A 288358-nucleotide genomic window follows, 5' to 3' on the forward strand; every position below is an offset into this window, starting at 1 on the left:
AAACTTTTAAACTCTGTCTAAATGGCAAAACAAAATCTCTCTTCAGAGAGAGAAAAACAGAAAAAAAAATAGAAAGAACTCAGATATAGCATTTATCCCTATACCAAATATTTCTGGAGCCCTAGTTAAGCAAGGTTCCAAAACATTCACCATTTCAAGTGAAAACAGAAATGTAACTCAAATTGGAAAAAAAAATATATATATGAGAAGAGATGTGAAAAAAGTAATTTTGCCACCATTAATGTGGGAGACAAAGTAGTAAAATCAATTCGTTTCAGCTAGACAAAAAAATTACTCTCAGTCTTATCATTATTTATGTGATGCATATGCTCCTATCAGTGCAAATAGGAAATAATATCTTCATTAGAAACAGTATTTGAGGATAACATAGTAGTAATTTCTTAAAACAACACGCATGGAAGAAGAAGGATTATATATTTCTTGACATTTACACAGCTACAGAATGGTGCAATAGACAATGGGAAACATATCCCAGAAGCATGGCTGACTGGGACAGCATGCAGGAGACCATGCATGGCCTCTTCTTCTTTATAAATGGATAAGCTAAGTCACGTGGTATTTGGGGCAGATTTAGCAGATGAGGAGCTGACTCAAAGGTTTTCCTTGTACAATACCAAGAAGGAATCATAAGAAACTGAAAGACATGTCAACATAACGAACTTTGAGTCTCACCATCCTTCAGGTGTGAAGAGAGATTTCATTTTCCTTCTTACTTGCTTTACACAAATAATGTTTTTTCTTTTATTGCTCTAACATGAAGTAGCATACTGTAGCAAATAAGATACCAAATGTGATTGTGTAACACGGTGATCAGACAACCAAACTTCCCTGGAAGTGTTCAAAACCAGGCTGGATGGGGCTTTCAGCAACCTGGTCTAGGGGAAGGTGTCCCTGCCCACCGCAAGGGGGTTGGAACTAGATGATCTTTAATGTCCCTTCCAACCCAAGCCATTCTGTGGTTCTATCATTCTCTGGGCAACCTGTTCCAGTGCCTCACTAGCCTCACAGTAAAGCTAATGATGGCTTACAGGGACTGTCTCAGTTCAAAAGCAACAAAGTCCTATCAAGGGACATCCAAAGATAACCAGGACTGTACAAAAAGCTGGAAGAGCCACATCTAGGTGGTAAGCCACTAGCTAGCACTTGGGCACACTGATAGATTGGAATGAATGTCCCGTTCCCCCAAATCCATGGTGCCAGACACACCTGGAACAGAGGGGTAAGGAGGGAGAGGAGTCTGTTATAACCAGACGACTTAAAAAAGTTTTAGATTTTATTTGACTGAATGGTGTGGTTCTTGTCATTAACCCACTTTAAATTCACACAAGATGGTTCTCTATTTGGTCTCCAGGCCACTGTTACCAGCATTGCTCAAGTTTCCTCAGAGAAGAAAGATTTTTATTGTCAATAAATGAAAATGTTGCTAAGCACTATTCAGTGATGGTCTTGGCTGGAGAACGATATTAAAGATGCACTAATCCTCCAGCTGGAGGTGGCTTTTTCTTCTTCTTGTACTTCTTTTTAGATTTTGGGAGGTTTGCTTAGAAGCTTGCATATCCGTATGGGACAAAAGAGATAATTATTCCAAGTGATAGGTTAAAACATTAATAAGTACAACACAAATCTATGCCCCTAAACTGGCTAGAATATGTGATTTCTTACTAGTATTGCATTGCCATATAAATATACTGACAGCCCTTTTTTTCTGAATCAATAATGACACTTTGTGGATAGCGAATTGTTTTTTATTTGTGAACAATTTATATAAAAAGTCTAGACCACATTCAGTATCTATTCACAAGCTTGAAGAAATACAGGCAACAAAAATTTAAGCTTGGCACTCATCTGTCTAGGTTAAATTATTACCTGCTTTCATTTTACTCTGGCACAGTTTACAAATCAACCTAAAAGGTAATATGGTTTTGGAGATAATATAATAGTATTATCTCCAAGATAGTTAAAGTATCTTTTAATTGTAAATCATCCACATATTCAGATTTATAACAAGGTAGACAAAAATATTAATTAATATGCCTTACTTTTGGATTTCAGAAGGATCTTTTCTTAAAGTTTGAAAAACAGTCTGGAATTCTCTGTCTCACTGTGGGAGTCAATATGAGTAAAATAAGACACAGAAGTATAAACACTGCTTGAAAGAGCATGCCCAAGAGGTCTTTGTGTCCATATAAGCTGCTGTGATAATGGAGTTCTATATGTAAAAGAAATTCTTTTACTGACTGAAAAGACCTAGAACAACACTTTTTCCCTCTGTTTTTCTCCTCCCATTTTCTCCTTCCACATATATGATAATTAGTCACCACTGCTGCCATATATGCATGATAATGCATAGAACTTCCCTTATGAAAGAAGTGTCTCCCCCCACAGCTATTTTTTCGCCACTCTGAAAATGCCATCTCTTCTCACATTCACAAAGTAATATTTCAGCACTCCTGAAGTTTTGGTCTTACTTATTTCCTTCAAATTGAACCATAAGAGAAACACATATTCTTTCAAGGTAATCGAAAGTGTGGTAGCTGATCAATAGCTTTGGATCCTGAAAGATATGGAGATTCAGACAAGTACAGAAATTATAAACAGAAACAGAACTATAAATTAAGTCTCTTATGATTATAGATGCTGTCAAATTTAACTGACAGAATTTATCCTTCAAAAAATGCCAATAACCACACAATAACCACATTAGAATGCATGAGACTGGAATAAATCACTAAAATTGGTATGCTGGAAATGAGACTTAACTGGGGAACAATTTAATGTGTGAATGGAATACTCCTCAATACAGCTATCTATTAGTTCTTTTAGATTTATCATTTTCACTATTTATATAAGGGGCCTGTAAGATGGGGGCTCTGTTATCACATTTGCAAAAATGTGTACCATTGTGTCAAAAAGAAACAACCAGAACAAAACACCAAGATACTTACTTGACACTGTCATGTCAGAAGCTGAAACTTAATTGGCGCTACACTGCAGTTCAAAGATGAGTTAGTAGTTCTACAGACATCAGTGAGCCTTACAGAACTGACATGTAACAAAGTCAGATGAAGTCATCACACAAACACTTACATAAAGCAGAAATGTATCTAAAGGCAGTATTTGAAAAATCTGATGACAGTACAAGTTTGTCAGATGGCAGTGCTGCTAAACATCCTTTCCCAGAGTCATGGTTGCTGGTACGAACAATGGAAATTGAAAATTTCCAAAAATGCTGTTCATTTGTTTAATTCTTTGAATAATTTTGTCTTGTCTTAGAAGACGCAGGATCTTCCTTTGGTAATTCTTACTATTAGAGTATCTTTAGCCTGTCTGAATATTTTCTTTAACAAGGAAAGTTTGACTTTGTTCTAACTCTCTATAAGACTATCAAGGAAAAGATTCACATATATATGTGTTCACATATTTTAAACATAAGGACTTTGAGAAAATAAAATTGTAGTATTTCCTATTTCAAATGTATCAATCACTTTCCATGATCAAGACTTCAAAAAGTTCAGAAATATTTAATGGTAATCTCTTTTCATGCTACTAACCAATATACCATGCCTGGATGCATATTCCAGAGCCACACACTTAACTGTATCACACACCGACCTGATCACATTAATATCCTTTATGCTCTGGGCTATTAATCCATCAGTACAACACAACACAATTGAGATCTTCCCCTCCTACTTATACATTGTCATCAGACTGGGTAAGACAAAGCAGCTCTGACAGATCAGTGAACACCTGTAATGAAACCCTTTACTCTCCTTTAGCTACAATTTTATGTAAGAAATGTGGCTTCTCCTTGCCCCACAATTTTAGAATATTAGTGTTAGAATTTATCTTTTTTTTTTAACACACCTATTAACTTCAGTAGGAGTGGGGAAAAAAAGATTATGTCAACCAAAAGTGGTTTAATTCCTGTTCAAGAATATCTTTTTTTCTTTAGAAACATATGTAAGCCTAACTAGTGGTAGTCATTTTTGTTCCTTTTTTAAATTCTTCCATATCACACAGTCGTAAGCTTTAAATAACTTTAATAAGACAGTCCTTCAAAATCTAGACACTGTGCTGGATGATGTAACTCCCGTTGTGACATCAGTTTTCCTAACCTTAAAGCCTCTTCCATCTTGGCTACTGCCAGTGCCCAGCAGAGGGCATTTTAGGACTGAGCTATGTGAATACAAAATGAAGAGACCGGCTGTTCTATCACAGTAGTTTACTTACGTTGGAGGACTACAAGTTTGAGATGCTTAATAAATATTTGAATATAAACTGCAGTGTTTTCAACACAAATATCAGATCCATAGTATTTAAGCAAAATACCACATACAACAATTATTTTGTTAAGAGCTATGTTTTCAAACTTGTTTATTCTGCATATACTGAACTACTGTAAAACTGATGTTTAGACAGTTAAATGTATAGGCATTTTAAGACTTTACGTAAAATATACTTACAAAGCAGAAAGAACAATTAGCACAGAAGTCAATGGCTGAAAGAGTTCATTCTAGCAAAAAAATGCTTATTTCAGATATATTAACATTTCAATTACATGTTCTTTATATAAATAATCTCACTATATAGGTATCAGGATAAAATTAGTTTTATATATTGGCTGAATAAAACCACATCATAAGTTTATATTTTCCTAAATTACACAATTCTTCAATAAAAATCTGTGACTTTCAGATGTGGTTCTTCAAAATCACCTGAAAATCTGACTTGAATAAATATTATAATATTTAATTGCCTAGTTCCTACAAGTTAGCACAAATTGGAACAAGTGCTAAAAGTGCAGCCTTACTGAATAACTTCAAAAGATGCACACCCAAATCTGTTTGCCTAAGTACATGCTCAATTACACCAGCTGGGCTTTTCAGACACAGATATTCAGTTACATGCCTTGATTTCAGCTTATAATTCTACTAATGGTGCTTATGTAACTTTATACCGTGTGTTTGGAGTCTCAGGCTACAGACTTAGCAGCGTCAGCCACAACTGTGCCCTGATTAACTTCTTTCTAAGGTTACAGAGTTTCAGTTTGTAAGGCTGAATGACAGAGCTTCCTCTGCAGTTTCCACAAGCTCAGATTGAGGACAAAGGAGGGACTTATTAGTAATGTGACATATGAGATCTCAGTGTCCAAGGATGTTGTCTACTAGGCCCTGGGACAAGGTTTCAGCATGGAAGAAGGGATCCATCATATCTCTTCTTTAGCCACCTAAGAAGCCATCTACTTCTCTGAGATAGATCTTCCACTGCATAAGCCTCCCTGTCAGAAGCACATATTCAGGATCATTGACAGTTTAAGCAATGGTACTAAAATTCTCACACACAAAGTATTACTCAGAGGAAGAACAGAATTCAAGTTGCAAGAAAGTATTTCAAGATTTCATCATACCAGTAATTTAAACAACTATTTAATATCAGATAAGCAGTGCTGATATTAAAAAGGTAAAAGGCTCTGGAACCACAAGGACTACATGCTGGCCACAGTCATTGCTTGCACTGCTATCTGCCAATTATTTGAGGAGCAGAAAGTAGCTATGTAAAACAAGAAAACTTTGTGACCTTACTGATTTTTTTTTTTTTACAGAAAAGTGCAGTTTTCCAGTTTACATATTTCCAAATACTTTACCACCAAGAACCTGAAAAACCTGCTCTCATATAAATCTGTCATAAAACAATACTACTCCTGGCAAGCTACAATCCTGGGGGAAATTCCCAGTCAAATGAGCTGAGCAATAACAATCTAATGAAAAGAAAACTGTGATAATGACAGAGAAAAAAGTAGAAAAAAAGATGGCAACTCAAAGGTATGCATGCCTGAGTTTGGGAGAGATGTGAAAAGAGGGAAGAGAAAAAAACATACACTCAAAAAACCCAAACAAACAGAAAAAAAAACCAAAACAGAACAAAAAAAACCCAACAACAACAAAAAAACAACTCAAAACAATCAGGCTTTTCTCCCACTGTGATCTAACTAAATGAGGAACTTGTTTAGGGTCACATCCAAACTCCACCTAAATATTTTGACAACATTTTCAAACCTATGCCTACACTGTGCCCTTAAATCATCAGCACAGGAAACTCAATATTAATTCTCAGTCACTTCAAGTGACAAGAGACCATGAAGTTCAAAGCACTGGATAAAATACTGGTTTTCTTAAGTAAAATTCTGGAAAAGTGATTAGGGATGGAGAAAGATCTCTCAGGTGTAAGCTCACCTCACATTCAATGCAGTTTAACTCCTGGCTGCCAGTGAGAAGGAGTGTTTCACTCTTCTGCCCACAGTTGGCTGCGCTTCCATTACAGTCTGGTGACTGCAATGCTAGGGGGTAAGCTGACAGGGAGCAGCAAGAACAGGCTGTCCCATGAGGGAGGATGTCCTCATCAAGCAGTGTATAGTTCTGCTGCACCTGCATAGTAGTACCACACACAGATAGCCTGGGCTGAAGAAGCAGAGTGGAGACAAGACTAAAAGGCAGGGCTCAGTTCCATCCAGAAGACAGCACTGGAGACAATCAATATTAAACATTGGTCAGAATCCACTCAGGAGACAAGGCCACAAACTACAACACAACTCAGATGAGAAGTCGTATTCCAGACATCAGCTTAAGATGAGCTCCCTGACCAATGTTCTGCAGCTATGGGTGAAGGTCCCGGGTGGGACTGGTCAGGACAGTTAAAGTACATTAGTTCTCTCAAGGAACTCATTTGTATCATGAAAAAATAAAGTACTAAGGAAGGCTGCACTATCACTAGGAACACTTGACTATATAAGAACAGGTTACTTGTCTCTATTCTCTTCAGTTTATGCACCAAAATCACTTATGATTTATAAATTAAAATACCATTAAAAGAAACTAAATTGATGAGCTTATCTTAGTTTTCTATTGTGCAAAACAGTAGCTAGTATTGATACCTTGACTCCCTCCCACTCAGGTTTTAGGCAAATGATACACTAGGGAAATAATGGCAATATGTATTGCTTTATGTCCTCTTATCTACTGGCAGATCTTGCCAACTGGAATTGTGCATTAGTGTCTCACATGAGTAATTGGAAAACATGATGAGGCATTTACAGCTGGCCTTTACCCCATGGTTAGTAAAAGAATAACAGACGCCTGCTTTGTTAAATCTGAAGAGTATGAGGCTGAGAGGATCTGAGCAATTGCCCTAAAGTCATGAGTTCAAAACAGTGCAGTCAGACAACTATGGCATAAAGCTTTTCTGGGAGAGTGCATGTATGTGTCTACCTATGTGTGTTGAGGGGAAGAAAAGTTTTTCTAAACTGAGAAGGGAACAAAGAGGTGACTGGACCACAGTTTAGATTTTTGGATATAAGAAAAATTTTTGAGGAAGGCAGAGTAAAAGTAGAACTGAGGGGTTTGGAAAATCATAGCTAGGCTAATGAACTTATATTGTATTTCACTGGTTCTTTATTTTCAGCCTTTATTTTCAGGAAGGAGACTAGGAACCATGAATCACCAAGAAGAAAATGAGTACATACAATTTCCACAGGGATGAAAAAGGAGGTTGAAAGAGTGCAAGGTCTGTGATAGACACAACTTTAACTTCAGCTTCAAGGAACTTTGCTCTTGAAATAGCAGCAATTATTCTAAGTTGGATGTCTAATTCTCTTCATGTAATGGATAGAGCATGTTTTTGAAAGGCATTCACAGCAATCAGTATCCTGGGTATAGCAGTGACTAAGCTAGGGACGGATACAAGAATTTGACCAAAGATTCACTTTCTTATTACTTTTCCTCCAGCATCTTACTATAGAGACAGAGAAGGATTGAAACTTGAGAATAAAGCAAGCAGGCCCTTTGTGTCCTTGCTGGAGACTGGCCACTATCCAGCTCAACCACCAGTCAGGCATCCGCAGGGTTGCAATTCTTTTTCCAAGTTGTGGGGCCAGAAGGCAGCTAAGGTCACCAAGTCCTGACAAATCACCTGATGTATCTCAGGACTGAGTTATTACTATTGTTGATGTAAATGCTTTAATACCAGGATGTACCAGTTATTCCAGCAGGCATCTGCCTTCCTTGGCAATTTGGATCCTAACAAGGGCCTAGTCCTGGATAGAGATTTTATCAAAACCTGGATGTACAGCAGTACAGGGACAGGACAGGTATCTACCCACAGAGCATGTCCTCAAGGAAATCAGACCATCACTTCCTCAGAGAAATTCAGCACAACTTCCAGCTGATACCACTTCCTTCTCTACATCTGGATAGAAAAGATCAAGTTACTGCCCTTTAGATCACATTTGCATTTTGTTCCAAATGTCTCATGGCTCACAGCTCTAATAACACACCAGCTTTCTTCCCAGACTATCTACTAGTAGTCAGAGTCATCCTTCCTGGTTTTGTAATTACAGACTGTGGGAGGACTCCATAGCAGCCTTCAGAGTGCTTTGGTGTGAGAGGAGAGGTATGTCTTACCATCAGCTCAAAAGGTAGGGGATGTAAGGAAGCTATACACCAGACTCTTGGTTTGACTATAGGTAAGGAAGAGGGGAAGCAGCCATTAGAAACATGTGGCAAAAATAATTGGAGCTGGAGGTCTTAGATTTGGCAAGGCACATGACTGCCTGACTCTGTAGGGAGTGTTGGAATATGTGGGATGAACTCTGGACTTTGGAGGATTGTCAGGGCACTTTGGTGCAGTTGTGCATTCAAATCCTTTGGGAACTTGACTGCAGAAGATACTTAATTGAGATGTTAAATGTATCTAATAAAACCCAATACAAGGGGAAAACTTAAAATCACCCAAGATGTCAAATTACTCTGTGTAAAGGGTGTGTACCCCAAGAGGGTGCATTCAGATAAATCAATGAGATCTTATTTCTCAGGAAGCCATGCCAAGGAAGCAGAGGAATAAAACAAAAGAGGAATATCCACTCCTTGTTTGTTGTGGTAAAATACATAAAGTGGGAATAAAAGCTGGAAAAGTCTGAAGATATTACAGTAATAGAGGCCATAAAAAACAATCTGAAAAGTCTTGCATGAGTCAGACTTCCTGGAAGCCTCCCATGTGAGCAGTGAGGCCCAAGACTGTTTACCTCATAAGACAGCAAGCAGATAAGACTATGTAAGTGATGATTAAAGATATAAAGTGCCCAATATGCTGTGGGAACAAGGGACAGTCAAAAGCAGCCAGTCTCACTGTAACGAAAATGTAAGGCAAATAGCCCACACAGACAATGAGTACTCAGAGGTTCAAGGACTGAGAGTGTCACCAAACCGGCAGTGGTACTTCAGGTCTGTAGAAATGGAGAGAAGTCTAGTTGGACTCTGTTTTTCTGTGTGTAGGAATACTTTTTTACATTAAACATAGCATTGGGATACCAAAGAAAACAGAAAATGTTAAGCATGTAAACCAAAAGCAGCAAAATCATGCCAGCACAGCAGCAATTTCATATACAATTACTGTAGCATATTACAGGTTTGCTAGCTGAATCAGCAGAGCTTTCGGAATGGAAACCCATGAAATGTAAATCTGAGTAAGGCTTATTTGCTACCCCACATGCCTTATTTTCTAGAACTACAAAAATCTGTTAGTAAAGACATCTGAAATAAAGACATGTTGTTAGACACAGGGTTTTGATTCATGAAGTGCTTTAATTTTATGGTTCTAACTTTTTGGTTTTCCATGGTAAAGATCAAAAGAGCAATATACTAAGAAAACTTCTTTCTTTTTTGTGGTGGTCTGTTTTGCCTGAATCATCTGATATTTTTCACAAAATGAGAAAAACATGTATTTTTCTGGTGGGTGGTATAGACCTTCATGGAAAAATCACATTGTTTGTTAACATCCCGAGAAGGTGCGACATTCACTATATTAATGCAGCTTTTGTTAGATGTAATATTCCAAAACCATTTACAAATGTCCATTTAATAAAAAAAAAAACAAAAATACTGTAATTTCTCATTATAAGTAGCAGAGAATGCTTACCACTAGACAGAGAAAAATTTTCTCCTCCATGTAAACTATTACTTGTTCATAAATTTTCTCTAAAAAAGCCAAAGAATACATGTTCAAATAAATTAACATGAAATTGCAGGGCGGTTAATGTAAAATAAAAAAATAAATCAATCAGAAACTGAAGATTACAGCCTGAAATAAAGTAAATAATACAAACAAAAAATCCCTACAACAAAACACCAGAAAAACAAGAAACAAACATAAATTTAGCTTTAACTAAGCAGATTCAGATGTTACAGATCATTCTAATAGAAATGTCATTGCAGCTGATATATGTAAGGCTTAAATGAACAAGATTCCTCAATGAACCTTGCTCAATGAACAAGCAGTAGAAGCAGTCATGTTTTTTGTTTATCTTGAGCAAGGGTCATCCATTATATTTCTTTGAGTCAAAAAATCATTATTTTCTTTCTAAGTCACGTGAACTGTTGTCTGTATTCACCTGCTATATTTTTGTGCTGGTGAAAATTGGTTTGATACATGCTGGTCAAACTGATTCACTTTCAGAACTATCTCATTTAATTTAAGGAAGTTGAGAAAAAGCCAACAGCTGTTAGAAAAGGATTACCTGAAACACTGAATCTAATTTAACAGAATTGGTTTTCCCCCTGAATTTCAAAATAGCAATGGCACTAAAATTAGTTTTAGGCATGACAGTTCTTTATAGTTATGCCTGACTGCTATAGCAAAAGAAGAAGCAAACTTCACAGAGTTATAAAGGCATGATTCTTCAAGAGCAACCTGCAGTTTTTACTAAAGAATTATATTTTACATAACAGAAGCCCAAACCAACTTGATTTGATTTTTCCATGTAATCTATCCTTGGTGTATATTCATCATATTTTCCATGTTGGATTTAGTTTGTTTTTTTGTTTTTCATAACAAAAAGCAATATAGTATCTGACCTAAATCATTTAGGATACATTAAATGAATTACAAACATTAAAACCATAAAGACATTTTAAGAAAGCTTTCTTAAAACTGCCTGAAAAATTAGGGCAAATGACTATTTCTATTGTCACTACAATGACACTTCCCCAGGGAAGTGGCAGAATCACTATCCCTGAAAGTGTTCAAAATGCACGTGGATTTGGCATTTGGGGAATGCTGTTTGTGGTGAACACTTTGATGTTAGGGAAATAGTTGGACTAGGTGATCTTTGAGGTATATTTCAACCTTAATAAGTCTATGATTTGACCATGAAAGGAGAGCTCACTACCACAGCCTAATTTCCAGAGACTGCAAGTAGCAGGAAAAAAATTGAGGTACCTATACATGAAATTTTAGGAAACCTGAATTAAAGGCTTAAATGATTCTTAATGCAAGAAGCACACACATTTTACCAGTGAAGTTCTCTATGGTCCTAAACTAGAAGACACCCAACAAAGTAATCTGATGTACAAATCTTATAACTCAGTCCACAAGACTCTTACCTAAGTCTGCCCAGAAGTTTCTTTCAATAAAATTTTCCATGTCTCTCTGGCTTGCTTTCTGCACAGATTGCAGACTATTGATTGGCTTGATGTTGTGGTTTAACCCTGGTTAACCCACAGTTCTTCACTAGCAACTGTGAAGAAAAATAACTCTACCCCATCCAAAATGAGCACACAGTCCTATAGTCACTTCCGTGCTAACCCTTGCAGAAATAATCAGTCATGTGTTTTTTAACAACACAGATAACGGTTCAAATAAGCCAGTGCAATAAAGTAGCCCAGTTTCGTTTCATTTATCCCATTTCCTGGCACTGTTAACATTTTTGGAAGGTTACTTCTCTGTTAGTACATCTGATGCCCTGGGCTCATACAAAGGCAAGGGTAAAAATAAAGGGCAGAATCACGCAGCTGTGAGTGGGGAAGTGCACTGAACCACACTCACTGAATGGCATTTCAGCTCAGGTGACACATTAACTACACCTGTGTATTGGACTGTGGAGTTGTGTAACAGTTACACACCAAATCAAGTGCTGTACCAACACAGTAAGACAAGTCCTTTCATTAACAAAAATAAACAAAAACTGTAATCTGTTTTCTTTTTTTCATTTCTTAGGCAATGTCAATTCAAACTGACAGGGTATTTTCTGAAAAGTAAAGGTATCCAGACCTCCTGAACTTAAAAGATCTTTAAACCTTTAACCTCCTCTCTTCCTAATGCAACCCTCTCATCTTCCTGAAGATGTGTTACAACCCCACAGCATACACTACACAGCTTCAGACAAGGGGATTTGATTTTGACCTACACTCCATGGTGTTCTGTATGTTGCTTTCAGGGCCACTCTAGCAATTATGTTTGTTTGTTTGTTTGTTTTTAACATGTGGTGAATGAAGCAGACTCAAAAACAGTCTGTACACTTCATATAGAAGGAATACTTCAAACACTCCATTGTTCGCTTAACCTCAGGAGTGTCTGAGAGGCTTTTTCAGTACGAAAGCTTTAGAAAAATGATATGGGGACATTTGTGTACACTTATGTTTTAGAATTTTTGTAGAAAATGCTACCCCGAACACAAGTAGGCATTTCTGAATTTTAAACACTTATTTCAGTTTGAATCAGTAAAAAAATGTATCCTTCATGGGATGAACACTAGCACAATCAAAGCAACTCCAGGAGAATTAGTTGTTTTGTAAATATACGATAAAGGAGATGAGTGAAATCCAGAGTTGTTGTTTGCTTGTATTGCTGTAGTGCTTACAACCATTCTCCTGTAACAGATATCCCACACACATCTTGCAACAAGGAGACAATCCTTGACTGAAACAGTTTATGCCTATTGGTAAATCGGAGGAATGGGAACAGAGAGATTACAGACAAGCAATATAAACAGATATCAAAACAGAAGTCTCTGTTGTTTAGTTTACCTATGGAAAGTTGAAGACCTACTCCAAAGTAAAAGTAGATACAAGCATTCCAAATATGTGAATGAAAGCATTCTTAAGGCACAAATCCACATGGAATAAGAACCTCCACCAAGGCTAAAGATCCAGTTGTGAAATTAGGTGAATAGTAGAGAGGACAGTGATACGTGAAGAAGTGGGATAAGATTAGAAAGGTAATAGCTTGAAAGCAAGAGATTTGCAGGTGTGTGAAGACACTGTTGACTCAGCATTTTACTCCCCTTATTATTAAGGCCTCCTATTCAGAGACTGAATCCTAACAAAATCTATAACATGATGGAGATGACACTTCAGGAAAGGATATTTAAGAATAAGGAAAAGAGTTATTTGTGGGAGGGGAGGAAAAATTTCCAACATGAAGTAACTTACATTTAATGACTTTCTTGTTAAATAAGTAGATGACGTGACCTCCTTCTGCTTACAAAGTTTCCAATCAACTTTCTGTTCCACATCACATAGCACCAGAAACCAAATCCAGGGTATCTCCTCACTGTTAGAACCCACAGACAATACTTATCTGTGGACTAAGTGCGGAAGACAGCCTGTTGACAGAAGCACTGTAGATTGGCACATTTCCTCTTGATTTTTGGATGAGAAATACTGTTCTTTTGGCATATGTCCACCTCTGGTTCTGTTTAGACTCTGTTCTGTCTCTATGTCTCAGCAATCTGAAGTCATAAGCTATTCTTTCTTTTGAGAAGACCTAAACTATGTGGTTGGAAGGTTCTGCTATTGCCTAGAGGATGTTGTATCATTATGGGCATTAGTTTCACTTAGTCCTCAAAATGATTTTCCATGTTTTTGTTATCACAATACTGTATGATTATGGTTCTTTTGATTTACTTCAATCAATCACGTCTCTCATAAAATAGAAACTGTTCTCCATTAAAAGGGGACTACATCAGTTTATTTAAGCAGATGGGCAAGAAATGTACAATTTATCTCTAATACTAATCTCCTTACACAGTTCACACAATCACTATCTTTACTGAAAAGCCCATCAGAGCAAGAGAAAGTCAGGATTGTAAAGCTATAACTCTAATCCTGAACTGAAAAGACAGGACTTAGCTCCATACTCTGTCACAGGCTTCCATTAAGACCTTGAACAAGTCATTTCAGTCACTTGCCTTGAGTTTCTTTCAGAATGGTACCCTACTTTCTCACAGCACTGATAAGGCAAAGTGGTGTCTGCATAGCCTGACTACCTACTACAGTCACTCTGCTTTTTTTCTAATATCCTGCATGATAGATATTATCAAAGCACAGCAGTTCAACTTTCAAAATAGACTGCTAAAACTGTACAATCTTCATAAAAGACATCTGAACTTATGACACAGTAACTTCTATGAGATTTCCAGACATGAGCCTAGGATAAAAGAACCATCGAAAATATTTGTGTTGTGAAAGTCAAAGGCATACTGCTAATTACACTAAAAGTTTGCAAGTGCACAGAATAAAAAATTAAATTATTAAAACTATTTAAAATCTCTACTGCTAGATACACGCACAATAGGGAAGAGTTCACTTACATATGCGATTGTAGCTTTAAAATTTCACAACCTTTGAAATACGTAGATATTGGTAATGCTTCAAAGTGTTTTCTTGAAAAGACAGAAGTTTCTACTGTGAAACTCCCTGGCTGCATAAGATCCTACCGCTCTTCTCATGAACTGCAAACACAACTCTAAGCTCAGCGGGATTTCTTCTAAATCAGGGTTCCTTCTCCTTTGCACCAGATTGAGATGTGAAAATCAAGAAAAACTAGACAGCATTTTTTTGCAAGCACACAGAGTGACACCTGACTTTGACATGGCAAGGGTGTAGGAAGTGGAAACATACTTGTTTGTCCTAGACACATAAGGTTAAATGCTCGCTTTGAGAAATCAGTGAAAATCTCCCTTCTGCAACAGCAACAAACCGCCCTTATAGAGTTTCAAGCCATAGAAAATTCTTTATCTACAGAACCTTAAGGACTGAGATGAAAGCACTTGACATATTTTCTCAACAGAAACTTAAATGCTTGAAAGAAATATTAAAAAAACCCTTAATATGTAGGAAAAGAAAAATACATTTCTTATTCCAGTAAACCACCGACTTCAGAAAAAAAATTACAAACTAAGGTATCTTTGGACAAAGACAGGTTACTCAATGAGTATTTGGGGTTAGAATGACAAGACCAAAGTAACAGATGTTTAACAAAACTAAAAGTTTTAGATTCAAAGCCCACTGAAAGCAGTCAGAACTCTTGATTTCAACAGGCTTTCAATTAGGCCTAATTAAGCTTAGTCTTTGAAAAGATAGATAAATTGTGGATGACCAAGACTTTACAGCCTTGCAACACAAATATTAGGATTTCAATTACATTTTCAGTTTTCAGGGAATCTGATTAATTCCCCATGGTTCGAGCTATCAGTAGGAGACAAAGTGGGACAATTTGGAGAGATGATGGAATCTAGAGATATCATAGCCTGAAAACCAGGAGACAAGCAGAACTCTGAGAGATTTTCTACTTTACATGCAATTGATATTACTTAGGGACAAGGATGAACCAGAAAATTTTCTATGAAATAAATGCATGTACTTTATTTATAGCTTTTAAGAATAAATGAGACTATTCCAAAGTTTAAGTATCCTTATCACTAGCCATTTTTCCCAGTCTAACCTGAACCTCTCATGATGTGATTTGAATGAATTACCTTTTGTCTAAACTGAACATGTAAACCAGATATTCCCTTTTCTTTGAAGTACTCCTGTATCACCACCCCTTTAGTATTCTCTCTCCATACAACACATATCACGTTCTTTCAACATTTCCTCTTGTTTCCTGGATCTTTGATCATTATCTCTGATTCCTGCTTATACCCCTCCACCTACTCCACATCCTTTTACCACTATACCTGAGAAGAGGACAAAGCTTATTTCATAATGAAGCTGCTAGAACATGTGCCTTTTTGCAATCATAAAACATTGTTAATTCAGCTTGTGAACCTGCTACAACCATAAGATTTATATACAACTTCTAGTGAAACAGTTGTTCCTTGTCTTGTATTGTCACATAAAGTGTAAAATATTACCCTTGTGCCCTGGCAGCCAGAAGGTCCAATCGTGTCTAAGGGTGCATCAGGCACAGCATCACCAGTTAGTCAAGAGAGGTGACTGTCCTGCTGGTGTGGCCTCACCTCAAGTCCTTTGTGCAGTTTTGGGTGCCAGAATGTAAGAAGGACATAAAGCTATTAGAAAGTGTCTAAAGGAGGGAAATGAAGATGGTAAAGGACCTCAAGGGGAAGCCGTATGAGGAGCGGCTGAGGTCACTCAGCTTGTCCATCCTGGAGGAGATTGACAGGAGACCTCATCATAGTCTACAGCTTCCTCATGACAGGAAGTAGAGGGACAGACACTGATCTCCCTGGTGACCAGTGACAGGACCTGAGGGAATGACCTGAAGTTGTGTCAGGGGAGGTTTAGGTTGGATATTAGAAAAAGGTTCTTCACCCAGGGGGTGGTTGGACACAGGAACAGGTTCCCCAGGGAAGTGGTCACAGCACCAAGCCTGAGAGTTCCAGAAGAATTTGGACCATGCTCTCAGGCACATGGTGTGATTCCTGGGGCTGCCCTGTGCAGGGTCAGGAGCTGGACCCTAGTGGGTCTCTTCCAACTCAGGATATCCTATCCTATCTTATCCTATCTTATCCTATCCTATCTTATCCTATCCTATCCTAATCCTATCCTATCCTAATCCTATCCTAATCCTAATCCTATCCTAATCCTAATCCTATCCTAATCCTAATCCTATCCTAATCCTAATCCTATCCTAATCCTATCCTAATCCTAATCCTATCCTAATCCTAATCCTATCCTAATCCTAATCCTATCCTAATCCTAATCCTATCCTAATCCTATCCTAATCCTATCCTAATCCTATCCTAATCCTATCCTATCCTATCCTATCCTATCCTATCCTATCCTATCCTATCCTATCCTATCCTTCTATGAATAAATAATGCGTTTCAGACCTTTTTTCCCCCCAGGTCATTTCTTCATTGAAACTACTGACCAGTTCTCAATACAGAACCCTGCACCTTCATTTCATTCACAAATTTAATGGAATTTTTTTTTCCTTGAAAAAGTTCGAAAAAAGTGGATTTTTTTTTAATCTGGATGATAAATCTGCTAAACCCTTTGAACCTAAAAAGGATAAATTTTTTTTAGAAAGCATTCTCTTCCTTCATAGCAGTAGTTCTTTTGGATATGGTTCTGGCTCCTGGGAAAGCATAAAGAATTATCCCTATGGGGTGATCGTGAAAGGTAAAATGTAATTAATCTAATGAAAAAAGATTGTTAAAATAGTTGAATAGGGCAAGATTTTTCAAAAAAGCAGATTTCAGCAAACACAGAGATGTTAAATAAAGTAATTATCTGAAAGAACTTGAGGGAGTACAGGTAGGATTACCGAAAGATTAATTTGTAAGCCAAACTATTAAACAGGAAAGGCCAGACAATAGAAGTAGCAGAGACCATTATGTCTGCATTGAGAGCTCTTTGGTAACTTGGACCAGTGAGGAATGAATCATACAAAACCTGAAATGCAGGATGTACATAAGAACCAAGAACATGTAGATAAAAGCAAAGATCTGAGCAGATGTAATGTGGCATAAAGGATTATATAAAAAAGTTTTAGACTTAAGAGGTAACAAGAAGACAAAGGGAATAGTGAGGACATTTTTGAGAAAAAAAAGATGTTGAGGAAGTGGAAATATCTACTATCTCCCTGTCCTGCTGAGAGAACGTTGCACAATTCCCAAAGAGATCTTTCCAAATTTCAATTTTCATTTATCAAAACCAGTCATGATGAAATAGAAAATACTGTTGGTGAAAGGATCAGAATTTAAAGTAGTTTTGACAAATCAATAAAATAACTAGCTTTATCTTACTGGGTTTGGAATAAATAAAAGAACAAAACAATATGCAGCAGTGAGAAAATAAAATACAGAATACACAAAATACAGAATGAGAAATATTTAGCTAGATGGTGGCGACAGAAATGGGCTAGGGTTACAGTGGCTTATACAGTGATGTTCTTCAAAGAGCCATCTCCCTCTAGAATGCAATAATGAGAATGATAACTAAGACTACAAATTCAGCTTTGCTGAGTCCTCACAAGAAATTCTGTGTCTGTTTTAGGAACTGCATGTCTAGCAAGAAACTGGACAGAATTCTGATTTTTTTTTTTTTTTTAAGAGCAAGAGTTTTTAAGAAGAGGATAAGGTTTTGGGGAAAAACAAACAAACAAAAAATCAAAACCAAAAGGCAGTGAGTTTGTTTGGTCTAGGAAGGAAGATGAAGGAAACGTGGTAAAAATGCCAGAAAAGGGACAATAACTGTTTTTTGATGTCCAAGGGAGAAAAAAAAGAAGAAATACTATCGACAGCAAAGGTTAACACTGGACAAGCTTTTCAGCAGGCTGGTGAAAAACAGAAAATACTATCTGAAAAAAATAAGAAAATATCTTATTGAGAACATTAACAGGCAGTGAAGTTCTTTCTCCGGGATGGTTTAGATACATTGGCTTGAGCCTTGGAGGGGAAATTCATAGTGTATGCTCTCTTCAATCTTCTCTTACATTTCTGTATTTTCAAAAATGGAGGGAAGAGGATGAAAGCAGAGTCATTACAACCGACAAATTACACAATATTCTTTTTCCAATACTAGGAGGAGAGAGCAACAAAATGTATAATTTTTAGCAATGTCTAATTTAATTTTAGAATTCCAGATTAGGAGCATCTGCCTTTTAAAGTATCTGTCTTCAGCCAGTATCATTTGCATAATTATCATGACAGACAAGGACCACACAGAAGCGACTCTACATTGAATAGTAAAACAGACTAGTAGCAACTTGAATAGCAGCTTGACTTCCCATGGCTCTGAGCAACATCAGATAGTTTTGTGGGCCATGTGTAAAATAGGTTGAGGACATTTAAACAGGTATATTCTCTCGCTCTTCTCCCAAATATGGGTTTATCTTTGGGTATACTCAATTTTAACTTACCGATATAAAAAGTTAAATATGGATTGTTTTACCTCATAGAAAACTTAATTTCAACACTTCCAGACTATTTTCCATTCTGAGATTTTATCAACTACATGAAGAATTACCCAGGTTGGCTATAACTGCCAACCTATTTAATAGGTCTTTAGTTGTGTGATTTATATATTTTTAAATATATTTGTAACATATCTGACGTGATTATCAATACATTTCTGGTTGTGCACTCTATGAAGCTGTTACTAAGAAAACACGGCTACAAAAAAAAAAGTGAAGGGGTTTTTTTTGTTTGGTTGGTTTTGTTTTGTTTTCGGGTTTTTTTTGAAGAAATGCAAAACCGACAGGGCTTTAACTCAAATAAAAGAAGTTACCCTGAGGATTATAGTAAAAGGAAAGATAGCTATTCCACTATCTACAGGAGGGCTACCCTGTTGTTCCCTTTATGTAATGAAAACATTATGAATTAAACAAAAAATGAAACACTGATGAGAAGAGGACAGAGTTCAAAGAAAGTGCATATTTCCCTTGTTCACATGAAGATCTATTGTGCATTCATGCATTCATAGATGGAGCCATGAAAAACAGACCTCACTTTCTATTTGATTTGGTTTTACACTAGAACAAGAAGCACTTTCCTACTTTAAGCAGTAAACACTTCAGTATCTTAGAAATTACAATGTAGCTCATATATTTTAGAGGACCAAGGGAAAACCCCACATCATAGCAGTTAATGGAAAAAAAAATCCTAAAAACAGAGTTCCCATAAAAAGAAAGAATGCTTAGTTAAAATATTCCTGAGAAATTTAATGTTGTACTATATATCTTATGCATTTTGAGATTTACTGAGATAGTTATCCCTAATTTATTCCAGTATCATCATTTTGCTGTAAATCCTCAAGGGGACACTGCTATTCTACAACAGGTATGTTAGTAAACTTTCAAGTGTAGACAAGTTTATGAAAGTGACTTGTTTCTGCATTATCAATCTGTCACCGTTCCCCTGTAAAAAGAAAACTATATTTCACTGTATGTATTTTGTTCTAAGTCTGACCCTAGACACCTGGAATCATAGCCTGTGTCTTTCACCCTAGGACTGCTACTCAATCATTTGCACATAATTTGCTTGACTAGTTTTTAGAGAAGAATGGGATTAGAAAACATCCTGGTAGGCTTTAATAAGTGAGCACAAATATCATTCTTTCCTTCTATGCCATAAAGAATACCTTCTTCTAGATTCAAGCAGAAGTCATAACTCAAAACTACTTAGCCCTATCAAGACCTAGGCAACTCTGACCATGCACAAAAGCAGACCTTTAGGTAACACAAAGAATTAGAAAAGCATTCAGGTAAACAAATTATTGATTTTGTTTCTGGTTTATCTACCTCCATAAACACATAATTAGATCAATGAAAAAATACTTAAAGATTTACTTCAAAATGGTATTCGTTTGGTATTTTCTCTCACTGGAATTGCATTACTTTATGAGTAAACTTTTCTGTAATTAAATTTAGTTTTCAGAGTAGGGATTGCTTTTGGTAAACTGGTAGTACATGTGTCATCCAGCATTTCTATCACAGTGTTTAACTTGGCCAAGTCCAGATTTACCTTTCGTAACTGAATCCAGCCTTTTACTTGACAAAATGCTTTCATTGCTTTATGACTGCCAAGAGGCTTGCATGACTTGCCCTTTGGATGGGCATTTCAACTGTGTTCTGTCCACATAGTGAAGTATTAGATATAGGCCAACCCTACTTGTTACAAGTGCCCACTGTCAAGAGTTGCTACTGGAGTTCCTTCAATACTCACAGTTGCTCTGCTAGGGCAGATCTAGCAGATCTCAACGCACCTAGAAAAAATAAGATGACTGTATCATAAAAAGACTTTCTGATCTTCTTTCCCCAGCTATCTACTGAGACAATCTAAATGCAAATTACTTGCTAGAGAGAACTGAATTCTGAAGACTTCAGTCTTCCAGTGAACAGTAACTAATGTGAGCTTCCAGGAGCTCTTGGTCCTACTGACTTTTGTATCATATCTTACAGACAGACATAGCAAGGATAAGCTAGTATCTTCTTCCGCTGAGTGCACAGAATGCAGGTTACAATTACTACTTCAAATTTACTAATAATGAGCTATGAAGATTAGTTAGAAATTGATATTGACATTTCCTTTAAAGACCTTACATACCTGCAAATCATACTGTTAAACTAATGGCTGGAGAAAATGATGCCATCTCACTGCCCTGTATTTGTAGGTCTGGTTGTGCTCCTGAAAACCCAAGAAGCATAGCAAAGACTTTATCTGTAGCTCTCTACCAGTTGCTGCCTCCTGATGTCTGTTTCCACTACACAGTATGGTTGCAACTGGCATCTATCTAGTTTCCATGCAGTAGAGGCACATACAATAAAGAAGACAGCAGAGATGTCTGCCCATTTTCCCTCTCTTGCTACGCTTTCTGCGGCATCCTTTCTAGCACGATCTTCCAAAGTGACTGAGCTTCCTTCAGGTACCTTCTGTTATTCCTGTTTCTCGATGTTTATACAGTCTGCAGTAACCAGACATCTCCTTTGATCCAAACATTGCGCAAAGGTGTAACACACTGCTGAGCTGAACATACCCTGCCTTTTAGCCCATCTAGCACCACGTAATCACCCAGTTCTTATCTGGTGTAAACTTGCAGTCAGTTGACTAAGGGCATGACCAGAATTTGCTTTCATCTGTTACAGCCTGTTTCCTCCTTCATGTTCAACGTGACACAAGTGACAAGGCTACTAAGGAAGGCATCCCCTTAAGAACTCAGATTCTGCATATGAATGAATAAATTTGGACAATGACGTTAAAATTTAGTTTCTTGCAGTTCACCTTGATGATGATTTTGAGAGTCCCATTGTTTACTTATACCAAACTACAGTAAATAAGGTATCAAAGTTACTTTCAGGGAAATACAGACAAGGCTATAACAGAATCTCAGCAAAGAATACATGAATCAAATTCCAGTTAAGATGCTACATCTACTACTTTTCAGATGCTTTGCTCCCAGAGTGAAAATTAAAGCGTGGAAGTAATTTCTCTATAGTATACAGACATAGAGAGTGATCCAAAGATTTTTCATGCTGATTGGAGCTCCCAAATGCTGTCAAGAAGAAATGTGAAGCAAGGCGCGGTCTGAAGTTTCCCCCTTCTAGATAGAAATGAACACCGTGAACCAAGACTACATTTAGTAGTACCTAACATTTAGCTTTCCCACTCTGTAGGCTAATGCTTTAGTTACTAAGATATATAAAGCAGTCCTCATTACCCTGCTGTGATTTTTAAGCTGCCACTATTTCCCATAGAACGCTGAGAGGCCTTCATATGCTTAGTCACTTGTAGTCTATCAATCTCATCTGGGATTTGGGAGCGGCTTGTCTCAGTGTCTGTAACTCACATAGTGTCAGGCATCTACTTCTTGAGGTAAATGCTATTTTGAGCATACCAGAAGGCAGAACCACAGCCAGTTAGGGAATATTCAGATTCAACACAGAAGTACCCAGGAGGCTTAAGCAAACACAGCATAAGAGTTACTAAACGTGATTTTTAATTTTAGCTTTGAACTTTGCTGTTTGAAGCTTCTCCAAACCACTTGGAGCTAACTCATGTATTAAAAACTACATTTTTTTTTGAGAAGTGTTACTGATCTGTAATTATTGATGACAATCTGAATGTTGATAGGAATGCACATGAGTCGACCTTTGTGTACAGAGATCAATATTTCAGTATAATATGGTCTGTACACACAAAATTACATGGTTTGGTTTCCAAACTATGATTTTGTCTAGCTACTCTCCTCTTCTGACAATGTTAGCTTGCAGTGAAAAAATCAAAACAACAAAACAAACAGAACACATCGGCAACTGCATCATTTAACAATCAGCTAACAACATGGAGATTGTATTCCAAAGAGAGAGGGTAGTATCACTTTCAGTCAATACATGTAAGGAATTACAAAACTTAGGCCTACTTTCCTCATTATTTATTTTCATTTTTTTAAATTTATCACTGCTAGCCAACATAAGCTTAGCATCTAGTATCCGAATTTAATAAGGAGAAACTGAAAACTTTTAATAGAATTTATCCAAGCAAGTTACTGGGAATCTTGGCAATTCCCATGAAGAAATCAATGGGAAACTTAGATAAAGCAAGATCTTTAGAGAGCTAAAACAAATTCAAATACTCTGTAAATAATTGCTTGAGTGAGGTTTTCTATGCTATAAATATTTTCTTACTATATAGGTACAGAGCTAATTTTGTACCCTTGAGCAGTTCAAGTGGACTTATAAGCATCAGTGTCCTTGCATTTTTCCATCTAATCCTGCAGTGTCTCAAGGGAAATCTGCAATTTTCAGAAGACAGAGCAATGCCACACAGCTATATAAGCAATTTTCCCATAATTGTATACATTGAGGCAGAAGAAATAACAGGGAAGTTGACAGAGTCTCTATTCTAAAATATTCCCCAGCAGATAAGAGGAAGTCCTTGTCTGCATTAATTGGTAAATTAACAGCATCTAACAGAGCAGGATAGAGCCATAAACATTGGGGACTGCATGTACAGTCATTTCATCACAGTATGAGTAGGGGACATGTCCTGCAGTAAACAGTACCAATACACACCTCGCCTTTCCTCTTCTCAGGCAACCTAGATAATAGGACCGTGATAAGAATAAGCTTCAGGCATCCTCTAGAGTCAGACCAGGGCCATTGATTTGAAATTATAGTTCAGTGTTTACATGTAAGATGAAGGAGAAATCCACAATAATTGATCTGATCTCATTAGCATGTAAGATTTTAGAATAAGCTTAAAATAACAAACACAGAAGTTAATGAAACACGACAAAGCTCCGCAGCATTAAGAAAAAAAGTGTCTCACTTTTTATTCATCTCTTCACAGCTAGTAATAAAATCAGGCTGACTTATTTACCAGAGCCTTTTACTTGAGGAACTGGTGCTTCTACCTACTTAGGGGTTTAATGAAGTTGTATTTCAATATGGTTCACCCTCTTCTAGCATACTATTAGTTTCCAAGAAAGATATTATTTTGTAAAGTCTAGGCTTCTCCCCGGTTTCTCTCATCTTTCGAAGTTCTGAAAGCTACTGCTAGGGCCATGTACTAGAATCTTCTCAGGGAAAGAAAAAAGAAATCAAACCAAATACAGTTCTTTCCTGCTCACTATAAAGCATAGGCCTTTTACACTTCCCACATATGTCTTCAAACACCTTGTCTTCCTTAGTTAGCAACAAACTACAAAGTTCCACCTAACTCCAACACAAAACATGCACTAAGATTTATCTTTCCATCAAGACTTGTTTTGTTAGTTAACATCTCTGCAGGTGTGCCAAATCCCTCATTTACCAGATCCTCCTCCAGATGCAGCCATAAATGCCCATTAAGCTCATAGGCTAAGTATAAAACTTTTCTCTGCCAGTAGAAGATAATGAAGGTTTGGGTGTTCATTGATCACATATTGCTTCATGAAGCAAAGACAATCCTCAACAAATCTATTTCCTCAAAAAAAAAGGCTTTTGCTGGGAAAAGGGAATAGCGGTACATGTGAACCAGTAGAATTTTCACATGGATGCTGGGAAATTCAAGTCTCAGTTCAGCTGAGAAAGATGTGGATTATTCTGAGAAGTGTGGAACCAGTTAAATGGATAATGGTAAGTTACTTGGAGGGAGTTTGCTATTAGTATTGGTCTCATTAATAGTTCCATTCATGATCTTGATAGCAAAAGCAGCAATGTGGTTACAGAACTTCTGAAGATGAGAATATTATAAAGTAAGAAATGAGTCATCCTGATTACCAGTAAAATTCCTTTGAACTAAAATGCTAAGTACATGTTTTTGAGACCAACAAATATTTCTGCTTTAACTTTGGAATCCACTGGTTGAACACAGAGGAAAAGAAAGATCTAAGTGACATAAATAATGTTGCTGTGATACAGAAAAATACAACCTTCATCAAAGGTGTTTAGTGCAGTAACATAGTCATTAATGTGACTGGACAAGGTCTTGCAAGTAATTTCAATAAACTGCAATCAAGCAAGATGAAATCAAACTTAGAGATATAGACAAGAGTTACGAGAATAAAGAAGGGAACTAGCATTTGATTTTATGACAGAAAGCTTTGATTTATTTTAGGTATTGTATGGAAGACTTAGAGATGATATTATTGCATTCTAGAACTACATCTAAGAGTAAATGTGGTAGAGGACAAAGAATCTTTGCAGTTACAGATGACACTGAAGAAAGAACAAGTGTGCCTAAAATAACTCTGTGAATATATGTAGACTGAAAAATAGGCTTTTAATAATCGCAAAAAATATCTATTTGGAACATCCTCCCAGTAGTTCAACTGGATTTCAAATCAAGTTTATTAATTTACAAGAGAAATTACATGCTACTGCCTGAAAAAGCAAGGAAATAAACAGTCCTTTCCAGTCTCATTCTTCCTATTATTAGAAAAATGATTTGTCTCAGGGAACTTGTTAATGAGCAGTTTTGCAATCACTATGAATTAAAAGAGATGTTAGTGGGTCTGTCAACACTGACAGCTAACTCAGAGACTGTCCTGAGGAAGTCTCAGTCTTGTAAAAACTGAGAATTTTTTTTTCACTTCAACAAATTCTGCAGGTCATATTAGAAATTGCAGTGTCTTTTCTGCATTTTTTGACACTCACAAAAATCTATTGTGAACACAAAGAAGCAAGTATTGATGAAGATTTAAGAAGTGTGAAAGCACAAATGTGTCAGTGAACTACATTTTTAGAGTTCATTTGAGCAGGAGTTTTGAGCCTTCCTCCACTTTCACATTAAAATGGAGACTGTGAATGAATTGGTAGTAACGTGTGCTTTGCTAACAGAGAAGCATCACCGTTTTCTTGAAAACTATTTTTAGCAAGTGGTGGGCTGCCTTGAAGTGCAATTACTTTTATGGCCCTGTCTCGAGGATTGTTTCCAAGGGAGTTATTCCTGACTTGAAGGTGTGTTTACAGAGACTCTCCTCAAACCCGTATGTACATTTGTATACATACTTGCATACTGACACACTATGTCTGGATAAACCACTTCAGATAAACACACAAGAATCATCCCAAGTGTTTCTGTTTACTGAGATAAGCCCACTCACATACTTGTAAAAACCCAACTTTGCTGCAGTAACCGCGCGCTTGCAGTTTCCTGATGTTCCTCTTCAGTATGGATTTGGCTCGAGTTGTATCCCCTTCACAGCAACCAAGTGCCAAGGCAGACCACAGGTGTTCCTATCTCTTCTATTTCTTAAGTCTCTGCCTCTCTCCTCCTCCCTTACGCACGGCTGCTCCCTCCTTAACTTGTCCCCCTCCCTCGGAGCGCTGACCCACCGAGGCCGAGCACGCACACCGGCTAGGCTGACCAAGGGCCCCGCTGAGGTGCAGGGAACATTCCCTATCCAGAGCAGGCCCGCTCGGGCTGGCTCCCTCCGGCCGCAGCTCCCGCTGTTCCTCCAGCTGAGGCAGAAGACAGCGGGCTGGCAGCTGTCCTGCCCCAGCAGAGCGGGCTGCTCCCTGAGGCATCACCCCCGCACATAAACCGGCCTCCTCCGGGCGCACCCTTCCAAATGCCTGTGATCCTCCTTGCCCCAGTGGTGGATCCTCCTTCCCGCCTTCCTCTGGATCTCCCAAAGCCCCCGGCAAAGGAGGAGGCGAGCGCAGGCTCTCGGCGGGCCGTGCGGAATCCCCGCCTCACCCCGAGCCCGAGCGGGCCGAGGCGCGGCCGCTCCGCCGCTGGAGGGCAGAGCGCGGAGGGGGCGGTGGCGAACGAGGGGCGGGCGCCGCCGGGCCGCGTCCCCGGCGTGTGAGCATGCCGCGCCGGGAGGAGGAGGAGGAGGGCTTCCTCGGCCGGGACGGGGGAGGTTCGCACTGGAGCTAGTGCCGGGCAGGGAGGAAGAGGGATCGCTGCCGGAAGCGGCGGAGCGGCGGCGGCGCTGGGAGCCCGCGGTGCCCCGCGGGTAGCGATGTAGCTGGGTGACAGCGGCCGGAGCCGCCGCCTGCGCTGCCAGCGGGCCGGTGCTGCGGGTCGGGAGCCTCTCCAGGGAGGCGGCAGTCGTGCCTCGCCTCTGCCCCGCTTTCCCCTGTGCCCTCGGCGCGGCCCTCCCGCCCTTCCTGCCTCCGCCGCCGGCCGGGGGCTGCGACCGCCGCCGCTGCTATGGGGCTGCCCACGCTGGAGTTCAGCGACTCCTACTTGGACAGCCCGGATTTCAGGGAGCGCCTCAAGTGTCACGAGATCGAGCTGGAGAGGACGAACAAGTTTATCAAGGAGCTGATTAAGGACGGCAGCCTCCTCATCGGGGCCTTGCGAAGTGAGTCGGGCGGCGGGGCCGGGGGCGGCCGGCAGGGGAAGGGGCTTCTTTTGTTTGAATGGGCGCCGGGCGCGGGCTCCCCTGCCGGCAGCCGCCGAAAGGCGTCTCCTCAACTTTCTCCCCCGCACCCTCCCTTCCTCCCCCGTGCCGCTGTGCCTCGCCTCGCCTGCGGCGGGGCCGGGTGGGTGTCCCGGGGGAGCGGGGGCGGTGCGGGGCCCTGCCCCGGCCCGGGGTCCCGGCCGCGCCCGTCCCGGCGGGGGCCGCGGGCAGCGCGGGGGCGCCGCTGCCGCCGGGGCGCGGACCGGCGGGGTGGTCCCACCCGGGGACGGGGGAGCAGCCCAGGCTCGGGGCTGGGGGCTTAGAGTAGCAGAAATCAGAGACTCCTTAGGGTTGGAAGGGATTCTAACGATTCTGCGATTCTGTGACTCTAAGCCCTAAGCCCGTAGCCGTGGTATGGATCGCTGTACGGTACGGATCAGGCGTGTAGTGTTGCCGGGGTCTCATTTTGGGACGCTGGCTCCTAATTAGGTGTCTTTAGATGACGAAGACGTCCGTAATAAATGGGCAAAGCAAGAGACAAGTGAATTTATAGAAAGAGAATTTATATATCTTATCATGCCATACTCCCGCGTCTTCACGTAGTAGATTAACTTTTACATATTTTCAAAGGGTTCTGAGAGCAGAGATAAACATGAGCAATGTAGTGCTTTTAAAGGTCTGTGAGTTGAGCAGTGACAGCTTTCTGGGGTGTGAAAACGACAGTCATGCTCTGAAGCGCATAAAGTGAAAGCTGAAATTGTCAGGAGCGTCACTAGGTTTGTCCTCTTCTGTAACTTCTTGCCGCTTACTTTTTCTCTTTAAGTCACTTTGGATCTCTCTCACCTGTTGCCCAAAGTTTTCCTTCAGGTGGAGCTGAGAACTAATTTACAGCATCTCATGCTGCAACGTGAGATGTTCAAAGAAAAGAATGACTTTAATCCTTAAAAATATCTGCCACATTGACATGGTATGCTAGTTTTTGTACAGTGAAGGGTAGCAGTATTGCTTGTTATGTGGACAGGAACAGATGTTGCCGAGCTCTGTAGCTCATAAGAAACCTAACTGATGCTAACTCAGAGTCTAAACCCAAAAATTTATCTCAGTACCTGGGAGGTAAAAATTGTGAGAATTTTATTGATCCAACAGTTGGATTGAATTGTGCTTTTCCCTGCATCACTTGCTTATAGTTAATTTACAGAATTGCATTTACATAAAGTAGTTATTATCTTTTTGTGACTTTTTTGTATATATGCATGTATTTCTGGATGCACCTCCTTTTTAGTGAGTATCTGGGTACAAATCTAGCATCTCATGAATTTATGTTAAATTACTGTATCCATGCACACCACATGTGAGATGACATTACATAGAAATAGTGCTTGTGTGTATATATATATATGTATATATCTATGTATGTTTGTATTTATAAACTCAATGGTACAATTTTCTTCCCAGGCAAAAAAGTTTGAGTTTTAGTTGTATTTAAGTCTTTCTGTTTACTAAAAAGCTTTCCTCGTGTAACGGGAAGTCTGAGCTTGTGTTAAGTAGTAAAAACTTCCTATTTCAAACCTGTAAGATGGTGTGCACAAATAGTAATGACAGATCAGAATACCACATGGGTACTTTTTTGACCTGGTCTAGCACTGGAAATTGACTACTTTTTGTTCCAGATCAAATATGGAGAAATATAACTTTCTTCTTAAGCTGACTGAGAGAGTTGGGACTGTACAACCTGGAGAAGTAAAGGCTTCAGGGAGACCTTCCTTCAGCTTTCCAGTAACTAAAGAGTGGCATACAGGAGAGCTGGAGAGGGACTTCTTACAAGGGTATGCAGTTAACAGGACAAGGGGGAAGGGTTTAAATTGAAAGTGTATGAGTTTAGATTGGATATTAGGAGGAAAATCTTTACTGGGAGGGTGATGAAGCTCTGGAACAGGTTGCCCAGAGAAGCTGTGGATGCCTCATCCCTGGCATCCAGGTTGGATGGGGCTTTGAGCAACCTGGTCTAGTGGAAGGTATGCCTGCCCATGGCAGAGGGGTTGGAATGAGATGATCTTTAAGGTACCCCTTCCAACCCAAACCATTCTATGATTGTCTAAGGCAGACTGTTGTAAAAGGAATATTGTTCTTGAGAAGTAATTTAAACCTTGATTTGATGTGAGTAGTACCATTATTTTTGTGAAGAATACTTATGAGTCCTTGCTAGACTAAGAGCAATATTTCTGTCTTGCGTAATGACTACTTAACTTGCAAGTTCTCCTAATTTTTGAAACTTTTAGTTCAAATGTGTTTGACACAATGCTTATTGTATCCTATATGCAGCTCTAGAGTATTATGTTATAGTGTCTTTTAAGCTTAGGAAAATAAAGTCTGGTCTGGTATAGTAAGAAATCTTTCTCCTTTTGTTCATTTCAAAACCTTTAGTTTCATGACCATGACTTCCACAGAACACTGCCGTAGTTCCTGTGTTAGGAAAACTGGGGAAATGTCTGGATTTTCCTCAACAAAGTAGAAATCCTGGGTTTATACTGTGCAGACTCTGCTGTAGATGCTTCAAGTAGCACTACTGTAGGTTCCCTAGAGCACAGAACTTTTGATTTGTTTAAGCAAACTAGCTACTTCTACTCACCTTCAAAATCAATGGAGTGTAAAATATTTGTTCACGGCTTTTTTTTTTTTTTTTTAATTCTTTAATTGTTTTTGAGTACCAGACTGTGAGTAGTTGAAGTCAGTGATAACTTTTAGGATTTGATCTTTGAATATTTAATAATCTACAAGCTCTAGAGAAAAACAGGCATTGTTTACCATGTTTTATCTCTTTAGGTGATCTGGAATTTTTATTTACATATCATTTTGTAGGATCGGTTCTCTTGGGTTAAAATAATCCACACTGTGCTGAAGAGCTTCAGTGGTGATGAGTTTTGGAACACATCATCCCTGACCATGTTTAGAGAAGAGACAGTGAAGCAGACTTGATGCATTTAGAAAAGACTATAAACTTCTAAAATTGGCTGAATATAAGTTTTATTACATGAAGTATGTGCATGGTTTTTCAGGTAGAATTATACTTCTGTATTACAAATGTTACAAAATATTAATATTTGGGCAGTCAACTATCGAAGTTACTGTAACAATGTAATGTTTATAAATACCTGATAAGAGATTCCATGTAAATTGAAGATAGAACAAATACATTTAATGCAGTATGCAAATATTTTGCATTTTCTTTGGAGTCATCCCAAGATAAAGTCAGTGATTTCGATGTGGTTTTGCTACCTTAATTCTGGAGAGTGCTGCTTTCCCAAGTAGTCTGCAGAGCTGCTGCGTTCCATGAAGCAGAAGCTGACTAGTGTGAATGCAGTGAGAACTGATAAAGCTAGGATTGATATCAAATCCTCAGCAGCTTTTTCGTAGCATTTTTTACACTGTTTCATTCTCTTTCTAAATGTATAAGGCTCTGGGAGTACCCCAGAACAATATGGTTATATGGTCTAGTTTAGTTGGGTGTTAGCATCACATCAGAGCAATGTGGCTGGTGAAGGGACTCGAGCACAAGTCCTGTGAGGAGAGGCTGAGGGAGCTGGGGTTGTTTAGCCTGGAGAAGAGGAGGCTCAAGGGAGACCTCATCACTCTCTACAACTCCCTGAAAGGAGGTTGTAGCCAGGTGGGTGTCGGTCTCTTCTCCCAGGCAACCAGCAGTAGGACAAGAGGGCATGGTCTCAAGCTCTGCCAGGGGAAGTTTAAGTTGGATATTAGGAAGAAATTTTTTACAGAGAGGGTAATCAGACATTGGAATGGGCTGCCCAGGAAAGTGGTGGATTTACCGTCTCTGGAGGTTTTTAAGATGAGAGTGGATGTGACACTTAGTGCCATGGTCTAGTAACCATGGATCAAGGTTGGGCTTGATGATCTTGGAGGTCTTTTCCAATCCAGTTGATTCTATGATCTGTATGGCCATAGTGCCTACTTCAGCCTTGTCTTACAGTTAGTATTTATAGCGAGAGAGTAGTTGTCCTTTTTCACATTAGCAGAGGTACTAAACCCATTACTATCTCTTGGAAGGCTTAATTTCTGTATATAGTTTCTATTACGTTAAAAAGTTATCTTTTGACAGACATTTAACCCTGTGAGTAGGCACAATTAAGTAGAAGCAAATAGTTTACTTTGGTGCACCTAGAGAAGGGTTTCTTCTTTGTTAACTTAGGAATTAGGGCAAAAAAAACTTTTTAGAAAAAATGTTTTCCTGTTACAACTAGCCTTTTTGATTATTAGGTAACTGTTGATTTCATAACCCTTCAGTCACCTAATTTAATAGATCTTTCAGGTGCATGTTTAAACTGTATATGCTTAAATGCTTCATGTAGTAGGTCCAGCTGTAGATGGACTCCTAAAGTAGAACTGAATTTTTTCCTTCTTATTGATTCCAGCTTGTTTTGAATTAAAACATCAAGACTATTTTTTCCCTGTACTTTTTGCCAGTCATGTACCTTGTAATTTCTTTGTAGTTGTCTTCTGTAAAAGCAATCTAGTCTAGGGTGCTGTCATATAGATTATATAGGAAATTCCATTATAGAATTACTTGAATACTTTTAACTTCCATAATAGGCCTACTGAAAGTTAATGATATTGTGTTAAACAACCCAAAAAAATAACATGCATCTTGTACAGGTGATCTTATGGCTCATTGTGTGTAGAAGGCTTAATTTTCTTCTTCTGATTTTTAAGGCCTTCTCCATCTTAAGGCCTCTCAAATTCACATATTCAAAGATGAGAACTACATAAGTTTTGGTTTAATGGTTGAAAGTTCTGTGGATTTACAGCTGTTTTAAGTAATACTGTAGCTTTTAAAGTGTTTTGATATGATGCAAACAGTAATGAGAGCTGTGGTGTGATATAAATAAGATTTAGCAGATATCTTTTGGAGTTTGTAATTAGGTAGCAATCATTAGTATTATTTTACTTCTTGACACATGGAGAGACAAAGAAACAGACACAATTTGGAAATACCATCTTTTGCAGGGGGTGTGAGGGATATTTTTTACCTGGGTTTTATAGAAATTTCACACAAAAAAGACTGTCTTAAAGTGTCTGGCATACAGTTTTCAGGGATTGTTCTCTCCTCTCATAAGCCTAATTATAAAAGTGATGAACCTGTTTATACATATGGAAATTTTGGGGGTTAGTTGTCTGGGAAAAAAAAAAAAGACAAAATTACACATAAGAACCTATGATCTTTTTATCTGTTTGGGGAATTTTTTTTTATGTTAAAAAAAAAAACAAACCAGCAGCCCTTTGTGTCTTTCCAGAGACATGCATTTTCCCAGATATCTTTGCCTCACATATTTTAATGAGATTTTATCTTTGCAGTGTCTTTTCCAGATTCTAAATGGACCAGGACTGAGTTAATTGAACAGCAACTGCTGAAATTTGATAGCAATAATTCTCTTTTATTAATGTAGACGTAGCTTATACTTCTTGGTCCCTAAATACATGATTCTCTTACCAATTTGATAAAAAAGTTTCCCTCCTTTGTATGGCCATACATAAAGGTGTGATGCTAACACCTAGATAACTGGACCATATAACCTGTATTGTTCTGGGTTACTCCCAGAGTCTTACTTAGAAAGAGAAGGAAACAGTGCAAAAAACGGTAGGAAAAGGCTGCTGAGGATTTGATATCAATCTCACTGCATTCACAAAAGCCAACAGCTCCTTCACGGGGCACATGTGTGGCCATCATGCCTACTTCAGCCTTGCCTACTAGTATTTACAGCAAGAGAGTATGTTTTCTTTTTTCCCCACTAAAAGGAAGTTGAAACATAGTAATTGGCATTGGTTTTTCAAAATTATCTGTTCTGTTACTTCTGTTAGGCATTTATAGAGTCCTGTGCAGTCTCTGCTGGTATCTGCATTATCTATGGATTATAGACGTAACTTTCAGTTCCAGCAGTGTTCTGCCTTTCATGCAAAGATACCAATAATAAGCTGCTTCTTGGCCAGAGAAGGATCTTAATTGCTTCCTCTGGCATTTAAAGCAACTGCAGTCTGTATCGTATTATCTTTAGCCAAAGATATATGAAGAAAACAAATGCCAGTAGATAGCAGACTGTTACAGAGTGCGTTATTTTCTGGCCACCACATGATGTTTCATTTTGAACCAGTATTCCCTGCAAGTGAATTTCCATACTGTCAGTAATGACTATTGTGTTAATAAAGTCCTTGAATGACTCAAGACGGGTATTCTTGGGCCTTAATATTGAAACAGGTATTCTTTAGAGAAATTTTGTAAATGGATTACATCAGGCTACCAGAGGAGCGGGCTTCAGTTTCAAATACCATATGAAAGGACGTTTCTGCTTTAAAAAAAATATTGTGGTTTTTTTTCTACATTAGGATTTTTAAACTGATTTCTGTAAAAGGTCAAATTTAATCTTTTTCTTAATGGGCCAGTTGGCTTGTTGTCTACTATGTGTTTCATTTGCTATGAATAAGATAAATGAATTCTATTAATAAGAAACCAGCTGCTTCATGAATATTGTCTTTACTACATTGGAAAATATGATGCTGTGATCACTGAACTTGTACAAATCTCTTGGGTTTTCGTGGGCAGAAGTGCTACAGCAATTTGCAGTTTCCTGTAATAGTAAATAACTTTGTATTCATCCTCTGCAGAAAATACAGAGGACAATGCAGTCCTTCTTTCTACTGAAAGATAAGTAAAACAGTGCTATGTATTTTCCTATCTGTTTTTTCCTATATTCTCAAAACTAATTATAAATAAATTGGGAATTTAGGAGAATTTGGTGTCGTGGATTTCCTTTATTAAATCCAGTCTCCTGCTAGTATTACATGATGTAATGCCTACTTGTCAAGCTCCATTTTAAAAACAACTTTTATCCTTACTATTTTTGCTAAAAGCCCTTTCTAGAACCTTGTTACTCTAAGAGCTGGGTAACTCATTAAAAATAAATTTAATCTGGAGATTTAGACTTGCTTACACTTATTTTCCTTTCACTCAACATTTCTGCACTGTTGTTGATTTGGATTTGCTTGGTGAATAATCACATCCTTTTGCTACACAGAACAAGCTGTTCTCATCCTTTCTTCTAAGAGTTTCTCTGGTTTCTTGGTTATTTTAGTAGCTCTTTTCTAAGTCTTTTTGAATACACTTTTTTTAAGTGTTCAAGACCTTAGAAGTAAAAGTAGGGGAAACAAAAGTAGCATAATATTCTTCATGATTTTGATCATTCCTCATGGTATTCTGTGAGAACATCAACCATTAAATGAAATCGATGTTTATGGTCTTCTTTTGACTATGTGGTGCTATGGATTCCTCAAGTGTACAATTAAAGGTGAAAAAGTCTCAGGATTTTATAAGCAATAGCAATGAAGTGAATATTAAACTGAAGAAAAAAATAACTAAATAACTTGACCTTCTTCATTATTAATATGGAATTGAAGTGCTGTTGGGGAGTAATATAACCTCCCATTGGCAGTATAGTTTTTCAGATTATTTAGAAGTTATCAATTTAAATTGCTTCCCTCTCCTGAGTTATGCAACTTGTATTTCACAGGACACAAAAGCTTAAACATGTTGCTGCACTGGTGTTTTGCTTGATATAGCTCAGCATGGGAAAACAGTATGGAAATGCTGTATGGCTTAAGAAGTCCTATCTTCTTTTAGCTTGATATTCAAAGCACAATGCAAAGTGCTGCAGTGCCTGGGTCATATAGTCCATTCTTCTGTTGATGTTACTTGATATTTTGAGGTTGCTTAAAGAAGAGAGGTTTGCATGTCAGATGTGGGTTGTAGTGTCTGTTTGCAAAGGTACTCTTGCTCTCTGAAAGATTATGTCAATGGAAGTAGGTATCACCAACAGGATTATTTTCCTTCCTTAAAGAGCCTTTAAGTCAAATAAACATCATGAAAAATAAAACAGGTAACAATGAGAATCAGTTTGTGATTTTGACAAGAAAGGTTGGACCAGATGATTCTTGGGGCCCCTTCAACCTGGTATTCTATGAATCTATGATTTGATCCCATAGAACCATCTGTGTCTGATATGAGGTCAGCTTCTGATGTCTTCTCAGAGAAGCCACCTCTACAGCCCTCCTCCCCTCTACCAAAACTTTGCAATGTAAAGCCAATATAGCTCTTCTCCAAGTAATTCCAGTGCTTCTGTCTTTGGAAGAGAATCCTTTTGATTCCTCTTGTAACAATCAGTTGCCATCCAAGCATTTGGTGACTGCTTAAAAATTGTTTAGTTGTTTTTGATGCAGCCAAGTGAATTTATGGAAAGAAAAGAACAGGGAAATGAATTATTTAAAAGCTGAAAAGGCTTTTAATTCTTTTACAGTACATCCTAGATGAGGTGGTCATTCAGCTGACCTGTTTAGACTTCTGTTAAGGATATAATTTTCTTTATAGAGACCTCATCCTGCTGCTTTCTGCAAAAAAAAAATACTTGGGCTAGAACCTGGTTACTTCTAGAAAATTATCAAGTAAAAAAATCATCTTCACTCTTTTTGCTCAAGTCCTTACCCTTGCCACTGTCTCACCACCATGCAAAAAGAGCACAAATCCGCAGTAAAACAAGCAATACATGGGGTAGGTTTTTCCTTTTGAGTCAACTGAGTTCTTTGTTTGCTAATTGGAAGTGGATAAGAAAGGATAACTGGACATACTTTTTTTTCTGCTCTAATAACTTGATTCATTTCAAGTGGCCAAATGTCAATGTAAGTATTTGTGGATCAGTTATTAAAAGCTGCAGTTCTTAAAAGAGCAGGTGATATTTAAAGGAAGCCCAGAGAGATTTCCAATGTTGTGGTGGTGTGTGTTGGTGTTCCAAAGCCTTCCTAGATTACTGGTGCTGTCAAGACCTTAGGAACGTTGGGACCATTGCCATTAGTAAAGTTTACATTCCTCTTTAAGTTCATTCCATCCATCTTCTCTCCCTTTTCTGTCTTACCTTGTTTGCCTTTAACTTTTGTTTACAAATGATGATGAGGAGTAGAGGTGGGGAGAACACAAGAACCCAACTTCCTTGGAATTTACTATTTGTATAAACTGTTATTTTATTCCATGAATATTGTAGAGGGGTGATTTTCCTCTAAGGTTAAAATTACTTATAAGTTGCAGAAAGCATGCAGGAGAAACTTGCTGCTTTAAAAAAGATTGCTCTGAGTAATTATCTATTATCTATTAAAAAAATTGTTCCCTTGAACCTTCTCATATCTAGAACTATCAGTTCTGTTAAAACAAGCTGTACATTGAAGAAATACCTTTCCCTTGCCCCTCTTGTGAATCACTAGTTAACCTACATATATAGGGAAGCTAGAGAGCTATGTAGCTTACTTGCTGGGAAATTTTAAAATAAGTAGGACTTGGGCTTTACCGTAGGAGAGGTAAAATTCCCTTGTTCTGAGGAAAAGCAGAAATTAGAACATCTGAGAAACTGCTACTGCTAAAATCATCGTGTATGTGTAAAAATACATTCATAAGGTATTGACAAATATTTTACCTTCTATGTAAATATAAATTATTTATCCAATATTTTATATTTAGGGTGGGTATTTAGAAAAGGTTCTTCACCCAAAGTGTGGTTGGGCACTGGAGCAGACTCCCCAGGGAGTTGTTATGGTACCAAGCCTACCAGAGTTCAAGTGCTTGGACAATGCTCTGGGGCACATGTTGTGATTCTTGGGGATGGTCCTTTGCAGGGCCAGGAGTTGGACTCAGTGACCCTTGTGGGTCCCTCCCAACTCAAGATATTCTGACACTTACTAAGTTGTGTACTTCTATGAAGAATCTGTTTTAGTACAGAAAAAAAATGAACTAGTTACCTTAATAAAAAATTATAGTTAGCTTGTAATAAAAATTTTGGTTTGCTCTGTGTATTCAGAGATGCTTTTGTGAATCTTGTCTCATGGTAAATGTTGTTTGCGTAGAAGTCAGTGTCTTCAAGAGATAGGGTTTGGCATTTTACATATCTGATGGGTTGGATTCTCCATCTGAGTTGTGCTTTGAGGAGCCAGAGAGTGGGGAGAGGTCCAATAGTACAAAACAGACCTGAGGAAAAAAATTTCTGGTTTCAATTGGTATCAGATCTGGTTAAACAGGAGTTGGTTTAAACTACAACAAAGTAGGTGGGGTTAAATAATCTACGCAAATAATATTTTTTGATTAACCACGTGCAGAACATACCTTTACTGAAATTTAATACAGCTAGTACTACTACTTCTCTCTTCCCTTTTTTTTTTTTTTCCTCCCCAGTTTCAGCATATTATTGACCAAGTCTGATGGTAAAACTAGGGAAAAAGTGCAGTTTGGTAAGCATCATGAATGCCTGAGGAGATATTTTTTGACTCATAAATCTCTGTCTAGGAATTACTGACTGGTTGTGTTGTAGAGATTGGATATTAGAGTATGTTACTTTAATTTGATACATTTGTTGGTGTAACTCAATACAACTGAAGTAGCAATGAAGTAAATGCACTTCAACTTCTCAACATAGTTTCTTCTTGACAATGGCCAGTTCTTCAGTTTTTAGAAGGAATTCTGTTGCTGCTGTTTTTTGTTTTTAAAAAGTATGATGAGACTTCTGTGCTGGAAAACATGCTTCTTTTTTTTTGAGAGTTGAAAATTGTTGGAATTGTGGCAAATCAGTCTTTATTGTACTTGCATAATCTATTTGGGGACGTTTTCAACAAGTCAAGAGACAGCAAATGTGGCATGCCTGCAGGGTAGTTAACGCTGACTGTGGAAAGTGGTTGGTGGAGGAGAAAGATGAGTACATTTAATAAGGTGAACATGGGCTTGCAGACTGACAGGTGCCAGAAATGTATGATATCTGCAAATGTAATTTGAAGGGATTTGTGGATATTTATGGCATTTATGGGTGTTAAGTCTGGTCCTGCTGCTTGTTTTCGGGACAATGCTGAAAAATTGTGAAGGGACAAAGACCCTTTGAACATTTTAACAGCATATGACAATACTCCAGCTCCTTGAAAACCACTAGCACCACTAAGCATATGGTGTTTTATGTCATTGCTTAATCAGAAGAGAAAGTTAAAGATTTATTTATATCACAGTAAAAAATATTGATGGAAAGTTTCTCTAAGAGACCAAGGTGTGTGAAGATTCAAGTGCTGGCAGAAGGTATACAAATTAAGATTAGAAACCTGCAACTGCGAACTTAGTAAGATACTTTCTTAAGACTAGTAAGTCTTAAGACTTCTTAAGAAAGTAATGGACTTTTCATTGCTGGAAACGCTTAAATTGTTTGCTTTTTTTTCCCCTTAGATGCAGTCGGGTTCACTTATACCTTTTGGACTTGAAGTAGTAAGTCCTGAAACTCCTGTTCAGGGTAGCAAGGCTTGTTGACTGCGGTGCTTTTTTCTTGCCTTAAAAAGAAATATTGTCAGTCTACTTTCAAGTCTTCAGTTTACATTACTTGAATATACATGTGTAAGTGAAACTTTGGAATCTGGGAAGAATACATCCTTAAGACGTTTTACAGTTTAATGTTTTTCATGTTTAAAAAGTCTTCAAGAGAGGCCTTAAGTAGTTGCTTCTGATACCTTCCTTACTTTGGTATCATCATTGTGATTCGAAATGGAGGTGCTATCCTGTAATAACAGTTTTGATGGGATGATTTTGGTTTGGTTTCTTTTTTTTCCTTTTCCCCTTCTTAGTTTTGAATACTAGACTGTATGGCTTATTTTAGTGTATATAAGTGCCTGTGCAAATATACATTAAAACAAAACTAAACAGTTGAAGATGACAATACTTCCTTTATTTTTATATATACAAGTGCTAAATAAATGTTCAGTTCAAATTGCTGTGTTACAGGTATGTAAAGATAGCAAACCTAACATTTTTGAAAGATCCTTAATGTTAGGAAAGTGGGATTAATAGCTTAGCTTTGTTAGCCTGTTGAGATATAGATTGTCTGAAGTACCTGAAGCATCTTAAAATTTTCGTAGTTCTCATATACACATTGTTTTGTCCTCTATTACCATGACTGATTTAATTGAAAAATGCACAAATAACACTGACATTAAAAAAAACAGAGGTGTATCTTCAAGCAAATGCATAAATGTAAGCTTGGCAATAGACTTAATGAAGTTTTCTCACAAGTACAGTCAGTATGGTTGGCTTTTTGCTATGTGAACTTAGGGCTACAGCATCTTCATGCTGTTTGGGAGCCTAAGATCAAATGAGAAATCCAAAATATTTCATTTTATGAAGAGGCGTTTAGGCACAGCAGTACATTTCCTGTTTACATAGCCAAATCTTCTTTGTATGCTGAGAGATTTCCTGATACACTCACAGAGAATTTTTGAGTTTGCACTTGAAGCTGTAGTTTCTGTTGCTTAGCTGGTTGAAGATGCCATCGTCTACACCCTAGCCTGTATGACACAACTCTTTTTCCTATGGGGAAGGGAACTGATATGATGTTTATCTAAGTTCTATCACCTGTTTATCCCCAAATTGCAGGATTGAAGATGAAAATGTTAAGGCCATGTTTAAGAAATTTGTTAGCATTTCTTTGTTCAGATTTAATTGGGACGTGAAAAAATACAAGTCTTCCAACAGGTAGTTTTTCATCATTCTTTTTCCCCTGTACTCCAAGAGACGAATGGGTCTCTGGCCTAGATAAATTTAACCCACGAATTCGCAGGATCTATTCCTTTCCTTTGCTTCCCTACAACATAAGAAGTTCTATTTTTTTATATTCTTGTACAATATTGATTACTGTACATAATTCTACTCTTTCTGTTTAGTGCCCTCTCTGTAAAGCTGAAATACAACAGATTAAAATATGATTATTATTATTTTATTTGCGTTGCCACGGCACGGCAATGATGCCATTCTTTGTTTTGTCGATTCAGTTTGTTTTACTCTTGTCTCTTAATGCAACAGATCCTGAATCTCCCTGGGAGTGGTAATCATCTTAAATTTACTAAAATAACACTGCAAATCACACCTTTTCTTTTTCCCCCACCAACTTTCTGGCAGTTCTCGAATCATTTGTCAGTAAAATATGTGTGACGCTGTCAGAATTCATCATCATCGGCACTCCAGAGCCACTTTGATGTTCTCTGTGAGAAGCCAAAGAATACACCTTGAGACTTCAAAACTATTTTACAATAGAAACTCACGTGCCTACTTTTGTCACTTGTCTTGAGGAGTCATTATGAACCACTGAGTACTGTGTTGCTGGGTCAAGGGTCAGTCTTGCAATGTTTTATTGAACGTTTAATGTATCCAGAGGAATTGATGGTATTTTAATAAACACTTCTCTTGTTTCTTTGTAAATTAAAATGGCACTTAAACAACAACGTATTTGCACAGATGGAATGAAACACAAGACAGAGTGTTACTCTTACAAGGGAACACTAGTGAGTTGGGCCGTGATGTTTCAGTGGCTTGATACTTTGTTTTGTTTGGTTGTTCTTTTTAAAATGTATTAAGTGATATAAATCTTGATGCCCCCTGCCCCTTTTTGAGGTATGCAGGATGGGCTGAGTGCAGTCATAGGAGCAGAGACTATGAGGTTCTGTACCAGTGGGAGTTGGAGTTTCTGCGTATCAAAATCCCACGCCTGGATTCTTGGCAGATATCCAGATTAGACCAGTTGTATGCAGAGTTCTTGATTTCTTCTTGTCACAGTTGTCCCACAGTGAAATAAAACCTGTGATTTGGGGAGATTTATCTTTGACTTCTGTCCGTCTTTATAACTAGCACTTTGTCTTTTACTGTATATAAGTAGGTGTTGAATAATTTAAACATCTGTTAAGTTTCATGGAGGATTTCACTTCCATCTCAGTTTCTACATAAGTCTTTAGTTAAAAATTAAAAAAAAAGTGTTATCTAAAAAAGTTATTATATATAATAATGTTAAATATGGTTTTATAATTTGACTTACTGTTTGAATTTGATTTGGGTACTTATAAAACAGGCATTTTTTATTATTTTATATTATTTATTAGGGAAACCTGCCTGGTTTCCCACAGGAGAGGGATCTTAAAACAGTTGATTAATATATTTTATTAAAATAACATTGGAGTTCAGCATTTTTTTTCTGAAACTAAACAGATTATTCAGATAATACCTACTATCACTGCAGTAGAACTTCTCATGCTGCTGTATGTCATACTGTCCAGTAGAAATTTTGTCATACTATTTTGTTAAACTTCATTAAAAGTACATTGGCTATTTAGATGTGAAGTCTGATACTCCATTAACTTCTCATTCATTCCAGTGTAAGGATTACATTTATACCTCGTGGAGAAATTTAGGAGGAAGGATTTATGGTGAGATCCAGATGTATGACATGGAATTTGGTCTCTCCAAAAGCTGGCTTCTGCTTCTAAAAGGATGTCAAGTATATGAAAAGTTTGTTTGTTTTAAACAAAAAAACAAAACAAAACAAAACTGAAAAACATAAAGTGATAGGACACTTCTGCAAAACCTGATTGTTTCCCCTTGGAACAAATTAATGTAGTCATTAATTAAGTCCTATTATTACTGAAATACAGGTTTTGGAGCTTGTGAGCTTACTTAACTTTAGAGATATGTCAGCCTCTCTGCAGGCTCAGCAGAGCCAGTCACAATGCCTTCAGATCTCCAGACTAAAACTGACCAGGCAGTGACCCTCACAGAAGTACTTATCTTCTAAAATATGTCAGACAAAGAGCATCTCTAAATTGTGGTAGCCTTTTGCTAAAGTTCCTCCAAGTGTCCTCAAATAACCCCTTTTCAGAAAGGGCTTTATCTAACCTGGGTCTGGATTCCAGGTGTCCTGTTAGACTCCAGAGCGGTCTGTGACAGCGAATGAGAAGTTTCACGATTTAAGTGTTCGCTGCAGGGGCAAAAGTGCTTCCTTTGTTGTATGCCTGCTGCTTGGTTATTTTATCTGATGATGACAATTTTTGTTCTATGAGAAATAGTAACTGTTGCCTGTATACATTGCCTGACCTATTCATCTGGGTTTGGATTTTTTTTTTAAACCTTTCTTTTCTTTCTTTCTTGCATGTTTTGTTCCCCAGTTTCTCTGAAAAGTTCTAGTCTAGCTTGTTTCTGCTTTTAAGTAATCAAATCTATCACTGTGGTTGTCCTTTGTCAACCTTCTCTGTGCCTTCTTTGTGGTAACTGTGCCCATTCTGTGTTGGATTGCAAGAAACTTCATGGAATATTCAAGGTGTGAATGCATCAAATAATAATTTCTGCTTTGTGCTTGCTTTCTCTACTAGGCCTTAATATTTCTTACTGTCACTGATTATGTAGTCGATATTATAAAATAACTGTCTACAGTGATTCCAAGAGAACTTCAGGATTCCAAGATAATTCCAAGAGATTTCAGGAAAATTAAAGCTAATGTAAATACCATCACTATGTGGATATAATTATTTTTTTCTATGTGCATTAGTGTGTGTTTCCTAAATGTAATGTTCCTCTATCTTCTCACCTCCTTGACATTTAAGGTTGTAACACTCCTGCTGTTTTTCAGGAAAAGAAGAAGTGAAAGCCAATTATAAACACCTGTATCAGCAGCAAAATATGTTACTAGTGTTAACACCCTTTTTCAAATCTGATCTCTAGATTTTACGATGACTCTGATAAATAGTAAACTCCTTTAAGTTTCAGAAAGGAAATATTTGGCAGGCAAAAGAAGTGTTAATTGTGATAATATAGAAGATATACTAGAGTTTGGTTCTGTTATAAGAAGCTGGTGCAAGTGAGTTAAGTACTCGTTGCTGCCTCCATGCACTGGCAGTTGTGAAACCAGTTTAGTTAGTCCGTCCTGTAAGATTCCAGATTATTGAATATTTTGCTGGCTTAAAGCCCACATCCTTTTGTGTTTCTTTCAAGATAAATAGTTTCACACAGCTGGAATATGCACTTTGTTGACTTCAGTACTTAGCAAAACTGAAGCTTTAAAAGAAGAGTCTTCTACTACCTCTACAGCTCTACTACTGTCCTACCTTGGTCTTAAAATGAAAAGATTTTTTTGGACTGTAAAATATTATGAGGCTTGTGTAGGTTACTAGTGAAATTTTCAGGTGTATAAAAGAGCAAGGGCTAAAAGCTCTTGAATTCTCACTGGAATGTGATTTTTTAGAAATGCGTATCTCTTCACTCAAAAAGCTGTTGTGCAAGGACCCCCAGGTATTCCTTTTTTTATTATTACCATCCAGGTGAGTTATGTCCATGTCCGAGAACAGTCTTTGTTAATGTCTTACTCCTTTGGCTGTTCCTAGGATTATGTGGGTTTGGGTTTTTTTGTTTTTATCAGTGAGTAGAAACACTTCCCGACAATACGAATTCTAAGTATTTTAGGGGAAGGTGTGGAATCTTTTTGAAGCTGTTGTCAGACATCTCTTCTGCTGATTGTGAGTGTGAGAGCTCTAGGCAGCCACCTTTCATCATAGAATCATTGAATGGTTTGGGCTGGAAGGGACTTTAAGATCATCTAGTTTCAGCCCCCCTGCCATGAGTGTTTACAATTCTGATTGATTTTTTATTACACTGAATGCCACAGAAGAGGAAGTCTATTCTCTGTAGCTTATGAATTCAAATGAAGGCAATAAAAACAGTTACTGTGAAAAGCCATTGTCCAAACAAGTAGGTTTTTGGAAAGTAAGATGAACATAGCATAGAAAAATAATTTTGTCCCCTGTGTTTGTTGGAGAGGTTTTGAACTAACACAATGTTTCCTAGAAATTGCGGAGAGAAACTCAGTGCTAGTCCTATCATTTGAAAATGGAGAAGTACGAAAAAAGTTGGCCTGAGAGGGGTTCTGGAAGAAAGGATAATCTTTGGGCCTTCTGAACCAATGAGAAAAAATCAACTGGGTTCAGTCTTCAGGGTTTCAGACAAAGGGGAGAAGGAAAAACCATCTTGGATAACTAGAGTTTGCTCAAACCTGTTCAGGAAACAATAATCATGATAGTACAACCTGCTCTTTTGGTAAATCATATCCATGTTTCTTCTGTGCTTCCAGCAAAAGATTAGACCTCCCCCCCACCTCCCCCATTCCCACTTCAGAATTTATTCTCAGGACTTGCTCTCCTTTTCAACATACGGTCCCAAGGAAGAATTATATGAATTATGTCTTATGTGGAAAAATATGTTTTAGTAATTCTGTGCTTAAAAAATATGCTACACTTTTACTATACCTTTGGGCATGAACACCTAGGAGAAGATGATCAATGATATCTAATAAATTTCCCCATCATGACCTTTAGCTGTACCACTAGAAGGTGGTACCTTTTTTTGAAGGTGTCAGAATCTTGTGCTATTGGATAGTTACTAGCTCTGCTCTTCTGTTTGTTTGTTTGTTTTTTTAAATTGAAAATTCCATAGCAAAAAGACTGATCCTAGAACATGAAGAAAACATATTCTGCAAAGGATGGAAATTTTTATCAAAGTTAAATTAAGCATAAATAAAATTATGTTATAAAAATGCTCTGTAAGTTGTGCATACAGATTGCTTCAATGCTGAGTGAAATGATTAAAGAAAATTTTTTTAAGGCCAGGTAATAGATAAATTTTCTGTCCATCACTTTTTAATTCAGACCATGTACTGTGTCTCCAGTATCTCTGAGTTTGTTACAGCAATCTTTATGCTATGTATTATTTTCAGCTAATGTTAGATCTATCATTCTGTTACTTTACACTTCTTATGGAAAGGAAAAAACCAGTATCTTTTATTTTTCAGGTTATCTTTTGTTACCTTGAGTGTTGCATAGCCTGCTGCATTTAATTTTAAAATAACCCGTGGCAGTGATAAGTTTGATCAGGAATAGTTCTACCAGGCCCTACTGCAGTCAGGCAGACGGCTCTGATAAGGATATATTAGGTAACTACTGGTTTAGACTATTGCAGTAAATGTACTATTATTTTATTTTTCTTCCAATAATCATATACACATACACTTGAAAGTTATCAGGGCTTCAACCTGTAAGTCTTTATTCCAAGGCAAAACTCTCTCAAGCCTTTCTGCTTTGCCTGCCTGTGGAGAGATGATAAAAAGCAGGGTATGGCTATTAGGCACATCCAGAAACATGTTCTGTTTTTTCATTCAGTAAGACAAAAGCATGAATTTTAAAATAATTTTTTCAGATATATTTTGAGAAGCTATACACCAACTAGTAAAGTTAGCAGCTGCATAATCTTTTAGCCTCTTGCGTAATTCAGTTCAAGGCAACTTCTTAATTTGAAAACTTTACTAAATTTTGCTGCTAAGGCTGAACTTTTGAGAGTTATTATTGGATTTTGTTTTGCTTTGAGGGAAGAGAAGTTTCATTTTTCATGTTAGAAATAGGAGGAGGAAGGAATGGCACCAAAAAAAAAAAAAGGAAACTTCAGCGTACTGAAAAACTGGCACTTGTAAGTCCTAGTTTTTGTTTGACTTAGGTGTTGTTCTATTTCTTAGTAACTGTGTACATATCTTGGTGGTCTCCAAAATCAACAGGAAAATAATTCTCAATAAGACTGTTTATGTCAAACTTCATATTGATTCTCTCATCCATAGTATTTAAAATTACTGCTTCCCACACTGATTTCAAGAGCAGTCTTTACCTGTCTGTATCCAGTTTATAATTACTATTCCACAGTGATATTTTTTTATTTTCTCTTCTGGTCACTATGGAGATTGACAGCAGAACTCACAAGATTAACTTAAATATTTAGCTTGGGGGTATGATATCAAAGTTAAGCTTACTAGCTTTTTGGCTGCTAAGTAATGAATGTGACCAGCTTGCACTGAGGTAGCTCCGATTATTATCAGTGTTCTGGTCACTTGTCTGTCCAGAATGGATCCCAGGAGTATTGTTTTCTATTGGAAGGTGCTTGTAAAAGGATTTAGCAAGCCTGTCTTTGTGAATAATTGGCTTGATAAGAGATGTTATGATACATTGTATGTTTAGGGAGCCAAAGGATCAGAGTCCTTAATAGCTGAGCTATTACAACAGTCAGCAGGAGTCATTATGATCTCTCTTGACAATGTGTAGATTGGGGGTCTTGAATTCAAAACCAATTAACAGAGTCAAATTGACTTCTTTGGAGAAACTATGTATTGCACTGCATGTTAGAGCCAAAGATATCTGTAAAGCCATCTGCTTATTGGTTGCTGTAATATTAAATAAAAGAATTAAAAATAATAAACATCACACCCCTCCTCCTTCCCCACCACCCCACCCCACCTATTTATTGCTGTGTTTTTTCCTCTTGCAGATGATATTTTAATGTGCTCTGTTTGTTTATGTCAAGGAAGCTAACATGAATGTTTGGTGAAGAAGGTGTTTTATTTGGCTATTTATGTAGTCTCTTGAGTAATTGAAAGACCACAGACTGTTCATTGATTCATATTTATGTACATGTTCAACTGCAGATGAAAAAGGATACAGTCAAGAGACATGGAGCTCTGAGAGGGCCATCCATTGCAGTTAAAGCATTTTACATGCTCACAGAAGGAAAAAATACTGCATTTGGAAAGCAATGTCTAAAATCCAAACTACTATGTTTGTGCTCTGTTTGTTTGGTTCCTATTGCTCATTGTAAACAACAAATGTTTTCTAGGCAAGCTGTAACTTTTTGCCCTACAGAGAATTCCAGTCACATTTTAAAAAGAATTGATGATTTCAGAATTGTGTCCAGTTGCAGAGCTTGTTTGGTTTTAAGCTTGCTAAGAATTCCCATGTTTTTTGGAAATTATCATTTAATGGAAGTTTCCACTTGTATTAAATAGAGGCTAGAGAAGTCAACATGTTAAGTTCTGCTGGGCATTTGAAATGGAATCTACAACTCCATTAAACCACTTGTCATTGAGAAAAGGGAGAGCAGGAAGCTGTGATGGAATGGAAATCCATGAAGCCAACAAACTGTGAGCCATGCAAAGCTGGTACTCTAAGTGCAACTTACAACATACTGGAGAGAAAATAATATGGTGATGTCAGGGACATTCTACAGTCAGTCTTTGGATAAAAATACAGTTTTACGGTTAAACACCAAATTTTGCATTATGAATCCTTTAATATAAAATAACTCGTTCAGGCTCAAAGTGTTTCTATTTTTTTTCTTTATTCTCCCAGTAAATTATTGACTCATTGACTCATTATTGACTTTTCCACCGTCTGTGGAAACAAGCTCGGTGGATATTTTCCAAAAGCTTAGTTATCAGATATGTCAGTGTTGTATCTTTCAAGAAGGATTTTTTCCCATTTCTCTTGGAGAAAACCTGTCTGGGCTTCCTCTACAACTCTTATGCAAACAAGGAAACTCTCTATTTCCTGTCTCTTCAGTATTCCCCTGGACACTGATTCTTGAGATTGAGCTGTGATGAAGTTAGATTGAAATCTTAGTTGGAATTAATCTTAGACGGAATTCATATGTTTTTAAAAAAGAGGAATAATATCCTGCAGCACCTGAAAACTGATGAAACATTTTATATACAAAAATCTTATATTAAAATTATTCAAATATAAACTGTTCTGATTAAGAAACATCAGAGTTTAATTGTGACAACTTTAATAGTTCTGTCCTGGTGTTGTTTCAGTTTTCTTTTGTTTCTGTTTTTGGTTTTTTTTTAAGGATACTTGAACTAAAGTTTAGTAAGGGACAGCTAAGCAAGCAGGCATGTTTGTGTGGGGAGTGTTTCTTGTTTTCCTGGAGGCTGACTTGGATAGAAAGCACAACTGCTGTAACTGGAGTAACTGGGCATTCTGTAGGGCGCACGTTATATGGATCAAAATAATGTCGTGCTGCTTTTTTTTTTTTATTTTATTTTTAATGATATTGGGATTTTCTTCTCTCCTTTTAATATAAAACTGTTTTTTAAAATTATGCTTCCTTGGAAGAAAAAAGTGGCAGAAGTCTCCTTTAAGAGATGGAGAAGTGTGGGGAGCTGCATTGTTTGCAGCTCTGGTTATCATCTCCTGGTCTGATGGAATGGCATCTGCAATAATGTGCATCAAGTAGGGACCAACAAGGCCTAATCACCATTTTGGTATGTGTGGCCTTAGGCAGTCTTGATTTCATTATCTCCATCTATTAAATAGGTGGATATGACATAGAAATGTACTTCTTTTTCTAGATTTGGCTTGCCTGAGGACTGAGATAATTCTGTGTTCATAACTAGACTTGGATGGTATGCAGTGAGCAATAGTGGGAGAAGGAGAGAGCAATACTGCACTCTGAGTTAAAAAACAAGCATGAATAAAAGTCTACATAGTGATCGCCCTTGTGCTAAGAACTAAGTTAGGAAAAGTTTTGAAGGAGGAGGGTGAAGATAATAAATGTGTGCAAGGAGTAAAGCTGTATAATCAGTCTTCATTCAAGCTATTTGGGCTTAGTAGCCCAAATCAACTTTTTGTCAGCTATTTATTTAATAATGGAGTTATTTTTACTGTTAAAAGTTATGCTTACTTTACCTCATAATACAAATCGCTAAACAAGTTCTTGCTGGGAGAATTACAGCCTTATAATATAACTAAAGGCATAATGGTCTACCTCCTCCGGTTTTGGAGCAGTTGAGGATGATACAGCTTTCATCTGCCCATCATTGCTCATACACTGGAGAACATCACCCGTGGTTCAGCCAGCAAGATAAAAAATTTTCATGATCCTTAATTTTGTAGTGTGAACTCAGCTCCTTCTCCTTTGTTTTTGTCTGTTGGTAAAATACATGACCCTTGATACATGGCTAAAGAGGGCTTACCCCTGGTGGCGTATCGGCTCATCCATGAGAGTGATAACCTCCTACTAGCAGATGGTGGTGATCAGCTACCGGTGTCTTGAGACATTCAAGCTATTGCAAAATATATGTGTCCAAATCTTCCTACAGAGAGCATAAACGAGTGTGTTGAGTCAGACATGAAGCTTATCTGGTGTTGCATCCTGTCTTTAGATATGAGTGAGTGCTTTGCTGTGAGTTGTGTTTTTCTCTCATGCACAGCACTGACTGCCTAGGGTAGAGAATAACAGCAGGAAGAACCTAGTGATGCTTCCACTGCCTCCAGTGGTTTGGGGCTTGAAGATTTCCTGAGCAAGGGGTTAGTTATATCTTTAATAGCTCTCAGTGGATTTTTTTTCTGTGAACTTGTCTAGTCCTTTTTCAAACCCACATAAATTTTTATATCCACAGCATCCGGTGGTAGGGAGATTCATTATTTAACTACATATTTTAAGAAAAAGCATCTTCTTTCTTTGTTTTGAGCTTGCTTCTTGCCATCCTTTCTGTACTACCTGTGATTTTATAGAGCTCTTGTGGCTCCCCAGTTACCTTTTCAGGCTGATAACTGCATGTGCATTTCTTTAAACAAGGTATTCTTTCTTACATTTACCTTTGTCTCACTTCCCTGCATCTTTGGTATCAAGGATGGTATCAAGGAGTAAGACAAAATCTGTACATAGTTTTTAAATTCAGGTTTCTCATGGCTTGATGGAATTGCATTAATGATATTTCTGTTTCTTTATCCTCAATTCCATACAATTACTAGTATTTATTTTGTTTCCTGGTGCTGCCTAAAAATGTACAGTAATAAAACAACCTAGTTATTATTTGTCTGGTTTAATGAAAAGGTCTCATTTGTGAGCGATAATAGTTAGTTCAGAACTCATCACACATACCGTAATATAAACACTACTAGTACTAATGGATGGTAAGATTATTAATTAAAGGATGTCACTCTGCCAGGAAGATAACAAGAGGATTCTGTCAAATGTTCCTAAATCTTTTTGTGACAGGAAAGTAGAACAAAATTCCAGAGAATTAAAAGTTGAAAAAAACATTAGATGAAATATATAGAAGCCTCATTGGTCCTTCTTAAAAGTTATTTGACTTAAGAAAAACTAGACAGACTTCAGCAAAAGGTCATTCAGGTTCCTTAGTGTTGTTTGAGAAGTTAATTAAGTAAAAAAGTCCAACAAAATGAGTCTGATTCTTTTTTTTTTTAATACAAAGAGTCTACTCTTTGAAATAGTTTTTTACATAGAGAGAAGCGTCATATGAGTACTGTTTTTTTATAGGAGTTATTTCTTTCTCTCTGGTTGAATGCAATATATCTGGAAAGTAAGGTGCAAAAACTATTACATAACTAACTGTTCAGGAAATAGTCACATGCAAATTGGCCTTAACTCCAAACTCTTTGGGAATGCTTCATTCCTGAGCTGTACAAACAGGAGATCACCTGGTGAAGTAGTTGTGCATTTCATTAGTTAATGAAGCATATTTCATTTGGCTGGTACTTTTCTCCCATTATTAGAATGTAGGTATTTTGGTTACAGATTTTCGCGTTTAAGATACTGCAAGTGGTTTAATTTAAACCCTTAAAAATGTATCTTTAGGGCTTTTAAGTGCTTTCATGGCTCTCATTTCTGCATTTTCTGAATTCCTTTCATATTTTAAAGGTAGAAGAGGGTTTAAGTAGCATGTTAAGCTTGTTTGCTCTATGAGACTGATGTGTTTGCTATCCATTCTCTCTAAGTAGTGAGAAGTGGCTGTGTAGTGAACTGGCTCTGTGGTAAACCAAATGCAAGTCAGTCCTTTAGACCAAATTTGGTCAAGATAAGTAGTGACATTTAACGTCACTGAACAAAATCCTGCTTGATTAGGGCTCTCAGTTCTGTTCTCCATGTCTGGAAGTGCATATCTGGTTCTCTAAACAAATGTTACTTACATCTGCTCGTGTGTGTGTGTTAGAACTCTCACCGCCCACACTCCAACCCTGTTATGTGCAGTACTGAAGTTCGTGTGACTGTGGTATTAGTTGTCTGATCAAAGGAATCTAATCAAGTGTTGTATTCCTGAGCTCTAAGAGCCTGAAAGAATTTCATAGAGAGAGTGTTTCATTTCCTTTAAAGCAGAATGGTAGTATTTTTTTCCCTTTTAAATGGGCTAAATATACACATTTTAATTTTTTCCCTCTCCTCCTCCTTCTGGTCTTACAACACATTTTACTTTGTTGCCTAAGTGCAGAAAACTCTGCCAGGAAGAAGGGTGAGCAATGCTTCTGTTTCCCATGACCCTCAACTCTAATGTTGTTCCAAGAGCTCACTACTTACAAATGCCTTGATAACTGCTTTCATTCCTTTCATCCCTCCCCCGCCATCCAGCACAGGCCAATGTGACTGATCCTCTTTTGAGCAGCTCTTTTCTCAGAATGGGGGAATCTACTTACAGTAAAAATCATGGCACATAAAGGCATTTGAAGATATATTGCAGAAATTTTTACAGCTGAAGATCTGCATGATAATTGCTGCACTGATTTATTCTTGGTTTTCCTAGAAGCAGCTTCTTAAAGCTCCCTGTTCATACCAGAAATAACCCTATTTTTATTTTTTCCCCTATTTGGGGAGGGATGGTAGTGGGAAAATTGCATCTCATTCTACACGTACACCACACTGAACTAGCAGAACTGATCTTGTCCAAATTGTCAGAACTGTGTCTCCTTATGTATGTGTTGCAGCATAGACTTTAATTATATTGTGAAATTTTAATATCATATATTGCTTTGTGTTTCTATAAATAGGCACATGCATTTTTTAAATTTCTCTGGGTACATTTTAGGATTAAGAACAGAGAAAAGTGTCTTTTAAAGTACTACTAAAAAATCATCTATGTACCAATACGTTACGTTGCATTGGAAATCTGGGAATTCCCATGTTTTTTCTGGCAACTCCCTAGTTACCAGACAGGAAATCACTCTCTGCTTTTTCAACCTCTGGCAACATCTGCTCTTGGTTTCTCTGTCCTCTTTTTTGTGGTGCTTCTCTGCCTGCTCACTGTCACTGGGATGTGCCAGGAGGAGTGAGAAATGAGGCAGCAAGCCTGATAAACCATCTTTCATTGAAAGAGTCTGGGGGGGGAAGATTGGGCTGTGGATCCAGCTCCCTGGAAAAGGCTGACGCTGTTCTGGGAAACAAACATCCATGGGGTGGGGGAAGAATGTGGAAGATCATGAAAGAGCATTTAAAATCCCCAGAAGGAGCAAGAGAAAGTATGTTGAGGGTCAAAGCAAGTTTGCAGTGAAGAAAGTTTAGGAACCTAGGCTTGATAATGGAGTGGTAGAAAAATATGCGAAGTTAAAAGTAAAATGATATAGAAGAAGATATGAATAGCTAACCAAAAAAAAAAAAAAGGAAGGTGTAGGGGGAAAAGTTAACATTCTAGCTTTTTCCAATACTTTAGGATTTCTGTATAATCTTACACTAAGGCTGTTGCTTCAAGTTGTTGGTAATTCAAATGACTATTGGAACAAACCTGTAATTAATTGTATGTAAAAAAGGGAGAGAATATGGCATGGGCACGGTGTTTGATGTTGGCCAAAGAGTTCTACACTACTGTGTGTTGTTGAATTGGATACCTTGGTGTGCTATTTACGTTAGCAATACAGGCATCTGAAAGAGATTGTACACTTACATCTGAGATTTTAGAGCAGTCTTGAGTTACATCATCCCGAGATTGCACAAGGCTCTTGCCACTATTAATGTTAATATGCTTTTGTAGTGTGAGAATTAGTGTGTGATGACTGCATGACCAAAAGTTTCATCATGTGGCTCAGCTATAAGATCTTGCATGCCACCATGACCCAGACTCCTCTGGTGTACATGGTAAGTTAGGGAGCAGCAAATTGCATCCCTCTGGAGAGTGTATGAACATATATTGAGAGGCAGTAGGCTTGTGGAAAGGGTGGCATAGAACCCTCAACTGAAGCAAGCAACTTGAATGTCAGATACATCCTTAAACAAGGAAGATGGAAAAGGAGTGATTATTTACTATATGTCATACCAGATACAGTTTTAGCTTCCTCTTGAGTGTGTTTCATATGCCTTACTGAGTGGTGAAAAAGTTAGGCTAAAGAGTTGAGATAGTCCTGATAGAGAACTATGGAATAGTTTTATCAGCAGACAGGGAAAATACTGAAAGAGTGCAGATGAGTTAGTGCTGATATTCAGTTATTTGAGAATGAGAAAAAAAACGGGGAAATATGCTTGTTTTCAGATATTTCTTTTTCTCCAAGACAGAAAAAATGCTGGAATATTCCAGTTTTAGAAATATTGGAATCCTTACATTGGATCTTGGCCAAAAAACTTACAGGATGAAAATAAGCATATCTGCAAAACTGTCATTGTATAGAAACCTTTTGGTGAACGTAATTTATAAAAATAAAATATACTAGAAATAGTACTAAGTTATACCCTACAACCAGTCTTTACAATTTCAGAAGTAAAATGAAACCAAATGCTTTCTAAAAATTTTAACAGTATTTGTGGAAAAATATTGTAAAAAAGCAAAATTTTCTGTTCTGTTTTTAACCATATGGTTAGTCACTTGTAAAGTGTAATTCTGTGAATATGGTTTGATGATTGGAAGGCTTAGGCTGTGGTAATTCCCTGCATAGTCAGTTTGTCTTCCAATCAAGTGCAGCAGTATTGTTAAACAGTGTTATAAACTAAAGTAATGAATTTTGTAGCAATGAGATAATCAGAAATAAAATACAAGAATGTGGGAGTATTGAAACAAAATAAAGTTACATCAATCAATATGGTAAAGAACTATGAAGTATATATTTGCCTTAACTTTAGAGAAGCATATTGACATATCAGTGTCATCCTCATTGATGGTTATACATTTTTAGTTGCATTTTCATTCTTTCATGTATTTATAATTATGCAAAGTCAAAACAAGTTAGTTCTTTTATACGCTTTACAGCTTTTGCATACTAAACTAAAATCCACTTCTTTCTGTTTTCCTGATTATATGAATAAGGTTATCTACAGATGAGTTAAGGAGAGGAATATTGAAGAGAGGGGTGGAATATTGCCAACATTGTCTTTTGTATGTATATTATTTGGTTCAACAGTTATGTTTCAGGGAAGTTTTAGTACGTTTTTATCAAGTAAGCATGCAAGTGGCATAAAAATCCCCTTTTCATTAAATGTCAGTGTTCTGTTCTTGGAATGTCTTCAAGACTGTGTTGGATTTAGTTCTTAACCATAGAGAAATACTAAGAATATCCAAAGTGCTGCACAAGTTTCTAACATGAGGAACTTGTGACTTAAAAATGTAGGTAAGAATAGCTATGAAGTTTATAGAACATACAGACTTTTCAATAGCTCTTGCATCATAGTGTTAAGAAAGTGGGGATTTTACTGCATTTGATCAAGGGGATTTCTCAGTGCTTACTAGAATGGGAAAGTAAATTGTGCATTTTTCTCATGGAAATATTCATGGCTAAGAGAACGACTCTGAAGAATTTCACACTGCTATAGTGCCTTATGTAACCCCACAGGAATGCAGCAATGCATGGGCTACATGTTGACATATTCTCCTGATGTCTTTTCCCTGGAGATTGTGCGAAGAAATTAGCTTCCCTGAAATTAAGAGCAAAACATAGAGCCTAGGGTGGAAAAGTAATGTGAGATTGTAGGGATAGGTAGTTGTTTATTTTAGTTGCTGATTTTTGTTCCATGAATAGCAAGTTGGCAAAGAATATATACACTGATGAAGCTGGCAAATAAAGGGAATAAAGAGTTCATTGAGAGCAACAATGAAAGACTGTGTCAATGCAGAGCAATGGCCCTAAAGCTTCAAAATGTTTGGCACTGGGCACTGGATTCTGTATTCCCCTGTGGTCTTTTTTTGTGGCTTCTTTAGAAGGTATTACAGCAAGTGGCCAGCATTCGCTCCATCAGCCCTTGCACATAGTCTCTACTCTATGCCAGCCTGCCCTGCATTTTACCAAATTAAATTATTCTGCAATTCTTTTGATAAAATGTGATTACTCATAACAGGGGAATTCTTTCTTTTTGTTTTGGGGTTTTTTTTTGTCATCCTTTATTTTCTTATGACAATCAGAAAAGTTAACTTAATCCACAAATTAATTCAACCAAGAAGTAAAGGTAACAAGTGTGTGTAAATGATTTCGTCAAGTAGACTTCTAACAATACAAGAAACATGGAAAATATTCCATGCAAAAGAAGGACTCTAGTATCGAAAGTCATGAAACCAAAAATGTCAGAAGCTGTATCAACTGATTATACAGATCTTTTGTTGGTGTTTAAAAGCCATGTTAACGGGCATTTTAAATTGCTCTCTAACTATAGGTGATCTGGATATGTGTTATGGTGGTGATGTTTTATTAAGTTGGGATTACCTGTTCTGGCAGCCAACCCCAGAATTCTTTTCATGTACAGTGGAAGGAATTAATTTCATTACTGACATGTGCCAACATTCCCATGCTCAGGGTTGTTACTGGGCTAATTTGTAAGACCTTTTGAGGTCCTCTTATTTGTGCTGACCTGCTACCATATATGTTATGAAATAGAAAGATTATCTGTATATGACAATTACCTAAATCCATTGATCTTCATTTATTTTTTGTTTTAAATTAGTAGTGAGTGATGAACAACAGAAAGACAAAAACTGTGAAGAAAATGCATTTTGGTGCTGTTTTCTGAATTAAGAAAAATGAAACTGGGATTTTTAATGAGAAAACCCTTAAACCAGAAAGAAATTTGAAGTATAGTAGTGATGTATGTTATCTTGTATGATCACTGCTTTTAACTGCTTAATCATTCATACTGCCTAAATGTAATTGTACTGCCAGCTGCTGTGTTTACTGTCTATGATGTGGAAAAAAGATGTCCCACTGTGACATGTTCTACTTACAATCGAATTGACTGTAGCAAACACAGAAGCTGTTGAAGTTCAGTGCTTCTCAGTGGGGTGTTCTTGTTTCTCCAGCTTATTTCTGGCTGTTGATATAGCTCGCATCCTTGAAGCTCGTTCTCTCATAAAATAACAAAGCCAAGGAAGTTCCCTGTTCATCTTCACTATAAAGAAACATGTCATGAACTATTTGAGGAGTCATGTATCGCCCAAGTATTTTTCTGAATAAATAGTGTTTTACAGATTTGTATTTATAATACTGAAAGCCCTTTTTTCACTTATATGAATTTTTAAATGCTTCCTTCTGTCATTAGTGTGGTAAGAATGCTGCAAATCATGCTCATAGCTGCTGTGTCACAGTAATAATGTCTCTGATATAGAACTACTTTTTTCAAGTGTTTAGATAACTTAGCCAGAGAAATTTTTATGGCATGAGAGTTGCTTATGAAATAAATCAAGAAAATAAATTTATTTGTAAACAATTAAAAAAACCCCCACACTGATAACTCATTTTCAGGTACTGAGGCATAGAAGTCAGTGAACTAAATAAATTATTTTCTGCATAGCAGCATGCTGTTTTATCAAGTACTCTGAAATATCATTCAGTTTCTGCTGTGTTTTATTCATGTGTTATGGTGCCTTAATGCTCAGTTTTGTTGAGTAGCTTGGGTTTTAATAAACTTAAATGTCAATGCATTACCAAATGCAATAGCTCATCAAGCATGGCACCACAATGTGTCTAATCATATCTAGTAGTGGAATCATACTCCTCAGAGGTTTGGAACACCAAAGATGACCATACGTGGTCTTCTTTCCAAGTCTTCAACTGCCCTGAAATTCAGCTGACTGAAGAATTGTCTGTAATATCCTGTCAGCTCAACCATCACCTCTTTGTTTCTGCTGTCTTTGAAGCCATGTGATAATAACTAGCTTTATGTCAGATCGACAGATATGTTGCTGTTACTATATTAACCAGAGCATCTGTTGTTTGAAGTCCCATTTAGTGCATTCCAGCTGGCGCTCAGAAGTTCACTTAGGCATGTTTAATTTTCTCGCTAGGTTTCAACTGCTGTTTTTCTTTATTAACCCAGGGAATGATACCAAGCTTTTCCGCGATGATTGACATCAGTCGGGAAGAATGTTAGTTATTGGAACTGCATTTGCTAATGAAGTCATCTTTGTAAGCAAACAAGTGGAAAGACTTTGATGTATTTGCTGGGGACAGTTTCTTTCAGGCTGCTGCTAGGGAGGGGATATGGGTCCTTAGCAAGTGCATAAAATTTCTTCTTTTGTAGATTGATTGATCACTATCCAAAGCTTAGGCTTTCTTCTGTTCTTCCAGACACTAGACTGGCAAAACCACACACATGGCATCCTCCCCAGCCCAATAAAAAATTGATTGCGCTTCCCAACTTGTAGAAATCTTGTCAAAGGACTTGATTCTTGTTGTGATATGCTGTGCCAAAACATACACTCGTTTTTCCATCTTTCAGGTAACAGCATCCATCGTTTCATCACATTGTTGAAATGCGTTGTTCTCTCCTCCTCCTCCTCAAGGCTCTATATAAGAAATTATTTTATTATGTTTTTAATGAATCTAGGACAAGAAAGTTGAACAGTTCTAGTAATACAAAGGGTCTGGATCATAGTTTTATCGCCCTATATCCATCTGTAAGGTCCTATCTGATGCTTAAAATAAGACAATATGTTACAGTTCAAATTACATGCTAATTTTTGGCAATTTCAAACAAAGGAAATCGTAAAAAACCCTGACTTCTAGAGTGATTCAGAGGGTTTTTTCCATTTTTTTTATTGAATAAATATGTTAAGCAGATTGATCAAAAGTATAAAACTTTAGGAAGAAGTACAATACAGTAGTGCATTTCCTGATTCCTTGGTAGCTTTCCTGAATGGGTGATGACTTTGATTTGATTCTTTCATTAGCACTATGATACTGATGGTTGATATTATATGTATCCATATTTAATACTGGTGTTATATTACTTTGTTGTTGTTAACTGCAATTACCCTTTTATGGTTTCCCGCCACACTGTAGTATGATGCTTTAGTACTTTCTCTGTCAGAGTTGTCTTGCTGCAGCCCTTAATAAAACAGGCAACTCTGTCTCATTTATCTCCTTCCACTGACCGTAAGTAGTGTGTAGATGGCTACTCTTGAGTATATGCCTCACTGCAAAACTGAACTGAATCCTTCTTTGGAATCAGGAAAAACAGTGAACAAAAGGTAGAAGTGACTACTCTCAGAAAACACATGCTAACAATTGCTGGTTAGCAGTTCACCCCTCTGGCAAATAAGTGATATCAGAGTGCATTTTCGTTCCTTTGCTAGTACTCAGAGATATTACATTATTTGAGTACCTGCAGAAGAGCAGGATCAACAATGTTTATGGTATCTTTGAGACTTTTGAGCAACCGTCCTTCCCTGTATGATAGAGTTGTACTGCTAGTCAATAACGCTTGTGACGTTTTTATAGTAACTTAGAAGATCAGTTGTCTCTGCTTGAAAGAAAATTTCTGTCATAGGCTAAGTGAAATATCCTAGTTCACATGGATTCAATGGAAAGAGGGACATGACTTCACAATGGTCATGCTGAGTAAGAGTAACACTTATAGTGTCACATAACTTGCAGATGCTAAAAAGGTGATTTGTTTGGAGTGATGATTTACCTTTCAAAGTCTGGAGGCAGCAGCAGCATGTATTCACAGGGCTCTTGGTGACATTAAGACTTTGGGCTATACAGTGATAAGTGACATCTTGTGGAGCTGGGTGAAGTCTCTGCTCCATTTCCTTGATTTTTTCCATCATTTGTCTCTTCTTGATTGGAGACAACGTTGCTCTTAAATCTGTTTTAATTCAGTTTTGAATCTTCATATCTTTTAAAGAAGATCTGCTTATTGCACAACTGGTCCTTCCTGTGACTAGGTGACTTTTGTAATCATTTAAAGTGATAATGTTCCTAAGAAAGAAAGTGATAAATATAACCAATTACACCTCTTGGTCCAGTGTTGGTGGTTCAACTGCAGTGTTGAACTTTGAGGTCTTGCACAGTAATTCTTATTCTAGTCTCTAGGAATGAAATTTTTTGTATAATACTATTTTTTAGGCTCTCAGGTTAAATTAACTTTTTACAGTACGTGTAAATTAGTGTCACAGGAAACATCTGATCTTGGAACTTCATTTTATTCTTTGCTACATTGAACAGTTTTAATCTCATTACAGTATCTTATAATCCTTTCAAGTTATTAGAATAGGTCTCAAATAGAGGGAGACATCTCCAAATCGTATCATTCTGAATGATTTTATCAAGTTATCTAATGAACTCTGTAATTATTTATTACATTCTTCATACCCACAATTTCTGAGGTAGGTTAAATATGCCTCCTTCAGGCTCAAAATATATGAGCACTGTCTGATTTGCTGGCACACTGAAAGGAAGATTGACATCATGAATCACTAAACCAGGATATAAAATGGAGACTCCACCTTGGATATTTTAATAATTTGTTTTCCTTTCCCTTGACATTTGTTCCACTGAACCCTGCACATGTGGAAGAGTGATAGGGGAGAGTCCATGCCTCCTTCATTTCCTTTCACGTTCACAGAGATGCTGTTTATCGTGGGCAGTCCATGAGATTGTCCAGAGGAAATAAATCTGCATTCCTATTAGTGATAGTTAATTTTTACATTTCAGTGCACTTGCAATACAGAATCTTTTTAATTGAGTCACCTTAAGACCATGTAATTCCTTTTGGCATCAGTTGGTATGCAGCAATTTTGTACAAGGGTTTAGGACTCATTGTAGTAATCTGGTGAAATAGCCAACAATAAAACTGTTTCTTCCCTTTAAATTTAAAACTTCTTACTCTGAACAAATTCAAGTTTAGAGCTTTCTAGCAGCTATAGAACAATTATTTACTTAGTTATCAAAGATACTGTATTTGCATAAAATAATGCAGTGCTTCAGCTTATAAAGATTATTTTGTTTTCATCTCTACAAGAGTAGGAAACACTGTGTTTAGCATCTAATCTTTTAATACATTTAATAATATAACCTTCAGTACAGCATAGTAGGAAATATTCAGTAAGGATGAAGTAAGGATGTGTTCTTTTCTGTTTTCCACGCAATTTATCAAAAAGATACAAAATTTGTTTACCAGTTCTTTACACCCCAGTAATTTACTAGATAAACGTATTGAATTCCTTACTAATACAATAAAAAAATGTGTTCATGTCTGTATTGTCTGAAGACTAATGATTCTCTTGTTGGACTAATATACTCTATAACTGCATGTAAAAACACAAAAGGAACAGGGCACTGAATAAATACAGGGTTACGGCAAAATCCTGGTAGGGATTCTGTTACTTGATAGTGGTTGCCTTTAAAAAAGAAATCAGTTGGCTTACTGTGTGGATTTGTATTTGGAGGTGATTGAAAGGTTTTTCAACCCTTATTTCATTTAGGATATTGGAATGGTTCTTACTGTTGGAGATTGTTCATATTTAAATGATGTTTTGTGGTTGTATGTGTGTGGTTGTGTTTACTAGGTTTTATTCATGCCTGGAAATAGGTTACCCCTCTAATTTTGTGTCCAACATTGAGTAAATGAATATTTATGACTTTACAATAACAGAGGGTTAAAGAAATCACAGAATCACAAAATAACTGAGCTTGGAAGGGATTTATGGAGGTCATCTGGTCCAACCCCCCTGCTCAAGCAGGGCTAGTTGGCCAGGACCATGTCCAGGTGGCTTTTGAACATCCCCAAGAATGGAGACATATATGTAATGCTTTTGAAACAGAATTTACAAACTGGCTTTTGTTCATAACTTATCCTTACCATAAATTTTACTTATATTTAGCAGATATCAAAATCTTAATTGTCAATTTTCCTAACATCAAAATAGATACCACAGATACATCCTCTAGGACATAGAAAGTTTTTACTGGTTTTCTGAGTTCATCTGGACTGGTGGTGTTTTTAGTCTTGACGAAGTTCTTTCATTATCACATTCATCTCTACATTTGCTATTAGCATAGCTGAAAAAAAAAAAGAAAAAAAAGGACAGAATAGATTTATGTGGTTACATTGATATTCTTTATTTAGGTTTGTTGTGTACAATTATAATGAAATTTTATGCTATAAAGTTTGGATTGCTTTGTGTAATTCAGCAAAAATAGTGCTCATAATCCATGGACAGCCTAGTTGATTGTCAAGCACTTGTGGTTTATTTTTTCTCTTCAATTTCATTTTACAAAGCTTTTACACTAAACATTGTACGGTGTTGTGTGTCAGAATAATTAGAATGTAATTATTCTGATAATGTTAATGAAAAAACTGTCATAAGCTTTATTTTAATCTGCAAACTAATCTTGCAGTATTTTAAACAGTGTTCTACTTATATATGCAATTTATCACTGCATATTGATTTCTTATACCAATTTTTTATTTTTCAAGAAGTACTGTTATTCTTCAGTTGCCAACATAATACCTGTTTAAATGCTTGAAATCTGGCATCAGCATGTTTCACAGGTGTCTGGGATATGTCAGGTACTTTGATTTTGAAGTGGTGATGGTTACTGTCCAAAAAAGATACTAGATTGAAGCCTGGTAAACAGAAAAAGTACTTAATGAAGAAATGCATGAAACCTTGCTCCAGTGAAATTGTAGTGGAGTAATTCTGATTTTCTGTTTTTCTTTTTTTTCTTGAATTCTAGATTTATCCATAGCAGTGCAAAAATTTTCACAGTCTTTACAAGATTTTCAGTTTGAGTGTATTGGAGATGCTGAAACGGATGATGAAATTAATATTGGTAAGTACACTCTCTGCTCTGCTTGCAGTAACATTTTTATACTGCTTTTCTTTATATCTAGTATGTTATCAGAAATATAGTGGGGCAGTTCACAGTTGCTTTTTAATGGTGCATGTCACAAAAATAGAAAAATTTCAATAAGTAGAAATCATGCAATTCTTTAAAAATACATGTCAAAAACGAGGAGTTCATTGTAGTGGAAAATATTTAGCAGTATTTTGTCAGCTGAGTCAACTGTGAATCCTCTAAATTCTGGTGCTATTTTTATGTTTCAGACCGTTTTCAATGGCTTACTAAAAGGTACACAAAATTCCTATGATGTAACATAAGTCTGCAAAAAAAGCACCTAAGTGCCTAGTAAGACAGAGGAAGTATTTAAGGGTCCAAAAGAGGAATATGTTCTTTACAACTTGTGCATTCTTAAGTATATAGTTGTCTGAACTTTTGCCAATAAAATTTACTAGCTGCTTAATGTTCTGCCTCTGTGCACACCCAAAAATTCTGTACTTGCAGAACTGAAGAGCATAACTTATTTTCAGCATAAGCCTCTTTAATGTCATCAAAATATTCTTCCCTCAACAGTCTAATCCTAGAAACGTTTCCAGGATTCAGAAATACCGTCAGTCTTTACTGCAAGGCATTGCTGTGGTTGTAGTGATGCTTTTGGGCAGTAGCACAGCAGCTGGAGTGCTCTAAGTCCCATTGGTAAAAAATTTGGATTATAATCCATCTTCAGAATGGCTAAATTCAGTGTCATGAGTCTTACATACCACATGGCCCCCATGTGTCTGCCAAAACATCTGAGAGGAAGTAACATGGTTCTTAAAGAGTAGTGGCTTCTAAAAATAACTTATTTGGCAGTACAAGAGGGAACGTAGAGCTTGTTAGCAATTTTAAAAAAAGTTCTATGTAATGCAGAGAGGAAACTCGGATTTAACCTTTTTCAGGTTGTATTGGGTCTGGCTGAGCTGGAGTTCATTTCCCCATATAGCCCTCACAGTGCTGTGCTTTACATTGGTAGCTAGAAGGGTGTTGATAACACACCAGTGTTTTGGCTACTGCTGAGCACAGCATCTGTGCTGTAACATTCCTTCCTTAGTTGAGGGCAAGGTCCTGGGAGGGGACACGTGTAGGCCAGCTGACCCAAACTAACCAAAGGGAAATTCCATACCATATGACATCAGCTCAGATACAAAAGCTAAGGCAAGGAGCAGGAGGGCAGGCATTCACTCTCTCCAATGGCTGCCTGCTGAGGAACCGTCACACGTGCTGAAGCCCTGCTTCTTGGGAGTGGCTGACCATTGCTGCTGATGGGAAGCAGAGAATAAACCTTGTTATCTTTCGCTTTGCTTTTGCATGCACAAGCTTTCCCCTAGCTTCAGCTTTAATAAACTGCCTTATCCATACCCACGAGTTGTTTTCCATCTTACTCTCTCCCCTGTCCGGCTGAGAAGAGGAGCAATAGAGTGGCTGGGTGGCCACCTGATGTCTAGCCAAGGTCAACTGACCACACTGAGTATATGTCTTCTTATAATCTAATTTCAAGTCTTCTTTCTCATCAATTTTTCCTTTTCCTAACTGAGCTATTGGACACAAAGTCTGGTTGTTTTCACCTGCAAGGTTTGTCTCATCCTCACCCTACGACATTGCCATAGTCAGAAAACTGTCATCACAGATGACTAGTATTTGGTCACTGTCTCACTGTTGCCCACTAGCTTTTGGCAAGGCAGAGGGAGGGGAGGTTTAATTTTACTGACATGTAAAACTAGGGTAGTGAAATCACTGAACTGCTGCTACTCAGGTATAAAACTGCATACATTCTTGAAGAGTATCAAGCTTGGAAAGAGGCAAAGAAATGGTGTATGTACTCTTTGGCATTCTACATATTATTTCTTGTCTGTTAAAGTTATGTTGTACATATTTTTAAACTAAATCTACAGTATCTCAGTTATATGTCATAGATTTAGTCAATAACTTGTTTAAAGAAATAGAGTTTTACATTTAAAATGAGGTGACTGAGGACAACGACAACGTTCATTTTACTTGTAACCTGAATGTAGCAAAGAAAAGATATTTTATTGTTTGGACATTAAACAGACATTTAAAACTATTTAGGAAAAAAACAGAGTTCATGAAGTTTGACAGCTGATTTATTTCACTTAAAGCTTCAAAGAAGGGATTTCTAGCTTCTAAAGCACCACTGTCCTGATGGATTGTCATGTACATCAAAGAAGTTTGTAAGAGTAAAAGGTAAACTGACAGAAATCAAATTCAAGTCTAACAGAGCTTTAATGATACTGTGTGCTTTTATAGGGTAAGACTCAATTTTTGATCTCCCTAGAGCAGTAACCTAGAATTTATCCGTATCTTTAACATGCCCCACCAAGCTAGATGTTTGCTTATCATCAAAGACAGCTTTGTATAGGTGAATCCTTCTCTGTACCTCCTTCTGCCTTCACCTCCTTTTTTTAAGAATGTCTAAAACTGAGCAGGCCACTGGGAAGTTCTACTTCAGTGTGCAGTGATACTCTGACTCGATAAGTTTTGTAATAAAACACCATATACGTAGGGGCTTAATATAGAGACTACATTTGTATTTCAAGCTTGGCATTTAAAATACACCCTAATCCACCTTACCATTGGAAATTCACCCACTGAATAAGACTTTTGTCAAGATGTGATTATTTAAAGAAAAGTTTCATCTTTTTTCAGAATTAAATATGAGTGATTTAAGTGGTTTTTTCCTTTTTTTTTCTTACCAGTAATATTTGAAACTGAGTTGATAGCTCCATTAACTTGTTTTGAGGCAATACTAGAGTTGGAGGTCTCTGTTTAGTAACTGAGCACAACATAAGTTTTTTACTTTTTTTTCCCCAACCTGAGATCTAATAACAGCAGTTTTATTTGCATTTCCTGTAACTTGTGCCTTTTTAGTTGTTCTCTTAATACAACTCATCTATTCCAATAAGCCCTTTACACAGAATACATGAGAAGTAGTTTTAGTTAAGCTCTATGACACACTCCATGTAAACAAAATTATGGTGGTGTTCTTAATATTTATTTTAATCCATCTGTTATTGAATCCAGTGATCTATTTTTTTGTTTTAATTTCTATATTTTAATTCCAATTTTGATGATTTCTTACTTTTTATTTACAAAGGTTTAATTCTTCCATAGAAGTATTCTTCTTTGACAAAAAAATCTGTGTGGCTGTATAATGCATTTTAGGTAGTCTTTCCATGTTGTTGCAAGTTACCCAGTTTTATCTACATAGCCACTTTCAGATATACCATGCCCAGTTTAGCATCATTTTATGCATGAGTTGGAAGCAATTCCTCTGACTTTCTTGGGTAAGCAGGCTGGCTTGTTCTTGATTTTTTTTTTCTTTTTTCTTTTTTTTTTTTTAACTGTGAACATCAAAGGATTTATGCTATAAAAAGCTTTTTCAGTTTTTTGCCAGCACATTTGGTTTGAGAAACAGTGCTTGCCAGCTTTACTAGCTTTTCCTCATTAAAAAGTAAACCAGCTAGCAACAATTGCTAGTGTTGTTTCTTTCTCTCTCTGTTTTGAAATGCATGTGAAGCATGTGATCTGCAGAAATGCGTAGGCCATACTGTTTGATAGCAGATCATGGTTATTAACTCCAGTTGCATGTGATTTAACCAAACTATAATTGTTTTTTGTGCACTTGAAAAGTTTTGCAGAAGTAGCAGCTTCAAAGCAAAAATAACATGACGAATGACAGCGAATGATTAATACTAAAAAGGCATAGTAATGAAGGTTGGATATAACTTACCCTTACTCTGAGAAGAGGGTGTTGCTTCCCTCACCTAACAGTTGTGCTTTCCTCAGACTGAAATACCAAGACGATAACACTTTGCCATTTGCTCTTTTTAGACACATCACCCTGTGCACAGTTACTCTCAGCCCTCTTTGCAAATAATATGTTGCACAAAACTTCAGATTGACAGTGAATGTAAAGGAGATCAGTCATTTCTCATGCCCAGTGAGAGTTCTGTGTAAAATAGATGCACGATTTTTTCATGTTTCAAACCTTATAGGTAACTTGGAATGTAACACAGATGAGACGGATGCAAAAACTATGTTTTAAATGATCATGTATTTTTAATTTTCATTTTCTTCAGTATACACTGTGCAGGAATAAATTTTGCAAGGAGAAGGCTTGCCCAGCTCCTCTTAGTATTATCCAACTTGTGTCACCTGGATCGTTCCCCAGGAAACTCCCTGTTTTGATCCTCTTTCATTCTGTTTGTGTTATCTGGATTGTGGCTGCTAGAGATGAAAACAATAAATATTATTAACTCAGTGGAATTCTGGCTTGTGCCTTTAACAAGTTTGTTTCTATTTTGTATTATAGCTAATTATATATCAGTGAGATCTAATATTAACGTTATAAGACCATGCTCAGAATCAAAAGCAGACAAAGCAAACACATACATTCTGATATTCTGGCATTTTATCTTAGTATCTGGTTTTTATTAGCATGTACTGTTTAGAAAAAAGGACTGAAAGGCATGTGTAATTCACTCTGTCACTGCTGGTTTTGAATTTTTTTTTTTCCTGAAGAGAATATATTATGACAGATGTTTCAGGTAGCATCAGATGCTTAATTTAAGAATGTAATAGTATTATGACGATCTATGAAATCATTGTTAATTGAGCCACAAAGGATAGGTCAAAAGTTCTAAAACATGTTATCTTTTCTTGTGGCAACTGAATTCTTCTCTTGCTGCTAGCAACTGTGGCTCATGTGATCTTTGCTGACTCACACCTCAGGTTGTTCATGGGATTGTTAAATTGCTAGCAGCTAACCATCTACAGAACTGCTAGCTCATACTCAGCAATTATGTTGTGTACAGCAGTTAGTTCAAATCAACTAAAATGTACCGGAGAGAACTCAAAGACAAACAAATGCAAAATGTAAATAGTAGTTGTTTGTTAGAATCCAGTGCTGTGTTTTTAAGGCTCTCTTGTTTGAGTTGAGCAATGATGCCAGAAGCTCAGTCTTCTTGTTTTCCTGTAGTGAGCATCCACATGCACAATGCTTTTCAGTCAGCATTTACTTTGCCTTCTTGGAGAGCCTGTTAGAGGACAAGCATCCTGTAATTCAAAGTAGCAAAGAGATCTGTCCTGCTGTCCTGGGAAATATGTGTATAAAACTACACAAAAAAAGAGAAAAAAAATTCAGTTTCGTTTCCCCCATCTTTTTAACAATGTGAAAATTTAATTGACATTGAGGTCCCAAATTCCGTTTTTAATGGTACAAACTTGTACATACAATGCTCTATTTAAATAAATTTAAAACAACAAAAAAATTCTGTTGGAGCTTTAGACCTGCCTACAATGTTTGGAGAGAAATCTTGACAGTCAATCTGGACATTGCAGTCTCCAAGTTAAGACACTGTCTTTTGGAGGTTAATCAGGAATCTGAGAAGGTAGTGGTCAGGCTACTCATGATTTCAAGCTATTAGCTTTTGTGGCATGTAATGGCTTCTTGAATTTGCCTGGCTCTTTCTGAATTTTTTATTAATTGCCATTGAGCCAACTACGGTCTGAATCACTTGGATTTCTTGCAGGTTATCTCCTTAATCACTTGAAGTTAGCTTTGATGTTCAATAAAGTTCTTCTTGGGGTTGATATTCTACCTCCTTTGTACTGAATTCCCATTTGTAAATGGGTTTCTGAATGGAATTACCAAATACCAAATGAGTCTAAAATTAATTCCAGCGTGTCAGGTCTGTACTGCCTTATCCAATCAAAGAAAGAAGAGGATCTTGCCACCACCTTGATGGTAGAGTTCCAGGGGTGGATTTTTTTAGCACAGGCATCATCCAAATAACATTTCTAGTGCTTGAGCTTGTTGACCTTGTGGAACATATTAGAGACAAGTGTTTTTACAAAAGGTGTTTTTATTTTAGATGGGTGGGGAAGGGTTGAGTCCTGAATTAGACTAGAAAGCTATTTACAATGGAGAGTGAATCTGCATAGAAAGATTGGATGCTGTTTTTCCACAGTAATTACCTTCTTCGATTTGCCAGCTCTTTTTCCTCCAGCTGGAAGAATGAATTCTAAGATTAACTTTTTAGGTGACTTTCAAAGCAACTTTGCATAAGCTATTTGTCAGATCACAGGACAGGCTTCTTTGGTACTGCTATTGGACTATTTTTATCTACAAAAGTTAAACAGTAACAAATTATGGGAGGATCTCAACGCAAACAGGGTGTGAAATGCCTAAAGGGTTTGTTTAAAATCTGTTGTTCGTGTTCCTACCTTTTTTTTTTTTATCCCTGTTGCATATTTGACAATTTAAACAAATGTCACCTGTTTCCGGAACACTATTGTTTCTTGAATCTAAGAAATGAGTGATTTTATGCTAGTGCTGGGATCCCATCAAGGCTTCAAAACAACATCTGCATCAGAAAGTGAAGGCTGTCATTCTGTTGGTCCAGCCCAAAGCTCTTGTCCTTGCTTTGGAAGGTCAAATGAGATTGACAAAGCAGGAAATAAAATAATGTTGCAATAGGCCTTCATCTGTTCGGGAGGAAAAGGTAAAATAAGATCAACAACACAGTCCTTGTTTTTTTCTTCCTCTCTGATACCTATCAGAAGGTTGTTAGAATTTGCATGCTCCATTTCCTGTTTACTGTAAAATGAATATTCGAATGAAAAAAAATTAGATTGATGTGGTTGATGCAGTTACTGCACTCCTGTCTGTCCTACCCTTCTTCTGTGTCAAGAGCAGCTGAATGTGAAGTAGGAGCTCCCCCAAATCACTGCAGTTTGCATACTGGTGTGCTAAGGCAGTCTAAAATTCATGTTAGTTCATTTTATTGTATTGGACTGCAAACTGTGATGTCTCTGATGCCACTTGCCTTGGAGCACATGCTGTTCACAGAAAGAGATTGAGGCAGGCAATGGACAGCAATAACTTTGGTTGTCTGGTGCATTCTGCTAAGGAGTTAAAATGAGGAAACATTTGAACAGCTGACTAGATGAATGGACAAATCCATACCACTCACAGATCAAGATGAAGTAGCTTTTGTGTCCTTCATTAATACTTTGATCTTCTGGATTCTTATAGTTGTATTCTACTTTATTGCCCTTATTCCATACCTTGAATATACCTCTTTTTCACTCCTTTATCACTTAGCTCCATTATTTCTAGAGTTGGTCATTCCAGTGAAAGTATGAATGCCTGTGAGGAGACAAACTGAGGACTAGAGAATTGCTTTACAGATTTGTTTTGAAAATAACTGATATGTACTGTTGCTGTGTATAATACATAACATTTTAGAGCTGTCAAGTTACCAAGTTACCTCTTGAGCAATAGAAACTCATTTTCAAAAACTGGTAGTGGTTTGGTCAACTCACCTTTGAGATATTTGTCTTTAGGTTTGAGCAAGTAGGGTGAAGGATTAGAGTTTTAAGCACAGGAAGTTCTTGATCCCTTTGTAGGCCTAAATTCAACAAAGTAATTATGGCAAACCTAACATCCGTTGAAGTATTTGGTAATATTTTTCCTAATTAAACTGTTTTACCATTCAAGCAATAAATGGACCAAATTTTACAAATCGGAAAAACAGTGTTAATGATTCTCAGATGCATTCTGAATATATTGCTTTTCCTTTTACTTCCCCTTTTTCAGCACCCGCAAAGAGCCACACACAGATAAGGTTTGTACAGCTGGAAAGATTGAAAAATCAGGGTTTTTTCCTTAATTTAAAGTATGGATGTGCCTCTGAAGAATTGGGGATTGGCAAGCCTGAAATGTAGTCATAATTACTTCTAACTCCTTTGTTGATGGAATGCTATGATTGAATATTACTTTTGCAGTTTAACAATGTATGTTGCCCAGTGGTTGTTTCCCACATTGTCTTGTTATTTAATCATTGAAAAAACTTGAGCTTGAAGTAGCAATTCTTCTCTTAGAATGAAAGATTTGCATTCATAGTCAATTTATATCAGAGTTCTTCTTAAGGGGGTGGAGGGGAGAGCAGGAGAGGATTGAAATCTGATTTAACCAGAACCTACCTTTGAAATTACCTATTTCTGAATATACCATGGTTTTTTGGAGGTGTTCTTAGTCTAACAGCAGGATATCAGTCAACTCTGGAGAAGCTGGACCTGTTCAAGTCAAAGGTTAATGGTTAATTCAGTTGAGGTAAAGATTAATTGGATTAAGTGAACTTGCTATGGTATAGCAAGTTACGTTGTTATTTTTTAATAGGGGCCTATTCAAGCTGCTGTTGTTTCAAAGTAGGTTTCCAGAAGCACTTTAAGATCACTTCTTACCTGTTGGACAAAACATAATGTACTGAATATTGTTCCCTACACCTTGCTGAGTTCTGCAGCTGTGGAGCTCAGCCCCCGGACTTCTGTGCATGTGGCTCCATCAGGTGGAAATAGAGGCTGATTTCTCTTTTGCAGATACAATAATGTAAAACTCCATTTTTTAGTGGCGTAGAGATACACTTATCTAAAACCATTATCTCTTTATTATATGAGAGCATGGCAAAAATAGAATATTTCTTGTGACTAGTCCCGAAAGCCTCCACCCCTTCTCAGAAGAGTAGAAGGAAGAGGAGACACAAGAAAAGTGTTACTCAGTTGTAAAAAGGTTTTGATATAATGCTCTGTGAAAGCAAGTGATGTCCTGGGAGATCCTTCAGTCCCATGTTCCTAACGAAATTGAAGAAATTACTTAGATGATTTAAAATGTTTCTCCTGTCATTTCAAGGATGCCATTTTTTGGCAGAGGTGCTATAGCAATAGAGTATAGAGTTCACTTTTTCTAGCACATCCCTGCTACAGAATCCATGCTACAGAAGATAAATAAATTTTCAAATAGAATTATATCTTTTCAAAATATGTATTTCTTTTATAAATACAGTAGGACACTAATACAGGGTAGATACATTGCAGCTGTATTTTTAACAGACTGTTAAAAGTGTAGTGGTGGTAGTTGAATAATTGTTGGGTGTGGGTTTGTTTGGGTTTTATTCTTACTGTTGTTCCCACATGCTGTGGGATAGACAGCCATTAAAAGCTTTAAAAATCTTCCAGCACTCTATGAAATGTTTTGCCCTTGCTTGATCCATTTAGAATTTTTCTACTTGTACTTGTTTTGTGAGGTTCTGCATGGCAATTTACTGGTATTATGTCAAGTAATTCGATGTATTTAAATTGTGTAACATTGCATGTCTTCAGGTTATCTCTCCAAGTATTGTGTTTTGACAAGTACTGACAGTGAATTTCGGTATTCAGGATAACCTGACATTCTTGCAAATCTTCTTAGTTTGTAGATAAATGTGTAGCTTTTTGTGTAGACTTCTGTTGAAAAGGAGTGGCGTGGAAAGTGTAAATGTCTTGGCTCAAAGCATTGTTTTAACTTTTGTACAAGACTTGTATTTGTATGTTTAAATATTTGTGACATGATAGCTACTTTTTATAGCAAAGAATTCTCAAATATCATACTGTTTGTAACTCGATTTAGATAGTTACCCTGACGAAGGTTTGTTTCAATAAAATTCTCTAATGGTAAAAGGATTTTTACTTCTAATAGCGGCCCTACATTTTATGCTTTACACATGTTTAGGAAAAAAACTTCATAAAATACCTTGATATATTTGCTCTTAAAGTTTTGCAAAATGAAAATACTTTTGGTTTGAAATTCCAGTTGCCTCATATGGTATGTACTTGTTATACTGTCCTTGCAAACACATCTTACAAAGCTTTGGGCTTGATTAAGCTCAGATCTTGATTTGCTGCCTTTTATGGTTTTCATGCTGGCCTGCACTGTGAGGCACACGTGTATTGTGCTCAGACAGGAGGTGCCATCGTTACTGTGGAATTGCTGGCCTCTTCTGCTGGTTTGTGTTGCCTTTACAGTGTGACAAAACCCAAATGCTTGTGCCTGGTATATGGCTAGCAAATGAAGGGCTTAAAGATGTCTGTTCATGGGGAACACTGCCTGAAAACAGACAGGGATCAAATGCCATAAAACAGGGGAGGTTGAGCAGGGAGACTGTTACTGAATCTGTGATAGTTTCACTGTTGGTTTTGTCTTCATGGGGAATTTTGATCACTTACAGCCGTCTCTCTGTCCTAATACTGCAGAGAGCCAATACACTCCAAATTATGATGTGGAGGACAAAATACCACTTAATTTACTCTGAGTTTACAATGCTTTAACTCAAATGAAGTAGAGAGAAAACTTGGTGTTTGTTTACTTTTAGTTACATGTATTTCGGTGGCTGTGCTCTGATAAAATTCTCTGCTTGCCAGTATGTAGTCGAAGATGTGATCATATTTGGAAAACAATACATAGTCCTTGAAGCATAAATTTGGGCATAAAAGTCTTAAATTTGTCATTTTTCTTGCTTGTTCATTCGTATAATTTCTTTGCAGGAGCTTTAAACCAGGCATTTTTCATCTCTGTCTCTCTGCTGTTATACTTTTCCTTCCTGATGTATAATGGATTTGTTTGGCAAATTTGGATTTACTTTTGTAAGGTAGCACACATTTTCAGTAACTGAAAAAAATAGGCAAAATACCTTTTCTTACAGTTCAAGGAGGGAATTACCACAGGAAACAAAATGACTGCTGGAAGTTGTACTCCCTGGGAGGATCTAACTCTTACAGCAATAGTTACTATTTATTTTTCTTATGGGCTTGTCTGTGTTAAGTCAGGATAAACCATCCTTGAAATTGGATCGATTTTTTTTTTTTTTTTAATTTTTAGTTCATCAGAGGTGAAAGTTTAAAATCTGGATTAGGTAGAAATTGCTTCAAAATCTGAAAGATCATGGTGCTAATTGATAAAAAAAGCACTGGATTAAGCCCTTGCAGAGTTTACTTACCAGATAAATTATGGAGCAAATAATAAGAATGTTTGTTTATTCAGTCTGAAATTGCTTCATTTTGTTTACTCTAAGAATGTCTTGATTCTATCACAAGAGCAATATAGACCAGACAGAGTTGTCTCTACCTTTGTGTACCTTTCCATGATGGAAGTCTTCAAGGAAATTTATGGTTATTTGGGCTGTGAATTTAAACCACTGTCTGCTGGCAGAAATTGTTGTCACTTTGAGAATATATTTCTGCCTTGGGGTACATCCATGTAATTTTAAAACCTCTACACTTGAATCTTTGTTTCAGCCTGTGTCTTTTAGTACCAGAAGTACATTTCATTGTATTAGAGGAAGGTACAAATAGTTTTTTTTTTTTACTGTTCTTGTGGAGGTTGTGGTAAATGTAAGCACAGACAACAGGAATGCATGAGGTCCTTATTACAGATCCATAAAACCCGATACCCAGATTAGGGAAGTAAGAGAAACCAAATGGGGAGGATAAGGCAGCACATCTAATATTAATTTTCCAAATTTAAATGAGATTGAAACTCCATGAAGAAATGAACCATTATCTTGCTATTCGCACTTCTTTTCCCATAATGGAACCTTCTAACATAATTTATCTTTTGACACTGATACTCAGCTTAAAGGTAAAACCTATCTGTCATGCTGTGAGCTTAGAAACTGGAATTTACATAAATACCTAAGCGATATTACCTTAAACCTTAACAAAAGAAAGCAGTTACTCTGTTTCCTCTAATATCTTGGGAATGAAACTCAGAAGAGGACAAAATAGGTAAGAAGATTTTAATAGTTTTAATAGGTAAGATTTTAGTAGGTAAGAAAAACAGTGGTTTAAAATCCTGCACTCCCTCTCCTATTTTTTCTTCTCTTCTGCTTTCTCAGTAAATATTACTTATGGCACTGAGCTCAGTTTCCCAAGCTGAAGTTTCTCCAAAAATGTTGCCACTTGGAAAGTGAGGGTAGAAGTAGCAGAAGAAATAGCAGCAGCTGAAGAAAAATTAAAACCTGAGCAATAATTGGGAAGATTTATCAGACATACATTTACTTATCCAAATACAGCTTTTCTGAAAAAGTGGTTTAGAAATAAAAACAACGGCTGTTTTTTGTAGGACTGTGTCGCAGTTGCCTTACACTACTGTTTTTTCAATCATCCTACAGCAATATTCGAACCCAGTCAACACTAGTTATAAAATGCTTTGACACCAATACTCAGCTTAAAGTACATTTGACATGTTTTGTACAATTTGCACAAATTATTCTTTGTTTCAGTTTGTAGACTAAAGTGTTGATCCTTCAGTTTGTTCGCATTGGGCTAAACATTAATTCCATTTAAAGTTGTAGATAATTGTTCACTTTTAATGTTTTATGGGCTGAATGCGGTAGGAAAAAAAGGAAGAAAATAATCATTAACAATTCTTCCAGGTTGTGACAGTGTTAAGGGGAACCTCTGTTGTATAAGATAAGGCTCTATTTAAATTCATAGACCATGCATTGAAAGACAAAGAGAATGGCAGGCTTTGGGAGTCTTCTTTTGAGACAGTCTTCCTTTGCATTTACATTTTGGCATTTGAAAACTTGCAGTCTGATACTTTGAGATATCCAGTTTAGTTACCTTCCAATAGACACTACAGATCCTATGTGGCTTTTATGACATTCACAATTCTACTCAGGTAGAAAGTACCAAGAAAGCAGATTATTGTCTGTTCATACCTGTTGTGACCTGTCCGTGTTAATCTCAAATTTTTGATTTTTCTGTCTGATTAGGAAACCATCTGTTGCTACTCTTGTCCTACCTACTGTCCCTCCCCCCCACCACCACCTCCTCTACTTTTTCAGTATGGCTTAAAGGCACAGAAAGAAGAATGGAAATTTTATTTGATGTTGTAATTTTTTTAAAAACTGCTCGAAATAGCATTTGTGGCTGCAAATAATGCTAATCATTAAAAGCTCTGGAAATATAATTGTGAATTAAATTAACTATTTAATGATATGTTTACTTTAGTTTCAGAATTGGAAAGGATAGTCTCTTCTCCCAGCCTTCATGGATCTTACATTTATTGTGCTTTCTCACTGAAGTCTAGTAAACGAGTGTTAAACCTTAGAAAATTTCCTTATGGGCCATTGGTCCATCTTGAATTCTGATTCACTAATGTGTTACTAACTGGGAAAAACTCCCTTGAAGACTTTAGTTGAAGTTCGTGCTCAAGCATGAATTCAGAGCCTGCTATACCACAGCTCTGCTAGATATGACCACTTCTGGAGGATGTACTTGACTGACCTTCCTGCCAAAGTGTACTGGGAGCAATGTGCAGTCCACTCCTGGCGTTTTCTCAGTCACATCAGAAAGATACAAGGATGACAGTCTTGCACATTTTTGTCTTTCATACAGCATGGTGTCATAAGAACAAATGACATACTGTCATCAGAAGATGGTGGTGGTATCTGCTCATATTTCTATAAAATGTTGTTTTGTGTAGAGTATTTAAAAATGCCTATGCATTGTTTAAGGCTGCATGTATAAATAAAAATTAAGCCAACAGTCCATTGCACAGAAAAGAACATTAAATTTTATTGTCTTCCACAGTAACTTTCCAGTCTATCTTAGGTTGAACATTACCTTCCAAACTTGGTTTTATGTCTTTGAGTGCAGTATTGGTCATGTTTAAACTACTGTATGTGTCATACACTTTGTTTTCCTTTTCTCATTAAATGTACATGATATCATACCTATTCTGTGTAACATTTAGTAGTACAGTATAACACTGTACACTTTAATATTAAGTTAATGATTGATAGAGTAGCTTCAATAATGTCTGTAGACATGCTGTTTTAAGGTGATACATTCTCTACACAAGCATATAGCAAAAACTTCATAAGGTTTGTTACATACATGTTTTTTTCCTAGGGACCACTGGGTTGATTTTAGTGCAGTAAACCAGATTACTAGAGCATAAATGAGTTGTATTTTTAATAATGCATTCCATAAATTCAGATAAATGTATTTTTATCCTTTTCACTTCTCCCTCATTCACTTAATCATACATCAAATTTCAGTTCGCTTTTTATTATTTTAGTGTAGTTGTTTGTGGAACTGTAGTATGTGTTTGAAATTCTAGGGATTTTGGAAAAAAAAATGGATTGTTGATGTACACTGTTAAAGTTTAAGCTGTTGGTACTGTTAGTTTGCTTCCTTATGAAGCAAACTAGTTAAAAGACTTTTCATTTAAAAATATAGAGAGTGGGTCTTTGTTTTTTGTAAATAAAGTAATAGGAGCCGTTTCTCCCGATCAAGGGAAATTTTGCAGCACATTATTACTGGGTTGGGAATACTCCAAAGAGAACAGCTGGCAACCTGTTGCAATTGTGATGAATGAGACCACAAATGTACAGCCAGATACATATACACAATGGTTTTTACCTGTTGCATGTTGCTTTTCATAGGCATCATTTCTATCATAATGCCTAATGTATCTTACAAGTCCTTTTGTAGTAGCCCTTAAATAAAAAGCAGACTGTAAAACTGTTGAGATTTTATAAGCTAATATCACCTAATAACTTAGAATAAAGTGTTGAGTCAGCACTTTCTTTTTCTTAAAATGGCCCACCAATAACAACAATTCTTTCTGAAAATAATTAAGAATATCTTCATATTTAATAAAAGTTAGATTACATATTGTACTTTATATTATTGATGTGTTTCAGAATTTATTTCTTTTCACATTCCCAGGACATTTTCTCTTGTAAAATACTTGACTCTTCCTCCCCCATACCCTTTTGTATTTACAAAGTTCACTTTAATTCTTCTATGTCTATTCTGATAAAAAGAGGGGGAGAAAAAATTATTGTGGCCTTAGTAAGAAAAGATTGTGAGGCTGGTATGTAATGCCCAGGCGTCTTGACAATGAGCTGCATCTGACACAAATCGGTCTAATTTCTAAATCTTTGTGTTTAATCTTTTTACGTAAGAGCACCTCAGATTATTATTGTTGTAGTATTTGTTTGTTTTCTGTTGAGAGCTGGGAATCCAGAGTTAGGTGTGTGTGTACTCAGTGCCTAGGGTCTGTGCTGAAATCCTGGCAGGGGGCCCAGTTGTGGAGGGGAAGGATGCACCTGCCCAGCTTGCCCGGGTGCCCGGTGCCCAGTGGGTGAGCTGCCCAGGAGGCCTGAGACGCCTTGGTGAGCTCTGCCCTCAGCATCCCTCCCTCTGCCCACCCCCAAATTGAGGTCTGGCAGAGTTGTCACTTGTTTGCAACCGGAGAGGTCTGTGGGAAAAGAGAGGAGAAAGAAAGGAAAAATGTATACTGGGAAAACTGGAACAAGGACTGTCTTTCCTTCCCTTTCCCCCTCCTGCTGTGGCTTCTAGCACAGCTGAACTTCTCTAGGGACAGACACTGCCTTTTAATGAGGCCACCCTGAGTGAGGGTTGTATAGGAAGAAGGATGTATAACTTCTGAATAGTACTGCGATACTCTGGGGTATTGTAGGAGGCAGGTAAAGTCTTTTTCCATGTATGTGGTGGTGTTGCAAGGACACAAGAACTGGTGGGGTCACCCTGGGTGTGCATCCTTCACTGTGGTGTGAATTACATGATGCATCTATTCTCCCTGCACACCTTCTGAGCTGGGGAAAGACATTCCATGGCTTCCTGGGTGTTGGGCAGTGAGCAGCGGAGGTGTAGTCAGTATTGATGCGAAGATGTCTCTCCAACGAAGGTCTTTAAGATCAGGGAGATGGATTGCCTAAGTGCTTCTGAAGAGTGTAGGTTCTGTGTTCTTAGTGAAACTTTGACCTTTATGATTCCCCCAAAGGTGAGTCAATGGGAAAGAGGAGACGGAGACAGCTTCTCAGTCTTTAGCTGAGGCACTGTATAGGTGACATACACCTATATATTGGTGTATACATCTTTATATTAGTATTAAATATTGAGGAAAATCTTGATTTGCAGACTTACAGAACATATCCTATATGCTTTTTTTCTCTGACTGACCTGGATTTATTTGAATACTAAACAAAAGTTTCAGTTTTGAAACTAAAAACCCCTCTGGTTCTGCCTTGAAATTAGGAATATAAATCAAAAGCCTCTCTTACTGGTTGAATTTTTTTCTCCCCACTTCCTCGTAGTTTAGCCATGTCTGTCTGGCTCTTTGTTTATTTAGTTTTTAGAGTGTTGTATTGGATACTCAATATTCTTGAATGTAATGCTCAACAGATTCCATGTCAGGTAACATAACCAGTTACCTAATCAGTAACCGTTAACATAATCAGTACCAGTAACCAGTAGCATAATCAGCTTATTTCTTTACCTGTTTTTTGTTTGTTGGTTTTTTGGTTTTTTTGATGAACAGTATAAACTGACTCTAAGAGATTGAGTTAATTCAGAGGATATCAAACTAAGTTCTTAATATTGACATAACTGGAAAAATCTTTTGGTGTTTTTGTTCTCAGGGGAAAATATTAAAGGAAAAGACTCAAGACCCAACTAGATGCACATTTAACTTACCAGGTGTATTTGGACTAAACAAAGAGCTCATAAGAGGGGGAAAAAGGAATTTGTCAGCAAAAAATGACTTAGAGGTCAAGATATGCAAGTATAACATTATAGGTGCAAAAAATAGACTATGTAAGTTCTTGCAAAAGAAATTGGAACAAACAACAAAGTGTTCTTCAACGGTAAAAGTTAAAAGAGAGCAAAGAAAATCCAAGGGTGACCTCTGCAAGGTCCAGATGGTATAAAGGATAAAAATTGTTTAGGAATGGTCCAAAAACTAAGTAGCAATTTGTGCACTCAGACAAGGCAGTTAAGGCAAGCCAGATACTGGTTCCCTCTTAAAGGATCTGCTGTGTTCCAGTACTTTCTAGAAAATGCACTTATTTCCTTAAATCTTCCAGGGAAGTTGAGAGGCGATAAAGCCATGTTAATGGAAACTGACATATTTTGTAAAAACACTTAGGAAAATGGAAGAATAGTGGAGATGAGTTTGGTTAGCTTAACCTCGACACTGTGTGTTGGTTAACTGTGAAGGCTTTTTCAAGCCTGTTCTTTTGAGAAATTCCATGAGGTTTGTTTCCAGGGTTTTTTTTTCCTCATTCAAAAATTATTCAGATTGCCTCAAGTTTATTGTGAGGAACTAGGATTTATGAATCTGTATTCTGAGATCAGAGATTTAAACTATGAAATCTAGCATCCTGTCATTAGTAGCAATTACTGCTGGTTGTATCAGGAGAAAGTAAAAAGAGATACTTAGCTCTCTTTACATGATTCTTCTCTGACATTTTTGTCTGTGGAACTGTGATGCTGAATTCTGAATAACCCATATACCCTTCAGAAAATAATATAAATGGAAAGAGAGACTTTTCTAGAGAGATTTACATACGTGAGAATAAAGCCTTAAGAGCTTTCAGAATCTTTTCCTCTTTCTCGCCCTCTTTTATGGGTTAATTCTTCCCTTATGTTTCCATTGACATTTGCTTTGGCCCTTTGACTTCTATTTGAAAACAGTTTTGAGCAAAGATTTTCTCACCCTTGTAACAGAATTCAAAGCTTATAAATCAATCATCTGTTTGAGTCACCTGAGAGCTTGTCCTTGTAAAATGTAAAGCCAAAGAGCTGTTAAATCTAAACAGTTGGCATTTCTTCTAAAATGTTGACTTTCAAATTTTTACCCGAGTATATTTCATTGTTTTTGCAAATATTTTTTGCTGCACCTTAATAGGAAAACCTCAATATTTTTCTTTCTGCTTCTAGCGTGCTAAAGTAAATTTTGTGGCTGATAATAGAATTCTTTCTTTTGAGACTGGTCTTTGCATGTTTCATGAAAATCAGTTTGCCATATTCCATTTAAAAATTTATTTTTAAAATACATATACCTCTTAAGACTCAGGTTCTTTTTTTTTGCTCTTGGCCTACCTCTTGCTTCAGTTTGTGCCTCATTTAATGGCTACTAATTTTAGTGAAGTACTATATAAGAGCAGTATTTTATCACTATAGCTTCAATCCAGATAACTGACTCACCTGGTCTTAAAATCTAATTTTAAACAGAACGTTCTTTTTCTTTGTTTTCATTTCAGCCCAGTCCTTGAAAGAGTTTGCTCGGCTCCTGATTGCTGTTGAAGAGGAGAGAAGACGACTGGTAAGTTTGCTGGCAGCAATATGTTGCATTGGGCCTCTTTTTGTGTAAAATAGTACACTTTTTTCCTATTCCCCCTTAAATAATTTTTTTTATTATGTGTGTAATAAGTGTTAAATATTTCATAAGAATTACTTGGAGTTTTACAAAGGCAGAAATGTATTAGCACAGACTGCAGTAATTTTTAATAGAGTATTCAACCAAAGAGTTTTACATTGTTTTCTCTCAGTTTTCTCCCTCCCCACTCTCTGCTCCAAAATAACCTTTTCATGCTGCTGTACCTTTCCCTTCACGCGAAGAGCTTATAGTAGAAATGTAGATCGGTATTTATATTTAATGGAATACTCTAAGTGTTGTCCGGTGAATGTATACTAGTGAACCAAGAATATGGTAAGTGAAAAGAAGAGAAAACAAATTCATCACCCCAGAGAAACTCTTGTAGGATATGTTATAGATCAGACTTGTCAAATTCATCCATTGATATGGTGTCCTTATGCCCTTTGATAAGATTTACTGTGTGCTTTCATTTATATTTCTATTCAAATGTAGCTTTGTCAAAGAAGTTTTAAGTGTATTCTTTTGTAGGTATTTTTTAAAAAATTCCATGTAAAAGATGAAAGTATTTTTTTTCCTTCCTTGGGAGTCAGTAATGAATAAAAAAGTGAGCTAAGAATTAACCTCAGTAGGAGGATTTTTAAATATTGAGAAAGTTTAACTAGCTCAAACCCATCCAATAACTTTGTCCTGGTTTTCCTTCCTCTTATGGGTACTTAAGGAATTGAGGAAAGTATGACTCAGATTGCAGCAAATTTATTAATCCAGGAAGAAGTTTACATAAAGTCGTCTTATACCTAGAAGTAAATAAGCATAGAATTTTCTCCCACTATTTCTATTTAGATAAATATTTAGTGGCAAAATCATAACATTTATATGGTATAGTTGGATAGTTAATATCATTTAAACCTATAAAAGTATAAAATGTTTTTGCCTCATATTAAATATTTTTTCTGGCTAGATGGAAGAGTGAGGTGACTTCAGTACTTACCACCTTAAAAGATGTTTAGCAGAACATTTATTAATCCCTTAGTTAATGTTTTAAAATTGATAGCTTTCCAGTTTAAGTTAAAGATTGTTGTGAACTAACTATTAGAAAAAGGAAAAGCAATTATTAGGCCAGGGTTTTATTTTTCAAATTGGTTAGTCTTTCATAATATGTATACATAATTTCCTGTTATTTTGTTGGGTTTTTTTTTCTCAGTCACTACCTTTTTCATTTTTAGAAGTTTCTGGTCTCTCTGTGATTTATAGTTTGATCTTTCCATGGAATGTTTTACTTTGTAAAAGATGTAGGAAGGCCTTTAGTGTAAAATGGGGAAAACCCCATAAATTTTACTAAGTGAAAAAAACCAGTCAGATAGAACGATATATTTTGTTCTATATCAGTATGACTTCAATGGGAATGCATGGACTGTATAGCCCAGTGTGGTGGATTGATACTGGGTGGATACCAGGTGCCCCCCAAAGCTGTTCTGTCACTCCTCAGCTGGACAGGGGAGAGAAAATGCAAGGAAAGGCTCATAGATCGAGCTAAGGACAGGGAGAAATCATTCGGCAGCTACTGTCCCAGGCAAAACAGACTCGACTAGGGGAGATCAGTTTAATTTATTGACAATCAAATCAGAGTAGGATAATGAGAAATAAAAAACAAATCTTAACCTTCCTCCCACCCCACCCTTCTTTCCAGGCTTAACTTTAATCCCAGTTCTCTCCCTGCTCTCTGTCAGTAGCACAGGAGGACAGGTAATGGGAGGTGCCACTCCTGGTCCAATGTGGGTCCCTTCCATGGGAGACAGTCCTCCACTGCTCCAGTGTGAGTCCTTGCCATGGGGTGCAGTTCTTCACAAACTGCTCCAGCATGGGTCCTTTCCATGGGATTCAGTCCTTCAGGAACAGGCTGCTCCATCATGAGTCTCCCACAGGGTCTTCATGTATGGAGAAGCTGCTTTTGGTGGGAAATCATTTGTATCCATCTTTGTGCTCAGTTTGGAATAACCTCATTCTGTTTGTTCTTCAAACTGAATGTTCATGTTGAGAACATTGAGGACACATTTTTTTCATGGTAGTGATATTTGAATAAGAAAATTTCTCTAACTTAAATTTTCTCTGTTTTTAAAAAGTTTGGGTGGAATTTGTTTAATTATTATTGGAATTAAACTATTAAAGTTTAAGTCACCTTTGTCAAAGATGCTTTTTTTTATTCTCCAGTCTCTTACTGCTTACATGCCATCACAGAATCCAGAGGTCCCTGTGAGGATCAGCGTGCCATGCGACATGCTGAACAGATTGCAGTAATAAATTTTCTGCTTGACAAACTTGGGATTTAACTGTGAAATCTTCAAAACACTTTTGCTTATTTCTAAGGAAGTTTGGAACATTATGCATGCACTTAGATTTCTCTGCTGGAAGCACTTCAAGCCAACCAATTTGCAGATTAGTGATGATTTTAGAAAAAAATTCTCAGCTGATGGGAAAACTTGAGACAGGACATGCAAGTCTTTAGGCATTTGATTTCCTTCTGCATAAAAAGAGAAAACTTTGAAAAGTTATAAAAAAAGCCTTGTTCTTTTTGACGTTTTCTTGAAGGCTTGGAGAAAAACAGCTAGGCAATGTTGTGGCTATTTATGGATAAACTTTACCATGCCACTTAAAACTTTCTTTTAATTCTTGAAGTGTGTGACAGTAAAAGACACTGTTGTATCAGTGAATGCAGGATGTATGGGAATATGGAATGACAGATATTAATGTTGCATACCAGCTAATGGCCTTGTTTCCTTGCCTTGAATTTTATTAAATTATGAGTGTGCATATAAGCGCATGAAACAGATTTGAATATTGAAAGTATGTATTCATATTACCAACTTATTTCTCATCTGATGCCTCTTAAATTCTTCATAAGTCAAATTATTTTTTTGTCTTGGTGAACACAGAGAATGTTGGAGTGCTTGTCCACTGAATGTATGAAGTGTTTCCAGTGGTAAAGGAAATAGTTTGAGAGGTGTTTAGCAAGTCTTCTACCCTTCTTGCATAAAGAACCAGAAAGAACTAAATTTTTTTATTTAGAAGAAGCTAATAAAATGAGATATTATGAACAATATTACTGGGAAAAACACTGAAGTAGAAGGTTAAATGAAACTGTGTAGCACATAAATAAATATTCTGTTGTGTAAAGCTTTGTAGCCGTAATTATTGGCAGCAGTAATAATATGGTGATTATTTCAAGTCAATTTCTTTTATCCTTGTCTTTTATTTCCTGATGATAAAAAATTGACTAGTAGTCAGAAAAAACAGAGGCCACGCACCACACATTTCTCCTTAAAAAGCAAATAAAGGAAAATGTAACTCATAAGATGCCTTTCTTATGATATACCGCCTTAGGTTTGGTATCCGTCCTTTCATGATGGTGTTAATTTAATGATGCTGTTGATAAATGGTCCATTAAAAAAACCCAAACCAAACAGCACTGGCTCTTGTAGTGTAAAGAGTAGTGTAAATAGGATAAAAAGTCAGGTTCATCCACACTGCATTTCCAATGACTTTAGCAAAAAGCAACCAGGGAGTGTAAAATAATTACCTCTATTTCCCAGTGACTATTAGGGAATGATAGAGATGCTGTAATTTAATGGGAATGTTAAAATCTTTAACAAGGGAACTTACTTAAAATAATTTTCTTCCTCTTTCACTGAATTTGCATCCTTTCTATTAAATAAGTGATATGCTGTTTTATTTTAGAGATTCATATATTATTCATGTTTCCCATTAATTTGATATTATTAGTAAACTTTATAACAAACAGAAATATACTGGGAGTGAAATAAACTGCTAATTCCTTTTCCTTTCATAGGGTTATTCTATGTTGACATATGTATAGATGAACTGATTCATGCTACTGATTTCCTTGAGATCCCCTATCAATTTGAAGCATTGAATGAGTTCTCTTGAGTGTTATCTTGCTGTAACTCCCTGATTATTTTTGAGAGTTTACTAAATCCAAAACTAAAATAGCCTCTTAATTCTTACGTTCCTTGCTATTTACCCAAGTTTTTATGGGTTGCTGGCAAATGATGAATGGCCCCAGAGCTTTTCTTTCTGGCATCATGAATCTATGAGATTCCTGACCAATATTAAATACTTCAGGGAATAGTATAAAAATTCTGAAGTAGATAGTTTTGTACTATCCTTGATGAATATTTTTCTTTATAACATCTGTCTTTTCATATCTAATAATCTTCATGCTTCAGACAGTATGTCATTTTTGTGGACTTTTTTTGTATTAACTGGATGTTCTTATTGTGGTTCTGTATTTTCCCTCACACAAGGGGTCTGATACGATCTGCTTCCAGGGAAAGTATCAAAATATTCAGTTTCGAAAGCTGCACTTGAAGAAAAATAAATGGACTGTTAAAACCAACTATCCATGGAATGGTTCATAAAATCAGATACTGAAGGACACAACATGTTTTTGAGCAGAATTAACCTTTTCCCCGTAATGCTAAGTGGGTTATAGATTCCATCAGAAGAATAAGCAGTCTTCTATCCACAGGTGCAGCTTATTACTCAGTTTATAAAGGGGAAAAATTATATTGCACCCTGAGACTGCAGAACATACACCTGCCATTTGTTTTGCATTGTGTCTCTCTTAAAATTGCAAAAAATAATGTGTGATAGTGTTTTGATATACTTTTTAACTGCTTTCAGTGCTCTCATACAAGTTTTGGCATTTAAATTAATTTACTTGGTAGAAATCTGCCTTCAAGGAGCCTGAAAGCATATTACTAAGACTGAAGAAACAACATCACAAATGAAAGGATTTCTTTGCAATTAGGACTAGGGTTTTTTGGTTGTTTCTGTTGCTCCCCCTACTCTCTCTCCCCCCATCATGTTTTCTGTTTAAAATTAATTAAAGCACCTCAAAGCTGGTTTTGGTGGGTTTGATTTCTTTTCTTATATTTAGGATGACTGTAAACATCTAGCATGGACTGTGCTGTCAACCTGACTTCTTTGGAAAGACTTTCTGAACTTGTGCACCAGACTACTAATTTGGAAATACCCATTCTGAGTTTTCTATTGAACAAGGATCAGTGAATCAGTACTGAATTGTTTTATTTTGTTATAAACAGTATTTCTACCTATATTTATCTATTTATTTATTGTTTTTTCCCTATTTTCTTCCTCCAACTCTACCCCAGGTATACTAAACTACATATTTGATATTTATTACAGAAAAAATCCGTGTCATTGGTAAGTGAAATTCTGCAAGATAGGAAAATACTGACTTGAGAAGTTTTGTTATTTTTTTTTTACTTTTCTTTTTAGACCATCAGCTTACTGTCCTCTGACAGTCAAGCTAAGTTTTAGAAATAATTTGGAAAATTATGAAAAACAAATCACATGCCTTCATAAACCTTTTTGGTGAGCCCCCATTTTGTCTACTGGCTATATGCATTTCTGGTCAAAAAGCATTATGTAGCCTAGAAAAGATACAGAGATAGACAACAAGAAAGGCTTAACACCTAGAAGCTCAGGATGAGAAGAGTCTGCAAAGAGGACTCTTTGATTAGCTTTAGTTCAAATAAATTAGATCAATGTTACTTGGAGACCTGTGATTCAGTAATTGAAATTACATCTTCTCAGCACACTTTAAAATTTTTGACAGACCAGACCTACTAGTCCTCTGCAATAGGTTAACACTTCAGCCCTTGAAATTAGATTATTTTTTTTCTTGCTGATACAATTGTGAGTCTTGCTTCATAAGAACTAACCAGAACAAACATTCCGAAATTACTTCAAATATGACTAAACAATTCTATCGCTCTAACTCTGCTTGATACCCAGTTCTCCCATTGGCTTTTATCAGAGACTCTTCTGCTCCACTTCCCTGAGCTGAGTCATTTGCAAATACCACAAAAAATGAAAGAAACACTTCAGCCTTTGTTCTTCTCTTATTGAGTGCATCACTAGGGACCCTATTTAGTATGCAGGGTAGAGAGATCAGTGCCAAATCTCTATGTCCCCACTAGCATGGGTTTTTCATGCCTGGAAGTGGACAGCAAAGGTCTGCGAAGGTCTACCTCAGAGAGCCCAAAAGAGTAGTTACTTTGCTAGAAGAAACCAGATCTGCAACATTTAAGGACCCCTGTTCCTCAGAGTGCAGAGATTGGGGGTTGCTGCCTCCCTTTATACTGTAAATTGCTCCTGGAAGTCTTTGGACATGTCATGGATACATCCTAGTATTGGAAAGCTTAGTAGAGTATCTTCAGCCTCGCAAAAAGGGTAGAGAGCAGATCTGCAATGTGATCCTTTGGCATGTTCTTGTTGAGGGACAGCTCATGATGCAGCTTTTCCCCCTTGCCTTGTCTTGAGCTAGAAGGAATCCTGTTTGCTATCTTTCCTTGCACCACTTACGTACAAAAATACACATGTTCAGTGAATGTTTCTTAGCATTTGTGCTCAATTAAAAAATAATAAAATACAGAGTAATAAAAGTAAACAGCTCATGTTTTGTTATCATTAATGTAGTGTAATATATAACATCTGTATGTGTTTCTGACCTTTTCCCAAATAAAGAATACATACTAGGGCAGACAATTTGGAGATAAAATTATGGGTCCTCTTAGAACAGAGCATTAACTGACTCTTCCAGATAACACTGCATCAGCTTCTGTAATTTTACTAGATAAAAATATATATCAATGTACGTTGCTTTTTAGTCTTACGCTCTTATAATTTTCATTATTTAAAATAATTTGTTCCATTATTTTTGTGGAAATGAAGAAAAAGTGAAGTCATCCTGGGACATTTGATATGATAATTTTTAAAAGATCAAACTGATCTCAGTTGAAACTAGTTACAGTTAGTCCCTCTCACATCCCTGTAACTGCCACCCTTTAGGACTAAAAATATAGGCCCATGTGTTTTTTAACTTTGCAGAAGGTACTTCTGGAATCGTTTTGCTATTACTGAGTAATGCTGTTAATTTAGAATATACTCAGAGTTTTATGATAATGAAGTCAACAGAGAACCTACTGTTCATGTTTTGCACTGTGTTACTTAGCAGCTTTCTCTTTAAGTTTTTCTTTTTCTTTTGAAAAAGTGAATTGTTTCCTAATGATATGAGTGTCCACAATGCAGAACCATAGCTTATGCAGAGCCTTTTGCACCATCCTGCTAGGCTTAGGCCTAGATAATTTCATTGCCTTGTAAACCTACCAGTTGAGGAGGAAAGCAGTCCGACTGTTTTTTGGGACAGTCTTTGCTGTTTTCGAAGATAGTTATCATGGAGCTGAATTGTGACATAGTTATTTTCTTGTAGCAAACAATTTTTGTCAGAGGTGTAAAAATGTAGACCTGTCATGTTGATTTCTACTGTTGTGTTAGCTGGTTAGCTGGCATCAAACAGAATACACTTGTATGTCTTGATGGGGCCAAGAGGCTGCAAGTAGGACCTGGGACAATTTTTCAAGAGGAAAGAAAAGGGGAGCAGAGATAAGGGGATTCACTAGCTCTGACCCTTGTTTACAACACTTCTTAAAATTCATGTACGTTCATTTGCCATCTTACACAAACAGTGTACCCAGTCTTAAGAATGCCTTGATAACTAATAATATTTGCTCTTCAGTTTTATGAAGAGAATAGAAATGAAGAAAATCCATTTAATTTTAAAATACAGTGTGTGTTGCAGGAGTACTACATTGTAGAGTAATGTAATTGATTCAGTTAACTATTACAATTTCTCCTACTTTCTAAATTCAAGGTACTTGTATTTGTATTTACCTCCATATGGTTATAGAATTATCACAATCACAGAATATGCTGAGTTGGAAGGGACCCACAAGGATCATCAAGTCCCACCCTTAGCTCTGCAAAGGACCATCCCCAGGAGTCACACCATGTGCCTGAGAGTATCATCCAAATACTTCTCTGTCAGGCTTGGTGCTGTGACCACTTCCCTGGGGAGCCTGTTCCAGTGCCCAACCACCCTCTGGGTAAAGAACCTTTTTCTAATATCCAACCTAAACCTCCCCTGAGACAACTTTAGGCCATTACTTCGGCTTCTGTCACTGGTCACCAAAGAGCAAGATCAGTGCCTGCCCCTCTTCTTCCTCATGGGCAGGGATCAGGTTGATCAGGGCCTCACTAGTCCAGGTTGATCAGGGCCCCATCCAGCTTGGCCTTGAACACTCCTAAAGATGCGGCATCCACAGCTTCTCAGGGCAACCTGTTCCAGTGTCTCACCACCCTCATAGTAAAGAATTTCTTCCTAATAGCTAAGCTAAACCTACCCTCTTTCACTTTAAAGCCATTCCCCCTTGTCCTGTCACTACATGTCCTTGTAAAATGTCCCTCTCCAGCTTTACCTTGCAGCATTTTTCAGTGAGAACATTTACAAAATGAGATTACTTGCCATTCCCGATCTTGAAGAGTATCATGGAGAGACAGAGACATGAAATGCTCTCTTCATTAAAAGTACAAAATGAAGGCTTAGTTGGAAAGCCTCTTGCTACTTCTCAATTTATAAATCTAATTTGTTCTCAATTTCATATGCTCATTCAATCCATGCATGCGTTTCACTGCATGTAATCTCGCATTACATGACAACAACTTCCCAAAATTTTGAGAAGCGTTTAGTGAGTAACACGGCTGGAAGGAGTTTATTTTAATGGTGTTTTAGTCTTCACAGAAATGCGTGTAGTTGCTATTTCAGACTGTAGATGCTTTTCCTTTCAAAACAGTCACTAACCAAATGTCTTCTCAGATGACTGTTAACAGAGAAAAGAGAAAGATGTTTTCATTTCTAAATGAGTATTTTAAAGGAACCCTATTTTTACTAGATCAGCCAACCTTACAGCATTAAAGTTTTATGCACTTATTTTGTGACTACAGAGGGAGGGGATGGAGTTGCTCATAGCAGAGGATATGTGCTGTACCCAATACTAGCCTGTAATAATGTCAGAACATGCTGTCAGAACATGAGACATGCTACAACTTCCTGAATTTTTTTTAATGGATTGTGAATTTATCTGCAGTTCTCCCAATAATATGAGAAAAGGTACTTTGTTCCTACAAAAAACTTATTTTTTAATTTTTCTTCATTTAGTCTGATCTCTGGAGTAGTTTGAAATCCCTGTATTTGTTGTTCTTATTTAGTGTCCTGGGAAATGTGATTAAAACCAGATAACAACACAAGCACTATATGTACCAAAGGGTATGTAGAAACAAATATGCCTTTATTTAAACCAAATAAACACCAACAAAACCCCCTACCTTTTCCCAAGAAAGCAAAATATTCTCCCTTGGGCAATCTGTGTAATCTGCATGGGCCCATAGCTGTGTTACACACAAAGTTGTTTTATTTGAAGTATTCTCATTAGGATGTTGTCTTAATATTTGCAGAACACTTAGGTTGCTTTTATTATTCTTTCCAAATGTCTGTAAAAGCTCCAGTTATTGTTACTTGGACAGATTTTCTTGGATGAATCTTCTGGAGCAAGTGCTTTTGCTTTGAACTAAGACTGAAACAGATTAACAGTTTTGTCTGTTTTTTGGCAGCAGTGCCAGTTTATTATGTACCCACTTCAGAGAACTGACCTGGCTAAAAGCAAAACAAACAAAGTATTTGCTGGTTATTTTTCAACCAAATTGTGACAGGCTGTTTCAATGTCACATCAATAGAGGACAAAATATATAGTCAAAAATAGGATGAAGAAGCAATGCAAGATCAGCAAACTCTGCTTAAGCTATCATGGCCACCAAAACAAATGCCTGCAAATCTACCTCTTGATGTAATGTTTGTTGCAGTCCCACTATTTTGACTAGTTGTGGTCAGGGAAAGAGGTTTTTTTTCTGGGAGTAACAGGAAATTATAGTAGAAATCTGGAAGCCATGATCATATGGTACTGTAGAAAGTTTTGAATGGTGGGGCCACAGAGTCTGGTAGCCTTGAAGATTAAAACTGTGAGAGATGCTTCTTTGGTTATCTAATCTTTAGTAAAAGGCTACCTTTAAAGAAAGCATGCTAGCCCTTTCTCTCCCCTAAGCCAGTTCTTACACTTTTTACAAGCTAAAAAAGAGCTTTCTAAATTGATCTTTTTATTAGTCACATTTCCATGAGAGCAGAAAAAAAAGTTGAAGAAATCTGTCCCTGATACAATTTCTAGACCTTTTGCTGTAAATGTCTTGTCATGGCATGTGTCATCCCGTGTCCTGAATCACTTTTTTAATTTTGTGTGCTTTCCCAACATGCTCATTTTGAATTTTCACCACTGACAACTGGCAGAACGTTCTAATTTAAAATTCTTCATTATTTGAGCCTTAAATAACCTTTGAACATTCTTCTGTGTTTCAGGTATCAATAAAACTTTGTGTGTATGCAGCTATAAAATTTATTTTTTTCTATATTTCATATATTGTATTTTCCTATTAGTTTACTTATCATTATGCCAGTTTTTTAAAGGAACATCATAACCTTTTCCACTGGTTGTAAGGAATTAACTTGAACATCTACACTGCATGTTTCTAATTTAATCATTACATTTTGGTTGGGATACCGGAGTGCTATACACAGAGAGTTAATGCTGTCAATAGCATGCATATGTCAAAAGAGTTATTATGGATCCTGTACCTGTAAAAGTTCTCTTATCTCTGGGTAGTTCAAATCTGTGGCTAACCTACATTTCTTCAGAAAATATCTTAAATTTTCATACACGTGCCTTTGTTTCCTGAAAGGATACATCCTTCCAGTTTCAGCGTTAACAGTTCCTGGGCATAGTACCATTACAAACAGCTCAGCTGATTTTGGCTTTATGCCTGGATGTGTTCATTCATGAAGTAGTTGTTAAAGCAAAATACAACTTCTAATTACATTAATCTCTTTGAATAGCTAGTTTCCTCAGCACCAACTTTTTCTTCTTTTTAATTTTTTTTTTACAATTATTTTTGGGGATTGGTTTTTTTGGTACTACAGAGATAACAGTCAATAGTTTGGTTACTGTCATGGCTCTTCTATCAAGGACCAAAGCCTCGAACTGTCAGACTGTCTTTCTCAGTGTTTTATTTCACAGCAGCTGCCCAATATAATGCAAAGTGATTCCTGATAGTAGTAGATAGTAGAACTGTTAACCCCACTTTTGAAGTTACTGGAATTGACCTATGGAGACCTACAGTGTCTGTGAAGGTGAAAATTAATTTTCATACTGGAAGGCAGCATCCAATGGTTACAAATAGTGCAGGGCCAGCTGTACTACTAGTACAATTCTGCCTGGCTTTGCTAAGAGCAGCAGATAGGTATTACGTGACTGCTTACACAGTTGCCGAGTCCCCATAGCCACCACTTAGCCACAGAACTTCACACAGAAGTGGTTGCATGGACTGCTAAAAGTGTAGATCAATAATTAAGACCTCTTTCAGTTTGAACTTATTTCAAAGTTCACCTTACTTCTGAAGCTATCACTCTTTGATTTGAAACTTTTGTTTCTTTGTCTGAGAAGTGTGAATGCTGCTACACCATCTAGCTAAGAAGAGATAATCATCTGAGAGGAAGAATTTGGGAGAGAATTTAGGCTGTCAGGAAAACTTTCTCACGATGAGCTGCTTTGTGAAATACTTTGCCAAGGAAAATAGATGTATATAAGGCACAAACTGACATTAAGCCAAGTGTTGGAAAATGTAATGTAGAAACAAAGTAAGCATTTTGTATTACTCAGTGACCATGCGTCCTTCTTAGCCTGGAGCATGGTTAGTCAGATTGTCATTGATTATTGTTCATCAGGTTATTTCAAAGGTGTCCATCATGATAATGGGCTAAGAATATGGTATATTTCTCAAGAAGACTTCCACATTAGTTTTTGAGGTAGGGGCTAAGGGGAAAACAGGTAACAGTCAGAAGTTGGACAACCTTTAACAGATCTGCTTTTCCAGTTGAAGTTAAGAGTAACGTCATTAGCCATGACATTTTTCCCAAGAGCATTTTGTATGAGTCTCTAAACAGATTGATTTCAGTATTTAGAAACCTAAATTTCTATGGAGAGCTTTGTAGCTGGTCATTTTTATTGTTTGATTATTTGAAGAAAATCAGACAAAGGACCCACTATGTCAATTGTAAATATTTCTGGCAATTTGAAAAATTTAAAACAAAATCCTCGCTCTAGTAAACATTTGTGCCAATATCTTGGCTTGCTTGTTGTTTAGCCATTGGCTTATTTTTATCCCTCACTGTTAAACTCATTTTGTTTGTTTCACTTTAAATTTTGAAGTGTTTTTTCTTACTTTGGACTCAGAAGTTGTTGCTTATGACATTCGGGTACTCAAACTCTTAAGTCTGTCACTAAAGAACAGCTTGTCTATCTGCCTTAATGTCTCCATCTTCAGTCTAGGAAAAATGAACCTGCACTCCGACTTTCTGGTTTTTTGAGGAAAGTATATTTAAAGTCAGTTTCAGGAATTCTGACAAATGAAGCTTTTCAAAATTAATGTTGTGATGAGTCTGACAGCTCAGCATCCCTTAAGGAATAATGTGTGGTAATTAAATAATGTTGGGTTTACTTTTCATAGTAAGTTAGAAAGTTCTTACTTTGATTAGTTAAGTGATTATTTATTCTTTTATTGATTTCCAACTTTCTCTTCGTATCCTAATGGACTTCACAAGAAGGCCTGTTTGGGGTCCATTCACTCCACTACGGAGAGTTTTTATTGACATCTGCACAGTGAGAAAAACAGGCCTGGCCGCAAAATTTACAGATCAGAATCTGGAAAAGCAAAGAGACAAAGTAATAGAACTGATTTGAGATGACTGTTAAGTAGATCTAACAACCAGATTGAAAATGCCTTGGAAGATTTAAAATAAGGTCTTCGTAAAGTAAAGCTTGTTGCTTATTTTCTAAGATTTGTCTTAATCAGATAATTTCTGTAACTGTTAATGCATTGAATTTAAAAAAAAAAAAAAGTTTAAAAAACCACAGAAACTCTCCACAAAAGCAGAGATTCCTTCACTTCACCACTTCTTAAATTGAAGATTTCCCCCTAGTAGAAGAAGATTTGGTTCTGTCATGTTTACTTTTTCCTTCATGGAAAAAAAATATTTTGTGTGATAGATGTTTAAAATGTGAAGGATACTTGTAATATATTAAAACATATACATTTACCAGAGTACTCAATAAAATAGTTTACTATTAAAAATGTTGTGCAGCGTGGGTGTACTTGAATTCTGGATCAGTTTTTTTCTTAATTAGTTCTGTGCTCCAATTATGCTGTTTCCTGTGTTTATGTAGCCATTTCCCACTTGATAATAGGTAATGTAAACATTCAAGCTGAGAAATTTTTTTTAGTTTTTGGAAAGCCATAAAGGGAGGTAAAAACAGAAAAGTGTTCTTCTGCTGGCTATGTGAAATTACATTCTCAAGCTCTCTTTTGCTTTCAGTATGACTTGACCTCTCAGCCTAGTCAAGAGACATGCACTGTTTGTATTAATGTTAGTGATAAAAAGATAAATACCCAAACTTGTAAGTACATGACTGAACTGGTTTTCCTTCAATGTGATTGTATTTGTGATTACTTTATCTTTTACAGTTTTCACTGACTTAAAGTCCATGGAGTAAGCCATAACAAAAAATGATATCTCTTATTGGATAATTAGCTACCCACCATGACTGTATCCATTGCTAATTTATGTCTTGTCTTCTAAATATTTTCAGGGTTTTGCTGAAGAAAAAAAATGGGGGAAAACCCAAACTGTTGTTTTGTCTTGGTTTGTTTTTTTGTTGTGGTTTATTTTGTTTTGCTTCTTTGTTGTTTGTTTGTTGTTTGTTTTTAATTTAACACCAGGTAGTTTTCCTCCTATAGGAGGAAAAAAGTGTAGCCATTTAGTTATAAAGCCTTAGTCCAGCTTCAGTCATATTTGAATTTGTGTGTAGATCAGAAAAAGTTAAATGCATTCTTTTAGCACTTTATGAAATGTTCCCATCTATATAGAAAATAATTTTGCTGATGCAACTAAGCAGCAAGTCTACGAGATAAGAGTGACTAAGAGAGAGAAAGGGCTGAAAGAAAATATAACAGTTTCCAGTTCATGTTGTTAGTGACAGCAGCAACAACAACCTCACTGAGCTCTTGCTCTCTGAAGGGAAAACAGGAACACAGGACAGAGAAATCAGAAGTTCTTTGAAGTATGTCCTTTTGCAGTGAAAGAGTAGGTGGCATGCATGGTCTTTGTTATGTGAAAAGATTTTTAGGGAAAAGAAAGCACTAGCATATTCTGAAAAGAAAAGGAAGAACAGGAGATACAAAAATGGAGCCTAGGTGCAGAAAATTCGTCCCAGTATGTTATCTTCTAGCAGGCTTTTACAATAAATTACAAAGTGTCAGTTGGGTTTTTTCCCTTTCCTTTTTAATTTATTCGCCATTGTCCTCTGTTAATATATCTAAAACTCATGTGGGGGTGAGATGTGAATATTTTTCATATAAATGAAAAATATTGGAGGACACATTTCAATGTACAGTGCTTTCCATGTTTGAATTTTACTTTACAATGATCAATGCTTTTAGTATGCAGGTACTCATAAGCAGCCAGGTTCTTTGTAGCGTCTACTCACTGTTCTTTTGGGAAGTGGCTGGGTGTAGGTGTGCTTGGTGCTGCAAGGTCCTTCACTACCTGTTCAGGAAAACATGTTTGGTAATGGTTAACATCACATTAGGATAAGTCAGTGTAGTTAAACCCACAAATCAAGGAAGTGAGTTAAGAAAAACCAGTTCATGCATTTTGGCTTCTGATTTCTGAGCACACCGAAGATGAGACACTTCAGTCCTTCTTAGGACTCTTTTCTTGGAACTTAGGACTTTTATTATCCATACCTAGAACAGGAATTTTCTTAAACATATTCATGTGAGAGTTTTCTAGTGGGTCAACACATCTTAGAGTCTGATCATAAATGTATTTTACCTTCTGGTTGGCCAAGGACTGTTTTCAAGTGATCTTTTTCTTCTGTGTATTATAGGTAACTATATTGGAGACTATCCTTCCAATTGATCATTTTAAACATCTTGCCCTTCAAGTTTTTGAGGTTAACTTTTGTAGCTGAGTTGAAGGGGTGACTGCAAATCCCTCTGTAGACACTGCTCAGGCACATTTATTGTTTTCACAGTGAGTTCAGGTGTCTAGTTTTGGTATTGTTTTTGAATGCTAGTAATCTTGAGTTCTGCTTTTTGCCTTTGGCACCCAAGAGGAGGGACGTTATTTACAAGAAGGGTAGTTCATGCTATGTGAACCTCCAGCTGCTAAAGATTACTGACTCATGGAGCCAGGCTTGTAGCTTGTTGCATTTGTTCAGAACTCAGTGTTTAAAACTGTGTTACAATGAAAATTTCTTAAAATTGATCTAGGCGCCTTTTAGATGTGCAGCTGCGGCCTGAGAACCTGAATTAAAGATTGCTTAATAAAGGTAGTGTTACAGGAATTCAGTTTACAATTCTGTTGATCCATAAGATGCTTGAAGTAGATGTGACATTCTTTGTTTTCAGATTGGATCAACGGTACTGGCAGTAGCAAAACATAAATATTTTATGCTGTCACTAAGGTAGTAGTCCTCTCAATTCCAGCAGAGTTTTCTGAGCAACCCTGAATAGTTCTTAGGTACTTCCCTGCACATAACCACTACATTCAGGAATCACCAACACCTTAAATTTTGCTCAGAAGCTAAGAGGGAGCAGGTAAAGAGGGTTTGAGCATTGCAAAGTTCTATCAGACTTCACATAGCATCTCCCAGAGCACATAGCATCTCCCAGAATCTAGCTAGGAGATGAGAAGGTCTGAATAGCCATTGTGAGCTCCACAGTTGGTAGAGAAGGACAACATCCTAAGTTTCACTATCAGTGCATGGATGCTACAGGTTTATTCCTCTGCTGCTGTTGAAGAAGCTGGGAGCAGCAGTTAATGCAGGCTGGAACTGGCTTGTGCAGATGCTGTTAGTAATTCAACAAAGTACTTTTCCTTGCATGTACTTCAGCAAAGAAAAGTTCAAGCAGCACTTCCACCCTCCAAACTTTTATTGCTAATGAGGGCTCTTTATTCAAATCCGTTTCTTGGCAAGGCACATTGTGAGAGGAATGAAGTCAATTTTGTTAAAAGTTACTGTGGGAGGGCAGGAGCAGCATTGTTAAACCCGTGTCTGGACAATTCCCTTGATACCATTCTTTGCATCTTAATTTTCCCATGAAGCCTAATTTACAACATGCCAGTGTTTGCATCTTTATTCAGTACTTGTAATACTTGATATAGGGTTTGACATTTGGCGTAGAGACTTGACACATGAGAGGAACTGTGGAATTACTTTTATTATTTTATTCAGGCTACTGAGGGGGAAAGCGAGAAGTTAAATTTTAAAACTAATAATTTTTGTATGATATTAGTGTTTGAATTTTTACCTCTACCACTTCAACTAGATTATAAAGCATAACTTATCTGAATTTGTTTGGGCCCCTTTTGTACACAGATGTTTCTTCTGGGGAGTATCCAATGTTTCAACAAACATAGGACTCCTTTGCCAGTTTGTATGCTGTGAGTGGGAGAAGAGAGAGGAGTTATGTGCTTGCTCTGCAAATGCTTTCACATCTAAAAGATCTAATTTCCCTCAGTTTAACACATGTAACTGGTCTGTGTTTATTAATGCTCATAAAACTAGCCATGCCCTTTTATATTTCATCTGGATTTTTTTGTCTTGATACTAACCTCTGGCATTCAATTTCTCAAGATTATTATGTATTACTAGGACAATCTCCTTTTTATTTCTCAGAATTCTTATCAACTGCTGTTTTTCATTTCTCCATTTCCTTGTTTGTCATAAAATATTTTATGTTGCTTTTTCCTGAAGGCTGTTTTCATTTGCATTCATATTATTTGTAGATTGTAACATCTAAAAGTATCTATTTTGTTATGTAATCTCTTACTTTAAAAGATGTTATAAGTGTAAATTTTTGGTATGAGAATTTCATAAAAGAGTGAATATATTTTAAACATCTGGTGAAAACTTAGACATTTTTGAAGGGTACCATCATATGGTTTTCCTATTGTAATCTAAGTTTATAAAATACTAATGAATATGATGGTAGCAGGAAAAGATACAGTTTGGTCTTATTTGGATCAAATAATTGAGATATTTAACCTCTTTCTTCTTTCAGCTATCTAAAGAAAATTAAATCAAGCAGTCTTTTGAGATTTACAATAAAGTAAAGAATTATGAGAAAATAAGATAATATCTGATGTTTTACATGCACATGTGCATATAAATGGAACATGACTGTTTTCAGTAATCTATTCTCTTAAGTTTGTAGCAATTTCGCTTCAGTAGTTCACAGTGCTTGAAAGGCATCTGATATTCCTCCTAGAATAAACCTGCTTTCTGTATGCAGATCACATTGTATTATATGGTGTAAATAATTTTTAATTAGTGTATCTGATTGCCACTACTTGATATCAGAGGCAGTTTTTGTCACTGGCTATGTGGAAAGTTTGTAGCCTCTGACTTTACTGCTACTTGGAGTGACTGATAATATGAATCTACTCCACTTTCTTAACTCAGCAGGACAGTTTGAGCATCAGCTTTTAAAATGTAAGTTTGGTTTGCCAAACCAGACCATTTAGTAGAAGATGATTATAATAAATGCAATTTCTGTTCCACATACAAATGGTAGGAATTGAGTAGCTTCTTATTGGTGCTCTTTAAAGTTGTGCTTGAAGTATTAGTGATCCAACAATGCCCAAGAATCTTGTGTTTATGACCAAAACATATTAGCATGCAAACATTAAACTTAAGTGCTGGAAAATAACAACAATTCTGGGAGTTTAAATATAATGATATTTTCTCTTCATAAAGTAACAAAGATGTATTAAGCTTACTGCATATTCTCAAATGTGGAATTTAAAACAGATGGAATGAAAATTTAGCTTTTCCCTCCAGAGGCATCACAGGCAATGAATGCATTGAGTGAAAAAGATAATTAAAGGGAAATAGCATTTAAAAAAAATATTAAATGAATGTATTGATAATATATTTTATGTAGATATGCCAAACACCATTTTTGCATCTTTAAAACCTTTTAATATATGGAAATTTTGTGGCTCAGTTTACTCTCTTTTGCCTTCAATGATAAGTTCAGTCATAAATAACCTACCTTGTTTTGCAAAAGGAGAACTGTTGAGATGCATTTGAAACTTGCTGCTGTAAATTCATGGGGCAGGTATTCTCATCTAAGTGCTTTTTTACCCTTTCTTATGTGTCTTGTCATTCACTGAGCAGTGTCTACAATCAGAGTCTGGTCTTGCAGTCATTAAGAATTGTTTCTTGTGGTTGCAGTTCATGAAGAGGTAAACAAATCATTAAGAAAAATAGCTGTAAGATGCTTGAAGTAATTTGTAAGACCTTGCATCCTGTATAGTTCTGTTAAATATTTGTTCTGTTGGGAACTTATCCTGTGCTTTTGTAAGACATTGCTATTGGGTAACATAATGATGTTCAGATGTTTCTGAAGCAGAGAGTCAGATGGTGGAAGCTTCTGTCTTCTGCACATCCATTTTTTTCCTGTTGGTTTCCATGCTCAGCTTCAGCAAGCTCCCTGTATGAGCCTTGTCTCTGTCAGACACCAATTAGCTGCCATGTTCCAGAGTCAACAGGTGAATCTGGTGTCTTAATACCCATTAATGACAGAAAGTGTGAGTAGTGGAGGCAGCATGCTGCAGAATGCTTATTTCTGAGGCTGAATGATGCCCCATCTAAAAGAGAAATGAAGCGCTACGACAAATTTGGATTTTGACAGGTAAAATAGCCTAGATCAGATGAGAAGTTCTGATTACATACCTATTTCAGCACTCCACACATTATTGGTTGGTGATAGCTGTAATGACCTAATACAATTAAATCTAACCCTGTTTAGCATGATGTTAAAGTGGATTTTTTTTTCTTTAAATTCTGAAGCAAGTAATTTGTTACACTCTTTCACTGGTTTCAGTACTTAATTTATTCTTCGTCAGTTTGGGAGTGTGACTGCATTTGTAGCTCAGCTATTCGGTTACAGGTCTGGAATGCCACATACCTTTATGAGGGTAACTCTGGACTGTGAAGTTAACGTGACAGTAACCTTTACTGAATCCTTTAACGTGTATAAGGTTTGTGATGTCTCCATTCAATCTAGCTGCTTTCTGCTGAATGGTAAGTGACTCTTTTGCCCAGTCTCAGATTTCTTCAGCTTATCACACAAAACTTTAAATGGGTTTGTAATATCCCTGAGGGAGAGCAGACTTCAAGCCCAGTGTCCCAGGCTTTCTTTTGCTTTGTTTTGGAAACATCTGAATAGTATTGTATTTAGCCTTTATACATCTACGCAGAATTACTTTCATGTAAGCAGATTAATACACTTGAGTTTGAATGCGCACAACCTGGCAATTTCATGATGCGATGCATCTTGTCTGAATGGATCACAGGAATCTTATGCTTATTTCTCCCCACTGATTGGGAAGGGAAGGTTATGTGGCCATATCAAGTCTGGAGACAATGGATATCTGGTGTTGAGTGACTGAGTTAATTGTTCAGTATGTCCTTGAGACTCTTTATGTTGGTATTGTTACTGAGATGGTAATGTCCTCTGTCAGATCTTGCTGTTAGCAGTGCATGAACTGATTCATTAGAGGCCACCTGAAGTTCCCAGATTTTGTGAGGAAGCTGTTATTTGAACTGAAATATACTTCTTTTCTTTCTCTGTTTTCTTAATGACAATCCTTAGAGTTAATATTTCTCTGTTGTTACTTGGCCCTAAAGCAAATTAATCAGTATTAGTACAGAGTTGTCTCAAAGGTCCAGACTTTTGGGGTCATTAATAATCCTTGGCTTCTGGGAGGAAGAAAGGAGCTTCTGCTCCACAGTCGTTGCAGACACAGATAATATTGGTGCCTCCTTCTAAGAGAATCAAGTTGCTTTTTTCATGAGAGGTTGTACTGGACTTGGGATCTTTGAGTGCTAAAGTACCATAAATATTGTAATTTGCCATAGAGATTGAAATACTGCAAAAAAGGCAAGATACTTGAGAGTGGTTGGGCTGTATTTGATAGTACATGTTGTGTTATTCCCTCGTCTCGAAGAGCAGAGGTCGTCATCACCTTATTTAGGAGCATGTGGAAACAGCTCAGAAAGCATATGCCTCAGCTTTGAGACTGCTGGGGTGTAAAATTAATGAAATGTGCTTTATATAAACACTTTATTAATGATTCATGTGCTGATGTAATGAAAGTATTTTAAACTTAATTCTTTTCCATTATATGGTGTGCTTAATAGGATAGTGGGTAGTGTAAAAATAGGAAAAAAAAAGAAGATAGTGCAATGAAGTATTTCTAAAATTACTTATACTCACTCGTTCCTGTCAATGAGCTCACAAAATGTATTGATTGCAAACCATAATATTTTCTTCCTTGGCTGATACTTGTGAGGAACAAAGGAAACTGCCAAATGGGACAGAGACCCTGAGAGGACCTCTTGGTATTTGATATTCTTTCCAACTTGAGAGACAAGGTTGCATCTGGTTAGTGATCACAAAGATAGTCACAGTACTCTCTGTAAGGTTTGCTTGTTTTTATAATGTTCTTAGCAGTCTTCTTAGCATGACTGGAACTATTTGTTCTTTGGTTTTATTAATTTATTTTCTTTATTTTTATTTCTTTTTCCCCTTCAAGTGCAGTTCTGAGAGTAGTCCTTCAATTGGCTTCCCGCAGCAAGGTTCTTGGTTTTTCTTTGTAGCATTAGCACACAAAAGGGTACAAGTACAGTCCTGGTGCTAAACATGCTTTCAAGAATGATGAAATGTTTCTTTTCCTTCTGAACTCGAGAATGTAATTTCTTTCTGTTAGCTCTGGTCTCAATTACAATTTGTGTGATACTCTACAGAACTTGCCTGGTAGGTTACCTGCACTGAAGACTGGCAAAGGAAAAAGTGGAGTTCAAATTAATGTTGGTAGGCTATTAATTTTGTGAAGGGTCTTATTCACTCTGGAAGAGGAGAGTGAAAAAACTATGAAAATATGTGGGGTCTATTTGAGTGAAAGATGCGATGTCTTGCAGTATGTGCAACAATACAAATTTCTACAATAGCTGATTTTAAAAAAGCAGCTTTTAAATATTTTTTCCCCTTCTCCTTCAGTTTCTAGTTCAACAGCATGTGTCTCTTGGAATTTTCTCTTTTGTCTTTTTTCCTTTAAATTCTTGGAGTGTCACCACAGTTAAGCATCAAGTCACAGGAAGGGCAGGAGGTCAGATTAAATGCTTGGCTAATTGTGGGGTTTGAATGTATCGGCAAAATAAACTTTAGAGTAGGAGGTCTTATGCTGCTGTGGAATTTACAGTGTCCTGAAGAAGGAAAGCTTCATGGGCAGAGGGGTAGAATGAAGACTGGCTGAGCACAGGAATGGTGAGCCAGTGTCTCCAACAAAGGAGTCCTGCATGGGTAGACTTAAGACAAAACTGACTATGGAAGTGGAGAGCCCTGATAATCATAGGATCCCTCTCTCCAGCAGTCCCCACCATAAGTTTTTCTGTGCCAGAGATTTGAGCTTCACAGGAAAATCTGATTTTTATCAGGATATGGGATTGTCAAAATTCCATTGAAAAAGTATCCTAAACTGTCTCAGATCTTAAGGTCTTACAGACAATCTACTTTTCAAGATTAAATTTAGTTCTCCACAAATGAGGTTGTGTGCTTTCTAGTAGATCTTGCTTCTGTTCAAGGGTTGTTCAACCTGGAGAAGAGAAGGCTCTGGGGAAACCTTCCAGAAGCCTTCCAGTAGTGATAAGACGAAGGGGAATGGTTTAAACTGAAAGAAGGTAGATTTAGATTAGATACTAGAAGGAAATACATTGGAACGGGTTGTCCAGAGAAGCTGCAGATGCCCCATCCCTGGAAGTGTCCTAGGCCAGGTTGGATGGGTCTTTGAGTAGCCTGGTCTAGTGGAAAGTGTCTCTGACCATGGCAGGGGGGTTGGAACAAGATGATCTCTAAGGTCCCTTCCAACCCATACCATTCTATGATTCATATATATAACTACTCCCAGCCTTAACTAGCATGTGATTTATAAGCATCCCCTTGTGGCAATGTATTAATACCACTTGATACAGCATTAGATTTTTGCTAAGAAGCTGAATATTTCATTACATATTGTACATGGAATTGTCCAACCTATGTTAATAATCATCTGTCATTACAACTTTGTAATCTTCTGAAACTGCTTTAACATCAGCTCTACTTTAAATAACTGGCACTGGTAGTGATATGTTTAGAAAATTAACACAAGCTTGGATACTGTTTGATGTCTTTTTTTTTTTGTAAATGTGAGAAAGATGAAGATAAACTTCAAGTATATTATTGTGGTTTTGTTTTCTCAGTGTATGATTTGTCTGTGTAGAGTTTTCTGTACAACATGGTGAAAATATTTGTTCTACTAAGGTCAAGTAGTTACAGGCATTGAAATTCACAATATTAACTTTATGTAATATTTGTACTTTTTAACTTTTAAAACAGAAACTGTGGACTTAAATACATGACTAGTGTTTTATCATGGCATGTTTATATTCTTTGTAGCGTGCAATTTGATATATAAGTTACATAAATGCCTGGTTGTCCATATTTGGTCTCTACTGTTGTATTGATCAGGAGCAGTTGATATAGGCCACAGATTAAAAGAAGTGGTTTGTGGTCAGATGTTAAGAATTGTTAGGAATTGGGGGAAAGATTTAAAATTAAATTATGTCTTTTTGTCTTGCAGAGCAATATTTTTCTAAATTAGAAATGCATTACTATGAATATAGTAGCTATGGGGTTTGTTGTATTCTTTGAATGAATGTAATTCATGTTATGTAGAAGTCTTATACCAACAGGAAGCAAGTTAAAATTTGTCAGCATTCAGATTTTCAAGGATATGAGTTTTATTTCTCATATACAAGTGCGATCATTCTGTGTTGCCATGAAAAATACTCATAGCAGATTTTGGAGCAAAAAGTGTATTTCCAAGACACAAGACATAAACCCAGAAGTTTTTTTGTAGTTAAAGTGTTTTGCTGAAATTCAGATAGCCTTGATTTAATTCTTAATTCTGTCACTGCAAATGTGTCTCCCTTGATATTGTTGCTGTTTTCTTCTGGCAGCCGGTGATTCTGTTAATTCTTTTGGTAACCTACCTCATCATTCTCCCTACAAATAAAAATATAAAGCTCAGAAGATATTAATTGTTCTTGTTGCTGCAATTCAACATTGTAGATACTTAGATGAAGGTAAAAGCTTGTAAAGTGATTCAGGGTTTAAAATTTCTGTGTCTGTACTGTTAGTATTTAACAATGAAGTAGCAGCTGCATCGATGTTTATAGATAAATATCTGTTTATATCCACTGATTCTACCAAAGTAGAATTGCAGAATCATGGATTGGTTTGGGTTGGAAGGGACCTTAGAGATCATCTCATTCCAGTACCTCTCCCATGGTCAGAGACACTTTCCACTAGACCAGGCTACTCAAAGCCCCATCCCGCTTGGCCTTGAACACTTTCAGGGATGAGGCAGCCACAGCTTCTCTGGGCGATCTGTTCCAGTGCCTCACCACCCTCATAGTAAAGAATTGCTTCCTAACATCAAATCTAAACCTACTCTCTTTCCATTTAAATCTTTATCTACCCTCTTTTAGTTTAAGTAAAAGAAGGCAGCAGCTGTGTGTACAGGCCACATATCATTCACTATCCCAAATTTAGAAAAACTAGAAATCTAACTAGAAAACTCATTCAAAAAATTAATATTGAATTTAAGAAAATCTAGAAATTAAAATGTTCAGATATATTTGCAATAAATTTATTCTTCCCTTTCTAGCATTTTGTAATAATGATTCTCATAATGTTCTTCATTTTACTGATTAAAAGTCTTAGTCAAAAAAAAAAAGCTTCAAAATTTGCTAGCCCAAAATATCTCCAAGTATAGACGTGGAGTTTCTCTGTGATGTGTGAAAATCAGTTTAATCTCAGTATTGCTGCATTAATTCAATTTCATAGCTAACTTTTGGAGGGAAGGAGTGTGGGTTGGAAAAGTGGATTATCAAGAATCAGAAAAGACAATTTAAGGTGCTTCACCGTGTTGTCTCAAAGGCTGTCAGAGTGTATTGAAATTTGCAGTTATGCAAACAGAGATTGACCTCATAAATTGTCCAAACTACCTTAGAAAAGTGTTTTGAATTTTTAAATGTTTCTTTTTCTAGTATATTTTACAAGTTCTGGATGATTTTAGTGGTACTTATTTCAATGGTATTGTTATCAATAAGTAGAGTTAACTACAGCTAAGTAGAATTATATATACCAAAGATAAAAATCTGATTAAGTTCTTAAGTTTAGAAAAATATTTTTCTTTTTTACTATATCTCATACAGCTCTCAATTGTCAAAGTAATTCTCCTGTTATATCTGTCTAATACTTGCATGGCATCTTCATTAGAAAAGACTGAGGAACTGTCACTAAGTTAAAATTGTATGGTTCCTTTGTTTTTTTCTCTTTCTGGAGAAAGACTGATGCTTTTGCCAAACAAGAGAAACAATCACATTGTTGGATCGACTGCCACATATTAGCTGGGCTGGGCACTGGAACCATGTAGCATTCAGTAGCTATAGGATCAAGAAAGTATAACTTCTTTAAAGGTGTGACTAATCTCAATAAACTTTGAAGGATAAGATCCATATTTTAAGCACAACTTGGGTTTCTGAAGTTGCTATGTACAGAAACTGTTACAGTCTTTTTGACATTGTTTGCCTGTTCCAAGTGCCCCTGATTTCAACCTAGCACAATAACTAGGAGTAGGAGAGGGATTATCATCTTGGCAGGAAGAAATTTACTCTATTAGGACCACACAGTGAAAATTTCAGATTACCTAAAGCAATCAGATTTCCACAGAAATGGTTGTGGGAGAACTAGGCTCCTATTTTGTGTGGGAGGGGGGAGGGGGGAAGCCTGTGTACCGGTTTGTAACCCTTAAAATGAAACTATAAAGCAGTTGCAGTGATAGGAATTGACAAAGAAAGGAAATTAATAAATGCATATGTAAGGCAAAAATTCTTCTTTCTCTATAATTTTCAGTTTCCAAAAGTTAGGCACAAGCTGGTGGAAATTGATGGAAGTCTTTTCACAGACTTCTGCATCTTTATAACACTGACTGTTGAAGTGCATCTGCTGGGATTTTCTCTGGTCCTTTGCTGCCATGTTCTCCCTCCCCAAAACCAAAGCCTATTACTTACTTAGCTCCTAATTTTGCTGGGAGATGAATTGTCACATCAGAGTTCTCGTCAGTAGAAGCTTTCAGCACAGGGAACAGCTTGCAGTGTGTTCTGTTATTGTGGCTCAGCAGATCTGTTCAGAGGCACAGACCCTGTCTAGATGAAGTGTGTGACACCTTTCAAGTAGCCTGGCGATGTCTACTGTCCATTCCCAGTTCATGTATAACTGTGGGAGTTATAAAACTGTGCTTCATCCTGGCAAAGCTGCTTACTTCTCAGATGAATCCTCTCAGTGCGATATGCTTCCTGTGAATATGTTCTTCCATGGTGTTTGAAGCAGGATTCCTTTTTTTCCAAGATACTTCATTTGCTTTGCAGCAGCTTTGAGTGAGATGGGTAGGAGTTGTGTTTCAGTTTCTTTAACACTGTCAAGAGGACAGTATGTGAAGTGAGGTCTCTTAGTGTGGCATGGAGGTTGCATAACTGTGGTAGCATTGAGTGAAAGGAAGGCCATTCAGCTCCACATGAGGTTAGTTTGAGAGGCAATGACTAGCAACAGGACTAGCAATGATTGCTGGTATCAGTAGTAACTACTTGATAATACATAATACATAATGCATAATATATTAATTGAACTGTGAGGTATTTAGCAACGAATCTTAAAGGCAGAGAAAAAACTTAGTTTTGTACATGACAAAAAAATAAAAAATGCATCCACAGTTCTGTACCAGTGACTCCACTAAGCTTTTGTGATTTCTCTGTGTGCTGCCAAGAGCCACATACATGTTCTGTAACTTATCAAAACTTTGAACTTCTGCTTCCAGGTGTATGCACTGCAACATTGCCTGGTTGTGGGCAAATCATTTAAGTTTTGCACCCCTGTTAATCTTTAATCTTTAATCTTTAAAGATTTAAGATCCTTGGGGTTGAACTTATCTTTTTTTAGGTCTGTGCACTTTTCCTTGTAAAAAGTGTTGAGTCCCAGTTAGATTGCTGGATAATGCCTAAAAATCTGTATATTATTTGGAAATGTCCACTCGGAGATGTAGCTCTGTGGTCTGATCCAGTGGAATTGATGGAGGATGTTAAATACAGTGAAAACACTCCTTTTCATCTTCTGTGCCTGATTTTTGTTTTTAAATGTAGCACATTTTGATGACTTTATCATTGAGCATTCCGGTTTTGCCATTGCTGTCTTGGACTTTGCTTCATTAGGGTGTCGAATCTCTACTTTTCCTGAAACTTTTCCCTGCTAAGAGTTGTGGTGATTCTGTGGTCTTTCAAATTGTAATGTTATGTTTGGGAGGAAAAAAAATGTGTTTGTATTTCAATGGGTTTATTCTCTGTGTTTATTAGTACAGGCTTTTGGGAAGTTTTTGTGCCTAACTGACCATTTGGCTTATCAATTATTGTTGTGGAAGAACCACAAGAGCTGTATTCATTCGTATTTGGCTTAGGTGCATGTTAGCTTTGCCCAGACTTCCAAACCTGCCAAAGCTCAAATGATGAGTATGGTAAAGGCTGAACTGGTGTGAAGAAAAAAAGGCTGGGGACTACTTTGGGTGGTCACTGCTGGGAATGGTTTTCAGAGAGGGATTCCCAGGACTGGATTTACACTAAATAAACAGAGGCTATGAGGGGAATACTGTGTTTCATTAAGAACTCTGGTTTAGGTTAAAGGGATAAAAATAGCTGCAGGACATCTTAAATTAGTTTAGAAAAGTGAAGGAACCCAAGCTAGAGTATTTTTTAAATTGTCTACTTATCTTTTAAGAGTTCTCTGCCTCACTCTCCTCTGTTCAGTGTAACTAGGTATGTAATCCAAAGAGATAACCGAAAAGATTCAGCTGTCAAGTTTCAGATTCTATAAACACAGACTTTTTTAGTCAGTGCTGTCAGTACCAGTATATTTGTCTTCTTTGTTCTGCCAAAACATGTTCCTGAAAGTTTTCATTTTCTATTCTGGTTTTAGGCAAGATGCAAGAAATGGAAGTAAAGTACCAGAAAACCCTTCTACATATTGAAGAGAGACATTCATTACAATTGCTTTAGTTATTCATGAAAATGTTCCATAATAGACTAGTTTACGTTGGTGTTGTATGTTTTGTGTGAAGAAAACATAATTACTTGCCTTCTGCCCATATGCTCTTACTAGAATGTTAAAGATATGATTTTTCAGTCTTGCACATTGGCAGAGTTACAGTGACTCTACTTTCTGCAAATACTCTATTAAAAAGATATGCTTTGTGTTTAACTTTGCAGATCCAGAATGCTAATGATGTGCTAATAGCACCACTGGAGAAGTTTCGTAAAGAGCAAATAGGAGCAGCAAAAGTAAGTGGCTGTGGTTGTTTTTCATTTCATGTTTATTTGAGTTTATCAGTATGTTTTGAAGGCTGGACTGAAAACAGGCATTTTGTATTCAAACAGACTTGATACCATCCTCATTAATATGTTAGTAAATTATACTGAATTCTTTGCTTCAGAGGAGAAGATGATTTAGAAATGGAGCTTAAAGACTGATAATATGCATAGGGAGCAGCTCTTGCTACTGTTGCACATTCTTACCATCTGATGTTGCATTCATTTACTGATGTCTGCATTTACATTATGCTACATCTTGGATTAACCCAGAACCACAGAGAGGATTCAAACAGCTGCTATAAGTGCAGTGGCCCTCGAGTGGCCATTGTATAAAGACAGAAGATAATATTGGGAAAAAATGTTGGAAGGAACTGTCTAGAGGAGGTATTTTCCATCTGATCCTGGATTCTTAAGTGGCTATCAGTGATTGCCTTGATCACAGTCTCTGAGAGATGCATAAAGGCTTGGTAGTCAGTTGGAGGTATGGTTAGTAACAATTCCTTCTGTCTGCATAAATATGGTAGTTCTGAAGCATTTTGCATCGTACATTAGCACTCATAAAAATTTCTGGGAAATCTTCCATTTGTAAGGTTAAATGAGTACAAAATAAGTTCTCTGATGTTGCAGGTGAGGTTGTGCTTGTGCTGTACTCAAAACAAACTCAGAAGAAAAACAGAACTATTGGAAAGAGAGACCAAAGGTTTATATTTCTTGTACTGCTGTTGTGAATGTGTAGCAAACAGATGCGACTGCTTCCGCACAGGAACTAAGTAGATGTTTGTGAAGAATTTTTGCTGTGAACTTGAGGTCAGATTTCTCTGAAATGGATGTTCTTTACTCTCTTACTTGATACGTTTTTGTGTACAACTACATTCTTCTCTTGTCCCACCCCTATGCTGCTGTGAGATGCGGGGCTGGGAGTTTATTTACCATGCTGCATAAATCAGAATTTAATCCCAGCACAAAATTATTTTTAGTTTTCAGTAGGTTTTCATAGTCTTGTTCAGTTCTTTGTGTTACCATTTCATTTCATATTCCTATAGTTTAAGAGATATCATTCTTCTCTGCACAGCATCCTATTTGAAAGCCTAACCCATTGTACTATTGACTGATTTGGTACATCAAGAGAGACAATCCACAGGCAGTTCACAGGGCTCTGTGCAGAGCTTTATAAGACACGTGTCTCCTTTAAATATCGCTCAGTAGATGTCAACACATATATAAATGATATTATTGAAGATGACTCCCTTGTTTTTTGTATCAAGTATTGAACATTAAAGGCAGGGCACTACAGGACAGGTTGAGTCCTCTATGTTTGGTATATTGCAATGGCTGGTTTCTTTTCCATATCTCTTCCAGATAAAATATGGCCATTTTCTCCTCTTACAGTGATTGTTTTGACTTGTCTGTGATCACACAACAGTGTGCAGAATGAGTTCAGGGGAGAGCCTGGCTCAACTAACTCTTATTCCGGTATCTAATGGAGTTTGTTATGCAGCACTGTGTGTTTTGGGCAGTTCACATTGATATCCTATAGAGAGCTCTCCCAGCTCATTGTTTTATAAAATGTCAAATAAACTCATATTTTCTTGCACTGCACATGGAGTTCAACTGCCAAACTCAGAAATTAGAGATTCAGACCTCCTTTATAACCAAGTGCAATACAAACATTCACCTTTGAATTGATTTTTATCAGTTGAAGCAATTACAGTTGGCCTTTAACTAAGTGGTATCAACACAAAGAAGTGAGAAATTAATTTCTTTCAGTACAGTTTTTTACAAAATAGCAACCTGTGATCTAGGAATAATGAGACCCACATGAAATAGAGTAGAAATTTGGGCTTTGTGAAACTCATAGTTAGTAAAGTTGAGAACATGGTCAGATCTCTTACCCTCACTTTCATTCACTGAGATCAACCCTTGAGCATTTATGAACTCTTATGAGTTGAGCTTCCTACTTATTTATCTGCAGTTAATGAAGGTTTGTACAGAGATTTGGCTCTCTGAACTCCTCTGGGGTGATCTGTACTGATAGACAAGCAAAAAATATAGATCCTTTCTTGTTGCTTGGATTTCAGCGGTTAAGTTTCACAGAACACTGAGAAGATCGCTTCTTATTTCTTCAGCTGTGTGGACCATGTGTCAATTGTTAGTTTTTGCTCTGAAATACCAAGTGTGAACTGGTTTTTTTCCTATAGTGTTAATTTACAACAGTGTGTGGAACTGTATTCATATCAAACACAAAATTGCATCTGATTCTCTGTTACCCCTCTTCCCACCAAAACCCCAAAACATTTCTGTGTATGTGTTCCTCTCTGAAGAGAGTCTGAGTGGTACAAACTCCACAAGATAGCTGATAGTTTTGTCATTTTATGTATTTCTAGAGCTGTGACTACAGTCAATTTGCGTCATAATATCTTATGGACTAACATTTAAAAAGATTAGGTATAGAAGCAGCAGATTAATTGTATATGCCTTTAGCATTGACAATGTCAGTAGTAGCTAGCGATGAAAGCAGCTGTTGGGTGTTGGACTCTCTCTCTTCTAATTGGACTTTGAAATTATCAGTTTTAGTACCCTTTTAAGCTGTGTTTCCAAATTTTGTGGAGGAAAAAGATTATTAGATATCTGTGTTACCAATATACATAATAGGAAATTCTATTAGGTACGACTGTCAGATTTTGCTGAGGTGAAGATAAAGTGAGAGAGCGCTTAAAAGTGCTTGCTGGGCTTTTTTTCTTTCTTTTCTAAAATACCAGATGAAATTCAGCTGGAGATAAAACCAAACCATCCCCACCACAACCACCCTCCTATCCACACACATATGCAGGGGAAAAAAAAGAGAAAATAAATTATAAGAATCACCATTTTGTTTTAATAATAAGTAATTTCACAAGATTTTTGCTACCATGATGAACTACTCAGGACTATCCTATAATTGTGCTTAATAGAGAATGAGAATATTTCATTGTTTCTTCAAAACTATAGCACGTTTAAGCAAAAAATATTGTCACAGAAATCAAAGAGAATACGGAGGATAAAATATATCCTGTTGATGTTACGGAGCTATATTTCAAATACAAGGACAGTATAAACTCAGAGTGCAAAGTTCAAGTGTTTTTGGAACATCACAAGAATAACATTAAAGACTAGTCCTTCAGGTGCACTTTAAAAACCTGAAGGTACCCAACAAATTTGAGAAACATCCACCATAAAACATTAGTATTTGTAACCTAACCGGCAATATACAAATCGCCATCACTTGCTCTTCTTGATTTATACTACTTGCTCTTCTGTTTTTATTGCACATATTTCAGTTATTCCTTTTCTGCACACACTCAGTTTAAATAAAGCTGAGTTCTCTCCAGAGACTACACAAACCCAGCTTTGCATTGGATAGCCTGTTGATTTACTCCATCTGAGTTTAAAAAAATGACCTCTGCAATTATTGTAGAAAGGCGAGCAGAAGCCGGGTGAGGTAACTGGGAAAGGATTCCAGGCACGAAGCCTTTTGCCTTATTTGGTCAATGTGGTTTGCAAGGCCCCAGCTGGTAACTTTGGTGAGCTCATTGTGTGATGTGTTATGGACAATAAAGCCGAACTTTCATCTTTCTTTTTATCCATTGAGTAGAGCATTTAGCAACATTTGTTCCAATATTCATTGACCTTTAATACAACTTAAATCAGATCAAAGACAACAGAAGCAATTTTGGTTTTAAGACTTAAAAGGAATGCTTTGTTTCCTCCTTACAATTCCATTTGTTTGTTTCATAAAATAATTTATTTTGGCCAGGATGATTATTTTTTATTATTATTTAATTTCATTCATTTACAGGAAGATATGAATTCCTTCCTACTTGGGAAACAAATCCATATTCACTGCTGGGATTAAATTTCCTGCATCTTTGCTCATATCTATCCTCATATGTAGGCATGCGGGAGCTGGCACGTTCTTTCCGTGTTTGATTTGGATTGTCTGGAAATTGAGGAGGGTAAAACAAACAAAAACCCCATTTTTCAGGGTCTGTCAGAAAATTGTCAAAGCAGAGATTTAGACAGGTATCTAAGATTGGTTAGAAATACCAAAATGCCCATTTCTTGAACAGGTTTCCTTGGTATCTGATCAAATTATAGCACTTGTGATCCTTTAACTGAGAAAAATGAATGACCTTGCTCTGGTAGGTATGGTAAAAGGTGTTTCATTGCTAGTGTCTGTTACTCAAGGTTTGGTACTTGTGTCGACTAGATCTGGTATATTTTAATGTCAGTCTGAAGCGTGGTGGAAGGGGGCCAGGGGAAGGAAGACAGAAGAGAGGCTGGGCCAGGATAATTGATGTCCAAATGCTTTAGGTTAAAATATCACACGGTTTCTCAGAAAGGGTTACTACTACCAGAGTTACCTGATACCTTTTTTGATAAGATAACTTATTCTGTAGGTAAAGAAATGAAAGGCATCAAACCTATTTCTGTTTCAGCAAGGCTTTTAAAGCACTTTACATGAGGCATTGTAATTAGTTTAGATGGGGCTTAGTATGAGAAGTCTAATCTGTCAGAGGAACTGGCTAACAGGAAGAGAGCAGCGAGTTTTGTTTATGGGAGAGACTGTCTGGTTAAAGAGAAGCCACTAATTAGAAGATCCCATGGGGCAATTTGAGATCAGTCTGTTGTTTTATTTTCAGTAATGATCAGGCAAAAAATATCTAGTGGTGTCGACGTAGGTTGCCTAGATAGAGGAGGAGGCCTGGAACATTGGGAAGAAAGTATAGGATGAAATGACTGAGCATGAGGAACTGAGCCTACTCAATGGTCATGAGACAACTGCATACCAAAAAATCTGCTGTACTGATAAATAACTCAAGTGACAGTCTCTTTAGATATTATAGGTTATTAAGGATCTATCTCTGGTAGATAGAAAAGTACAAATTTTCTTTAGCTTTGCTTTTACTTACATAAATCCTCAATTTTGGTTAAAGTTTGTGAACTGTGAAAGAGTAAATTGCGTTTATAAATATACATTTAATTCAAATGTCCTAGAACATTTCTATCTCAGAAATAATTCCATATATGTTGTCTTATCTGATATCATATTTAAACTAGTGTTGACAGATGCAAGAACCGAGAAATCAGGCGGCTAAGCTTATTAAAATATTAGGTTTATAATGGTAACTTTTGTTTGTGACAGTTTTAAGTTGCAAATATGAAAACTTCTTCAAATTAAATATTGTTTAAAATGTATATTACTTCATTTTGATTTTTGTTGTTTCTCTCTGGATTTCAATGTCTATTTATAGAGTCTTCTGTGAAATGACCCAGGTCCTAAAATTTGGGGTAGGCAAATTGTTGCTTTATCAGCTGCAGCTGTCTGCTTTTCCCTTTATAATTTGCATTTAATGAAAATGTATAGTATAAACATTATTTTCGAAATAGATGAAATGTATTTTATTTTCCCTTCGTTATTCAAATGAATTTATGGAAATACAGAGCAGTTAAAGACCTGCATCAATTTGGTAATCTCTATTAAAATTATTTTTTCTAAGTACAGAATAATTGTAGTGTCACAGTATGATTAGCCATTTCTTCTTTTGTTCTTCTCTATGTGAAATATTTGGGAAATTTCAAAAATAGTGGTGAAGAGCCCAGCATGCAAACACCTCATCTTTTCAAGAAGTCTTACTTTCTCCTGTGCAAAGCCAATTAAAATGGGAGATATCACTGGCTGAGCACCTGAACCTGAACAAGTTCTTTTGAAGCAACTGGGTCTACTTGAGATAGTTCTTGTTCTGCAAATGCAGCAAAATTATTTTGTCATTGCAGTTTACTTCAGTTTAATTACTTTTTCATTCAAAGTTGAAAAACTTGTAAGAAGTTAAAGGGAAAAAAAAAAAAAAAACTAATCCTAAAAGCTTTTTTCCCTTCTAGTGCATTCTTTTAAGAAATGAGAGCGAAAACTCAAATCTCATAACTAAAAGATTATGGACACAGTGATTAAATACTGTTGGTTCAGTCTGTTAACCGTGGGTGTTTGCGAAGAATGCAGTTAATGTTATGTGCATAATCAGTTTTAATAAATTCTGTTAAATTCAGTCTTTTCTGTTATAAGTTAGTATGATTAACTGGCTCACTGACTAAAACAGGTTTCTGAAGCTGTGTTTTCTCTGCAGTTTAATAAAATTCTAATTTGCATCCTAAAGAAAACAGATATAAATTAAGGATGAATAAATTAGTCCACTGTAGTAAATAGGAAGATAATTTACTGTTCTGCCATAACATTTAGGAATTAAGGCTTAGAATAAATTTGTTAATTGGTGGAATTGCCTAAGTGAGTATGCAGTGTATTTGTCTTTGCAAAAGAAATTTTTTTGAAAAATCTGCAGTTAGTAAAACAAAAAATTAAAAACTTAGGTAGCAAGTATCAACCAACAAAAGAACATAAAAATGCAAGAAAACTTGTACATTTGCTAATTAAATTAAGGCTCTTTTTCTTGCTAATCTACTGTAGTCTATTTTAATGTGTGTCATGGGAAGGATTCAGGAAGGTTGCATCCTGACCCTGCACAGCTGCTAGAGTCCTGCTGGACTCCTGAGCTCTGATTAAAAGTATGAACAAGGACATTCACCTCTAAGCTGAATTTCCAGTTCACAGGGGAACTGAACTTCTTAGTGAGTGTTTCAAGGCATGGAGAATTTGCCGAATAGGGTGCAGTAGCTCTACTCATCTGTTATGTCTTTTCCAGCCTTCTCTCAGACACAGCATGGAGAGGATTATGTTCCACATCTGAGAAACAGGTCTAAAGGTTGTTGCTGAGAATTGGTTGTAAGAATCTCTAGGAGGATTTAAGGATGGGTGATAGTATCCGAGAAGTATCACTTCTGTACTGTAACAAAAAATGGGGCATCGTTACTTGAAACTTTAATGTGTCTTGGTGTAGATATGGGAGCATCAAAAGATCCATCTTTCCACCAAATGACCAACTTTGTTATTTCAGAATCTCTCTATATACCATTTGTTCCTGTGGAGTTTGCCAAGAAGGGGTGAGGGGTGGTCTCAAATTGTTGTCTTGATGAGAAGATCAACCCCCCCTAAGAAGTAAACTGAGAGCACTATTTGGGCTTAACAATGCCACTGGGGAGGCATAACTTTTCACCCCAAAGTGATATTTTGTGTTCCTTTATCAGTGTTGTAAAAGGGACTCTGAAAATAGATGCTTTCAAAACAAAACAAAATCACTTCTGACATTGACCCCAGACTGTTTCCTTTTTTTTTTTTAGTATCTGTAAACAGCACAGCTTCCAGTTGTGTGTATTAATCTAAAAAATTTCTCATAGCACGCCTCAAGTTCTTCCTCAGGTCAGCATTGCAGTCCTGTTGTGATGACGTGGGAGGTGCCGTGGGACTATGAACTGTGCTGAACGTGCTGCTGGCACACAGAAATCACAGATGTTGGCTGATGGGTTGGCATAGACAGGAGATTCCCAAAGAGTGTTTTAAAAAAGAAATTGCTCATTAGAAATAGATATTTTTATCTTCAATTTTTAAAATAAAGCAGTGTGTTTGTGAAGTTATAAGCTAGTCTGTTGCAATGGCTTTATTTGAATGACATTATGTTCTTTGCAGCTTTTTTGCTTTATCTTTGCTGTCAGTACACAAAGCAAAGATGTTAACTGTGCAGAGGAAGTGGCCTCTTCATGGACATTTTAGTTTACTGGTGTACAGGGACATTCCTGAAATACACTTCATTTGTGAAGGAATCTAGCATAAGAAAGGAGGCATGGAGAACCTGAAATGGCGGTTTGTCTCCATGGGAAGGAAAGAAAGCCAATGCAGATGGGAGGAACACGCACAAGGAGAGCAGCAACATCAGGTGTGGGATGCCAGCAAGAGCAGCTGCTCAGGGAATGGGTGATGGCCTCTTAGGGAGGCAGAGACAAAAAGAAGCAGCAGTGGCTGGAAAGGGTCAGTGGTGGAGACCAAGGGATGTTGCTGAGTAATGTAATACAGTTTTAAAAATTGGATGTTCTTTTTGTAGTTAAGACATACACCTCTCTGACTGTTAGACTGAAAGTGAGCCTTACAGTCAAGTGCAAAGATCATGCTACAATTGTTGTACCTGTAGCAGCTGGATATTCTATCATTAGTATTTCTGTGCGCTTGTGTGTTAGTAATTGTAGAGCCAAACCGATCTTCTCTGTCCTTTGTATAAGAACTAGACACTCAAGGGAAACAAGCCATTTTTCACTGTTTATGCAGTTGTATAACAAGTTGGTGTGACTGCTGAACTTAAAAGGCCAACTTCTAGATGTCTAAATATGGGTGAAACTGAGAGCTTTATTCCTGCTTAGTCCAAGTGATGACATGGAAGATTAGGCAAAAATTGGAGTTGCCTGTTCCCTGTGAATAAGACCAGTCCACTTCAGTACAATGCATTCTAAATCTACTTTTCTCTTTCCACACAGTCCATGGGGGATGCAGTTGCATCAAAGTCAGCTACAACCCACTAGACCTGTGCAATGGTGTTAAGTTTGTCTTTTCTTGTAAAGCTTCTTTTCTCTCATTTGCTCCACATTGTCATCTGAACTGAATAGAATTTGGTGTGTATGGAAATGAAGCAGAAACAATAGAAGACGTGTTTTATTTTTTGAATGACCTTCAAGAAGCTCTGTAAGCTCATACTGGAACTAGATAATGGGGAAAAACTACAACTAGTTTCTACTGATGGAGAGAAGGTCTTCGATCTGATTTTGTAAGCGTTAATGTTAACAGGTTTCCATGGATGGTGTTGCCAGCTCAGTGACTTCAGCATTTTGAATATTCTAAATCACAACATGTGTTATTGCTGATTGACTTTTATTTTTGAAGAATAGCATGCCTCAAATCTGAGTTGGCTTCTTTCCTTCTCTCATGTAATTGATGCCTTAGGATTGAGTCATATTTTCCATTGTCATTTACTTTCTGCTCAGCATCTATAGCTGTATTGATTTCTATCAAATATCTGCAATACTTATGACATGAGCAGTTTATTCCATAAGCTTTTTTATGAAGTATACAGAGCTAATACAGGTTTTTTGCTGAATTCCTAAATAGCATAGGTAACTTTCTTTTTGAAATCATGACACAGAAGACGCTCTTCCTGTTAAGATAAAACATTTTCAACTTCAGAAAGCTATCCTAAACTTGCTTCAGATACGAGTTTAAAAAGTCAGTTTCTTATGTTCTAGGGAGCTTCTTCATATTATTTAAGCAGTAACATGATAATATCCTAAGTAAGCTATTCCAGCAAAAATACTTCATATTTAGTCGACAGTAAAGCAATAAAACTAGATTATGTGTGTAGACTTACCAGTCCTGCTGTTTGGGCAGGGATTTAGCAGATTCCCAGACATCTAGCAGCTACTCCTGGAATCTTCAAATGCCAAATAAACTCAAGATAGCTCTGCAGCTGAATAACAGGGAATCTAATGTGTCTTGCTTTGTGACCTGCCAGTACTGGCAGGTTTTGCATGTCTTTTCACAGCAGTGCTGGAAACTTCTAATATTTTTTTCCATTTCAGGAGAGAATTTTTTGGAGAGAAACAAACATCTTACAAACAAAAATCTTACAAATTTGTTCATTTAAAAGTAACTGCATTTTAATTTGAAAACATCTGATGGAATTACAGAGGGAAAAATTAGGAAATGGCTGTAGGACTAACCTCTTCCAGGACACACTTTTGAAAGTACCTGATATTTGGATGCCTGTAAAGGTATTACAGAGGGAAAAGAAAATTTTCCTCAGAAGTTTTTGAACCTGAAAGTAAATTATCTCTTGCAAGGTTATTCAGTATTTTACACAGATGTGAACTCCATCTAAACTTAAATTAGTTTTGGGCTGTTTAAAGTATATTTCAGTTTTATGTATTCCTTACCTGATTTTAATTGAGGTTATTTTTTAAACTGCCAGTTTTTAATATCTGTCTTCATAGCTTTAATGCCACTAAACACTCTTGTATTCCTGGTTTATTGCCTAGTTATGCTTCATAGTTACAATATGTTCTTTTTATTATAATTATTTGTGTCTTACACCGTATTCTTTTCTGGATAATCATGGTTTGCATATAGTTGCTCTTTTTTAGTAAAGAATTGGTTTTAAGGTTTATAGTTTTTTGGACATTTAATTTTCTACATGATGCATTCAGCTTTAATATGGAAGTGTTTTCACTAGCAGTTATAAGGAATATAAGACATAATTTATGACTATATTAACCCTATTTTATATTGATCAACAATAATTTCTGTATGAACTATGATATAACTTTGTTCCACTTCATATTATTTGTTAACAATACATAAACCACACCCTTTAATCTCCTAGCTTTCTCATGGATTTGTGCAAACCCTATAGCCTCATGATATATTAAATTCTGTTTGGGAGGAAGAGGAGGAAGGAAGGAGTTTTATATCCCTTTTTCACTTTTCCTCCTGGAAAATCTTTTGGCCTTACCTTGAACCCTGAGTGTTCATATAAGAAATCAAAATTTCTACCAAAAAGAAATTCCTGCCATCCAGACATCTATCAAAACGCAGCCTGTCGTCTCAGAGGCCTATGATAATTTCAATTTTATTAAAACCAACCAGAAACCATCAACCGCCTCCATGAAAATTCTCAACAAAACCTCAGGCAAAATAAAATAGAAGGTGAATTCATTTTTTTTCTCCTTAGAAGAGAAGTTGTGAGACTCAGAGATCTCACATTTTCCAAGAAATCCATAGGATCTGAGTTCAAATCAGTCTTTCCAAGACTAAGTTTAGTTTATTTTCTAGTCTACAGTTTTACTTCTCTTTGTCCTGCCACTTAGTAAGAGATAGTCTCCAAACTTACAACTCCAAACAAAATTCCACTAACTTTGTAGAAATACAATTTGAATTTTTGTTTGGAAGGTAATGAAAAGGGTGGGTTTAAAAATATATTTGAAGTCTAACATTCCAGCAATGAACGATCTCCAGTCTGATATATTGACATTTTTGCAGTTGTCAAGGAGAAAGAAAATTATGTGACTTTATTGGTCTCCATGGAGTTCACCGTTGCCTTCAGGTTCTTCAACTGACAAATGTTGTCTGATTTGATCTATATTTTAGTCTTAGTATTGCATTTTTGAGCCAAGTTTGTACAGTTTCTGCACCTCAGCTCGAGTGGGTGAGAAAAATACGTACTAATTTTGGGTGAGGGGAAAAAAGAAATTATCACAGCCATGTTTCACAATGTTCAGTTGTTTTTTAATTAAGGTAGTCTCACTGACATTTTTTCTCCAAATAGTTTCTTTGCAATAATTTCTATTTTCATTTCCTTTCTTGATCCCTTTAAAATCACCTCTTACAAAATATTTTTCTTTATGACTTCACAAGAATATTGTTACTGATAATGTTTTGTTTGGTTTGTGTTTTTTTTAAGGATTAGCATGTTAAAGTTTAAATATGAATTCTGGGACAAAGTGCTAAAAAATTTCTTAAGGGACAGATGTAAAATGTAGCTAAGACATACTAATAGGTAAGTGAAACACCAAAATTCATTGCAACTAGAAAAAATGAAAATAAATAAGAAAGATGGCAAAAAATGAAGAGGAATAATATATGTAATGATTCTCAAGATACATGTAACAATTTTAACATTAAATGCTCCAAACAAAGTTGTGGTAGACCATAAAAAAAAATCAGATTTCTTGGCGTTCCCAGTGGAAAAGGAAATTCAGCTTCAAAATATAACAACTCTTTCTGCTTTACATCCAAAAATACAGCTTGTGGGTAAAATTTATAGGAATCATGCCAGTGATTCATTGCATGTGTATGATTAGTTACAGCATGGAATCACAGCCTTTATGAACAGGAAAAAATTTATCTGACTCAATTGAGTCACCTTTTTAATAATTGATGTCTGGTCTTTTCAGCCACAGATGCCTGTAAAACCAGAGGGATAGAAGAACATCTTTTGAGTTAAACTATTAACAGACATGCCTATAATTAGTAGTATCTTGAGCAAACTTTATTTCTGAAAAGATAATTTTCTTTTTTTGGAGATTGTCTAATTGGTTTTGAAATAAAATTATACAAGAAATCTGAGCAAAGAGAATAAAACCAAGAATTAAACCTGGATGTGGTATTACATCACTTGAGTGTCTCAAGAGGGTACTGGAAGTTAGTAAGACTCCATTACATGCTAGAAGCTGAGTGTGTGGTTAAGGGCTTTCCTCATGTGGTTGTTAGAAATTTGAAGCATTTAAAACTGTAAATATTTTTAAACTGATTTAAGGCTTGATGTACTTCAGAATGGTTAAAAAACTATAGAGAGACATTTACAGTGTTTAGATTCTGCTAGACTTGGTCTAGACAAAAGGTGTTGATGACTTATGCATCAATGTAAAACATGCCAAGGAGTAGTATTATGTAATTTTTCTGTTTAGATTTTTTTACTGTACCCTCCTAATTCTCTTGCATGGTTTTTTTGAGTTTTGGTTTGTTGGTTTCTTGTTGGTTTTTTTTAATATGTCCTAGCTAATATTTTGAAAGAAATTATTGATATTTTTCCGGGGCAAAGAGAAAGGATGAGGTTTACTTGCAGGAAAGATGTGCAAGGATGAAAGAAAGCTGGAGTCTGAAGGGAATAAGAGACATAGTGCAGAGGTCAGGAATTAGAATGTTCCTAATGGCCATGTACCTTATGCTTTGTGTCATGACTGTGCAGACTGTTCTGGTAACAGAACAGCATGAGCTTTCTTATCCAAGCACATCCCTTCTCCTTGGGATTTGATCCACTATGGAATCTAGGCAAAAGCAATCATCTGTCTCCTAAGCTTTTAGGAGTTATAGTTTTGCATGGAAACTTTCCTTGAAAACGTCGTGGCATGTGGAAGAACAGAAATCTCAGTCCTATGGGCACAGATTGCTGGGATCGGGATTCAGATATTAATTTAGGCAGTAGCTGTATATAAGAGCGTTTTGAGGATTGCAGAAGAACAGGCTAAAGCTGGAATGAGCTGAGTCTGTGACTCCACTTAGGACATGTCTGTGTGCTGTGAGTCACTGACTGAGTTTGTGAGGTGAGAGTTATTTTGGCATAAACTAAAGTGTTTCTTCTCATCCAGAAAATGAATCACCTGCTTCTGAGTGTGTCTTTTTTTGTTAGTTTTTATGAAGTAAACAGATTTCAGAGGCTTCAATGCATTCAAATATGTGGTTTTTACTGGCGTAGCAGAGGACCTTCCAAGCAAAGGGAACTCGTCACCTGTTGGGGCCAGTATTTTTTATACTTTTCCCAGAAACTTGTTTAAATAACCAGACACATTTTCCTGCTGGCACTGCAACCTTATTCCCAGAAATATCAGCAGATAAAGACACTATTGCAGTCAAAACTGCCAAGCGATTGTTATTCTCAGTTTACTTCTGTTCTCCTTAGTTTGTCCACTCCTACCTTTGAAGGGAGAAATTACTGTAATGTTAAAATCTGGAAAACAAGGAAGTTCATAGGATGTACTTTCCTGGAAACATTGCGCTTGGGCCAGAATTTGTCCTGGTAACAAGGAAGCTCCAGTTTGTAGTTTTCTCTTCAATTTAACCAATATAAAAACTATGAAGGTAGTGGTTGAGCAGATCTGTGACAGCATGAGGTTCAGTCTTGGAGGGGGCTGGCAGTGCTGGCAAAAGACCAAGAGGCCTTCAAATTCTGTGTCCCCATAGATGGTGACATGGAGATCTTCATGAAGCTTCGCATAAGATACAAGATACCTTAAAACCACAATTAGCTTATTTGAACTTGATTTATTCTTGTTCTTGGGGGAATTGTACCTATTTTGATGTGATCATTTACTTATTGTGTTTTCCTTTTTACATATAAAGAGAATAGGTGATTTGATATGTAATTCACATGTTTTGTTGTAGATGATAGAAAATATAACCAGCTGGATTTGGTGCACTGGAAGCCACATTAGATGTGCCAGTGGACCCCTCTTGGCATTGACGTGTTTGATGTGCTGTATGTAGGTATTTCAGATGGCCAAGTCCTGGTGTTGCACACTTTTCTCTTTGACTTTCACAAAGCAGCTTAGACTTTAGACTCTTCCAGCACTTGTTAGTAAAGGTTATGTTAATGTCAGTGTCAGCTCAAGTGGCTGATCAGACTTTGGATCATCCATTACCCATTTCTCAGCTTGAATTCTGAGACAAATAGTTCACAAGGCAAGAGAAATACCTACTGATCATATCATAAATCTATTAGGGAAGGAAGTCATTCTTACCTGGCTGGGCAGGAAACAGATAATCCTGCAGGAGGTTTGCCCATGGCTCCTTGGCTCATTCCTTTGGTCTTGCATCTGAGGCAAGCACAACATCAAACCCAAATGTGAAGTACATGTTATCCGCAGCCAGGCCTCATTGTCAAAGGTTGTGTCAAGTTACCTGCTGATGTAGATGGTCTAATGGACAGGGTATCCACCAATGAACTCCAGTAGCTTGTGACCAAAGGCATAAATATTGTGATCAGGCAGACTCCTCTCCCAACTTTCAGTGACATGGGGAAAAAAAAACCCTAAAAAGTAATTCTCTTTGCATTTTTCATTGCATCAGGTTTGCATTGACTTGAGAATTTCCTCAAGATGGTGACTTGCCACCTCTGTTACTAGGGTTTTATAATAGTCTGGTTCATATTCCTAGCCCAGCACTTAACATCATTGTCTCAGAAGATAAGACAGTATGTAACTAGCTGCACTATTCAAAAGGTACATATCTGTGGGATGTGATCAACTGCACTGAATTTCTGTTAGTGACCAGATGTGAAGTTGAAATACTCAGGTTGCTCTTCCTTCATCATAAAAACCTGGCACTTGAGTATTCTCCAATAAAGCTGTGGCTGTGGAACTGACCTGTGATTTCAGTCCCGCAGGAGTTGATTTCTTGACTTATCAGTCATCTAGGAACTCTTGCCTTCTGCCTTCTCTCTTTCTTTCTTCAAAAAATGTGTTTGGGAAAGATTTTGGAATATATTTACATATATATTTAGATATATTTTCCTATTTACCTTTTTATCCTCATATATGCATATCTGTAATTAAATCTAGAAGGCATTGGGAATTTTTCTGTATTGTTATTTAATATTTTGTTGGGTCAAGGACCTTCTTTTACTTATGGTGTCTTTTGGAGATATCTCTGCTGTGGGGTAGTGAGAACATTAAAATTGTGCATATTTTTCATACTAAATATATTTGAACTTTCTGCAAGATATAAGGTATATGATATGTTTTACAATCAAGTATAATTACCATTGTGAGCTTTAGTCACCGGAGCTAATCAGTAAGTGGTTTGTTGTTACAGCTGGTTGATAAGTTTTAATTCTTGTCATTAAATTCTTCCTCCTATGTCTTAGTTCTTTGACTAACCTGACTTTCCCATGATATGAAAAAGGAAACAGGTTGGGGCTACAATGCAAGCTAGTTATTTGGTTTTGTATATAACAATTTCTAGGGAGAAGGGGTCAGGGAAAGAATCACTACAGTTCTTAAAATGACCTGATGTTACTGCATGATGTCCAGTAATTATTTTTTCTGCAATTAATAGTTTTTGCACATGTATAAGTAGGACTGTTTGTCTTGAGGGTTTTTTTGTTTTCTCAAAACATTCAACTTGTTAATCATTAGGACTTATCTAAGACTGTAAAAGTCATTGGCAGAGGGTTGCTCTTAATTAGAGGATATATAATTATTTAACTAAAAAATTATATTTTTATCATTAATGATTCTCTGATGAGATATTGACTTTGATCCATTCTCCTGTTTTTTGAAATTTGGTACTTCTTGAGAGATGGAAAAGCTTTTGAGAAAGCTATCTTTTTCTTAAATTTCAGAATAGCAGATTTAAAAATTTTGAAGTATGAATTCTGAATTCAAATACAGAAAATAAGATGTTTCTTAGTTCTCAGCGTAGTAGCTTTCCTTTGTATTATCACATATTAAAATAGTCTTACAGTGGAAATGAGAAGATTGGCTACACGTGATGAGAAAAACTTTAAGAGGAGGGAAAGGAAAAACTTTAAGGGAAAGGAAAAAGGCAGGATAACTCTTTTAAATGAGGCAAGCTTAAATATTCAGACACATCGGAATATTACTGGAAACAGACTTTTGCACCAATTTCCTTTTACAGCCACACATATGCTTTTCCATCATCCTCATATTTTTAGAGTATGGATGAAAAATAAGCATATTAGTGTTAAATGCAAAGGATAGGCCTATATCATCATCACATTTTTTATACTCACCTCTTACACAGTGTTTTGGGTTTTTTTCAACAAAGGCAGTGTGGCAGTTAGGTACACTTATAAAACTAGGGGAGGATGAATGTCTGCCTAGAAAGATACCACCTACATAAAACCTTGTGTATATTTACTATGGGAAACCATGCGAGTCTGTTGTATGAGTTGATTATTTACGGGAAAAATCCTACCTAATATTGCTTTTGATAATTGAAGCAGTACTCCTAGTATCTTCAGGTCCAATTCAGAATTAAACTCTAAAAATATTGGAATCAACAAAAATGGTTTTATAACCAGCCATATTTTGGCACCTGTTATTTCTTTTAAGTGAGCTGTAATATTTAGTCAAGTACTTTACTTGGCAATGTTTTGTTTTTCAGGATGGGAAGAAGAAGTTTGACAAGGAAAGTGAGAAATATTATTCCATCTTAGAGAAGCACTTAAATTTATCAGCAAAGAAGAAAGAATCTCATTTGCAAGATGTAAGCACTTGAACGCACTGTTACCCAGTTTCACATTTGCATAGAAATCGTGATAACAAACTGGTTCTCTTCAAGACATGCTGTAGCTTGTTAATGTGAAATTGTGGTGATTTCTTGTAGTCATGCTTGTTGTGACTGCAATTTATACAACACAAATATTTGTTAAATATTTTAACAAAGCAATATTCTACCTGTGCAACTTTGTGTATTTCAAGTACAGCTAGTGTTTATTGGTTACAATGGAATTATATTACTATAATAAAAGTGTGAGTTTGATAAGCTAAATGTGGAATATTTGAAAGTCAGTTTATTAATTGTTGGGGGGTTTTTGCTATTTAATGTATTAATCAATGAAATTGCACTTCTCTTTCACATAAAATTTAAGCTGGAAGACTGAACTGAGATCACTTTAATGATACTCTTTTCTTCTTCTTTTTTCCTCTTTTTCATTCTGAGATTGCAGCATCATGCCCTGAAATTGTATCCACAACTTCAGCTTTGAAGAGCCTGTATGGCTAATTCTTTTCTGTTAAAAACACAAACCATGAAGACTTCTAGTTTAACAGGAGGATTCCAGGGCTTTTCAGTATGCTGGTAGAAATAATTGTGATTTGTCTTTGAAGCAAATTATAGTAAACCCAGCAATATGGTATCAATGATATTTTGGGATTTATGCCAAAAATAGTTAAAAATTATTTTGATGGGATAACTCTTGTCATGATGGCTCTTAAATCATGGGGATTAGTTTGCAGATGGAATTTTCACCAGAGATGTGACCATCACTCAGTCACAAGTCGTAGGTTTTTTTCATGCTTACCAGTAATATTAGAATTCAAATTAAATAAGGCTTAGCAATTCAAAATTTGTAATAATGTTTATATACCTGTGAATTGCTGTAGTCAGTCTATATCAGACATCAGTTAGGTAGGATTGGTTAATTATTCAATTTGTATGTCAGAGCTTTCGCTTTTTCTACATATCTTGCGTATTGATAAAGAAGCAGTTCTGTTAGAGGCTAAGCTCCAGATGAAAAAAAAAATTTCTTACCAAAATGTGGAAAAATGAACTTAAGCACCAAATTGCTCTAGAATAGAAATAAAATAAAACAAATAAAATATTTTACTCTTGAGACATGAGAATAATTGCAGTCTAAAAGTAGCAACTGAAGTGAAAAGTAACAACTGTGAATTTAATAAACTATGGTAGAATAACAGTGGATTTGACTCAAGTATATAAACTAATGAAAAACCAGAATAATATTTTCCACTGTGTCCTTAAGTGACATATCTGGATTTAAAATCTTGTAACTGAGGCTGAGGTTTTCTGCTTTCCCAGATGCCTCCCTTGTAAAGAATCAAGGGCATTTCTGTCTTCCCCAGTTTTCTGCAGCTGAAGATGGGCTGAATCAGCAACATAGACCTGCCATAAGCAGAAGGTACAATAGCAAATCGGTACCAAAAATTTTAATTAGGGAGACTTTTGGCCTGTATCTGTATTGTAAATAAAAGGAGGCCAAGCACTAATTCCTGGCCTGAAATCCAAGTGATAAGTGCTGACTCGTATCCAGAGTGGTTTGGGTGAGTCCCATTTATAGCACGGATGTCCAGGATGGAGTCTTTTGGTTCTACCCACAGCAGAACCAGGGCATGAGCAAAGAACCAAGTGGTTCTAGCAGCTGGGACTTTGATGTTCAGTTCAGGTGAGGGAAGTCCACGCCTCAAGCCAGTATCATGCATTTAGTGAGATGGGAATACCATTTTTTGACTGCTGCAGTTACACAGAAAAAATGCTTCTTTTTAAACTTGCCATTTCCTTGGATTTATGAGGTTTCTTGATACCTCCTCACATTATGTGGGTTAAGGAGTACTGGGATGAGCAAGGATCAGTTCTTGTACTCTGTTGGGCTCTGCAGTTGAGATCACCTTAATTAGGCATCTGAAGTTTGATGGTCTGAACATATTCTGTAGAGAGTAGTTTGCATATATTCACCTAACTGAAATGTGTTGGATATTTTAAGAGCCTGCAAGACTCAGATGACTACGCTTTTTTCCTTTAGCACCAAAAAGAGACTTTGTAGTAGGATCTTTTCACTGCCTAGGGAAGCCCATAGAGGAGCAGAAAATGGGCAGAATTGAATGATGTGAGAAAGTTAATAAGCTTCTGATTTCATTTGTCTGAAATCTGTTCCAGAATCAGTCCCTAAGCTTATGTGATGTTCTGGTATACATTGTAGTGATAGCCTACATCAATGAAAATATTACTCACTATAACTAGATATCATACACATAGAGACTCAAAATCATATACATCAAATGTCTTCATTTTATACATGAAGCTTGAAGTCATAGGAAAACATGAAAATCCTTTCACCTTTTGAAACTTTAAAATCACTTTCAAAGTGATTCTTACAAATCTGAATCCTTTGATGTTCACACAAATTCATAAGCTTCTACAGACTGTATATTGGTCCTGTGCAGGGCTAAGAGTTAGACACGATGATCCTTGTGGATCCCTTCCAACTCAGCATATTCTGTGATTCTGTGATATTTGTGAAATTCTGATATAGTCCCTCTTCACTGGTGGTGATTATGGCCTTAATTTAGGAGCCTAGCCATATTTGAGATGGTACTTGGTTGCTGAAAGTGTCATTACAACTACAACCTGCTTAAATGCTATTCAGAATAGAGATGGATTTAATTAGGTGTTTAATACCTTTTCTGAGCCAAAGCCTGAAAGAGATAATTTCTAAAACTAGATTTTATTATTTACTTACAATTAAATTGAGAGCTGAGGTCTGTCTCACGTGCTTATTGATGCCACTTTTATGAGCAAGGGATTCTTGGATCATGTCCCAAAGTGGTGGCAACTGCTTTGGTTCAGCTATGTAGCACTGACTTTGTGATACATTTTTTTATGAAATAAAATTATTAACAGAGTATCAGAGAAAACAGTAGCCAAACACACCACATGAATGGCAAATCGCGGAGTTAATTTTGAGATAGAGTGGTTCATTATTAGCATTTTGAGTGTTTGATTTCTGCTTCATAATATTAGTTTGTGTACTTAATTTACTGATTTTTTGTTTGTTTGTTTGCTATAGGCATCGGAAGGAAATGCTGGTGCTGAATCACTTGAAATATAACATTGAGGCCCATGTGTTGAAGTAGTGTTAGAGCACTGGGCTAGGGAGGTGGATCAATATTAAGAGTCTGTGTAGCCAAATCACAGTAGTAAGATGTCCTTGACTAAACAAGCAATCTTAATTATATATGATGCTATTGATGACCAACTCCTGCCTGAAAGAAAACACTGAACTTTTTGCTTTTATACTGTTAAAAGTACTAAACCTCTTTTATGATATGTTTGCTGGTTTCTTTTCAAGGGAAGACAACATCAAGCTTTTCCAATTTCCCCACATTTGTTATTTTTAATGCCAGAATTGAACTAGAGAATATACAGAAGTATCCTTCTGTATTTTAACAGGCATACATCAAAAGTAAGTGAAGTGGTCTTACTCGCATTGTCAATCCATGAAAAAATTTTGACCAAAGACCATAAACCTAATGCAGCCCAAAAGGGATTTGCTTGAGAAAATAATTTTTTTTGAAGAAGGATGAATTAAAATAGAATCTGCATCTCCTTTTAGCATTATCTACATGCTACGCTGCTTGTCTGTTACTTCCCTCTCCTGTGGCTTGTTTAAATTGAGGATAAAAGCCTATTACTCTTTATCAGCTGATAAGAGTTAATTCTTTAGCTGTTTAGGCAGAAGACACTGTTCTGGTACTGGATCGCCATGGTGGGTGGTATTAGTCAGGCACTTTTGACAAGTATTGCCTTGTAGTTCTGTCACTTGAAAATTAAAACTTGAAAAATATTTTATTTATGAGGTTAAGGACTTAAATATGTTTACATTCCAAGAGCATGTGATTCATCCTATAAAATAACAAGTTGCAAGATGTCAATGCTAAAGACAACCTATTTAAGAAAGAAAAATGTTCTTGAGAAGGTATTTGAAGCTGAGAAATAGATACCATTTCAGTGCATGTGATACTTAAACATTTCAATAGAAATAATTATCTTTTTGTTTCTCTTTGATTCCTAAGCTACTCACTTTTATTTCTTTTTCTAAACTTGCATACACCAAGTACCTGCTGCCACCTTTCTTCCCCTCCAGGCTTTCCTAAAAACTAGAATATGAAAGTGAAAAAAGGAAGAGCAAACTGGAAAAAAAGAGGGGAAAAGGCATGAGGCTAAAATGTGTAATGTTAGCTTCTTAAACTTGCATTGAGCTATTTTAAGGAGGTATTCCAATTTTCAGGAAGAAAACTGAACCCCATGAAACTTGTAAAGTAATTTTATGGAAAATCTGTTTGGTAAAGACATAGTCTTTCATCATGAGACTAAATTGATATTGTCTGTATTTCATTTTGTCTTTTAGGCAGATACACAGATTGACAGAGAACATCAGAACTTTTATGAAGCATCATTAGAATATGTTTTTAAAATTCAAGAAGTACAAGAGAAAAAGAAATTTGAATTTGTAGAACCTGTAAGTTTTGTTTTATTTTCTTAGAATGGACACATTTAAAGCTAAAAATTTAATTTAAATTATTGATTTTTTTTGCTCCTTTTTAAAGTTGTGAATGCAGGTTGTTTGTACATAAACATTAAGATCTTGACTTGGGCACTTTCCATGTTTATTAAAGGATTACATAAGAGTTTCATATCTACTGTGAAATGAAATGTCTGATGACTTGAAGTGTGTATAACATTTTAATGGGACAGCATGTAATGTTGTGTCTGTGCAACACATAATGGATGTTAACTAATACTGTGATTTAATGGCTTAAATTTTAAGCCAGTTTTTTAATTTAAATATTTCATGTATGTAGTGTACACGTACGTTCTTCTGATTTACATATGAAATAAAGTGAAAAATCAACTTTTCTGTAGGATAGGTTGGTTTATTTTTTGTTGGTGGAGCCCTTTGTCTTTAGTGTACTTTGCACATAAAGGAAAGCATGTGTTGGCACTTCATTAAAGAGTAAGATAAAGTTGTGTTTCAAAGTCCATATTTAGGTCTGGGATTTTCTTCTGGACTGTGTTTCTGCACCCCCTCATCTCCCAGCTATCTTCTCGGTCAGTCAGTACCAAAAGCAGCATGATGTGTACGATGTGCTAGCATATTTCTGTGGCATATTAGTAGTATTACTGTTCATGTCATACAGGACTAGCTTGCCAGTTGCCTCATTTAGTTAGTACCTGTAGCCCTTGACAGAGAACTTCCAGTGTCATCTGTCCCTTCCCATTAAGCCTACTGAGCATAGCAGAATGTCAGTCATGATAGAGGAACATGACAAATATAACTTTTTCTCCCTCTTCACACCATCTTCCAGCTTCCTTGTAACTACTGAAGCAACACTCTTGACTGTGAAAAAAGTTGAATTATATCTCTAACACCTACTGTCATCAAGAAGAGCTTCTCAGATGCCTTCTTTCCATGAGATGAGAATGTATTGTGTAGTGAATGTTTGACATTGATGCAAACTAATGAACCTGGATTCAGCAAGCAGTACTTAACAGAAATCCTATCTTTATGGCGTACAGCTGCCAAATCTTAGGGACTAAAACTTTACTCGGATTCCTAAATAAGAATATTTTTCTACCTGTCACAGATTAATCCAGAGTGTCTCTCTCTGTCTCCTTCTGCAAAACTCTCACATCCTGGAAAAATCTAGCAATCTTGACCTGACTCTGACCCTAGTATAGAAGACTTTATGCTCCTTTAATGTAATAGAAACTTTCAGTATTGAAAAGACTTTTACACTGGAAAATATTGTGCAATTGCACATAGTTAAAATAGGTAAAATTTACTTTTGAGTGGATCAGTTTCTATACTGTCTCAGACCAGTAGGCATTTCAGCCCAGTATGCTATTTGTTGCATACAGCTCATTACTTGTTTTTCCAGAGGAAAATATGGGAAATACTCTGGAAGGTGTGGGGAATACACTGGGCAATAATAGCCCTTGCAGGCAGTGTCGTCTGACTCTGGGTGTGAATTTATTTATAATCAAGCTGAATATAAACAGAGCTTAAATTATAACATCAGTTATAAAATTTTGAACCTTCAAAATTCTTAATTTTATGTTTCTAGTTTGTTACATACAAAATGCTGGAATAAAACCATTTACTAAAACCCATAAGGCAAAGTATGCCAAGTAAATTATAATACAAATCAGCAATACCATGAGAAAAAAAAATGAAAAAAAATAATGACAATGAACAAAACAAACAAAAACCCAAACCAAAACAAAACCAAACAAAAAACCCCCCACAAAAACTTCAAAATAGGCTTTCTAAAATGTGCTCTATGGATATTCAGATGGTGGACGATGCCTGGTGATGTGCGTCTATATAGACATTCCTCCTTAGCAGCTCTGATGGTTGTGGGGCATTCTAGTGCATGTGCTAGCCATGTCTCCGATTTATCAGCAGTGTCACATCTCTGTATAATTCTTGGTCTGATGTGTTGCTAATAGACTCTTTGAAGGAGTGTTTAACAAAATAAATCTGTTAGTGCAGTGAAGGAGGAAACTGTGATGCCCATATGAAAGAAGGATAAGTTCATGGCATGGGAATAGAACTTGAAAAGCAAACGATCTGCTGGACCTCCTTTCAAGACCTTCAGGTTTTCCGTGCCAGAGGATAGGGATGATCTGGGAACCAGAGCGGGAGCAATAACCTGGCAAAAATTGCCAGGTGGGTTACAGCTAGGGCAGTAGAAGTTGGTAAGAGTGGAGTATGTTCTTTCCTGAAGGAGAATAGGGAAAGATTTTAAGGTACATGCTAATGACTCGGACACAGAATAGAGGATTATAATATTTCAGGTAGACTTATGCAGCTGCTTCCAGGGCCCTGGGTTTCTCTGTTGTTCTCTGCATCTTGATTGAAGGGGCCGCTAATGTGTATTAGTGTGAGTAACTGACATACTCCTATTTGTGATCCTCCTAGATCTTGATTGTTTCCAAGAAAAAAAAACAACTCAGGTTTTCACAGAGATCATGAATTTGAACTTTTTCTGAAGGTCAAATTAACGTTAAAATTTACTTTACATCAAGTTAAACAAAAAAACAAAGTAAGTGACACTAATCTGTCTTGCTAGTTTTTCCTTTGTGAGCCCAAAGAAGCTAGTCCAAACCAATGCCACTTTCTGAGGATGTTATGCTTGTTAAAAAAACGCAAACACCTTCCTAGATGTCCTTTGGTGATGCCGGGACTTCCTTCTGCTGTAGAAATCAGGGCATAGAGTTCATTAGCAGTAAACTATCTGAAATGTGTGGGGTGGTCCATTAAATGTTTATTTAAAGAAAAGAAAGAAAGAACAGCAAAACCAAAAACCCTGCCTATAATTGTATGCGTTTCCATGAGACTTCACAGTGGACATTAAACTTGATTTCCTCTTTCTTGAATTTTCTATGTTATTAACTTCATTCACTTTAATCTGAAGAGTAAGCACTATCTGTTTATAAGTAAAATGAAAACAGGGAGACAGGGACTTCTGGCTGATGTGCTGCAAGCCAAAGGTTAAATTCCTCCCCTACCCGAAACCTAAGTACAGTCTTCTTCCTGTGAGAATGAAATGACCAGGCAATCTTGAGGTCACCAGCTCTACATAAAAATAAATAAAGTCTCAGAAGTAGTTGGATTTAGTTTCAGGTTCTGTGTTGAAATCCTCATGGCTCTGAGGTGGTGAGTAGCTTTGTATTACGGAGTTCAGACCACACTCTTTATTGATGTGACTGATTAGATACTCAGAATGAGGTAACTATAAGGCACTTGTTAAAATGAAAAATTGCGATATGAAAGCATCAGGCATTGTTTGTGATGTTTGATGAAACAAATTACCTCTTTATGTATGAAGAGCACCTCAAAATACATTCTGAAAATTTTCTTTGAAAGGAAAAGCACTGATTTTCTATTCTTGTTTTTACTATTTTTTTCTATTCTATTTAATATTAATTGCTTTAAAATTATGAGTCTGCCTTCAGCAGCACTAACACCAGGAAAAAGAAAACCCCACTATAAGCATAAGCCTACGGCAAAAGTCCTTGGCTTTTAGATCTCTTCTGTGCAGAGCTATGGCTGTACCTGTCAATCGAAGTGATTATGGCATTGCCTCAATGGCATAGGCCCATTGGGTACAGGGCATTTTCTGATCATTGTTTTTCCACTGCTAGTGACACATATTTTGAAAAAAATATCATCCTCAGTGTCACATTGTTTAAGCACAGAACTTGAATAAGCTGATATAGGACTTGCATAATATTTTTCTTTTATTCCTATTTTTCTAAGTGCTCAGAGAGTATTTGACCAAGAGGACCTCAGGGCCAGACCCTCTGCAATGCACAACTGCCAAAATACCTGAGAAGTGTTTTAAACAAAATGAATTCAGATTTTTCTCAGGGTTTGTTTTTTTTTCTTTGCTGCTGTATTTTTGCTTTCTGATAAATTCAATTTTGCTGCCATCTTGTGTTGAATATTTTCCTTGGTATTTCTCAGTATACTTTGTAAAAGTGTTTTGTATGGTGGAAAATGGTTTTCTTCAAGTATTGAAGATGAAATTTAAACAGTTTGTAGTACATTCTCCTGAAATACTCTGTAAACTGGTCTTTATAATTCAGGCATAAGGTGACACACTGAAACTTTCTCCCACTAGTTCTTTTATTGTAATTTTGGTGTGCTCTAACGTTGTGATGTGGCTGCAGTTTTGCTAAGCACTCATGCTACTCCTGCAGTACCTCTTTAGCTGAAAGGGGTGGGTTTAGCATCAAACTTGTACTTACAGGTTATGTTAATCCTTTAGACTGAACCACTCCAGAGCAAGCACAGGAGTAGTTATGCTGCTGCATCTGAAGGAGTTGTATTTGGGGACACTGATAAGTAACTGGATGTAGACTGTGAGCGCAGGCTTCACATAATTGGAGCCAGAGCAGAGCCTTAGTTATAATTTACTTATTTTTATGCTCTATTCATAAAAAAGCAAGATTAATTTTCTTTCTTTTCTATTATGGAATTCTTTCTAGAATTATAGAAATTTACAATTATAGTCTAAAGTTATAGAAAATTATATAACTCTTTCTATATATTTATGCAATTGGAGCTTCTTAAGATAAACTGTTGTATTTGGACCTTCCTCAGAACCACCTGAATTGGTGGTTAACCAATATTGGTTAACCAATAAGAGACTTTCAAGGTCAGGTCCTTAGCTGAGATAATGATTTCAGATAGACAGACAATTTACACAAGATGTGGAGCACTCCACTTGACTGTGTTGCCTTCATTTGTTTGTTTGGTAGTGGAATACAGTTCAGGAATTCATACCCACTGCAGAGGCCTCCACAAAAACTTACTTTGATGTCCAAGGATCTTCTCAGTTCTGCAAGCTCTGTGACCAGTTTACTGGGCAGCTGTTGGCCCACACCATCTCTGCCTGAGGCCAGGGTTTCAGCTGATCCTGCAACACCAGAAAAAACCAAGAGCAAAGGCCTTCTCCCAACCTTATCCTCATGTTTGCATTTGTGCCAGCACTGATGGTCTGTTAACCTTGAACTGCTTTAACTTACTAATGCAGCAAAACAGCAGGCAGATAAGCATGCCCTCAGCAGTCTCTTAGAGAGTAACAGGAGAGAGGAGGCAGAACAATTTAAGGACACTTCTCCAAGTAGGGCTGAGAGTAAATGTAAAGAAAATATAAACACAGTAAAAACTACATTTTTAAGCTGTTCCACTTACAGTAATCTATGGTACTGGTAACACAAAGCAAAGTGCATTAAATATGAACAATGGCATTTTTGTTGCCTAAGTCTAGACTACTTCAATAGTCAATGGAGAGAAATGTTTCCATTGGATCAGTCATCCCATCCTGAGGGAGAAGTCTGGAAAAGGAAAAAGAATTATGCTCCTGAATACCTGTGGTTCTTTACTGATTTAGGAGGCAGCCTAGACATCCAGTTACTTAGCCTAGACGATTAGCTTTTTAGTAGTGTAATATACTAAGAAAAATCTTTCCTCTTGTTAGAGCTTAAGTTATTGTACATACAAATTAATTTATCTTTTTTGTTGTTGTTTTATTAACTTTTTTTAAATATAAATTACCTATACAAAGAGAACAGTCCCTGATAAGAAATTAAATGCTTGTTATTTACAGCAATGTTAAAACGCTTTTAAAATTTAAAGCAAAGTTAGAAGGCTTACAAAACTAAGAGATGACAGGAATGCATTAGTTCAAGAGCTAAAATCTAGATGCTCCTTTTACTACTTGAACACTGGTTTAAAGCAAACTGTAAAAAGACTTTTCTACTGGATATATACAGACTTCAGTGGTTCTGTTGGAGTCATTCACAGACATACCAGATAGAGTTTGCATTTTGTTCAGAGCAGGAAGAAAGAGTCTGGATTTCTTGTGTTGTACTAAGCTATCCAAAACATAGTTTCAAAAGTCTCATTTGTGGAAAATAAGTCATAGCCCAAGCAATTACTATGAAGAAAGTGCAAAAATATTTTGAGAAAAAAAATCTTGAACTCTGAAAGTTTGAACTTGGAAAATGAATACTAGCAAAGACTCCAGCTGAAATACTGGATAAAATTACTATGACAGTGAATTAAATTATTATGTAAATTGTGACTTCATGATGCAAAAACTGTTTAACACTTCTTTCTGTTTCTTAAGTTCTGACCGTGGATTCGTTCTCAGCAAAGCTTTGCTTTTGTGCATAAAGTATAGAGTGTTCCAGGAGTTAAAAATGTATAATGCTTCTCAATTTTACCTTTTCAGCTCTTGGCCTTTCTTCAAGGATTATTTACATTTTACCATGAAGGATATGAATTGGCTCAGGAGTTTGCACCATACAAGCAGCAACTGCAGTTCAATTTGCAGAACGTAAGGATGATTTGTATTTATCCCATTTAATTTACTAATTTAATTTCAGAATATTAGACTCCTAGCACTTTATTGAAACTCTAAATCTTGCAATGTTTTAGTAAGCTGAAATCAAATTAATATAAAAATAGGTAAAAGTTATTTTTATAAGGTTAAAGTAAGTAAGATTCCTGACAGCAAATAACTTCGGAAAAATTAATCTTCAGATAGTTAATTTGTGATTTCCAGATCAAAGTTTTGTGAGGAAGGTCAAGAAAAACAGCACAGCAACCAAGTCTTTGTTAGAAAACACAGTAGTGCGGATAGTTTAAACTTGTATAAGTGCTTTCTTGAGAGTGATACCTGTCTTCTGGAGTAAGTGAAGGCACCAAAAATGCTCCAGCTGGTATAGAATGATACAGTTTGTCTGGCTGTCTGCTAACTTCCCACTGTATATAAAGCATACTTAGGAAGCCCTTCTCTGGCTGCTCCCTGGACCATAAAAGAACTGGTGGGACATTCTTCCATGAGCAGCTCTCACGAATGTTAAGTTTCACCTGTAGAAAGAATCTCTTTTTTTGTGTACGGAGTTACTCTCAACTGAGCAGATAGGTCTTTTGCTGTAGATTGGTCTGGATTTGGTAGTCTGAGCCATACAAGATCCTATTTTGGGCACAAACTATGCCCAAAAATTTCATACCTATTAGAGATAACTAAAACACATTTAATCAACATACTTTTCCACTCATTATAACTTCTGTATACAAGTGAAATTCAGCATATTCATATTGGGCCAGCCCTGTATTTTTCATTCCAAGTAATATCAAAGTCCAGAACAAAATTTAAAAAAGAAGTTAAATCCATTTTATTCTTTCAAGAAAAGACACACCTGACAGAAATTTTTGTAGCTCCACTAGAGGCAAAGAAGCTACAACCATGTAGAATACCTGACATCAGCCTTAGTGGATAGTGCCTTGGCCACTGAACTTAGGGAATTTGAAACAGATCTGGAAGTACAAGAACACCTTAACTGTGCTCAACTGCTATTCCCTGTGGGTTACTGAAAAATAAAATACTGACATTTTCCCTGTAGCACCTTGTTATTAGAGAGGCCTATGTTGGCTCAAAGTTGGAAAATGACTGTTAATGTAGATCTGCATTCTTAGGAGTACTGCACTCTTCCAGATATTGCTGCACTTAAACACATTCAGCAGAAGACCTCCGCAAGACCCTTCCCTTTTATGTCTTGTTGTTCATACATAGGTATAGATTCCATTTTAAAAGCTGCTTGAGGAAATAAGGCTAAACTTCCTAGATGATTAACCTTTTCCTTTTGGATCAAAATGCAAATATTCTCTGACTGTAGAGCATCTCAGCCCCTTGTCCTTTCAAATTATGTGTTTTCTACTTTGTTTGCTACTAAGACTCTTTCAAATAAAGGCACAAGAGGTCAGTGTTGTTGCACAGCAGTTTCACTGAAAGGGTGAAAAATGCACTTCAGAAATTTATTTATTTTAATATGGCAAGTTCTGAGAGGAGCATGAGTCCATAGCACAGACCAAAACTGACATTGTAAGTCATAATATGTTGGTATCTTCTATGCACATAGAAGATTCTATAGCAGCAGAATTGTTAGAATTCTATAGAATTCTATAGAATTCTATATTCTATAGAAGCAGAATTGTTAGAGGATTTTTTTCTATGTCAGCGTTAATTAAGAAATAGTTAAATTTAATGTTTTCTGAATATTATATTAATGCAACTTGCTATTGTAAATAGACTACAGAGATAAAGGGAGATATAAAGTTAGGCAGAAGTATCAATGTATTATGATTATTTTTGTTCATTGTATTTATACATTAGAAAAAATATACCCATGAAGAAACAGTGGGATCAGTACATCATTAACTCCTGTTAGACAGAAGTATGAATTCTGCCTCCAGATCTAGATCCACAGCTTCCTTTAGCCAGCTGGGCTCTCTTCTGACTTGCCATTCATAGCATCACCCAACTTCAGATTGAAGTGAAATAATTTATATAGAGAAAGACAAACTGCAGACAGGGAAAATTGTGTTCAACCTGTTTGTTATAGCTGCCAAAAGTACTCCTCACCACTGCATTGCATGTTCAGGTCTTGGAGAACAGTCGACTTGAACTGCTGTTTCTGTCCTACTGGTTAGAGCAGGAGTGGTAACAGCCACAGGAGTAGGAGAGTAGTAGCAGACCAACAGCTCTTAACAGGTCACCATGTTCTAACGTGACCTGTTGTCGCTTTAACTGTTTCAACTGGCCAGTGACATACTTTATATGTCCATTTGGCTTTGTTTTCTATAATTTGGTTCAGAGACCTGGCTGCTAAAAAGTAATTAAGGACTTAATAGACAGACATAAACTCTCAACGTGGGAACATTCCTTCAATGACATGTCTCTCTTGAAGGTCTCAAATCTGAAAAGTTCAGAGTAGAATTTTACTTCCTCTCTAATAATAATGTTTGTATTCAAAAAGTAGATTAATCATGTATTATTATACTATAGCACAACTAACTGCATGAATGGCCTGTGAAAAGTGGAAAGTATAAAGTCCTGAGAGTATCTTTCTGACTAGTCAGGATTAGAGTCCATAGATGATTTTCTAGAAACATTACTGAAATCTTTATTTTTTTCTATGACCTGTAGGAACAGAGTGTTCAATATCTTATATATTAATAACAACCTATCAAACCTCTGGCACCTCACAATAATTCTCCTCTACTATACCATGCTAGGTGCATGGAGGGAAACCCTAGCCTCACTGAATTCATAGGAAGTATGGAAAACACATCTTAGTGCTGTAATTGTTTGCTTTGCAAGATGCCAGGTTATATACGTGATATTTAGGATAGAAACAGTACTTCCATGCTTTTGGCACAGTTCTACTACTTGTGAACTGTTTCTTACATACCATATTTTTGTTATACTAAAATGTGATGTTTGCATAGTCCTATCAAAAAACATTCATGACAGTGCCAATAACCTGACTGTTCTGAGCATCAGCACTTGTGGTATTGCTGTGGATATGGATACACAGTACATTTGTCGCTTCCACATGTGGAGAAATCACAGCTGTCTGGATACATTAGCCTGGCTTTAACCTAGACTAGTGTTTTCTGCACTGTACTTCAGGTGGTTCAGTGGGTCTTATTACTTCAGGTTTCAGAATAAGCTGTCAGCAGCTTCTAGTTTAGCCAGGCTTCTGTCTGAGAATCCTAGAGTATACAGAGAGAAAGCCTGCATCTGTCTGCAAAATACTGTGTAAGCATACTGAAAGATATGAAATGGCTCCTGTCTGAGGTTAGTGACCTGCAGAAAGAGGAATGGTGCTATTCTCAGCTACATTTCCTTTACACTTGTGTACTTAAGTTGAATTCTTCATTAGCATGTTATTCCTAGGCTTCTAGAAGTGAAGAGTGTTATTCTTTATTGCCTTTTTTTTTCCTTTTATGTCTCAGGCAGATGTTTCTGTTGGTCTCTGATACAGGCTATTTGGCATTATTAATAATTACTTCTTCATTGTTGTTTCAGTACTTGTATGAGATAATGTGGGGTTTTGTTTGTTTCCTTTTCCGGGTATTAGACTCGGAATAACTTTGAAAGCACTAGGCAGGAAGTGGAGAGACTCATGCAAAGAATGAAATCAGCCAACCAGGATTACAGACCACCAAGTCAATGGACAATGGAAGGCTATCTCTATGTGCAGGAGAAACGTGAGTACAAAAGATGTATCTTTTGATTTAATTTGAAAGGCGAGAACGAGGATATGGTTTAGTTAGCAGGACAAATCAACAGCTCTGTGTTTGAATGGCTGCGGGCTTCTGCTCTAGTTACTTTCCTAATGATTGAAAAGTTTAAAAGAAAAATAAGGGTTTGATTTTTCAAAAAGCACTCAGAGTAGCTACAGTCAGATGGAATGGTAATCAAAACACTTGTAAGCAACTGAGCTCTTGCTCTCTGGATCCTTGTGGGAAGGTCCTTGCTATTGTTTGCCCCAGTGGCTCACTGGTAACAAGTTCTGCACTGGCTGGCTGCCCTGTGCCTTGCTGCAAGTTCCCAGAACTCTGCTTTGGCTCCCTCCTGTCACCTGGACTTTCCCTGCATGAACAGGGCCTGTAGTTGAGCCATCAGGAGCATCTTGTGCCAGGGATCTCCACTGACCCAGCCATCTTAAGACTAAATGAGCATACACTTAATGGGAATCAATGATGTAAGAGAAAAGTCATCTAAATAAAATCTTATATTAGTTAAGCTCATCCTCTTTTACCCTCGATAGCACTGAAAGTTTTAAGAAGACCCTCTATATTTTAATTGTGTAATAATCATAAAAGAAACCTGTGTTAAGTGGACCAGAGCCTTGCTAATGGGGGAAGGTGAAAAGCAGTGAAGCACTGGGCACATGCTGTGCTTCATTAAATAGTGAGAGGCCAACTTGACATCCTCTTACTGAAAAGACGTTGGTTCATTAGTTTATTCTGGAATAACAGTGAGAGGATCTGTAATCACTGTGCAGTGGGGAAGGTACTAGTTGTATAATTCCTTGTCATGCAAGTTTATGTTCCTACAACTGTCATCCTATAGGTTCTTGTCAAATTGTGGGTCACTGGGTTAAATGTTTGCTATTTTTGAAAGTAAATTCTATATATATTTATTACTGATATGTGTCATGGTAATTTTTGAAAAAAATGGTACTGACTACAATCAAAAATTGCTTTGAGAGTGCTCAGCCTTCTTATATACGCTAAAAGAGAGAATGAATTGCCATCAGAGAAAAAATTGATTCAGAATAATTACAGATTTTGTTGTACTAAGTGGAAATAAAATATAAGAGCAGAACAGGTAACTTCTGCGGGTGCATAACCAGTTGACTTTTTGAATCATGATGTTACTTTCCTCCAAAACACAGGCAATGGGAGAGCTTTCTTGAAGTCAGCATAGCAGTCCCTGTAAATTCCCACATCTGCATTTCTGAATTTCCAGACATCCAGCTTACATGATTGATGCAGTCTATCATATGACCATCACCTTTGTGGCTACATTTAGAAGGCAAAGCCACTGTATCTATAGTAAAACTACTAGATTTGTTTTCAACACCTTCCATTTTTATTTAACTCTTTACATTAAAAAAAAAAAAACCAAACCCCTTAAAATACATTTTTTAAAGTTGGAGCTCTTTCATTTTGTCCTGGTTCTGGCCAGGACAGGGTTAGTTTTTTCAGTTATCCATGAGAGGCATGGATAGGACCTGGAGGTTATAGTATACTACCTTATGTCATTTTCCAGGGACATGGGAAGGGGTCCCTTTTGGGTCACGTAGCGTGGCAGAGGGAGCAGTCAGGTATTGTCTAGTGTTTCCACGTGGTGAGCACTCACACAGGAATTGGTTGCCTCTTGGCCACTCTGTTATTAATAGTGTTGCTATTACTGTTTGTTTTCTTATTTCATTGCTGTTTCTAGTAAATTGTTCTTATCTCAACCCGTGATCTTTACCTTTCATTCCTGCAATTCTCCTCTCCATCCCGCTGCAGGAGAGTTAGGGGGAAGGATGGGGAGTGAGCAAGCGGTGCATTGGTTTGGAGTATTTTAGTGGGAATGCTGAATTGGGGAATACCATTCCTAAATCATGACAGATTTTAAAAAGAATTAATAGATCCATACATACTGTAGTCTGAAAAAATCAATGTCATGTTTTTCCTATGACTAACTCTCATTGAAATGAATTGGAAAATCACGTGTGGGTTGAAAGTCTCATCTAGTCCTTTTCTACTCAGAATTTACACAAAAGTTACAATACTGCATTTTAGATATATATGTGTATTTTTCTCTGCTTTGACACCTCCATTTGTTATAGCTTTGCAGAAGGGGGCCATATTATAATTCTAGGCTCTGAAGCATAATGCTGTCCAAGAGGAAAGAAGTGCTCTTCCTTCTCGTTACCTCTTCACGTAGCCAGCGTGTTTGGTCTCTGGAGCTGAGTACCCGGAAACTGTGTCAATGCTAGTAAAATAAATGGAACTGTTCCCTACCACTGAGACAATCTTACACAAAATATCCCACCCTCTGCACTAAATTTCCTATTCTTAAAAATCGAAAAGATTTTTCCAAGTTACCTGTGCTACCTAGTCATGGTAAATGCTGCCATCACTGTTTATTAACCAGTGCAGGTATAGCCATAATGTTCCGGCCCAAGGGGGAGCAGTCAGCACACTGCAAAAACCTGAATTATCCTGTCCTCTGAAGTGCATCACCCCTCCAGACGTATCTGTAAGAATCTGGGAGCTTGTGTTTTTCCTCTGGTACATTAAACTTTTTTTCTCAGAAAAATGTGGGAGATCTTAACTGTATTTCTAGGATGTGGAGAGAGTTCTCGAAATGGTGGGAGGATTTACTCCATGGCCTCACAGTGAAGGACACATTATAAACGCCTGTATCTAAGCTGCATTAGCATGGACCAAGTTTAAAATACCATTGAGCTTAAGATCGAGAGGGTTTTGTGTTTAGATTCACAGCAGTGCCTGAACAAAGCTCTAGGTAATCCAGGAGTGAAAATATCTTCTGCGTCAGAGATCCTATGCTTTGCAGTAGGATTAAGAAGTAGTGTGATGTGACCTCTCCAGGATCAGGCACACATCCACCTGGGGATTGTTGTAGATTTCACTTATGGCCATCTAAAAGGAAGAGTGTTGAATCCCTAAGTGCGGTGTACTTTGGTATTGTGAGCATGTGCAACTCTCCGTTTGTGGACGTGGTCGTTATGCACCACTGTTACAGCCACCTCTTCCCCAGCAAGACCCCCTCTAAGGCATAAAAGGCCACTGTTTCTTGCTGGAGGTGCCACCTCCGCCACCCTCATCCCACTTTATCCCCTCATCTGTAAACCAATGTTGTTTTAGACTGCACAGTTGCTTTGCTTTCTTTCATATAATGAAATCTCCTGTCAGTGTTCAACTATGTAAGATTAAATTTACCTCTGAGCCAATGCCATTTTACCCTTAAGGTAACAGGTAGAAGAATAACCTTTCTATGATAGTACCACGAGTATTTGTTACCTTTGACAGGAACTCTGAAAATAAGGGAAAATGCACTCCGATTTTATGAGTTCATCCAATTTTCTGCATTTAATAACAGACTTCAAGGTTTCCTTCAGAGAAAGTGTGTAATACTGAGTTGTGTTTCACTTAGGTTGGTAAAATCTTCAACTGTATTTCCTAGGCAGAAAAATCCTCAAGTTCTGTTCTTGCCTGTTTCCTGCCTGTTTACCCTAATAAAATGCAGTTACCTATCCAGTTGCCAAACAAAATAAGTCTGCTGGAACTTTGTTGGGCAACCTTATTAAGCTGCAATGTTTGAAAATTATACCTGAACAACATGTTCAGATTTAAAAATTAAGAGAGTCTTAGATTTTGTAGGCTACATGTGGATGCTGCTATGTTTTATTTTTCTCTGCTAACTGCAACTAAAATAGCGATAAAATGCTAAAACAAATACTTTTAATACTATCTCTGTTTACTCTAGGACCTCTTGGATTTACATGGGTAAAACATTACTGCACTTATGACAAAGGAACAAAAACTTTTACGATGAGTATAGCTGAAGCCAAATCTGGTGGAAAAGTGGTGAGTTGCACATACATGATACATACATGAACTATATATTCCATCTTTTACATTAAGCATTTAAGAACTATTAAAGAAAAAAATTTGAACCCAGCATAAGGCTGTTTTCATAGGTGAAGCAGTGCATGTCTTATACCACATGGATAAATATTTAAGTAATATTTCTTTTAAAAAATATATAAGCCTCATATTAACTAACTTCTCTAATGTGGTCATTGCAGATGTGTAGGAAATCAATCGCATTTGCACAGATTCATAGAATGGATGAGTTTTGGGAGGGGACTCTGGAGATCTCTAGTTTAAACTCAATGCAGCGTCAACCAGTACAGGCTAGTGAGGTCTGTGTCCAGTCAGGTTTTAGATATCTCCAAGAATGCAGCCCTCTGTGACCAACCTATTTCAGTGTTTGACTGCCATAAAAAAGCTTTTTCTTAAATTCAAATGGAATTAATTGTATTTCTGTTTGTACCCATTGCCTTCTGCCCTTTCACTGGGCACCACTGAGGAGAATCTGACTCAGTCTTCTTTACTCCTTCCCATCAGGTAGATAAATCACTGATATGATCCCTCTTCTCCAGGCTGAACAATCCCAGTTCTCTCAGCTTCTCCTCATGTGACAGATCACAGAATCATCAGGGTTGGAAGAAACTTTCAACATCATCTATTCCAACCATCAACCCAGTACCACCATAATCACCCCTAAACCACATCCCCAAGTGCCACATCCAGACTCCTCTTGTACACTTCCAGTGGTGGTGATTCAACCACCTCTCTGGGCAACTTTTTCAACTTATTCCAATGCCTGACCACTCTGAAAAAATTTTTCTTAATAGCTGATCTTAACCTCCCTTGACGCGACTTCAGGCCTTCTCTCACATACTTTCATTTGCAACATGGCAAAAGATACTCCACCACACTAGAGCCTCCTTTCACATAGTTGTGCTCCAAGTCCTTAGTCCTTGGTAGCCCTTAGCTGAACTTGCTCTAGTACCTCGCTGTCCCCCTTGTACCTGGGACCTGAGCGCTGGACACAGCATTCCACGTATGCCTCACCAGTCCTGAATGGTGAGTGAGGATCACCTTCCACTTGCAGGCAGTGCTTTGCCTGGTGCAGTCCAGGAGGCTGGTGACCTTCTTTTGCAGCAAGGTCACGTTGCTGGCTCATGGTCAATTTGTAGCCCACGAGAACCTGATAGTCCTTTTCTGCCAAGCTGCTTTCCACTCTGTCAGCTTCTGCCTGTCATGGTGCCTGGGCTTATCACTATTTATGCTTAACATTGCTGGCCCCAGTACTGACCTCTTGGGCGTAGCATTGGTCACTGTCTGCGGCTAGACTTCTGCTGTGAGCTCAGCAGGTCAGAGAGTTTTCCGTCCACCTTACCACCTAGCCTGTACTCCACCTGTACTTGTCTATGAGGATATAGTAGGATGTAGTGTCAAAAGCCTGGCTAAAGTTGAGATAAACAATATTCATTGTTCTTCCATCATAGATTGAGCCATCCATCATATTGTAGAGGGCTATCAAGTTGATCCTGCATGATTTTCCTTCATTAAATTCATGCTGACTACTTCCAGTAACCTTTGTTCCCTGAATATGTTTGGAAATGCTCTCCATGATTATTCACTTCATCACTTTCTCAGGGATAAAGGTGATGCAGACTGGCCCATAGTTCCCCATAAGATGAGAGGAAATGGCCTCTAATTGCATCAGGGGAGATTTAGATTGGATATTACAGATGATTTCTTCACCAAAAGGATTGTCAAGCATTGGAACAGGCTACCCAGGGAAGTGGTTGAGTCACCAACCCTGGAGGTATTTAAAAGACATGTAGATGGTTTAGTCATGGCCTTTTCCAACCTAAATGATTCTACGATTCTGTATCCTTCTCCTCGCTCTTCTTGAAGACAGGAGTGACATTTGCTTCCTCCCATTACTCAGAATCCCCAACTGTGTCAGCCTTGCCAACATTATAGAGAGGTCTCATGATCATGGTAGCCAGAATTAGGAGTTAGTCAGCTTTATTCTTCATAAATCTTTTTATCTGCATGTGAGAGTTGGCAGAATTATATGATTTTATAAGTTTTGAATTTAGGGAATTTTCTGAAATATAATGATTAAATAACAAATACGTGACAGAAAGCTATTAACTGCTGTCTTTACTTTATATACAGAAAAAATATTGTATATTTTATATGTTCCTAAATAATTTCAGTCCCTGTCTTAAGACATGTTTTGACTGTTCATACGGTTAAGTTTAGGATGTGAAGCCAAGTTATATAAGCATACTGCCTCTACTAATTTCATTTTGTTTTGTTTTGTAGAATGGTCTTGTCACAAGCTCACCAGAAATGTTCAAGCTAAAATCTTGCATCAGGAGAAAGACAGATTCAATTGACAAACGATTCTGTTTCGATATTGAAGTATATGAGAGGTTTGAATTGTTTTCATTGTGTTAACAATTTGAAAATAATCATAACCAATATATAATAATTACTCCTGTAAAAGAAACAGATATGTTTGTATGCAGAAACAATATGTTTGTATGCAGACAAACTAGGCTTTCAAGACTTAATACTTCTTTGTTCAAACACGGTTTTCTAACAAAATTTGTCACATTGCGTATGTGTTGTCTTTACTACATTATATTTGCATGCAGATACAAGACAGGTTCTTACAGAACCTGTAGGAAAACTATCCTCTTTTATAAACAGATCATACATATTTTTATAAATACCTATTAATAAACATATTCTGCTCAAAGGTCTATTTCATTCAGAAATGTACGGTAGCATATTGTTTTTCTTTCTTGAAAATTACATCTATAACATTTTTTCTACTTATTCCTGGGTATTATTATTACATCAGATAGATGAAAACAGCTTTCCTGTATTTAAACTATATGTATACAGTAGTTTGTAGAAGTATTTTTTCCAAGCTCAGGGATAAAGAGAAATATTGAATTAATTTTTTTGTTAAAATATGATAAATAGACTGACTTTTGTAGCTGTTCTCTTAAAAAATGTTTTATGACTGTTGCCAAACTTTTAGAAAACAGACCTGTTTTATATCTACCTCAAAATTATTCTGTTATGTCAGAAACTGTCAACTTTCTCTGACTGCTGTGTCTTTTATGTATTCACATGTCAATATGCATTTGAATTCTAACTTTGGAAACTGTTTGAGAAAAGTAGTAATTTCATTGTCTGTGTGTGTTTTTGACAGACCTGGAATCATCACACTGCAAGCTTTTTCAGAATCCAACCGAAAACTTTGGCTCGAAGCTATGGATGGAAAGGAACCAGTAAGGATATTTTTTAATTTTCTTTTCATTTTATGGTTTTATGGCACACATATTAAAGAAGAAGCTAGTATGAACTTCAGATACTCTGTTGCAATACCAACAAATACAGTTCTTTTCTTTGTGAGACACTACTGCAAGTACATAGTGAAAATAGGTACAAAGTAGAAAAGGAGAACTATTAATTTAAGCCTACAGTTATATATCATTATTTTATGTTAGGATATTCTAAGTAATAATAGTTTAAGTAGTAGACTAGCATAGTAGTAGGATTCATGGTGCGGGTAAATTATGTGAAGTGGTAGTTATTACAGTAGTAAAGATCAACAATCTTTTGAGCAATGTCATGGAGTAAACAACTATCATCTCAAAAGGCACTGCAGAGACCAGAAAAATGTGTTGAAAGCTACTGAGAGACAGGCTTGTCTGAGTTTTCTTCCCACTATTTGCCTACCCTTAAAGTAGTCACTGAATGAGGGTGATGTCAGACCTGTATCTGATAGGAAAAAAAATGGTTGATCAGTTTTATGAGTCAGATGAGTGTTTTTACATGCTTCTTGCTTGACTGAACCACTACAGAAATTGGATTGCTAGTAGTATTGAAATTTAACCCACGTGGACTCTGTAAATCTTACTTCGAATGCATTAGTTGCCTATAGTAGCACGGGCTGTTAACCCGGGTGTGTGCTGGAGTGGTAAACATCAAGAGATGGTGACAGGCAGAGTTGGCATTTCCCTAGCAGCAAGCTAATGCACAGCATGCTGCAACTACTAACAAACCTGGTAATAAAGAATTTAAAGTACAATTATTGTCCTGTTGCATTGTTGTTGTTCGGTTGTTTGTTTTTTTTAACAGATCTACACACTGCCAGCCATTATTAGCAAGAAGGAAGAAAGTAAGCTTTTTTTTTGTTGAGTTACCAAATACTGCTAGATTTCTGTCATGTTCCGGTTTCTTGATATATGTGTGGGAGAGAGATACTAATTATTTTATGTTTTATTTCTATTGCTGTGAAGTAATTTTGTTGGATTAAGTGATTTGGTTACACAAAAGCACATCCTAAACTATGTAAACTATGAGACAGCCTTCAACTTTTGTATTGCTGGAGAAAAATTTGAGTGCCTCCAAAGCTACAATATATTTAATAAATCTTTTAAGTTTCTGTCGGTAGTCTGTAAATCTAAATGTAAATGTATACCACTGTGCTTATATAGAGTTATAGAATCATTTATGTTGAAAAAGGCCTTTAAGATCATCAAATCCAGCCATTAAACCAGCACTACCAAGTCCAGCACAAAATCATGTCCTTAAGTACCTCATCTACATCCCTTTAGGGATGGTGACTCAGCCACTTCCCTGGCCAGCCTCTTCCAATACTTGGCAACCCTTTTTGTGAAGAAATTTTCCCTGATATCCAATCTAAACCTTCCCTGGCACAACTTCAGGCCATTTGCTCTTGTCCTGTCACTTGTTACTTGAGAGAAGAGACCAACCCTCACTTCACACAACCTCCTTTCAGGTAGTTGTAGAGAGTGGTAAGGTTCCCCCTGAGTCTCCTTTTCCCCAGAATAAACAGCCCCAGCTGCCTCAGCTGCTCCTCATCAGACTTGTTCTCTGGACCATTCACCAGCTCCGTTGCCCTTCCCTGGACACACTCCAGCACCTGAATGTCTTTCTTGTAGTGAGGGGCCCAAAACTGAGCACAGGATCTGAGGTGTGGCCTTAGCACTGCCAAGTACGGGAGACGATCACTGCCCTGGTCCTGCTGGCCACACTATTGCTGATACAGGCCAGGATGCCATTGGCCTTCCTGGCCTCCTGGGCACACTACTGACTCATGTTCAGCCACTGCTGACCAACATCTGCAGGTCCTTTTCTGCCAGGCAGCTTCCAGCCACACTTCCCTAAGCCTGTAGCACCGCCTGGGGTTGTCGTGACCCAAGTGCAGGACCTGGCACTTGGCCTCGTGGCACCTCACACAATTGATCTTGACCCATCACATCTGTTTAGTTTTAGGTGTATATGCACCTATTAGATACACTGAGTAACAGGATGAGTGTATTTAAAGATACTATGAGATTTGTGTGCATAATTGTATTAACATTATATCGATACGTCTGTTATTAACATCATATTATATTAACTCAAATATGTAAAAATAATTTAAATATATATGTGGGTATATGTATCTCAGAGAGAGATTTGTCAGATTAGGACATACATCTTAATAGGAGGTGTATTTGAGACTGAAAATCTGATATTTAAACAAATGCACCTGGTTTTTCTTAATGGTGAAAAATATGCTGTTTATGATTTTCTTTATTTAAGTAGTTATTTAGACAGTTTATTTTTTTTTCTTTATTTAGCTAGTTAGAGCAGTGGGTGTTGAAGATAGAAAATGAATGAGAAATATATTCACTTGAAATAAACCCACTAATTAAAGTAAATAACAAGGATCGTTTTCCTATGTTACCATTTTATGAGTGGTTATGTGCATGTGTAAAGAACAAGGAATCTTGTTGCATTAAATCCAATGAATATATTCTGTTCATAATGTAAATCCTGAACTCTTAAAAGCATTTTGCTCAGCAGAGCGAAGTACAGTAATTTCCTTTTAAAGCCACAAGCTTTCAGGTGTATGTTTAGAGGAGCTACTGATTTCTGAAAAAGACAGTAGAATATTAAGCTTCTAAAGATGCACTAGTGACTAGAAAGTTGGATTTGAATGCTGAGGATTTATCTACAGAAATATTATTACAGAATGAGTATCATAACCTTGTGGATAAATGTGTATCAGCCCTTGACTAATATGTGAATGTAGCTAAACAGGGAGATTTTGTGTATTGACGTTAGGAAGTAATTACCATTTTTTCTTTTTTTATAGTGTTCTTAAATGAAGCAGGTTTCAACTTTGTGAGGAAATGTATTCATGCTGTAGAAACAAGAGGTGTGTATTTAATCACAAATGATGTATTAGATTATTATTTCTTTTTCTGAAATATTACTTTGATTAATTCTACATGTTTTACAGCTGTGCTTTGGAATATGTCCATCATTTGGTTTGGAATTTCCACATTTTATCTGTGTGGTTTACACTTCCAGTTTACAACTCAAAATTGTTGCCTCAAGTTCCAACAACAGTTCTTAACATACCATTTAAGTGGGTTTTTTAAACATTTTCTGTAATTCTTTGTTGATTCGACAGCTTTATACACATTTGCTCACATCCTTAGTCTTTAATGTGTGTGCACTGAATTGTGTTTTCTTGTGATAAAAACTGTAGGGAGTCTCAGCTCCCAACTTTGGTTTCAGGCATGAAACCTGAAGACTGAAAAGGGACATCAGTACTCTCTGCTGGTAAATCTGGTTTTTTTCGGAGCATAACTCCTATAATTTTGCACAAGGTCTGTTATTTTGTTTTTAAATGTTTACAACTCATTTTTGGTAGTGATGATATACAATAAGGAAGTAATAATCACTCTGCTAATGAGGTGATATTTTACAACTCACAATAAGTTTTAAATTACCCCTTCCAAATGGAGAGGTGTGGCTATATCATCTCCCATAAAATGAGATAACCTTTTTTGAACTTTCAGTGTGTAGATCTCTTAGTAATCCAAATGTGGTCTCTGTGCAATCTTGAGCTCAACATGAATTCAGCTTCTCAGTCAACAATGTTATGTAGCTTTTAAATCACTGCTGACTCAGAGCTTGCATTTTTTCTGGGGGAATGAGGCGTAAAAAGAATGTTTTAAAACCAAACACCTAGGTTATCTAAGTGAGGTCAGATTTTAGAATGTTGTTTTCAAAGGAAAATTAGACAATTTTTAAATGGTAAGGCTTGAAGTGAGGAGAATGGAAGACATTTAAATCCTGCTGATTTTAAAAGACAGTTAAAAACAATAAAATTATCATCATTTAAATATTTAGATTACTGTGTTGCAAATGTCACTCTTGAAACATTTTTTATTATTATCTGTGCTATTAAGAAAAAGCATAACAATTTTAACTTGGTTACAAACTGGTCACCAAGGAAGGCCTAGCCCAAACCACCACAGTAACATATAAATTTTCAACTGATGTGTTGCAACAGTATACAGTATATATTTTTATTTTCATATTACAGTATGTACAATCATTTCTCTTATAAATGTCAATCAGATCTTAACTGGAAGGGATGGTGGTTTAAGCAAACATAGATGCTCAGTAATTCCATTGACTTCTAGGTGATACAAACTTGTTGATGTGTAATGTGTTTTCAGACTGCTTTTGGGTCTTATTTTTCACTTTTCCTAGCCATTACCTTGTTGTTTGCTAATATGTATCATTTCCATGCAGAAGGGTTCTGTTAATGTAAAATTATGCTTAGTGTATAATGTGGTGTGGATTCAGTGGAATGCATTTGTTATTATCCCAGAAGAGAATTTAGTACTCAACAACACAGTACTCAAGAATGTAATGGTACAGTTTTCCATAAACGTATTTAGATATTCTGAAAACATACACCAAGGATACATCAGTGTATATTGAAATAACCATATTTTCATTATTTTCATTTACTTGTTTTCCCAACATAGGTATTACAATCCTGGGATTGTACAGAATAGGTGGTGTAAATTCCAAGGTGCAGAAGCTGATGAACACTGTATTTTGTAAGTATCTGAAGTGAACCTTTGTCAGTGTGCAGTGTGTGCACTGTGGTCCTTTTGCCTTAAGTGCTGTGCTCAGAAGAGTGTGTCATGATATTTACAATTTTGTATGCACTCTTACTGCCACTAAATTAATTTGCAGTCTTAAAATGAGTGCTTCATCTCTAACTAGTTTCTTGTGAGCAGTAGTATTCACTTCTGCATTTTATACATGAGCAAATTACAAATAAAAATGCATTTCTTCTTTTATCTTTAAAGTTCTATTTGTTCATATATATTTGGCATGTTTCAGAAGTTCTCCAAAGCTTAGTTCCATAATACATCATGACTGAGCTTAATAGACAGTTGTTCCAGTCTTTCACTTTTCTTGCTAATTTGGCACTCCTATGCCTCTGTTTGCATGTCTAAGGCAAACACATTAGTAATTCTATGTGCACTTGGGCTTACCTTTCACTTTGACACAGTGCATAAAGCTAATACTTGCAGTTACTAAATATGACTGCTAAATTTATTTTTATTAATACTTTGCCAGAGATTAAAAGATTCAAACTGATCAGATTGGTAATTGTCTGGCTAATAAGTAATTGCTAGAGTTAAATGGCTAATTTAGTAGCTTCTGTTTTACTGCTTTTCTAGTTATTGCGTTAGTCAAACTATAACACATCCATAATTCAAATTTCTACCAGCTCCTAAATCTCCTCCTGATATGGATATTGATATGGAACTTTGGGACAATAAAACAATAACAAGCGGACTAAAAAACTACCTCAGGTAAGTATGATCCTACACAGTCTCAGTATTCCTTTTCTGGCCCATTAGTCTTTTGCTTATTATTATCATATTACATTTCTCGTATCCATTAGCGTGATGATAATTGAGTATATTATTATCCTGCCTAATATCTCTGTGATTATGTGTAATATTACACACTTTCTACCTTATTAGGATAGTTCTGGCTTATATAGCCCTAAATTTGACAGAATTTTTATTCATTGCATGTTTTTATTTAAATTTTTTTATGTTAACCACAAAGCACATTGTACTGAGTCTTTTGTTTCTGAATCCGCAAGATTTCATGACATCATTGTTGGAACAGAATAAAAATCCCAACAAACACAGGTTTTTATCTTATGCTGTTGTTCATAAACAAAATATCCCTCCAACACTTTCATTTTTGCTGATAAGAAACAGAATATTCAGAAATTATGGTACTTCTGAGCTAACTCTTTCAGTTCTCAGTATATAATGTTAAAAAAACCATAATGAAAAGTATCCAATCTAAATGGTGGCTGTTCTATGCCTTCTAAAAATCTAGACTTCCTAAACCAATCACCTAACAAAAGTCAGCATCAGAAATCTCTATTAACTGTGGAAAATATGCCTAGGATTTATAGTGGAATGCTCATGTACATTTCATTGAGAAGAGTGCTTTTGGTTGAAGAAACTTATTATACATCTTCAGACACACAAATCATCATAGATACTGTGTTTGTGAAATTAGAACATGAGGCAGCAAGCAGTAGATGTGTGCTTGTCTCTGTAAGGCAACTCACAGTCTACCTTTCAGAGCCTGACTCTTTTAGGATCTCTCAGATCAGAATTTCAGTCCCAAATTTCATCATGTTTTTACCTTTCTTGGACAAAAGATTGATTCTGCAGCCCACTATACCATGTCTGCACCTATATTTAAGACAGGAAACAGTGAACCTCTGTGCTGAAGTCAGTGCCAGTAACATTTCAGTAATTTACGTGGTGACATAAGATTCAACTCATTGATTTTCAGACTATGTCCATGACCAAGTTATATGCTACTTGTAATCAGTCATCATTGAATTGGGTTTCCTAGGACCAATAGGACATTGAGCAGATGTTGAGGGCTATCATAATCACAATCATAAAACTTAAAAAGACTTTGAGTCTGTTTTAAATAACCTTTTAATATGTTTTTTTCCAACCAGATGTCTTTCAGAACCACTGATGACTTTCAAGCTGCACAAAGATTTCATTGTTGCTGTTAGTAAGTAAAGTGATAAATACACTTTTGTGAAAGTAATATTGTTTCTAAACTTCGATCTCCCCAGTCACTATCTTTACTTTTCTCCTTGCTCTATTATTCAGTGATCCAGCCCTCAAAGCAGAGAAGTCACACTAGATGAAGCTGTTCAGTGGTTTGTTCTGATCTTTTTAGTGGTTCTGTGTGACTGCCTTCTGCATGAAATTTTGAACCTTGATTTAGATGTTTGTTTGTTTCATATAGGCTGATAATTCTTTTATAACATTGATCCCTCTCATCCAGGGACCTTTTTTTTCGCAGCTTGCCTTGAAAAATTAGAAGGGGCGATAATTATCTCCTTTCAACAAAGGGAGTAATTAGATCAAGTGATAGGAGATACTGTTTTGCTAATGACTTCAGTTTAGAATTTGAAGTTATTTCCCCATTTCCTCTTGTCTTGATAAGAATAAAAGACATTGAAGAACTTTAGATATTTTAAAAATCAAGGAGCAAAAGCTTAGATTTCACTGAAGTGGCACATAGGGTCTATATTGCCATTAATTTTATTGATTCCAGTATTCGTGGTAATTGCTTTAGATGAATTAGTTTGAATACAGATTTCAGAATGTAATAAATGTAATCAAATTGTCCTCATCATTTTGAAGGCTAATTGTGTTTGGCTCCTCTTAATGCATGTTTATGTTAGCATACAGGCATTGATGCCATTTGTAGTCACTTCTTAGCACATGTTCTGAGTTATTAACAATTTGTTTTCTGTTTTATAGAGTCAGATGATCAGAACTACAGAGTTGAGGCAGTGCATGCACTTGTGCATAAGTTACCAGAGAAGAACAGAGAGATGCTGGACATCCTTATTAAGCACTTGGTCAAGTAATTATTTTTTATTTTTCTCTTTGATATTATTGTAAGATGCTATTATTTCTGCTTAAATTTGTCAGTGTTGCTTAATCCATTCTCTGTGTTAAAACAATGCCACTTGAAATTACATTTAATTTCTAAAATGCTGCTTTCAACTCTGTAGAAACAGAATAAAAAATAGAGAGTCGTAAATCATAGAGTCACCAAGATGGCTAACTATGTTTGTAAAGTAAACCCAGTCAATGTTTTCATTCATGTTCCTACTTACTACAGGACTCGTAACTAAATAACTTCAAGAAACATCTAAAACTATGCCAAGGTTGATGGAAAACGCTGGTTTGAATCTGTCCCAAAGTCCCACACTGTTTCACAACAGAGGTGGGCCGATGTGATAATACTCATCCTTCACATTTGATCTTATTTTTCTCTCTAACAACTCTGAAGTGCAGTAACATTTGAAAGCACTAATTTAAAGTATCATTATTTATATTTTTGATATTTATATAAATGCCCAACTTTTGAATCTCCCGTAACACTACCTGGAGTATTAATTGTCAGATAGAAAAGATTTTGCATTTCTTTAAACCGATGACCTTTTGTCTTCATTGAATCACACTTGGCATATGCTGTGAAACAAAAAAAGACAGGTTTTTATTCTCTTATGTCTTTCTGTATCACTAGCTGTCATTACATATACCATTATTGCAATTTACTTTATCCTGTTTCTGCATCAAATGTTATTTGTATATTTTCTAAATCTACAGTTAGTTTTCAATGGTATTTGCTGAATACTTTTTAATATGCATTATTCTTTCTGATTTAGGATGCTCTATACTTTTTAGTACATTTGTCAGTGATCTGGGAATGTGAATAGTGAAGCAGGAGCTGTTCAGTTAAAGTACACATGACTGAGATGTGTAGAAGACATAAGAGAGGAGTCCATATTGTTTTCATTCCATTCACTACATCCCAACTGTTTTGCTTTTTTGATCACAGCTTGAACCACAGCTTGAAGTAAGCTGTCTACAGCAGAGACTAATGCAGTTTTGCTTCCTGTTATAGAAATGAGAACTTTGAAAATTTATTTGACAGGAAATTATTTAGCCCTAAAAAATTATTTTTAACCCTTTATGTCATTAGCCCCTGTAGAACTAACATGATAGCAAGCTACTGTGAATGCTTCCATTGCAAAAAGGCAGACCTTGCATTTTGTGGGATGATGCAGAGAACCAGATGGAAAAAAGTTTCCTAAGTTTCCTTACTCAGAGAATTGTTTGATTAGCTAAACACTATAATACCTATTCCTTTATAGCCCCCGAAAAAGTGAAAGCATTTAATGAGGGCTTAACAATTTTGTAAAAGCTGCTGGTCTGGAAGCCTCGAACTTAGAGAGATATATGCATAGGAACTGACTTATTTGTAGCCAAAATTAGTGTTAGGCAAGCATTGACCTCTTTTCATGGCCTCTTTATTCTCAGTGTAATCTCAGATGCAATTCCAAAGAAAAGCACACCTGAAGTATTCCTCTCTTTAATTATTCTCTTTAATTCTTGCCTATGTCATCTTTGTTGTGATTCTCATTTCCTGTAAATGTAATCTTGGTTTGACACTGAATGCTTTTAGTAGTTTCTTTCCAACATTCAATTCACCCCTTCTAATTTCTCATATAATTTGCCAGTTGTTGTTTATGCTAGCAATTCTAATGAGACAGAATTCAAAATAAGTCTCTTGAGTGTATTACTCACCTTCCTTACTCATCTTTTTCCTACCACTGTGTGGGGATTTTTCAAGGAACAAATGGCAGGTGAAGTGTCTAGTTTTATGAAAATGAGAAAATTTAAAAAAAAAATCCAACCTCCTGTTTCCTCATTCTTTTGTTAAAAATCCAGTTTCAAAGTGTACATTGTTTCTTTATATTTCTTTTAGCTGTTCAGTTCCTTTATGTATGCTTTTGCATCTTGGTGAAAATACTATACCTTTAACTATGAATTATAAAATAAGGATATTATTTTATCTTGGTTTAATTCATAAGGTCTTTACGTCTCTGCCTACCTTGAATTTTATGTCACTGTGGAAAATTAAATATGATCTAGGTGATGTGAGATGTAGATCATGCTGAAAACAAATAAACAAACAAAAACTAGTAAATCCTGAAAAGCACCCAGGAAAGAGGTGATACTGCATGCATACATACTTAGTGAGTAGCTAGGCAAGCACGGGAAGTTTGGTGTTATTTTCACATAAATAGCTCATTTTTTGTTTTTAAACTTCCCTAGTAGTCAAATTACCTATCTACTCTAAAGAGTAAATCATTCTTTGGTATGATTTAATAATACAATACTTTTCTATGGTAGATAGTTGGGAGTCTGCAATCCAGCAGTATCAAAAAATTGCTGGTGATACATCAAAGAAGGAGATTTTGAGTAGAAAGCAATGACACCTCAATGAATGTCCTACAGCTCCCTGAAATGCATGATTGCCTCAGCCTGTGTCTGTGCAGTAGCCCAGCAACAGTAGGACTAGGTCAGGGGAAAGTGGCAATCAAAATGATCCATTTACAGCCCTGGGTTCTTTCTCTTTTGCTAGAAACTGAGCCTTTAAAATGCTTTGTAGAAAGCCCTTTCTGGTTACAGTGTTATTAAATTTACCATTTCTTTTATTAACCAAGCTACTAAATTTGTTACCAAGGAAACATGAACAGTAGATAAATATTACTTCTCTCTTATGGTGTAAGACTATAATGTTTGTGTAACAGATCTCTACAGTTACTGTACAACACAAAGAAGAGTAACATTGCAGAGCAGTTTTTTAAGGTTTTTTTAGCAAATCTAGAGCTGAGTTATTCAACATTCCATTTTCATTAAAATACTGGTGGACTTCCCAAACGCCCCTTAGTCATCTAAGACAAACATAAGATCTGTTTCAGAGAAAGTTAGATTAGGATAATTGGTTAAAAATGTGCTTTAACAAGGGAGTCATTTTCATGACATGGCTTCCAAATAATGATCTCTGCTAGTGCTAGTCTGAGGTAACATTTGGGAAAGTTTTGACATAATTTAATGAAGCAACATAGGAAACATGTAAGAAGATAGGCATTTTTTTACTTGCCTCCAGTACAAACCCCTTTCCCATATTTCTCCTTCTGGATGTAAATGGGGTGATAAAATGTTCTTATCCCAAATATGAGGGGAATGTTTTATAGATTTTACTGTTTCTACATTTTAAAAGGTACAGGAGTTTATTTAATTGTGTAGGAAATTGCTGAAGATGCTCAGCTTGACAATGGTAGGAGATAGCAGTGAGAAGGAAAAGGAAAGTGTGAACAAGTGCCTCAATAACTAATTCCATTTGGTAGCAGATGCAGTAAAATTAAGCATTAAGGAAATTATAAAATCTTGACTTGGCATAATATTCCTCAGACATGAGGCAATAGGACAGCTTTGAAATAACTGGCAGTTATTTCAAAGGGTTTATGATGATAGGACTTTTATTTGGCAAATCTTATTTGTAAGGAGAGAGAAGAGGCTTTGAGGATTACTGATTGATGGTTTTCATTTTTCTATCTGATAAATTGTTGGTAAAACTAAATTTCTGAATTCTACATGAAGAAGAAAAAAAGAAGAGGTAAAATAAGTTACAACAGAATATACAGAAGCAAAAGGTTATTATATTTCAAAGCCAGATGTCATTATGATCATCTAATGTTATCTATTCATAGAAACAATGATTTCACTGAATCCATTGATTCTGTGCTTTCATCGTGTTAATAAAGAGATCCCATTGCGAAATAAATATTTTCAGAAACTGTTTCTTTCTTTTATGTGAAAACTAAGGTATATGGTTGATCTCTGTTGTCACATACTAGTTTCAATCAATCCAACATAAAGTATTTAAATTCCTGTAGAACTATTGGAGAGATAGGTGCCTGCTCTAAGACTCCTAAACTTTAGGTGGTGTGGATCTCTCTGTGGAGACCTCCAGATATAGCTGCCTTTTCCTATCAGTTTTGTCAGGAACTGAAATACTCTAGGAAGACGTGCTCATTACTATTAAGCTATTGCAGGATAGCAGCCTTATAGTAGTATAGTACTTGTACTACACTGTATTTTGACTCCAGTAAAAGTGGAAGTTTTAAAAATGTATTTAAAAGGGAGGCATGAACTTGTAATTTTGTTAAAAAATAGTCTTAGGTTTTTGCCTGTTTAAATTGTAGTTTAGCAAATCAATTAAATTGCATATTTTTTGTGTTTATTTAAAGGGTATCATTGCACAGTCAGCAAAATCTAATGACTGTATCCAACCTTGGTGTTATCTTTGGACCAACTCTGATGAGAGCCCAAGAAGAAACCGTGGCTGCTATGATGAACATTAAGTTTCAGAATATCGTCGTTGAAATTCTGATAGAGCATTATGAAAAGGTAGAAAGAAATTATCTGACTATTTGGTTATGAAATGGAACTAAGATCTCATTTTCATTACCATCATTAAGTTCTTAAGAATAAAGAGTCCAACATTTGTAGAAGGTCATTGATAGAAATAATACCTGCTTCCCACCCCATGGTATGGATCTGTATTCCTAGCAAGTCTTCTGTGGATGTGCAAGGTACAGATCCAAGGCATAATCTCCCATGGTTTGAAAGAGTTGCTCTAACTCTTCAGTTGCTTTCTGAAGACTGTTGTGACCTCCTGAATCTAGAAACAGAACGAGAAAGTCATAACTTTGCTCCCAGCTCCTCCATCTCTCTTATGGTACCAGTGTATGGAGGTTCACTCTGGATGAATGCATAGATTCTTCTCTAAATGCATCAGAACAGAGTCTTTCTGACCATTGCTATCCTTAGGGATGTCAGTTGCACAGCAGAGATCTAGTCTCTGGAAATATTGAGAAGGCCTTGAGAAGGAAAACACATGAAATCTTAAACACTTACTTTCATTCACTACAAAAAGGGCCGGAAGGAGGACCCAGGAAACTACAGACCCATCAGCCTGACCTCAGTGCCTGGCAAGGTTATGGAGCAGATCATCCTAAGTGCAATCACACTGCACCTACAGGATGCACAAGGGATCAGACCCAGCCAGCACGGGTTTAGGAAGGGCAGGTCCTGTCTGACCAATCTGATCTCCTTTTATGATCAGGTGACCTGCCTGGTGGATGAGGGGAAGGCTGTGGATGTGTCTACCTGGACTTCAGCAAAGCCTTTGACACTGTATCCCACAGCATACTCCAGAAAAAGCTGGTAGCCCACAGCTTGGACAGGGGCCCTCTGTGCTGGGTTAGGAACTGGCTGGAGGGCCGGGCCCAGAGAGTGGTGGTGAATGGGGCTGCATCCAGTTGGCGGTCGGTCACCAGTGGTGTCCCCCAGGGATCAGTGTTGGGCCCAGTTCTGTTTAATATCTTTATTGATGATCTAGATGAGAGGACTGAGTCCACCATTAGCAAATTTGCAGATGACACTAAGCTGGAGGGGACTGTCGATCAACTGGAAGGCAGGAGGGCTCTGCAGAGGGACCTGGACAGACTGGAGAGTTGAGCTGATTCCAACAAGATGAGGTTCAACAAGGCCAAGTGCCAGGTCCTGCACTTTGGCCACAACAACCCCCTGCAGCGCTACAGGCTGGGCACAGAGTGGCCGGAGAGCAGCCAGGCAGAAAGAGACCTGGGAGTTTGGATTGACAGGAAGCTGAACATGAGCCAGCAGTGTGCCCAGGTGGCCAAGAAGGCCAATGGCATCCTGGCCTGGATCAGGAACAGTGAGGCCAGCAGGACTAGGGAAGTGATTCTTCCCCTGGACTCAGCACTGGTGAGGCCACGCCTGGAGTACTGTGTCCAGTTCTGGGCCCCTCAGTTCAGGAAGGATATTGAGGTGCTGGAGCAGGTCCAGAGAAGAGCAACGAGGCTGGTGAAGGGACTCGAGCACAAGTCCTATGAGGAGAGGCTGAGGGAGCTGGGGTTGTTTAGCCTGGAGAAGAGGGGACTCAGGGGAGACCTCATCACTCTCTACAACTCCCTGAAAGGAGGTTGTAGAGAGTTGGTCTCTTCTCCCAGGCAGCTATCAGTAAGACAAGAGGGCACAGTCTTAAGCTGTGCCAGGAGAGGTTTAGGTTAGGTATTAGGAAGAAATTCTTTACAGAGAGGTTAATCAGGCATTGGAATGGGCTGCCCAGGGAAGTGGTGGATTCTCTGTCCCTGGAAGTTTTTAAGATGAGACTGGATGTGGCACTTAGTGCCGTGATCTAGTAACCACGGCGGTATTGGATCAAGGGTTGGACTTGATGATCTCAGAGGTCCCTTCCAACCTGACTGATGCTATGATTCTATGATTTTATGAATTGCAGCTATCAGCTTCACTGAAAAACCTCCTCAGATTTTTTGTTTTTATTTTAAACTGTTTAATTTCAAAACTCAGCAGAACAGTCAAGATCTCTTTTACTTGATAAAAGAAATTTTATCTTAGTGGTCTCTGTTGATCTATATCATCTTCTCTGATGACTGACAAAGTGAAAAAACTTCTAGTTTCTTTCATTACTCATTACTCAGCCAAGGGGCAGTTCCCAGTCAATACCAGGATCCCCTGCACTGATTGGTCAGTAAGTACTGACAGTACGGCTTGGTATCATCAGTTGTATTTCATAGGGACTCCTCAAAATGGATATGATACCGATAGCCTTCTTGGCTTTGACTCCCAAAATATATATTGCATTTTTCCAACATTGAGTTTTCCCTCCAGAAAATAATAGTTCATTCAATACAAAGATTACTGCTATACAACCAGTCTCCCTTGCTCTATTTCTGTGTCTACAGACATGTTTTTATGTTGATTTGCTGCTCACTAGTGCTTAATACAGCTTTAATGTACTTCAAGAGCATCTCAAGATTTTCATTAAAGTATTTCCTACTGTGCAAGTATATTTGCTTTCTTCCACTTCTGTGAATGGCATGGAGGTGTCTTTTTGTGGTTCACTTCATCCTCTTTAGGGAATGCCCTATTGCTAGAGGGTCCAGAAATCCTTGCAGAGACGTCTTCTGCTATAACATGGTAAAAATTTTTTTTCTGCAGCACTGAAGTGCAACATTGACCAGTAGTAGCAGTAGCATGTAAAAGATAAGAACCAGGAGATACCTTAAACATAAAATTGTTCCACATCAAACTTGACTTGTTTGGCCAAATAAAGTGGTTTTCTGAAATGCAAACTGGATTGTAGTAAGTTACAACTATGACATTTTTCTGTGACATATGGAAACTTTCACTGGAACACAGAGAAAAAAATCAACCTTGTCATAATATTTTAAAAAATATATTACTTCTTAGGCAATAGTCAGTAGTAAACACTTATTTTGTTTTACAATTTCAACTGTAAAGCCCTTCTAACAAGGGCTAGAAAGTAAATCTATTTCAACAAATATATAATTAGTACAGCTACTAAGTACAGCTCAGTGTTGTGGTTCTTGAGTTGTAAAATGACATCAGAGCAAAGCTTCTATTCTGCGAATTTACTCTTTCATAATGTATGAGATTGTTACAGTGTTAATTTCAGGCACAGCAGTGAGGAAAACAAATTGATTAATAATGGAAGTGTAAGAGTACCTCTGTTTAATGTCATTTTTTCCCTTTTTTTAAATCATGCAGATATTTCACACTGCACCAGACCCCAACATTCCTCTTCCCCAACCTCAGTCCCGATCAAGTTCAAGAAGGACAAGAGCCATTTGTCTCTCCACAGGTTCACGTAAACCCAAAGGAAGATATACACCATGTCTAGCAGATCCTGACAGTAAGTTTGTCCTTGTAGACTGGTTGTCTTCCTTTTTATGTCTTATCTTTTAACTTTGCCTGAATAATATCCAATAGATGCTGTATTCCAATAATCATAAGCATAACAGATGGAGTTTTTTCAGCTTTTTAACCCCTGTGAGTCACAGCCACACTGTTGACTGACTGCATTCCTCGCTTCTCTCAGATGAGGAAGAATGTTTGGTTTTAGGCAAGTCTTGCATTGCGTACATTGCTCAACATCATTTAAAGTAGACTTTATATTCTAATCTAAATTTAATCCACTTTGAAACTCAAAAGTTCATTATATGAAGTTCATCTCGTTTCCTTGCAAGATGATGGGTAAGGCTGGAAAACTGTAAACAGAATCTTTCCTCTCCTCCTGTAACAAATGTAATTCAGTCAAGGTTAGGAGACCAAACCCATCACTTGGCTATTTTCACATGTATGAAACTGTGGCCCTTGGTTCAAAGTCAGCCACTGCCTAGGTTGCCAAAACCAGTGAAACTTTGTTAGGTTTTCTGGAATAGAAACAAACTCTAATATTCCTGGAAGAAGCAGTGTACATATCATATGGCTTACTGTTTAACAGTAGGGAGTTATGTCTATAATCAATTGATGCTTAGAATGCTTATTCACTTTTATGTAGATGTGACTATTAAAAAGTTTCCCTTCATTCATTTTCATCTAATGGACCACAACTTTTTTACTTACTGGTCGTGCCAGTAAGGAGTATTGAAACTTTATAAAAGCTTAAGTTGCTAACAGTTCCACTACTGCAACAGACTTCCTAAAGAACTTAGATGTCCCTTGGCTCCTCAAGAAGATTTACATGAAACTGGTTCAGTAAGTTAATCCACAGTTAAGGTGTATCTGTTCTTGAAGATCTGTAGTAATTCTGAAGTCTGCAATTTTAGGAAGTGTGTCCTTGATATATTCTTGCACAGGTGCTGCATTTTCCATAGGTCTATGTTACAAGTTTCATGCCAGTGAGAGTTTAAATACTACATGAGATCAATAGCTCCCTACCCATGGATTACCAGTGTGAATGGCATGGGATCCCAAGTAAGAAGTTACAAAGGAACAGACAGTTATACTCAACAGAGGACCAACTGGTCAAGTTTCAGGCATTTTTTCACTGTGTAACTACAATGAATGAATAATAGCATTAAAAAGGAACATTTCTCTGCGAGTATTTTGCAGACCATATGCAAGCTCATGCTTCTTCAGACTGTGCATGGGAACATTCAGGTTGGAGATCTGGAAGAATTTCCTCATTGAAAGGACTGCCCAGGGAAGTGGTGGAGTTGCCATTCCTGGAAGTGTTCAAGAAACAACTTGATGTGGCACTTAGCGCTTCGGTTTACTTGATATGGTGGTGTTCTGTCAAAGGTTGGATTCAATGATCTTGGAGGTCTTTTCCAACCTAAATGATTCTATGATTTCTATGATTCTTCATTCAGACACATCTCGTGCTGGCGATTTGATTGCCACTAGGTCTGATCCAAGAACTCTCCACTTGGGCTTCACTTATTAGCTCAAACTCAACACTTATGTAAACAAGTTCCAGTTAAGATCTTACTTGTGCCTGGAAGGCTGAAGCAGAAGCAAAGGTACTCTTCTTGCCAAATATCACAATATCAGACAAGAGACAGCCTTGGTTCTGGCAATTGCAATTTCTGAAATACTAGATGGTTTTAAGTCGTCATTTAAATGAAACATGGACACAACTGTATTGCAGGAAATAAAGGAAATCTGTATGGCATGAGAAAAGAGATACAGATTTCAAATGGTAGGGAATTATAGAAAATTATAGAAAATGCATCTGGCAAAAAATGCATTAGCCAATCATGCAATTTTCAAGGTACTAATGGTCTCTAAAGGAACAAGATGAGTCTTCAAGTTGGAAATAAATAAATGAGTTGTTTTCCTTCTGCAGGAAACCACAGGTTAATGAATTTGATGACAAGTAAGGTACAAAAGAGCTAAAGGTGACATGAGAAAAATGGACATGATTAGAAAATGTAAATTATTTTTTTCTCTCTTTCCCCCCTCCCCTCCGTCCTCCCTAGGTGACTCGTACAGCAGTAGCCCAGACAGCACTCCCATGGGCAGCATTGAATCTCTCTCTTCTCACTCCTCTGAGCAGAACAGCACCACCAAATGTACACCCTCCCAGCCAAGGGAGAAATCAGGAGGGATTCCATGGATTGCCTCTCCTGCTTCTTCTAATGGCCAGAAAAGTTCAGGCCTGTGGACAACAAGTCCAGAATCCTCATCAAAGGAGGATGCAACCAAAACAGATGTGGAGTCAGACTGCCAAAGTGTAGCTTCTGTCACTGGACCAGAGAATGCCTCTCCACCAACAGACCTGACCAAAAAGAGTTCCTACAGTCTGTCTGGGCTGAAAAGGTCTTCAGCATCTTCCCTTAGATCAATTCCATCAACTGAAGGTAACTTCCAAGGTCTTTTAGCACTTCAGTGTTAACTGATGCATCAGAAAACAAGAGATACATCTGAAGGCTAATTATACTCATTAATATTTTTATTTTTTTTAGGTTTTGTAGTATGTTCTTTCATTTTTCAAACTGATAGAACATATTTCCATTGCTTGTTACCTGCACAGTTCACACAGCTTAAAAGATATGTTTCTCGCAATTTAGATCACTCTCTAGCCTTCTATGGTTCATCTATAAATTATAATTTATGATATAGAATAATACTGAATATTAGCAATATTAATAATATAGATATTGTTCTTATACTTTGGGATCTCTTTATATTATGACAGCTTTTAAAGCATTTTTAAGCATCAGTTGTTCTTTGGAATAAAGAAAGAGAGAAACAGATGCATTTCTTGTCTTGTAGAACATATAAGCAAAAAAAGGCAGCAGTCCACCGTAAAGAATACATGGGGCCATGCCTTTTTTTCATTGAAAGGGCTTCTTTTGTGTGCAATACAGTCTGTACACCTATAGATTTGTTTTATCAAGTTACAATAGGAATTGTTTTAAGCAAGTCATGGTCATTTATTCCTAAGTATGTTTTTTAAAGTGCATGAAGCTTCTCTGCATACTGAAATATTAATTCTACAAATTAATGTGGTCTGATTTCATGGTGGATGCTGCTTTGATCAGATGACTTCCTGAGAACCCTTACTACATGATTTTTTTCTACAATTTTATGCAGTGTACTACTTTATAAATCTGTTTATTGTCACTTTTTAGTGATTGTACTATCTAGCCATTTAATTGCAAGGTAATTTTTTAGCCCTCTCCATTTTAATGTCATTTCTTCATTCTTGCTGTTGGTTCTTCTCCCCTGGCTTAGTGCCTGAAAGGCTGTTTCTTCTCTCTTAGTAAGTACTTTCTATACCTGTTTTGACTCCTAAAAAAAAAGAAAAAACCAACAGCAAAACCTTTGCTTTGCATGTTACATGTGTTGTAAAACAATTTCAAATTAACTTTAATATTCCCTATAATTTGATTGTTTTCTTTAGGTAACAAAAGTTGCAGTGGATCTATACAGAGCTTATCTTCAACAGATACCAAAGATACGTTAAAGGCTCCTCCAAACCCTGATTTGCCTCCCAAAATGTGCAGAAGATTAAGATTAGATACTGCATCGAGTAATGGCTATCAAAGACCTGGATCTGTGTAAGTCATTATGGCCCTTTGGAGATTTGTGTTGTTACAGTATTGTCTATTAGAAAGTGATTCCAGAGAGGTACATAAGTAGTTGAAAAAGCATCCATGAATACTTGATTTTAATATTGCTGTATTTGTGAATTAGTTATCTAGTTTTGTTAAAATTGTAAACAAAGGAGATGGCACAAAATCTGTTGAAGTCAGTTGAAAGATTCCTGTTGACTTAATTAGACTACAGATAAGGTGGAAATTTATCTTTGGAAAGTGATTAATATTATTATCTCTGGCTCTCTTTAATGTTTCAAGGAGCAGAAATGTTACTTACTGTCCATGCTGTTACATCAAGAAGACCAACAGATTTTATTTGTATAAGTCTAAAATTAGAGGAAGGATAATAAAAAAAAAATCTACTCTGAAATTTCTTCAGTATCTGCATGTTAAATAGTTGATTTCTAACAGTTGGGGTTTGGTGGGGGGGAGGTTTATGCTGAAAGGAGGATAGTTCTGAGCAATACAGGTTATAATTTAGTTTGTTGAGATTTGGGTTAACAATGTTTCTCAGTGCTTTTAGAAGACTTCAAAGTCTTTACTGTAATTCTGACTTTGACCTGGATATCTCTGTCCTCATGAACAAGTGATTTCCAGACCTGCAGAGCACCAAGAAATTCTCCAAATACTACAGGACATCATTCAGTCTCTCCACTTTTTAAACTGAAAGGGATCATAGTAGTCATTTAACAGACTGTTGTGTCTTACTTAAGCAGAGAATCCTGCACAGCTTAGAGTTCCAGCATGGTAACGACAGACTGTCAGTAAAAGCATTTCCGATATAAACATAGGATGTTGAGGTTTCCATTTGTGACTCAGCAAGGCGCTAGAGCATAGGGAAGTCAGCAGCCCCAAATAGGTTATGCCCTTAAGAATTCTGCTGAATAGGGATGTAAATTCAGTTTTTGAATTTCCTCTCTTTCTATAAGTGAATAATTAAAACAATTTTTTAAAATATGACCATGTCTTTGGATGGTTAAAAGTGAAAATAGTTTGTGTATTTAATTAATGGCTGAAGTATAAAGCAAGGTGATGCTTTTATTTTCAGAGTGGCTGCAAGAGCACAGTTGTTTGAAAGTGCTGGTTCACTTAAACAAGTTTCTTCAGGACGGTAAGCACTTTATACCGTTTAACATTCTGTAAAATCCTTTCTGTGTTGTTTTCAAAGGTTCACATTTATTTGTTGGATTTGATTCATTCTTATATTTAAGGTGTTTAGAATGTTCTGATAAGTGTTTGTCTAGGAAGCAGTATCTTCTGTACATTACTACCTCACAATTAATAGATTAAAGCAGATAATCTATTAAATGGATATGGGAAAAAGGCTGCCTCTGTTTTTTCACTGTCCCTGCTTTTCAAGTTCTTTGAGACAGATCACAGGTTTTTGTTCACCACTTTGCTCACTGATACATCAAGGAACTGTTACACTGATACATTTTTGGAACTGTTGAGGAATGAAAACAAGATGTCAATCCATGAATTCAAAGGTAGTAACCTAAAGTAGCACAGATGAAGGAAGATGCCAACATGCTGAGATGGTTGGCCGTGGAATGTGGCTGTCCTCTGACAGAACCAGCAGTGGAGAGAAAGGCCCACTGATTTTGTGAGAAAAGCAGCTTATAGGGATCAAGGTTGTTCTTATTTTGTGTAGTACGTGAACTCTAAGATGACCAAAAAAGAGGGTGGCAGGGGAGGCAAGGCATATGAAAAGAGCAGAGCAATAATTTAAGGAAGAAAGGTATAAATGAAGGGACTGGAATGCTCTTAAGCCAGTGCCTTAAGCCAAAAGCAATGACTGCTTCACCAGTCCTGCATCATTTCACCTCCAGCACTGTTCCTTCTCTTACTTTATATTACTTCCTTCTTGCAAGCTCTCCCCTGTTGTTCCCTCAGAGCGTGTGCCACCTGTATCTGTATATAAAAAGCATGTAAGAAGCAAAAATCTGACAAAGGAAAAATGCAGCATTTGATAATGGATATGGAGAGAGGCTAACAAAGCCAAAAATACTGAAAGGCTGAATAGCTCCTCTACTGAAGCCTTCCTAAGAGGATAAAAGAACCACAGTAGCAAGGAGAATGGAAAATGAGAGGTCAGCAGGCAAGATGAGGAAGAAATCAGAAGTAGCTCAGCTGTTCTTACAGTCTTGCATAAGTCTGAGTATGATTTTGCAGTTCAGAGCCAGCTTTTATTACCTGCTTGTTATGAAGGCTGATTTAAAACCTTGGGCTAGTCTTTTTTAGTTGTTTTTTTTTTTTTTTCTATGAAGTATGTAGAAATTGTGGTAATTACATCTTGATCCACCCAGTAGAAAGGTCTTCTTTGTTCATAACCACTATCCAACGAGTATATGCAGGACAGAGCGTAAGACAATGTATTTTTAAGCTACCTGGTTTGATACCAGAAATATTCAAGTCAAGGTAGTGTTGGACTCCATGCAGGGGTAATTTACCCTGCTAAAATAACTAGAAATTTTGAGACAGTGCTTACCTATGCATTATAGAATGTAAGTAGCTTCATCGCTGCTTGAAGCATCTTTTGCCTCTTGTGGTCATTTGTACAGTAGGCAGATCAAAAGTACCTATATGGTTTTGCAGTCTCACATTGTTTTCCGTATTCCAGCAGGTAATTTTGTGCTTGATGCATTACCACCACAGTGGCTGAGTCCTACTTAATTCCTTCTTCCAAGCAGTTTTTGCAACCCTCTTTTCTGGCTTTGTATAATGCAATAGCTCTGTTATGAGTGTGTGTGTCCTGTTTTCTCTCCTTCTATTACATGAGTATATGCCCTACACTACAGATTTTTTTTTAGTCAGAAAGACAATAAGAGACCACAGTACAAGTGTTAGGATTGGACAGGGAAACACAAAATGTTATGCAATGTTCAGCCTATGCTCTCTTTTTCCAGTTCTAGAGTTAATTTGACTTCTCAGTCTTCCTATTCCTTCCCTCCTGACTTCAAGTTTATTATACATCAGTCTCCCTCACTGTGGTATTAAGATACTGTGTACACTGGGACCAATCTCCATTGCTAATCTAGTATGCACTTGAAAGAGGTGAATGAGTTTCCTTACTATTTTCAAAAATATTGCAGTTATATAACAGTCTTAGTCAGGCCTGAGGTCTCTTTATTGCAGCTTCTGTACAGAAATGCACCAGCACATAATCCCTGACTCTACATTTTCTTAACTTGGATTTAGAGGTACGCAGAAAGATAAGTCTCCTGAAGTAAGAAACTGCATTATAAGAAGAAGAATTTTCATTAGGAAAATGAGAAGGAGGAGTAGGTGACAGTGAATGGCTCTGCTCTTCAGCAGGATCTCTAGGTGCTAGGATGGGACTTCAGTAGGACTAGACTGACATTATGAAGCCCTCTGGACCCATGCTCCCCTCCTAAACATATGATTAAATATCCTTTTCCAATCATTCTTCTGTTTTTATTTTCATGCTATATTTAAACACCTGGAAGGCCTTGCCCAGGCCAGACCAGTGCTTTCTGTTCAAACTTGGTTGTAAGTGTGCCATCTCCAGGTCTCTATAAACCTTTTGTCTTCCTGTAGGATAATATTAACTGATGACTCATCTGAGAGAGATTCATATGTGTTCCCTCATTCATTCCTCTTCTGGCATTGTCTTGCTAGACTAAAAACTCATTAGGACAGGAGCATAGTTTTAAAGCTTGTTTATATATTTTGAAATAGTTCTTAATATTATTATTAATAGGACCTCAGGTATTGTTGACTGCATGTAATCAAGCAAAAGAATTTATAATTTAATGAGTACTGATCCTTTGACTGCTAGTATGTTTATCATTATGGGCTCAAAACAAATGTCACAGAAAGTAAGGAATGGAAAATGCATTTTTCTTATCTGGAGTCTATCTGATAAAGTCATGGAAAGAAGGAACTTATAGGAAATGTGAATAACATTTTCTGAAAAATTTTTTTTTTCTCTGCCGTAAACAACATGAATCACATTCTTCTCAGATTATTGACATCATCTTAAGAGAACTGTAATAGATGATGGTGATGTTATCACATGCTTTTTAACAAACAGCCTTGTTTGTGGGGAGGACAACATTAACACTATAAGTAAGAATGTCTGTTTTCATAATTACAAACAAAATGCCCAAGAACCTGCAAGCCCTTTTCATGGTCAGTGCTTCTAGCTGCATAGGGTTGAAGTGAGTGATAACTAGTATGAGAACCTAAATAATCTAAAATCAAGTGTGAAGGCAATAACCAGTGGCTTGAAAATTGCTCCAGAATTATGAGTAAATATTCTTAAATTCGTCCCTCATTATACCATCACAGATGGCTATAGATAACGTTGGGCTGTAATTACTCAGCATCAGGAGCAAGGTAATGAGAAGAATCCTGTAATTCATTAGCTTTTGGCAACTGACTTCTTTTGTTTCTGTATCTATCTAAATGTCAAATGATGAAAAGCTTTCTCTTTTCAGAATGGATGATTTTAGAGGAGTATAAAGACAGAGTCCATGTTTTCTTATCTTGTTTTTACCTTGAAGTTAAACATACTTGGATCAGGTAAAATTGGAAGTTGAAAACAGAATAGTTTAGTAGACATTAGAGAATATAGAAGAAAATTGCATTAATTTTCTTAACAACTTCTAAGGGCAATAAAAACAATGTCATATTTCAAGATTAACTTAAATAATTCTGCCTCACATTTAAGTATTGCCTGAAACGTCTTTTGTCACAGTATTACTCAGGTGTCCCATTCTTAACATGGGCACCTGGCTTGATAGTCAAGTTATTCAGGTTTGAAATCACCCCCCGTGCTTTAGTAAATTTACTACCTATTACCTTACGTTCATTGCAACTGTAAGTATTGTTAACAGTTACTCTACTGTTTTATATGTGTAAAATTCATGATTATGCCACACAGATGTATTGGGTTTGCATGACAAGAGGTCATGCCAGGGTCAACCCACCACAAACAGGCAGTAGCTGTTTCAACATACTGTTACAGATTTGAGTCAGGATAATTAGAACATCTGTAGTGTTCTTCGTTGACTTTGAGGAAAAAAGAGATTAAATAATTCAGGTCTAGTTTATGTGTGACCTTCAGTAAAAGTCATCTAATTTCCCTCTGTATATTTTAGTCTATATTATGTAGATTATTATGTATAAATATGTATAATTATGGAGAGTAATGACTCTTCACACCCATCTTGTTGACTGTAGATGGCAAGTTATTCATAACAGGCACCAAAGAAGGTGTCTTGAAAAAGTGCTACTTAGAGCAGTCTACACCAGCCAGGGAGCAAGCTAACATTTAAGAAAAGGGACAAACAAGGATCCAGTGCTCTTCTTGTTCTAGTTAGCTCTGGGGATGTAATCAGAATGATAGTAATAAAAATTAGAAATGTTTCCAGCATGCTGAAAATCAGCTGCCCTTGGATATCATGGGCCCAACTCAAAATGCTTGATCTCCTCTGAAAATCTCATCCTGAGAGTGTAATCCTTGACGAGTCATTTGCTTGCTTAAGACAAAGGCAAAATATACCATTTAGTCCAGTCATAAATCTGTTTCAGAGAATCAATAGAAAAACTTTTTCTTCAGAGGGAGAAATCACTTCTGGAAAGCTCACACATTCAAACTTTGGATGTTCATCCACTGTTATACACTTTTAAAGATTCAGATGAATAATGCTAATGCTTATGATGTGGCACTGTTAATTAATCTAACTGACAACTCTGTTATCTCACTATTTTGGTAGAAGTACATGATAGATTACATGTCAATTGCATATACACACTCTTCAAAAGTATGCAGAAAATATTAAACTTCACCACAGGTCACATATTAGGTCAACTTGCCATCACATCTTAGAAAAGTGAAATAATCAACAAGTTCGTCTTCACTTGATATAATGTGGGTTTAAAGAAATTCAGAAAAACTGGTGGCTCATATAAAATTGTTCTGAGTGTATAAGTTAAAGGTACTAGGTAAAGTGCAGGGATCTAGAGAGAACTCCTAATTTCCATCTTCATCTTCAAACCCTCATTTTGTACTTTGCAGAATTATAATGCTAGAAGCCAAGAGGTGACTTTTTCTGTCCTTCTTCTTTGGAACAGAATCATCACTCCTTTTTGTCTCACATTTACCTTCTATGTAATATTTTGCTCTGTAGACCAATCAGCAATAGTTTCTCACAAGCTATGTTTTTAGACCTTTAATGACTTGATGATCACTTTTTGTCTCCAGGTAGTGCATGACTTGCTTCAAAGAGTATGCTCAGTTCATTTGAATGACAACTTCATTTTAAAAGTTCCCAATATTCCTGTTTAAATCTAAGTAGGATATCAGTCCCTTTTCTGCAATAACATGCTTGTTAACTCCAGTTATCGTATTATTGTATAATTCTGCTCTTCTGAACTGCTGTGTAACTGGTCATTATCATTTGTGCAGTTGCTTATTTCTATATTTCCCAGGTTTTAATTTAATTTCTTTGTACATTCTTCGTTGTTATCTGATTTATTGCAAGCCTGTATTTTTTTCCTTTCAGGCAAGCAAAAGCCATGTATTCCTGTAAGGCTGAGCATAGTCATGAGCTGTCTTTCCCACAGGGGGCAATATTTTCCAATGGTAAGATATCTTTTACATTGACTTATATATTTAAAAAAAAAAATATAAAAAACCTGAACTGTATCCACAAAATGAGAGCATAATTCCATTTTCAGGTCTCAGGTTTTGCCCTGATTTTTCAATTGCTCTTGAATAAATACTATATAAATAAATATATGAAGCATGTATATGATTTTTTAACAGTGCTAATTAGTTATGTGTTTTCTTTTGTAGTGTATCCATCAGTGGAACCAGGATGGTTAAAGGCAACTTATGAAGGCAAAACAGGACTAGTTCCTGAGAATTATGTTGTCTTCCTCTAGTAATCTTTAGTGGACAGCAATATCTTCATGGTATCCATGGTAACAAATAATAAGCACTGTGATTTTTATCTGACACAGATATGGGATCAGCCCCTTAGCTGAGCGGTAGATTTCCTTCAGATGCTGCAGCTGCAGGTTACACAGCTCCCTGTCAGTGGAACAGAATGTAATGAAACAGTTAACAGTTTCTGTACTGAAGACGGTACTCTGCTTAAATAACTTCCATTGTTTGCAAAAGGTTGTTCTGTTCTTCTTTTATGGGTAAGGAACACTAGAGCAATAAAATAAAAAAAAGTTGCTGTTTAGCTGCAGACTTTCAGGTCCAAGGATGTTGCTCACAGAAGTGTGAAATTTAGAGGCAATGCGCTCTATGACATCTCTAACAATCTCTGTTTTTTAATATGGAAAATCATGGATTTTTTCATAATGTAAGTACTGCTTCTATTGTGATCAGAATTCTCCATTAGAAAACTTGATTCTAAAATTAGTCCTAATCATTTCAAATAAGAAATGAGTTTTCTGTAAATTAGAAGTTTGAACTTCTGTGAGTCATTGAGACTACAATATGGTAGAGGATTTATGCAGCTGATAGTGTCAGTTTATACACTGCCTGAGCAGTAAGTGCTCATTCAAAATGTGATGTGTTTAATGAATGTTTCGTTCAAATACTTCTTAAATTTATTTCTTTCTTTCTGTATCAGTATAAATAATATTAACAACTTTTATTTCAATGATACCCATCATCTGGGGGGTATTCTTAGTGTATCCCAAAACAACATCTGTAGAAAACAAGGAGATGCTGAATCTGGACTGACTGGAAGTCTTGGGAAGTGAGCAGTGAAAAACAGCAGTATGTTTTGAAACCTGAGATAAATTGTAACTGATTCTTTTTCCAACTTTTTTCATTGCAAATAAGACAAGTGGCCTGTGAACTAGCCAATTTTATAAGCTATGAATGCTGAAAGCTCTATGTAGCAATAAAATTTAGTATTATTTAGTATTATTTCTCCTGACTTCTACTAAAATATTTGACAAACAATTCTCCTTCCACAGAATAAAAAATCCTTACTTTTTAAATGTGGTGTAAAGACCAATTGTTTGATTCTGGTAGAACTGAAGAGAAAAAAAAAAAACAAAGAAATCCCAGAAACATTAAGCAGCTTTCTCAGTCTGAGCATCTTTCTTGTACGCCTTGAGGGAAAACATGCATTGCTTGCTTGGCTGCTTACCATGCCTGATTGAAAACGAGGATATTTAACCTTTATATTAGTATTTCTTCAACATTAGTGCTTCCAGGAGAATTTACTGTTTCATAAAACCATCTAGGCTTAGTTTCATAGACCTGTCCAGGCTTAGTTCTTTCTTCAGGAGCAGAAATCATCATACAAATCTTCTGCTGATTTCTAAGTTGTACACTACTTCCAGAAAATTCAAGGAAGAACTTCTGTTAGAACTAAAAACATCCACAATTTTTTAACTGCTTCTTTTTTCCTTCCATAGCCTTTTTCTTGTTTAAATTGGAAAATCAAATTTATTGCCAACATAAAGAAGCACATCAGAACATTCTTTACTTATATGTATAAGTATATATATATACTTATATATATTGTAGTGCATGATTTCTTCAGAGCAATTGTTAGAATTCAGGCCAGTGGAATTCTGCTTCCTGCAGAAGCCTGCAGGATCCTTTTCCTCATTAATTCAAGTATCAAGTGGTGATCAGGGAAGGAGAGAGGCCCAAAGAGCATCCTTCCAAAAATGGTCTAGCTTTTTAGAGCGGGAGTCTGGGCAAGGCTGACTGCAGGCAGTTGAGGACAGACCCCTTGAATTAGTGACTGAGTGACTTGAGTCACCCTAAACAGTTTCATTAGTCCCAAACCATGTTTCACTTCACCTTAAGTCCAGACCGTGCCCAGTGCATTGTGATGAAGGGTTGCTCTAGATGTCACTGACAGTGAAGGTCTTTTCGAACCTGATTGAGTGTTTTTTGTTTTAAGGCAAGCCAAGTTTTCTTAGTGTAAGCTATGCTTGAAACTGCCATTGCCCTGAGAAGATGAGCATGGTTTTGGTTGTGCTTCTGCTGTATTTCACAATTGAAAAACTGCAGGCTGTCAAAAGGCTTACCTGTGGTGACCTTCTTAGAAGTGCTGCTGCAGGCAAAAAGGAGCAGAAAGAGAAGCTGAGTTTTGAGCAGAGGCTGGAGATCCAGCACATCTCACACAGGCAGAGAAATGCAGTGGTCTGGGGAAAAAATCTATTGCAGGGAGTCACTGGCAAACCTCTATTAAACATCCTTTGATGACCCCTCATGCCTCTCAGAGGCAATTTAATTGTTGTGAAATCTTGTAGAATGGTGAAATAGAAAATGTTCGCTCCTACTTGCTTTGTTCTAGCCTTATTTAAAAGTAGGCAGAAATAAACCCCTAAGCTTAGGTAATTTCACATCCCCTGTATATGTCTCACAACTTTCCAATATTATGTTTTGAAACCAGCTGATCTGGGTGCAAGCTATAGGACTCAAAGATGCCAAGTTCATAAAACATTTTGTAAAAATGCAAAGCTGAGTTAGAGATTCAGCAAGAAGAACCTGCAAGTGCTGAGGCAAAGGTTGTAGAAAGACTTGGAGGAATACCTGTGTGGGAGAAGTATTTAATCTGTTCTGATGTATTTATCTCATATTAGACACAAATTTGGATTGCAGAAGACAACTTCATAAGAAACTGGATTCCATTCATGTGCTGCTCACAAAACAAATCTGTATTTTCCTCCCTAAGACTCTGCAGCTTTTTCAGGCCCTTCTTCTGAACAAACCATAATTTTTAAGTAGTTTATCTTAAAAATAACATTTCCACCTGAAAAAGGTCATGCCCATTCTTACTTACTCACTCTCCACGAGTAGGGTTTTTCATTTTTTGAAATCTTCTGTGTTTTTTCTTTTACTCTGCTTTGCAACATGTAGTAGCACTTTCTGTATAATCTCACTGCTGGTTTGTGGATGCCCTAGCTCTTCCCTGACTTTCAAAAGGGAGTTTATCTCTGCAAGAAGCTGTACAGTGAACCAGAAAGTTAAGTAAGTAGGGTGCAAAGACTGAAATGGGGGTGAGGGCAGCACCAAAGCTTCTCCAATGATGACACTCTCCGGCCTGACCAAAATCCTTTCTGATAATAGCAAAGAATCAGAAATCCATATAGCATTTAAATGAAGATATAATATCTTGATAGTGCCTTACCAGAAAATTAGGCAATCTGAACTAAATTAGTTCATAGTATTGATTTAATGTTTTTTATGAAAGTTAGATTTACTGTACAAGGAAAGGTTTCAATTTTTTTTTAATAATTATTCTTATATTTCCTAAAAGGATGCAGCAGGTTTTTTTCCAAAATTGACTGTAGAACTCAAGGTAATGACACATTGTGATTGCTGTTTGTCTTGTGGATATAATGTCTGTACCCACAATATATAACAACAAATAATTAGCTGTTTTTTCTTTGTCAAACCTTTTGATACATGTTGCAGCACAACATGAATCAAATTAATAGTGTGAAGGACTGATATATTGTATGATAAATATGTAAAATATATTAATATTTTATAGTCACACTTTTTATTAATTATTATAAAGATTAATTTTTTTGTAATTCCTTGTATTAAATTGTTCAGTATTAAAATGTCCTTGCCATATTTTGGCATTTAGATTTATATGTAACAAAACTCTTAAATTAAACCATAGCTATCACTTATTTCCCTAACTAATCTATAATGTTCATTGTACAATTATTTCCAGGAAAAAAAGATGCACAGATTTGCTGACCAGTGCTATTCTATGATAGTAATAGTAACTTATTTTCCTTTTATATATTTTCTGGTGCTAACCTCTATTCTTTGGCTGTAATTGGATTGAATTGTAATATGCCTTTAGGAAAGACATGATAGTGGAGGAAAAGTTGCAAAATTCTGCAATTCAGAACAATTATTACAACCAAAAAAAGTACTGTATGGCAGTAATTGGATTTTTTTTTGTTAACTTTTCTCCCCTTACCTATTTTCTACCTAATAAGATTGCATCAGAATAAATAATGAAACTAAAAAGCACATTGTTCTTTATACTCCTTTTCTTAAAGCAGAAGTTTGTGCAATTTTGGATTGAGCAGCCAGAAGAGAAATCCCAGTAGGGGAGCACATCCTCCAGACTGAGGTGGATCTTCTCCACTGATGGAAACTCTCAAAGCTCTAGTGAAGTCAAAGACAGACCTTTGACAATTTATAGTGAGGGTCTGTTGGCAAGAAGCCCCCAGAATGAAGATGGAATATTCTGTTAATGGGATAATCTATGATACATTGTCCTTTCCTTCAGCAGAATGCCCTGTATGAATCACTTAGTAACCAGAGGTCAAGCTGTAGGCAACGCTAGTCTCTCTCTTCCTGGTCACAGAGCCCTGACAGCTGCTGCTGCAGCAGCCCTTCCAGTTCCTGCTCGTGCTAAAGTCAGACTGTCAATCAGGCTGTACCTGTACCCATTGGGAGGTCTCTTTTTTTTGGTTAAGATTTTGCATGGGCTTTGGGAGTTTGCTTTATTTTGTTTTAATAAGGTGCTCGGTATCGAAATTAATTTAGTCACTGAGGATCATATCGTTTTTTTAATTGTCCTGTGTGTGGCAGTATTTAATAAGACATTGGATTATCCTTGTTTTCTTAAGTATAGAGCATGGTTCTTCAATCCTTGGATGCCTCAGCTGAAAGCTATTTTGCATCTGAACTTTCTGCAATTTTTTTATAGAGAATTGTCATCAAAGTTCTGGCACTAAAGATAGCACCATTATCTCTGCGAGAGTTTCTGTTGGAGCAAAGGGCAAAGCAGCTGAGCAGGGCACATAGATAGTTTCAGTTTTCAATCATATTTATGACAACTTTGGAGGTATTAGAGTTTATAGGGGTTACTTTAGATGCTATATGCTATTTTAATAGGAAAGTATATACAATCAATAACTATATATTTAATAAAGCCCTACTAAATTATCTTATTGAACTCTCTGTTTATTTTGTAGTGTGGTTTCAATAATTATCTGCACTCTGTATATATCTACATGTAAATAACTAGCATGACATGCATAAACTGACTTGCAGACATAATTCTATGTTGTACTTTACATGTATTTCAAAAATTTGAAAAAATGTTTTTCAGAATAAAAATGCTTTCTACACAAACTGATTTCTTTATTGTTTTTAAATTTGGGCTCTGGTTCATCCTTTTCTTTTTTCCAAGTAATAACACTTTGGCTCTATTTCTACCCATACCTGCATTTTAGAGTAACATTTCACCTCTGAGGATGCTTTACAAAGAGGATGTTGTTCCTACTGTTGAGCAATGGGTATATGAATACCAGACAATAGTATTCATCCACTGTCCTGGTCATGTGGAAGTTTCCAAAGATGTGGCTTTTGAGGAAAAGAAAATGACAGCTTTGGATGTTAGGTATCAAGAAGCACAGCCCTGTGTGGCAAAATGTCAGTGATGAGGTCATTGCTTCTGAAAATCACCAGGTGGGCAGGCTCACAAGGAGGATTTGATGGCTCCATTCCAATGGCACTGCCAGGTGTGGGGAGCACAGTGGCCTCTGAAAGTTCCCTTGCATGCCTTCCCCAGCATTTCTCCAAGACCTTTTGCCTCAGGAACCTGCAGCTTTCCCAGCCCTCAGGGGGAAGTTACAGCTGTGCCCAAGGCAAAGGGAGCTGTGAGGTGGCCTGCCTTGTCTTTTCTCTGAAGAGACTGGACAGAAACCTAGGAGACTTTTTATCCCTGAAACAATCAGGCTTTGTAATGATCTCAACTTAAAAAAAATGTTTCTTAAACCAGAAAGATCAAACCAGCCAGCTGATAAAACTCTTTCTCTTTTCACTGTGTGCTTGGGTTTGAATAGTGCAGAGAACTGCTGCAGGAGACCCAAGGCCAATAGGTCCTGCTCCCTGCAGCCATGGCTGCTGGCTGCCAGCTGCCTGCCCCAGGCACTCACAGGCTGCTGCTGGCTCCTGCCTGCCAGCCCCTGGGCTGGCCAGAGCCTCCCTGGCTGCCTTCCTGTGGGAGGAGGCTGAGGACCTGCTGCCTCTGCACAGGCATCGTGCCCACAGCCCTGCTGAGGGGGACACTGGACACATCTGAAAACAACACATCAATACTGTGGCCATAAATAAAAATGAGGTAGTTGGAGAAGCAAAGCAACGCAGATCAGATGGAGAAATAGTCTTTCCCTTTTGTTGCTTTCTAAAAACTGCTTGTAGGTGAAGCTTCTATTTCACAGCTCTCCCTGCTTGAGGATTTGAGAGATGAGGAGCCTGCTTTCAGGAATCAAAAAGTCACCTGCAGCCTGTAGTCACCAAACATGACCTGCACCTTACTGACATCCTGAATATCTGCATTTTCATACTTCACCAAAAATGATAGTTCATCACTGATTTTATGTTAAAAATAAAAGGGTTGGGGTTTCTGTTAGTTTTCTACCCTTTCCCCTGGAGATGCAGGCTCTTTGGCTTTAGATCCTCTGATCTGCAGAAGTGAACATACACTAGTTTGGGGTCTAGACTAAGCTCTAAAATAGATCTCATCACTCGTTTTCCTAGTGTTCCATTTTAGTTGGCATCAGGGAATAACTAACTGGGAAACAAATGTTCTGGCTTGATAGATTTTGACATTTCAGTGAGCATTTAAATATAAAAATACTTAAATTGCTCTTAAACAAACACAACATTGCCATGTTAACACCAAATTGAAAACTCTCAGGGGATGAAACTTCTGTTTCTTACCAGAAAGAGTGAAGACACATTTCATTACTTGGTTGTATTAAGGCACCTTACATGGCATGATTCTCATGTGTTTGGAAAAGTGGGTCTTTATGGCTTTATTATTGATAAGGCTGCAATGTGAACTCTTGAGAAAGTGATGTGTGGAATAGCTTTGGTATAGAATGTGTGCTGACATGAGCCAGGCCGTCCACAGCCTCCTGCCTAAAGAGGAGAAACTTCAGTGATGCAAGGAAATGGCACAGGTGTAAACTGAGCAGGTGACAAAGTCAGTTCATATTCCAGTTCAGAACATTTTCTCGTTAGTTGGGCATGATCCATTCCTTCAAAAACAGCCTATATTTCTAACACAAACATTGTGCTTATTAAACATGTTTAATAAGGTATTTGCACTTTCATCTTTTAAACTTTTATTTCACATTTGTAAAGGTTTTCCCGTGTCATTTGGATTAATTACTGATAGGGAAACAAAGTACTGAAAGATATTCTTGGCTTCTTGTGCAACGGTTGGCTGCTTTTCTATTGTATTTATGGCAACAAGCTCAAAAGCTGAACTAACCTAGGGCAAGTGCCTTTGCCAAAGATCATGGTGTGCCTTTTTAATGTAAACATGCAGGGATTCATGGGAACATTGAGTGACCTCCACAGCCGGTACAGAAAGGAGTCTTAATTCACTTGAAAGTACTTGGATAATTGGAATACATCTTTCTGCCAGTATAATTGAGCAACTGATTAGTTAGAATAAGCACAGGTGTATTTCATTTAAAATTACTGTTAATGCCTCTCCGGTGCCCTTACAAGGGATTAGAGTCCCGTCGGAATGAAAAAGATCAGCGATTTAGTTTTGTTGATGGTCATTGCTTTTCTATTCTTACAAAAAAACACATTCAAAGGGAGACATGCAGCACATCTGGATTGGGGGTATTTTCAAAATAAGGTTGGAAATGCCATGCTTTGGCTATGGCAGTCATGAGATCCATCCCCACCAGCAGGTGCAGGGGGCTGAGAGGAGTGGGGAGTCAGCCTTTAGTGGGCTTGGGACAGGATGGGGTTATGGAGGGCGTGCAACATGTCACACCACAGCAGAGCAGGAGCCACAGGCTTCAACCACGCTCATTTGGGGGGCTCTATAGTCCAGATATGACCATATGCTCATGTCATCACTGGGGAAACATCAGCGTAGTTGTAAGCAGGTGAGACAGCTGTGTGCTGGGAAGCCCCATGAGAAACCTTTCAGATGACAATTCCCAAACCCAGGCGGAAGAAAAGATAAGAAACCTGAGCTTGACCAATCTGTAGAGTGTTTCTCCAAATAAATTAATTGGCATACAGGATAAAACTGGTTCCTGGAATAAAACACATGCTGTTTGCAAGGGCCTCACAAGAAGATAACAAAGATTAGGGTTTCAGTGTACCTGAGCCAGGAAGCTGAGAACAGAGACTGTGGAAGCAGTGACAACTGCAAGGCCCAAATTACCACAAAACAAGCAGGATGCCTATCAGCAGGGAAAATCTCCAATCCTGGTGGCACCCTCCAGGGACATGTAAAGGAAGCAGGTATATAGCAGAAGACCTCAGAGACATTTAGGTGCAAACAAATTGCACTGGGCAGCAGTGATGCAAATATATCCTTACATAAACCCCTGGCTTAAATGATCATTTAAAGTTTGTTATTTCGTGCTGTTGCTGTTGGTTGAGCAATGTGTATGTTTGTCCTGTAAAGTGCTGTTTCTTTTCTGTAATTATGACAAATTGCCTGCCTTGGATGGGAAAAATAGTTATTCTGCACAATGTCCTGCTCTCCAAACCTTCCTTGAGAAACCTGCAGTGAATGCCATAGGAGTGTTTCAGCCAGAACCCACTTGTGATTTGTAACACTACTTAATTTCCAGATGGGTCCTTCTCTCTGCCCTCCCCATCCTTCTGAAGTTCAGATGATGCAAAACAAACCAGCACAATTAATTTTACCTTCAGAGCGACACAGAACCAAGTTGTACGAAGAGGTTCAGGTTTTGCCACTGACAAAACTTTTCCTTAATAATTTTTTCCTCTTCGTTTAAGTGATTCCTTGAAATATTTCCTGACTAAATGAACTGGGAAGCCAAATGTCCAGATGTCTGTAAACGTATCAGCATGAGAAACTCAGGTGAATATTGTGGCTTTTTAGCTAACACAATTAGCTTTTCTGTATAGTTTTTATCCAGAGGGAAAATCAAGAAAGAGTGTTTATCACAATGTTATTTGTGTGCATCTCTCACAAACATCTCCTCTCCTGAAGGCAGCAGGAACAAACACATCTCTTCACTTTTCGGTTTCCAAGACACTTGTTTGGGCCAGCCTTCCCTGCAGGAACATTTGAGTAAAACAGTGGTAACACCAAACCCAATGCAGCACAGGGGGTGATTTAGGACAGTGGACCTTCTCATAGCATCACCTCACCCTTAGCTCAGTTTGATGCCTTCTCCAGCGCTGCAGCATCCTTATTGGTAACACATACGAAAGGAAATGATGGTTTCATCTGAATTCCCGCACAGCAGGATCTCTGACACCACTTCTTTCTCTCACTTAGATAATCACAAAACAGCAGCACTGTCTTCGCTGTGAGCAGACAATGATTATTGCATGAACTCATTAGTATGTTTAAGTGGAAGCTCACCTGTGCTGTGCAGAGATGAGTCAGGCTCGACAGCAGCTGTGTCATTATGAAGTCTGAGATGTCACAATAAAAACACCTGTCTCATTTAGGTGGGCTGTTATTCACTAAAGGTCAAAGCAAAAACTTCTACTTCAAAGGGTTTAACACTGTATATCAAATAATGAGTAACCTTATTTCATTCCTTATACCCTTCCATTACCATGTCTGTTAAAAAGAAAAAAAACAAAACTCTTTTTGAGCAAAAGAGATATGCATTGAGACTGAATTGGGACGGAGCATATACATATGACATCATTCCACTCAATCCAGGGGGACATCATTGTGTAAATAAATAATTCAGGACTAAATAAATCTATCAATGCAGGTGTGCTCAACTGAATGCATATTTAAGTAGGACCACAGTCTTAAATTTTGACACCTTGTAGTTCAAGTGTCTCAAAATATCTCAAAGACTTTCGTATGATTTTCTTCTGTGTGACAGCTCCTAATAGAACTTCCACTTGAAAGTAACTTACATATTTTTGTACTGACTAAATGTCTTCCCCTGGTGTTTTATATTTCACAGAATGTTTAAAACTGAATTAATTTAGAAAAAAAATCACCTGTGTGGTAAATCCCAGCCTTGTCAAACTGTTTGTAATGGACACATGGAGTACTGATAATATCCAAGAGATCAATTCACAAGAACAAAGACATTCAGAAATGAAAATGAAACATCACTTTCAAGATGTTCCGCATTATATTGAAATAATGTCCACAAGTATTGACATTGTTGGCATGACTAGTGCTTCTCTGAGGGCACACTAACATTCCAGCACATCCTTAGAAAGGGGCTACATCCAAACCAGCAGACCAGACCTGAGTTGCCAGTGCTTCCTCAGAATAAGAAGGGAGAGGGGTGGTCGTTCCAGTTGATGGAGGACATATTACATTTCTCAGCTATTCTGCCCCTCACCAGGGTGCAAGTACCACTCCTTGCCTATTGCACGCCACATTAGAGGGCAGTGTGGTAGGAAGTGGGACATGTTAAGGATGGGGAAAGGATCACCTGAGCTCTGCAGTTCCTCAAAAACCAGAGGTGATGTGCCCTGGTGGTGCAGCCAAGGAAAGCTTGCACCAGGCCAAGTCAATGACCAGCAACAAGGAAAGTGCCTTCTGCCCCATAACTGAAGATGGCAGGGTGGATGGATGGATGATATCCTGAAGAGCACTGCATCTTGCACCCTGGGAGGCAGATCTGGCAGTGACCAATTTTGGTAGGGGATAGCTTCAGTTCTTGGTGTAGACATGGTCATGAGCTCAGGCACTGCCTCTGTAAAGTCTGAAAAACATGGCTATTAAATACATATAAATAAGTTATTACTTAATGTGTTGATTGCTGTGCTACTTCTGTCTCTACTCAGGTATATTTTCTCTGATCTGGACCAGCAGCATCATGCCACCACCTCTGCTCTCACAGTGCCACAGCCTCTGCTCCCATGTCAGCACCTGTTGCTAGTGCTGCTGTTCCTGCACCTACTGCCCCCCATGGCATGGCAGACATTTTAATAAAACTTTTCCTTTGTACATATTTATGCCAGAAGATCAGGAATGCATTGTAACTTCTCTTCGTGTTTCTATACGCTGACAGTTTTGACAGTTGCAATTTTCATTAGTCACTACCTTCCATGTAAGTATAAATAAATAAATAAAATGTTATCATCTCCTGTTCTTTGAGTCTTGTAGAAGGTTTGAATTGAAAACAAAATGGAAAATAATTCTGCCCCCTTCCTCAGTCATATGGGTTTAAATCAATAAATAATGATCAATGTGTGTTGTCTCTAACCTGGAGCTGCCCACTGAACCCCACTGAAATCAGCCTCCTGGCAGCTGCTCTGTAGGACAGCAAGCACAAAGTGGCTCCATCAGCCTGGTAGTGGTGACTGCAGAGCCATTCTGTAGCTTTACTTCCTAGTCAATCTAGTGGATTTTTTTGCATCTACTGGTAACTGAAGAGTTAAACACTTCTCATACTACGACAAAGTAAGCATATCCCCAGTTTATTGGACATGACACAACCTAGCTAGACAACACTTTTACAAAAATACTTGAAAGCTATTATTTCAGGTGTACAAATATATAGATGAAAGCTTCTCTTCACAAGAGGAAAATACAGAAATCTTATACAAGCCCCTTTTTTTTCCAAAAATAAAAACAATGGCAGCAAATTGTAAATTATATCCATCATGATCCTAAATACAGAGAAATATGAGCATCAGTCCAAACATATCTCAAACTTAAGGATTATTTGGCTTTCTAAATATTTTTTCCATTTAGGATCACAAAGTCTCTGCACAGTGTTAATGCATTACACATCCCAGTAACCCATTGGGAAAGAAAGTGTGTTGAAGGCATAGGAAGGAGGGGAGAATAAATGTTTTACAAATATGGGAACTGGGATTTAGAGGTTGTGTGAAATTCAGAAACTTTAACATGTCATGCATACTAGAGTGCCCAACCTCAGGTTGTGCTTTTCTATCATGTAGTTTTTCTTAACATTAATAGCTGTCTTCAGGGAAGGTTTTAAGGATACTTTAAATGAAAATCTTCATGAAGTAATTTTTTCAGAATTTCAGATGTTTGGATTTTTCTTTTTTTTTAAATGTTGTGTTTTAATCATTTGTGCAACCTTTTGGTTGTGGGCAGCCAAACAGACACATGAAGCTGTATTTTGAAGCTTGAGAAAGGGGAGCAGTTTCTGTCTCCCAGTAAAATCTAAGCTGGCTGTAGCTATCACTATGAACCACATCTAATAGCAATTGGGTGCATGATTCTGTGAAATTATTGTTAATAAGTGAACTGGCCAACTCACAGCATGACTGTATTGAAAGCTCTGCTTTGGATTACAAAACTTCTGAATTTTTAAGCGAAAAGCCTTGTCATCGTCAGGTGACCAACGCTTGATGTGCAGTGATGACAGTCCCAAAAGACAATATTCTCATCCATTGTGTGTTAATGGCCCACAGTCAGGCTGGGAGTCTGTCCTGATGGTATTATGTCACATTTTTTTCTATTTAACATTGTATAATTTTTGTCAAGTGTCTTGTACTTTGTCTATAATAGAATATGCTTATGTGGACCAGCAAAATCCACATTTTACATATCAGTGACCTATTAATTGCACTACAGGCATCTTTGTCCCTATTTCAGACACAACTCCAAATATTTCTAACAAAAGGAAGATTCCTACATGTAACAGTCTGCCACCTGCTAGCCCAGTGTTTCAATTCCTTCCCTGAACACCAAAGCTGTGACCCTTACTGACTCTGAGGTGCACGTGAAAACTCATTCCACTCAAACTGCTTTTGTATTGTGATGATGCATAAAGTGAATTATGGTGCTACATTTAAAAATGCATTCATACAAAGGGCATATACTGTCAGAAAAAATAGTGCATGAAACACTTTATGATTCATAGAGTTGGTTTTACCTTTCCTATAAGTTGGCAATAATTGTATTTAAATGCCTTTTGAATAGATGCATCCATTTGGAGGAACTTATAAAATACACAGATTTATGGTTTTCAAATATTATGTAGCTCCTTGGAGCTTCCTTTCTTTTGGAAATGAATTAGAGATCCTTCTAATTTTAGTATAAAATGAGTCTTATTCAGGCACTATATAATGTAACTGTATATTTCTTTGAAAAAAAATTTACTTTTAAAACTGCATAGTGATTGCAGGTCGCTGGGTGTTTCTTTTTGAAGTACTCTAAGGCCACTTACACACCTTTCTGGATGCGTACTGTCATGCATATGTTGGTTTGGTGCTTTCCTTATTCATGATCCATATTGCTCAATGTGCTTCCATATTCATGCTCAAAACAGTCTTGCCAGAATAAATCAGTTTCTTTGAGCAGTGCCATGATGAGAACATTATTTTCAACTGGAGACATCACAGGTTAGAGTCTCAGGCTGGACATAAACCAACAATACAGGGTATGAAGTGTAAAAGCATTGCTCTATTAGTATCTAGAAAAATAGGCACATGTGAAAATTGTACATCCAAGATGGAATGAGCAATATATGGTGATATTCATATAAATCTCACCTGTAAAACAAAAAAGCATCTCTACTAGTCTGCCCAGCTATTTCTGATTTGATGTCAAAGACGCTTTTTGTGCTCACTAACTGTTTTTCATCCAATCTAGCCTCCTATTTGAAAGTACGCAGCTGTGAAGCTCACTGATGCAGTATTCTGAATTCCTGACAATGATGTATTTCTTTTTTCCTCAACACAGCAAAAAGAGATTTTAGTAATGAACTGGCTGGGTGGGTACTTAAATTGAGTGTGGGAAAATGCAATAGAGTGAGACTATTTAAATGACACTGTGAGAACTTCCTCACTGATATGCCTGAATGCTTAATTGGTGGAACTATTGTACCTGCAGAGGTGAAAAGGTAACATAATTTTCATGGTCAGAAAAAAATGATCTACGGTTAAAAGACTCATGATGGTATTTTTATAATGAGCCCACCCCACACTGGCAAGAAACAGAAATGTTGCCAGTTTTAAAGGATATTCTAGAATTAAATGTAAGCTCACCACTTTTTTATATACTTTATTTGCTTTAAATACCTCATACAGAGCACTGTGGGCTCAACTCAGGAAAAAAATTCCTAAATGTGAGCAAAAAAATACATCAAGGGTGCAGCACTGCTCATGTACTTAAAGTTATGCAGCTGCTGAATTAGTTCCAACAGCACTGAAGGACTATTTTCTGAGGATTATTTATTTTTTCTTTAAGGCAAACAGGCAGCTAAATTTTAACTTAGTTATTAATATCTATGCAGTCACCTTTTACTTCATGTTTCTGTCCAAGCATCTGAGAAGCTACAGTACCATTCTGCATGCAAATAATGTCAACCCAATAAATTAATAGCATTCATTGAAAAAAAAACCCATAAATTTTAGAGCAAAAAAATACCTCAAATATTCCTTTTTCCCTTTTCATTTTCCAAGGGGAAAAAGAGAACTGAACTAAAAACAAACCTTCTGTTCAAGCCAGGTCACCATGACACAAAGCAGTACAAGCCAATAAATCCAGCAATGCTGACAATCCAGCCTGGCAGTATGCACACAGGCTTATGAGCCATGGAAAGATGGGAGGGCTTTGTATATTAGCTCTGTGGCTGTAAGCTGATTTCTTGGAAGGAAAGAAAGGTCAGCGTGCCACAAACAGCATGTAAGGGAAAAAATGTGATCTTGGAGCTGCAGCGCTGCATGGGTAGAATGCAGCCCCATCCCCTCCTGCTCTGCAGCTAAAGTAACCTTAAGTTTGTGCAGGTAGGAGAGTATGGGAAGGAAAGATCACTGCAGGATCCCTACTTTTCATGCTACTGATAGATTACTGATAACTGAGATAAATATTTGGATGCAGACAAGAACACAGGAAAGCAGTTTATCTTCCCAAAAATTATAATTGAAATAGACACATAATTGTCCTTGAAAAGAAAGAAAAGACACCAGCTAAGGTACTAATAAGGCATTGACTGGTCAGAAAATACAAACTTAAGTCCCATTTTCTCTATTGTAGATAGAGCACAAGAATCATAACTGTAGTGCAGCTGAAGAAACAGCTGCAGTTCAAAAATACCTAAGCTTCTGTTTATTGTGCATACATGTAACCAGGCCATTCCAAAACCCCATGAAATAGACTGAAAGTTTCTCAGATGACATTTCCCTCTGTCATGGACGAGCTATTAAGGAACCCACATCCCCCCTTCCCTAAAGGCTGGTCAAAACTGCATGTTCAGCTGAGATTGTTGAAAACATGAGCCAAGTGTTTGATCTTTTGTGTTTCTTGTACCACAGCAAGCACAACTGCAAAGCAGCTTCTAGACAAAGAGGGCAGCTTGCTGGGGCTGGAGGTCTCCTCTTCTCTGCACTGCATTGTCACAGCTCTCCAAACATAGGTGGGCTGCCATGGCGAGGCACTTCAATCTCCTAAACTGTACTTAAAAACTATAAATGTGATGCCTCTACAGAGCAGAATCACAACAGCAGAGCTCAAAGAAAACTGATGACTTGGTTGTTTTGCTTCACTGAAGTATCAGCAGAAGGCAATGCTGAAGGGCTTGGGTCAAAAGTACCTCAACTGTACAGACCTGAAGAAGTTTAGCGTCAGGCACTGCTTACATATTTAGTGTATGGAGAACTTTTCGTGATAGCTTGGGCAAAAACCTGTAGAAGATGGCTGGCAAGCATTCTAACTAGAACTACAGGTTTCATACCCTTAAAATATAATTAGGCACATCATAAATGTCAGAAAACAAAAAAATTCCATCTGCTGGAACCTCTTATTTCAATTGTGCAAAATGCAGCATAAGAAGATCCAGCGGTTTTGCCTTGTTCAATATATTGAGAAGCTCTACAAGATGTTTTATTTACGCCTATTAATAAAGCTCAGGTCAAAAAATGCTTTGATCTTTAAACAAATATTAATGCAGAGAAACACAGACAACTATTAAGCCTCATACTCGGTAAAACAATGAGATAATTGCTCTCTGAACATTGTTGCAGTGTTGAAAAGTCACAGTACACAAGATTTCTATAGGGAAGAAAGTAATCTGATGTTTCAATCTGTGTTTGTAGAATCATAGAATCAGAATCATTAAGGTTGGAAAAGACCTCCAAGTTCATTGAGTTCAAGCTTTGACTGCTCTCCACCTTGTCAACTAAACCACAGCACCAAGTGCCATGTCCAGTCATTTCTTGGAACACTTCCAGGGACGGTGACTCCACCACTTCCCTGGGCAGCCCATTCCAATGCTTAACCACACTTTTAGTGAAGAAATTCTCTCTGATGTCCAACTTGAATCTCCCCTGGTGCAGCCTGATGACATTTCCTCTCATCCTGTCACTACTTACCTGGGAGAAGAGGCTGACCCCCATCTTCCTATAATTTCCTTCCAGATATTGTAGAAAGCGATGAAGTCTCCTGTCAGCCTCCTTTTACTCCAGTCTAAACAGCCCCGGCTCCCTCAGGTGCTCCTTGTAAGACTTGTGCTCCAGCCCCTCCACTGGCTCCATTGCCCTTCCCTGGACACACTCCAGCACCTCAATGTCTTTCTTGAAGTGAGGGACCCAAAACTGAACACAGGATTTGAGGTGTGTCCTCACCACTGCCGAGTACAGGGGGACAATCACTGCCCTGGTCCTGCTGGCCACACTATTGCTGGTACAGGCCAGGATGCCATTGGCCTTCTTTCCACCTGGGCACACTGCTGGCTCATGTTCATGTTCGTGTCAACTAGCAGCCCCCAGTCCTTTTTCACTGCTCATGGTGTCTGTGTAACCCAGAGCAAATCACAATATCAAAATGGAGACTAAAGGCAATTTTATAAACTGGGGTCAAATCTGGAAGTTCTCAAATTAAAAGGTTTTTTTTGAACTTCAGATAATCGCATAATGAACACAGGACTTTCAAATTAATATAGCAGCCACAATTAGCCAAACTCATTCTATCTTGTATAGTGCATTTAGCATGACTATGAAATTCTGGGAATTTTTTCCATGAGTTAGAGACCTTTGAGAAATATAATTTTAAAATGTTTTTAATCTTTGTTATCTATTCCCAAAAGATATATTTTCTTCCTTTTTCACTATGCCTTTGAGACAAATATAGTGTATTTCAGACTAGTCTGCCATATTTATGGGACATGGTGACATGTCAGTCACTTAGGGATTAAGTAAAAGGCAGGCGTAGGCTGATTCGTGCATTCCTAAGGGAAACATACTGCCTGTTCTACCTTCTGATTTCAGAATTAGGGTGTTGAAGAGTAATTTTTAGTGTGGGAAGTTTCTGTTAACAGTTTAATCTAAACAGTAACGTAGACAGTCTGTTTATTCAATGGTAAATCATGTAGCAATGCTTGAATTCCAAAAGAATGCATGGAAATGTTGTTACACAAAATTGGAATGGTTGAAATGGATTTTTTTACAGAGATCCACAATTACTGAATGCAAACACAAATTAAAATAAAAAAAACAAAACTTCAGTATTTAGAAACAAAGAATTTTGTGGTATTTATTAAAACATAATTGCTTTAAGGATCACAGTTAAAAGTCAGACTGTACTGAATATGAAAGAAATTGCTTGTCTGGGCAGTCAGAAATGATAAACCTAGTCAAATAACACAAAAGTCTACCTATATCACTTATTGAGGGCCACATCTTTACACCAACTCTAGTGGGTTTTGTACTACTATGTGGGGAATATATAAAATGTTTTATCCCCAGTTGTAATGTAGCTTCTTCTTCATTGGCTTTTGGAAATTATGACCAGTTAGGATACCTTTAGATATACCTTTAGTTGTCAATTGTCAACATTTTTTTCAAGAATCAAGAGGTAATTTTTATGAACAAGTTACATCATATACTTCCAATGAGGGGCACCCTGGTTTAACCAGGGATTCTGAATTTATGTCCCATGGGCCTTTGTTCATGTGACAAGGGTATGTCTGTACAGATCAAGCTACACACCACCAACAGTACATGCTCACACAATTGATGCATCCAACATGTAATGGGTAAGCAAAAGCGTACAACCAGCAAGTATCCAAAACTCACCATTTCCTACATTTAAGTATCATTTCCAGTGACTGGCATAATTTTTCATATTTTAATAGACTCATAAATTCTTCTTAAGCTTTATCTGTTTCTCTGTTGTTCGAATATGGCTACAATTTACAATTTACGTGCCTTAAATGCATGAGTTGCTTCATATCCATATCAAGGGAACAAACACCACCACATTGTAATTTTTCAGTAAAATATTCATTTCCATGGTAAAACATCATTCTTCTTGAATGTATAAAGCTAATTTAGTTCAACTCCTCTTTTACAGTTACCCCAATTATAATGGCATGCATTTAAAATATAAAATATGTAGCTCCACTAAATAGTACTGAAATGAGTCTGGTTGTATCAAAATATTTGCAGTCATTTTTCCATTTCTTTTTGCATTTAGTCTCATTCTAATTTGATGCTAATGGCCTTCTGAGTATTCAGCACTGGAGTTCAAAACATTAAGATTATTAAGAGCTGTAGTCAGTGAAAACATCTCGATTTAAAGCTTCTGAAATACAGAATGTTATAGCTGATGAATTTATGATTACAGCTAAGTGATTTAGTTTTAATAAGTGCTGGACTTCTGAGGAAAATAACACAAACCAAAGCTTAGTGGGTTTGCATACACATTACTTCTGGTGTAATATACACTGAAATTTTCCTAAGATTTCTGATTTTTGAAGGAGAGCTGCACTAAACGCTGTAGAAAACAGTATGCTGGACTCAGAATTTCAATGCATCATGAGCATAGACAGGAATATGAATATATAGTGTTATAGTGTATGCCTAGAGCTTCAGTTACTCATGAAGGTACTGCAGTAATGTGTGCTTAATCCTGGATGGCTGACTTTGAAAGGCTGTTTCTGTGAGGCTAATTAGTTAATAAAAAGTTAAATATCCATGAGAAAATGTGGGCAATATTTATTTTAATTCCTAAAAAATATTGTGTTATGCACATACCCACAGGTACCCAAGCACACAATGTACTAAAGTAAAAAGTTTGCACCATGTCATATCAGAAATTCAAGAGCGTGCAACATGTAAGAAAAATGTATAACTGTTGTTAGAAATCCGGAAAGTCTATTCACTGTCATCCATATGCATATCTAAAAAGCAGCCTAGCCAAGTTTACCAAACATTTCTTATGACTGTTGTGATTTTGCAGTTAAGGAATCAGAAACTCACAATATATACAACAAGCTTAAATGGCTTGTGTATGTTACAAGTATACAGCAGGAGGCAAGGTAAGTATGACAAATATACTGACGTCCTGATGTTGCAAAATCTTGACCAAAATAAACAAACAAAAAATGACCCAGAAATCACCTCTATGATAAGAGAAGACATTTCACTTCTTGTGAAAAAGAAGAGGTTTCACCATCCCTGCTAGAATCTTGGGTAGCTGGGCAGCAATCACCTCTGACATCATCTCGGGGAATTCAACACTCAGTGCACGGGACTGGAGAAATGTGTTCAAACAGAAGAGATGGAGCTGTTTCACTAGCTGGATTTAATAAAATACAAACACGAACAATCAGGCTAAGAGTAATGCAGCCAGATAAACATGCTGTCAACAACTTAGCTCATACATTCATTAGCTGACATCATTATAAAGACCTTACTCTGTCATTTCTTGAATCAATAATGAGGGTATTTGTCACTCCCTATTGATGGCAAAAATCATAAATATAGCTAAATGTCATGTCATGTAAAAACTGCCTCACTAATATTACAAAGTAGTATCATTCTGACTCATGAAATTTGCAATGAACAATGGCAATTACTTAACAAGTATTCAATCTTCCATCACCCTCAAGATGACTCAGTGCTTTGTTCACTACATGCCATTCAAACACTGCTCTGAGAGACAGCATTTACTACTTACCTGTGAGCTTTTCCATGGTTCTGATTACCATCATATCTGAGTATGCCGCAAACATTAAACTCCATAGGCCCTTGTCTCTTAAAGAAACTGCTCAATACAAGTGACTATTTCATCTCTTCTATCCTCTCTGAGAGGCTCCAATTTTTCTTTCAGACCAGTGACCTTTATGTTGTCAAATAACATACTATTTCTGCTACCCTAAGCTTTAACATCATGCAGTCTCCTCAGTGTGATGATCTATCTTTTCCTTCTATCTCCATCACTTTATCAGCCTGAGTTGAAACAGGGGTTGAACAAAGTTACTCTATGGACCACACACCACTTTGCTATTTTGCAGCAAGCCTCCCTCCCTCTCTCCCTCCCTCCCTGGCTCTTTTACTTTATATATTTGAAAATAAGAGATTGAATTAAAACAAAGCGTAAATTTGCTGAGTGCTGAAGAATACAAAGATGCAAAGATTTCATCCACCCTGTACTCCCTGAGAGTTCCTCATAATCAACTCTGAACTCAAAAGTGCTTAGGGGTTGGTATCAGGACCAGTGCTGTTTAACATGGGCAGTGGAATTGAGTGCATCCCCAGCAAGTCTGCCAATGACAACAAGCTGTAGTGAGTCTGTGTGAACCTCATGAAGTTCAACAAGGTCAAGTGTGAGGTCTTGCACCTGGGCTGTGGCAACTCCAAGCACAAATACAGGTTGAGTGGAAAAAGAATTGAGAGTAGCCCTGGGGAGAAGGACTTGGGGGTGCTGGTTGATTAGAAGCTCCGTATGACTTGCAGATGTGCTACTGCAGCCCAGAAAGCTGACCATGTCCTGGGCTACATCAAAAGCAGTGTGGCCAGCAGGTCAAGGGAAGTGATTCTGCCCCCCTGCTCTGTTCTCAGGAGACTCCATCTTTGGGGTGGGGTCCAGGTCTGGGGCCCCCAAGACAAGAACAATGTGGACCTGTTGAAACAAGTACAGAGGATGGCCACAAAGGTGATCAGAGGGCTAGAGCACCTCTCCCATGAAGATGGGCTGAGAGAGTTGGGGTTGTTCAGCCTGGAGAAGAGAAGGCTCAGGGGAGACCTTATTGTGGCCTTTCAGTACCTGAAGGGGCTACAAGAAATCTGGGAGGGAACTTTTTGCAAAGGCACGTAGTGATAGGATGAGGGGGAACAGCTTCAACCTAAAAGAGGTCAGGTTTAGATTAGATATTAGGAAGAAATTCTTTAATGGAATGGTGGTGAGGCTGGAACAGGTTGCCCAGAGAAGTTATGGGTGCCTCATCCCTGGAAGTGTTCAAGACCAGGTTGGATGGGGCTCCGTGTACCTGGTCCACTTCCCCCCTCATATAGCGAAGGTTGGAATTAGATGATCTTTAAGGTCCCCCTTCAAACCAAATCCATTCTATCATTCTATGGATATTAACATGGATATAGGTTTATATGAAATGTCACTCCTCAATTTTAATGAATTTAAAAACAATAGGATACATGTTGGATTCTCAGAGGTGTGGAAAGAATTCAGCTGCATCTTTTAAGACACCTATGAATCTCTGATATCACTACTAGAATTCTTAAAGATTACTCAGTTCTCAGACATAGACAGATCCTGAAAAATGGCACAGAATATACACATAAAATAGTTGAATTAAGGTTTCAAAGAAATTCTTGGTTATCTTTCTTTAATTCTTAGTAGCCTGACTTTGCAACTTGAATTGCCTATCCTGTGCATTGTTATTTTCCTGAACACGTATACACATGCTCACACACACATAGACACCACCCCCTACCAAAGCCCATAACTGTATGGCAGGCAGCATGAAACAAAATGGTAGCATTCAAATACATTTCCCACGAATACTTATATCTTGTATACTATAAAATATAGGCACAATACATATAGTGATGCTGAATATATCTATTCACACAAATATACACAATAAAAGAAAAATGTTTTGTTGTTTTCTTTTGTTGTTTATAAATGTTAACTACTTTCTTCTGTAAAATTATTTTTAAGAAATACTAGTTCCTTCTTACACAAAAAGTAAAACACATTAACAAATAAACTTACATCATGCATAGAATCCATCAGTTTTGTAAGTTGATAGAAACGTTGTGAGTTGGCCACAACACCTTTCTGGCGCAAACCAATTGCCTTCACCAGTTCTCTAATGTAACTCGTTCTCATCTCATCAAATTGGCTTTGACTCCTTAGACCTTCCAAAGGAACTAAACAAAAATAAGACTTGTGTTACAATTTACTCTGAAGGCAATGAAAGAAATTTAAAGTACAGGAAAAAATTATAGTATTTCATGCTGTACAGTGCAATTCATTACTATATGCCAGGCACTTTTTCCCATTTAAAAGTTACTCCAGAAACAGTGACACAATTAGTTAAATGGATATACCAGCAATAATCCATTAATTTTGCTAATAGATCTAGAAATACCCTAACCTTCAGCTACACGTGTTTGCTGAAAAAAAAATATGGCCAAAAGAACCACTGCCATCTTTGAGGAAATATGTTATGGACTGATTCATGTTTACACTGCTGAGGGTCAGCTCTCTTCACAGCAAATTTATGGTAGAGAGATCTAGCTTGAGTACTTCAAAATGGAGTCAAGTAACGAACAAACAACTCTCAAGTAGTGCCGACAATAAAGCATCCAGGGCTCAGCCTCCCATTTGAACCTCTTTCACTTGACAGAACAGATGTACTATCAGAGTCTTACATGTGAACAGCTTTTTAGAAAAATTAGCAAAGAGGAGAAAATGGTTGAACTTCCTCTTCTCTTAATGGTCAGGTGTAAGGATAAAAATGAGGACATGGAGACAACACTGAGAAAGGAACTGCTAGCAATAAGAGCATATTTGATCACTGATGATAACATTCTCCTTGACATGGTAGAGTGTAATCCACAAGTCTTACCACTTGTATTGTCAAAGGCAACTAAGAAATGAAAAACTTGTAGAAATGAAAATAAAAAAAAATTATTCCCATCTGGCAATCAAATCTAAATCCTTGCTTCCCTATAATCACACATCAAAACATGGTCTTGTTTCAAACAGACTGTTTTCAAAAGAGATGTTGAATTTCTTCTCCTTTCCTTTCTCTCTTGCCAATGACATTTCACACTGCAACATCATATTTAATGTTTTGTATTCTGACAACCATGAGGAAAAGGATTCACCTCACCAAACTTAGGCATTTCACAGTATAGGTATCTTCGTCTATTAGTTACCATAACTACCTACAGTATTAGCGGGAATAATCAGGTAAGTCTTGGGCATAAGGAATGTTCACTGGTTTGAAATTATCCTTAGAAAGAAATTATTTATGCTTATTTTTCTCCACAGACTCTAAAAGAGTGTCATGGATATTAGCTCTCACTGTTAAATAAATTTCCTGCTAGATATCTAGGTACCTAGTACATCTTCATTCTGGTATCCAACCATAACAGATATGAGGCCACAGCAGACTTCATTCGAATCTCATTTAAAAAAAAAACAAAAACAAAAACAAGCTTGGTTCATAAGGACATTGACTTATTTAATATAGCGAAACCTGACTTCCAGGTGATTTGTCACTGTCTGGAATTAAAATACAAATAAATGTGTGTACTAACTCTCTGTACAATGCACTACATTGTTAGATATCTCATAATGGAATTCTTGAGAGAGAAGCCACCTAAAAAGGAGACAGCTGAACAGGGGTCAATCTAAACTCATTCCCTGAAAGAGGATTAGGTAGCAAACCCTGCACTGACAGCAACACTTCTCTCCATTCCGAAATCAGAAATGCTGTTCTGAAATCAGTCATCTAAGTCATGCCTGGTTCCTCAGAAAAATGTAAGGGAAAAGGAGACATTCCAGATAAGCATATTAAAATTAAAATTCTCTTGCCTGAGCCTGGAAAGGATGACAAGAGAGAAGTTCGTATCTCTATTCTACCTGAGTTAAGCAGGCCTAAGAGAGGAAATGATCCCATTTACCTAGGTAGCCTCTCACTCAGTCTCACCTCAGACAACTGAATGTTTGAGGAAAAGGAGGGAGACACACAGAAAATAGCAAGTTTATTATAAAGACAAGTGCCTAAGTACTGAGTTGGCCTATGGAAGAGACGATCTGGCTCTTAACTAAGACATAATTCAAACAAAAATAAAAATAGAAAGTAGAAATTTTGACTTTTTCTGCAGAAAGTCTGTTTATAACACCATATCTAACCTGGTACTTACACTTCCACTACCTGGAAGCTGATGGAGGTGAAATGAGGTGGACTGTTGGTTTGACTTGGAATGACTTCTCAAGTCCAGAAAGATAAAGAAGGTATCTGAAAGTGTGCCAGTCACATATACATCAAGAGTCTGAATGGAAGGGACACCTTCTGGTTTGTGGAGAATGCAGTGTGCTTAGGAGAAAAGCAGGCAGGAATACTCACAGTGGGGAAAAGTTATGTCACAGAAAAAGAATAGCTTAATTTTCAAAGCCTGGATGATTCTGGGTATGTCTTATCAACAGTTTTACAGACATCTAGGAAATCTTTTTCATATATTGTGACACTCTGATGGAGTTTTGGGTTAGGTGGATGCTAGCCTTGACTTACATCTCTAAAATAGCAATTAAGTCTTTATATTTCCCTTGTCATTAAGTTAAAAGGTATCTTCCAGCAATGAATGGCCTGTTTCCTTTGAATTCTGCAAAAACACAGTCACATTCCCACTTAGTCACCAAAAGTTCCACTAAGCTATTTATCTGAGTGAAGAAGTACAATGTCTTACATGGGCAAATACAACTTAAGCACAGGCAGGTCAAATGTTCCCTCCCGCTGAATGTATGCAAAGAATGAGGATGCTTTTATTCAGTGGCAAGAATCAAGCCAAAATCTTACGCAACAAGATTCTGAAATTCCTTTAAATCAAAAGTATGAAAAGTGTTAGAGGCAGAACTGAACTTGCTATTGTAGAACTGAACTTACTTATCTCTCTCTTTTGGCATAGCTCTAGTTTCTTAAATCATAGTCTTTCTGAACTGTTCATATTATTAGTTCTGAGAAGGATGTGGCCTCTGCAAGATGGAGTCCTATCTAGTAGTTAGGGGATACTAGCACAACACAGCATGATACACATAATAAAGAAGGACCTGTAAAATGGAAACAATTGCAGAAAATAAAAATGTTTGTCCACTTTTTGCAAAGACTAATTCTGCTTTCAAGACAGCTTTAAGATTGTCACAAGTGTATTATAAAGCAAACATTTAAGTCACAGTAAATTCCAAGAAAAAAACTGTAAAATCAAAAATTATGTTAAAACAGGTTCTGGGACTCCATTCAGAATTAAAAATGTATCAAGACTTATATTTACTTATTTTAATACAAATGACTTGTTTCTAAACAATATATTGAACAAAAGACACATTGAGAGACTAAAAGATTAGCCTTGATTTACTGTTATTATAAAAAAGCTTGAAATGGCCATACTTTCACATTTGAAGAGAATTATGATGAATATCATGACTAAAATAAAAGTAGTCTTAAAAACATTTCAGAGCAACAATGAGGTTATATGGCTTTTTTGGAAATACTTTTGTGGAATTATATTTATACAGTACCAAATGTTTACTAAATGTCTCAGCAACAACGATTGTGTTCCTTTTCCCAAAGATCTGACAAATTGTTTTCTCCTATAAGACAATAAGTGTACGAGAGAACAAAAAACAAAACTCATCAGCACAGGAAGAAATACTTTCTTTAAAAAAAAAAACAAACACTTTCTTGCATATGCATAAACATATCTTAAAAATTAGCTTCTGAGTGCAATGCAATTGACAAAGAATGGTAGCTTGATGAATTCTGCTAAACTGATGCACTCAGAAATGAGAGGGATTGGATCGATCACTGCAATGATTTTTTAAATTTCATCTGAACTTTCTGGAACAGAAAGGGATACCAAAAAATTTATCTAAATTTAACTGAAATTTTAAAGTTCCCTCTAAGGTTCAGATGATTCATGAGGGAGTTCATTTTTGATGAAAACAAGGTGGAAAACATTTAAAACAGGAATACATTTAGATTTCAACAAAGCAACTGGACCTACATCAGAGAAGGATTTTTATCCACATTACTTTTACTGCTTTAGCAGAGTCTCTGGTCTCTTGCTATTATTTTAGTAATTTCTATGTTCATATGAGCTAAATTTAATCTTTTTAATCTTATGCTTTTCCGAGACCAAATTTTTTAAGCATGAAGCTTATGGAAATACCAGCCAAGTACAGCTTAAGATGGAATGAATTTTAATTTCTTATCTTTTACTTCAATTTTGTACAACTAACAAGCAGGCTAAGCGGGATTTTCACATCTCTCCTTTGACTCCATAAGTGTGTTGAGAACTAAACTTCTACATTCTTTCAATTATATTTCTCAAAAGTGCTTATTTTCATTTCTAATAACAGGTGTATAAATTTAAAACTTTTTATCTGGGGATTCATAGCTAACAATTATGACCTCAGCAGATGCACATTTTAGAACATCAGAAAAGGTTTTGGAAGATAACTTCACCAACTACCTCACTTCCTAAGTAAAGTGTAATGCAACTTTGTGCTGCATTCTTTAAAAAATACGTCCGATTAAAAGTGACAATGGATTTTGTTCCAGAGAAACAAAGTAAAAAAAAAATTTCCATTTGTTAATATCTGTGCTAAACTTCACCTATTTATAACTATAAAAAGTTGGATAAATGTTAGTATTGTACGTCATGTCCACTTCCCTAATTCTTTTGAGTAAACAAGCTTTAAGATCTTGGCCAAGATAAAGCCTTCAGTCCTTATAATTTATTAAATATTTTTAAATATATTTCTAATACTTCTAAGGTTGTTTTGGTTTAGTTTTGGTTTGTTTTTTTATCTATGTGGAGTCACTTAAAGAGATGTTTTCAGGCAGAAATACTACGCACTTGCTTTGCAAAAGTGTTAATGTAGTATAGCTATATATCAAAAGGGATTCAATATTTCCCCAGAGTCTTTATACAGAATAAACCCAACAATGAATCACAAATTCTTTGTTCTTTATAAACACTAGAAAAAATATTTTTAAGCCTTGATATACTAACATTCCTCCTAAATGTGTTTCCATTTGTTAAGCCAGACAGCTCAGTGATTGTGAAATTAAACAACGTGGTTCAAAACTCTTTTAGTAGTGATTCGTTACAAAGAAATAAAAGAACCTACTTGTGTTGAGAAGTAACAGTGCTTTCATACATAGGAACTCTTCTTGGCTAACTTGAAGTCTGACAAATTCCTGTGGGAGTTGCCACATCGATAGACACAGGGAATAGAACGATGATTCTTTCATCCTCTGTCTTACACCCAGAAAAGGTAAACAAAAAAATAAATTAAAAAATGTGAAAATAAAGAAAAAGAATGGCTCCGGTGCTAACTGTTTGAAGGGAATGCCTTGTTTAATTATCACATTACAGACATTAAAGAAGAGGTTATACACATAAACAATTTTCTGTATTTTTATACCTAATGAAAGTGATATTATTTTGTATGTTTAATCTGTTACCGCTGTCCAGAAAAAAAAAATTGGAGACTATCGAAGTTGAATGCTAACCACCAAAACAAGAGTGTTTTATTAATTAAAAATACTCTAATGATTAATATAAAGTACTATTTTATTTTAGAGGTTGATAGATTTTTGCATCTCTGAAAAGATTTCAAAGCATAGAACTAAAGATAAACCTGAAAGTTTATAGAAAACTTGTTCTTAGCTCTTTCAAAAATGTCCACATCAAAATACTTTGTAGCAACTCTAACATTGTACTTCCACTAGCAGTTAGATTATTTTGTAGCATTTTATGCCATTAAAGAAACAGTTCAAAATGTTACATATTAAGTAAACAGATACATTAATACAGTCCTATCTAAACTCCCAGAGAAGTAAATAGAACAAATCACACAGGAAATACATAAAATTGGTAAGTGTTTTTGCAGCATTTCAATACTACTTTTCTCTCTGTGATTTTGGTATACGAGTATATATTACTGCATTTATTTATTAGGAATTTCAATTGAAATAATTGCAACAATAGCATTCAAAATTTTATAATCTAGATTGAAGTCATTGCACATTAACCTGATGATCCAGTAATTAGAATTGATTCTACAAAGTTACATCGTGATCCTGATGAATTGTGTACAACAAGATTAAATTTTGCTTCTCCATCCCCTAGAAGTTCAGATGAGCATTCCAACCTGACTGCAGATAGTACCCTCAACAATGAAAACAGACTTCTCCATGCAATGAGCTTTTTTCTTGTTATTCAGAGCACTACTGTCATCTTGAACGAAAATTATTTCAGTGTTGCTCAACATCTGATATCTCGTACCAGTTCTTAAATGATGTAAACATAGAAATTTATCTTTTAAATCTGAGTGGACTCATTATTTCTATATCTACTTTAAATCCCCCTTCCTATTACTTTCTGGTAGCATCTCTTCCTAATTATAATCTACGAAGAGTGATCAGGGTAAGTGATCAAAGCTTTCAGGGTATGCTTAAATGCTGTTCTAACTCACATTTTCAGAGACTGAAAAGTAAAAGTAACAGTAAACCATTGTATGATGCTAATACTAAGAAATCTTAGTCAAACTAACACTCCTGGCTTTCTTGGTGTGAAACTGATACTACCAAACAAGTCCTTCTCGAGAAGCACAACAAGTCAGTTTGCTAAACAACAGATTGGCTGTGAAACAATCTTTGGATTGTGGTTTCATGGCCATTTTGAAACAACTAAGGTGTGCATTGCCCCTGTAGAAGGAATTTCTATTATCTGTTTCTACCTCTAAGCTCACACTCCTGCAATTCTGGCATTAGTGTCTGCACTCCAATGTGGTGAGTCAAGTCAGGGATCACCTCCACCTGCTAAAGAATGGCTTTTTGGGGGGGTAATTCTTAGGCATATAAATTCCTTATCTGTTTGACAGTGCAGCCAGATAGTGTTTGATACAGCTTAAATGAAATCATGGGGATGCACGACCAGGGCAGTTAACATTTTTGGCAGCGTTCGGTAGTTACCTTTGCTTAAAGTGATTATGATAGTACAATCTTAGACATCATCGTAGACAATGAAGTTGCTTACATTTTACTATCTAAAAGCTAACTTATTTCCCAATAAACAGCTGCAGATACAATTTAGTGTGCCACTTACTTTACATGCCTCTGTTTATAACGTTTCTTATATGACCCTGATGAGATGGGTCATCTCATCTCTCATAACCACGAGGTGTCAATCCACCTCCTTCTCAGTGTAGATGGTCTTAAACTGCTATTAAGAAACTGTCTCTAGTGGATTATAATTGGAGTTCATAAATCTCAACCCTATTCTGGAAGAAAGTACTCAAAGTCTTCTTCACAAGGTGTCAGCAGTGGTCCACATGCAGGGTTATACCTCAATATGTGAAACTACTGCCTAAGCCATCTCACTTTGTGTTTCTTCTGGATGTTACCATATATCAGATTCTGCTGGGACAGCATACAGTCAGAACTTCTTTCAAGCTCATAATTTCTAAGTATTTAAATTTGTACACCATAATTAATACAAATGGGAGAGGAAAGAATTCATTACTCAATAACTTCACAGTGATTTACAGTCATCTGGAAGACAAAAGACCAGGAGCTACAGGGCCTCCTCCAGTGAATATTTTCTATAAAGAACTTCACTGGCAGGAACTTGCACACTATAGATTTTAAAATTAGGTGTCTAGATCTTCTGCAAATCCACCTCTTAATCCTTAAACAATATGTCCTACAAAAAGACTTCTTTCATCTTGCTTCATAGTAGTTCTTTAAGATTTTAAAAAAAAAAAAAAAAAAAAAAAAAAAAAAAAAAAAAAAAAAAGAAAAATGTATTAAGGAGATATAGAGATTAAATTATGTTTTACTGTTCCTGGCAGCTTCCCATGTACTATAAACAAAGTATCTAATATTACAAGTTTAACAATATAAATTTGCAGAGCTGAAAAACTGACACAGATTGAAATGAAGATTATCTAAATTAAATAGCATAGTGAAGGAAAATCTAAGCCAACAATCCCCTCACCCCCCAGTACAAAAGAGCAGTCTCACATATTTTCTCCTTGATATTGAAATTTCTTCTTTGTAATTTTTTTACAATTTTCTAACAACAAATGTACTTTTCTAACATGAAATGTACTTTAAAAAAATCAGAGTTTTATCAGAAAGTGTCAAAATTGAGTATTTAGACTATATGCAAATTATTTGCAAAAACCACCCAAACAAAACCAAAGAAAATCACAGTCAGTTCCATTTATTAAAAATTTAACTCCTATCTTATTCAGATGAATTCAGTAAATTTTCTGACAGCATCATTCTTTTTTTTTTAATTATTATTTTTCCCTTAGATAATTAGAATACTATTTGAACACCTTTTGTTTGAACATGCAAATAGAATAGTTGGGGTTCCCACAAAACGCTTTCCAAAGTTACTGAGCTTTGATATGATCAGAGGACTTTCCTCTGCTGTTAATTTTGAAACGGAACAAATAATGAATGAAATCTTGGTCTCAAGGGAGTCACATTCCCACTGGCACATATAAGTTTGAAATGTTATTCACATAATGCAACAGCAGAGTCTACTTACTCATTTAGAATCAGATCTGGTGCAAAATATAACATCTGACCACTGACGTGTTTGTATGATCTCCATCCCATTGCAAAAACCATTAGACTCATCCAGGAATACTGGATGAGGGTTATCTGATCATCAATATGTAAATTCCGAAATCCTGGAAATGAAATTAAAAGTTAAAATACTTTGTAATTCTCATTTAGACAGCAGCTGAGTTTTGAAGTTACAAATTTGAGCTATACAATTGAGAACATCTAGAAAGATAAGTGGTTTTGGGGACGTAGCTCTCAGATGTTTGGGTAATCTCACTTTGCTGTGATAGCTGGCTATCTCACCTCTTATCTTTTTGTTCTGATTCAGTAAAATTAACTTTAGCAAAAATGGCTGTTTCAGGGAATAGGAATGCACATTATTTTGCTTTGGTAAAAATATGAGTTTGTAATATGATCACTGTAACCAACTCTTATTTCACATAGATAGCTTGAACTTTAGGTTTCTTAACAGAAGATACAGTTGTCATAAAATAAACGTCCATATTGCACTCAACTAAAGAGAAGCATATTCAGTTGTGTGCTTGCCTTTGATAATTTTTGCTGTTTGGTAACTCTAAAGATTGCCATGAATTATCTGAGTCAAACTAACAGCTTCCTGCCACTGAAAGCAGTGCTCCTGCTCCTTATCACCTGGTCCTGTTACCTCCATCAGGCAAGCTCTGGCATTCATGCTACTCCTCAGGGAACTGGTTCAGCTCATGAAAACACAGAAAATGACAGAGGGTAAAAAAAAAAAGTTTCTTTTCTTCTCATTTAATGAGATGAATTGGTTCATCCAAGACGTCTGATAAGTGCAAACTGCCAACAGGAAGAGCAGCGATAGAGACTACCCTTTCCTGCAGCAGTGAAGTGTCAAATTGAGCTCACATGAAACTGTATTTTCTAGGCTTTCTGCTCAAATATTGTTTTATATATATTCCAGGATCAAGCCCCTATGACCACAGAGTGGTGTACATACATACACACATATGTACATACATAACATGGATTTTTTTTTAATCCAGTCTTGGATCTTCATAAATTCAGTTAGTTCTAATTACCAGTCTATTCGTGAGCTTCTTAGTCCCAGTTGGTACTATTTATTACAATTTTATTTTGTTGCTGTCAAAAATTCATTTTAGTAATAATATGAATAAAGAATATGCAGAAATACAACCCTTCTTATACCAAATGAATAAATAATAGAGTAGGAGGGATGGGGGTGGAAAGGCTGCTATAACTATTACATGCAAGAACTCACTGGGCTTCTGTAGTTTCTTGAAGCAAGCCTAAATATTTAGATTGATTCCTTCAAATGTGTCCTCCTATCAAAATTTATTTGAATAGTTATATTATCTGATGAGGTGGAAGCTTAATAATTTTGGAATTTGTTAAGAATTAAGTAGCATGCAGACAATAATATTCTCCCTTGACTGCTCATTCCATGATATATTTGCTTAATTTATGATTCACTACATATATGACATTACCTGGTAGCAATTTAGACCACTTGACTACACAAAGAAGTTGCCTCTCACAAAGATGATTTAGACTGGTCAGCAAGGAACTTGGTGTTTCAGGTTTTGTATTGTCATAACCAGCATAGACAACTTCTGGCTCAATGCCTCGTAAAACACTTATCATTGGGGGAACAAACTGTATTTCTTGATTTGGAGAAAAGGACAGCCTTTGGGTTAAAGATTGGCTTTCATCTTGAAGGGTTGCTGGCTGCTGGAGTGCAACATCTAACGTTCTCACAACCTTAATTTTGTTAAACTTTTTCAATTTTCGACCTGAAAAAGAAAATTGTTAATCTGTTAGAAAGACTTAACCAGTAACATCAGTATTTTCCATTAGTGTTGCATTACGCTTTTAATCTATATAAGGAAACTAGAACTGTCTTCTGAGTAAGTTTTCTATTCTTTGACTATTTATATAATTCACAAATAATAATGGAAAATTCTTAAGAGCTCCCTTCATATCCTCCTCCCTTCACTAAGAGATGAATGGCACTCACTCATTAAAATTACTGACACGAATTCTGGGTTACAGTAACCTCATAAAACGTTCTCTGGTTCAGTTCCCACTGCTCTGTCATATGCCAACAGCTGAGCCAGCTGGCTCTACAATTCAGTTTCTATTTAATGTCAATTGAGGATACTGTTTCTTTTACTCCCTAGTATTCAGAAACAAAAATGCTAGTAATTAATTACTTCACACAGACATTCCTTTCCTCCAGTGCCCTAAAAGCATTTCAGTCTCATGGATGAATCCTGTTTTGATGGTCAGGGGATGAATGAAAGGTCAACAAATCCTGTAAAACCATTTATAAAACACTTTACTTTCGAAAGATTAATTTCCCTTTCTCAGTATTTGCAATTCTTATTTCCATACTGCAGTGCTATGAACAACTAAGTAAAAAGAAAGATACATAGCTGAACTCCCTTCCCAAAATAAGCATAGATACATGTGGTATGGCTATGGAAATATATAGAGCTCTAGGTAGCAACTCTTCAAGTTTCTTTCATGGAAACAGTCCACGTAGCAGCGCACACTTTAGTCACAAAAAATCAAACCTTCCTTCAGAGGTTCAAAGACAGTAACCCTCAGTAACATATTACTATATTAAAAGTTTCAATGCAAAGGTAAATCTATGTAGAGATGACTGCATGGAACACACTTCCTTTAAAGAGATCCTCAAAGGTGATAAAAATCCTGCTAGATCATTAGTTCTGCCAAACAAGTTTGGGTTAGGCAAAAAAGGGATAAAAAATGCAATAAAGATACTGATAGTTATGATCTGATTTATATCACAATGGGGCAGTAAGAGAGATGGGAGTGATGGCAAAAAAAGCGTAAATAATTCTGCCGACAAAAATATAAAAAAAAATTTACATGTTTCAACCTTAAAGAAAATAAGGAAGGAGAAGGTTTTGCTCAAAAAAACCCACAGAAATCATGTGAATAGTTTTACTTGTTGAGGTGTTGCATACTTTAAGTAGAAAAAGAGATGCATCAAATTTTACCAGATGAAAGGAAAATCCATGCCTGTCAAACTGCTGAACCACCAAGAAACTGCAGTACAAAATGGCAATGTGCAAAAACCACTCTAAAAGTACGGAAGGTGAAAGGTAATAGAAACATAATTCTATGCATCTATTTGGCTGAATTAAAATCAAGTTTCTAAGATATATATCAAATTTTCCTTTGAAAAATTGTACTTTTATTTACAAGTACACAATTAGACAAGGAAATTTATCAGATCCTAAAGGAAAGGGAATAAAGACTTCTCCATCTCTTACTGCCGCCTTTTTATTTTAGTTGAAAGTAGTGCTGCATTGTTGGAATGCAACCAGTGCACCAAAGAGGTCTTAGGACACAGGAGTAGGGCCTAAACTTTGGTACATCTTAATTCATTTTCAACTATTTATGAGAGGAATGGAGGGATACTAGTATAGTCAGACTCATCTATTACTTTTCTCCTTGGAAAGCTCCAGTCTTCCAAACAACATGTTAAATCAGAAAAATAGTTATACTTAAGGACATGACTATTCCATTTGCTTCACATGCTCCCATATCACAGAAGATATCAAATTTTATGAAAATCCAGTGTCTCCACTTAGGAAGACCTAGGTTGTACACATCAGAGAATTAAATTGACCTTTTCAAAACATTCATTAGTACACAAGTAGTATAACTTCAAGTGAGATTTAAAATTAAACATGGAGAGATTTCCGATGTAATTTCTAAATATTTTAAATAGAACAAACGCTATTACTTAAGTATTTTTTATGTACACTATTACTTAAGTATTTTTTATGTACACTGGTATAACTGAAGGTAGAATCAATCCTCTTGTTTTTGAACCAGACAAGATTGATAAGATGAACACAATCTAAAATGCCAACATCCACTTTTAATAAAAATTAATTTTGTTTTATCCCATCATAAATATGCATGTTAATGCATTTCACATACAAAGTTATACGCAAAAGAACAATACCTCAATTTAAATTAAAACAACATTTAAAATCAAAAGGAAGTATGCTAAACCAAACTTCAAGAAACACACTTTAATGATAGTATGAATACGAGTGATGAGGCCTTCAGTAACACTCATTATGCAATGAAATCAGGGGTCATATTCCCACTGACTTAATTGTGGGTTTACTTAGTTTGGTATCAAGTGCCCCAACAATCTTCTGCTCATTTCATCACTTGTGGCAAGAATAAAAATATTTCTGATTACAGACTCCTTAGTAAAGAACCAAACAAAAACTTACAGCTTATGCTACAGCTGAACCAAAAAAAAAAAAAAAAAAAACAAACACATAAAAAACCCTCCAAAAGAATAGACAATTTATTATGCCAAAAGACCTAGAGCCAACTTCTGTCATAACAAATCTATGCATAGTCCTAAACGTGCTGGGAATTTCCCACTAAGCATTGTTTAGGCATGAAGGAAAACAGAAGGAACAATGCATTTGATAGTTTATAAATAATCATTTCAGGTATTTTTTGAAATAATAGCTTCAGATACTTTTACAGTTCAGAGAACAAGTAAAGAAAGAAACCAAACAGAGTGCTGATCACATGGAAATGTTAGTAGTTAATAAGTACCCATGTTTCCATGTGACTAAATGTATGAGAATTAATGTCACACTGGTTTGCAGAATTGCTTATGTGTTTATTTCTAATTATGTTGCTTAACAGCCACCAGTAAAGCAACTCCACTTGTTACCTATCTACTGGATAGGTGACTATTAATAACTCACAATAAATTTCTCCCATCTACCACAAGAAGACCACAACAAATTAATAAAAAACTCTTAAGGACATAAGGAAAACAACACAGATATGACAATAGCTTACTTTTTATTTTGGTGTTTCAGAAACATCCAGGTAAGTTCCTGCTATAAGATAAATAAATATCTCCACTTGTTCCTATAAAGTGTAAAGAACATTAATCCACTCTGGCAACTATTCATCCTAAAACTATAACCTATCTGTGCATATTTAGACAGTATGAATTTTCTTTGTAACATTGTCATTATTTTGTTTTAAGATAGCCAACCACTCAAGCAGTTTCTCAGTACTCACTGTTCCCTTACCCTCGATTACTATGAGTAGCATGTGTATAGTGTTTGCGTGCTACATGTACCTAGAAAACATAAAAGATAAAATCTCATCATCAAATATATTATGATTTTCCCCTTACTACATAATTCTGTATTCTAATATTCTTTTAACTACATATACAGAATCATATTGAAAATCAGACATTATTGATGGTACACATTTTGTATTAAAAGCACTGTGTTTCTAGTAAAAGCCTAATATCTCACTATCCTTCTCCTTACTCTGTAATCAGGTGAAAAGCATCAGTAATTTACTATTCTTGACAGAACACTATGGCCCTTACTTTCAGGTCACTATGCTCTCACATTTCGTGTAGAAGAAAAAGTTGTGTACACTTTAGGGGGGATGTATACAAAATAAGGAAACCAGCAAAGTAGAAGTAATACATGCAAATTTTAATAAACCCTTTATCCTACCTCAGAAAACACTACCTGGAAAATTAATTCAAATTTTTCTGCATGTAATCATTGCACTGCAGACTGAAAACTGAGTGAAACAATGAAGAACACAGTATTTAGCAATACAGTACAGCTGAACCAGCAGTCTGTGATAATCAGCCTGGGAAAACTACAGATTCACTCATAGTAAATAAAAGAGTCGAGTGTTTATTCAAGGACCTGACACAGCTAATTGCTATCCTATTAGGTAGAAGATTAGAAAGGGGACAGACTAATGTCACCAGCTATGAGGTATAAAACTCAAAGACAACACTTTCACAGAGAATGACAAATAAGGTACTATGGAATACATACTTTCATTGATACTTTCCTTCTATATATTAAGAAAGAAGAAACAGTCCATATAGAGAAATATACTGAAGCTATTTGTTGCTATTCTATAATTTACTTAAAACTGACTACAATTTCTTCTAGAACAATTCAAGGGTTTATTGCTTTGAAATTAGGGTCAAAAAATGGAACTGTTGTCCATGTCATATGATATTACACTCTATCTATATGGTTGTCACTCAGTAATGTTCGGTGGAAGATAAGTGTAGTTCTCCAAGCACACTCTCCAAGTGTACACTCCAAGTTTAATTTAATTAGTATAATTTTTAGAATCTTATCATTAGTATCCTATGAAATCTTTCTCCTTAATTAAGCAATATTGCAGGTCTGAATTTAGTAACTCAAGTAACTCAATATTAGAGGTCTGAGTTTAGGAACTCAAGAGTAGCATTGAGAAACTAAGTATCAGGGACAAAAGTATAAAAATGTATCTCTGTAAGTTCTGAATGACAGAAATCAGAAAATGCACAAAAAATCTTGAGGTATACAGGGTGTAAACACAAGAAGCAATTTAAAGTATTGCACATTCTGATTCATTTAAAATACTCAAGGATGTATCTAAGTATGTCCTTTGTTGCAAGAACTGGAAATTTGCTTATGGACACATCATAGAATACCAGGATGGAAGGGACCTCAAGGATCATCCAGTTCAAACTTTCTTGGCAAAAGCATAGTCTAGATAACATGTTCCAGAACGCTGTCCAGCTGCATCTTAAAAGTGTCCAATATTGGGGAATCCACCACTACCCTGGGGAGACTATCCCAATGGCTGGTTGTTCTCATTGTGAAAAATTTTCCCCTTGTGTTCAGCTGAAATCTCCCCAGTATTAACTCGCACTCATTACCCCTTGTCTTTTCCATGCGACTCCCTGTAAAAAGGGAGTTTCCACCTTCTTTGTAGCCACGCCTAAATAATGAAACATGGTGATAGGGTCTCCCCTAAGCCTTCTTTTCTCAAAGCCAGTTCTCTCAGCCTTTCCTCATATTGCAGGCTTCCCATCCCTTTGATCACTTATGTCCAGGGGAATGTGATCTAAGCCCTATAGTACCCCATATATGAATCATACTGTGCTGATCAGCACATCAAGTCATGGGTAGGAAATACAGCTCATATGATAGGAGGTTTAAAAAATGGCAGAAGAGCAAAAATAAGAAGAGTAACAGTAACCATAGGAAAGAGCATTATGGTTAACATAACCTTCAGATTTTTTGCTGGTTTGAATTTTAAGTCATCATTTACAAATAATATAATCTCACTTCAGTTTTCTTCATTTTTTGGTCTACATTTGTCCTTCCTTCTCCTTTCAGTATTAAGCACTGCACTAGGATTGCAACAGTCTCCTCAAAAAATTAAAGACAGCTATGATTAGGTATAGTTAGAAAAAGGCTAAACAAATAAACTGGCTAGATAGAACAACCTAGCATTAAATACAGAGAAATTAGTCACACTTGCTTAGTAATAGCTGAGGGGGAAAAAAAGGCGATCCAAAGAGAAAAAGGAAGGCTTTACTCTCTTCATACATGATAATAAAGAACAAAGAATCAGAGCATCTTAAGCCTCAGGTTTTGGTTTCAAGTATGAGGACATAACAACCTGATATGAGGATACACCAATGAGGACATACCATCTCATCAATATTGCTAGCAAAAGTGTCCAACTTCTTCCATTTTAAGTACCTACACCCAGAGGAAAATGTATATATTAAAAAACACTAGTAAAATTAGCATCCATAAATGCATACGAAATGTAGAATGAAGTCAACCCTGCTGGCAACTTCTCCTATGTCGCATTACTATGCAGAGCAGTGCTGAAGCAAAAAGACTAGACAATGCTAGCATCATCACACTCTTCTTCTTGTTGAAACTGCTGCCTGTGATATTAAAACACATGGAGTTTAGTTATTGGTGTTATCCAGGCTATCATAAATGAAAATTCAGGTCAGATCACCACCAAACACTTGGTTGTGCAAAACTCACAGGCAGGAATGAATTTTTATCTGTATTAATTTACACCCATTAGAATCATAGAATGGTTTGAATTGGAAGGGATCTTTAAAGATCATCTAGTATAACCCCTCTGTCACAAGCAGGGATATATTTTAGAGATCAAGTTGATCAAACCTAACAAGTTCTCCCAAATATTAAAAGGCAGGCACTATATATCCCAACTTCTCTTTTCCTAAATCTTCATTCTTACTCTATTTTCCATGGCCCACTATGGACCTCTTGGCTTTCTCCTCTTCCAAAGCTGGTCAAACAATGATTTTGGTTCTGCCTTTGTAGTAATACTGTTTTGAATAATGTTACATGTATAAAAAAAGGCAAATATGTTACAGCAAGAATTATTACAAAGATGGAATTTCCCAGCATCTAGTATGCAAAGTCTGTAGTGTTGGTGCAACCACTGCCTGGCACTCTTCGGTGAAAACAGAAGGATTCGATCTCCTTGACATGTACTCAAAACAATTAGAGAGCATAACAGAAAAGAGAAGGGAACAGTACTGATTCCTGATTTTAGTCTCAATTTCAATCTGCTTCTTTATTTTTTTCCTAAATCAAATTTTCTGATCCAAAATTATTAATAAATTCAAACCAAAGACGTAATTCCTGCCCCTTCAAGAAAATGAGTATAAGGGCACACAGTAGCACAGGGAGATTGCTGCGGAAAGGCATTTTTGTTTCAGGTTTTCCAAGATCATTAAAGAAAAATTCTCAGAAATTATAAAACATTAGGCAATTCTTCCAAAAATAACATTTGAATGTGGTTCTTTCCTTTACAGTGTCAAAGTAATGTTGTTTAAGCTCAAAAGATTGAAGGTAGTGTACTTGACAGCCTATTTTTATAGATCTGATTTGAAAAGTAGCTCACCTCCCAGGACCATACCAGCTTGACAGCACTTCCTCAAGCGACATGCTGGACAGTTCTTCCTACGGATTTTGTCGACTATGCAGTCATTTCTTCCAGCACACAAATAGTTGTGCTGCCCTGCAGGCAAGAGAAAAACAGGATTAATACTACATTTTCTAACAGGACAAAATTATTTCTGCATATAAATGTCCCAAAAATAACTGAAGATTCAAAAAAGTTGAACCATTAAAGGACTCCTTCATTTTATGCTAATTTCTGAATAATCATGTGTTACTATTTGAATATAATAACTCATTTGGCCCGTTTAAGAGTGAAACTCCCCATCTATGAAATTCCAAAATACATTAGCAGGCAGCACGAACTACTACCAACAACATTTCTTAAGTAAATCAAGCAGGAGGACAGACCAATTTGTTTCTTTCAAACTTATTTTTCCTTGAAGTTATTGTTCCTGGTTTTAAAGAACTTAAGTAATTTTTGCTTGGACTGAAGTGGAGTTTCCAACAGAAAACAGAATGAAAAAGTTGGGGCAGTGCAAAAATAGCCTTTAAGAAGAGTAAATTATTCTCCAATGGAGAGGTAGTTTTGTGCTAAACTCGATGAAATACCAGCTGACCAGACGCAGCCAACACAGACAACAAACAGAAGGCAGCTGTAACTTTGTGGTTTAGGTTAGCTCTTAGTTATTGTTTAATTCTGAAGGACTATCTTAGAAACAGTCTGTCATTACTGTATTAAAATGGAATCTCTTAAATGAAATTAGCTTTCAGCAGAGCAAAAAATTGAATTCAGTTGATATCCTCTCATTTTTTTGAACACATCCTTCAATGATATTTCCAAATTTCTAAATTTCACTTCGAGAGAATGAAAATGTATTCTTTAAAATCAGTCACAGAAATTATCAATGAAGCATTAATTTTGAATATATAAACACAGCTAAATAAGTACATAAGTAAGAAGAAATTCACATATAAATTCAAATTAAGCCCAGGTTTACCCCTCAAGGTCTAATTTTAAAATCCTGCCTGTTTGTGCATGTCATCCTCTATTCAATTTCTTAGCAGTACCTAGCACGAAAGCATGAAAACAACAACAAAAAAAATATTTTATTTTGGGAGCAATAAATTGGATCAAAAACTTAAAGATAAATCTCAGATGTACCAGTATCATGCATACTTTCTTCATGGAATATTGTGGATGTGGACAGATATCAGTACCAATCCTTTTAAATTTTCACTGATTTCTAGATCAGTATTACTCTTGAGTTAGCCATCTGATGTCACTAACAGTAAACAAATCCAAGATGGTTATTCTACTCAGATACTGTTATTCAGCCTTCTTTATAACCCTACTCTGCCATTTCTCTCCACAGAGTAAAATGAACAACTGTTCACCCATGGCTTTTCTCTACAGAAGAAACACAAACTAAAAACTAATCCTCAAATGAAAATGCAGGAGAAAAAACATTCTATTCTAACTAAAGAGTTACTGTTAAACCATGTGAAACAATGTACTTGTTTCTGTGCTAACATTTTTAAACATAAATAATTTACTCTTACCCATAATTTTAAGAACAACTTGTTTGGATTTAGTGAAAGAAACCTGATTGTCTCAAATTAATTTTCATAACAATTTCTTTTTTTGTTTTGCTTAGAAAACATTGAGTAAACAAAAACAGTTGCCTCACCCTTTGCCTGACATCTAAAAAGTACTTAGTAATGCAGCAAATGAAAAGAAATTCTCATTTACTTTTCCCCATTAACTCTAATCCTGGATTTCTTCTAAGAGGAACCATTACTGAAAGTATCTGAATGAATAAAAATCTGTCTTGCTTTTGGCAGCACATCAGTAAACAAAGCACTTATTTTGAAAATTTCTTCCTTGGGATTATTTGCAGTTTTATCTTGTCTTACTTTGCCTTTATAAGCTGGAAAAGGCATTCAATCTTTTGATAAGCAACAACAATTCTAAAACTCCATTAGTTTAATTAAAATCTGTGAAGATTATCTCAGCACTGAGGCATTCTGGTGCTTTAATGTACATTTAATTTACAAAGGAATGCTTAAGTGTAGTTAAAGTTTTGTTTGTTCTTGTCTTGGGGGGTTTTCTTTGGTCCCCTGAGAGGCGATTTCTTCTGGACTGCTTTTCCAAGGAATTTGTTGAGTCTACACAACATGGTCTGAGTCCATATAACCTGTATCCATTACAAGACCAAAAAATGGCCTATGGATTTCCAGTATGACACTAAATACTTGCAAGCAACTCACAGTGCTATAGGCATTCAAGTTGTACTTTTCCTCTCATAATGACACAGAAAAATGCTGATCCACCAAAGCCAATACCATATCAGGAAATATTATTCTTTGAGCACCCAATGAACACTGTTTCTACATTCTAGAATTATGTCAGTATTTAGGACTCACTCTTGAGATGAGCATGTGATTTGTGTACTCAACGCCCAAGTGCATGCTCTAACTACTAAAGGAGGCTAAGGACTGTCTGCTGGAACAGGAAATTATTTGGAAAAACAGAAATTAACACCTTGATTTATATTGATACACTGTATTATTAGCCCGTATTATTTACATAATAGTGTTCCAATATTGCACACCTAAGATAAAACATCACAAATCAAGTTACAAAATTTTAAATTTACAGTTATACATTTAAGTTTAGCTACATCTCTTAAAAAAATTTTCATACTTTAGGGGTTATCAGTAGAGCCAACTTCCACTTCAATTTAAAATGCAGAAATTACTTCTTCATCACATTGCAACCCAAAAACTGTTTATTATAAATTTAAGACTGAAAAAAATTTTTCTCATTTGCAAAACAAATCAAAAATTAATCACAATTATGAGAACTACTCTTTGATATTCATATGTTGTAAAGTTTCAGATTAGACAAGATTTAATAATCTCTCTACCTGGGGCATTATATGCAAGAAAGAAAATCTGTTACTAGAATTCAGGTACAGTAAAATTTGCTTTGATCTTCAATAAGTTAATATTATTTCATTTCCATTTGTTTCATAAACTGTATTTAAAACTCTAATAATGACCAATGACCTAATCTTTATGATGTCTTCACCTAGTTTATTTCCTCCACAATACTAGTATGAAAAAAAAAAGAAGCAAGAAAAAGCCAAAACTCTGCCAACTCAACCCTCCCATGAGATTGTGGTGACAAAATCTCAGGTACTTCTTGATGGTTATGTTAACCACTTCCATGTTTTCAGGACTATTAAAAAACCACAGACGTATCCTGCATTTGAATTACACCTTCATATGTGAGTTTTCCACTCCACTGATTTCTATCCCAAGTCTCCCCAACACCTTCCATCCCTAAGTGTATTCCATTCATTCTGATTCAGCTGCAACTTATTTGAAAAACATGTAAGGTTCAATTATATAGTATTTTTCATAGTCTCATCTGTCAATTTTTTTTTTATTATCTCAGTCATCTGATTGCATCTTATATCAACAGAAAAATCTGCACGAACGTACTCATCTGAAATCGCTTCTATCATTGTGCAGAGCAGGGTTCTGGGAAACTGTTACTTACTTGACATTAATATTTTAGGGGCAGCAGCCATCTGAAAGAGAGATGGTGCAAGAAGTAGAACACATGCCAGATGTTTAGCTAATTTCAAAATTATTGGACAATATTTAGTTAGATGAAGATGTTTGGAATGTTTTCATGGGAGGCTAAGATATTTATTTGAAAACACATTTGTTATAGCTCAGTCTTTGAGATCATCTGTATTTGAACTAATTGTCCTCAATACGTGAGCATTGAAGTCACTAATATGCACGTACTAACGAAGTATCCAAAACCCACTGTCTAGGTAAAATTACCCTTTAATTGGTCATTTGACATTCAGTATCTCTTATATTACTACTGTAATTGTAACCAGGAAAACAAAAAAAAAACAACTAACCAACTAAAAAACTCAGAAAAGACCAGGATAGTAGTATAATCACTAGAGCATAGGTTTGAAAGTAAAGGTTGGCATTTGTATTTCTTACAAAAATATGAACTTGGGAAATTTCTGGAAACTACCGCATCTTCAGAAAGCTTCACCCAGTGTTAAGGTTTACTTTTCACCGCTTTTTGAAAATGCACATGGAGGGTCCCTCTCAATGTATCAGCTTGTGACCAGCTTGGCTGAGAAAATCCAGTTTCATCTGTTGCTCAAATGCTCCAAATTCTTGTAGGATACCATTTTTCTTACCTTCCATCAAAATCCATTTGTGTTAGGAAAGGTGTAAGTTCTAATTAAACAAGCAAACACGATTTTAAGTACTGTAATGACTACTGCTATACTGGGAGGTTTTTAATCCAAATAGTGCTGGAAGTAGCATGTACAATGTCTTTAAAAACTGCACTATTAACTGAGTTCACTGACATGCTGTAAGTCACTTAAAATCACTTGAGTAAACTCATGAGTTGCAGAGACTTTGCAGATGTGCAAAATATGGAAACATAAGGCTTTATCTGCACCTGGGGTATCAGATAGAGCAGTCAGTTATTTGGGCAAGTGCTGAACTGCTGTAACCTTGCACAGAAGCAAAGCACTGGTTTGCACACCCTCAGTTCCTCCTATCTGCTAAGAACCGTACTTTCTCAATTCTTTTTTCTCTCTCCCATATATGATTCTGTCTCCCTGCATCTCTCTTAATTTGCAATGCTTTTGTATAAAATCATCAACTTCTGGAGGATTCTTCTTTGCAGAACATATCATGATGTTTTATTTAGTCTAGTTTTAGATTTCTGTCTAAAAACTACAGATATGTATTGAATCTCTTTGCAAATTATTTTACTGCCAAATGTCTCCCAATGTCAACTTTTTGCTTCCTGAATGCTAGCTCAAGGTTTTGCTCAATAATTTTCTGGCAGTATGTTTTATTTCTTATATTTTTAAAAAAATACCAATTAAATCAATAGGTTAAAAAAACCCAAACAAAACCACAAATGAATTCTGGAAGCCCACAGTAACCATGGGTTTAAAATTTTAAAAATGGAAAATAAGTTCACCTGTATACCTCAACTAAATATAATGATGCAGATGTAGCTTTTTAGTAAAACTGACTTCTGGAAGCTAAGACAAAGGACTAGGATAGTCCTTAGCTTGTCAAAAACCTGACTTGTCAGAGAAATACAGGGTAATCCTTACCCTGAACATGCTCTGACAAGTCAGGTTTTCCACAACTAGGCAAACAGTCCAGCCTAATAAAATGGGAAGCACAGCTAAATAGACTTTTGCCCAGATCTAAATGTAACACTCTTCTATTTACACTTTTTCAATATGCAAAACAGCAAATGTGGGTTGAATTTACCTCTCACTATATGGGTTTATGAGCTTTGGTCTTGGACAACTAGGAATCTATACTACAGTTTGTAATACTGAAAATGCACCCTTCATGTCCTTGTATACTATTATATGCCATTACAGTCTCCAAGATTCCACACATCTCAAATAACAATTTTTTTAATCATTTAATACCAATTTCATTTCTGTGAAATGAACAAAAACTTCAGACGCTAGCCACCTACCCAAAAAACACATCATCCAGTAGCTAGTGGGGAACTCAGCCTCCATTTCCCTCTTTGCCCACTGAAGTAAAATTCTCATTCCCAAGTCTTAAGCAGGTGTCCTGACTACTACTCTGTAGTCCATATTGGCATAAAGACCTGCTATTCATGCAAGTCTGCTTCACAGCAAAGAATGTAGGATTCAATGGACCAAAAAGGACAAAGAGTGATAGCAGAGTAACTTATGAATATATTCCATCCTAGAGTCTAACTGAAATAATGTGGAATTTCTTCATAATAATATAGTTCAAAGTGAAAGCAATAAAGAATGATTGCATTCCAGGTAATCCAACTGTATGGTCAGGGCAGCATAGAGAGATTGTTTTATTCCCTTCAGGCATTTGGAGAGGACAAATGTAACTCCTATATCCTGAGAGAGTGCCTTTACTAATCTATGTACTCTGCAGTGGGGTTCAAGATTACAACAGGTATTAGTAATTTGTCTTTGTGAAACTAGTCTTTCATTCGTTTGCCTTACTCACATGTGATGAAAAAAGTGTTGAGTAGAAATATTTTGTTCAAAGAGAATGTAAAACTCCAAAATGTTCATTGTTAAGTTAAACCTGATGTTTTCCTATAGTGTATTTTGCTTTGGTGAACATATTTACAAGTAAGTTTTGATGTTTGACAACAAACTTTCGGTATTCTTCCACTCCATTGACTGCTGGTTTTAAGCAGGTACTGTTAACAGTCATTTGTCAGGCTTTTTTGCTAAATGGACAAAACAAAGTTGATTTCTTTAGAAGGGAAGCACCATTTTCAAAGCACCATTGCACTGTTTTTCTTCTAGTCAACAAATCACTTTCAATGTCTCCAACATCTCTGATTGACTCTTTCCTTGTCTTGTAGCCTGATCTGAAAAATCTTTCTGCCTTTTGCTGTGAATCCTGCAGTACCATTGTCTTTTTCCTTCCAAAATCAATTCTCCAAGAGAGCAACCTGTGCAACTTTTTCATGATATCTACAAAACAGAGCAATTAAATGTGCCTATCCTGTTTTCATTCATTTCTTGACAGAGCTAGAAGTTACAACCCTTGTGGTTTTTTATCTTTTCACACTTCCCTGTCTGTTCCATCACTTTCAACAAGAAAAACAAAACAAAACCCATAGAAAAAACAAGATGAAGCAAAATTAAGTAATAATTCAGAGAAACTATCATGAACTGCAAAATTAGGAATGCTGTTTCATACTGATTATCAGTTGGTTTGACCAAACTGCTTAGCACTGTAACAACTTGAAACTCATAAAGTCTTTGAGTCTAAATATGGGAACTGACAACAAACATTTTCCACAGCTAATAACGTTTAGGAAGAGATGGTGGCTTCTTCAAGTAAGTATTTTCAGTTCTTTTTACAGCATTTTGTCACAAGTACTCCTTAGTCATAATTTTTAATTAACTACATCACTGATATAAATATGTAAAATGATGGAAGTGTCAGCATTGTTGTCAGTAAGGGTCTATTTCTTACAAATATAGAACATGGGATTTGGACACAAAACCAACTTTAAAAACGCACCAGCTATTTCAGAGGTATACATTATTAAAGTAAAATTTGTTCTTCTTTTGATCCCTGAGTATGATATTCTTTTATCAACATAAGCTTTATGTGTGCATTTTACTCATCCCATTATTCTGATTTTACTGGAAGTATCATAGCACATTGCCATGATAAGTTTTTTCATATACATTTTCCTTATATTCCTTGACTTGTCCTACAACTGAACCAGTGGGACAGGGGCACTGGTAGTAAAGGTGTACATGTAATAAAGGTAGAAAAATCCGGAAACATCAGCAGCAGAAAAAAGCAATGTGCAAAAAATCCCCAGTTATTGCTGCCTGTTGACTGAAACACCTTAGATTGATTTGATTCTATTTGAGTAATTAGATTCTAAAGCATAGACATCCATCAAAACAAGCAGCATACATTGCCTTCTTGGGCACAAGAGCAAAACAGGCACTTCAGGATTCATTTACCTTGAGTAAATGTCTAAATTTTGGTTCTTTAATAGCCTATTGCTCTTCAAAGGACATTTAAAGAGATTAGCCCAAAAACAGATGTTCACACTGTAATGCCTACAGCTAGGTAAAACAAATCTCACATAAAAGATTGTCTTTGAGGATAAAGCAAGATGCAATCACAATAGGACAAGAATGGGGTAATATTCTGCTGGACCTCAATGTCCACATGTAACTCTTCCTACGTTTTAACTGCCAAAGACTCCACGTTGTTGCAATGTCCTCAGCTGTTAACTGACATTAAGCAGCAACTTAAATGCAGGAGTTGTGACTAAGTATAACCAGGAAACCTCTGAAGTGCAGTCATATGTCACTATATCATTATTTGCATAATGGCAAATTGTAACATACCATCTGTTAAGTCTTTCCATTTAGCGGTTTCTAAAAAATCACTCCTTACTCGTAGTACATCATGAGTAATGTGGAACAGATAAACAGCTTAGGGAGATGGACAACATAACCCCCAAATCTATTTTTAACAGATAACAGTTTTACTATAAATACTTATATTTAATACACTTATGTTATATAATCTATAAGTATTTTAATACTTAAAATATTACTTTTATATATTAAATAATATAATTATAATCTATAATAATTTATATATAATACTTAAAAATAAGTGATACTAAGTTAGTATTTTATATGCTTATGATATTTCTTTTATATGATACATAAACATATTAGCTACTCTGGTGAAATCAGTGGGATCATGTCACCAAATGCAGACAGGATACATGTTCAGCCAACATTCTTTATACTCAGTGCTGAGAAATAGTTACTGTAGCACTGTTAGAGTATTGCTATTTTCACCCTAAGTATATATTAAAAATAAGTCAGTGAATTTCTTCCTAAAATTTCGTTTCTCTCCGTTCACTATAAAGTGAACTTCAGATGAGCAGCTCAGGTTACTCACATTGTGCACATGTGAAATTAGAACAGAGTATTAACAGCTCTGACCAGTCAGTTGCTGGTGACCTTTAAAGCGTGTAGTTTTACACTACCTGGAATAACTAGTATTCCACCTGAAAAGATGTTTAAGATAATATTTGATACTGTTTCTAAAACACTGTAAAAAGTTAAACGAAAAAATTTAATAATTGACATTTCTGCAGCTGATTATGTTCTATGCCATGTCTATTAGGAAACCACTAGTAAGTCATGATGAGAGCAGTAGGAAGCCCAGCATTAGCACAAGAGCCAACCAGAAAAAATGCTACCTTAGCTCACTCAATCATTGTGCCTCATACAAATCCATTCATCAAACTGCTGTTTATCAAATAGCTGGACAGCAAATATTTTTGAAGTCAGAAGTATGATGAAGATATACAACTGCATATCAGATGCAGATTTTCTTCTTTTCCTGTTCATGATGCAAATTCTTTGAACTCACAAAAGTGACATTTTCCACTTGTATTACTTTGTATACTTGAATTTGAAAATACACTTAGGTTATTGCACAGTAACATATTTTGGCCCCATGCAAAATAAAAGAACTTCAGTAACATTAAATCTGTCATACTGTGTGAAAAGCATTTTTATCTCTCAACTTACCCAGTGTATGCTTTGTGTGTTTGTATGTTTTCTAATTAATGAAAATTTACAGGTTTACAGTACATGCTGTGCCAAACTCTGTTCCCAAGATCCAGTCTGAAAAGTTGGATTAAAAATTAGAAGTCCCTGCTGACTTATGAGACAGGTGTTAAAGGTTCCTTTTTCTCCTCATTTTCACAGCCGAAAAGGTCTCTGTGGTGTTGCATTTCTCTTTGTTTTAAAAGAGGATTTTCTACTACTAGTTAGTCTTTTTTTTTTTTTTAATACTTGGCATGTTGTGTCATTTTACATTCTTTAGATATGGAAAAGCACAATTGTTTAGACAAGCAATTTTCCTTATGCATATTATTTCACTGCTTACATAGTGAATCACACTGTCATCACAAAACTGCCTATCATAACACTGATAAAATTTAGATAAGCGTTATCAGAAAGTTTGATTGAAGTCATGAACAGCCTTCTTACTGTGTAGGTGTAGCTCATCATCAATTCCTCAACTGTACCTCTCCATACACAGATAGTGAAAACTCTGATGGAAACCCTACTTTCTGTTTATCAAATTCAGCTCTCAGAGAGAGGCAAAGTTCACACTTGGTCAGTTAAATGTTACCTACTACACATGCTTGAGCCTGTTCCCTGATGCCATTGTCTGCAAAGAGTTGCTAGCCTGAGCTTGAAGCACATATTAAAACTAGAAAAATTTGCTATTCAATTAGTTGATCAATTTTGAAATAGTTTTCCAGGTTTAAACAAACCAAGAGGTAGTTTCTGACCAACCTGCAGTAATATCATCCATTAAAGTTGGTCTCAAACTCTTCGGGTTTGGGCAACTGCTTTTCCTTAGACATTGATAATATAAACAAAGTGCACATATAAATACAGAACAAAAATGAGAAGTGGAACTTTATTATAGGAAAAACAGGACCTTAAATTTTTCTCAGGATTTCGGTAATTTTAAATTTTAATTTTAAAACTACTGCAAAGGAGGCACTTTCAGCAAGAAGGTAAGAATGCAGGCTACAAAGAAATCATGTGTTAGCAACAGTGTAACTCCAGAATCCCAAAACTCTAAACATTGGGTTCCTCTTCAGGAGCAGACATTTTACCATGGTGTCCACAACCACTTCGATCATAATTACCCTGCATGGTTTTACATGAAGGAATTTTGTAAGACATTACTAATGACTGTTTGACAATTTAGTGCTAAAAATCTTCATTCTCCTAATGCCCTGTTAGAAATATTCTCCTCTATTTTTTGTTGCCATGAATGAGGTACATTGGTAGCACTTAAATAATGCCTTATCATCAACAGCAAATTACTTTGCAAACATAGTAATTCTACATACTTGAAAGTATTTTGAATATTATTTCTGAATTCTTTTGATTGTTAACTACAAACTTCTCATCACTCTCAGCTCACTGATAAGGAACGGCACTACCCCTTCAAAATACTGAATCCAATTTTGTCTTTTCAAATTTCTTAACTGAATATAAATAACACTAACTTTTGTTATTTTCAATATACTTAAAGGAGAACTTTAAAGCTTTTTTTAAAAGCCTTGCAATTTGTTTGTTCACTAAGTGAATCTACAGACTGGTAAATCAGTTATTTGTAAGAGTCCACTGGAAAATGAACCACCTCTAAATGCAAAAAAAATGTTTCCTAAAAAAAATGCCACCCTAGTATCTTTGTCCTTTTTCTTCTACCCATTTGCAATATTACCTTTTTTTCTTATCTGCTGTACTACAGGTTCCCAAAAAAATGACTTGCATTTTTGTTTAACCTTACTTCAAGATTCTGCCTAGAGAAAAATATGTTTATTATATCAACACCAACCTTTTCTTCATGTATATATAGACGTATATGGGGAACCAATAACCCAAAAGACAGTAAATATCTACAAAATCATATATATATTTAAGAATTCAGTGCCAACAAACCTAAGTAATGTTTGTGATCCTCACACAACTCTGACCCCCTGTTAAGCTACATGTGTGTCTACTAGTTACATTCATATGTATGATTAAATCACAATTAGTACAGAAACATTTCTAGGTTAGCCTACACAGTTTTAAATGATTGTTCAGTCTGAGTATTTTAAATCAGCTCAGGTTTCATTTCAAAAAGATTAGAGATGGAAAAAACAGAGTTTTCTGGATAACATAACAGTCCATTTTATCCAAACAGAAGCATTTAACCAATACAGTCCACACACCAGGGAAGGTAAAATAAATGGCGTATGAATAGGACAATTTCTGCGAAAAAAAAATTACAAAAATTACATAGGCTATTTGATTTGAAACAACCAACGCATCTGAAATCACAGAAGTAATTAAGATAAACAACATTTTCTAACAAATTTAATACTACTATATTATTTACTTTCTTATCTACACACTTTGAATAATCCATGAAAAAACTTTAAGAGTTTTCTATTATCAATTTATATGCCTTCTTGACATTTACCATTAAAATACTTCTGGTAAACAATAATAAGATATGTTTTTGAGCAGGTTCACCTACCGCACAAACACAACTGGATACTAAATTAGGAAAGAGAAGAAATCTAAAAGTGACAGAATTAAATTCAAAGAAAAAATTGCAATATTATTTTACAGGTGAAAAGTAAAAATAAAACCTATTTTAAAATATGGCATTCATATATTACACTACACTCCGTATTAGAACTTCAGCTTCCTGACTTTTTTTTTAAAAAGTATACGGTTGACGTAGCAAAACATAGAAAAAAAAAAGTGAAGCCAAACCAAGGGACCAGCTAGCACAGTCAGTGAAACTTTAATGTACTCCTGAGACTTGCACTCTAGAGCCTTGCAGCCTAACACATATGTTTCTAACAACTTTCTCATGAAACCCATTTGAATGTATTAGAGAAAATGCGGTACTAGCTCAAAAGTTCACCTAGACCACCTAGTCCAATGTTATCACTTTGCAAATATCTAATATGTTAAAGGAAGAACATGAGCATAAGCTTAAAGTAGAAAGCAACAGCACACTGAAACAAAAATTCTAATGACATTAGTTCGCTAAGCTTTTCCAATTTGGAAAGTAATAAACTCTATAAAGCTGAAGAAATTATGTATCACAACAAGAAAATACATCATACAATTTTATTATTTGAAGGAATCCTATCCATTGTAATAATGGTTTTGTTAAGTATATGGAACAGAAAATTGAATATCCTAGTTCTGACAGGATCAAATAAAAATCAAAAAAGGAGACAAAGTATAAAAAGTAGAAGACTGTTGTACTGCTTCATTTGTTGAACTATATAAAACAATCTGCTCTTGTATTAATATTTAAAATCTCAGTGGACAAGGCATATAAAACAATCCAAAAAGAAAATAATAAACATAGGTATTACTACTGATTTACTAAACCTACAGCTTGAGTTTCTAATTTAACGGCTATTTAGAAAAAAATTCAAACATGATTATTGTTTTTATTACTTGAAATAGTTTAGTGAAATTTCAAATACTTCCATAATTCTCAGGAAACCAAAACTCTGCATCCTGCAAGCAAGAAAAATTCCATGACTTCAAAAAGAGAACAAAGCCAAAATAAATTCTTATCTGCTTATCATTGGTTCATATTTGCAATATTTTCCTTTGAGCAGCATTTACACTTTTTAAAACAAATTGTGTAATACACAACATTTTTATGAAACTACCTGAAATGACTAACTGATAAGCAGTAATATAGCATTTAATAGCAAATAAGTAAAGTAAACTAAATAATACTAGAAAAATCAAAAGTGGAATAATTTTGTCAGTATTCACTGTAATATTTAAACAGTCAACAAAACAAAAAGAATTTACTACAGTGATAATATTTATAAAGACGAACAATAAATAAACGGTATGTCCTTAGCAGTGCCTAGAAGATATATTTCAGATAATTAGGAACAATGGCATCATATAGTACCTTCCATTGCCCTTTTAAAGAAGACTTTACAGCTTCCACAGGTAAGTACTCCATAGTGGCAACCAGAAGCCTCATCACCGCAGATGAGACAAATCTTCTGGGGTAGTGATTCAAAACTGTACTGAGAACTTTGGCTGGTTTCTGTATCTGGCCTTCAAAAGAAAGAGAATTAAGAGAAATGAAAGATCTGGTTTTGCATGGTTAACTACTTACCTGTATTTTATACTAAAAACTTTATTTTAAAATTTGTAATCAAGCTACAGAAGGACAAGAAAAAAATAAAGTATGACTGCCTTTCAGCGTAAGGGTTTGTCTCTACTATGCACTATAGGAAAGCAGTGGGTAAAAAGCATAAAGTTGTATTTTAATCCATTTAGCTTAAAAAGGTATAATCTAGAAACTTTTTGCTAAAATGTTCATCTTCCTCAGATCAACAACTCTAGTGAGTAGAGTCATAGTGACTGATACTCTTTTTTCCTGTACAGAGACAGAATCAGAGAGAAGTCAATTGAATTTCAAAGGCCTCTTTCACATGGGAAATAACTAAATTTCATCTCAGTTAGAAAAGTCTTTAACAATCAGTTTACCACCTCCCATTCAGTTGCAGCATTCTCAGCAGTAACTAACTCTGATGGGGATATATCAAGGATATTTCCAATTTCTCTCCATCAAAAGGCACAGACTAAGCGAGGTAACCACTGCACTCAGAAAAAATAAGGGATTTCTGCTGAAAATGTAACATTATATGTACGTATTTTTGCACGTATTTCTAGGTAACAGACATCTCGCCATGATAGCACCCAATTTCATTCTAGCAAATCAATATACAAGCGTTTCTGTTTTCTTTTTTTGTGTGAAATCAACTGTTGTTTTTTTTTTTTTTCAAATCGGAAATAAAGTTTTGGAAAATATTTAGGTATTGATGAATATGGTCTCGCTGCCAGTGAGGGTAATCTGGAGAACGCTCTGCAAGCCCCTTTCTGGAGCCGGGCACTGGCTCGGTCATCGGACGGCGCTGAAGCACCGCAGCGACAATAAGCCATCGTCTCCTGGAGCGTTACCGCGCCTGAAAGAGCCGCGAGGTGCCAGCTGCTAAACTGACACTGTGCCAGTCTCACAACGCCCTAGACACCCCGGCGTGCTCGGACAGTGAGGAGAATGGAAACGGGGGCTGCAGGTACTGCCTAAACACCCAAAAAGGCCTTAGCCGAGAGAAACTTCGCCCACCCTTGTCTCGGCACCCCCGGAGCGCCCATCCCGCGGCACGGCCGCCCCTCCGGAGCAGGAGATGCGCGGAGCTTTCCCGCCGCTCAGCGCGACCTCCCGGCCCCGTCCCTCGGCGAGCGCCTCGTCCGCTGCCCCCGTCGCCCTCCTTACCGCGCGTAGCCGAGGTAGGGCGGGCACAGCTGGGGCAAGCCCTCCTTCAGCACGGCGGCCGGGAAGCCCAGCGGCTGGTGCCCGTTGAGCCCCAGGGCCGGGTAGAGCCCCGGCGGCGCGGCTGAGGTGGAAGGGAGGCTGTCGGGCGCAGCCGGCGGCCCATAAGCGCTGGCCAGGAGGGTGGGCTCCGCCTTGTAGAGGACGCACTCCAGCGAGGACTCCTGCCCGGCCCGCGGAGCCGAGGGGTAGTCGGAGCAGCCCGCCGCGGGGGTGGCCCTGCCGCCCGGGTACCGGGTGGCGAGGCCGAGACCCTCCTCTTTGATCTTCAGGACGGGCTGGAAGTCGCCGTAGGCGAAGGACCCTTCCTTGGCATCCCCCGTGGGGAAGCCGTACCCCGGCAGGTCCGGGGCGGGGGGCGAGCATCGCGGCACCCCGCCGCCCTCGTACTCCGCCCCGTCCAGCAGCTGCCGCGTGCGGGAGGCCAGGAAGGCCGAATTGAGGGGCAGAAGCGGCACGTGCAGGTATTCCTGCCCCGGGTCCCCTTCCCGGGACCCGCCAGGCAACGCCACAAGCCCCGGGGCATCGTCCTTGGGGGTCGCGGCGGGACCCTCCGCGCCGCCCCCCGACGGCAGCTTGGCGGCTATCAGGGTATCACCGGGAGGCCAGAGCGGGGTGGGTCGCGGCGGGGGCTGCGACGGACCGGGCGCCTCTGGGGCCGCTTCGCTCGCCTTCTGCGAGGGGCCGCGGCTCATCGGGCCGTCGGGCACCTCCGCTGCCTCCACCTCGAAGAACGACCAGGGCCCCGCGGCCACGGCGGAGCTGGCATGAGCCGTGGGAGCCAGAAAGGTGTCCAGGACGGTGTCCAGAGAGTCCTTGTCCGAGAGGGAGCCGCTCCCCGGCCGGTAGGAGAAGGAGTCCCGGCCCTCCTCCTGTCCCAGCTGCTGCTGCCGCGGCTCTTCCTCCTCCTCCCCTTCCTCCTCCTCCTCCTCCTCCTCCTCGTCCTCCTCCTCGTCGCTGCTCTTGGGGTAGAGCAGCCCGTCCAGGGAGATGTCAATGGGTTCCGCTTCCCTGCGGAAGGGGTCTCGGCCGGGCTGTCCTTGCAGCAGGACCGCCCCGTCTCTGGCAGGCGGAGGCGCTGTGGGCTCCTTGGCCTTCACCTCGGTCATGCTGGCGCGGGTACCGCTGAACACCGACGAGTCGGCGGCTGGGCAGTGGCGGGGGGCGGGCGGCCGGGCGGTGCAGGATGCGGGCGGCTCTTCACATCCTCGACGTGCCCGCTGCGGCCGCGGCACAGGTCCCGCTCACATGGTGCTGCTTTCGCGGGGGCGGCTCAGCCCCGGTCCCTGCCGCCGGGAGAGGGGTGACACGGAGCCGGGAGCGGTGCAGCCTGGAGAGGAAAAACGATGGCAGCGTGTGCAGGGGGCAGGCAGGAAGGCAGGGTTCCCGCCAGGCTCTGGCGGCGGCGGGCGGGATGCCGCTCGCTGCCCCCCGGCTCCGAGCTCCGCTGCTCCCTGGACTGCTTCCCACTGCCCGGGCGGGCTGGCTGCCGGCTCCACGCCCCCTCGTCCGTCCCTCCCTCCCCGCCCCTCTTCGCCGCCAGCTCGGTCCCTTACCAAGGGTCTGCGCTGCAGGGCACGGGCTCGCCCCTCCAGGTCCCACCTCTTTCCGCTGCCTGTGGGCACCGCGGCTCCCCCAGCAGCACTTCCACCGGCTCCACCTCCACTCCGCCTTCCCCTGCCTGTCCTCCCCGTCGCTCGCCGCGCGCATCCCTCTCGTACCTCATCCGGCACCCTGTGCCTTAGGTCTGCGCTTTTTGGCCTATCCTGGCATTCTCTCTGTCTTCTCATCCTTTTCCCTCACCTCTAGGATCGGTGTTCCGTCCTCTCGCTTCACCATCTCCAGAAGTGCTACTCTGGACAAGAGGCTATAAGCCTCTGGTTAGGTCGCTGTTTTGGAGAGAAGAGAACAAGACAAGCTTTACTTATCTGCAGTTGACAATAGTATAGTCTTCCTTTTGTCTGTTTTTCACTGTTCCCTTCACTGTTCACTGTAGTTTTTCGTGGTTGAGCTCTGTTACCGATCCTCTTCTAGGATCCATTTTCTGGTAGCAAAGAAACCGAGGCATTGTAAAGCTCTTAAAATTACATTAAGGTATCTCAAAGCATCCTTTGCTCCAAGAAGAACAATGTCTTTTCTACAAAAGTAGGGGAAAGTGGGGCATTCTTTGCTTCTAAACTTTAATTACTTCGTCAGGGGCATGAGAGGATGTTGAAAAGGGACCTGGTTTACAGGAGCTGGCTGGCCAGCCTGCATATAGCAAGTTATAATTCAGCCCAGGTTAGTTCTGACCAAGAAGCTGTCACCAGCTAATTGCTGCCTGGCATTTTGTATAAAATGATGGCTTTGTGGTAGAACCCATTCAGCTCGATAATACAGCTACTAACTGAAGGGGAAAAAAAAGGCAACACAACCCTTAGTATATTTTTATTATATAGAAATCCAGAAAAGAAACCTGTGTTGAAAGATACGAAGAATAGATTGGCAGAGGAGTAGTCCTCGTGACTTTACGTGGAATCAGTATATTTCTGATATGTAGAGAAAAGTATGCTGTTACATGATCGATTGTGATCTGTAAGTATAGCATGCTTTTCTGAAAAAAAATCTTTTTTCCACAAAACTGTGATCACCACGAAATAGTTGCTTTTGTTATTTTACTTTCAAAACATTTTCAGACTGAATAGGACAGCTTCTCGGGGAGAGAAACATAACTATTTGAAATTATTTCAGTAGCATTTGAAATCATACAGGGCAAGTTTATAGAAGCAGTGGTGTCCCATAAACACTCTTCAATGTGGTGTGTAGTTTCTATTTTATTCTTGGTAAAATACTACTGGTTTATAGACTGCTTTGTGAGTCTGCCTTTTATTCCTTCAAAAATAAACAGAAGAAAATCTTTATTTTTTCAGTATTTAAAAGAATTAAGGCAATGTGATAATAACTAACATTTTAAACCTCAGATGTTATGTGGGCACCTGTCTATACATTTAGGGGGTTCTACAGAATAATGCACCTCCAAGCATACTTGTTATTAGGAGTATTTCTCGAACAGCAGTATTTCACTCTGTAGATATTCCAGGGAAAAAAACTATTTGAGCAGCAAGTACCAAGAGTTGAAGATGTTTTCACAAAACCTGTCAGTGGAACCAATGTAAAAATAATTATTTGAGGAGCTACCTAGTTCTGTTATGACGTGACATTAAACAAATAATTTGAAGTGCTTTTCTGGTTACCAAATTTCTCTTTTTCGTGCTACAATATTTCTCTCTTCTCCCAAACCCGCCTTTTCTCAGAAGGGAGAGAAGTTCCTCTCCAGTACTGTTGATCTCCATGCTCTTTTTGGTTTTCCCCTGATGTTTTCATGCTTAGTCAGCTAGTTGTCACGCCTTTTTATTGCCACTGCCTTGCTTTCTCATTTCCACTTCCCTATATGCACCCAGCATTCATGGTCTGCTGCTTTACAGACATGTGCTCCACAGACATGTTTCCTTACAGTGACTTTCCTTCTTCCTACTGCTTCAGGACTAGGAGAGGTAAAGAGCCACAGATAGCCTGAAGAGGGGTCCTGAAAGGAAAGCATCATTGAGTAGTTTCCACTTGTCTACTAAAATTCTATTCTAACATGGCCATGTGACTGTAAACACCTACATGTTCACCAGAAATATAAATGTTTACTACTTGCATTATTTGTCTAAATGTTAGCAAATAAATGTTGTCCAGGTTTTCTGCTGTCCTGATTTCATTTTTATGACCTGACAAATATACTAATTTCTTTAATAGTAGCAGTAGTTATGCTGAATTGTCATTATTTCAGGAAAATATTTTGGGTTCTTTATCTTTAGAAAATTTATTTGACTTTAATTTATACTGGCTTCACATGATTTCTCTGAACTTTCACTGGAAACTTTTAGTATTTTCTTTACATTATTCTGCCTATAACCCTCATGCCCCATCCCTGGAAGTGTTCAAGGCCGGATTGGATGGGGCTTTGAGCAATGTGATCTAGTAAGAAGAAGAAATTTGTTTCTTTTGCTCTTAGATTTTCCTACATCACTTGGATGCTTTACCTGATATTACTATGATATCACAAATTTTTAATTAGGAACATTTCAAAGTATGCCTTATCAAATTTTTTTTTACATTCTACTGTTGTCATTTCTTAATTTTGATTTATTCATTTTGTTGTTGTGTCAATCAACATTACAGAAAAACAAGTTTTCTTATGGTGTTTCCATAGCTGATTTTCATTTGCAAGCTATTAAAATTGAAACTGATATTTTCAATTCAGATCTAAAAATGACATTTTTTATATTCAATAAGATTTTACTGAATATAAAAATTTCAAAAAGCAAACAATGTGAATGTACTTTTGAATAGACCTATTTTGAACCAAAAACTAAAACTTTGGAGGGTTTGATTGACAATCTTTCATTTTTTAAAATTCAGTCAGAACTTGAAAGTATATTGGAGAGCTCAAATAATTTGTGTCTGTTTTCTTGCTCTGTTCAAAAAATGTGGATGAGTAAAAGCTGTGCTTAACAAAACTGTATTGCTTTGCAGCACAATTCCTATATAAAATGTCAACAAGGATAGCAATAGAATTATACTGAGAACTCTCATTGTAAAGCCGTAGATTTGCACTTAGCTTTTAAGTAGTTCCTAAGCATTTGTTTGGCCATTCAACCGTTCAACTGTGCACTTTAAAGCAGTAACATTTTTGATAGACCCTTTGAAATATTGCTAATGTTATTGGCTTAAATAAAACAAAAAAATGCTGGGTGAGAAACAGGACAAATACACAGCCTCCTTGAACATTACAAAGATCAAAATCACAAACCTTTTCTATGATGACATTTTCTTAAAAACTTTTGAATCATGGCCTAAAAGTCAACAAAATCTAAGTTCCTGTTCTCAGACTAAAGTGTTCCATTTGCGTGTAAAGAGAGCTCCATATAAACAGTGCCATAAAGTTAATGTCCATATAGACTTTACTTATAATGACCTCAATATTGTTCTGCACAGCCTGTCGGAAAGCAGAACTTAGAAGTTAAAAATAATGTTGGGTTTTTTCCACAGTTAATGAATGCCTCACAATTTCGTACTATCATTGTTTAGGATATAGTACAACCAAAAATGTGATTCACTTTTTGTAAACAGAGAGAAGGAGAGACTATCTTCTTCAAATAGCTTATGAGCGCATGGTCAAAAAAAAAAAATGGAAAAAGCAGCTTGTATAAGGAGATGTTTAGAGGCTTTTTCTTCTATTCAGAGAAATAACATTTTTATTTAAAACAAATAGACCTCTGTAACTGCATTTTGCAATTTCTCCACTGTGAAAAGCCCCCACATTTTCAGTGTGTGGTGTAGAGGATTAAAACGTAGTGTCATGTAAATAACAGCATATTCTTGTTATGTTACGGGTTTTGGAGCTATGTACTTCTGTGATTGCATCCCTATCCTGTAAAAATGTAGACCCCTGGTTAACAGGCTAAAGTTCAGTTAAATTAGGAAACCAGCAGACATTAAATATGCACTTCTCGGAGATCATGATTTTGAAGTACCAGCTAAGTCATGGAAGCACTGGGCATCAGGGATGTGATTTGATGGTAAACACGCACATCTAAGATGATCGGGTTTCTGTAGTCATGTAAGAGTCATAGGGATCTGTAGGGACCATTTTCTGGAGCTCTTCAGAGACACTTAGTGTTTTATTAAAGACATAAAGGACATCTGTGATCTGAAGCACTCTAAAAGCCATGATTTTTTGGCAGTAAAATGTCAATGTCTACATGAAAAGGTCTGAATCTAGTCTTAAATCCTTAAAATGCAGTATCAATGTGCTCTACTACAATAATTGAAAACATTATAGGAATCATAGTTTCAGAAACTGCACTGTAGGCATACTTTCTTTTCCTCTAAGAAAAGGCATGCCACAATGTAATTAATCTCTGTGGTCTGTTATCAGGTGTTTTCTTAGCTTAAGGTAAACCACCAGATTTACTAAAAACTATCAAAAAAAATATGAGGGTGTATTGGGAGAAATGTAGATGCAAAAGGGATTCGCAAACAGCAAGGTATATGACAAAGAAAGTAAGCAATAGAGTTATAAAAGGAGATGAGGGAAAGGAAGCTAATCATAGTGCATGTTACATTTCTTGCTTTCAGGTGCTAAAGTTGACGCAGGGATAATATTGATATGGGAAGCATAGTGGGCTTGAGACACTTTTATCTTTATAAATTCTCCAAAAGGGCAAACCAGACGGGTACTGAGTTATAGCTGAGAAGGTGATAAATACTTCTGGCACAGAAGTAATATATTTTATTTATTGTTCTTTGTCTGTTTATACTTTGGCTAACCCTCACTGAACTGCAGTATATAATACACTTGTAGCTGAGCAAATAAGCAGAAGCATGAGGCATGGGAAAAAAAAAAGAGAAGCTTCCCGATTTTATACCCCACAGAGAATACTATTGCTTGATAGATGACATCCTCAAAAACTTTCTCAAATATATTGTTCTTTATCTTTTAATGAATGCATCACCTCAGGGTGTCAAAAGGCACACTCTACACTTCCCTCCGGGCCTAGTTGGGGGACCTTTACCCAAACCCATCATCTTCCTCAATGTGGTTTTGTTGCTGTTGTTTAGCCTCAGGACAAAGATGATTCCCAGCAGTTTAACATTCGTGATAGTCAATGTATTGCAGCAAGTTTTGTTTGCTGGATGGAGAGTAGGAAGTTGCAATCAGTGATACTAAACAGCTGTTAGCATCTCTGAAATTCAGGAAGAAGTAGACAATAGATCTTCAGAAGTATTAAAACTAATATCCTTATCAAATTGTGTCTCCCAAGTAATCATAGAAAATAAGATAACTGGATAGAACCTCAGGACATATACAAGTAAATTTGGAGATCCAAATTGATATGAAAAAGATAAAACAAGGCTTCAACAAAACTATGGCATTTTCTTAAGAGTTCAAAAGCTGAATGAAATAGAACTGATCTTGAACCTGAGCCACACTGTAAGTGGAAGTAGGCATCATTTGCTTTTACTTTCAAGCAGTCTTTGCTGCCAACTTCAATTTGATAAAAGACATCCTTCCTACACAAATTCAAAGTATTTTAACAAGGCTTAATCTTCCATCTACTTATTGTAATCCAAAATTTTTCTTCCTCTTTCTACTCATGATCTAATTGCTCAATAGGGATGTGGTTGTCCCAAGAAATTTCAACGTTGACTCTTTGGCCTTGGAATATTCACAAACTGGTCTGAATTATCAGTTTCTTTTCATAACCTTTTGTTAAAGGCATATATTAATTTCTATAAGAAATACTGTATTAAAAGTTGCATCATACTGAGTTATCCCAAAATTAATTGGAAAAAGCTAAATATCATATCAAACTTATAAAAAGTAATCTCAGTTTCTTATTTTTCTGTATTCCATCACTACTACATGGAGACTAAAACATTGCTTAAAACTCCATCCACTTTATAAGTTTCCAAAGAATTTTGTTTCTTAGGGAGTTCCAGGTAATTTTATTTACTCTTTCTCTCTCATCCTACATGTTGTTCTGGATCTGTCCTCTTCTATCTGACAAACTGTGTAGATTGTACTTGAGGATGTGCTTTAGGAAAGCAGAGAAGCCTAATGTGCCCGTACCTATCTGCATGCTTCTTGCACAAGGTTTTGTGCAATAGGAGGGAGGGAACAATAAACTTCCTGTCTCAAAATAGTGACACAGACAGGTTTGGGTTATGCTCCAGAATAGGGTGGTCAAAGCACTTGAAGAGACTTGAGTGCCAACATTTGTCTGATTCATCCTTCACGGGAATATAAGTGATCTGGGACTCCAGGTGTGGGCATGTTTCTTTTTCACATTTCTGCAGGTGAATTGACTTCTATTAGATTACTTTTGGGTGCCAAAAGAGGAGCCGAAACTGATAAAGCTCTTAATATTTTGTATTAGAAGATCATTTGAAGTTAATAACCGTAATATGACCTATACCAAAAAAAATAGCATTGCTTCGCATGGATACCGCATGAGATACAAATCTTCCTTTTTTTTCCCTTCCTTTTTGTTTTCCACAGAATTAGAAAGTTTTTGGGCTCTTGCTTTAATTATATCATTTTTCATTTCATTTCCTAATTAGAGCTCAGCAATAAAATTATTCAAATCTTCCAAAACATACATTTACTCTTCCAAAATTCATATGCCCCTTTGACACAGTATAACCTGTATAATCGTTGTTATAGAACAAATCTCAAAAATTGTGCTATCATTCTGCAAAATCCAATTTTGTAGAAAAATATTCATCTGCCATGTAATCTATGAAAAAGAGAAACACAAATATGTCTTCCAAGCCATTGCTTGTGTATTAAGTTGCACCACATTGTACCTCTGCTGTGAAACTTTATTGCATTAGATGCGAGCCTGCTCAGTCTCTTAAGTGAGAGAAAGGTTTTACATGAATATGTAAATTTTAAAATGGTATAAATATTTTGTATGTCTGCTTACCTTTAACAGCTTCTGTGTCAAAATTATTTTTTTTTTAAAAATTACATAACTAAGGATCAGACCAAACTCCTTTCTGTACAAGAATGAGCTGCATTATTAAAAATCCTGCTGTGAGAACATGGAGCTATATCAACAGGAAGGAGTTAAGCTCTGGATTCTACATTGAATGAATCATACTCGCTGCATATCTAGGCTGTCCTCGGAACACAACAGATCTCCATGTGGTACTTATCTAAACTTCCGGTTGTAACACTGATCTCCATTTAGCTTTTATTTACTCTTTCTTGGACACATTGTTATCTTAAATTTGAGTCCAGAATGTAAAGACTAACTCTTAAGTTATCATTATTAAATTCTTGAAAATCAGCAGTTGTCCAGGTTTTTTTCATGTCTCCTTCTGTGATTTCTCACAGTATTTTCTTTGATGATTTTGCCACTTTACTTGGTTCAAATACACTGAATTAAACCAGATAAATCAAATTGTGCTATAGTTACACTTTACTATAAGAACATAATTTTTGTTAAGAATGAATATAAGTAATTTGTATTGTGCAATAGTTAATATCTTATCTATGCATTAATTATTTGCTTTTTGAAAACTGATAGGTCTGTGAAAAATCCATTTTCCTAACAATTTATAAAAAACTGTGTGTGTACAAATACAGAACCTCTTGTGGGTGGATAGTAATTTTCTATTTTCAAGCAGGTATAAAACTTTGCATTGCTTCCAAGCTTTCATCTAAATGGCCTTTTGGTCTTTCTGTGTTATCATAAGATGTATTACTGTAGCAAAATAGTTCTTCAGGTTTTTTGTTGGTTGAAACAACTGTCATCTTTTCCTCTGCTGCGTGTTGACATTCTTGGCTGGACTTTGCAGATCATTTGTGACACTGTTCTCTGTCTTATATCTAATTGATCCAATTTTCTCATTGGATAAGATAATTTTAAATAGTAACTTTTTTTTTTAATTATTTTACAGTACCATTTGAGGAAAACAGTTATCAAGATGAAGATTTACTCTGCCTCTGTATGAAGATTAGCTGTGAAGGTGTCCATATGTTCAGCAATTCTGAGTAGAAATACTAAGATGCAAAGGAGGATGCCCTGTGATGTGAAAATTAAGCAAAGACTGAGGTAGAAATCCTTCACCTTTTGAAAGGTGAAGTCCTATCCAGATGCTGTATAACAATAAAATCTACTCAAAGTATTGTCATTGGTTTTTTAATTGACCAATCATTAAAGAACTGGAATGTTAGGCTCTGAATTTTGCATCAGATACTAGAATGCCATCAATCAGCACAGCTGCATGAGATCCAGTGAAGGAATTCAAGCTTAAAAACTGTCAAAGGACCAATATTCTTTAATTCTCCCAGTTCTAAAATTTCCTTAGAGCATGTCATATGAGGATAATAAATGCCAGGTCATTGTCTCCCAGGAAGCCTAGAAGAGTATCATATTTGTACCTTTGGGTCTGGATACTTGTCTAACTAAATAGCTCTCAAAGTGTCAGAAAAAAACAGTATTTCACATTTGACTGACTGAAAAGAGCTAAGTTATTATGAATTCTTGGGAAAGGAAGCATGACTGAATTGAGAGCAGCAAAAAGATGGTTAAGAAACTCAGAAGTGGAGATTTGTTATGAAAACACTTAACTTAAACCTCTGCAGATTATAATTTATTACTCACAATTCAATTAAAAAAAAAGAGCTAGGTTTAAGCCACAAGCCTGCTAGGCAATATTTTGGATGTGGAATATTAAACAACAGGAAGTGAAGGGAAGATATCGGCTGTAGCATCATGGTTGCTCATGTTCTTAAATGAATCAGAGCAACTTAAATTTCATCACTGAAATTTAACATTACTGCATGCCCTTTATAAATGAAATCAATAGTGAAACTTGTCTGGAATATGAAAAATAACAGATCACCACTTCAATTAAATAGGAACTTTTAAAAGATGAGAAGGCTGTCTAAACTAAACTGGTATAAATCCTGGACTGTTTAACAGATTGATAAAACTTTATTTACCAAGAGCCTTCATATTACAAAAACTATTTTTATGTTTACCTGAAATGATGATTTACACCCTAATCCCTTAACTAGACATGGAAACACATAAACCACCTCGTTCCCACTGCTTTATGTTAACTCCAGACTTTCTAGTCTTGATTTTGAGAAACTGCCTAAATTTTCCTTTGTCAAATAGCCTTGTTAGTTCTTTTATTAGTTGTTATTGCTGGTGTTGTGTTCATCCCCAGAAGTATCTGTTATTGATCAGAGTCCCCAGTTCTATGTTAAGTATTTAACAGAAAGAAGGTGTCTTGAAAACCTACCACAGAAAATGATATTAAGGTCATCTAAACCAAAAGATAAATGTTAAGATGATAGTATAGTTTGTTGTAGAACTATAGATTCATATGGGGGAGATGTTCACTTAATCACAATACCAGAAATATACTACAGCTGTTAATCACTCTGCCCCAAAATTAATCTCAAGATACTCTAGCTTTGAAATTCTAGCCATAACTCATCTTACAGGAATATTGTAGGGTTTGACTTTCTCGTGACTTCTACTCTCCTTAGGCTAAAAAATAATTGCTACATTTTCACTTTAAGGGGGCAGTGCCCACATAGGGCAAAAAAATTGGATACTGAGTCCTATCTGTGGTGCTGTTTGCCAGAAAATTTAAAAAAAGTTACCACTGGTCATGGAAAAATATGTCAATGTAGTAGGAGCTAGACTACCAGAGTGGTGGCAGTGGGTGGCAGGAGGGGTGGAGGCAATACATGGAAAGAACCAATGCCATGTTTACATATTAGGCACAGAAGCCTAGCTGTCTTTACTTTTTCGTAGTTTGTTCATCTTAAACTTTTTCATCACTTATTGACAACAAATCTCATGTTAAAACAGAACTACTAGATTTCTGCAACCTTTCCAGCAAGTAGACCACCACAAATCTGCTAACATTAAGGTATTAAATATATATTCTGTCTCAAATAGTGTGTAAGCACAATTTTTAATAGAATACAATCAATAAATTAACAGGACACTTGTTCTGAGTTATTGGAAGTCATTAGAAAAAAAGTGGATGAGGACAAATAATTTAAATATTAAAATATTCTTACATGTTATATAGTTATATAAATTATGTATTATACACACTTGTCTATTATAATTTTTATATAAAACTTAATGTAAATTAAAATCCTGTGAATTATTACTATGGGTCTAAAGAATGTTGTTAATACCCTGACTCTACCAATGGTGTCCAAACTGTATCATTCTTCCCTGTGCTAAGACAAAATTTCTGTCCTACTCCCAAAACCCAAATTCAGAATACATGAATGATATACATCAGCTGGGTATGTTAAAATCTACTAGCAAAACATGCACCATTTTAGGTTAAAAATATAATCCAAGCTTTTTTTACTTGACCTAATATCTATTCTTATATTTGTACCTTTTTTTAATCAGTAAATGGCAATTTTTCCTTTAGTCTTTAGCCCTAGGCTTTATTGCATGAATGTTCTGCCTTGAGTTATATTTGCTTAATTTCTTCAGTTTGTGTGCTTTCTCAACTCGATACTCTCTCTCAGGTCTTTCAAAACACACTGCTCAGTCCTTATTTTTAATTAACAAAAAAGTGATCAACACTGTACTTGGGTGAAGGTGCTCTATTACAAGAGATGGAATATAAAAAGCATGATGAGAAGCTGATGTGTTTGATATGACAGTTATCAAAATCATCTATAATCTCGAAAATTAATGTTGCAATTTCCAGGATAATACATGATGTTTAAAAAACACTGATGTATTTAGATGTCTCTCATACATAGACTGATACAGTTATCATGCTTTCTGTTACTAATGCAGGACTTCACTCATCAGAAAAGATTTCTGTCTCTGGTATAAACCTCAGTCAGTAAATGTTCCAAAGCATTAGCTGTTATTCAGAAAAGATACTAAGAATGTTCCATTTCACCAGAACATTAAAAAGCTTTCAAAGAGTACAGAATGCAATTACAAAAATAAGAACCAGGTCACAGCACTAGAACTGCTGTCCTGACCCATGCAAAAGCAGTGGTTGTTATTTTTTTTTAAATGATGACTGATATTAAAGATGTGACATAGTGACTCAGTAGATACGTACACTGTTCAGGAGGGAGCCAGACAAAAAGATCAAAAGTAATTTTTAAGAACAAAATTAAAAATGTAAATTAAGGCTTGCAGTTAGTTTTTATATATTTATCACTCTCAGACCTTGTACAATCAAGAATGCATGAATTATGAGGACAAGGAGCAAGTAATCAAGAGATAATTTAATCTATCATAACTGTAAGAAAATGCAAAAAAGGGAGCAGACTTGAAGTTTTTCCTTGTTATCCTTTTAAGTTTTGAACTTATAACACTTTGTGGCAGTTGTGAAGTGAAAAATAGTTCTTTTCTTAGACCAGCTTTGCCATTCTAAACAGATAAGAAATTATACTCACTAGAAACTGCACTTTCATATCAAGGGCGATTGTCTTAAAGTGGATCTGAACAAAATCATCCATATCTTTGTTGGAGGCTGTAGTTACCTTTTTATTTTAAATGTTTCATAGTGTATAGCCTTTGTTGCAGCTCAACCACTTGGAGATGTGAGAAAGCAGCCTGCTGGTTATGGAAACATAGAGTAGCGATGATGTGGCAGGGGTCACTATATGTGTTGAAAAAATAGATGTACTGGAATGGAAATTATTGTACTTCCTTTTTGGGTAATTGTCTGAGTGGATTATTCTAATCTTAATAATTCCTATATGTTTTACTCATCAGAAGGGAAAAAAAGAAGAAAAAATACCTCGTAGCAGGTCTGAAATCTTTTAACAGAATGTTTTGGCTGTTGAGGATGCAGACCAAGGTCCAGGAAATGCCTGCTCAAATCACAGAACCAGGAATATTCATTAATTTATATCTTTTTGTTGAACTATTGAGTACAAATGTACTTTTTTTATCTGTTGTGATCAAACTGGAAAACTTTCTAAATGTCTTTGCTCTCTTTGTGTGAAATGATAACTCTTGTACAGTTCCATTTCACCTGGGCTGGGATAAATATTTGATGAAAAAACATGAAGATGCATTGATTAAATAAAACCAAACCCAATGCTATCTCATAAAAAACTACCCCTGGGAATGACATTGTCCTCATGAGAGATACTGCCCTTGAAGCAAAGAAGGTCATCATCATCTTGGGCTGTATGAGAGTGTAGCCAGTGTATATAGGGAATCATACTTCCAGTTGCCCTGGTGGGACACATTTGGAGCACTGTGTCCAGTTCTGGTCTCCCCAGTACAAGTAAGACATGCAAACTGGTCAGAGAGCTGGAGCACTGAACATACAAGAAGAAACTGAGCAAGTCATATTTGTTCAGCCTGGAAAAGAGAAACCAAAGGGAAACTTTATTGCTGTCTACAATTACCTCTCAGAGGATATCAAGAAGACAGAGTTAGACTCTTCTTGGACATGCACAAGAATAGGAAGAGAAGTTGTAGACACAAACTAGAACCTGAAAAATTCCAGTTAATTTTTTTATTTTTTAAATACCAGAACATTTCCTCTGAGAGGCTGTGGGTTCTCCATCCTTGGAGGTATTCAAAACTCAACTGAACAAGTATGGGCAGAGGTGCAACACCAAGCAAACTCAATTCTCTGCTTCCAGGGGCAGCCTAGTTCTTCAGGAGTACCACCAGTTCCATCATCACAAAGGCTAAGGTCATAAGCCCTCCCAGAACTTACCAGGCCCCACACAGGAGTTATAGTTTTGGCAATTGAGTAGATAAGGGAGTGGCTTAGGGTTTCAGGACATGCAGACAGTCATTTCAACTGAGTGTCAGCAGCATTACCTGGAAAAGCTCTGGTCTATCTGCTCTCATGTTTTAATTCTTCAAACAACTGCCAGGCCATGTGTGAGTTCACAAAGCAATTAGTACTACAGTGTAAAAAAACCCAAACAGGCTTCATCTAGTTCTCTTGACTGTAAACAACATATAAGCATTGAAGTAAAGTTCTAGCGTAGTCAACAGCACTGAGTCATAGTGTCAAAGAATCATAGAATGGTTTGGGTTGGACAGGACCTTAAAGACACCTCACACTAGATCAGGTTGCTCAAAACCCCATTTAATCTGGCCTTGAACACTTCCAGGGATGCAGCATCCACAACTTCTCTGGGCAACCTCTTTCAGTGCCCAACCACCCTCATAACGAAGGATTTCTTCCTCATATGTAATCTAAACCTACCTTAGTTCAGTTTAAAACCATTATCCCTTGTCCTATCACTATCTGTCCATGTGAAAAGTCCCTCTCTAGCTTTCTTCTAGGCCTGCTTCAGATACTGAAAGGTGCTACAAGGTCTCCCTGAAGCTTGCTCTTCTACAAGCTGAGCAACCTCAAATCTCTCAGCCTGTCCTCATATGAAAATAACTCACCTTGGCCATCTTGGCAACCACTATTTTCTTGCCTTCAGTATTACTGGCATGAGCTCGATAGGCTGTACTGGTTTTATTGCAACTACACAAGCTCTAGTGATACCTCCATAAGCATATACACAATATGGACACATACACAAAGGATGGATGATGCCCTCTTCATTTTCACTGACTAAAAAACCAGTAAGTCCTATATGAGGAGAAATAAATGTTCATGTATGATTACATTTATGATTTAGACAACTTGTCAGGCTATATATTCCGTGATTTTTGAGGCTGGACTTTTCTGGGGAACCCTTATTCACTGAAATGTGTGAAGTACTTCTTAGGTCAAAATATACAGTGTGTTTTCAGCTGCTATATTTGAGCTGCTGTTTTCAGTGTTTCTTGATGGCAGCTTAGTTTGCCAAACTCTTTGGATCTGATAACACAAACTGAGAGATTGAATAAGACAGCTAAGTAGGAAATGAAGTTATAAATATTTGCGAGGTACATATTAGCGAGTAAAAGCAAGGCTGACTGCTTTGGAAGTGGGGTAGGCAATACACATACAATACAGCATTCTGTTTTCTTAATGAAGCATTGCACAGATAAAAATCAAATCTCCCATCCCCACTTTACTATTTTTGTATCTATCAGTTCAGGTCACTTATATTTTCACTCCATTTTGAGGTGCAGAATGAAACAAAGCTTTATGATCACTGTCAACCAGGTCATACCTTCATCTCTGAGTTTGCCAGAACATCAGTATCATGACTGGGAAATGTGAAAACGTGATTGAATTTTGTAGAAAGAAAAATAGGAACAGGAGATTTTTTTGGCACTAATGGCAGTACCTGCCAAAGACAGAAGACTCCTGCTACCATCAGGTTTACTCTTGTTGTAATTCTTTCCTTTTGCTGCCTTCTTCTGAGTGGGTGAACAAGTTTTTTTCCTTTCCTTTTTTATCTTTTACCAGATCTTCTGGCTGGCATTTTTCCTACCCACCCAGCCAGCCCTTTGCATCACTATTCAGCAGCTATCCCTGACTGCCTTTAGCTTTAGTGGAATTTTTCAGGCACTAATAGTGATTTGCAAAACCACAGGTATTCTGAACAAGAAATGATAAGGAAAGTATGTGAGAAGAGTGTTTGAGAAAGTGGATCATAAATCTCACTGGGGTCTGGAATCTCTTAATGACAGGGAATAGTCTTTTTTTTTCTTTTTTTTCCAACTGAGAAATGAAAGAGAAATAGTAGGAACCAAGATAAAACCTGCAAGGTTTAGGTTATCTATTATTGGTAGTTATGTTACTTTCTTCCTCTTCTTTATGTTTTTTTCCTTTCAGGTCAGCCCTTGACATATGCCCTTTTTGGGGCTGTGTCTGCACATAAACGTGAGGGTTATGACACTACTCACACTTCACTGTTTTCTCCACTTCATAACTACAACCGCATATTATTCCAAATAATGTTGTAACATAAGCAGATGATGATATCATGGATGTTACTTGCAAACATAGAATCATGGAATAATATGGGTTGGAAGGGACCTAAAGGTCATCTAGTCCAATATGAGCAGGGATATCTTCAACTAGATCAGGTTGCTCAGAGTCTCATCTAACCCAGTCTCTAATGTTTCAGGGATGGGAGCTTCTACCGCCTCTCTGGGCAACCCGCTCCAGTGTTTTACCGCCACTGTTGCAAAAGAAAAAAAGGTTTTCTTTGTATCTAGTATGAACATATGTATCATTTTATCACTAATATTAAAAGAAGTGCCAAATAGGAGACACCCCTACTGCTGGCTGCTGAAATGAATGGGACTGTCTTGTACACATGCATGGGAGCCATGCAAGCTAAGCGTGGCCTGGCTCCTGGCACCTGCCAGGAATGGAGGAAAAGTTGGCAGCTGTCACCACACAGCACAAAAAAAAAATCCAATCAGTTTGTACAGAAACAAATGTTACTCTAAGAAAACTTTTCATGCTTTTTGACATCCTGCTTGCCCACAGATCAGTGGTAACAGGTATCTTGCAATGCATTAAATATAAAGCCATTGTTTGTATTTGGTGTCACTTGGGTGATATCTTTTGCCTAATTGATGCTTTCATTTTTCAGAGGCTGAGGGAATTCCAAAACAACATCTACAGTAAAGGTAAATGTAAACTCTGCACTGTCACTATCCCCATGGCCAGCAGTACTATGGTGTGTTCAGAATTCTAAGTATAACTTTTTGTCCCTGTTGCTTCTGTACTGTTCCACTTAGCAGGAGTGAGGTGAAGCACTGGTCAAGCTGGCTTTGTTTCCTTTGTGAGCTTTTTTCTGCACTAAAAACATTCATAATGTCAACACGTCTTTAAGAACAGTGTTTGCTAACTTGCTCTGGCTCTGGAACAACAGATTGTAATGCTGTTTAAATTAATGCTGTAGCTGATTAAAATGCTAAACACTGTAACATTTTCATAAACTTTTATTTCCTCATTTAGCAACAGAGTGGATATAGTGCTAACATTTTATCAACAACAGGGACACTCCTCACTAAACTATAGCAGTGTTGAAGAAAACAGTTAATTGTCAAAACTAGATTGAGGTAGGGGAAATGTGTATTTATAAATTGCTAGGGTTTGTGGTAAAAAGGTGCTATTGAACTGCAAGATATTATTAATATCTCAATATCTGTGAAAAATGTCAAGATATAGTCAACTTTGGCCCCAACTGATATTCTTCTTCTTTATGATCTCATAGAACAATAGCATCTACATATCTACTTTCATTACCTTGACCTTGGCTGTTTATTACACGTTTAATAACAGTGTAGTAAAAGAGTCTTCATCCAGTAAGGTAGGAAAACATTCTGTAAATTTAAGCACAGAGACCAACACTGAAATTAGTTATCCTATTTTTTTTTCAATTATCAAACTAAAACAGGGTTCTAGGAAGAATTCATAATACACTATTTTTTTGTTGTTGTTGTTGTTTTAAAGTTTTGAATGTTCTACATCTATGCAATCATTTTATGTGCTTTGTCTTAGACAAGTTGTACATGCATGTCACAAAACATATCACATGTCCTCGTCAGTTTAATTTGGCATGACTTAAGCCGAAGGACAATGTTACTTGTATAAAATGAAGACAATCTTAAGGCTAGCCAATTAAATGCAGGTTCCAAGAGTGTCCAAAACTGACAATTCCTTTTCCTAATTCTTTCTGATTCATATCCTCGAGTTTTGGTATGACTTATAAGTAGAAAAAGAAAAAAAAAAAAAGATAAAAAAAGAGAGGGACATTCCTTTAATTTTTTTTTTTTTTTGAAAATGCACACTCATTTTAAAAGTTTGTTGTTTAAGTATCACTAGACTATTTGAACTGGACATTTTGAGGTGAAGTTTGATTAACAGAGTCTGCAGGAAACTTTAGATGAGCATTTATGTGCATTTGTACAAGCAGAAACATGATGAACAAGTGGAAGATAATCAAAGAATCACAGAATTATTTAGGTTGTAAAAGACCTCCAAGATCATCAAGTCCAGCTTTTGACTATCACCACCTTGTCAATAAGACCATAGCACCAAGTACCTCATCCAGTTGTTTTTCGAACACCTCCAGGGATTGTGACTCCACCACCTTCCTGGGCAATCTATTCCAATGCTTCACAACCCCTTCCATAAGAAAATTCTTCCTGATGTCCAACCTGAACCTCCCCTGGCACAGTTTGTGGCCATGTCCTCTTGTCCTGTCTCTAGTTTCCTGGGAGATGAGGCCAACCCTTATCTGGCTACAACCTCCTTCCACGTGGTTGTATAGAGTGATAAGGTCTCCTCTGAGCCTCCTTTTCTCCAGGTAATAATCCAGGCATTATTCTGTAAAATAAATTGATAAATTCAGTCTGATTTGTTCACCTACAAAACTATAGAAATTCTAACAAACCTTCAAAAAAGGTGCATTTCAAGATATACAGTAATTTTATGGATGCATTCACCTTAACCAAGGAGTCACTGCTCTATGTACATTCATTTTCTCATGCATCTGAGAAAATGAGGTGTTAGGATGTGACCTTTGTCACCCTCAATATAAGCAACTGTAATTGTTTCATTTTTGTGATAGAATGAGTATTCAGAACTTTTTCTTTTGCATTAATTTATTTTGTAAACCTCTAGTATTCAGCACCAAGTCTTTGAGCACCATTGCCAATCAGTCTTTTAAGAAATCTAAAAGAAGTGACAGCCTGTCCTTCTGTACAGTACTGTGAATGAGTGTCTGCAAACTCTTCACAAGGAGTGTAAATCACTACAATCCTCTTCTAGGTTGTTTCCAGAAGTCAGTAAAATGGTCAGGAGAGTGGTTAGGCAGAGTCAGTGACAGCATCTCTGATCTAGGTGAAGCATAGCCCGGAGGTATCTGAGGGGGGTCCTAGTCTTGAAAGAAGGGACCTGGTGATGGGGGCAAGCCTCATGCAGAGAGGACAGTGCAATATCTGGCTTTCTTTTTCTGTTTAAGTGATCCTTAGGGAATGTAGCAATCGAGGGAACTGCAAACAGGGACCTGGCAGACAGCATGGCCATTCATACAGCAGGGCATGCACAGGGGTTGTAGCCTTATAATATTGAAGAAGAGATTACCAAGAAGACAGAGTAAGCCTTTTTACTCAGGTGCCCAGTTGGGGAAAAAGAGACAATGTTCTTAAGGAAGACAGGAGAGGTACAGACAGGAAAAAGAAAACCTTTCAATACAAGAATAATTAAGCACTGGAACAGGTTACCCAGTGAGGTTGTGCAGTCTGCATGCTTTAACGTTTTCAAGAACTGACTAGAAAAAATTTAAGCAGGAGGGGGCTAGAGACCTCCTAAGGCCCATTCCAATTTGAATTATTCTATCATCCCAAGAATAAGTCTTTTCTGAAATCTCACCAATACTGCTGCAATTCGTCATGTATGTGTGGTCACAATCATGTTTTGAATGAGCCAGTCCCACACCTAACATTTCCAGGCCTAGGATCAGAGGGGAAAAGAAATGGAGTGGCTTTGGAGCTGAAAATGGCAGTAGTTTCAAAAGGAAGAATGTTCCATTCAGAACAAGACAACTTCAGGCATACAGGTGCTGAAGTAGTACACTAAATGTAACATGGAAATCTAAATAACAGCATGCTGAAGAGACAATTAAACTGTCTTGGACCATATCATATTATCCAGATGCCAGAGGAACGAACATTCGCAAGCTCAGCCCTGCATCTCTTGGAAACAATTTCTATTTCTTTCTTAAAGAGATTCTGGACATGATGAACAGGTAATCTGCTCCCTGAAGTGGTTACTGTGTTCCCAAGGCACAGAGGTGTGGTCTCAGGGTCCCAGTGAAATATACTTAAGTAAATATAAATGATGATGCTAGACCATGCCATCCCTGTGTCACCTCAGCAAGTTTGGATCAGTGGCTACTATTATAATGAATAGTAAAAAACAAAAAATGTTGTAAAAATGTACAGACGTGTCACTATCATAAACTGCATGGGTTGGATTTTCTTTCAGTAGTAACTAACATAATGTACTAACTTCTTGAAGTGAGCCCAGTTTACATTCATAGTTTAACCTTGGGTTTTAACATACTTGTCCTGTGTCTTGTCAGCTCTCCCCAAGTCTGTCTACATTTCTAACCTCTCTACATCCTCCCTATGAACTCCCCACTTATGCACTTGATGGATACTCCTCCTTTTTTTTCCGGGTCACTTCTCAAAACTACCTTTTTCCATGATGACTTTTGTCAACCCAAATAAACTTAATATACTTGGAAGAAACTACATGAATTGTTTGAATACTATGCCTTTGATCAGTGGACCTTTTGCCTTAGTAGTTCTCTGGGAGCTTAAGCACACTAACTCATTGACAGCATTCAGTAAGTAATTCAGGTGGAAAACTTCCAATTAATTATTTTACTCAGTGAAATATCAGCCTTGAATTACAATCAATTTGGTTTTGGTTAGGAAAAAATAAACCGTATATTAGTAATTTTCTGACATCAGATGATATTATTTTACTTCATTTTCTAAACGTCATACTTCATCTAAGGCCTTGTCTTTATTTAAGCATACACGTGAAGGACTGCACACTATGTGCTTATGGAAGAATTAAGGTAGGAAATTCTTACTGTGCAAAGGAACCTTTCAGTTTTAGGTTAAATTCTGATTAGAAAACATATTTACTTTGCTTGTGAGGTTACTCCAACTCATTTGTTACAGAAAGGCTATCTTGAATGTGTGTAAACAATACATAAACCAGTGTACAAAACAATTTTTGTTTGTTTTCATGTTTATAGGAGTACATGTAAAATCACCCTTAGATTTTAGGCATTTTGGTTATTAACATGTTTTCTATAAACAGAACTATTTATAGTGATAAAATTACAGGGTTTTTTTACTCCTGAATATGAATAATCTTCATAAAACATGATTCAAATACAAATTTCCTTGTACTGTGTAATCTGCTAGCACACTATCTTGTACTAAAGAATCCTGCTTGTCTAACCTTGATTTAATTGTGCTCTGTGCATAAGCAATGACCTCACTTGGGTCATGAATCGCTGAATCAATGGAGCAAAAAGTACCACGTTTGACCTTGCCATTAATGGCAAAGCCTTAAAGCCTTCTTTTATGCAATATATGTATTCTCCTGAGAATATAAGAGAGTTTTCAGTTTTTAAAAATAATTAAAAACAAAATACAAGTGACATTCTAGGTCCTGCCCTCTCCCTCCCCTTTAACCCAACAGGCGGTCCCTGAAAAAAATCAATTTAATTAATTGAGAGCTAGGATTTAGAGTATTAGCAAATATTTGTTGGAGTTTCGATTGCAAAACTGCATACAATAGGAGCAGTATTAAATCCAGAAGATAATGGCCTTGTAGCACATCTGAAATTGCAGTTAAAATTTTTAGATCGTTCAGTAGTTTTACTGGGGTGGGGTAATGTAGACATATAATGTGGCTGTGAAATCCAGCCAGCTGACAATGAGACAACTGGGAAATATTGCTGCTACTGCATTTATCCCTTTGGAAATAAATAATATTTAAATGTATCATGTATCTTACTTACACATCTAATGCCACTTGTCCTCCGTCACTGTATTTCTTGTGACATATCATGGGGTGTAAGACATGATTTTTGTTTATGAGATCCAGCCCTCTCCAACATGGGAGGTTTGTTATTGTTGCGTACCTGCTCCTAACATCCATCCTGCATAAACTGTGGTATATATTACTTCATTTACCAGAGTCAGATGCAGGGATGAAAGTTATAAAACAGAGTGCATTGTTATTGGTTTACATTTACCTGATTACTTCAAATTGTGTTTGTTATTTTGTTTTTGGATGACCTGCAGCGTTTGGGAAGTGTGAGGACATTCAGGCTTATGTGACAGTGACACAACTGGTAGAAAGACACATTGTGTAAAGAACACCGTTTCCTATCAAAAAGGCGGTTGATCAAAATGGACTGTCCTCCTGAGTGTGAGTGGAGATGTTTTTCTTTGTCAGGACAAAGAGAATGAAGTTGTATGTATTTTGCATTTCCATTTTGCAGGCTGGCAAGGCTAGTGTCAAGAAACCCTCAAATGGAGGCTGAGCACCTTCAGAGACCTCTAATTCTTATCCTGAAGCCCAGGTTTAGAGGCTTTCAGTCACTCAGGGAATTCAAAGAAGATCTCTCTTTCCTCTCATAAGAGTTCAACCTGTAGGGAGGGTCTTCCATAGATATCCTGTCTCAGCTGTGGTCACCCTGTGGCCTTCCTGTGCATCTTGGCTTAACGATATTCCAGTACTATTCCCCCAAGTCCAACTGTAATGTCTTCTCCTAATCTGTGCCTCCCTGTCACATGGTTGTTTCTAGTACCATTCCACCCTGCTGATTTTATCAGCTGAAGTCATTGCGTTAAGACACTTGAACCAAAAATGGTAGTAAAATTATTTTTCAGGATTTTTAGCTAGAGTGAAACGCCATGTTCTTTTATCATGGTCCCCTTACAGGATTTGGACAGCACTGTGGTAAGCCAGAATAACATTTTTGTGCCACGCCAAGAGAATGCATAGTTCTGATCAGATTAAAACCTACCTATTTGAAAATGTACTGCTGAGTGGCAAGAAACAAGAAAGGTTTTCTTCCCCCTAATTATTTCAGAATATTAGCTGTTACAAAGGGTTCTTTGTAAGCAGAATACTCCCAGCCCCTCTCTATTCCATCTTATCACTTTAGAAGAGTGGAAATGAGTAGAATTTTTCTCCAGTAGTTATGGAGAACTATTCTATTTTGAGGGTTTTTACTGCCTTGTAGAGGTCATGCTGGCATTTCTAAGAGCTACTTCAGGCTTCTCAAAAAATTTTTTCATTATGTTGTTTTCTGTTGTGGACTATAATTCTTTAAGCTAAAAACAGGCTGACAGTACTCAAGAAATAAAGTCATAGGCACAAAACTCATATTCTTAGGGTAGTTCTCCCATCTGCGGAGTGCTCCATGGTTATCAGCTGAAACACCATTTATAGGAAGTTTACTGTCATTCAGCTCAAATTCTCCAAATGTAGCTGTCTTTACTGTAAATTTGTTGTGAAATTCTTGTAATGATCGTTAACTAATTGTGTGTCTAAACCAGAAGTGATTGATAATGCCATTTTTAAATTGAGCTGTATATAACCATTGGACAATTGTGCCCTGTAGATGGAACGTTAAAGTCACTGGAAACTATTTCTTTTCAAGATGAGTTCAGAAATGAAACTTCAGAAACTACTAAAAGCATCATTAAAAATTTACAGACAGTCTGGAACCTAACATTATCTTCTTCAAAGAGACCAAGTCATTTTCTCTCAGTCAGCTTCTTTTTTTATCTAAGAGAATCTCCTAATTCATCTGTGCTGCCAGGTAAGTAGAAAGTTAAAGCTTCAGGACTGAACAGGATTGAGTAACACTGTGTAGGATACAACTTCTGGTATATATTTCACTAGTAGCAGAACACAGGAGCAGAGGGACTTTTTCAGGTCATACAGTAATCACAAGCGCTTCATGATCAAAGGCTAATAGGTCATAAAATTCAGTGCTATTGCTATATACATAGAATTCCCTCTTTGCTTTAGTTATGCTTGTGTTAAAATGTTTCCCAACATCCCACTTACAGCCCTTCCACGTTTATCTATTTGACAACAGCAAGGCGAGTGATGCGGTCAACACACTGGAGAGAAGGGATGCCATTCTGAGGGATCTATACAGGTTTGAGATGTGGACCTGTGTGAATCTCAAGAGTTTGAATAAGGCTAATACAAGGTCCTGCACCTGGGTCCAGGTAATCCCAAGCACAAGTACAGGTTGGGCGGTGAATGGATTGAGAGCAGTCTTGAGGAGTAGGACTTGGGGAATGTTGGTTAATGAGAAGCTGAAAATGACTGGCAATGTGTGTTTGCAGACCAAAAAGCCAGCCATGTCCTGGGCTGCATCAAATGCAGTGTGGCTAGTAGGTCAAGGGAGGGGATTCTTCTCCTCTACTCTGCTCTGATGAGACCCCACCTGGAGTGCTGTGTCCAGCACTGGGGCTGCTAACATAAGAAGGACATGGATGTATTGGAGTGAGTCTAGAGGAGGGTGACAAAGATTATCAGAGGGCTGTACCCCCTCTCCTATGAAGGCTGAGAGAGTTTGTGTTGTTCAGCCTAAACAAGAGAAAGCTCCAGGGACACCTTATAGCACCTTTCAGTACTGGAAAGGGGCCTACAAGAAAGCTGGAGAGGTAGTTTTCACAAGAGCATGTAATGATGGAACAAGGTGCAATGACTTTAAACTGAAAGAGAGTAGATTTAGATTAGATATTAGGGAGAAATTCTTTACTGTGAGGGTGGTCAGGCACTGCAACAGGTTGCTCAGAGAAGTTGTGGGTGCTCGATCCTTGGAAGTGTTCAAGGCCAGGTTGGATGGTGCTCTAAGCCAACTGGGCTAGTGGAAGGTGTTCTCATCTGTGACACAGTGGTTGGAACGAGATGATCTTTAAGGTCCCTACCAACGCAAACCATTCTATGATTCTATGAATTTCCAACAGGGATCGCAAATATATACCAATCCAGTTATAGTTTTATCCTTTATGTTTAATAACTATATATAAGCTCTATTTAGATATGTACCTGTAGCATATATTTCTCTTTCAGGAGCTTATATAGTATCCTCTTGACTTCATATGAACTTTAATGATTTACTGTCTCTTCTGATCTAAGCTCCACAGGTCTATTTCTCTATGTAAAAAGAACTACGAATTTTGAACAGGAGTCCTTCTAGATTCATTTGATGACCCCTTATTCTTGTACTGCAAGAAGAAAATGACAAGTGAATCTCTTCCCCTTTCAATGACACTCATATTTTAATGGACATCTATCAAACCCCTCTGTTCCTTAGTCATATTTTTCTCAATTTTAGTAGTTCCTTTGATGGAGCTGTAGGATCTCTTCACAGCTGTGATAATGGTTAACATCATCTATACTGCACAGTTTTTTCCCTTGTTAGCCTGATAAAAACTTTGAATGTTAAATTCCTGTGTTGCAGTTTCCTTTTTGCTTCTTACCAGCTCCTGAAAATTTGGTTTTACATTTATATATTCTGATTTATTCTGTTCATCAAAAGAAAGCAGACAGTAAATATTATATATGATTTGGGTTTTTTTACTGTGGATTAAGAACGGAATAAACAATCAAAATTAAACTAAACCATAAAACTCAGAATCTAAACATTCTCATATGTCTATGTCCATTCCAAAATGTCAGTCCATTCATGTATACTTTCCCTATGAGCATCAGAAGATACAAGCAACAGTAGCTACTAAGAAGAACAAATTCAGAAGCTATAAAAGTTAAGAGAATATCAGCTCCATAGCTATTGTTGTGGCATTTTCCATTTCCAAATCAGCCATTTAGCAAAATCAATATAATGGAGGAAGAGGAGGATCCATTCTGAGAGGTTTTCTGACCCAAACCCTCTCCTTACATTAAGACATGTAATTTCGGCGTCAGTGAGTAGGGTCTCCCTTTTATGCATTAGAAATCAGAATTAAGAGTGCTTAAAAATGGAGCATATCAGAGGGAAATAGATATTTCTTATTTGCCCTTTAATATTTCAGAGCTGAAATCAAGTTCTCGAATAGAAAAAGAGCCAACAGCTGGTGAGCCTGGAGTTGAACTGGGGTCATTTCCTGTGGCTTTTGCAGAAGCTGTATTTCAGTTGTGCATTAGACACGCAACCTTGCATTGCCTGAAATCTAGCCTACTCTGCAGATGGTAAATAAAGAACTTGGAAAACACTGAATGATTCAACATTGATTTCCACAGGCACATTTATGCTTCAGATTCACTGGCTGGAGGTGGGTTTAATGTGTGGTTCTAAAATTTACATCCTGGCCCAGGGCTGTCCTTTGGCATTCATGCTGCAGCAGAGCTGTTACAGTACTGTATCACAGAAAATGTCCTCAATCTCTGAGATTTACAGGACACTGAAGTGTGCTTTTTAATTTCATTTGATTAGTCTTTTTAGATAATATCTCTATTCTCCCCTTCATTTTCTTCGAAATGAGAATTTAGTGTGATAATTTCAGTACTGCACCTGTGAACTCTATTACAGGAAAAAGTAGGCACTGGCAAGAGGCAATGATAGAGAATCAGAAAAGAAGTGAGGTGGCAAAGAAAAGCAGTAACACAGACAGAGTTATGCATTTTCTGCTTTTTGTTTGTGCATCTTCCAAAATATTTCCTTAGTCCCTCCCACAAAACTTTCTCCCATGGGTTTAAGGAGGCAATGCATATCTCACTGGTGAACCACTGCACTTTCCAGTGACAATGATGTTATGGACCTATAATATTGTTGTTGTTAATACTTTATGATTAGCAGTGACAGTAAGTAATATTGCTACTAATAATTATGACCAGATTTTGCCCTATGAAACTATGAAATTACACAGGCCTAAGCCACAAGATTTTCTTGTTACTTATGCCTGAACTTAAAGTGGTTTTCTACTGCCTGAACATCAAACTGTGTGGTGTCTACTCCTGAAAAGAATTCCATGCCCAGGAGAAAACTAATCCTATGTTCAGTGTCAGAAGAAGAGAGAGGTGCCTCAGAGAGGCTATCCAAGGCGTCCACTTCAGCTGACTGTACCGCATGTAAATCTACCTGACACAAAATACTTTTGACTACTTCTTATATTAGAATAAACCAACAAACAAAGCATTTGAATAAATGCTTTGGGATAAAGAGGCACTCAGAACAAAATATACAAGTTTAAATAGGTAGAAGAAGAAGAAAATGGAGTGACATTACAGTTTTCTTATGTCTGTTTTCAGTTTCTTTTTCCTTTTTCATATTAATATGTTTAAACACAAAAATTTTATCACAATTAAATTGTGCTCTGTTAATTTAATCTTCTTGCCACGGTGATGGTAAAAGAATCATTTTGTACAAAAGAGCATTTACTCAAATTAATAACGATTGGGCAGAAAGAATTAGTATCAGACTACTTTTTTCTAAATTAATCATTAAATTTGAGCTGATTAAATCATAACCTCTGTTTAGAATGAATTTGGTTTTTAAATCTGCCAGGATTAACACTCATAAGAATAATAATCGATTACATGTAGTATATCAAATAATTGTAATAATATACAAATAATGAATATCTCTTTGGGGAAGTCTGTTCTGGGTTTGCATGGTATCAAATAAGGAAAGTCTTATTTTATCTGAGAGGTCTAGGTGGGAAAGGAAGAAATCTCCTGGGCAGAAGATTCTGGCATTATCTTACTGTCGCAGGTGTCATCTATAAAGTGCCATGGAGACTGGGAGAAAACATAATGATGTGGAGCCCTTCATAGGGGAGTAAAACAGCTGGCAATGCCCAGTTCCTCTGCTTGCCAGCTGCTTGCTTTTACAGGCAGCTGCTTATATTACAGGCACCCTAAGGTGTAATTACATGCAAATACTTACTCATTTCCCAACACTCACACCACTTTCTAAAGGATATTAATATAATCCATTTCACTCTTGTCTATATTAAAAATTGTCTGTAAATACAAATGGGAAAATTCAATTTTGAAAGGGCAACATGTTTTTTCACGCAGTCCATCTTTAGAAAATTATTGTTTGTCTCGAGTGGTCGATATCACACTGCTATCAGCTTCAGAGCTTGTAAGCCAGCTACAGCTATTCAGTTATTATCTAAAAATGCACCATTCAGAGTTTCTTCTTGTGTTCTGACACCTCCACACAGGCACCATCACTGCAGCTGCCTGAACACCACAGACAACTGGTCCAGGAGAGCTAGTGGGTGACTGGAGGTCAGAGGGGACCCCACTGGGGTGTCACGCTGCCTGGCGACGGTCAGGCTGATTTCTTCAAGTTGTCATGGTGATATTTGCAACACGAGTGCCACTGAATGAGGGATCTGAAACCATTTGCTCTTGAGAAACAAAGTTCTACTAATGCTGCCCTCGAGAAATGGGTCATTTTATTGCTGTCATCAAGGAACTGTGCTTTTTAAAGACAAACAAGCTGGCTGCATTTCTTGGTAAGAAGTTGTAACATTTTTTTAATAAATTCAGATTCAGTGGTATTTGGGCTCTACCACAGTCCCTCAGGGATGTCCCTGCCCCAGCATGGGTCACCCATGGCCCCAGTCCCTCGGGATATCCTGACTGCCATGGGTAGTCCTCTGTCCTATCCCTAGTAGGGGATAGTAGGGTAGGACCTCTGTCCTATCCCTACTCAGCATGAGTCACCCACAGCCCTCAGGACTGTTTTTGCCCCCTTGGCCTATAGTGTCCCCAGCTGTGTGTCTGCAGCCCTTCATGTCTACCATTTCTTTCTGAAGTCAGTGTTAGCCAAGGCACTGTGTACATCTCTGACTGGCTGAAGTTCAGGGTGTGATGGATTTTGTTTCTGTGGGGCACAGACTTGACTGGAGTAACTCTTGACTGGCATCTGGTAGACCATGACTTCTCAACCCACTGTAACACCGTGGTCCCAAAACCTCAAGCTTTACTGGCATTATTACTTTTATTTAGACTTCAAGAGTTCACCCATCGAACTTTTACAGAGCCTTTAAGTTATTTAATACCTTCAATTCACATAAGGAGAGTATGTCACTAGTGTTTTTCATAAGACTTCTTTTAATTTAGTGAGAAAACAGGCATTTTGGCAAAAGGTTTTATGGGAGAAACAAGCAATCATTACACTAAAGCACCCAGCAAACACCAACCCACAACTTAGGGAAAGTACAACCCATCTTTCCCACAAGAGGAAGAAAAGAATGAAGGGTGAAAAGAAATTAAGAGAAGAAAGGAGTAAAGAAAGAGAGAAGAAGAGTTAAAAATAGTTACCATCAAGAATCACTATGGCAAGTCCTGGGAGAGAAAGGCTGAACTTAAATGGAGTCCCTCTGCATATATATTTATATGCCATGTCCCAGGTAGGACATTGACCACTCAGTGCCCTCCTAGATGGAGTGAGGGGTGAGTCAGCCAACCAGAGGCTCCAGAGGGCATGGTTTGGGTGGGTTACCAGGCAGGCCTTTTCAATTGACATACCAGCCACATGGTTCCTGTGCCATGTGCCTTCCGAGCTTCCATGTTGGCTGCTGACCCTGTGCCTTCTGATACTGGAGGCCTGGCCTCCTCCCCCAACACACACTCAGAAGTTGGTTGATTCAACCCAATTAATAGATAACCCAGTGAGATACAAATACAGTCTCTTACACGCACATCAGAACTGCTGTTCCTGTCTGCATGTTTTCATTTTTGCACATTACAAGTGCAAAGTTCTGTCTCTCACCTCAACCCAAGCCTAGCACCAGGCCCTTGCTTTGACCTTGGCTGAGCCTTTTCCATGTTCCTAGTCATGACAATCTTGAACAAATTCTCAGGGGAGATTTCTTCCTGTAGTTCAACCCTTGGTCATCCCCTTTGCAATTTCACTCCAGCTGGAGCCCTAGGATTTGTCAGTCTCTTAACTGTGACCCTAAAACTTTTCCAAATCTGATTCTAACCCTAACATAAGTACACAAAAACTGCACGAGAAGGGGGTGAGAATGAAAAGCCTCCTCCCATGAGAATCAGTTAATATGGACTGTGGCTGAAGAATTGGTGCTAAGGCTCCACTGTTGCCAAGAATTAGTTTTATATATAAGGCTACATCAACAGAAGCTTCAAAGATGCTCAAAAGGAAGGAGGTGTCTACAGCAACGTCTTAGGAAACATCTCCCTTGAGACCTCAGTCAAGAGTTCTATGACTAAGGATCAGCAAATTCCAAGACCTAGGGTGATATTTACTGTCACGTTTAGTAGGGAGCTCCAGTGGGAGTGTCAGGCTCCAGTGGGAGTGTCAGTGCAAAGGGGATGCTGGGCTGCAAAATCACTTCCCTCAAAGAACCTGTACAACAGGGATATGGCACAGTGGTGTTAACATAGGTTTTAGCCCAGGTCAAGAGTTAGGCCAAGGGTTAGGGCTAGCATAGAGACAAAGCCTTGGGCTCCAGCTGGAGTGGGGCTGCAAAGAGAAATCTGATTACTTTTTCAAGAGGGCCATGACTGAGGATCTTGGGATACAGCTAAACCACGGCCAAGAACTTGTGGTCTTGGCTTAGGATTAGTATTATGAGAGAGAAAATATGCACAGCTTCAGCTGGAGTGTCGTTTCAAAGGGGCTGATCTAGTCTGATAGACTGCAAAGCCAAATTGTTCATAGGAACTTCTTCGGCAGTGCCACAGGTAGAAATTTTGAGATTAGGTTCTGCCCAGGCCAAGGTCTTAAGGTTAGTTAGGTTTAGGACTAAGTGAGAGACAAAGCCTAGGGCTTCAGCTGGACTAAAGCTGCAAACTGTTACTCAAGGAAGGGGTGGGCAGTGAATAAAAAAGTCCTGTTAGAACTTTGTGAAACCAAGAAAGTAAGGAGGTCTTGAGCTAAAGCTCAGCCAAGAAGCCTGGTTTAGGGTTACATTCAGGGTTGGGGTTCAGAGAAGCCCAAAACCTTCAGCTCAAGTGTGGGGGGCTATAGATGGAACAGAGTCACAAAGGCCTGATAAAGTAGGAGATGGGCTTCAAAATGTCACTCTTGGGAATTTGACTGAGGGTCTCGGGGTAAGGATCAGTCACTGACATATCATAAGTTTATCTTTAGGGTTAAGGTTTAGGTTAGGGCATAGGATCTAGGTTATGGTTGTGTTTAGTACAGAGACAAAGCCCATAGCTCTAGCTGGTGCAGGGATGCAGCAGGCATCAGGGGAAAGAGGATGAACTAAAGACAGCCTTAACACTGACCTCTTGTTCCACATTATAGTGTTGAGCATCTTGGGTTAAGGATGCAGTTGATGCCAAGAGGCCTCTGGTCTCACCTGTACTTTACTCCATAGCCCACTCAACATTACTCTTGAAAAACTTCCCAGAAATTATTTATTTTTGGACACTTGCCCCTCCCTTTTGACACCTGCACCCCCACTGAAACCTGAAGCTTTGGCTCTCCATAACTGTAAACTTAACCACAGGTCTTGTCCTTGGCTGAGACTTAGCCAAATCTGCCCAGCCATGCCCCTGTTTGAGAAAGTTTTGGAGGATGCTGTAGTGCTCTGCGGCACTGTTTCCATTTTCTGAAGACTGTATTCAGGGTATTCATGGTATTTTCATGGTGTGTATCTCACCATGCTAATTTATTTCAGTGAGCTTGAATGTGTCTATGACCCCTGCATGCCAGTGGTGTAAGGAGGCAATTTTCAGTGAATTTTGTCTGATGTGGTAATAAAATACATAACATTTCCATACCAGCTGACAGCTTCACGTAGCCCCATAAAGATAAATCAACTGATATCTCCTGTGCTAATTTTCCTTTAATAAGACATATTTAAATGTTAAATCTGACCAGCACTTTTGCAACCTGCATGCTTATTTTGAAGAACATGAGCATATCTCAGCCAGCCCTCTTGTATGCTAATAGTCTCCAAGGCACTGCTGCTGCTCTGAACACTAAATCTGCATAGATCTGTGGTGGCAGACAGAGCAGATAGTGGCTGCAGCAGCTGGATCAAGTCTAGGAAGATGGGAAGTAACTGGAAAGGGAGGGATAAGAATTCTTGGATGAGAGCTTTCAAGGGAGAGAGAAAATCTGTGAGAGTCACGGACTCTGAACTATTTCACTGAGGTCCTGAGCAGTTACATTACATCCTTATTTCCTCTTACAGGAAAGTACTGAGTCCAAATACGGTTGTTTCTTATGTAAATTAGGTATTCTTTCTCGACTGGGAGACAACATTTTTAATAATTCAGTTATATCCCTTTTTTGGTTTGGTTTGGTTTGCTTTGTGATTGCTTCAAGCTTACAGTGAAATATTTCTGTGTGTCTGTGTGATTCAATCATTTGCTTTGCCTTGAAAACAAATGATCACTTATGAGGCAGTGTGCTCCTCTTCACATTTCAGGGGGTAATGCCTTGCTTCTACCATGTGTTCTGGAAGAAGTTCTAGTTAAATAGCTTGAAGAAGCATAGTCAATGTGTAAACTTCTGCTGAGTTTAAAAAGATTATAAGCCAAGACAGGAAGAAGATAGAGAAAACAATAGTGAGGGGAAAAAGCAAAGTGGCAAATGAACTAAAAGAAATGGGTTTATTCTCTGAAAAAAAAAAAAAAAGAAAAAAGAACATCAGGAAAGAACAGTGTGAAAAGATAGAAGTGGAATACAAAGAAGAGTGACTAAGTATTAAAGGTAGGTGACAGAATAATCTAACTACAAAGGACCGAGTAATGATTAAGAAATAAGAGAGACAGATATAGGAATGGTGAAGATGTTGAAAGGAAGAAATTATTTGAGAAAAGAGATCACAGAGAAAAGGTGAGTTGATTATTATACTACCAAATACAATTTCTCTTGACTTCAACATCTGCATCATCATCTTTGATATATTTGCATAAGAATTGGTCTTAGTTTAACTTTGCTGCAAATGTAAAAACTCTAACCTAAGAACTTCCAGGTAACAACTGTGGTTTTGAGATATGCATAAAAGTTATAAGAGAAATCCAAGGACTCTCCAGAATCAATGCTTACAGCATTGGTATGTTCATATGTGTCATGTAAGGGATTTTAATGCCCGGGATTACATCCAGAATGAAGCTATATTTTATTTCTGGAAAGCCATATGTGAAACAATGATATTCTTCTCAGCCATTGATTTCCCCTTCCATTTAGAATGATAGTTAGAATGAAAAAAAAAAAAACCACTTTGTGTTTCAAAGGCCTTTCCAGAGAAATTAATGTAGTTCTCATTTAGCTGACAAGATCAAAGGCTGCCATTTTTAAATGCCTGTGCCCAAAATCCACAGACTTAAGTCATTGAAATCTGAAAGGCACTGACAATTCTGACAATATCATCATTTATTAGAGCTGCTAAAATGTATCTGACTTAGTCACAAAGTTTTGAAACGTCAATTTTATTCTTTTTGTGTTTATCACAATACTGTATGTAATGCTTTGGCATTTCCACATGTAAAGCTCATTTCGATTGAAGTCAATTTCTGTACACCAGGTTGTGTTTTATCAAGATTACTGCATAACAAAATAATTGGCACATATATATATATATACACTGTATTTTATGGAAAGACTCATCATGGCTAGGCTTTGCAAATGAAGATTTGAGGATGGAAAGACTACTGACACATATTTATACCTATCATGTCTCAAACCAAATTTTTTTTAGATTGATCTTGTGAATCTCTTATTTTACAGAATTAATATTTTAATAGAACTAAATTCCTGTAGTTAGAATACTTTGTATTTTGATAACCATATTGTCTCTTCTTCCTATTAATCCAGACTTAAGCAGCAACTAAACCCAATAACCATTTTAAGTCCAATGTAAAATCCTAAAAAGTTCCTGTGGGACTGTGGAAATTTTGTGATGAGCTGTACCCACAACTCTTTAGCACTGTCCTAAATTCACATGGTAGAGGAAAAGGAAAGAGGGAACGTGTGTGACTCCTGAGAACATGACACTGTCGGCATTGAAGGCCTGGGAACACTCTCAGCACAGATGGGGTTTGAACTAATAATCTCTTCTGTTATATTTATGTTTTATTAATAAGTATGAATGAAAATTAAAAAAAAATGTTATGAAGTGAATTAGTTTTACTTCAACTTAACATGTGGTCCATGCTTGCAGGTTTGCATAAGAGCTTGAATTATTGTTTCTGGACTTCTCGGAATTTGGCTTTGAAGATGTGAAACTGAGGAGGACCTGACATGGGTGATGAAAAAGCAACAGCAAGTTTACTGAAAATTATAAAGCAGCTGCGAATGTTGGCTTTAGTCCTGTAGAAAGAGCAGAAACTGCTCCAGCAACAGATGGTCAAGGGACTTTCATTTATTTGGGGATTGTTTGTGTGCACCTGCCCATTTCTATCTGCAGTCAAAGGATGTCATGAGGACATAAAACAATTGTTCTGGGTCAAAGACACACCCAACCCCTATCCTGTCTCTGACAGCGGTCTGTGCTATCTCAGGAGAAAAGCAGTAAAAGCAGTTCGAGGGCAAGAGCCTTTTCTCAGTAACTTTAATATTGTCTGTGCCTAACATAAAAATTTGCTTTGAATATTTATGATCAGTTCACTCTACCATCTTCTTGAAGAAGCTTTTGTGTGGACAAGCATATTATGTTTCAGTCAAAAGCAAAATGGGTCTTTATAATAACTGTCCTTCTACAGCAGTGGAGATGGTAGTGCTAAACCCATTTGTGACCCCTGGACTTTGTAAATAACCAGCTGGGAAAAACCTGTTGATCTTCAGTTATCATGAAATATTTTAAGTGCTCTGAGATGCCCAAGGCTTTACCCATCTTAGCTGTCACCCCATCCAGCTTTCCAGGAGATGAGAAGCTCACAAGCAAGGATGCAGACCTCATCAAGTCCACACATCCGTTCTTGAATTTTACTCCGCTAAGAGTAAATTAACATAATTTCAGTTGGTCTGATCCTATAAGTATTACTCTGCAAGAATGAGAATTGGAGAATCAGATGTGTAAGCTCCCAGACAGCCAAGCAATTAAGAACTAATTTAAGTCCTGTTGACTTACATGAGAAATAAAAGTGTTGCTGAACAAGAGATATTGTTATCATTAAGTCATATTCCACTTTGAGACTTTTTGGAGGTGACATTCATTGACCTGATGGAAATATGAGTGTGGGTTGACCCTACATGGAATAGTTTTGATCACCAGAAAAAATATGTAAGATATTCTACTGCTCTTCAAAGTGACTTTTATACCTTCACCATAGCCAGTATCTTTCTGCAGGGTCCTGTTTCATAATCATAACCACAGTATGGAAGATTTTCAGCAGCTTTTCTTGCCTTAATTTTTCTCTCAAATCACAAAAATAGTTAATGTTACATTATCCTGGCTTAGTTTGAAAGTTTGTCTTTGAATAATAACTATGAACAGTCTTGCTAAATTGGAACACAAAAGAGCATTAGCACTTGAGCCACAGAGACTCCTGAGTCTCATACTAATGACTGGACATACATCTATTACCAAAAGAACAATATATAGACAGTAGTAACAGATGCCCAGAATAAGATGTGTAAGTTGTTTCAAAACCTGCCCACTATTTCAGACACAAAGATAAAGAAAATATGTATAGTACCCAATAAGTTTTCAGGGAACAGGGGAAAATGTGTGAGTTATAAATATGGGTCCATTAAAACTGCATTAAAGTCATATCACTCTATTCCCTCGCATTGTTGTAGCTCTGCAAAAAGCCCCATTCTTCTAACTGGGAAAAATGTAAGTTTGTAAGGCTGATTGATTACAGCCTTGATAAAACTAAAATCATTAATAATTTATGTTTAATCTTATTAGTATTATTAATTCCTTAGATCAATTGGATAAGCTGTTCTCTCCAATTCTTCCTAGAATTAATAGATATAAAAATGACAAGGCTGTCAGAGTAGGATCAATATTACATTAGTACTAATGAGTAAGACTACAGTTTAATTGCAACCATGTGAAAGACCATTACCTAAGGAAGGATTCCATTGTTTCAGCTTAACATGTAGTCATTACTTGCTGGATTTTCAGCACAAAAGCAGCCTGTGAAGGGCTGTGAAGTCCTCATAAAAACTTGAAAAAATGTTTCATTACATTTAAGTAGAAAATTATGAAAACCTTTTTTCATACTTCAGGTCAAAATGGGTGAACCACCTTACAAAAAGCCCTGTTGCTTCAAGTTTACTGAGAGAACACCTGAACTTATAGACAACAGCTGGTGAAAGGGAAATGTGGGAAGCACTCAGGTAGTCTGCAGTTGGGCAGGTTGCAGAAGCCGTGTCTCTCATGCAGGACAGTAACCCACCTTCAGAGACTAACAGCTCTTGTGTAGACAGAAGTGGCATAGACAGCTCAGCTCATCCCATGAGTGGGACATTGGTGTTGCTGGTGGACAGCCAGGCAGCTGCTGGGACTGCATGCAACCTCTGCCCAGTGAGGTTCATCACACCAGCCAGTGAGATGCTGCCTGGAGTGTAGGGACATCTTTTCTGCAACTCACAAGCCAAAGGGGTTGTCCTGCTGGTCCCATATGTGAGCAATTAGTTATGTGTTTTTCTATCTGATACGTCTCTAGAGCAGGGCAAAGATCCCACAGTGGACTGTGGCTCAACTGAAAAATATTTTAAATGCTGGGCAAAGTGCCATGTGTTTGTAGTTCAATCATCAGGAAAACATATTATGAGTTATCACTAACATCTTTTCTCAGTGTGGGAGCTAAACGGCAGAGGGGAAGATTGGCAAGCAACGGAACATATAAGTAAAGCTAGTAATTCATCATTCTGTTTCAAGAATCAAACACAGGATGGAACCAATGGTCAAAAGGAAAATTCCTATAAATACAGAGCTATGTTGTCCAGTTAAGCTGTACTGGACACTGTACTTGATAATCTGGGCTAGTGCAGCAGAGGGAGAAAAACTAAAGGGAACAGTTATTGTCCCTGTGCTACTGAGAAGATTTCTAAATTACTGTTGTGAGGCTTGGTGGATTGACCTTGGCTGGATGCCAGGTGCCCACCCAGCCGCTCTATCACTCCCCTACCCAGCCGGACAGGGGAGAAAGATGGAAAACAACTCATGGGTATGGATAACAGAGTTTATTGAAGCAGATGCAAAGCAAAAGCTTGTGGGCACAAAAGCAAAGCAAAAGATAACACAGTTTATTCTCTACTTCCCATCAGCAGCAATGGTCGGCCACTTCCCAGAAGCAGGGCTTCAGCATGCGTGATGGTTCCTCAGCAGGCAGACATTGGAGACAGTGAATGCCTGCCCTCCTGCTCCTTGCCTTAGCTTTTATATCTGAGCTGACGTCATATGGCATGGAATATCCCTTTGGTTAGTTTGGGTCAGCTGGCCTACACGTGTCCCCTCCCAGAATCTTGCCCTCAGTTGAGGAAGAAATGTTACAGTGCTGATGCTGTGCTCAGCAGTAGCCAAAACTCTGGTGTGTTATCAACACCCTTCTAGCTACCAATGCAAAGGACAGCACTGTGAGGGCTACTATGGGGAAATGAACACCATGTCAGCCAGATCCAACACATGAGGATGTCAACGTAACTTGAGGGTAAACTAGTAAACAAAAAACATTTTTCTGTTAGGTGTTCCTATAGTGGATACCTTATGGCTGGGGAGATGAACTGTTCTCTCAGGATTAAAAAATGAGCAGAGGGTTAATCCATTAGCTAGGTGCCATCCCATCATGGATCTTTTTTTTCGATAGGGATTATGTCAAACATGGAACCCCCTAAGTAAGGGGGTTCTGCCAGCCTCATTTTGGACAGTGGGTTCAGTCACAGCACCATCCCTCGTTCATGCTAGTGTTACGCTGCCTCTCGTGTCTTCAGCATTTGCTACATAACGTGTCAGATGGCTCAGCTGATTCAACGCTTAGATGATTCAAGACAAAGATTTTTTCCTATGTTAATGGAAAACTCTACAAGTGCAATGCTTTTTTCAGCCATACCCGTTTTAAAAGTAAGTGCTTTAAACCAACTTTATCCTTTAGAATAATAAAATATGAAAAAATTTCTCAGCATCCCTATCATTTCTAATTAATTTTTGTCTGTTTTCTAAAATATCTGATGGGAGAGCAAGGGCTCTTGACTAATGATTAGACAGACAGCATAGATATTTTGGGGAAGTAACAATGTGTTAGGAATAAGTGGTGCCTAAACGTGCCTTACTGGAGCTAGGGTACAATGACAAATACTGTGCTTTGAGGCTGAGAAGTGGTCATTGATTACCTATGTCTACTTATTTTAAGATGTATCTGGTGTATGAGTATTGCTGGTTTCATAAATCTTCCCGTTCTTTTTCAAGACAGCTCATTCAATGAAAATAGCAACATGTGGTGGGGTCAGTACACCCTCATTTATTTTTATATTTTCTCTTAATGTACATTAAATTAAAAAATATTCGTTCTACTTTCATTAACTACAAATGTCATTCTGCCCCTTAAAAATATGCCATAAGCCATCTCTTAACCTTCTTACTCAAATCCACATGCTTCTTTTTCAGTATAGCACACAGAATGTTTCACTACACACAGTTTACATCCATGAGGGAGTACAGCATATTCTACTCTGACCCATACCATTATAAGTCATTGTGTTTTGTACAAATATTCTTCTGTAAAGACTTCCACAGTGTAAATTGCAGTCACTAGGATGAAGAACTGTATTCTACTGGCCAACAATACGAAGGCATAGAGTGCTACTAACCTGGGGCATCTAAGCAACTGGTAAGCTGTGCCTTGCTCATAACAGATGAATGGAGGAAAACATAAGTACCCCTATATCTCAGGTCTGAAGAAGGAATTTTCACAACCCCCAAACCTAAGAACTAATTTAAGTGTTATATCAATGACCAAAGCTTAGAAAAATGTTTTTAACAGAGAGTTTAACAGACATTATTAAACCTCAGGTAGCCTGAGCACACACTTGTATGGGTACGTATTAGACACAGAACTCTAGAAGAGTCTTCTAGAAAAAGCTCATCTTTTTCTAAAGATTAAGTGGTGGTTAATTCACCACTGTGGACTTATTCTGTATTTTTAGACTGAATTTCTTATCTTTGACATCTGGAAACAGCATTTCATTATGCTCAATTACTTATGTTGAAAAATCCTACATAATCCATGGGAAAATACTTACTGTAGCACTATATCTGATGAGAAACTTGTTTAAACATGTCTTAAAATGGCTCTTTTTGGTCCCTTTGCAAACACGTGTTTCTTCTTCCCAACACCCCCCCACAGCAACTGTTATCTCCCATGCAGCAATGTCCTGGGAAAAGTGTCCTGAGGTGTCCCATTGGTCCTTTGTTTAACCCCTTCCTATTGGCTGTTGACCCTTTACCTGATGGTTTCTTTTGTGTGACCCTGAACTTGTGATTGGTTCCCCTTTGACCCTCCTAAAAGCCTTATAAACCCCTTCCCAACAATAAACTCCCTCTTGCCTCCTCTCCACGCCCGGTGTGCTGTCTCTGTGCCTGCCATGGAGCCACGTGGGTGCTGGGGGGAGGGGAGGGCACCTCTCCCCTCCAGGCTCGGGGCCTGAAAAACCCTGTCTCTGGAGTCCCCCTTCCCCGTCCACCAAGACGTCGGAAATGGTTCTTCAGGCGGAGAAGGAACTAGAGTTGGGCTCCCCCACGTCGTGGGTGGGGAAAGGGAAACCCAGACTTACAGAGTAGGATCCATTTCTCAACCTTCTTTACAAGGAGTCAAATAATATTATATTCTTCATCACTTGCATTGGTTTCATGGCCCCTCTCTGAAGCCCCTGAAGCATATGGACGTTGACTATATGATCTTCGTCAGCTTGAATAGCTTTCCTACATCTGTTGGAAAGGGAAAAAAAAAAGGAAAAAGTCTTTTTCAAACCTAATTTACTGAAAACAAATAGTGTATTAAAGATAATCCGTACAGTTCATCTGTACAACAAGAGAATGGAGGTATTAATGGAGTTTCTACATGTCCTCAGTTTGGTCTGACATTTTAAGTAGTATTTCCAAACATGCTCTTGTTATCTTTTGTGTTATTTATTTCTTGCATTCCACAGTAAAGGAATACTGGGAAAACACTTTCACGATTTAAACTCAGTTTGTTACTTGAGTTTCTTAAGTGATTAGCAGGAAATAGTTTTTTGTTTGTTTTCCAATGTGAATGTATTGCTTTGATTGGGGAGATTAGAACAAGGTAGTTTATCTTATTTCTCTTGCTTGTTCAACAAGTTTAAAAAATAAAAAGTGTACTTAAGAAAGCTTCCCTCTCTTGCAGACTCCTGAGTAAATTAGAAAATTATAACAATAAAATGCATAAATTACATTATGTGTGGCAGCTATCAAACTGTGTGTTCTAAGTCAGACTTTAGCATGAAGCCCTGATGTGTGATCTTTCAGGCTGCAATATCATCTAGTGATGATTTCACTAACACTACATAGAGCTTTTGCCCAAATTTATGCCTCCTAAAACCAATTCTTTTAAAGCTTGGAGATATAACCTATGTGTTTTATTGGCAGACATTTTATCTGACCTCTCACACTGAAATTCATTTTTTTGCAGTCACTGTTTAGACAGTGGTATAACAATGCTATCTGCTCTCGTCTAGTCATTCTGAGGCTATCAACCACTGTGACAGCTGCTGAGCAGATACCTAGTACAATAATATGATTATCTATTTCCTGTGTGGTTTCTCCTTTCCACCTTTAGATGTATCAATAAGTGTTGCTGTTCTTGTGTATGACTTGGTACATCTATACAATGAATTTTTGGGGGTGTCAATCTTATCCTTTTTCATATAGAGGACTCCCTCCTGAATCTCTAAAGCTGATCTCTTCTGGGATGTGTCCAAATTCCTGGATTCTGTTTAGTTCAAAAACCAGCCCCAAATGGTTATGAAATACAAAGACCTGGGCACCAACAGTGGTGAAAGTCAGAAAAAAAAGTTTATTCACTTCTTAGGTACAACAGTTTACATATCCAAATTACATTAAAGTACTGTCATCTTAAATTTAGTGTAGCTGTGACATCCGTTCTTAAATTTCTAATTGCCCCAGCCAGAGATGTATTATCTCAGATTATGGTGGTGTGTATGAAGTCGCTTTATCTGTGGAGAAGTGACTCACTGTTTTTCTAATTGTTGAGACATCCAAATAAATACATGCAGCAAGTAAGGGCAAAGTGATTTCAAAGATCTGTGGTCTATAGAGTGAACAGAAACAGTGCTTAAACTCAGTGTTGGGTAATCTCAAGGATTTTCCAAGCATCTCCAAGAGATGATAAAAAGTATTAAAAAGGTAAATGATTAATGAACATGGTTTCCTTTGCTGGAGGTTTTTTTTTTCATAAAAATTAAATTGTGGTACTTATCTATTCTAAGTGAAACTGATGTAGAAATTGAACAAAAAAGAAAGAAATAGAAAACTAAATTTCTCCTTCCAAATATTTACAAAATTTTCTCATTTTTAAAAAAGTTTTAAAGTGCTCAAAAGCTTTAAAAAATATACATAAAACCAGCGGTTAGATATTCCTTCAGGAACTGAATTCCCACAAATCCTGTGTTGCTGATACAGTCAACTACCTGTGCAGTAAAATCTACTGAGCAGTCATTTAGAAATTATGTTTAAATGCACTAATAGTCATTAGTCTGGCAAATCTGATAGCTACATGAATGGTAGTGGAAACATAAAAGTACATGTCAGCAGCCAGGAGCTGATGAGTCAAGACTGACATTAAGGTTTTACTGGGGAAAAAAAAAAAAAAGCTGTAATAGCAGTATGTAATTAATATACATTTAAAGTATATTAGGGCTCAAATGAAAAGATGGCTTTCAAAGTGATATACTTTTCATAGATCATGTGGTTGAAAAGGCAATAGAAAAGGAGACTGGTAATGGGTTTTGCAAATTGACAGACTTCTATCAAAATGCACTCTGCTTGTAATACATCAAGGTACTTGACTTTGTGGGTGCCTTGACTTTGCATTTACAACCACTTTACTTTCATAGCATGGGTGCTTATAGCCAGGTAATTAAAAATAATACATTAAAACAATGAATTACAGTGGTGGCTCTGTTTTCTGAGACCATATAAATTAATCACTTTCTCATCCTTCTCTGACCTTGCTTCAGTAAGTAGGTAGGATAAATTCATTTGACATTTACTCTTTGCCAGCTTTACTTCCTGAACATCCTCTGCAAAGCAGGAGATTAATTCTTCAGGGTTAAAGCATGATGTAGACGGCACAGCTGTACAAGAGAACAAGAGGATAAGAAAACATCTCATCATACATTCTACCATCTATCAAAAAATTAGCAACAAGATCCAGAAAACCTTCTTCCTGCCAGCCTTCATTGGATGGGAAAGGGGCTGACAGCTGATTTCCATTCTGTCCCTGAAATATCATGGTTTAACAAGTGGGCACATTGCTGCTTGTCTCCCCAGGGCATGCTTGGGTGTGGAAATAGGGTGGCAAGGGAGGGTAGTTCCTTTTAATGATTGTGCAGTTATGCACAGACCATTGCACAGCACTCCCAGAACAAACACTTGCTTGCATGCACATTACTCGAATACAACTTTTAATAAGAAAAAAATGAAAAAGAGGATTAATAAAAACTGTTCTAACAGAAACAGCATTTGGATGTCACTTTAAAATTGCTGAGACTCATCATTTTGTCATTCTGTTACTACTTGGAAGAGGAGCTGCAGTAGGTAATAAAATATTACCAACACAGAGTTAAAAACCAACACCCCCTCTGTTTGATGTTTTGCCATGAGGATCTACTGCCTACCAACACAAAGCTTTACAGGTCACTGTGTTCTGTATTTTCCTTGTGAAATGTACTGCACTTCAGTCAGTTGGGATTATGGCAAGTTACCTGGATGTACAGTTTAACACTTCAAACAGATCACTGACTCTAAGTTATAGCTACAGCATATGCCAGAAATATAGATGAACAAGTGGAAAGTTTCACGACTTATTCAACTGAAGGGGTTATATTTTTGCAGGGTCCCTCACATTTGACTCATCATATTGATGTAACATGTCTCACTAAGCAGAGACAATAACATGATTTTGCTGGCAAATCAGTCATGTAAGCAACAGCAGATTATTTGTTTCTCTGAGGGCAAGTAATTTTACAGCACCTGGGCACAGCATCTGGTTAGGTTTGATTCCTTGAACAAGCATTCTTAAAGCCTCTTCTATTTCATATTCAGCATTTCAAGTTTCCTGGATTTCGAAGAATAGTTTTGTAGGTTGACTCTAAACCAGTGAATGGTGTCAGGCTGAACAACTCGAGTATCTCTAAAGTGATAACTCCCAGGCAATGCTGGAGCTGGCAGTTCAGATAAGTACTTTGTGTCAGAGACCAAGCAAATTTGTTTTGCAAAGACTTCTACAGACATGAAACGTAAGAAGGAGGCACAAGTGAATCCAGCACTGGCTACATCTTGCATTAAATGTGTGAGAGTGGTTCTTCAAAACAGGCATTTATCAGAGTGAGGCTGTGGAGTCTCAGCCAATGCAGCGCACATGGGGTCAAAATTTTTTATAGCTTGGGTTGCTCTCATTTGAAGGGAGGAAGTGGACACATTGCTCTAAATGGCAAGGAGTAATACCAGGAACCTCATAAATACCATCAGAACCTTGACGGCTGTGAGCTTGGAAGGGAGAGCAGGTGGGACAACCAATGAACTGTTTTAGCCTGTGATGATTTAAGTGTTAATTCTTGTCTGTACTTTTTTGTGTAGTCACATAAAAGTACATTTCTGCTCCCTTTAGCGTTCTTCTTGTTCTTAAAGCTCTCATAGGCAGTTTTAAGAAAGATGAGGCTTGTAGCGAGTCAACACTTGTACCTAAACAACTATCACAGTCAGTAAATACAAACAGTTGCTCAAGGACTCTGTCAGACCTGAAACAGAGAGGTGACTTTGACTCCAGCACAGTTTGGAAACAGTTATTCTGACTTGAGACAAGTTAGGGTAATTTTCTGAGTGCTCGGGCAGGCATCACGATTTGCCATGAAGTGGCAGGCAAAGGTGAGACAGTTTGTTGTCGTTATTCATCTCCATGGTACAGAAACAGAGAAACTCATGGAAAAAGCAACCAATACCCACAAATAGTTTTACAACATGTCACCTGCAAAGTGATGTTAATGACAGAAGCTCCAGTCTCTGCATGCTTTTTCTTCCTCCTGATTCCACTTTTACAGTTCTTCTCATCCAGTTTATTAGGAAGTAAACTGAATTTTGCCAGTCTATTTAATTAGGAAGTAGAATGATTCACCAAAGCAGGTTTGGGAATTCTTCTTTCATCCAAGTGCAAAGTTAAAGGAGAACCCAGTGCATAAAATAGAATGTCATAATAAAAATATCATGATTGTTCTAAATTAAAAAGTATCATCAGGCAGAAAAACGTGCTAGCAGGGCTGAGTATAACCTAAGTCCATTTTTTAAATATGTCAGGCACAGAAGAAATCATAAAACTAACGTATGCCAGAAAAAGGCAGTATTGAATAATGCCAGAAACCAAGAGAAAGCACTCAGTAATTAATCTTGCTGTGGTCCTGGGAAGAAGTAGCTGTATGCCATTCTAGATGAAAAACTACTTTCACTTACTGAGAGTGATAATGGACAATATTTATTAAAAAGCATTATAATGGTTAAGTGTGTATATTTTGTTGTCTCCACTACTCCAAATGGCAAGTTATTCCAGATCCCCAACTGGTCTTATAATCAGAAACACTATTTTAATTTGAAATCTATAGTTCTTTTTGGTGAATTTATACCTATGCGTTCTTGTGCCAATATTGCCGTTTAGCTTTGTTTGTTCCCAAACTATATTTTTAAAACACAATAACATGTCCTCAAGGTATTTCTTCCTGTCCTTCATATATTTATCTTCCTGTATCTTGACAAAGCATTCAGGATATTGATAAAAATAGAACATAAAATAGCTCCTTCAAGAATTTCACCCTAATCTTTCAATCAAACTGTTTGATGCTCAGTCCACAAAGTCTCCGCTTCATTTAGTTCTTGATCACTTTCTAATCTGAGCTCCATCTTTTCCACAATAAAGGCAGTCTTTGTGTCACTGTATCATCTTGACATCGGATAACATCATCAGGCTAGCAGATTTTGATGAAGAGGAGATTGCAACAGTTTTCTCCCTTCCAATATTTCCTTTGAACTGTAGGCTGAAATAATAAAAAACCTCAAAATGAGGCATAGTTGAAATTGTATTTTAAGACAATGTGTAACACTAACTTATGATCTTTTAACCCTTGAGGGTAATTCAGTCAAGATTCCTCCAGAACAGAATTATATCAGGAAATTTTTGTAAAATACAAACTAACAAAGCATGAATTGGTAGGGCACATAGGAAATGTGTTTGTTATGAATAAATCTACCCTCTCCCTGATGCACGTGTGTCCATATTTAGAATCATAGAATCATAGAATCGATTGGGTTGGAAAAGACCTCCGAGATCATCGAGTCCAACCCTTGGTCCAAATCCAGTCCATTTACTAGATCATGGCACTCAGTGCCACGTCCAATCTGCGTTTAAAAATCTCCAGGGATGGTGAATCCACCACCTCTCTGGGCAGCCCATTCCAATGCCTGATTATTTGTTTAATTAAACACAAGATGGCACAGTGTGGTGTCAGAAAATAATTATAAACCAAGCCATTTTTTGAAAAGGAAAGAACAGTAACTCACCTCTTTAAAATAGCAACAGACCTGTGCAGTATACTTTAATTACATATTCAATGACAGAAGATTATTTGAGGAATACTTTAGCAATCAACTCTCTTTGTAGATAACCAGCCTCAACTGGATTGCAGGACTTTTAAATGTGAAAGCCTGTGACTTAAGAGACCCAGGATGGGCTGACTTTGCATTTTTTAAAATGCAGGCCAAGGACAGAATGAAGCCCCTGCTCAGCAGCAGGATGTGTAAGGAAACCCACCACACTCTGCATAAGTCTCCAGTCTTGGTAAAGATGCAGTGAGAGGTCATCACTTGAGTTATTGATAAGAACACAGTATAGAGAACATCATTGTCATAGCCAAGCACCTTACACCTCTGAAACAGTCTCATTTCAAGCCAGACACCTGAACTCAGCCTACCTGTAGTAGGGCATCATGTTCACGCTGGATGTTTCCCATAGACTCCCACCCTACTCTCTCTGCTGGAGCCAAATGAAGGTGCATGTGTGTAGGGTGAGAAAGGGCCCAGATTTAAGCTGCTGTTCAGCTCAGTTTGCCAGAACTGAGGCTGAAAGGAGCCATTTAGGGATTATGTTGATCTGTGAGGTGCCTGTGCTGCCCCAACACAATTGAATTCATGCTGCAGGAGAGTGGTCGGTGAGTCATGGTGACTCGCCAGGGGCTCACAAGGGGCAAAACTTCAGAAAGGCTTCTTTCACTTGTTTTTGTTCCTACCTTTTCAGCATCAATCCAGGGCTAGAAGGGGTCTATCTCCAGTCATTCCTCTGTATCACGCTGTTCCACATCTGCTGTGCAGAAATTATGATGTGGGTAGGCTCTGCTCTCATAACAAACATCATGTCCCTGTGCTCCTATAAAATTGTTCTCTCTTTAAGCCTAGAATCTTCAATTACAGATCCACATGGTCTTTAAAGTCCCTTTTATTAAGCAATAAAATAAAAAATTTATTAGGATTATGCCACCAAGGCAGGATTCCCAGAAGATATGTTGTGTGAAACAGATATTAACCAAAGCAATTCCAGCAGTTTCTGGAGGGTAGCAGACTATACTTCATCAAGTATTGCTCAAACCAGTACTGGCCTGTGCACACTTGCAGCTATGTTCACAAGGGTGGCTCTTGCAATTTCATCAAGTAAGGACATGGTTGCATGTAGGGACAAAGCCAGGGTGCTCTGATAACAAACTTTCCATTGAATTTCAGTTTGTCAAAGACGTTCTCCTTCCCCCCCTCCCCAGAGGAAGTGTTATTTGAAGCTAAGAAAAATGCTTGAAATCTTTACGAGACATAAGAAGGAGAATGTGGAAATCGAGCTAGATTTGTGGCTCATTAAATGCCACTGACTTGAAAATGCACATGTTCCTCTCATTCTGAGGCCTGACTGTGCCTCTGTGCATCACTGTCAGCCAGAGGATGAGCTTTCTGAAGCATCCATAGGACATCATCTTTGATCGCTTGGCAATAATTTCCAAGTTTATTGCCCAGCAATAATTTATAGTAGTAAAATACAATAAGCTAAGAAGCAATTAATGATATTCTTACCAGCTAATTTTTCATTGTCACATTGTATTTCAGTGGTCTGTTATGCACTTGTACAGCAAACATTGACTCTTAAAAATGTTGGTCTTCTTGAGCCCCAGCAGGACCAAATGATGAGGTTCATGAACTAAAAAGGCTGCAGTGAAAGTTTTGAGGTACCTAAACTTACCCTCATCACTTACCAAGAATAAGATTCTGCAGTGATGGAGGCAGTTCAATGAAAGGCAGCAAGACATGGTTTATCACAGTTTACCACACGGAAGTACATGTGACTTACTCAGCTGCACTCCTTTTTTGCCTTTTCCTGATTGTTTTCTTCATGGAAATTATAAAACTACTTATGCTTTTTCACATCCCTAAATCTGATTGTTTCATAGGACTCTAGACCTTTAAGCACTTTAACAATTTGATTTAACTTTAGGTTTAGATGTAATTCTGTCTTAGGTGACTAAAGATGTGCCTTATTCTTTGGCTTCTTGGTGATCAAGACACTGAATGGGACCCATGTGTCCCAGCTGCTACTCCGTGTGGTCTTCCTTGATGCTTGAAGTAAATGAAAATTTCTCAGAAGGGAAAAGGGCTGAGTTAACTTGTAGGGATCTTAACTCCTGTTGTAGATTTATGGCTTAAAATCTGAACCCTCAGATCTTCACCCGCATGCATGGAGATATGAAAACAGGAGGCATCCTTTCCAGTAGGCAAGTCTCCTGATCACACTTGTCTGTGAGGAAATATTTATGGTTGGGAGGAATTATAATGTCATAGCTGGACCCAAACTGGTCTCATTGCTCTGTGGAGCAATTACTTTTCTGTATTTCATCAAAGTCCTGTAAAGTGCTTTCCAATTTCCAGAGATTTTTTTAGGATGTTTCCAGACTCAACCACTGATATCATAATAGGTAATAAGTTAATTTTTCTTGCTTGGATGCCTAGTGCTCTGATAACAAGAATTAAGTCACCCTCTTGGACCGTTGTTTTGTAGATTCATCTCTGGGAGACACACGTTATGTCACATGTACCTTTATCTAAAGATATTCATAGCCTGCAGCTTAAATTTTTGAATCCTGTACAAATGCAATTGTTTCAAAGGAAAAGGCTCAGAAACAGTTATATTGTTTCTGAGGCTGATCCGTGCCAAAACCCTGCTGTTAACAATTTTGTATTCATTAAAATCAGCAAAACCCAACATTTTTTTTCTTGGCATTATTTTCAGCGTTGAAAACTCCTGTCTGAAGTTCGCAGTCATGACAATTGTAATTTCTCACAGTCCACTTTTGAGATTTCAAGCACCCTGTTGCTGTTCTTGTCAGTCTAACTTTCCTGTAAGAGCTTCCTAAGTAACTTTTATTCTAGCTGATCTGTATATATTTTTCTCTGATTTTCAGAAAGCGTGTCAAGCTAACCTAATCAAATTTGAAACTGGATTCTTTGCAATATCTCTCTCTGTTAGGAAGGTGGGCTAGAATTTTCAGCAGGTATGGTTTCAACCTCTTTTGCCCTCAAATAAATTAAAGTGATTTTTAACATGTATGCAGTGCCCTGTGCTATTGGGGTAAATGTCTATACAATATCCACTGGTCTGTGTGCTTTTATCTCCATTATTATAGTAACCGAGCTCTTCACAGGAACAGAATACATTGTTCCTCAGAATACTCGGGGGCTTTGAAGTAGAAACTTCATTATGTCTGTGGGGAATGAATGGAGAAGACAGATTAAGGGCTAAACCATAAGGGTCCTTCAGGTTTGCAACACTGAGATGAACAACATTTAGGGGGACTGAGCCCAGGGTATTCTCATCTCCAGGTCAGTCAGCCCTGGGGAGAGTTAGGCAGTCATGGAAACGATCATGAAGCTTTCAAAGATTTAATTTCAGATGGAGGAGGTGCAATTTAAATGCTCCTGTGGCTTCCTGCTCCTGTGAGCATCAATGCTTGATGTGACAAAAATAATAAAAATGATTGGATGGCATTTGTCTCAAATATCTGAAAATTGAATAATACCTAAGGTATAGGAGGGGAAAACCAGGGTGGAAAGCACTCAGACAGAACAGGGATCTAAACCAGGTTTCCTACATATCACACACAGATCCACCCTAGCTACAGGAAGGCCCTTGTTCTCCCCCAGTGTTTACCTAACAGTTCTACTCAGTAGGTTTTTTTGTTAAGCATTTCTGAAGTCCCAGAAATAGCTCACTGGACTTGTATCAGTGCTTGTAGCACAGTAGCTTTGTAGAATCTTAGATATGTGGGATGATCAGGTGTTTGGGAAGTAACCAGTGCTTCCTCAGATCATCTGTGTCTCCTACCTGGACTGTGGCCTTTGTTCTATGTAAAGAGACAGCAGATGCCTCTCTTCTATAGGAACTGAACTGTCTTCTTAATGTGACCTGAGCACCTTACTCAGGAGTACTCTACTCCTGAGCACAGTAGCTAGTTAACTGTGCCAGAAGAGATCAAGAAAAGGAGAATACAGTTTTGCTTGAACTTTTGAAGGTATTTCTCAGTACTAACTGGTGTGAACGGGTGGAGCCACCATCTCCATTTGGGTGTTTCTTCATTAAAATCTGGGACAGAAATCTGAGAATAATATTTCTACCTCTGTATAAACCACATATGTCTATGTGCTCCATGGCCTTCAGCCAAAAATAGTTTTCCCTAATCATAAGAGATAATTTTAGAGACCTTTTTTTAAAAAAAAATAGCTATTTGCTTTCACCAATATTTTCGATACTGTGAATTATCTACAAGTTATTCACACTGCTTTTGGTGACATGTTTGCTGGTTTTCAGTAGTTATGTCATGCTGTCCAAGTCAAATTATTGTATATCCATTCTATGAAAGCATGACTTCCAAAGCTGTTTTTCCTCACTAAACACTCCTGAACGTATCATCCTTGCCATATCACATGCTCAAAACAACAGAACTAGAGAAAGCCATTTTCTTTTCAGTTTTTTCTTCCTGATTAGAGTATCTGTAGACTGCTATACTGGAGAGAATCTGATGATGATAGGAAATCAGATGAAATTTTCTGGAGTGGCAGTGTGTAGAATCTATTATCCAGCTGGCCAAGAGCAAACCAAAGCTGGAAGGCCTGAGGCTGCAGGCAAAGGATGGATTCCCAAATGACTTGTTAACCTTATGCCTTAGGGAAATCTACTGTATGCTATAAGATACTGCTAAACCTGGGCTCAGGGACCTTAAGCAGCTAGAGTGATGGTAGGACTTCACTAGTGTTTCTTCCTAATGCTGACCAAGCTGATTAATTTCTGCGGAATCATAGACTTGTAGAACCATTTAGGTTTGAAAACGCCTTTAAAAACATCAGATCCAGCCATTAACCCAGCACTGCCAAGTCCACCACTAAACCATGTGCCTTAACCCTGACTACACGTCTTAAAATATCTTCAGGGATGGTGACTCAGCCACTTCCCTGGGCAGCCTGTTCCAATGCTCACAACCCTTTCCTTAAGGAAATTTTTCCTAATACCCAATCTAAAACTTCCTTGACACAACTTGAGGCCTTTTCTTCTTGTCCTATCACTTGTTACCTGGGAGAAGAGACCAACCACCACCTCAGTAAAACCTCCTTTCAGGTTGTTGTATAGAGTTATAAGGTCTCCCCTGAGTCTCATATTTTGTAGTGTGTGTTTTTACATTAACAGCAGCATATCCATCTATATACACATTCCCAACACCAGAGCTAAAAAAATATTTTCTCCAGATTCCAGCTCACTCAACCACTCTCCATCAGACTTATTGTCCAGACCCTTCACCAGCTCCATTGCCCTGCTCTGGATGCCCTCCAGCACCTCAACTTCTTTCTTACAGTGAGGGGCCCAAAACTGAACACAGGATTCAAGGTGCTGCCTCACCAGTGCTGAGTACAGGGGGACAATCATTATCCCGGCCCTGCTGGTCACACTATTGCTGGTACAGGCCAGGATGTCATTTGCCTTCTTGGCCACCTGGGCACACTGCTGGCTTGTGTTCAGCCACAGTTGACCTACCCTCCCATGTTCTTTTCCACCAGGCAGCTTTCCAGTTACTAGATATATGATTTCTTGGAGGTACATGATATCACAATTAGCATTTCTAGTGCAAATCCCAATAACAATTATATTCATTTTCTTGCCATGTTTATGCTCATAAATTGTAAAGGGCAATAGGAAGTGATGAGATGATTATTCTGAATTAAAAAAAAGAGCATTCATTTATGAGAAAAGGCAGAATCCACCAGACAGACAAATCCTTCAACTTCTTTCCCACCAAAACAGATCAGGGCTTATTTAACCACAGAAGTAAATTATGGTTGCCCTGAACTGTAAACATTCTTCAAGATGAAATATCTCCAAGAAGGACTTTTTCTGGGGAAAGGCAGCTTTGTTTCCAAAGAACACAAACAAAATAATGTGACTGCCAGGAAGATATCCAGGACCAAAACTTGGTATCCCAGTTAGGATTGACATGAGAAACATCCAACACATAGCAAGTATTGGAAGATCTATATGCAAAAAACCTCTCGTATTTTGTAGTGTGTGTTTTTACATGAACAGTAGCATATCCATCTATATACACATTCCCAACACCAGAGCTAAAAAAAATATTTTCACTCCATGTCAGAGGGAATCTGTATCCTAAGAGTTACCAAGAGATATCTTCTGAGATGAGCCATCAAGATTTGAGGGGGACTTATGCGGGGAAGAAGCATTTCCTTAAAGTAATTCAGCTGGTGCAAAAGGGGCATGAAGTCCAAGGAGCAGGATATTTGAAAATCTATATGTAACAGCTGGCGCAAGTAAAGCTGCTTAAACTACCAGATCCTCTGTGTGCTTATCTTCAATTCCTTCTGACTCAGCTAAAAGAAAGGGAAGGGAAAGAAAACAGTGATCTTCCAGAAGAAGGTGACAACAGCAGGACAGGGCCAGGAGCTGAACATTTCTCAAACAGTTTATCCTTTGCAAAGAGGAAGTCAGTTGAAGTTGAGTTACTTGTAATTCACAAAAATAAGTGGAGAAAAACTGTAGAATATGTAGAGGTCACATCTAACTAGCAGACAACACCACACAAAACACATACCAAAAATGATATCCAAATCTTGTGAGGGACCCTGCCAAGGCCACTAACTAAAGCAGAGGCCAGGCCCTCCACACTGATAACATCACAAGCTCTCAACTCAATAAAACATGAAAGTCCTAAAAGATTTCTGAGACACTGCTCTATGTTACACCTGGAAAAAGATAACTAATAAAGCAGCATAAATCTATAACAGAACATCTATGCAATCAGGTAATGGAAACAGTGAACTATGAAAAGTATTTCTGGATTTTTTTCCCCCCAAAAAATATCAGAGAATGCTAGAAAAACACCTCCTCAAATCCTCAGAATGATTATGAACATTTCATCAAGAAATCAGTGCATGATACTCGGAGAAAGATGAAAGGACAATTCTCTCATAGACCACACTCTGCTGCCAAATTAAGGATCCTCAAAGTTGGGCTGCAGGGGAAAAAACATCAGATTTGCAAAGATTTTTCCTCAACAGATACACGATTGAGCTATATTTAGCTCTTCTTGAGTGATCTCATGTCTTAAATTACATATTATTTTCTGTAGTAATACTTGTATAGTCTGTTCTGCCAGGAAATGATCTGGATTTGTAAAAAACTAACCAGACTAGAGCTCTAACAACTTAATTGGGCTTCTGGCCTCAATTCAGCGTGCACAGAAGGGCAAAGCTATTGAGAAGTATTGGTAGAGACAAGCATCTTATGCTGGTTCCCTTCAAGTCAAGTTGAATGGAGGGCACAGAAAGTATAGAACATGATGGAATAATGGCTCTAAATATAGCTTCAAAGAGAGGCTAGGCCTTACTGCAGGAGATTGCAAGATGTATTTCAAGGAAATCATCTGTTCTAGAAACTGCAGAAAGATTGAGAAAGACAGCATATAAAGTTAACTGGCAATATCAGTACCAGAGAAATCTCCAGCAGTCCTTCTTGTGGTCACCGACAGTACCTGGAAGAAGGCTCAGTGGCAGCTGGTTATGGGTCCCACACTGTTTCAGCACCCTCACCTTCCTCATCACCCAAAGGAGAAAGAAAACACAGAAGATCATCTGCACTGCACCACTAAAGTTATGGAATGGAGACAGTCTTTCCTCTCTTTACCTGGACAGAAAATACTCCAATCTAAACATGAGGCTGCATTAGAAACTCCATGAAACGCTGCACTGTTACTGCTGTCAAGCATGAATTTCACAGGTATACTCAGCAGAATATACTGACAGAAAAGCAAAGAGTTGATCTGGTGATTTTAGGCACCTGGAGATCTCAGGAATTAGTTGAGCAAAGATTTATGATAGCAGTTTGGGCTTTCGGTGTTGATACTTCATCTTAATCCTGCTTTAGTATCTAAGCTTTTTAGGACTTTTCTGGTTGTCCAAGAAAGAGACGTATATCAGCAAACTCTTTCAGGAAAGTGGATGGAGCTAGATCAGTTTGACAAATGAGAAAAACTCAGTTGGAGGGCATGTTATCATAACTCTTGTAAATTTAACCCTCTATTTCTACTGAGGTGCTGGAAGTGTGAATTCAAGCTGCTTTTTAAAGAACAGCATTGAAAGATTTCAAAATTCATGATGCATTCCTTCAGCAATGCAGCTAACAGCAAGTTTCTCATGAAACACTACAAATTAACAATTAATAGTTATAAATTGGGTCTAAAAACCATGCGGTTTGGGAAGGGATGCTTGCTATAACAGAACCTAGAGGAAATAAAATCTAGTCTATTTGCTTTTGGTTGGTTGGTTGGGTTTTTTGCTTTTTTTTTAAGTTACTGTTACAAGTGAGCCATAAAATAATTAGAATTCAAACATATTGAGAAGAAGAAGGAGAAACTTAATTTTTTGTTTATTTATGTATTTGGCAAAAGTTAGACCTCGCTTCAGTCAAGGTAAAGTTAGTCACCAAAAACAAACAAACAAACAACTTTGATGTTAGTGGAGTTACTCCATGTGTAAATAACTACATGCCAATGAGATAAGGGGTTAACAATCCTGCCCAAGACTTCAGCTGGTCTCCCCAGAACTGTTGTCCGTTTCCAATACAAAAACAAAGGCAGAAAACATTCTCTTTAAAGCCAGGCAGAAGTTGTGAGAACCTCAAGCAGCAGGTGTCAGCGTTCCACACCATCCAAACCCGCTATATAAATGTGTGCAAACAGCAGCTGTTCCTTTAACTTTGCACAAAATCTTGCACATCTCAAGTGCCTGAACAGAAGCGTGGCCAGCAGCAAATCCTTCTTCAAGCGGCCAGAGGAGTGTTAGGTCACTCCAGCCTTGTAAGGGAAGAGAGGAGTTCCTTGGACAAGCTGGACAGCGGTGTCATCAGACCTCTCACAAAACCTGATTTAGATGCTCAAGCTCTGAGCCTGACTACGTGAGGAACAGCAGGCCCCAGCTGAAGTTAGTGGTGTTATACCACAGAATAGCTTTCCCTGGACTCAGAAAGGTCCTCAGGCATCAACCCTGCTAAAGAAAAGAACATTCAGTTCAGGATGGTCCTTTCCCAGAGATGGCAGGGACTGCAGAACCTCTGGAAGGCAGGCTGAATACAGACTCATATGTAGAAATTAGAGAAATCATCTGGGGAAAACTCCAAAGATAATATAATTCAATTATAATGTGAGCAGAAATCTACATTTATCTGAAGACTCATTATGGAAAGGAACAGACTAGGTAGGAATTCTGCCTAAAAAATGGGATCCAAAGGTTACGGTAGATGAGGAATGAAATGAATGTCACCTGTGATGTGCTCTCAAGGAAAAGAACAGCATAAACTGAAGGTGAGCTTGGAAGAGACAGTCATACTACAGCTCTGTTTTGTGTTGGCAGGGCCTTAGCTGGACAGCCACATCTACTATGGGATATAAAAAATTCAGAAGAAATTACCTTAAATAAGAAAAATCTAAAAAGCATGACTTTTGAGGAAAATAATTGACTGAAATGACAATTGTCCTTAAATGCATAGGAGACAGTGGCAAAGAGGAAGAGAATAATGAGTAATATGCTCTGTCTCTTTGTGCTCAGACAGTATGGCCTGACAGTGTAGCAAGAAAACTTCAGATGAAAAAAATAAAAAAAAAAATCTACCTTTAGGGACAGTAGAGCCTGGGAGTGGGTTATGATTGCTGTGAAGTCATCAGCATCAGAGGTTTTAAAAGCAGACTGAGACAAGATATTTATGAAACTGATCCCATGTCAGGATGAGGGGTGGGCTTCCAGTCTTCGGATTTTTAAAAGACCAGTCTGACTCCTGGCTGGTTTTGTTGACCCAGCAATGCAGATAATATTTTAAAATTCTTGCAAGTCTTTTTCTGCTAAAATACACTATTCTAAGGCAAAGCAGGTGAGTAATAGAGTACATAACAAATTTGGGGGAGCCTGACCCCATTGGAGCAGGTTTTTTAGTAGATATCAAAGATTTTTACCAGTCATATTCCCACTGAACTCTGACAGTGTGAACTTGTGGATGTCCTCAGAGACTTCACAGAAAAAGATAGTGCTTATATTCAGTCAGAGAGAAACAAGAACTGGTAAAGACCCTAGAGGAGGTCTGGAAATTGGAAAACAACAGTTCACTTTAAACACTTGCATTCACATCTTGTCCCATAACGCCCAAAGGAAATATATGAATAGAAAACAAATTACACATAAAGCAAATAAGCCTCCCTCTTTCTGGCTTATGACTTCTTTGACCAGGTCTTGACAGGGACTGCTAGTGCAACTGCCAGTGATTCCCTCATCCTAGCCCCAGCAAATAGCTTAGAGCATCACAATGACAAGAACTCAAAAAACATTGAAGAAGCCTTTTTGGCCACGTGGTTAACTTGTAATAGTGTTGCACTTCATCATTTATTCCTATTTTGTGGCTGTTTCTTGTGTTTTTTTTCCAGCCCTCTAGACTTCTATTTGTGTGAAATATAAGAAAGCCCGAAATAAAACCGTCACTAGAGAATTTATCACAGGTAAGATGGGAGTGAAAAATAGGATATTGTTTCTCCCATACCAAAAAAAGAAATAGACACAGAAACATTAAGTCTCTGCAATTTTCCATGTGAAACCTTTCTAGTGATTTCCAGAGAAATGAAAAACTCCACTGTTAACTTCATGTTGACCTGATTGTGGCATCAAGGTATTTGCAACTGGTGTGAGATACATCAGCACTGACATTTGCAGGGGCATGAACTTTAGTTCTACCTGTCTTTTGGGGGGATTTTGGTGGATGAAAACCTCAACATGACCAGGCAAAGCGATCTCGTGGCCCAGAAAGCCAACCATATCCTGGACTGCATCAAAAGCAATGTGGCCAGCAGGTTGAGGGAAGGAATTCTCCCCCTCTACTTTGCTCTCGTGAGACTCCACCTGGAGTGCAATATCCAGCTCTGAAGTGCTGAACATAGGAAGGACATGGAGCTGCAGGATAGAGTCCAGAGGAGAGTCACAAAGCTGATCAGAGGCATAGAGCACCCTCCTGTGAAGACAGACTGAGCAAGCTGGGGTTGTTCTGCCTGGAGTAGAGGTGAGACGATATAGAGCATTCCAGTACCTAAAGGGGGCTACGAGACCTTTACTGTGAGGGTGGTGAGGCACTGGAACAGATTGCCCAGAGAAATTGTGGATGCCCCATTACTAGAAATGTTCAAGGCCAGGTTAGATGGGGCTTTGAGCAATCTGGTCTAAATGGCAGGTGTCTCTGACCTTGGCCCATGGCAGGGGGGTTTTGAAAACAAACATTTGAAACCACTTCCATAAAAACCATAACAGGTAGTTTAATCCATAAGTACATATTTTACCCTGTGCTGAGAAGAGCTAACTCCCTACATGTTTATTCCCTAAATACTGATAACTTTGAGTGTCACTTTGAGTGTACAGAATTACTTTGAGCATGGCAAAGTGATGCTATGGAGGTCACTGGGAACTGGTTGGGGAAAGGTTTCCAAGACATTTTAAGAAATTACAGGATTTGAGCTCCAGTCAGAAAAAAACCTGCTCCCATTTGAATTTTCAGTTGCAATTCAGTCTAGCAGTTCATTTAGAGTGAATAACCTATTCAGTACCCAAAATACAGAAGCTGTGTCTCTTTTTGAAGGGTTAATGACTTTTTTCTGACAACTTCAATCATCTTGTGTCCTGTGAATCTCGATCAGTTTTAATAACATCAACAACCACAAAATAAAGGATTTATTTTGACTGGAGATGTATTTTGCTCTTGGAATTTTCTCCTTCCTTTGTGATTTATAGTGATGGATTGGAAAAAAAAATAAAGTTAGAATCCTGTGAGCAAACATCTTGGTGACATTTCAGGTCTAGAAGACAGATATACTTTGTCAAACACTTTACTCATAGAAGACTGAATTCATAGTCATTTAGTTCATACTAAGAAGGGACAATGCCTCCTTTTCCTGGTCTGAATTAACCACAGAGTGAAAATTCTGCTATTTTGGCACTGAAAACCATTTAACAATCCAGTGATTTTTAATCAGAGTAATACACCCTTAATATTTTGAGCACAATAGACATTTGATTACATTCAAAGTGTAAAATTGTCTTTATACAAATAGAGATGCAGATATAGTTAAACAAATTACATCGTGTAGATACATATATTCAGAAACAGAATCACAGAAACAGAATATACTGCATTAGAAGGGACCCACAAGGGTCATCGAGTCCAACCCTTAGCCCTGCACAGGACCATCCCCAAAAGTCACACCGTGTGCCTGAGGGCATATTTATTGCATATACATGTTTCTAAACACACAAAAGTTATAAGAAGATGAGAAGGTTAAAAAGAGCGTTAGGAGAAGAGTACATTTTTACCAATAAGGAATTTGATGTACTGTAGTTATATAAAGTTTCTGACCTTCACTATACAGAAGCAATGGGAAATAGTGCTAGTGAAGAGAAAAAAAAAATTTTCTCCTGATAAAAAGACAGATAATAAACCTTCACTCTTTCATTTCAGCCTATTTTATCCATTTGCAGGGAAAAAACACACTGAGAGTTTCTAGAGTGCTGGTAGGTTTTCACTCCAGTCCCTGCCTTTTAATTTTCATGCTTTCTGAGGTCAGACTCTAGGAACTTTATGTAAAAGTGCAGTGAATTATAATGTGAATGAAAGTAATACTATTTTTTCATGAAAATATATTTTTTTCCCCCCTCATATCGAATAAACAGGTCCAGAACATGGAAGTTTGTTGTGAACCTTTAGATTTTTCTGGAACAGCCCATGGAAGAGCAACTGGATCTCTGGGGCAGGCAGTCCTGGGTGGATTCCCACAGGCATAAACTGTGCTGCTGGGACTCCTGTTTGGCAGTAAAGGACACACAGACCCCTTCCCAATGTACTTCTAATCCAATGGGGGCTCCTTTTGATGCTAGAAATCAGACAGTCATGTAAGCACTAATGACAGTAGAAGCTGGTGACAGCACCATGCCTTGGGCTACACTGGCAGTAAATAGAGCTTACTATTCCCTTTAAAAGTAATCCTTTTTCTGCCTCAGGAATGAAAGCCTTCTAATGCCCTTTATTTTGCTCATCACAAAGCACTAGCACCAAATACACACGAGTCAACTCTCTCTTTTGGGGGAGAGAGGCCCCAGCCTTGTAGTTTATAGCTGGGGGGGGGTCAGTTTGTATTTCCTTACTGAGCACCAGTGTTGTGCAGAACATACAGCAATGAGACATTCATGCCCTGATTTCTCTGATGTAGACTAAGGAAATTATTTTTTTTTCCAAAATTCCATCAGGTAAACTGATTTGGTAATTTTTTTTAGTGGGAGGACATGTCCTTTCTCATATACTTGTTCCATATAACTCCCGTCGCTCAGGGCTTGGGAAGCAGCTGTGCAAACCTTTCAGACATTATTGTCTACCTGTCCTTCCCAAAAACCTAGCAAAACCAAGAATATTTCCCAATCATAAATAGGGAAATGTATTTACTCTGTTCTTCTGAGTCTTCCTTATATCCCACATAATTTCACAAACCTTGTCTGCAGTTAGATACAAAAATCCTGAGGAAAGATAAGTCACAAAATTTGATAAAAGGCCACCTGCTTGCTTCTACCTTTCTGAACCTCAGTGTGCAAAGTGCAGCACTGGCTTTAGTAAAAATTACTTATAAAAACAAAAGTGTTAAAACATAGTACAGCAATAAATCACTGTGGTTTTTCCAGGTAACTAGCTTATCTTCTAGCAGGCATAGAAAACTTGGTGTCAATTTACTCACATCACTCCTCTGCCTGCCAATGCTTAAGAGCAAGGGAAGAAAGCGAATAGACACAAGGCTGTGTCACCTAATCACTTTTCTGCAGAATAAGCCCAAATACTGAAGTAATTCAACCCTCATGACCCTGCCAGGACTGTTGATGTTCCAGCCCCAAAAGAAGAAACTAGACATAAAACGTAAGTCACGAGGACAGGGAACATTAAAATGAAAATTCGTATGTATAAATGAGGCAATGGGCAGTCAATTAGCATATGTGGGATGGCAAGGACGAGAAATATAAAAACACAGCCTGACAGCACTGGAGTGTTCAGCATCCACTATTGCAGCATGAGCTGAGGAAATACATCCAAGCCAAAATCATGCAGCATGTTCGACATGTACCACCACTGTGGATTTCTGTTTGGCTTCAAGATGGTGGGACAGGTGGCTAGAATGTTTTATTTTCTATGAATAAAATGAAGACAGCTATTCTGATATAAGAGCCATTTGGGAGCCAGTAAACATGTGTAGCATGGGAGAGCTAAAAGCATGGAGCTGAGGGTTATATTCTCAATGACTACTCTGTAAAACCAGAGCAATCAAGAATTAGGGTGAAGAGTACCAGCCATGGCATATGTGCAGAGCTGGAACATGAGTGGGGAAAATACAGTAAAAGGTCTGTACAAAGCTACGACACTGGCTAGTTGTTGGAATCAGGAAATATTTGCATTAATGAAGAAATAATGAATAGAAATGGAGATCATAGTAAAGTATCTTCTTTTTTACAAAAAAGTAACAAATCTAGTACAACTCTTGGAACAAAAGAAAGAAGGAATCAAAATACATCTCATATTCATCTATAACCTAATAAAGTTGATCTGTGGCCTTTAAAATATCAAAAATCCAACTCGACCTTCTGTAAATCCAGAGTAGGTTCTCTGCTTCTCTCTCTCCCTTAGCTTTTGCCATCCTGAACAAGCTCCATCAAACTCCCACCTCCACTCACCTATTCAAAAAGTAATATTAAACATTGATGATCAAGGGTTTATTGGAAAAAAATGGTGCAAGATAGGACACAAGAGAAAAATAATTTGGAGCTGTGTTTCTAGAAACAGGATAATATGAAAATAGGTGGAATAGACTGAGCACAACCCATTTCACACTTGAAGTTTTAGCCTGAGGAGTGACAGCAATTGTATTTTAAATCTTAAAAGTTTCCATGTTCAGGGATTTAAACATTCATATTGAGTTATACCCGAGGTGTGGCTTTATTCACAGAGCTTCATTTTCATGATACTGTAAAGAATTGGTATAACATCTTTCTAAAGAATTGTTATAGCATCTTTCTAAAGAATTTTTTAGCATCTTTCTAAAGAATTGTTAAGACAATTTTCTAGGTAGCTTTCTAATCCTGATGCATCAGATTAGAATAATAATTTTTATGGTACATACAGATGTTACTTTCTGCAGTCTCCAGCCTTCCCAAATAGGGATGGGCCCCTGTTTGTTTGCCTATATTGGTTTGTCTGTTTGGAGCTTTTGCTTGGTTGCTTGTTCCTTGGTTATTTTCCTTGGCTGGGGAAATAAAATAAACAAATACTGTAAATCTGCTGTGTTTAGATGACATGGAAGTGATTATTCACAGACAAAGAAGACATGCATAAAAATTGATAAATTTCCCAAACTCACCAAGGGAAAAATCAAATTATGAAATCTCAGATTTCTTGCATCCATTCAATTACTGGAACACAAAGCAGAGGTTTTACAAACAAGGCCAGCCCAGGATCCCAGAGTTGCTTTGGTTAAATACATGTAACACTTTCAGTTTCTGGTGCTTGTAAATGTATTTAAAGATATCCATAATAATCAGAGACTTATAGAATAGTTTTGAAGAAAGCTCAATAGTTCTTCTGGACTGGCCTCCTGGTCAAGGTAGATCCAAACTCTATTAAGGTGGCTCAAGGTTTTGTTCAGTCAATTTTTTAAAATCTGAAAAGATCAGGACTATATAGCCTTTATGAGCAGCCTGTGCTAGTGTTTGAACACGTCCAGTGGAAAAATACTTTTCCTAATATCTAACCCGGATTTACTCTCTTGCACCTTGTGTCCATTGCCCCTTATTCTTATCATGTGATTGAGATGTAAGTCTGAAATTATTTCCACAGCCTTTGAGTGGGTTTACTGCAGTCATAGTTTCACTTGATAGTCTGCTTTATAGGAAACACTGTATGGGAATTCTCAGCACACTGTAAAACTCAAATAAGTTTGGTGCCTGTACATCTAATAATATGTACATATGTATAATGCATGTATGCTTGTGTGTACGTATAATACATACATATATGTAGTATATACAAACATACACCTATGTATGTAATGTGTGTACATTTACATGTACATATGTGTATATGTATAAAACAAAGCATGTGTGTTTGTGTCAGTGTGAACGTGTTTTGCCAGCACTGCTCATTGAGATGAGATAGCAGGTTTGGCAGGGCCGTGCACAGCCAGTCCATCACTTGCTTTTTAAGCAAACCCAGGGCATTACTGCCCCAGTGTGGTGGATCGTGCTCTTGCAAGGGCCTTGAATATTGCAGGTGTTGAATTCACTGAACTTTATCTCACTTTTGTCCTTAAAACCTTACCATATCGATACAAATTCAGACAGACTTCTGGTTTAATTTGTACTTCAGTTTGCCTGAACCTCAAATAATAGGTGTGCTTTTTAACTATGCAGCTCC

The 288358-nt window shown here is 37.2% G+C and overlaps 2 protein-coding genes and 2 long non-coding RNA genes across 5 annotated transcripts; 2 read left to right on the forward strand and 2 right to left on the reverse strand.

Annotated features, from left to right (window-relative positions):
* The first annotated feature begins 26764 nt into the window (after positions 1-26764).
* Positions 26765-177315, forward strand: ARHGAP42 (Rho GTPase activating protein 42). Its single transcript, XM_027739048.2, has 24 exons — positions 26765-27332; positions 61788-61883; positions 79847-79908; positions 107490-107561; positions 124240-124341; positions 128783-128893; positions 135180-135284; positions 138877-139006; positions 142809-142909; positions 145232-145341; positions 146133-146211; positions 147065-147104; positions 149094-149156; positions 150787-150861; positions 151545-151629; positions 152817-152875; positions 153637-153742; positions 157989-158148; positions 161359-161503; positions 163575-163955; positions 165002-165158; positions 166246-166308; positions 171728-171807; positions 172021-177315. Exons 1-24 carry the CDS (start codon positions 27179-27181, stop codon positions 172107-172109), a joined length of 2625 nt encoding a protein of 874 aa, XP_027594849.1. The 5' UTR covers positions 26765-27178; the 3' UTR covers positions 172110-177315.
* Positions 177316-181125: 3810 nt separating this feature from the next.
* Positions 181126-181547, reverse strand: LOC113997327. The gene is made up of 2 exons (XR_003544069.2): positions 181345-181547; positions 181126-181248 (listed from the first exon to the last, which is right to left on the reverse strand). It is a non-coding gene; the product is annotated as an uncharacterized LOC113997327 (long non-coding RNA).
* A 7880-nt stretch (positions 181548-189427) lies between these two features.
* PGR (progesterone receptor) lies at positions 189428-227708 on the reverse strand. 2 transcript variants are annotated; one of them, XM_039385414.1, is made up of 9 exons: positions 227614-227708; positions 226001-227387; positions 224624-224775; positions 211512-211628; positions 204206-204508; positions 202696-202840; positions 199262-199392; positions 194111-194268; positions 189428-191674 (listed from the first exon to the last, which is right to left on the reverse strand). In XM_039385414.1, exons 2-9 carry the CDS (start codon positions 227164-227166, stop codon positions 191519-191521), a joined length of 2328 nt encoding a protein of 775 aa, XP_039241348.1. In that variant the 5' UTR covers positions 227167-227387; positions 227614-227708; the 3' UTR covers positions 189428-191518. The 2 variants fall into 2 exon arrangements, with proteins under 2 accessions (XP_039241348.1, XP_027594870.2); XM_027739069.2 differs by lacking the exon at positions 227614-227708 and having other exon boundaries at positions 226001-227502.
* Positions 225699-235780, forward strand: LOC120324050. Its single transcript, XR_005565053.1, has 2 exons — positions 225699-225800; positions 235553-235780. It is a non-coding gene; the product is annotated as an uncharacterized LOC120324050 (long non-coding RNA).
* Positions 235781-288358: the final 52578 nt, after the last annotated feature.

Source organism: Pipra filicauda, unplaced genomic scaffold, assembly GCF_003945595.2.
Source record: "Pipra filicauda isolate LSUMZ 115617 unplaced genomic scaffold, ASM394559v2 scaffold117_size3949168_pilon, whole genome shotgun sequence".
Classification (NCBI taxonomy): Eukaryota; Metazoa; Chordata; class Aves; order Passeriformes; family Pipridae; genus Pipra; species Pipra filicauda.

Coding starts and splice junctions, on each gene's coding strand:
- PGR (XM_039385414.1), bottom strand. CDS start 227,166: ATGACCGAGGTGAAGGCCAAGGAGCCCACAGCGCCTCCGCCTGCCAGA. Junction 224,776..226,000: donor CCCTACCTCGGCTACGCGCG/GTAAGGAGGGCG, acceptor TTTCTTTTGAAG/GCCAGATACAGAAACCAGCC. Junction 199,393..202,695: donor CCAGATCTGATTCTAAATGA/GTAAGTAGACTC, acceptor TCTGGGTGTAAG/ACAGAGGATGAAAGAATCAT.
- ARHGAP42 (XM_027739048.2), top strand. CDS start 27,179: ATGGGGCTGCCCACGCTGGAGTTCAGCGACTCCTACTTGGACAGCCCG. Junction 61,884..79,846: donor GGATGATGAAATTAATATTG/GTAAGTACACTC, acceptor TTTTCATTTCAG/CCCAGTCCTTGAAAGAGTTT. Junction 142,910..145,231: donor CCAAATCTGGTGGAAAAGTG/GTGAGTTGCACA, acceptor TTTGTTTTGTAG/AATGGTCTTGTCACAAGCTC.